This window comes from Streptopelia decaocto, assembly GCF_964273445.1.
Source record: "Streptopelia decaocto genome assembly, chromosome: 3".
NCBI lineage: Eukaryota > Metazoa > Chordata > Aves > Columbiformes > Columbidae > Streptopelia > Streptopelia decaocto.
In genome coordinates this window covers 65,637,098-65,925,455 of record NC_138656.1, presented here as the reverse complement: position 1 = coordinate 65,925,455, position 288,358 = coordinate 65,637,098, and the positions used below count along the sequence as shown (strand labels likewise).

Here is a 288,358-nt window from a genome sequence, read left to right as displayed (position 1 = left end):
GAAGAAGAGCTGAAGTTCACAGCTGGTATCAAAGAAAATGAGAGATTAAAAGCACAGAGCCAGTCTCTAGGGAGTTGAGAATGGAAGGTAAAATGTGCTAAAGGGTGGGACAAAGAAGTGTCAAGTGCCAGTGAGGGAGTGTTTATCTGAGTCTTGCTATGGGAAAACATGCAGAGGGATAAACTGGAGCTCCAGCAGGGGTGTGCCTGGAACTAAAGTAGATACATAAGCTAAGGCTGCTACCACCCTCAGAAATCAGCACAAAGGCTTTCACTAAGACAAGTGTGTTATGCTTTGGGTGACCAGAAGCTAAAATGCATTGGGATACTGCAGTGCATTCATATTCCAGTAATAAAGGTCACTAGCATCGTATTCTATTTTGGAGTAGAAATCAGCAAGTTAGTGTTTTATTTTCTCAATCATTGTGCAAACATTTGGTTGAATGTCCTCTGTAGTGTTATTATAACATTTTACAGTCTGTTCTTTGATGCTTTATAGACACATCCTTCAACAGTCCCTCGTTTTTATCCTCTGTCTCAAAATCCTTCATAAAACTTATCAAAATTACCTGTGGGCCAAGCTTAGAGGACAACAACTTCTCATGACAGCTTCATTCCTGGGGACAATGGACCTGTCAAGGTCCCAACCTTGTGTTTGGCTGGCAGGGGCTCCACAGCAGCCAGCCTTCAGGTGCAGCACGTCCTCATCAAAGACAGCAGGAAGACATGGGTATCAGCATTCACAGCCTTTGAAAATGTAGAAACGTAGCGTAACATTAATCCTCCATCCACTTAGAGAATTAAAAGCACTCAAGAATATTTCTCTGAAAAAGAGAGATGAAGAAAGATGCAGGAATCTCCTGTTCTTGTTTCTTTTACAAGCTGATAAGCTATTAAAAATGACATGATAAGCACAGTAAAAGAAGCCAGCAAATGACTGCCAGGTTATTTTCACAAAATCACAAACAGTTCCTGCCTTTCTTTTTGAAAAAGAATTGCTGCTGTTATTACCTATAGATGATTAAGAAAATCTGTTCGTCTATGTTTTTAACTGCAAATCTAGGAAGAAAGGTTGAAAAAGTCCCATGTTCTTTACTTGACATAATACAGAAAATAATAAAAGGCAATTAATTTTCATATTAAAGGCATGCAGCTTGCACTTACAAACATTCATATCCAACCAGCCAGATACTTTGCAGTGTACATCTTACTGGATCGAGTCCTTTATTCATTTTTTCTTTCAGTGATCTCAAACTGTGAAAGTCCAAATATCTCCTTCAAGCAACAGGACAATAATGGAGTCCCAATACTGCAGTGGGCAGCTGAAAACAGTGAGCACACTGTTCTGCTCCCTCCTAGTGTAACCTTAAGGATCCTAGTGTAAGCTTAAAGCATCTGTGTTTCGTAGTGCAAAAATGTGATTACCATTGCTCAGCACAAGTCAGTCTTTCCTGTGATTTTTTTTTTCCTCTTTTTCCAGACATAGCAAACTTGTGATGGCTTAAATCAGGCTGTCTTTGTCCTGAAGAGGACTAGAGCATGACGTGTCCTTTCAAGGCAGCATGTTAGGAAGAGTAAATTCATTTATGAAACTGGATCTCTAGGCCACCTTCAGCTTCAGTTCTTCTTTAGTTATTGTTTTTATATGTGTGTTTGACTCTTTCCTCTGTAACATACAAGCACCATACATTCCAGTACTGCTTTAAGCAACCCATAGCCTTGAGCTTGGGACTCTATAGGTACAACTGCAGTTCCCATTTCAGGCACTGAGAAAGGAGGGAATATGATGATTGCTTTCAAACATATGTACTCAAATAAGCACCCAGAGTAGTCAAAAATGGATGCTTCGGCTTCTGCACTTTTGCAGGCTTGAAGACCTCTGATGAGGAAAGCATTTATGGATGTGTTTAATTAGAAACACATGCTAAAAATATGGACATCAATTATTCCAGCTTCAATGCAACTTAATTGAAAATGTGCTTAAATGTTTCCTGTTTGAGGCCTAAAAGAACAAGAACACAATTCTTCAAAATATAGGATGTCTCATTGTGTGGAATCTTGAAGTACTTTATGTGCTGCATATGCTGCCATTATTTATCCCTGAAAAGCGGCTGCTTCTAAGGTGGAACATTTTGTGTGCTATGAGAACAAACGGCAACACTGCAACAGCTACAGACAATGAGTATATCATGCCCAAATAAAACCACTGTAGGAAAACAGACAACCAGAACATGATTTCTCAGCTTGAAATTTAGAGGAGACACTAACTGTTACAAAAAGTCTTACTGGAGCCCTGACAATAAGCATGGAGGTCTGGAGCCCTTAGCTTCATGCCAGGACACTGATTCATTTCTTACTTCTGGGGAAGAATGACCTCTCCTTAATGAACCACTGGCAGAGCATTATTCTTTGTAGAGCATTTAGTTTTCCTGCAAGGTGTCCTATCCCAAAGCCTTGTTCAGCTTGCAAAAGTGTCACAGCCTGGTTGTCGTGCCGTTAGAGAAAAGACTGCCTAGCAGTTTAGAGAATGTCATACAAAGTTTTGTCACTGTTTTTTACTGCTGTTATTGCCTTCCACTTAGGACACTTAATCCTTTGCATTTATTACTAAAAACCACTCTGTGCCATCGTGTCTTCAACAGTGCTTAAAAACTGACAGCACAATATGTTTCAGGGCTGTGTGCTTTGCCTTACACGTAGCGTCTGTCTCATCAGCTTTCAGCAGCACCCACAGCAGCCGCATGGAAACACTGCCCAGTGCACATGAGGGCTGCACGGGGGTGCAAGGGCTCTGACGGGGCTATGGCAGTATAGCTCTTTTCTACATGTCTAGGATACAACAACATCAGCTGACTTTGTACAGTTGCACTATATTTACAGAAGATCCTGTACAAGGACATTCATGCTCTTTCTTTAAATTCACTTTGTGAATTACCATCATACTACAGTCAAAAAATGATGTGTCTTAGATTTTTGGATTAAAAAAACAACCTGCTTGCATGATCACAAGAGAAATTTGTTCTGGAACATGTACTTCAAACAGTGTCAGCCTAGAAATATGGAAAACAAACAAACAAACAAACAAACAAACAAAGACAGTTAACACCATTTAAAGTTAAGAAGAACCTCATTTCTTCTCAGTTTTGTCACAGTTGTTTTTCTTCTTCTATTGCTTGGTGCCCTCTTTGAGGAGTGATATAAAAGACTTTTTAAAAGGACATTTGCAGCAGATTAGTCTATGATGTGAATTAATCCCAGTCTGTGTTCTTAAAACATTTGACGTGTCAGAATTTACAAGGCAGCTATGGAGTAATCATTCAAAATAGATTCCTGCATGGCTGAAATTACAATTCTACAGCATATACATACCAATAGACATAAAGGACAACAAAGAAACATACCCCAATTACATTAGTAGTAAGAAGAGGATGGGAAAAGAGCCGGACCACCATGTAGTGCAGAAGGAATAACACCACTGGAACACACAGGCAAAGGCAAAATATTGAATCTTTGTGTCAGCCTTCAATACAAAGATTGTGTGGAATTACACGGTTAAAACAACCCACATCAGACCCCAGCTCTCAGGCTAAGAGGAGTATTTAGAAAACTTAGTTGTTGAGCTATGTTGTCTCCCAAATTAGATTCCTGATGAATTTTATCTTGGGGTGTTTAAAGAACTAGCTGAAACCACCTTGGAGGTTCACAGGACTCAGGCAAATACAGAAGGGACATTCATGCCACCCAGTGCAGATCATCTGAAAGTCAGACATCATTAATAATCCACATTGCACAGTCACTGGAGACAAGTATCTTCTCCAGAAGGTAATTTTCTCATCCTAAAATGGTTCCTAAAATGACTCTCTTGAGGCACACATTTTTCTCCCATAATTATAGAGGGAACCTTGATAGCTATTTTAAATTGGATATCTAATGCTCCAACATCTCATGTCACGTAAGGTGAATTGCACTTATATCTTCAGAAAAAGGAGACACTATGGGATTGTAGGGCAGTCGTTATCTTTAATGTAGGAAAAATTCTAGAATGAAGTATCAAATTAATTCTTTGTAAGTCACTCCAAGATAATGAAGAAAGGAGTACAGTCCATATGGATTGGTCAAATTCTCTGTGGCTCAAATCATCCCGGAAAGCATTGTGCTACTGCGTACAGGCTGCTGTGTGGCAGTTTTTCTCAGTCCATCCCAGTATCTCATAGTGCATCTATAGTAAAAGGTTAAAAACTATATTTTCCATGTGGTCTAACCAAGAAGCAATTTGTGAATGGATAGCAATGGTGGCTGGCTGTGCAGGGAGCCCTTTTTGCACCTGGGACCTGCCTGGTGGTGTCTCTTCTGTCACCGCAGTGCCACACATCAGAGGCAAGGGGCAGAGAGAGCAGTGACCAGCAGGAGGGAGGACAGTGGTCGTGCTGCTGCTGCCACACCTCCTCTCAAATAGCCACACAAATGAGGCAGCCAGATCTATTTCACCCCTGCCAGGGACTTTGGCTACAGAAACTTAACTGATTGTTTGGCTGCCATGAGAAGTAGCCCAGGCACAGCAGTGGATGTGATGAGGATACTGAGAGCTGATACAAGGGGAGGGAAAAGAGTAATGCTTCTACCAGGGAAGGATATGAGAGTGGTGTCATAGAAAAAATTTTTTTATACACCAAGCATTCTCTTATTCAGACTTTTCCCCAGCAACAACTTTCAGGGACTGATCAAAGTTGTTCTCTTCTTCTTAGTCCTTTGATGTAGTACCTGTTGAAGCCACCTCTGAGCAACTGTTCCTCTGGTCCTGACCCATCATCATGTCTTCCAGAAGGTCGGGTGCATGATGTTCAGACCACTCTGTATGTCTGCTGTGGGAAACACCCACTGGGGCAGACCTCATGGGGTATACTGGGCAGCAAGGTCACATGTAGTTCTCGACACCCAGGGGCCATGCAGAATTGCAGGCACTCAGGGAATTTTGCTGCTGGAAATGCAGATTCCTTGGGAATTTTGGATCTTTCATCCCCCAGCAGCTTCTGCATAGGGTATTCTGCACCTTTCTTACAAGAAGATGTCTTTACTTAGCTGTCCCACACACACACAAAATAAAAAAACAGATAACAGTGCAAATGTTTCAAAGCCAAATACAATATTACCTGTAAAGAGATGTGGTTGAAATAAAATATATATGGACAAATACCTATGTTTTAACACATGATCATATTGCTACTGATCCTGTTTAGAATAATGTATTACCAAAATATATTTAACTGTAGAATCAGGTCTGGTTCAGATCAGCTGTTTGCCTGATGCTTGATGCATTTTCAGCACAATTACTGTAATTGACATTTTCTCAGGATGCCTGACTTTGATTTCTGTTGCTTCGTGTTCCTGTGGCACAGCCCTCACTGTGAGGACTGAGGAGCATCGCTCTGCTGTGCAGCAGATAGCAACACACAAAACCCAGTGCAAGGGTCCACTGGTATGGTGTGCTCTCAAAACAGTAAAGTAATCCCACAAAATTTCCTCTGAGTAGATGTGGAAGCAGTAATTTATAGAATTGCATTATTACTGGAATTGTGAAAATAATTATTTTCAATTATGTCTTATTGGTATTGAATGACCACATGGGCATTGGTTCTGGACCTGTCAACTTCCATGGGTTGAGATCTCTGCACTCAGGGTCTCTGTAACTAACACTTCAGACCGAACCCTGGCTCAGTGAACTCAGCTTGGGTGTTTCCATGCCCAAAAGGTGGATGTTCCCAGAGTCTCTGGATTTAGAAGCAGTGATGAGTAAAGAATTGTGAGCAGAAGAATATGATAGCTAACATACAGTATTAGCACAAATAATACTAGTTAAATAAGGCAACATCTCCTAGACTTAGCTGTTCTGCAAGCTCTCTGCATGGCAACCATCAAGCACCAGAAGTCAGTTCAGCCCATGAGAGAAATCACCACATTATGAAAATCTTTTCTGTGCTCTGCCTGCACAGCTGTCTCAGTAATAATCTCCTCCCCCTCTACTCTGCCCTGGTGAGACCACATCTGGAATACTGTGTCCAGTTCTGGGCCCCTCAGTTCAAGGACAGGGAACTGCTGGAGAGAGTTCAGTGCAGAGCCACAAAGATGATTAAGGGAGTGGAGCAGCTCCCTTATGAGGAAAGGCTGAGGGAGCTGGGTCCCTTTAGCTTGGAGGAGACTAAGGGGTGACCTCATTAATGTTTATAAACATGTAAAGGGTTGAGTGTCACCACGAGGGTGGAGCCAGGATCTTCTCGGTGACAACCAATGGTAAGAGAAGGGGCAATGGCTACAAACTGGAACACAGGAGGTTCCATTTAAAATTGAGAAGAAACTTCTTCACAGTGGGGGTGACAGACACTGGAACAGGTTGCCCAGGGAGGTTGTGGAATCTCCTTCTCTGGAGACATTCAAAACCCGCCTGGACACCTTCCTGTGTAATCTCATCTAGGTGTTCCTGCTCTGGCAGGGGGATTGGACGAGATGATCTTTCGAGGTCCCTTCCAATCCCTAACATTCTGCGGTTCTGTGATTCTGTGTAATCATGAAAGTAAAATCAAACCAATAACAGTAATGACAATAATTGCAACATGCAAAACTATAATAGGTTCTTTAACAAGCAGTGCAGCTGTACCTGGCTGAACGTAGGACTTGCCCATCAATTAAGTGTGATGGACCAGGTTACCAGGTCTTGCAGCATACCATCTGCATAGAACAACGCAAGCTTTTATTGCTTTCATAGCTCTCGGATGGGGCAGAATGCATAAGTATGTCTCTAACTTTAGGTTACGGTTTTCCTTAATGATAGTGAGGATGAAATAGAAAGGACTAGTCTTACAGAAGTACCTAAATACAAATATACATCAAAATACTGTGCTACGTAGGGTCCTCAGTGCTCTCATAGAGGAGACATATAATGACAAATTACATTGTCTTGACAGGGTTAAAATTGCACTGATGATGGATTAAATTGGTGTCTGGCTTTTTCTGATGATGTTGTTTCCAGCACTAACTCCGGAACTTGAATTGCCTTTCTGTTCCTTTTGCCTGTGATTTCTAGTTTCTAGTCTTTTCAGTCATAGGGTAACATTTTCACCAGTCACGCTGTTGTGCAGTTTGCAAGGCGCAAGAAGAAAACATCCCCGAAGCAGAAGTGACCTATGTCTGGGATGCTGCGTGATTTAATTTCATTTTTTTACATTTTGTGTAAACCAAATAATTTTCCCACAAGGTGAAAGAGACATAATAAATTTTCCACACTTGCCTTTGTGAAGGGATTTCACTCTCATAAATTCAGTGCAGTGTCAGGTCAAACATTCCCTGGAGAAACCAGGGCATAGATTACAGTTAAAGCCATGAACGGCACACGCCGACCTATGGCTATATCTCCAGTATTCATTTTGAATGTGTGACACTTTGAACTTCAAAGAAAAGATCATTACAATAGATACAAGAATGAACAGGGTAGAGGGCGTTGAAATACAACATTCATTTCTGAAGTTCTCAGGTACAGAGCCAGCAGTATTTTCCACATGATGACATAAACAAGTTTTTGTAAACTTAAAGGTGGTGGGGAAGCATAGTTGCATCTCATTACACACCAAAGAATGGGAAGAATAATTTTTCCATAAGCTGCGAGTTTTCCCTAGCAGAAACAGAGGTTTACCTTTTCTTTCCCAGAAAGTGTTCAGTTAAAAAAAAATAAACATATGAGCAAATATAGATGTGTTTGTACAATTATATAAATATATCTTATATGTAATTTAATAGAAGTTATATTTTAGCACCTTGCAGTCACTGAGTAAGTACTCTGTATTTTTACATTCCAGACAAATCCTCTCAACATCCTCTCCTCTACTTTGATGGAGAAATTCAGTGCTTATAGGGGTAATACATGTTTGTATCCCATGAGCTGCACTTCCTGCCCACTAAAACCTCTTGTCATGTGGCAAGTTCTTCTCTAAAATGACAAGATCTTCCCAGTCCACTAGTTTCTCCCATTCCTGAAAGTACTGCAGAAACTCATGGGTTCAAACAGAGATTAATAATAGTTTTTAAATATATTTCCCCCGTTCTAATAGGGAGGCAGCAGTGCAAACGGACTGTTGGCAGAGGACTTCAAAAATAAAATCCTGTAAAGATAGCAGAAAAGTGGCAAGTAAAACTGACATAATGTGATCGGCACCAGGGATACAGGACATTGCAGCAGTCAGACAAAAGGGCCTTCAGAAGTGTATTTTAAGCCTCTAGGGTTGATTTAACAGAGACAAAGTTCACTGTGGTGCGGCAGACACTCTCACTCCGTGGAGGCAGCAGAAAGCAGTTGGCAGGTCCTGTCTGAGTTGCCGGGGGGAAGGAAGGGAGAGAAAAAACCAGAATCAGTGTATTTTCTGAAATGCTGTCTCTTTTGCTAGTTTGTGAAATTTACCCCCAAAGATTTAGAAGGGCTAAAGGCTGCCATGTGGCTGCTGTTGCCAGTCCCTGAGATAAGCCCTGGGAAGTTGTCCTGGAAATGTGCCGCATTGAACAGCCTGTGAATGGAAAGGGAAAGGGCTGCCTGAGCATCCCCCAGCCGCATTGCCACCAGTCTGCAGCTGGCTGCCCTCTGGGTCCCATGAGTCTTTTAGATGTTAGTGGCTGTGGGTAGTCTTGTGATTACCAGGATTGGTTCAAGACTAGTAGAGAAATACGCGTAAATTCAGTGTTCCTTCCTTAGGACTATTCCCCACATTACTTTTCACATTCAAGTACACCTAGACTGTAGAAGTAAAGTCTTTAGAAGAGGATGGAGAATGGAATCATGAACTTCGAGAGGAAAAAATAAAATACACCACTGAAATACAGTGGATAAGGCAGAGTACCCCTCTCACATCTTTTTAAGATAGCAGAGGCCTCTGCCTCTCTCTAACTCCCTTTTCCCTAGTGATGAAGACTGTCCCACAGCTCCACCACCTCTCACAGACCATGTCAATGCAGAGCAGTAGCCCAGGTTTCTCTTGGCAGGTCTGCCTCTAGTCCTTGAAGGTCCAGCTTGCTTAGACTGCTGTGGGAGCATCACTCCATTACTCAGACAGTGTTCCAGCCTCCCTGAGGAGCAGAAGAGGTGAGAAAGGAACTGTTGTCCTGTGTGCCACCTCCCACTGCAAGGTCATCTTCACCATCACCCACACTCATGTTCAGTCCATTGCAACAGAGACTCCAGAAATGGGGATCTCTGCAGCAAACCTGAGCAGGAAGTTTTGACAGCACGGAAATCAAGTCTTTGCTACAAGATAACACTTTTGTTAAACTCCCAAAAAGCAAGTACAACTATGATAAACTACGTCTTGAATGTCTGTTTTCCAAATGAAGCTCTGCATGACAGAATTTTGCTCTTTTTATCAATAGAGGGAGTAGATAGCTTTTTCCTCCCTAGATCTTCTAGCTGTGGGGCTGCAGGTACTTTACTGACAGTAACATTACAGCAATCCCAAACACCACAATCTAAGGACTGATGCTGAAGTCTTAATTAAAGCTGAAATTATTATCTTATGTTGTGAATCTCGGCAATCCTTTCATTCCTGGCTTGGTTGTAAGCTGTACCATTACAATTATCACAAGGACCACAGAGCCAGAATGAAAACCCGTGGAGGGAACCCAGTATTCATAGAACCCAGTATTCATTTGCTCATCCCTTCATAACACAGCTGATGGGCCATGACTCAATTTCTTCACTGTGGCAGCAGTGATATTTAGAAGCACATAGTAGCTTTGCTGCCATCCTGTATAAAGAAGTGCCACTTTAACTTCCAGCCACTTCTTATGCTTCCAGAGAAAAGGATAATTTTGTCCTTGCCTTTATCCATTAGGAATGTGTAGCATCCTGTATTCAGCACTACTAAGATGGAGCACTGGAAAAGAAGAATGGGAGAAAGAATGAGCCAGATGTTGCAGCTGTATAGCCATGCTTAAGACTTGGCTGTCTTTTACCAAGAGTCATATGTGAAAATCTATGTTGAACCAATGAGTGAATACTGAATCCCGGCAGCCACAGGTCACCGACAGCCTGCAGATCATCAGGAAACCTTGTCAACAAATTCTTAATTCAAAACGTTATACAAGTGAGATAGTTCCATAGGCCAGTTCCAGACAACAAGGAGTCCACACTTGGTTTGTAAATCAGTGGAATAAGAAAAATGTTTGCTTACTCGATATTTTAGCTTTTGCATTCTTTATTTCTTAATCCCAGAATTTTGAAGACCGAGAATCTGTGGGGCTATCTTCATTAAACAAAGTCACCAGCAGGTCTCCCCCTGCAGCCAAGAGTGGAGTTCAGAAGATATTCTATCCTTAATTACGACTCAGTGTTCTGTACACACTTAGAGAGAGACAGAGAAACAAATCCTCATTTTTTAAAAAAATGGGTATTTCTGTGCCTTGCTGTTCATATACAAATGCAACTATAACCTTATGTTTTTATACTTCTTATCTATTTTATCTTTTTTAGTTTTCTAAGCATTGAAAATACAACCCTTTGGTCACAATTTTTTGTCTTTGTTGCAGCCAAATAATGTTTTAAAGATAAGAGATCTGAAGTCCATCCAGACTTTTTCTGACATTGTTTTCCAAGCATGGCCCAAACTTTGCCATGACTCAAGTGGAGTTTAAAACATAGTGGTGCTGAAAAAAAAAATCATCATCCGACAGTTTGCATAATGTAACTATACATGAGATAGAGATGAAATTAGATACTGCAGGGATTAATAAGGAAGATACATCCATAGCCAAAGTTTCAAGCAACTGACAAAGACCATCAGGATTTTGCAAGAGACAGAGAATAGCCATGTGTTTCTCCGTGATGTCAAAGATGAAAGAGATTATTATAATTTTCAGCTGTTACTAGTGCAAGCCATTTCACAAACTTATTTCAGCCAAGAAAAGGACCCAAGTATGAGCCAAACAATCTCATACAAAACTTCCCATGTAGCCTGTACATTTATACACATCTATCAGAAGTACAACATCAGATTATTAACAGCCAATAATTCCATTTGCAGCAGGATACCAGACTCTGTAAATATGCTGTGTGTTTGGCCCAGTCATCCAAATATAAGGCTTTATTCTGAAGATTTTTCCAACAGAGACAGTAAGCAAATCTGATGACCTGCAGCCTGGAGATTGGAATGGAAGGGGTAAACTCAAGCCAAAGGAAAAGTTTGTGTTAAAGTTCAGACAGTAAAAGGAAAAAAAAAGTTCTTTAGGTGGGCAAAATACTGAAATTACCTGTTAAGTCAATTCTTTGCATACTAATATTGTTGATTCATGCTAGTATGTGTTGTTAATGCTTTCTTCATCTTCATTAAACAGGCTCCCTAGGGAGGTGTCACAGCCCCAAGCCTGACACTGTTCAAGAAGGGACTGGGCAACGCCTTCAGACACATGGTGTGAACTGTGGGGTTGTCATATGCAGGGACAGGACTTGGACTCGATGACCCTTGTGGGTCCCTTCCAACTCAGGACATTGTATGATTCTATTCTATGATTAAATATGTCCTTGTTTTCTCCCATAAAGTCTTGGTATCACTATTACATAACGGTGGCTGTTGTGAAGTTTTCTTTGTCTTGATAGTCCCAAGATTGCTCCATCTCTGCAGCAAGCCTCTCTCACTCTACATTATCCACTGCTAACAGCAATCCTAACAACTCCTAGACTTCAAATATCTCTGAAGAATTGGAAGAACATCCATGGCTCCATTCTGCAGTGGGAAGAACTGCGGCAGAGAGATAAAATCATCTGTCCTTGGCAGGAAGCCACTTACAGAATACTTACTTTTTGTTTGTTTTTTTCTCTCGCATTTATATTCCAGATACTTCTTAGATATTTTTTCTTTCTCTTTCTTGCTGATTTTCTGATTGCTTTTTGGGTTTTAACCTTCACCTTGTTTATTGGGATGACTGTATTTTTAATTACTTCTCCCTAGAGGCTCTTTCACAGAAGGAAACCTCCCCCTGGTTGCACCAAGTCCCTAGTGATACATCCAGCAGGACCAGGACTAAGCGTACCTTGCTCTACTTTTGTTCCACTTTTCTCTGTCCTTTGGATCCATTTATCCCTAGTTCTATCCATTTTTCTCTAAACTTCGAACCCTCCACCCCGTTCCCTGCTGCCGTCTTCCTATTTTCTTTCTCTCTCCTCTTTTCCCACCAGCTGGACATAAAGGGACCAGGATTTGAAATACCAAACAATAGCTTTTCAGATCTTGGTATGTTTCCTAAGGACTTCACAGGACTGGAGTTTATGGGAGGGGGGAGTAGCCTTTAAAAAAATAAGTAGATGTTCCTAATCATTGCCAGGAGATGCACTAAGGGGAGCCTAAAAGGGCTCAGTCACAAAAAGGGAGTGGTGTTTTCCTTGCCATGAGCCAGCACTCTGAGTCACTGGGGGGAGCTTTGCTGGGAGAAGTCATGCAGGATGTTCAGCCCAAGAAATCAATCTCAGAACAGCCATTGCCCTATTTTGGAGAACATCAAGCATCAACACAGAGTTTCAGGAAGGTTGTTCAAGGTAATCTTCTCATTATGGTGAAAAAGAATCAGCTATGCCTAAGCAGAACAGTCCTCCTTAACAGCTTCTCCCTGGTGTCCCTTATTACTCTCATGTTAGCATGGCCACTGTGACACAGGGTTATCTGCTGAGTACAGACTGGTGGCATATGTTCAAAATGTCCCTGCATTCCTTTAAATAGTTCAATAAATATTTCCTTGATCTCTATGCATTTTGGAGATACCAAATGATAACTTAAGCCAATCCCCATCCATATACTTCTTTCCCAGTTCCCTGTAGTTGTTCTTATTCATATCATCAGCATTGTTTATCAATTTTCACAAAAATTACCTAACAAAGATCAGTAAAACCGAAACACCCCAAGGTGTCCCTCTGTGTTCTATATCCTGTGACAGTCAGGAAAAACAAACAAACAAACAAACCAAACAGAAACCCCACATACACACACAAAAACAACCAAAAAACCCAACAACAAAACCAAACGAACACAACAACAACAACAAAACCTAGCTCTCAGAATGTTCCCTTCAACAGAGATAGAAAAGAAGAAAGAGAGGATTCTAGAAAATGTTGGGAGGGCTTTTAGCAAACTGGCACAAAAAATAAGAAAGGTATGATGGATGTGCTCTTGTCTCAGATGTCTGTGATGGATCTCAAATCAAGCTTTAACTGTGGTGTATTTATGCTGGAATAGATGTCCTAGAGACATTGGTGACAGGTCCTTTGTTGCAAGAGAATCAGAAAATGAGAGGTAGCATCCCAAAAAACACTTTGATTTATATTTTTGTATCTTGCATGGAAAATTGAATCATTTGGTACAGTCACCATTTGTGACGGTCATTTAAAGTGTGATGTGCAAAGAAAGTCTCATAAGAGTGACGTAACAGTGATATGGACCCACCTGTCCTATTGCTTTACGCACATACCCTTCACCGCTAGCACTGCTGAAATCTCATTAGCTACTCTATGTGATGTAATGAGAAACTGCACTATAACCCATGGTGTCTCTTCATATGCCTGTCTAATCATGGTAAACCTTTCTGTTTCTGTAATCCATGAGTGGGTTTTCACCTTGTGGTATGCAAAGCATATAAGAAAAGAGTGGGGAGACTGTATGCTTGGTCACACAAAGGGAAAAATATGGAAAAAATCCCAGTATCAAATACGGTGTCAGTGAGCTCATTGCTCATCTGACTTTGTTACTGGGTCTGGTGATCAGATTTTCTGAAGTCTGTCACCAGACCTGACACAGCTTTGGGCAAAACAGGTGTTTTCTCCAGCTTCTGATGTTCCTCCCTTAAAATGAACTTTACAAACCTAAACTACCACAAGATGAATTGATATTACTCACAGGTGAGAGCCTAGATAGCACAAGGCTATGTGTTGGAACCAGCTAGTTGGTTCAGGTCCATGCCTGAGGCATGTCCAAACTCCTCATTCTGACTGTGGGGGAGGTTAAAACGAGACCCAGACATACATCCTCGCCCCCTCTCTCCCTCTTGCCCTCACTCCCAAGGGAAGGGAAGCCAGATGTGTTTGCTGGAGGCAGCTCTGCCATTTTCCAGCAGATCCCAAGTCTGATGAACTAACAGACTAGGACAGTGAGGGGAGGGAGAAGACTGTACTCAGGCTTCCCTCTCTTCAACAGTAGTGTAAAACAAACCACAAAACCAGCCCTACAATACACATGCAAAAAAAAAGGCTCTGTGAACTCCTGAAATTTAGGCTTGCTGGCAGCAATACCTTGAAAGCCATTAATACAGCTCTGCCCAGGTGTGTCTTACACTACAGGCATACAAGACTAACACAGCTTTCTCAGAAGCTTTATAGGATGACCAGAAAACAACAAAGCTGATCTGAAAAATATAAACATATCAGATAGTATGGCGCTGGAGAGAAAAGAGGAAGGCATTTGAAAACCTTGTGTTTAGGGAGTGTTGTGCCCTTTTGAAATATCTCAAAGACAGCCTTGTGCAGGGTTTACAATTAGCGAGGGCAAGAGAGGATTGTGAAAAAAAAAAGAAACTAAGGAAATGGAAGGAGAACACGAAGAGCATTTTAAGAGTTTGGAGGCAAACCCCCCACCACAGGCAAAAAGGGAGCTAAAAATAGGCAGCATGAGACAGGGCTCTCCAAAAGAGAGTGGGAAGGACACTGTGTTCTGGAAACTGGTGCGACCAACCACAGAAATTTGTGCCAAGTCTCTTGTACATTTTGTTGGCAGTTGCTCAAGGCTGGCACGTAATCCATACCAGGAAAGGTACCACCAAGTCGGCAGTGCCCTTCGCTGGGGCATGTATTGCCAGTACAAACTCCTGAGGGACCAGAGGCAAATGGCTCATCAGTCAGTGACAGAAAATGATAAAGCGAAGATCTTCCTAGACTCTCCCTTATTGCCAGAGGAACTGATAGAAGAAAAGTTTTATGTACTTAATCTAATTCTATCCAAAAAATTGGGTTTTTTTCTGCCTACTTACAGTCAGTTTCTAGGCACTTGTTCTTGTGCTCGCATTGGCATTTAGTTTCTTTCTAAATTAGCTTTAGTTATCTTCTCTCCCCATGTGTTTATAGAGAGTAATCATATCCCCCCCACTAAGATAACACACCAGCCTCTGCTATTTTCTTATTGCAAATTGGATCTTTGATTCCATGATTACTATTTTTTTCCACTTCTACATCTACTCTGGTCCAAATTAGTTTCTCTTGAAGTAAGATAAACAGAGTGAAAATGAAATTTCAAATACAAGCTCACAATTACCTTTCAAAATAGTACCTCTCTACCTCCACCTAAGATGCCAGACCTGACAAAACATCTGAGGGTAAATAAATATTTTTGGCTCCCAAATTATACTGAAGTTTCCAAGTCCCTATTACCTCTTACAGATACACAGTCTATAACAGAGGTTCTGATCATTTCCTAAATGCAATAATTTGCTATTTGTACTATTAAATTCTATCCCATTTCTGCTCCAATCATCTTCAAATTAATCTTTGAAGTCATCTTCATGCAATGATCTGATCTTCATTTGTACTGATGTGCTTCTATTTTTATTTATCACTGGTGGTTTTCATCAACTTATTCCTGTTCTCTATGTCAAGCTCAAGAAACAAACACATTGAGTGGGACCTTTGCCAAGACAGGGTGTCAAGGCACCTCCTTGCAGCCTGACAAGTTTCTTTTCAGCACAGCATGTTGTGCCTTCCCTTTTATGTGCAACTCACGGATGTCATATTAATTGCCATCTTCTCCAATCTGACAGTTTCTCAGGTGGTACAATATCAAATACTTCACTGGGCACCAGGAATATTGGACATACTATATCTCTTTTAACAAGAAAATCACTTATTTTTCTTAAGAGAAATTTTATATCAGTATGGAATGCTTTATGCAACCAAGGCAATATTTTGTCCTGTTTTCTATTTACCGTTATTTCTTTATTTATTCTGTATGTCAGCAGTAAGCTGTGCTAAAAATCCTTGCTGCTAGAACTACAGTTCTCCAACTGGTCTCACAGGTGAAGATTGTCCAGTGTACTGACTTGGGTACATGGAATGGGCTTGGAGACCACATGTTCTTCATGTCTCTTCCAATCCAAGAAGCACAAGGCCCGTTCAAAGCAAACACAAGGATGTTGTTCTTCAATCAAACTGCAGGTAATGTCTAGAATTTCTTGTCATGAGATGTTGCAGATGATTAAAGATAAAAACAGAGGAGAGGGCACACAAATGAGTCAATGAAAGAGGAAGCAACTGAAAGTTAATAACTACAATCCTCCCCATGCTTGCTCTGGATATGTAAATCCCTGGACCACAAACTGCTGGAGGCTCATAGACTAACCCTGAATTGGGCAGCACAGTGAGATATATTTTCAGTCTAACCTAGTAAATTGACTCAGATATTTATGTAATCTACCATATGTTATTTGAGTAGCTTATCTGAGCCTTCTTATTTCCACCATACTCATTCTAATATATCTGCTCCCATTCACTTTGCTACTTTTTTACCTCATGATCAATATCATCATTACTGAAAGCTGAGACAAAGTGTTTGTGTAGCTATTACACGATACTTAGATTATCTTTAAAACCTGTAACATTCTTATGGCACAACAGATGTACTCCTTTCTCTTTTTTTCCTTTACTTGCTTTACTTGCTGTTATTTGCTGTATTTTTTTTTTTTCAAGTTTAGAGCTTGACTTCTGGAAATGATAAGACTTTTTTCTATTCCTTGTAGCCTACAAGTTTATTCATAAGTTCCTGTTCGACACAACAATTCATTAGGCCACAACTGGACTCCTTTCTGCAAGTTCTTGCTTGCCAAAGATGAAATATCAAGGTAGATTTTACACCTTCGATTTGAGGAATTCCAGCCCACTGCTGCTTCTTAGTTCATGATCTCTAAGTAATGAAAGTGAGGACAACAGCTCAGGAAAGAATGGAAAGTAGATTTTTGCCCTCTGAAGCCCCTTCCAAGCATCTAAGGTGCTTACCTTCAACAATTGCAGCCATCTAGTGGGCAAATACCAGAAACAGTCACTAGTCAGTAAAAATGCGGTCTCCTGTTACTTGAAATTGTTCACTTTCTGAGTGGGCTGATATTTCATTACTAAACCAGGCAATATAGAAAAACATGTCCCAAAATATCTTTATAATGAGCTTGTACTACAGCGCAGTTGCCCTGGCCACCCCCCAAGACCTAAGGAATGAACACGTCTTGCTACTGCTGAACGGTAGACCACAAGGAGTCACTTGGGCATACAGATTTATTCTCTTGCATTTCTGACACCACAAGAAAAGTTATGCCTTTACTAATGCTGCCATGTACTGAGAGTGATAATAAACATATAACCAGAATGGTTTCTACAGTGGGCCACACAACTGACCCACTTGGATGTTTGACAAGAGAGCATGGAGTCAGATTTATATATGTCAAGGCCTTATCCTACGGCTATGATTCCCAGTCTGGGCTACAACTACATTATTGATGTATCAATCATACCAAGGGGAACATCAGCAGCTGCTTATTATCCCTGGTGTTAATGCTTATCATCGCAGTAGGTGACTCTACATTGACAATTACTACTTTTGTACACTCTATTAACTCAGATAGCTAGGTAACGGCAATCCAACAGCAACTGTCTTTTGGAGTATGGGACGTATGGAAGAAAAATACATCAGCTGGTATGCATTTGGTGGAGGAGATGGTGGAAAACTGTAGGAAAAGGAAGAAAGAAATGTAAATATCTCTTGACCAGTCAAGAGCCACCTATGGAGCCAGAAACTTGTTGCTGTCACTGCTGTCAGTGGTAATTACTTCTTTTAGCACCAGTTGTGGTGGTATTCTATGATCACAAACTGCTTCAATAAAGGTTTTTTTATGCAGATATGTCACACATAATTTGAACATCATATAAAATAAAGTACTTCCTTAAGACTGACCTTCATTATTTTTTTTTTAATGATCACGTTATCATAGAGTGCATAACACCCAAAATGCTCGCGTCAAAAAAACATGCTGTTAGTTGAGTGCAAGGCATGACTATTCCTTTTTGTCAGCTAGGAACTCACCACAATTTTCAGCCTAAATCTCTGTTAAATGCTTCTAAATACACTGAAATAATTAATTATTGGAAGCATAGTCATTTCGGTGTTGTTTAACTAATACTACAAAACTTAGCTGAACTCCAGAGGTTATTACAAAGATAAAAGTCATATGCCCTTGCAAGTATTTACCAAAAAGTAAATAATGAGAATCTAACTGGTATACTGAGCAGATATAAAGCAAAAGTCTAGCTTTTCCATACCCTGCACCCATGTTGTGGGTGTTTTCAGGTGTCCTATCATTGTCAGAGTATGCTTGTGTATTTTCTGGCTATTTGGAATAAAACATTTAAATAGTAGTTTTCTAGTGACATTCAGTCCTTATGCTTCCTTGAGATCACTGTTATGAAGCTAGGTATGAAGAGAATGGACATGACAGAAGATGATCAGATCAACATGGATGAGAAAGTCAGTAACATTCAGCCACTGAAGTTCCCCTTTCTGTGTCTACTGTGTTTTCCCTCCCTTTTCTCTTAATTCATCTCCAGTTTTCCCTTGTCTGAGTGTCTGAAATGATGCACAGAATTTTGTGCATTTTCTGCTCCTCAATCTCCCAGCAAAGAATCACTGCCAGATATTCACAATTACCTTTGCTTTTTCTGGAGCAGCAGGTATTTGTCTCCAGAGCATGAATTATGACTGTTCATAAGGATATCTTCTAGTATTTCATATTTTATCGGCAAGGCAGTTTCTATTAAAAAGCAGAAGCAGCTCTGCATCCCTAAGCTCCAGGGCAAAGCTGTGAGCATGCAGCAGCACACAACAGCACCCACGGAGGGGAAGAGATACGTGCCAGAGGAGATACTGTGCTCTACACAGACCTTCATTGCATTCAGCACAGCTCCTGCAGCTCCTGGAGCTGGACACCGTTTGGACATGAGTGTAAAAACCTGGCTGATTCAACACCCGAGCTAAGTAAACTGTTTGAGGCCAAAAACTTAACAAACCCATCCCTTTTTCCCATTCATAAATTATTTTTAAGCTCTGCATTTTATAAAATTGTTTTGCTTGTAAGAAATTCACTGTAACTCTCTATTGACATATATGCTATTAATGTTATACCTAACTCACATTATAATATTTCTATCACTAGATCAACTCTCTGAAACTTTTCATCAATAGACAGTGGAACCAAAACAGTCATTTCTAGTTGGATATTTAAGCAAGACAGACTTACTCACACATATGCAAAACAGCAGCCAACGTTTGCTTGTGTGAATGACCTGGGGCAGCAGTTTTTGGTACTAAAACCCAGTGGTACATAAGAGATAGGAAAGCATATGTGCCATGAAGTTCCTGGCATTGGCAGAACATCCTCAGCTACATATTCTAGCAATCAGGCTACTGCAGGGCAGCTGACATCAAACTGATATTGGATTAATTTCACATTCCAGCATAGTAGCAATAATCCTAAATTATGTAGATCTACACTGGACTTCAGTTCCTGACAGTCATTTGTCAGCTGCAGTCTTGTTCCACATGTACTCTGTCCCTGCAATATTTTAGCATGTTGCCTTTTGGCAGGATTAGTGTACTGGATGTCCCCTGAGAAAGCCATAGGAAATACATACTGGTCTTGCGGTTAATTTAACAAAGCTCTTGATATCATTATTATTTAGTGGAAATGTAGTCAAACACTTACTGGGCAGCCAAAATTTAATAAATTCCTATGTTCTTAAGTGGTCATTTTGAATGTTTGACATAAAATGCACATCTCTGATTAAGACACATGGCATACACAGATGAACTTACACACCACCGTGGGTTTTAACATACTAAAGCTATTTGCAAGTCTGCTTTAGAGTTGCTGGCTTACAAAATCAATGGTGATAAGCAAAATAAGATCTGGAACAAATTAATATCTTTCCCTATAGCCTGTGGTTTTCTTCATGACTGCTCATAGTACTTAATGGGCAGCCAGAGCTTCCCATAACAATAACAAAATGTAAAAGAGGAAGAAATCCTATTAATATTGTCAGGTGCAAAGTCAAGCACTTAAAATTTAGGAAGTATAAAAATAAGGTTCCCTGTGTGATGTTAATTTCAGATCCTTGTATACATTTATTCAGATACAAACCTGATATTCAGCTTTTTTCCACAGGATCCCTCTGCAGCCAGGATAGGCTGGGAAGCTGGGAAGCAGAAGCAAAGTGCTGCTCCCCAAGAAGGCCACAGCTGGCTGCCAGCAAAAGCCATGCCACCACCAGCTTCTCTGCCACGGAATTAGAGAGGAGCCCAGTGGAGTTATCAGCAGCATGACTGACAGAGGTGCATGAGTGCAGAGATGCTGGGTGTGCAAGAAACAGCTTCTCCATTTCCCACCTTTTCCAGGGGCCCTTAAGAGCAGATGTAACCCAGCTGGGTTGCCCAAAAGGGGCAGCCTCATCCCATCGCCTCCTTCCCTCCCCTGGGACACCATAGCTGGGTTTCTCACCCAAGCTGGTGGACAGACAGGTCCATGCCCATGGCCAGCAGTCCTTTGAAAAGAGAGGGTAGTCGAGAACAGACAGCTGGAGTTGTTTCAGGAGTGCATGCATTTCCTTGGTCTTTCTAACCCAGGGATCTCAGGGGAAGTGCCAGGTCAGCTGGGCTGGTTGTGCCCCCAGCTGCAGACCTGTGGTGGGAGAGGAGCTGCCCACATCTGGGGACCTATCAGGAGCAGATGTGCATCCACGGGGAACATGTATCCACAAGGCACAGTGCGGGTAACACCTTGCAGAAAGCCTCAAATCACTTCTAAATCAGCTGCTGCAGGGAGGGGGGATTAATTCTTCATTAATGCAATACTGCAGCCAGCCTAACGAGCTCTGTTTCTTAAGCCATAAGGCCACCGTATCGTCCTTTTCCCCCTCTGCTGTCCGCTGTGTGGCTGATATATATTGGCCCTTTTCATTACAGCAACTTAAAATGGAGAAAAAAGACTTAAGACTTTACAATCACATTCATTTTATTCTCTAGAAAAAAAAAAATAAAAGAAAAAAAAGAAAATTAAAAAAAGGCCATCTCTACCATTCAGCTTGTCTAGTTTTGTACCTGGGCACTACAATAGTTCATTCTAACAGCTGTAATATTTTTATAGAAGGTAAGTGGAAGTTCAGAAACACTGAGTGACCTCTCCGTGTAGGAAAAAACAAAAGCTTTTATTGCAGGCTTCCTCTTCTAACAGCAAAGTTGCTCTCCCACCCTCCCTACAGTTTACTAAAAATTGTTTCTTCTCTTTAAAATGTTTACTGCAAAATACCACAATTGTGTCTCAAATTCCCACAAATCTCAGAGTAGCAATACAACAGACCCCAAATCTGTCAACATAGTTTCACCTCGGTGTTGCTGCCGCAGCCAAGGTTTGGATCAACCCACCTCAGACGCCTGCGCTGCTTGTACATAGAGCCCAGCCACTTGTAAAGGAGACAATCACAAGCTGTGGCTGACAAACCAGCATATGGATTGGGGGAGATATAGGGGCTAGGCTTTAAAATTGCAAAATTGCAACCTAGGGATTTAAAAAAATTTAAAATAAAAAAAAAAGGGGGCAAAAAAGCTTTTAAATTACCCCATACCTAAATTTTCAGAGTATTTCTTTCAAAGTCAGACAGAATCTCACTCAAATAATACAATTGTTTATGACTCAAATGTTCCTCAGCTTCCACATTCCTAAGTACTCAGCCAACTTCACTATTTTTTAATGTAAAGCCAGCTCAAGGCTTCTCAGATTTTGAAATGGTGGCAGAATATGTTCAGGGTGGTGGGGACAAAAAATCAGGGGCTTTTGTATACAGTGAAGAACCGGTGCAGCCCTTCTTGCCACATGAAAAATGTGGTTCAAGCAATTTGAGTCTGCTCAGAGCCTCATTCCAGGAAAGCATTTTTTTCAAACCTTCCTGTTGCTAAAGAGGAGAGAGAAGAGATTTCTGCCTCTTGGGTGGGAGTGCTTAAAAAGGGACACATAGAGTTGTTCCCCATCTGGAAGAGGCTATTTGCCTAAAAAACTGCAGGGCACAGGCTTTCATTGCTCATTGAGTTGAATTTCACGGCCTTTTACTAACAGTGGGAGCCAAGTAGTTGTGGCACTCACTGTCCCAGTGCAGGGGTGGTGCTGTCAGTGCCCAGGCTCCCTGGGGATGACACAGAGGACCACAGTCACTCCAGCTTCTCATGGGGTAGGTGACAGGAGGCTCTGCCTCTTGAAAGAACAGCTTACCAAGACTGAATCTGCAAGACAAGCAGTGCTGTAGAGTGCTCCTGAGCGTTGCATTATGGTCAGACTTTTGGCTTGGTTTTTTTTTTGTCTTTTACAATGAAAGAAATCTGTTTTGTTGTCCCTCTCAATATGTCTACATGCTGTTTCCAAGCATCAGCTTGTATACATAGGTATGGTGCTAGATCCTTCCTCCACAGACTGCTTAGCCTGCTCCCACCTTCACATGATCCTCAGAGGCACATGAATGTGGCACTCAGTACTCAGCTGGGACACAGCCCTCTGAGTCCCAATGAACCTCCTGACTTGTCATGGCAATGCTTTGTAACAGAGTAATTCCTGGCAACCTGTTTACTGAAACTGAGAGATAGAATGGCTGAGCTCCTTTACACAGCCCTTTACTGGTTGCCATTTACAACAACATCTTGAACAATAGCCTCAAGCAAGCTTGGTCTCTTCACTGAGGACTGATAATGTCCATAACATCTGCTGAGCACCTACCTGGAGCCCGAGCCCTACTTTCTGAAAGTGCTTCATGGGTAACTGTGAATGCCTCAAAGGCAGGAACAACAGCAACAGGAACGTTTCACGATGTGTGGTCTGAATGTATGTTACACTCATTTCCCTCTCCATCAGAGTCATTGTAATCTACTTCTTTGGGGACATGGCGATTGAGATGGTGTCATGTTCATGTGCTTTGAGCAAGCCTGGGGAGATGGAGGGAGGCTCAGATGCAAACCAGTGTATCTGTTTTAACCAATGAGCGTTTGTACATAGGGACTGCCTATTTCAAAGATTGCTGGTTATGGGTAAGTAATCAGTCTGTTGCCTTTTCTCCTTAATTCATTTTGTGTAATGTTCAGATTAAAAATGTTAAGAGCTCCAGGCTCATTTACCCAGGTCTTTCAGTGAATCTGCATGTCTCAACTTCCCGTTAAAATTTAAGATGAAACTAGTTGATTCACTTCATGAAAACTGCAAACTCAGCCAACTTTTGCTTGCTCTGGATGTGATTTGCCCCAGTGCCCCATTACTCCTGTACTGCAAACTGTCATGTGGGAAAGCAGGAAGGAACTTGCACTCAGAAGTTGACTGCTAGTCCATTTCTTGACATCATGAGGGAGAATATGATGTCCACTAGTTGGCAGAAAAAACAAAGTTAGTCCCTCTCCTTTGTCAAATATGTTAGTACTCCTTCTGTTGCCCCAGGGAACTCGGGTTTCCGGGATTGCCAGAAATTGCTTAATTAATCATCACAGATCTACAGATCCATAGCTGTTTCTGAATAAACCTTCATGCACCTTGTCCATGGGGAACTTGTCCTTGAGAAGCTTATGCAAGACTTCAAGTCCCTTGCTCATGTCAGAGAGTTTTTATGAGCTTAAAGATTAAGTTTTGCATAGCACTAATATGAGCAAATATTTATCATTCTGAGTTGAACTAACATGTAACTGTGCCTACCCCAGTTCAACAGGATTTTAATCTGCTGCCTGCTTAAAGCAAGCCATAGTCTTAAGCAGCTTGCTGAATAAAAGCCAAAGGGAAGACACATTGAAAGAAAAGGATAAGGAATCAGAAATTATTGCATAAAGTTTTCAAACAAACTTTATTTTTTTCTCCCTTTTCTCCCTTCTAATGCCTTATTTTTCCTCAATTAGTATTGCTTTCCCAGTAGAATCTTGATGCAGCTCTCATCTTTTCAATAGAAAAGAAAGAAAACTGAAACAAAACTACAGTTTCCCATTTAATTGAGTATCAGTTTTTAAAGGCTGAAGTCAGGTCCAAACATAGAATTTCTCAGACAGACTCGGGGTTGTTTATTTGCATCTTTAGAAAGCCCTGAGCTGTTCTGCAAATGTTTTATCTCATATTAATTAAATAAGAATTAATCATTTCAATATAATTTCAAATGATACATGAAGCACACAGGGGTCTTGTAAACATAACATTACAACATCTGTTCTTATTAATGCTCTTTGGCTTCTGCCAAGTTTATCCATGGTCCTGTTGAGTGAGGAGATCCCTCCTCACTGGTATAGGAATCAGATGATCAGAGCTGAACTAACCAGGGAAGAGGAGACACGAGGATTCTGATGCATTTCAGGACAATGTAAAGGACTTGTTCATGCTCTTCTTGAATACTGTGTTCAACTTTGGGACCCTCACTAAAAGAAAGACATTGAGGTGCTGGAGCATGTCCAGAGAAGGGCAACGAAGGGTCTGGAACACAAGTCTGATGAGGAGAGGCTGAGGGAACTGGGGCTGTTTAGCCTGGAGAAAAGGAGGCTGAGGGGAGACCTTATCACCCTCTCCAGCTACCTGAAAGGAGGTTGTAGCATGGAGGGTGTTGCTGTCTTCTCCCAAGTAGCAAGTGATGGGACAAGAAGAAATGGTGTCAAGTGTTACGAGGGAGGTTTAGATTGTATATTAGAAAAAATTTCTTCACAGAAAGTTTTGTCAGACACTGGAACAGGCTGCCCAGGGAAGTGGTTGAGTCACCATCCCTGGAGATGTTTTAAAGACATGTAGATGCGATGTTTAGTGGTTTAGACATGGTTTAGTGGTGAGCTTGGCCGTGTTAGGTCAACAATTCGACTCAATGATCTCAAAGGACTTTTCCAACCTAAACATTTGATTCGATGATTCTGACTGAGGAGTGAAGGAGCTATCGCCCGTGAATATGATGGGAAGGACTGAATGCTGTATGAATCTCCTTCTTATCAATGTGTTGTGATCTCCTGGGTAACCTTAATTTTAGTAGATTTAATGAGGTGCAAAGAAGGCTCCTTATTCATTTTAAATGGCTTATAAAGAGAGACACAGCATCCTGTATCATCCAGGTTCTGTTTGTCCAGTGTGCTGCAGTTGTATATACTTAGCCCAGAGACAGCAGTGTTCAAGTACCCCTTCAGTGGGGATGTTTCAGGCAAGAAAACTATTTTTTCTGGATTGAAGACCAGAAAATGGTAAAGAACAAGTATGGAATAACAGTGATACTGCAAAATACCACAGGCAAAGTGAGATTTGGCAGGGTATTTTCATGTCAATATACAGAAAGCTGGGCTGTAGCATGCCATGTTAGCATCTGGAGGAATGAGCTGCAGAGTTTGAGCCTCATGTTTCTGAAAGCTCAAAAAATATTTTCTGTGACACTGATAAAAATTAGGAGAAAAAAAAATCTTCTCACTGAAATCTCCATGAAAAAAATACATTCCACAGAAAAAAAAAAAAAAAAAATTCTGACAATCTAAATCGGTTCAGACTTATCCCAGAGGGAGCTGCTCCTCTTTCTGCCTATTTTCACCCCATTTGTTTTATGCCATCTCTTTCTAATACAACCAGGGAAACTGATCAAACACATTCTATACATACCACCCAGCCCACAGTCTCAGCATCCCAGCTGTATTCCTAACCTCACAAATTCACAGTGAAACCATCTCCAAGGTTTCAAAAGCATAGCAGCTTTCATGAAGGGGGGCAGTGGGAGCTCTCTTAATTAGCCCAGCTTCTTTGTGCATTTCTAGACATGTCTCCTTCTTTGTTCACCTTCAAGAGTTTAACGCCAGGATAGAAAGAGAAGATTTCTCCTCCATAAAGTAGCATCACATTCTTTTGGGTCTTCTTTTTTCCCTAGCAAAGTTTTGGCACTTGGAAAAACAGCTGGGGCCAACCATCTAAATGGAAAGAGGTGAATTTTAACCAGTCTGCACATTTATTGAGTACTAACAGTGGAAAATTTGGAAGCCCCACCAGTTAGGTGAGCACTTAATTAGCAGGAAGTCCTTCACATGTTGTCCCTGCAACTCTAGCAGGGGAAATTCAAATACAAAATTATCATTAATGTAACTCAACCCTTTCTGAAAGTGCAACAAAATGAAATTCAGTCTTGATAGCTTAATTCTTTTTATTTTTCCTCTTGGGACATAGCCTGACAGTCATTTTCTAGGAGAGGCTGAATGCAGGGAAGGCAGCAGGACTGTGAATTTTCTCACCAGTTCTTTAAAGCACAGTTCTATACAGAGAAGAGAGTTGAGATTAAAGTCATAGAAAGGTGCGTTCTGACATGATGTGTTTCTGATTTCATTATCAAAGGTCTGCAGAAAGGAAATCACATGATGCCTTGACACATTCAACCTGGGCTTAGAGGTCCTGAGACAACAAATCACTCAAGGATGTGCCTAATCTACACATAGCCAGTTTTTCTGAGGAGATCCCATGTGGATCAAGTCAAAGGATAATTTAAAATATCATTACAATTTATCTCTGGTTACTAATAATATGGTTTGAAAACTGAGATTCATCATTAAAATTTGTGTGGTTTCCGAAATTGGAAGTAGTACATGGCTGCATAAGAGGCAGCAGTCAGTTTAAGTTTGTGGTTTCTGAGAATTGTTTTGTCTTATAGGCTGCAATATTTCTGCTACTGGAGACTGCTGGTCATTGTCTAGTTTTTAACATTATGCATTATCACGCTGGCTTGAAATAAAGATGAAAACATGAAAGAAATGCAGCATTTAAAAAAACCCCAAAGTGGATCTCCTTCTGAAGTCAAGGCAGCTATGAACACCAATCTATCTCTAGACGTTTCCTCATTGCTATGAAGAGTTTGTCTTCCCTACTAAGTAAACTACATTTATAGAATTTCATACTAAGCCACTGCAATATAAAGGAATGTAAACTAATTCTGATCTGTACCTCAGTTCTACCTCCCTTTGAAGCCCCCCTGGACAGGTGCTGGCAGAGTATTCTGTTCACTTTCACCAATATCCTCCCCACACCATTTTCCCCTTTGAAACCCTTGCAGATCTCTCCTGATGATTTAAAACACAACTTTCCTGCAAGAAAGGAAGCAACAATCTATTTAAAGGCTACTTGCCTTTTCAGTACATACATACTTGTACATTGTACATCTTACTGCATGTGTATTACTCTGCTTTCCAGTGTATTCTATCTCCTTTCTCAGAAACAGCAAAGTTTAAGGGGGTGAGTATTGCCAAGAACTATAACAGCATTGCTTTACAAACCTATAGTAAAACACTACACCAATATCTGAAATGACTGTAAAACTCTCACTGTGAGACCTTTCGTATTTTATTTTTCTCACATAAAATAAGATCTCATTATTTTATAAAAAGTTTAATAAGACTTATATGTGTTAAATTGTGCACAATGTACACAAACCTACTAGTTTATATGGTACCATTCCAAAAGTTATATTTTGTCCATTTTGGAGTTTTGATGCCAGTGAATCAGTATAATGACCACAAATACAGTTAATGCACAAAGTTAAGCAGGTATAATATATGTACACCCATGGAGCCCAAGCAGTAAAGAGTCTCTTCATACACAAGCTAGTAATTTTTATAAATCAACATCTTAATCCACATTTTAATTGTAGTTAACATTTAGCTGTTAGGTTGTGTGCTGCAGGAAAGGGACTGAGAAAAGATCCACAGGAATATATCCACAAGTCAAGTTCAGACAACTAATCACATCTGTTCCCCTTGGATTCTGCTTTCATGGTAACTTAACATAGTCCCAAGCTTCATCTCTCAACCATTCTGTTAAACAAAGGTCACAGATTTTGCATTCACCATGGAAAAAAGAGAGTCAATTGACTATGTTGGTCAGCTATTCATCCTCGTTTCTTTTCAATTTAAGATCTAACATGTTGATGCTATTTAACAAAAATTGAATTCATTAACACATTAGTCAATATACAAATATTGTCTGATGATTAACTTCTGGGTTTTTTTCCCAGGCATAAAATGATCAAACTAAATCTTACATGTTTTTTTCTTGTTGCTTTACTTCCTCAGCTGTTTTTTAACTATCATTTTCTGTAGATAATTGGATAAGAGGACATGCTTCTGTAATTATTGTCTTTTTGGACGAATTCTTTTATGTATTCTTATTAGAGCATTTGTGCTGTTTGAAGGGATTGTGTCCATCCCCCCTATTGGAGAGTTATACTCAAAGAAAACAATGAAAAACACAGTTCTACAACCACCATGCACAGACTTCGTTTGTCTGAATAGAGTTAGGGCTGCAGGATCCCAGAGGATAATTTTATTACTTTTTGGACATGGCTTCACTATCCTGCCTAAGCACAGTAGACTGTGCGGCACAGCCCAGTTACATCTGTACTATCAGACAATGGCTCTGCTCCTGCTTCTGATGTAGTCACGGAGAGTTGTGCCATGAACTCATATTGCTGTAATTCAGATGTGCTACTGAAATAAATATGATGTATATTTTCCATTATATGATTACTGGATTAGGTTCTGGTCAATTAAAGCAGCCTGCTCAGGGCTATCAACAGGGTAATGATTAATGTCAATATGCAACCCTTCCTGGCATCTGCTGGATGCCTGTAAAAAAAAAAAAAAAAAAAAAAGCAGTCCCATCAATTTGCTGCCTTCTGCCATATTTAGACTAAGAATACACAACTGCATGGAGCTGAAGTCATGTATTGTGCCCAGTGTGAAACTGGCAAAGGGAACACATGTTACTAGGAGTGTGTCAGACCTGCCATGAATGTGGCCCTGGTTCAAGGTTAAGAATTTGGGTGCAGCGCTGTGCACATCACCTGGGAAAGACCATCTGGCAGCACTCTGTCAGCCTCACAAGACGGCTGAACTAGAACTGAGCCTCACGGCACAGCAGAAAAAGGCTCAAAACGTAACAGAGATGAGAGAAAAGTTTGTGTATGTGAGCACTTAATTCAGTACAATTTTAATACAAAAAAACAGCCCAAGTGCCAAGCAGGGCTTTGGTGTGTGGTGGGCGGCCCGAGTGCCAGCCCTGCAGAGGACAGCAGGAGAGCAGCCCTGGGACCCTGCCACAGAGGGAGAACTTCAGAATAGAAAAGTTCCCGGTGAGCTTCATATTGGTGCCTGGCTCCCCCTCTCTCCCTCCTGCTAGCTCCCAGTAGGCACACAATGACCCTCAGTGTTTCAGCAAGTGGCAGACACCTTCTCTTTTCTACCCTAGCTGGGCCTTCCTAATGAACCAGTGGGTTTCATCTCCAAGACAAAGATGCTCCCTTGCACTCCAGCTGCTCTCCTAGCTCCTGCTCCCCCTGGCTTTGATGCCACCCTAGATATTGTGCTAAACAGATCCCCACACTGTGGGGAGCAAAGATGGGCATCTCTCATTCTCCATTGTTTTGAAGCAGGAAATGGTTGCAGAAAAGCCTCTTCTCAGTGCACCCGGGCTGATGACATGGGACTGGTGGGATCCCTTCTGTCAGAAAGCAACCCTCACTGGAACAATCAGCAATTTGGACATCCGAAAATTATTTTATTAAACAGCAGTTGTTAATCAGTAGGAGGTCTTTTTCCACAGCCATTCTTTAAAGCCCAAACATTTCCATGTTTCCTGTAATACTTGTGCTTAGTCACACATTGACAAATACAAGGAAAAAAAACCTCAGATCTGTATGACAAATTTTTGGAACCGCCAAAATAATCTCTTTGAATTTTGCAGTCACTTGACAGCAGGAGTCCAGGAGGAGAGTGTTGAAAACAAAAACTTGTATTTATTCACTGGAGTTTTTACTGCATTTCTCTCCCAGAAAAGGATATGTATCATATTCTGCTAAAAATACATTATCAAATAAACAGACCACAGACCTCATTAAAGTCTGGGAGCTGCCAAGTCCACTTTTTGCTACCCAGCCCATAAGTCTGACAGAGAGAGAAAGGATAATCCTTTGCAATTCAGACAGAATTTAACACACTTCAGGACTGAGGTATTTAACACACTCAGGTATGGCAACCAAAGCCTCTGCCAGAGGACATCTTCTGCAGAGCATCCTGCCATCTTGCAGCTCGCACACCCATATAAGCAAAAAGTCCCCATCTGAGTCTGGCCTCCCCTGCTATAGTACGTCACAAGAGAAGACACCCCTAGATCAAAATGCCCAAAAATCTGAATACTTTAGAAGTATTAAGTACTGTTATTAAGAGTATTACTCTCTAAATACTTAGAGAAGAATGGTTGTGCTGATCGGGCACGAGGCCATGTGTCATTAATCCATGAAGTTTTCCTCCTCCACACCAGGCTGTCGGGAGGCTGGCAGTGGTCTTGTTCACAGAATGATCCATTGACAGAGCAGGTCCACTCATTCTTTTTTATTATGGTCATCCCAAAAGGCCATGACCTCAATGGAAGCGAAGGCAAATATCCCCTCCCACATCCAGCAATTTTGAGGCATGGAAGGAACAAGCACTGCACCTCTAAGTCGATTTTGAAATAAAGAGATAAGCCTGGCTGTTTTTCAAAGGGCTGGCTTAGCACAGAGCTGGGACTGGGCGTAGGCAGCTGAGGATAGCAACCCTGTAGTCTGCTCTGCTGGTGGCAAAGGCCTGAGAAACTGTGTTTGCTGCATGACCCTGCATGACCAGCTTCTGCTGGGGGATCCTCCCTCCTCCTTTCACTAGGCATGCACCCATGAGCAGGAACAGCAGGCTGGGCTCTTCCCCAGATTTCTGTCTCTGATTTATCCTTTCCTTCTCCACTTTCTCTTTCCAGGGCCAGTCCATTCTCTCATTCCTTCACCTCACACCAGGCTGGGTGGCTTGCTGAGAACCTCAAGCATGGAATGCTTTTGGGTCTTCCTCCAGGTGAGAGCTTCAGGCTGTGTCCCACAGGCAGCTATGCATCAACATCAGAGACGCAGAAAGGCCTGGAGCTCAATATACCCATAGTGTTTCCTACCAGCCTGATAAGCAACACGTAAATATCATTTACATCTATGACACATGCCCCTACACATCCCAGAGTGTGACTGCTCTTCAGAGGTACTTCACTATCCCCATGACATGCCTGCAGACCTTGGAAGAGCAACTCAGAGGCATGGGTTTTGTCAGAGAGAGTCAAAACTTCAATGTCTCATTGGGAATCTAGTCCTTAGTCCACCTCATGGCCATCTGCATAATACAAATGATATTTCTCACCAGATAAAACATTTCTGCAGCTTGGGGGAGTACCATCATTATAAAGCACATTTGAGTGTTTGAGGTGCTTAATTCTTTGCATTTTTTGTGTCATTTTGCTATGATGGAGTTATAGGTGTTGTAGGGAAACGAGCACCCCTGCTCACCACCTTAACAACGTACTCAGAGGTACCTTTGTAAATGAAATGAAGAAAATAAAACTCTCCAACCAATACAGACAGATAATTGAGACTTTATAAAAGTACAAATATTGCCTCACAATAAAGAAACTATTTTTTGCTAAAGACTGTTTTACATTAGTTTTGGCCAGGTGAACATGGTGCTCGCTGTGATGGTGTAAAGCCACAGGGAGAAGTCTCCTGGAGAAGCAAACAGCCATGGTTGGGTGTGTATATAGGGTGCAGCTGCACACCACAAGCCTTCATGGTGACCTCAGTGGGATGAATAAGCAGACCCAGCATTTTGCATACAGCAGAGAACAATTTCTTTCATTTTGCAGATTTCTCACGGATCTCCCAAGAGAATAATTCTTCTTTTTTCTAGACTGTCTCCAACTGCCATAAAACTTCCCCCCAAATCCCTGGAACTCCTGCCTTATCAATACAAGAAAGGAAGGAAATATAAAATGTTCAGAGTGACAGGCTCAACTGTTTTTCTTCGTAACTAAAAATGTGGGAAATCTGTGTTAGTAGGAGAAAGAGGTAAAAACACGTCGGTGCAGCAAGGTGACATGTCTTTGCAAGCCTCTTGCTCCCCTTCTACAGGCACAATCAGCCATGAACACAAATGCAAGAGGAGCATCTGTGGCAGATCTCCTGTTCTGCCCCATTATGGCTTCCAGCAGTTCCTCTCGGTGCAGACTCCTTTGGTCAGGGATACAGGGAAGATAAGATATGAGTTGATACAATGGCTCAGTGTGGGACAAGGGTCATTTGGCTCCTGCCTGTCCGTGCAATGTGCCATGTCCGTGAGACTACTGCATCTGTGTAAGGGCAGCAACACTGAGCTCCCATGATGCACAAAAGTCACGTACTGAATTTTCCCTCTTTGCCTCCAGCCATCCCTGTTCTGCTTCTTGCTAAGTCAATTAATATCTACCATACTAGCAGTAAAGGGCCCTTGGGAAAAAGGAAACCAGGGAGTAGGCTGGTTGTTCCCGATCTAGGCTCGCCCTGTGCCAATACAGCATATTTTCTAGAGTGTTTTTTACAATTCAGTTTAAATGACTCAGCTGAGGGGTTTTGTATAACTTCTGACCACAGCCTAACAGTTCTCACAGGAGGTAATATTTCCTAGTGTTTGGCATGTGCTTTCCTCCTTTTCATCTTAGCGCTTGTGCTCCTTCAGCAATCCTTACCCACTTCTTTCTTTTCTTCGTGCTTACATCCTACAACTTTGTAAGTGGTTACTGGGTCCCTCAGCCTCCACTGAGCCCTTCACCACACAGGATAATACATCACATTAATTACTGTTATGTAAGTACCTAGACAGACAGGCTTTATCTAGCTGGTTTACTCTTTCCCATAAACCAGTCCTTAAAGCCCAACAGCAGTTTGAGTTATTTTTTGTGAATTACCTTCAGTTTGTCAACATCAATCTGCAATGCTCTGATCTCTGAATAACTGGATAGTTGCAGTGGTGACAAGGTGTGACCGTTTTCTTTTTGGTAAGTAACCAACTGCTCATTTGTTGCATTTTACTAATTGCATTTAATTCTACCTCTGTTTTTTTCCAGTTCCGTTATACTCTCCATGTTACACTTTTTGTAGTAGGCAGCACCAGACACAATCAGATTGCTTAATCTGTCAGCAGCAAAGGTAATTGATGTAAATATTTAAAGCACAGAAAATCTTGATATATGAAACAATTAAAACCCTTTCAAAAGCATGCTCTCTCTAAATCATGTCCTGGTAAACTTAAATTTAAGTGGCAGCAAAACAACAAAATCAAAACATTGCCTTCCATTTCTGATGATGGGAAATATTCCCCCTCTTTGCTCTATGTTATTGCTCCTCACAGAGTTAGTAGATATTTGATTAGGTACAGATTTAAACACAAAAAGATTTTCCAAGCCTCTGTTCCAAGTTCCAAGCAATTACCCATTTGCTGGGTGTAACTCACTGCAGGATCGCCCAACCGGAGGGCAGAACAGAGGAGGCTCTTCACAAAGAAAAAAAAAAAAAAAATTCAAGTGTTTCACCTCAGAAGGAATTCTTGAAAAATGTGCTTCTCCCCAGAGACCTGGAGTTGTTTGTCTCATTCAAGGGCTGAGTATTTTCCTCTCGCTAGCAGACTGGCAAGGAGGTGGAGGGCTCATGCTGCGAAGTGAGCAAAGAGCTGTCCTGACTTGACACCGGATTTGCACAGGAAGCTCCTGAGGGCTCCACCGGTGTCACCTCATAGTGCTGTCTGCCTCACACCAGACCCTTGCACTCCACCTCAGATATAACAGGCAGGATGTGCTCACCTTGCCTGCTCTCCGGCATCACTGGCAGCAAAATAAATTCACAATCAGGGTAACTTCTGAGTAATCAGGGTAACAATCTGAGCAAAATTCTCATTTGCATGCCTATGTCTGCTCCCACAACAGCCTTTCCAAGAGGGAATACAGTTGTTAAGGCTGGTGGTCTTCTGGTGACCCTGCAACCCTGTCTCTGAGGAGCTCATCTGGAGAGAATAAGAGTTAGTATTGGTCCCACAGGTCTCAGATAATCAGGATTAAATGTGATCTTTTTCATGCTAAAACCAAGTCTAGAACAAGAAGCTAACTAACTAGCTCTGACTAGATGACACCAAGTGGTCATAGCAAAATTTACATTTATTATTACTGGAACATTTTGCAAAACTTTCACCCTTTGAACTGGAGGTTTGCAGCTTTGCCATTTGAACAATTTCATTTTTTATGTGGGAGCCACTAAGTCTGGGTATTTTGAATCTAAGAAGAGCACTCAAACTGTTAAAAAATACAAGGAAAATATTTCAACATAATTTGCTACCATACTCAAAAGCTGAGTTATTCTATATTAACAAGATGCAGATTTTTAAGCACTTAATTAATTAGCTGTCAGTGAGGTGATTAATAACTAGGCTAGGCAGTAATGCTATTATAGAAGTCATTGAAAAAGTTCCTATTATTAAAACATCGGAGGTCTTTGGACTATGCAAATCTACTGTAATATAAAATAGCAGCAGATCAGTTACACCATTATTTCAGAAAAACTGTTTATCACTCTCTGGGCTTTTAGGTTTATAATACCTCCCACAAGAGATAATTTGAACATGCCTTTACTGGACAAGATACTTAATGATGTAGGAAAAGAGATGTCAATGGTCTATTTTCTCATCTGTTATGATTTTGTGCATGTTCTAGAGTTATATGAGCAACTATCAAACCATGTTTTTGAAAGTCAGTCATCTGCTGGAATGTGTTCTATTAGGATGTTTTCTCCCTTAGATGACTCTTTGAAATAATACTTCCATAGTCGTTTTGCCAGCAACCATCATCAAAACATGAGAAGTCCAGCCAACCCAAGACTGCAAAACTGGCTACGCTGAAAATTAACTCAACAGGTTCTTCCCTTGGTTTTGAAGGGTTGACATTCCCCCCAGTGAAAGAGTCTGAACCTGTGTAGAAGGAGAGGGATCGTGGTGTGAAAGCAAATCACAGAATCATAAAATAGTTTGGGCTGGAAGGGACCTTCAGAGGTCATCTAGTCCAACCCCCCTGCAATGAGCAGGGATATTTTCAACTAGATCTGGTTGCTCAGAACCCTGTCCAGCCTGGATTTGCATGTTTCCAGGGATGGGACATCTACCACCTCTCTGGCCACCTGTGACAGTGTTTCACCAACCTCATTGTAAAAAACTTCTTCCTCATGTCTAGCCTGATAAAGCCCTTACCCCTTGTCATATCACAACTGGCCCTGATAAAAACTCTGTTCCCGTCTTTCTTGTAGGCCCCTGTTAAGTACTGAAAGGCCACAATAAGGTGTCCCTGGAACCTTCTCTTCAGGCTGAACAACCCCAGCTCTCTCAGTCTGTCCTCATAGGAGAGGTGTTCCAGCCCTCTGATCATTTTTGTGGCCTCCTCTGGACCCCCTCCAACAGGTCCATGTCTTTTCTGTACTGCGTGCTTCAAAACTGGACACGGTACTTGAAGTGGAGTCTTACCAGAGTGGAGTAGAGGGACAGAATCACCTCCCTCAACCTGATGGCCCTGCTCCTTTTGATGCAGCCCAAGATATGACTCACCTTCTGGGCTGCGAGCACACATTACCAGCTCACGTCTAATCTTTCATCCACCAGCAACCCCAAGTCCTTCTCTACACCTAAGAGGAAGGTGAGAAGCAGGTGTATGGACAAACTTGTGCAGATGCATGCACTTCATACTACCTCTGTCCCTAGCAATGAAACTCTGGTCTCTTTCTACACAGTTATCACCCTTTCTAAATATTTCCCCTTTTTGACTTTGGTCCTTGTACAAGGCATGTTCTGAATCAAAAAACTGTGACTTGGACAAGAAGGCAAGAACAGCGTGGAACACACAACAGAAGGCAACCCATACTATCCTCTTTCTTCCTGAGCTCTCAGAGGACTGAATGGCCTGCTTCTGTCACTGACATGACAGCAACTGGCTGTACCATGAGGATTTACTCCCTTCGTACCCATGCAGACCTACCCTACAGGTGCACAGCCATTTGACCAGCTGAGCTACAGTGGTCCCTTCATAGACTTGCTATGTTGTAAATACTCTATGCTCCTCCATTCTCTGGAACACACCCCCATTTCTCATTATTCACCTTGTGTCTTGGGCTGTTTTTCCTGAGCTCTCCAGGTTGCTTTCTGTCATGCCCATGTCCTCACTGCTATTGGCAGGTCTCTAAATTGTAAATAATCTTACATGCTCTCTTTAGCATCTCTCCAGTAGTTTGCTTACTTCCCATTTAAAACCAATACAGAATAAATCCATGGCCCAAACACCAAATCCCTCTGGCACTTCTCTCTAGACTGTAATACATTGCTGGCATCTATCTCCTCTTTGCATCTGGTCTGTTAGCAGTCTTTCTCTCTTTATAGCAGTGGGTTTATCTAAGATAATTTTAGTCAGCAGAAAGTTAGGATTCCTGGAGAAACTCCACTTGGAAGAGTGGGCTGAAAAATGAAAATACATATTACTTATGCTATTTTATGTTTTGCTGTATGGAACAAATGAAATATTTGTTTGTTAGTAATGCAAGTGATGGACTTCAGATGAGCCCATGGACTTAGAGAACATGAGGGCTCTGGCCTTGTTGAAATCACAGCAAAAACCTCACACTACATGAAACGGCCCTGAGCCCTGCAGTACCTGACTTCAGAAGCAGGGCATACAGGTGGTATGTACGGGTATGCACTGTACGGGTATTAACCTATTTCAGATAAGCAGGTACTTGTAAACCTCCTCCAGCAGGACACTTGCTCAGCATGACAATCTCCTCTCCTTGATCAATACTAGCAAAGTGGTCTTCCTTTGTTCTCCTTACTGTCAGACTCCCTCTCAGAGCAGAAAGTTTTGCCCAGCAGATTACCTCAGCACAGACTTTGTTCCCTCAGAGGAAATGTTTTATGTCCCTCTGCCCTCCCCAGCCCCACGTGCCCATCTAGACCCTCCATCCTCACCGACAGCTGAGGAAGGACAGCAGCAGGGAGGTTTCTGGACCTCTTCTCTCTCACCTCACTCCTCCCTGACAGAGCCAGCGGGCTCCATCTCCAGCTTGGAATTTCCCTAGCAGCAAAGAGAAATCCCACCTGATTGTACGAACTCAAATCACCCACAGAGGTGGACAGGTGATGGTGTGCAAGTTACCACTGGTCTGACATGTCACATCACAAGAAGCAGCACGAGCATTGAAGTACCTCCATGTGGGGCTCCCAACCAGCAGGAGGGCAGTTTAGGGACATGGACATAACTAGTAGCCTTGGGGGCATCCAGGTCTTACAGTGCCTATACTTAGGCCTAGAAACAATATAAATGTAATATAGGTGCTATGCTAGAAGTGCTTCTGTAATATGACCTGAAAATAGTGGAGCTAGTCTGCTCTGGGGAGAATCTGCTGAGTCTGGAAAATCATCTTGGTGAGTCTGAGCAGATGACACAGAGGACTGTCACAGCCCTCGTGTTTGAGAGGTCTGTGCAGCTACTACTAACGCTGAGAGTATCTGGAAAATCCACTAAAATGCTTCAGAAATCCTTTATGTGCACAGGCATGGGGAAGGCAGATAAGTCTGGCTAGACCAGACTAGTGGAAGAAAGGAAGAGAGAATATGGTAAGAGAAAAGGCAGGGGTGAGGAAGGGCTGGGGAAGGGCCAAGGCAGTGAAATCAGGGTATTTCAAGCAGAGTAGGAATGAGTGAGCCAGAGGGAGTGACAGAAGCAATGTGGCCAGAACTATTAGCCAGAAGGATGAACTGGACAGCTTTTCTAACAGTCTGGAAGCAGAGAGAGATGTGTTTGGGAAGCCAAGCAGAAGCCTGAGCAGTTTATCTAGCAGAGAAGTCAGATTATTCTCTTCTTTTGTAGGAAAACCTGATAGCTGCACTTGGAGATAGCCCTCATGTCAAAGCAAAAAGGGCAGAGACGGCACCAGCATTTTAAACAATTGCCTCTGAGACTGGAAGAACTGATGCCCTCAGCCATGTCCAAGGAAGCAGAGAAGATGAGGGAGTTAGGAAGGAAGAAGAACAGTTCTGCACTGGCTGTGTAAAGGCCAAAGGTAAGAAAGAGGCATAAGAAGAGGGAAAGCCTATCAAAAAAAAAAAAAAAGTTGCAACGTAAAAGCCACCTCTGTGCCTGGGGAGAAGTTGTTGCTAGAAATTACTGTGAGCTGCAGTCCCTAAGATGTCCTCAGCCTGTTCCCAGAGATGGAGTTGAGAAAAGGAAGGGAGCAAAGGTGGAGACCTGAGCATACCTCACAAAAACCAGTAAGAAATAAAGGGACATTCAGAAGCAGGGAAAGAAGCTAAGGAGCAAGGCTTGTAGAAGGCCATGGAGGACAGCTTTCCAAGTAGGAGTGATGGCCTGAAAGTATCAGGCAGAAAAGAAAGTTTCAGAGGCCTGAGTTTTGGCTCAGAAAAGAAAGCTAAAATCTCCAGTTAAAAAAGCATTGCATGGTGAAAAACAATTCAACAGCCACTGAGGTGGGGGCTGATGAGAAGAATGTGAAATAGCAGCAGGCTTTTTATCCTTAACACCAGGAGGAAAGCACCCAGGAACCTCATGCTGTTTCGGCAGTTGGAGCATCCATTTGCTGTGGCTTCAGAAGGGTCACAGTCCTGAGGAAGCGGTGCTGGCCACCTTGGGTCCTGAGGCGGAGCCCAAAATGCGAAGAGCATGGGTGTGAAATGAAACCTCTGCTTCTTGAAAAGGTGAGCACCAACACCCACGCAGAGCTGGCAAGCACCAAAAGCAAGGCACTCTATCACAGTAATGTTCGTTGCTTAATATCTGCCATAAAAAAAATTAAATAGAAGAAGACAACTTACCAAGCAAAAGAAAGTATTTAGCGTTTTGGAAAGCCTTCAGTCCAGACAAATTTTTTCATGTCTTCCATCACGAAGAACAGTGAACACTTTTTAAGTCACTGACAATTAGTCTGATGTCCTCAGAGCTTCAGAGCTTCCCTCTTGAAGAGAAAGTTTGATCTCTTTTTCCTGTAACATGACATGGTTATTTTCCACTGTGCTTAAACAAAAAAAAGATACACAGAATAAAATTAATAGAAATATGTTAAATTAAAATACTACTAAAGTAACATAGTATTTTGAAGGAGAGAAAAATGTTTGTCACCATAAATCAAAAATACCTTGACAGCATTCTTTTACTACAGAAGTGAGAAGAAAACTGGAATTAGGCCCAGCTCTTACAGAGAGCTCTGCAATTTCCTTATTGAAGCAAAAGTCATATTCAGTCAACACAAGTTTTCCTGATTAAGCTCAGCAGGATCAAGTGCAATATTAACAAAAGTATCACAAAAATACTTGTTTGGGCACATAATACACTAGACTGAGCACAACCAAGACAGAAACAATTTCTGTCCCTCAGAAAATTACAGTGGTTGACAAAAAGGAACTTTCCACAATTTAGAATAACTGTTCTCCTCATAGACACACATTCATTGCAGTATTTAAAACTTTCAGTTTGAAGAAAACCAGTTTACTTCTTTGGATTAATATCCTGATCCAAACTCTTCTGTGGTAGAAGTGTCTGGCTCTTGACTGTATTTATGCCTGCTTAATTTTGGTACAAATTTTACCAGTTGAATATTCATTTTGACCCTACGTGTTTCATTGCAGAGACTTGGAAGATGTTTTAATTAATAATTTTATGTTTTAAGAGATCATAACTTCTACTAATAAGTGAATGTTTAGTGTGTTCTTTTATTTACCCAGCTTTAGGGGAATCTGTAGGTTGACAGTCACTTACAGGCACCAACAATTACTACTGTTACTGAGGAAATTAATTAAAAAAATTATGGATCTAGTCAGAATATCTAGGGTTGCTTCTTTTTATTATATTAATAGTCTGTGTAAAGGAGTATCTTTAGAGCATTGGCTGATGTGCTTTACTATTAACATCTAGGCTCAAAACCTGAAAATGATACATTATTTTCTCTCATAAAGAAAATGCGGCTAATGCCACTGATGTTTCCTTAGCACTCCCTGAAAATTAGTTCCTTTCTAACTGTCTGGAAAGCATCTTGGTTTTATTTTAAAAGAAAACCAACAACAAAACTCTAATAACAACAATTCTCCAGTTTTTGGCAACCAAAAAGCATAAAAGAAGTCCCATTTGGAGCGAAGACATTCAAGAAAGGAAAATGCTAAAGAAAGCCGAATAGGGGGAAAAAGAAAAAAAAATCCTTTAGCCAGGAGCCCACCAAGCTTTGATAGAAAAATTTCAAGAAGGTCCAAATTTTCAGCACATGATGTGTTTATCTAGCCTTGCCACAGTTACTAGCAGCATGGGCTAGTCAAACCACAACTATATCACTGTGAAAATTTATTTAAATAGAAATGAGTTTCAACAAGAAAGCTGTGCTTATGTGCTTATTTTTACAAGTACTCTATTTCCATTATAATAGGCTACTTTTTCCTTGCTACAGCTCTATGTATTTTAATAAAGCTACCTCTAAAACAGATTAAAGTTCATAAGTCGTGTTGTGTAGAAAACTGTGAGACTAGGTTCTGTATATTTTTTGTGAGGTAATTAAGTGGCCTAGTTTCGACCATTAAAGAAAGTGCCCTACTTCCTGTTAACACCATTGAAGCTGTTCATTAAGATGACTCAAGTTAGAGAGTTCTTAAATCTTGACTCACAGTTTTTGAAGAAAACACAGAGACAAAAACAAAGAGATGTTCAGTGAAAGTTTAAAACGCACATTAAGGTCCTAATTCTCCACTGCTGCAAGTCTCCTTTGGCCAAGTACAGCTGGGTACAGTCTTCATAAAATACTATCAGGCAAGAATTTTGCACATGTATAGAAAATAAAGACCTGGCTTTTGCAGAACATATGCACTGAGTATCAGGCAAAATGCTGCAGTTACCAAGACCCTTTGACACAATGGCTTTAAAATGTTAGCAAGCAGTTGCTATTTCCATTTTACTGATAGGGAACTAAAATAGAGAGACAAAGCAAGCTAGGGTAGATGGAAATGCCCAGGAAAATTAATAGAGTTAATTTCTAAAGTGGATTAGTTAAACCACAAACAATTCTATGTAGACATCCATTCAAAACTAAAGCTGCTTTTATTCTATTCAGTGCTATTTTATTCTGAAAGTGAATTAATTTAAATCGAATTGCAGCCAGTTCTGTTGTGAATAAAAGCATGCAAATTGAGGCTCAATACAGTTCACAAGCACTTTAAATTTACACCTTTTGTTAATTTAATTAATTGTCCTGATTGCCTGAGTTCACATAGGAAGTGTGCCAAGGTGCAAGGAGTTAAGGATGAGGCTCTTTAACTACAGGGTTAGTTCTCTCCAGCAGCCTTTCCTTGGGGTACTGTTCAACTATCCTCATTATCAACAGACAGCACAGCCTTGGTTCCTTGATTCTCTGGGAGCCAGGGGAGATATTATTTTCTTTCCCTGTCACCTGCTACTTAGTGACAGCTCTCAGGGAGAGCATTTCATGCATTTAATGGGAGGACTGGGCAAACATGCAACACCTACTGACTAAGGGCCAGGAGGAAGCACTCGACCCGGGAGGGTACATTCATTGACCTCTGTAGGCACCGAAAGCAGGGAAGCAGTATGACATATCACAGGAGACGCGGCGTCACGTTTTCGTGGTCAGCCTAAAAACAAGATAGTCAACTTGACCACTTCACCAAGAAGAGATTTGTGAAGGTGTAACTCAATGATAAACATGAAAAGATGTCACTGAGAAAGATCTATAAATACTCACTGCATCTTCCTTCCTTCCTACTTTTTTTCTTTTTTATCATACTCAGCTTGAAATTGTAGTTTCTTACAGCAAGTCTCTCTGCAATTTTTATACTTCCCAAAAGTAAGTTGAAGGGATCTACAGGTATGACTGCATCCACCTCAGGCCAGCACAATTCTATCAGTACCTACACGGTTATTGTAGTACCACAGCAACCACCAGTGGATCAGCCCCTACTTTGACCCATCGGCTAGAGTTCTACAGCCTAGCTAATAGTCAAATACTCTTCCGTGATGCAAAAATGCGTGGAATGCCACACACCCACTTCCACCCGAGTGCAGCCACTGTCTAGGCAAATCCACACGTTTTAAGGTCTCACCACCTTTTTTGAGAATTATTTCCTTCAGCTTCGTAACACATGGTTTCCTCAGTTCTCTACTCTCTGTTCAGTCTGTCAGTCCCATTTTGGCATGAACTTAGGCAGAAATCATCTTAAGCATTTAGTTACAATCACATTATAGAAAAAAAAAAAAAAAGAAAAGAAAGGAAGGAAAGACAAGAGAGAAAAGAAGGAAAGAAAAGGAAAGAAAAGGAAAGAAAAGGAAAGAAAAGGAAAGAAAAGGAAAGAAAAGGAAAGAAAAGGAAAGAAAAGGAAAGAAAAGGAAAGAAAAGAAAAAAAAGAAAAGGAAAGAAAAGAAAAAGAAGAATGGGAGGGGGAGGGGGGGAGAAAACGAGCTTTTCTCTTCATTTTCAGCTTTTCCTGACAGTTAATGATGAGTCCATGAAGAAAAAAAAAACAGCGTTGTTGTCCATCTTCCATGAACGAGGATTATCTTTCTCTGCTCTTCTCAGAGCTTCCTAATAGGAGCAAGTAACTTAAGAGGAACCGAACGGTTACCCCTAAGAGGCTGTTCACTGGGTGAAGAATATGGGATAAAAACGTTTGTTTAAGAGGGAGAGAGGAAAGCATAAAAAACCCCAGCTCTGAGACTAAAAGTTTGAGTGACTTCTGTGTCCAGTAAAGAAACTCGGGACAACCCTGAGGCCACTTGAAAAGGGCTGCTGAGTAAAACTACAGCTCGTTCGGGAGGCCAACGTTTATTTTTAATATGTTTTTTAAAACTCATAGCTAATTAATCGTAAACGTCTCACAGCTACATAAAAGGGGCAATCCTGAAATCTCGGGGAAATGGCAGATTCATTTTCGGGGACGGGGAGAGGCGGAGGCGTGCAGAAGAACGTCGCTTCCCTACGGGAGCCAACTCTGCAGATACACCGAGAAATGTGCTGCTTTCCTTATTTCGCAAGCCAACTCTCGAAACACACCCACCGTTCAGCCACTCGAGCGGGGAACCAGCCCCACTGGCCCCGACTTTGGCCCCGTGTGACCCAGGCCGGCACGTCCCACCGCCATCTCCAGATCCCGAAGCCACACCGAACTTTTATTGGCGGCACGCTTTTCAAGAGGGAAAAAAACCCAAACCAAACCAAAACACAACAACACCCACGAAGTCGGAAAGGAGAGGGAGCTGCTTGCCCGCCGCCCCCCGCCGGCCGCGGTGGCGGGACAGGGTGTCTCCGGGCCGGGGAGCCTCCGGCGGAGCCGCTGCCCGCCGGCCGGGGACTGCCCCTCCCGTGGGAAAAGCGGTTCGGGGGGCTCCGGGAGAAAGGGTCTCCGTCCGGTTCTGTCCCTGCCGGCCGTGGGCCAGGGCGGGGGCTGCCCCGGGGCTCGGGGGCTGCCAAGTGGGAGCGAGGAAGCGCCGACGGGGCGCGGCGGGTCTATCCGGCTTTTTTCCCTTTGGAGACAGTGCAGAAAGATGCATTTCTCTGAGCTTCAGATGCGTGCCTGTCAACGCTGCTTGCTGCTAGCAGAGCGGGTAATCCCTCTGCAGCAAATGCTCCTAGCAGCCACACTTTATGGGGCCACTGGAGAAAGAGACACCCGAGTAACAGAACATTCCAACGGGGACCAAGCAAAACAAGAGGCTTGGTCCCGCGACGCAGTTCCCCAAGCACGGAGGGCCCACCACCGCCCCTGCCCATCCCGTGGGTGGTGGTGCTGGCCCTGCCTGCGGGGGCTGTGGAGCCCTCACGGAGCCCCCACCCGCCGCAGCGCACCTGCCGTGGAGGCGAGGCCGGGAACTGGAGGGGGTGCAAGGGCCTGCCTTCCTAGCTGTGGCCCGGAAAAGCCCAAAACTCCTCCCCAGAAGAGCAGATAATAAATAAAATAAAATAAAATAAAATAAAATAAAATAAAATAAAATAAAATAAAATAAAATAAAATAAAATAAAATAAAATAAAATATTAGAAAAAAGTCTGGTTAAACTGGAAAGAGTAATTGCCTGCTAAGGCTAGGAGCTTCCCGAAGGACGGACTTCAGCAAGGCTGCCAGGAGATAGTAGCCGGTTCCACGACAAACAACGCTAACATAAGCCCTACTCGGGGCGGTAAACGTGGGATAGCTCAAGTTTCTGTAGGAGGAAAGCACTGAAGACTTGTGCTCCAGGCGAAAAAAAATATCGTGTGGCAGCAGGAACTGTTTCCAGAGTGAGCAGAAATTACAAATCCAGCGGCACCGACGCGTGACATTAAAGATTTCTGTGCAAAACCCCGAGACAGTTCGGAAACGCACCCATATCCCCGCGTGCTTAGCATATTTATGCGACGATTCAAAAACTCAACCTCGAGCCTCTTGCCCCGTTTCAGAAGCGTTTGCAGGCGTATCTAGAGCAGCTGCAGCCCAGGCGAGGTAACACGAACTTTACCTCAGACCTACCCAATCTCGTCCCCCCATCTGAAAGGCGACTTCCCGGCGGGGCATCGTTTCCCGGCCGCTCCCGGGGCGCCCCGGCCCGAGAGTCCCAGGCGGCAGAAGTGGCCCCGGCCCTCGAAGGTCCTCCGGTGTCCTTACACCACAGACAATGAATGGAAGTTTGTTTTTTGTTTTTGTTTTGTTTTTTTTTAACCTAGAAAACCCCACGCCGAGCAGTAGAACTGCTGCGTCCGCTCCTAGATTTCTAAATCGCTTGTGCTTAAAATTGAAGTCGGGCGCCGCAGGCTGCTCCTGCTATTCCACTTCTTCCGAAAGGTCCGGATACTTTTATTTGTTTGTTTTGTGTTCGAGTTTGGTTTGGTTTTGTGGTTTTGTTTTGTTGGGGGTGTGTGTTGTGTCGTTTGGGGGTTTTTTGTTTTCGTTTTTTAAGTCAGATGCCATCAAAGGGACCACTGTGGGGAATGCGTCCCAAGCCCCCGGAGCTGTCTTTGCCTTTCCCGCGGGCGCTCACTTCTGTTTTGTCGAAGCAGCCGCGAAGCTTTTAGTAGCTCTGCAAACACAGGCATGAAAAGGATGTCCCGGTCGGGCAACGAGGCGTGAAATCCCGCCGTTCCTTTACATAGTAGCAACATCACCATGAAAGAGCAAACACCCGACGTGCCATTAAATGTACTTGCATAGATGGAAGGCATTAGCAGAAAAAAAGAAATGGAGCCGGTTTCTCTTACACCACGGCCCTTTCTCGCACGCACACTCGCAAACAAACCAAACCACCTGTACTTTTAGCAGAATTTAATCGAGTGGAAAACTGAGTCATTGGCACCATCGGCTGCTAAATATAAGGCAGCCGGGGCAAGCTCCACCCGTGGGCACAAGCGGCCCCGGCCGGTCAGGCAGGGCGGCGATGAGGCTGATCGGTACCGCTCGGAGGGGGCAGCCCCATCACCGCCCTGCCTGATCGCCTGGCTTCAAGTCCTCTGGGCTGCTGAGCGACCTGGGGCTCCGAGAGTCAGGATAACACCGTGCTGCCGCCGTCGCAGCGCGCCGACTGCTCCCGGCCCCTCTCGGCCAGCGTCCCGGCAGCGAGGCCAGGGAGAAAAATGTTCCCAGGAAGGTGGCAAAGCGGGCGGAGCGGGGATAGGCGAAGGGAGACAGTCATCGAAGGTGAAAGATCAAATTTATGCGGAGAACATACCCCTCCGAAATGTATTTTGTCAGGAATTCGGAATTTAAAAGGACAAAACAGACGGGTGGTGGGGGGAGGAATCCCAAACAAAAGCAAAATAAAACCCGCCTGCTACAGAACTTCTGGTAACCGCGCCGCTAAACTTCCTCCAAGCTCTTTCCAGCCGGGATTATCGCCGTGCTTGGCTGCCGTCCCCGCAAGTGCCCGCTACCCCTCGGCACGCCCGTGGGAGCTCCGCGGGCAGGGAGGGTCGCCCGCCCTGCGGGGCCGGGATTTATACCCTTCCCGGGATTTACACAACCCCCAAACCCGTGCTCCTGTGCCCTACAAGACGTCTCGCGGCATCCCAGGAGCGGCGGCCAGGACTGTCCAGCACCGCCGGGGATTTGCAGGACGGGGCGGGGGGGGCTGATCCGGCTCGGGGTTTACGGGCCAGGGGCTGCAAGACTCCCCACAAATGCGGGGTGAGAAAGCGGAGCCGCCCCTCCGACCCCGCCTCCGGCGGCGTGGGAGGGCTGGGAGCCAGATCCCGCTTCTTCCCCTCGGAGGACGAGCCACACGGCTGCCTCGGAGCCCCGCGGTCTCCTTTACCCGCCTTGTCGGGGGCATCTGTCGAGATCCGCTCCCTGCCTGCCGGGGGCCGAGGGTGGTCAGGCCTCCCCGCGGTGCGGCCGTCCGCTCCTCCGCGCGGTTCCGCGCCTCCGCGGTGGGCGGCCCCCCCTCCCCGTTCCCCCCGGCGGGGCGGGCCTTGCCGGGGGCGGGCCGTCGGGCTTGAGGCTGTGCCGCGGCGTGGGAAAGCGCCTCAGAGAGGGTTTGCTCTGCTGGAGGTGCGGAGCGGAGGCGTGCCGTGCCGGAGTCCCCCCGGATTTATTTATCTCTGCCCCACATCGTCCCGTGCCCACGATGAAGAGACCTTGCGAGGAAACTACCTCAGACAGCGACATGGACGAGACTATAGACGTGGGGAGTGAGAACAACTACTCGGGGTAAGTGTGACACCCCTGCCTCCCCGGGACTACCATCTCCGCGGGCGGCGGCTGGGGTCAGGATGCGCCTCGACATGAGGCAGAGCGAGTAGGGAGCCCGGCCCCCCCGCTGGGGGGTGGCGGCCCCCGAGTGCGAAGCAGGGTGAGGTTTTGTCCTCCACCAGCGTAACTTACAGCTTGTTGATAGGCCCCCAAGAATTTGCCCCGCGGTCTCGCTGCGCGGGCCTGGAAATTGCGCGGAGCACACAAGTAGCTTGTGAGTTTCCAGGCTGCAGTTCATTAGCTCCGCTTAATTTGCCATTTTTCAATTAGATCTTTTCCAAAATACCTCCTGAGCAGGCCGAACACCCCAAGGGAATCGGCTCCAGTGGGAAACGAGCTGTGGAAAGTAAGCAGGGATCCACAGTAGTTGAATGGTAACTTCAGCAAATCTTGTGTGAGAGCTGGGGGTGAGCTGTGGTGGTTGCTGAAGAAGCTCCAGCCTGAGAGCTCGGCAGCGATGGCACCGGTCTTCAAAGCTGGTCTTGCCAATGTAGAGGCGCAAGTACTAGAGCCCTTGACTCATCTGCATCAGCGGTTAAATGAGTATCAGAAGCTACTGGATTATTTTCTTTTTTTTCCTCTCTCATGATGAAATAAAAACCTTTTCATCCTCGCGGGTAGTGTAGTTTTAAAAGTGGATTTTGAATTCTGTTCCTCATGCAGGACAATGAAGCAAACCCGAACTGGGGAACTGGATTTGTACTGGAGCATCTATTGACTCTGGCAGCAATGGTCAGGGATGTCAAAACCTAGCAGGCCAGGCAGAGATTGTGGCATCGGATACATGTACTTACCGATGCTGTTTGCATGTATAAATGGTTCATGTGGTTTTGGACTCGGTTCTTCAGCCTGTATTTCATAGCCAGCACTTTATATGCAATGAAAATTAAATCCGCTGAGCTAGACAGTGAACTGTCTCCAGAAAGGGACTTTATTTCCAAAATAGTGTCTGTCAATTCAAAATATATGCTGTTGCAGTCACTGTTGCAATCAATATGCAATGAAATTTAATCAATATGCAATGAAAATTAAATCCGCTGAGCTAGACAGTGAACTGTCTCCAGAAAGGGACTTTATTTCCAAAATAGTGTCTGTCAATTCAAAATATATGCTGTTGCAGTCACTGTTGCAATCAAAAATGAGATGTCTCTTGCTCTCTTAAAATACTGTGCACTGCAAAGCACATCTGAGCATTGAAAACAGTGTGAGAGGGACTATGCATACCTAATATATGGTGACTTAAGGTGTCTTCAAAGAGCAGTGTCAAGCTGTGCAACACCTGACATACTTTTATTTTTTCACAGGCAAATTAATAGTTCTGTCATTCGATCAAATTCCCCAACAACAACATCTCAGATTATGGCCAGAAAGAAAAGAAGAGGGGTACGTTGCCTTTAATTGTTTTCCTGTTTGACAGTTTGCATGTGTACTGTGATTTTGCCCTTCAACACTTTTTATAAACTTAATGTGTTTTGTTCTTTTGGGAATAGATTATAGAGAAAAGGCGCCGTGATCGTATAAATAACAGTTTATCAGAGCTGAGGCGGCTTGTGCCAACTGCTTTTGAAAAACAAGTAAGCCCTTTTTTTTTTTCTAATTCTGTATCTCATCTGGCAATGTTAGTTTTCTTGTAAAACTCATTAAAATAATATTGTACGAGTCCTGATCTGGCACAAAGCAGGCATTTCAATAAAATGCTTTGTTGTGGCACAACTATTAGAAACATAATTCATTATAAGGCTGAAAAACATTTCCATTCTTTGGCTTGTTTTTCCCTTAAGGGTAATAGTGTTCATGTTGCCTCTGTTCTTTCGATGAATTCCAGTAGTGGTTTTGTTAAAAATGCGCTTTACTCCGTATTTAAAAAAAAAAAAAAGCCCAACACAGCTCCCCCAAACCTGTATCAATTAGCCTTCTGTCTGAATCTTAAGTATAATCTCCTTTGCCTCTACTTTAAGAAACCTTTATTTTTTAAGCTATAATTTCAGTTGCAAATTAATCAATCTAGTTTCCTGAAATGAGAACAGGCAGTCCCGATTATTCACATTTTAAAATTACTTTTTAGAACCAGTGCATTAGGAGAAGGAATAGGCCCATGTCTTGTCAGCTAGCAAAGTCAGCAGTATTTTCAAAGACTTTCAGTGAAAATAGGAAGGCTGGAAGCATCCAGCTAACTTCAGTGAACTTTGGGTTCAGCTCCTTGATCATGAGATTACAGACCAAAAGTTTAGAATACAGCCTGTGCTGTAAGAAGGGCACTCTGTTTATGACATTCAAATTAAACTATTTATTTTCATTTTCATATCTTGTTTTCATTTTTGGGGCTTTGATTTGATATTTAGCTTTGTTCTTCTTTTACTGGAGGTATCTGAAGATCTATGGATATGTGCAATTGACACTGTATTTCAACAAAAAGGAACCAACTAAGAATAAAGAACCTGACTTGCTTGTAGTAGTAAAATAAAAACCAAAAAGTAAAATTTGAGAGCAGGATTGTGAGGTGCTGAATGTTTGTGGTAACTGTGTGGCAAACACTGCACCATATTAGGCCTGTTACATCCCTGATCTGAATAAAAGTTAAAGATAAATTTTAAATATTGTCATCATGGTGAGAGCATCAATTGTGTCACCTGCAACACACTTTTAAAAGCAGATAATTGTAACTGTGCCCTTGCATAGGTTCTGGCAAAATGGAGCAACAGAGGTATTTTCAGCTAGATAAACCAGGGCAAGAGACAACAGTTGTTTGTCCCATTTTTTGTTTACTTCTTGAAAACCACAAACGTTATAAAATAAGTCCTACAGAGCCTTTGGAAATTACCCAGCGCCATGCAGTTTTCAGCTATTAGTCACTCTCACTGAGATGGCTTGTACTGTGTCTATGGAAAAGATGAAGTCTGAGAAAAGTACAGGATGTAGCTGCATGTAAAATATGGAATTCTGACCAAAAATTAACAGGCACACCAACGTTTGTACAAGGAAAGTACCGAAAGCAATAAGCAGATTGGGAAAAAAAAAAAGTTTTGGCAAAAATATGAGCGCACACTGTATTTTGTTCAGAAAGCCCCACCATTCTTCTGCAATATGCCAAGGGCAGTCAACAGTCCTTTTCCAGCTCCTTGACATTCAGCTCACTGAACTTCCCAAGTTGGAGGTTTAGTTTCGCTTCCACTTCCCTCCCTCCTGAAATCGCAGCTCTGCTCTCCAGACTCTCTTGCCGAGATTAGCACTGATGGAGGAGGAAGGTGCAAGCCTTACCTTACACGTGTGCAACCCAGGCAAAGCCAGCTGAGGCTGCAGGACAGTTGATGACATGAGGTGGCCTCAGCGATAACTAAGAGAAAAATTTGGCTTGCAGGGTGCGGTCTGACTGTGGCTGAAGCTTGTGCAGCCCTGGTTTTAACTGATGCCAAGGGATGATCTCTTGCACTGGAATAACATTTGCATAGCAAATTCAGTCATCTGGGTATGCTCTAGATATTGAAGGTAATGCTACCACGCGAAATAGTTTTATTTATAGATTAATATGTTAATACTACATTTTGAGTTGTATTTTATACTTTTCTGGCACTTTTTTCATAGTTCTGTGAGTCACCCTCAGTAACAGAAAATACTTTTGCTTATAGAGGAGCTAAACTCTTCCTTTTTTGCAGTGTTTAGCTTCATGTCCCTGCAGACTAGGCCTCTTGCTAACTTAAAATAGTGTGGACTGTGCAGTTGTTTTTTCAGTCAAGAATGAGGATAGAATATTTAGCAGCCAAATGACATGTCGAATATTAACAGGCAATTAAGAAAGAGGGGTACCGTCTGGGTGTGTGTCCACAGGGACACCTACTGGTAACAACAGAAAAATATATTGTATCATGCTCTTCATCGATCACTGTGCAGACCTGTCCTGCTAGCTCTCTCCACTTGTGTTTGTTGTTACAAAGAAAGTCCAGAAACTTACATGTTTCTCTAATTTCATGAAGATGTCATCTCTACCCTATCTTTAAGGCCAGAGCTACACTGAGCTGTAGCCTCAAAGAGGCAAAATTGTGCTTCTGCTCCTTGTGCTGCTAGGGAGGAGACAGTGTTAGTCCTTAGGCAAAGTCTGGGAGGCAGATGCTCACGAAAGAATTAAGCTGAGAATGTCCTATTGATAGGGGAAATTGAAACCATAAGGCTGAGCTCAGTGGAAAATATATAAAATTAAAGTTTCTAGTACTTGTAAGCCTTTCTTTATATGAATCTCTTATCTCAAAGGGATCTGCCAAATTAGAAAAAGCGGAAATATTGCAAATGACAGTGGATCATCTGAAGATGCTGCAAGCGACAGGAGGTAAAGGTAAGGAGCCGACAGTTTCTTTTTTAATATTTGGGGAATTCTCAGCAAAAAAAGTGCTTTGAGGAGCTGTGATAGGCGTTTCCAGATTAAAGGAGTGGAAATCAATGCTAATGGTGGGATTGAACTCGTGGGAAAGAACTACTGGGACAAAAGAAGCACTTGACCCTGGGCTTGTGTTTGCTTTCATAACACTGTGGGAGTAAAGGCTTCATTCACAGGCAGCCCAGTCAGAGATTTGTTTGGGGTTTCCAAAGAGCACTGAAATCTGCACAGGGAGACAAAATAAATACACAAACACCAAACATAAACAGGAGGTTTGTGGCAACAATTGTGTAGCCCAAAACCGATGCTAAACCTCATTATCCAGCAGCTATACCGAAGGAAGTGGATGGAGAGGAACTTTCATTATTGTTCATGTATTTTCTTTGTTCTGGGAAGACTTCTAAATGCCAGGTTAGACTGTCTCATTCACCAGGACAAAACCCAGTCTAGTTGTATGAAGCTGCAGGTATTTGATAAAGCAGACAGGCAGACGGCTAGCGGAGCTCTCTGCACTCATTATTTATTTGCTATATTTGTGTGTCAGAGGTCTGGGTAGGTCCCTGTCAGTGGGTGCTGGCGTGACGCAGGGGCTGTCCTGGCTGACCCATTAGATCAGCCGGCTGCTGGGACTTGAGTGTACTTCGCTTGTGCAAGCTGACGGTCCCGAGGCTGGAGGCCAAATGATTTCAGCCACCCACAAGGTGCTCTGTGTAGTCATGGTTTTGGAACTTACTCGGACTGAAAAACTTGCTGGTTTCTTGTAGGCACAGTCCTATGTCCTGTGCCGTTGGCTGTGATTATGGTTCAAATTGGGAGATGGAAACCAGACAATTTTTCACTGACCCATTCTGCCCTATAAGTAAAGGCTAGAGAAGAAGCGGCTGCTACTTGCTCTTTTCCTTTTTTTGATTAAACTCGAAAGTTTTTAGCTCATGATTACATTATTTATCCTCTCTGTACCTTGCAGTGATTACAGAACTCAACTTATAAGCGGTGTATGCTTAACAACAGATGGTTGTAGAGAAGCATGTCGAAGGCTGGTGTTCTGTTATTTGTGAAAATTAAACACCGAGCTGACATATGTATTTTCTAGGTGTTAAAAGACTTTTGCAAGGAGTCCATTTAAGCTTAAAACTTATGGGTAGCTTCTATAAGAGGTGAAAGGGATTTTATTGCCATTTGTACAACAGACACAGGTCTTGATTCCTGTGCAAAATGTGCAAAATTAAATAAGAAAATGTTAATTTTATATCTAAAAATGTTCATTTAAGAAGCACTGTTTAACTGGCAAAGCTACACTTTTGAAAGTTACGAAACACCAGCATTGATCACGCTTGTGCAATTTCAATTCAGATCCTCTGTGTGTGCGTGACGGTGCTGTCTTTAATTGCGGGGTTGCGTGCTGGCTTTCCACAAGCTCTGTCTCACTCGGTGCACAGGGTGATCGACGCTTGGCTGCTGAGGGAACCCGTGGTTGTTTCGCTTCATCCTCCCTGCATGACGTGCAGCTCGGCTATCCCAGCCTGACCCCTGCTTCATGCTGCGCATTGTTGCTCTTAAAAGCTGCAGCAGCTTCCACCCCTCCAATGTCTGCACTGACAGCGGAAGGGCCAAGAGGTCAAACCGATGGGCAGCCTAATTTAACAGGAACCTTCCTTCCCCCACCTCCCCGCCCGAAAAAAGTATGTGGGGGATTATTTTATAACTGGGTCAGGTCAGGTGGCTCAGGTAGTGAGGCAAGAGATGAAATGCCTGGGATGGGAGCTGCTGGGCAGAGAGAGGTGTCAGCAGAGCCCTGGCCTCCGGCTGCAGCTGGACAAGCTGGATTTTGTCAGCAGTCCCAGGTCCTGTGGTCTCTTCCTCGGTCCACAGATGCTGCTGCTGTTCCTCTTCTTGCCTCAGATGACACCAGTGTGCCTGTGGCTGCTGGAGAGTGGTGTGGGGAAGGATGAAGCATCAGGGTGCAGGCAGAGGCGATGCTGGCTTACACCTGCCTGAGCCCACTGCCGCCGGGTGGGCAACCACAGCTGCCTTCACTGCATACGCAGCCCTGTTTGCTACTTGTGGTCTGTAGCGGGTGGTACATCAATATAATACACGATCGCTTCACAAATACTATGACTTTTATCTTCTCCTTCTGACCCAGAGATAAGAGTAATCTCAGTGCATGGATTAAGAAACTTTAAGAGGTTTGCGAGTTAGTACCGGTCAAAGTTTAAGCCTGCGTTTCCTGCTTGCTTAATGTTTTACTTTGCAACCTAAGTAACAGCTTTAAATATAATTTCTTAGGGCTTTTTTAAGGCAGTTGTTTGTTTTACTTGCAAATGTAGTTATTCCCACTTTGTAACTCATCTTCTGAGAAAGAATTTTTTTGGATCAGAAAAAAAAAATAGTTTCATCATTTATACTACAAACAAAAGCTGCTACTGCAGTACGGAGAAACGTGTCCTGATATCCTTATGCACCCCTGCATTGAGGGCCGGGAAGAGCTCACCCTTTTCCTCCTCACAGAGAAATAGAGGACACCCACGATGGGAAAAGCCTGGGGCTAGGAAAGCTGGGGTGGAGTCAGCTGCTGCTCAGCGTGCTGAGCCCGAGGTGGGCGCAGAGGAAGAAAACCTGATGTGGCTCCTGTCCTTTCTCTGCCTTTCAGAGCTGCCTGGGCAGGCAGGCTGCTGCTTCTGAGGTCCTGGGTGGGCTCTCTGTTTCCATCACCCTGATGCAGGTGTAGGCGATGGTCTCCTGTTCATGTTGAGTTGTTATTATTTTGGCCTGGAGCCAGGGCTTTTTGCTGACCGTGCAAGCAAGCACAGGGGAGGAGTGATTTGTCAACAGCAAGTCGTTTGCTGAGGCCTCAGTGTGGTTTTATTGCAGCTTCACTGCAAATTTAGCTTGGGTGACTGACACCTGGGTCAGCACTATGGGTTAATATAGCTCAAATAAGTTAGCCGATGTCCTATGTGCAGAGCAGGTGGGCTACCAGGACAGCTGAAGTAACACCGAGACTTCCCACTCACTACAAAACGCTGGCATGTACGTGTGTGGGTGGTGGTGGTGGAGGATGTTATTGGGTTTTGAAAAGAAACAAGAAACAACATTCTTAAGTCTCTCTCAGAAGGGGGAAGCCGGCAAAGGGGAAACCTGGAAAAGATAACCATCAAAATCAAAACATAATGGAGTCTGGGAGTCCCAGCTCTCATCTCCCCTCTGTTTTTATGTCTCGGCCACCATAGGAGACTGAGAGGGAGCCAGGATCACCAGAGGTTTGAGACGTCTCGTCACAAAGCCAGCGGCTCAGACTCAGGGGAACTGGTGACAACCACATCCCCCACATCTCCTCCAGTTGGGAGGGAGGGAGGCTGGGAAGCCCTGGCTTGAGCCGACACTCTCAGGACTCCCAGGCTGGCTGACTGGTGGCCAGAGCCGGGAGGCGTCTTTGGCTGTGTGTCAGCCCCTCTGAAGCTGCCGGAGGTCCTGGAGCCTGCAGTGCAGAGGCAGTCCCCATGCCAGGCCGGCTGGCACCCCAGCAGGTACCCTGCCTGCTCCCCACCGCCAGCCTGCCTGGTGTTTGCTTCTCAGGAGGTGATTCACACCCTGGTGGTACTTCAGATCCCTTGGTCACAGCGGACCTGGCAGGAAAAAAGCTGCGAGGAGTCAGTGCGTGCCGAGGCGAGTCCTCGACCCCTTGTGCTCAGCAATCTGCTGGCTAAGCTGGCGTTTCCCTCGGGTTTTGTATAGCCTCAGATGGGCAAGGCAGCCTATGCTGAAACTGCTGTTGAGATCTGGCAAGAAGGGGTATATAGCAGGCAGGGTATTTGAGGCAATGTCCATAAGTGTGCCTGAGTTAATTCTATAATATGGGCATGCAGTGACAGGCCCTTTTCTTGCTTGAAAGTTGATAAATGTGAAAACTGTCTAAGGTGTTAGCATTTTTCAGAAAGACTGAGATGATTTCACACCAGAGAGTACAAGGCTTAATGCAGGCATTGCTGCCCCATTCCTCCATAATAAGGACACTTGATCTTTATATACTAACACACACCATAGTCACACATACCTAAAAATTTTCATTGAAAGCAAGAGGAAAAAACACAACACCAGCATGGGAGTGGACAGGACATTATTCACTCAAGGAGACTACTTTTAAACTAAAACAGGAAAATTCAGAAAACTGGAATAGGCTTTTGTAGTTGACGAGCTGCAACTTAAGCACTAGATTTGACCGTAGACCCTTTTAGAAAGGGAATATCTTTTCATGTGCATTTAATAAAACATCTTTTTTTTCAAATGCTTTTTTGTCTCAAGCCTGTGGAGCTCCAGTTGCTGTTTGTTGAAATAACTCATGGGCCATATGACTGTCAGTATTCCATCTCCACATTAGCAATGGCATTACATAAAACGTTTTCTCAGTAAAGCTTTTTACTATGTGTGTGCAGAGTCATGACAAGATGTTTTTAGTTTGTAGTTAAATAACACCGTATGTCATATTGTCTTAATGACTCTGTGAAGTAGATGGGACCCCAGCAGCAGTTGTGACAACTATCTCACAATGTTGAGAAGTAGTTTGAGAGCATTGCTGTGAATGCCAGTGTGGGGAAGGAAAGGCAGAGTAGCACATGCAAGCTCTCTGAGCTCCAGACTGTCTCTCTTTGTGCATAAACGTCTGGTTCACACACATGTGCAGGGTCAATACTGCGCTGCAGCAGCTTGCTGAGGAATTTCAGGAAAGGCATCGTATATCTTTTTAAGTATCACAAGTACTTACGGGCTTAATTCTTTTCATTTGTATATTGTCTGCAAAAACAACTGAAGCCTATTGCATTACAGGCATGGTCACACAAATCATTTACAGATCAGAGAACAAACTTTTCGTGTTGCAAATCTTAACCCATAAATGGGAAACACGGCGGCTGAACAAGGAAGGGCTGGGTTAGCCATGCCATTCAGCATCGGCTGGGAAACTGGCTCGACATTCAACGCATCTTTTGCCATCCCCTTGCAGGTTATTTTGACGCTCATTCTCTGGCCATGGATTTCATGAGCATTGGCTTCCGGGAGTGCTTGACAGAAGTTGCGAGGTACCTGACTTCGGTGGAAGGCCTTGACACGTCTGACCCCCTGCGCGTTAGACTCGTCTCTCACCTGAGCACCTGTGCCTCCCAGAGGGAAGCTGCCGCCATGACCTCCTCCATGGCCCACCACCACCACCCCTTGCACCCTCACCACTGGGCAGCTGCCTTTCACCACCTCCCAGCTGCTTTGCTGCAGCCGAATGGACTCCACACCTCCGATGCTGCCCCATGCAGACTCTCCTCGGACGTGCCCCCGCACGGCTCTGCCCTGCTCACGGCCACCTTCGCCCACACCGACGCTGCCCTCAGAGTCCCCTCCACTGGCAGCGTCGCTCCCTGTGTCCCCCCTCTCTCCACCTCCCTCTTGTCCCTCTCAGCTACCGTTCACGCCGCAGCGGCAGCAGCTACGGCCGCTGCCCAGAGCTTCCCCCTCTCCTTCACCGGCGCCTTCCCCATGCTTCCCCCCAGCGCGGCCGCTGCTGCCGTGGCTGCAGCGACGGCCATCACTCCTCCCTTGGCCGTATCGGCCACTGCCAGCCCCCAGCAGGCTGGCAGCGGGGGCAGCACTAAACCCTACCGACCCTGGGGGACTGAAGTTGGAGCCTTTTAAGTCCCCCCTCTCCCTTCCAGGTCTGGCTCCCTCTTCTCCCTCAGCACATGCCCACGGGCACACTCACACCCACAGCCACACCCGAGCCTGAGGAACTCGGCATGTCCTTCTTGCTCAGCCCAAACAAGGGACCACCTTCACCCAAAGGGCCTGAGAGGTGCTGGCAAGCCCACCGAGGAATAGCCCGGATATCCTCATTTCAGGCGTCGGAGAGGACATGGGGTGACACCTTCTTCTTCTGCTTCTCAGTTTGTTTCACTGGAGGCACCTTGAGGGAGCAGCAGTGGCTTTCGGAAACAGCGTGAGCATATTGGCTTGTACAGGTTTCCTGGGAAATAGGTAGACACTAGAACTAATAATTCTCCAGCTATGCATCCTCCTTTGGCAGAGGGATGAGGGATTGCACCTACCGGGTCTACCCAGGCTAGAAAAAGAGTTTGAGTTTCATAAGTGCCTGACATTGAAAAAATAATAAATGAATAAATAAATATATATATGTGTGTTCTGCTAAAACAAATAACATTGCACAGGTATGGAAATGGTATGGGAGAGAGGTGAAATCCTGGATTCAACTTCAGAAGGGGAGAGGTATTTTTAGCCAAAAGAATGCTGAGGAAGAATGTTAAATTTGACAGGCCTAGTTCTCGCTTCCTTCGTTCACTTTCTTTGTACAGACTTGCCAAATTGTGACATGTAGCATAGCATTGGTAAAAGCAATTATCTTATCAGTGCTGGGATTAATGAATGTTTCAGCACTGCCTGTGAGCCTTGAGGCACCCTTTTTTATGGCTTAAATATGGTGCTAGCTCGTATCTGCACAAACAGTGAATTTGTCATGCACCCAGAAGTAACCACCTATTTAAAGTGTGCACACTTGGATACAGTTGATTCATGCCAATATAAGAGACTCAGTGTTGTAAGAGTTCAAATTAACTTATTTAGCTGTATTTGGACATTTACTTTTAGCCGATTCTGTGCAAAATCACTCTTCCCTATCAACTTCTGGGAGAACAATCACTCTGGGTATGAATGAAGTTACGGTAGGAATATTTTTTAAATTGGCTATTAAAATGCCAACATTGTAATGTGGGTTTGATTCCAAACCAAAATGAATGTATTAAAGAGGATGTGAGTAAATTATTTTGTCAATACCCAGAACACTAGTGCTGCATAAAATGGTTTGCTTTCATTTTTTTATTACAGTGACTTAAGATAACCTAAGTATTTTAATACATCCAGTCAAGAACTAGAGATTTTATGTAAAAAACAAAAAAAACACAGCATGTATTATTATGCACTTGATTTCTCTGCTGTGTGGAGAAAGCAATAAGCATTGAGAATGTTAAACATTATGCAAAATATACTTTAAAATATTTGTTTTAAAAATACTGTACCTAGTTGGTCTTTTATGCATTACTTTGTTAACCTTTTTCTATGCAAAAGTCTTTACATATCACTAATTAAACAAAGTCCTTTTTGACTGTGTTTTATGGATGATTTGTTACAGCTTTTGTTTGTTCTTGAAGAATACTCATAGACTCAAAGACAGTTTCTGCCACTGGTAGCAAGTCTGTTGACTACTGCATCATCTTCTGCTCCCCTTGCTCAGCCAGGAAGCCCATCTCATACAGCATGTGTTGAAACAGGCAGAAAAAAGCAGTTAGGAAAGCATCTCTGTTTTTCAGGCTTGTTGACTGGTTCTGCCTAATGACACAGACCCATCCATCCATCTCAGACAACCCCCAGAATTGTTGGGCTTTCTAGATTCAACTTTTCTTCAGATCATCACTAAGGGCCTGTGTTTAGAATGGGAAAATTTAAACGCAATGACATCACTAAATATCTAGATTGAGGGAGGGTGTTTTTTCCCCCTCGTTCTGGTTTTCTAATTTACCAGTTCTCACTGAGGCAAGTGTTTGCTATTGTTTCACCTTGGATCTGCAAAGCCCGTCTTTAGATGGTGTGTAAAGCTCTGTCCGTATGGATAAGCACAAAATCTTGTGTGTCCAAAAGATATTCAAAGATTATTATGCCCAAATACCAGCTGACAAGACTGAGGCACAGAAACAAGGTGACCACCCTTCAGCCAGCCAGACGGAAACTCCATCATTGCCAAAATGCAGACTCAGCTCAGTGACTCGCTCACCACCATCCCTTTCTCCCAAATGTTAACTGTGTAAGCCATCTCTGCCTGCATCAGCATGTCTCCAGCACCCAGGTGAGAAAGGCTTGTGATTTGCCTGAAGAGCATGCGGTCCCATGGAGAAAATGGACAAAAGAAGGAGAAGAAGGCTTGCTAGCCCTGCACTCTAAATCATCCTTGATATTCTTTTAAGTTTTGTTGTTTGAGGGAGAATTTGACATTTTTTTATTCAGGACACAAATGCTGTACTGACATGTTTAGCAGCTCCTGGTTCAGGTACCACTTTCCACATGAGCAGTTTCAAGAATAAAGATGAGATTAGTGAACTGGCCAGTAGATAAAAAGTGAGCTTTATTTACATGAAAAAGAGCAGGTTGCAACCCTACTTGACTTTAAGCTGTTAACTATTAACCTGCCCTCTAAGAGCCTGACAGGAACTCTCCCATGCATCATATCATATTAAAAAAGGGCAGCCACTGATTTGGTTCCACCTAAGGGTATCAATCTAATTGATGTCCTCTGAAACATTACCCTTTCTTACCCTAAATGCAACATTTTGCCTCATTCTTAAAAAGGGGAGTTAGAAAAAATATCTCTGAGAGATAATATGAAAGCATATTTATTTTAGCATCCTGAAACAATACACCATGGATGGATTTGTGCAGATTGTATGTCCAGGCTTACCTCATTTTCACTTTCACGAAACAGGCCAAATTCATGGATGCTGAGTTGCTGATGTCACCTCTCTTTTCTTGTTTTATTGTGTTTTGGTTTTAATCTGAATCACCTGAAGGGACCAGCACATGGAGGCAAGAGCTCGGTCTTCATGCTTATTTAGTCCTGAGCCTCTGTTGGGATTCTTACATCTGTGACAGTGGATGAAGATCTCCAAGTGAGAAATTAATGGTGAAGAAGCATATTTCACATGTGCTCTTGGAAAGACACCAGAGTGTAATAGCTTCTGATGGCTTTGGTTGTAGCTGTGCTAACAGATCAGAGCTGAAAGAGTCTATGCAATTTTTAAAACAGAGCAAGCAAAAGCTGTTTCCTTGGTATAACCAAGTCTGAAAGGTAGGACTCGTATCTGTGCATGCACAACTTGATGTTGGTCCTTTTCTATCTTTATTCTGCATTCAACGATGAATGGATCTGGAAGAAGAACATTTTTAATTTTTATAATTTAGGACTGGATCACAGCACATAACACAAAAAAGCGAATCAGTCTGCTTGCTCAACAGTAAACAGTTGGCTTTGTCCAACTTTTCAATGGGTGGGTTTTCACCCTTAAATTGCAGTTATCAAGAGTATCAAAGGAGGTTACGCAATTTCCTAGAATGTTTTTCTTAAGAGGAAAAAGCTAAAAACCAATTCTGTCAGTCAGCATTAACATGCTCGAAACCCTAGCCCTCAGCAGTGCAAATAAAAAGCACTTAAGCTGCTGTAGCTGCATGACTAATTGTGTCACACAGCACAGAGAGATGATAACCCCAGAGAGGAGACAGGCAATTGAGAGGCAGTACTGCCCATCCTCCCCCTGCTCTGGTTGCAAGTGAAGGAAATCCAGTGTTAGGTATAGCCCCAGAAGAAAACCTGGGGCTGAATGCATATATTCAAAGCAGAATAATCATATCTGGCTCTGACTACATCCGCCTGAATAACTGCCAGGAGGAGCCAGTTCATGCTGCTGCTTCCTTAGTGTGAGCCTTCAAAATGTTTGTTTGCAGATATTCTGAAAGATGACACTTCAATCAGGATGTCATGAGATAAGTAAAGGCCATTTATCAAAGTCTGAGACACATATATTGGCAAATTCTTCAGGCTATTGTAAATGACAAATTTCTTCTTCATAATAGAAAAAGGTCTCAAGTGTCTTTTCATCAGAAGATACTACATCAGAAAATGCTACTGAAGTGTGGACTGTTACTGGCTCTGTATGTACCAGTTTCACTAGGCATGTGCTTCTATAGGCACCAACAGCCTGAGATCACACAAATGAGGACCTGAGTGATTTAATAGTCACAGGTCACAGGTCCAACTTCAAGAAAAAATGAAGAAATTGGTATAGCTTTGTTTGCAAGCTTCATGCGCCCAACCTTATTTGTGTGAGGCTACTGTCTGAACCTGAGCGTAATTTTACTCAATGCTGAAATTTTTGCTTGTGTTCTTTTCTTCTGTTTCAATATTTTACACAGAAAAGACTTGTGTTTTGGAAGGTAATGTGTAAAGGTCTCAAAAGGGATGGCCACAGTAACACATCTGACTATGACCAGAAATGATAAGTGGAAGAGCGGCAGGCAGGTGCCAGAAATGCTGGGATCTCAACTTGAGGGTAAACCCAAGCTTTCCTCGTTTACAAATGAAACAAAAATTTGACAGATTATTATCTGAAAAGACATCCTGGTGTTGGGGGGAGGTATTTTGTTTTGTTTTCCTCTGGTAATTGCTACCACTGGAAGTTGTAAAGTGCTATTAATCTGTAAATATGATTCCTTAGTTGGCATTTAGTTGCCTAAATATTTGCCATGTCCTGTGCTGGGCTCCACTATCACTCTGCAAGGAGCAGGTCTCCCTTGTATCCTGTGTCATCTCTGCCAGCCCTGTACAGATGCCAGGGAAATTCAAGGTTGCTTAAGTCACACTAAATGCATATGGCCAGGCAACTGAATTTCTCCTTCTCTATTTTGCATCATCCATGGAGAGACAGGATTTGAAGCTTAATAATATTTTTACATTATCTATTTTTTTTCAAAGAATCAGCCTCCCTCTCACCTGAAGAAACAAGAGAACAGTATCAAAATCTTTTGGTGATAATGTGTTGTTATCGTCTATTGATCTTGTTAAACTAAGACCAGTCAACACCGCATTCAGCACTAACTTCAGAGTTTCTCTTAATGGTCTGGCTGCAGCAGTGGCAGTGATTATAAGATTATGCTAATATAATTGCTTTTTAAAGCATTCTTTCTGCATTCATGGTGACAGGGCAAAGCTGGGACACATGTATTAGTGTTGTACCCTAAAAATTAAAAAAATCAGAGACAAAAGGAAATGAATATAGGAAATAAAAGGAAATGTGTCTGGCTGAATTGCTTGTGTTGGTCTGGAGAGGCAGACTCCTTTTTCACAGCTACAGATGGATTAAAGAAAAGCTAAATGTTTTAGACAGTGTTTACCTGAACAGTACTACTACTTATTCTGCAGGAAAGTCCTTCTGAAGTGTGGACTTAGTTTTGCTTTCCATGCAGTCTATATTCAGCATTTTTCGTTTCTACAAAGGAAAGTCTTCAGGATCAAAAAAATACCTTGACGCAACACTGGAATTGTGATTGCAATCACCTAACAGTTGGGAAATTTCTAACTCTGTCCACCTCTTTATTTCTGTTACACTGCAAGACCTCCTTCTATGGAATCAACACACCACTCCAGGGAACAGTGTCTTATTGGAAGGTGTGAAGAAAAGTGTTTTACCTGCAAAGAATGCCCATAGATAGTATTCCGTATTACTATGTGGTAGGTGAAAATCTAGCAAATGACTAGAAGGCAATCCAAAAACCTAAGGAGACAAAATTACAATTACTTAAAGGCTTATACTTTTCCCCCCTTAGTTTTGATTTAACTCTGAATGCTGTTTTGTTTGTTTGTTTGTTTGTTTTTCATGTATCAGAGAGACAAGTAACTTTATTTTTCTTTAGGAGAAGGAGTACAAAACAAAATGTTAGGCATTTAAGGTACACTTTTGCAACTAGATTAACGAGATGCGGTCTGTTTTGTGTGGATAGTCCAAATAGTTTGTAATGACGCTTCCCAGCACAACACTTGGGTTTAATATACAATCCTTAAAATAAAATAACATTGTTTCTCTCCTCACCCCCTCTCCCTCTTTTGCTTTCTAAATGTATTTTGGTGGAGGAGAAGGGAGTTTATTTTGTTTGGGTTTTCTTGGGTTTGTTTTTCTGAGGAGGCACCGGGGTGGCAAGGGGGAGCGGCGTCAGGGCCTGCTGGCTCCTCAGGCACCGGGGGCATCTCCTCTCCTCCAGGCTGGCAAAGCCACTTCCTCACCATTTCCCTCCCCTGCACTCTTTTTGGGCAACTGTCCCACCAGGTAGCCCCCTCCCTCCTCTTCTGACAGAAAAGAAAGGCAAACAGCTTGCAATCGCAGCAAAGAAATGTGGTTTCATCAGGCTGTCCCAGTTTCTCTCACTGTGTTTTCTTCCTTTTGTCCATTGCAAAGGCCAAAGTGTATGTTTTTTGATAATTACCTCAGGTCTTCAGTCGTGACATGCCATCACTAGTGTCTGCTTCCTTCCCTCCCTGTTATCATGGATCCAATACCCACGATGACTTTGTGTCTTCAATTTATTATTGCAGGGAGCAATAAAAATTCTACAAAGAGGAATCTCAAAACAAATAAAAACCTTTCTGGATACTGCAGAAAACTGACCTTCATGTGCCAGCCTGTCCTCCTCCAAGGCATCCTAAACCCACAAGAAAGATTCCCATTAGTAAATCACTATTGGATCATTAAACCTTTTTAAGGCAGTATGTGCCTTACCAAGAGAATGAGGATTACAACACAGCAGTGGCTGCTGCCCACTGACAATCATGGGAACCGACCTCAGTAATAAATCCATGAATTATCTGGCTCATTTTGACCGGTTCTCACGCCAGAGCAGCTCCTTTGATGTGACCGTCAAAACCCAAGGATGCCCAATAACAGTAGCCACCAACAAAATAATAGAGAAGTAGTAGTTCAATATAAATACATAAAACCTCCTTGCCCGTATGCCCAGCTTTTGCAGTGGAGTATGTCTGTGATTGAAATCAGAGACAAAAAAAGAGAAACAGTGCCCTTTTTTTTTTCCTGTGTATTACCCTTTAAGGGAAGAAATGCTGGGTATGTTAGAAAGATATTTTTTAGCTACCATTGATGTGCATGATTTTTTCTGCTTTGGGAGGGCTCCCTGTTGCTTTTCGAGATCAGTCTGATAGTTCAGAAACAATATACACTTAAGGACTCATCCTGCAGAGGGACTAAGGACATTAGGCGTATTCAGAGGGAACTATTCCACTTCAGTGGGACTATTTGCATAAATAAAATTATTCATGCTTTTAAGCCCTTGCGGGACCAAAACTTTAGAGGATGCATTCTCATTTGTCTGATTTATAAAAATGTTTAGGTGACAAGATCCTTTTGATTACTTAAACATTTCAGAAATACAACTGTTCATTCCTCTGCTACTTGGCTGACCACCTGTTAAGTGGGAATAGTCTAATTTAGTTTCTTGTCCTTGATCTTGTCTAATTAGACATCAGACTCTAGGGTAAATTTTGTCTCCAAACTCATAATAATCTTCTGAGCACCCTTAAACTGAGTTTCTGGCCCTTACCATAAGTCTTCAGTTGAGATAACATTCTAGCTGTCCTGGAGCCCAGATGCTACTGAGGCAGGCAAATTTATGTGGCATTAGGGATCACATGGAAGAAAAATCCCCTTCAAATTGTATGACCAGAGGAGAAGCAGTATTCATTAAATGACTTTAAACCGTTCTTTTTGTTTTACTCTTAAACTGGGACCAGCAAACTGTAATAGACAGCAGGTACAAAAGATTTAAAGATATGTGGTTTTCAAAGACGTTGAAGTGCCTCTAAGTACATGAGTGTGATAGGAATGAATAACCACAGGACACTATCTCTGGGTATTGCTGTTCTGAGCTGTCATGCTGTGCTTGGGATGAGGTGACTCCTGCCTGCCTGTAGGCAGACGGCTGCCTGCTCCCGCTGCCTGCGGTGTGTTTATCTCACGCTGCCATTAGTTATCCGCTCAAAGCATCCCAGCAACAGCAAGCAGTCACCAGGAAAGCAGACAGGTGGGGGACGATGGGCGTCTTCTCCAAACTTCTGTGTTTCTGAAGAAGTGTGGTGGTAGGAATATCACAGCCAGCTGTTACGCATCGCCTTCATTCACAGGCAAAGCCACCAGCAGCTCCTGTCACTCCTTTATCACCAAACACAGACCTAGGGAGGTCATGGTGGGAATCCCAAAGGTGAGCACTTGAGAACCAGGTTTCACATGCACACAAAGACTCCCTGTGATCCTCACAGCAGGCGGGGAAGCCACAGTGACAGGAGCTCAGACTCATCCTCTCACATGCTTCAGCCTGCTTGCTTAAGGGGGGATGAGTGGAGTGTGGTTAGAGGGATGAAAGCTACCCAGCAGCCTACAGCAAGATGCTCCATTTCAATTGATCCAAGGTCATTGTCCAAACAAATCCAAAGCTGAGACTTTCTACCCAGCCTGGGGTAGAGAAGGACAAACTGAAGATTATATGCTGCAAAAATTCATCCTGATAGAATTAGACAGTCGGTCCCTTACCTGAACAGAGAGGAAGATCGTTCCTATTTCTTTCATTGATTTTGCTGGATCTCTTGTGCAGAACTGCAGCTTACACAGTACCGATTATGTCGTTTATGGAATACATGTAATTTATGTCAAAAAAGTCCTTTGCAAAGGATATGGGGGCAGTTGGAGCGTGCAGCCGCTCGGCGGCAGAGCTGCAGAAGGCCCCCTGCTGCGGCCACGCTCCAGCAGCCGCCTGGGCCTTGCCGGGGTCACCGCTATTCCCTGTTACACACAGCGGGTAGCACCACCAGCCAGAGCATGTGTTGTAATATCAGTTTATGGTCTGTTGTTATTTTCCTGCTTTTGGGGGAAGCTGGCACCTACCAGCTCCGTTGTCCTGCTAGCAAGACAAAGATTACGTACAGCATAATAACGTTGTCAATGTAGTTTACTAAAATGTGATTAATCAAAGGTGCACATGCGAAACAAAGCATGGAAAAGCAGAAGGTAATAATTGTCTGTAGCCAAAAGGCAGTAATAAAAGTGGTCTAGAAAGCAGATTTTCAGTGTGTAAGTGAAAAAGTTCAGGCATTTGAAAGGATCAGAGATTTCATAACTTTGTGATCAGAGCACTTCTTAATAGGATATGGCAATTGCTCCTGTAACAGGACATTTTGGAAAATGGTCCTTGGATAGTATTACCTAGATCTGTGTATAGTAATTAAATCTGAATTGGACTTTCGTTATCATCACCTAAAATAAAATGACTCAGTTTGGATAAAATAATTTATCTTAAAACATGATTCAGAATAAATTTTTAAACTGTACTTCTGAAGGGGCAGTCCTAGCAAGATTTGAAATGACTGTTCTGAGGGTGTTCCATATCAAATCTGTACCTAGGAAGAAATTTATAGGTATGTTTTAAGACACCACTATTTTACAGAAAGAGTCTTGGGGAGACATAAAAGGAGAGGGGAAAAAAAAAAAAAAAAAGTTTGGAGAAGGGATTGTGTGCCTGAAAGCATTTTTTTTCTTTCCTTCTATCTCCAGCAGTTTAATAAACACTTTGCCTTGTTTGTATGCTTTGACTACCATGGTGACAACAGCACTAATGTCATAGCACTGAGTCCTCCCATGGTCTGCCAGCCTTGCAAGTGAAGAAGGGAATGCAACCAGACCTTTCTTATCAACCCGGCCAGCTGATCGCGATGTCCTGGGATCCTGATCTGGGTTCCCTCCATTGCCTTGGCACAGACTTTCTGCATGATCTTCAGTTCAAAACTACAAGTGAAAAGCTGAGATGCCACTAACTGAACAGCTGGGGGGATGGACATGTTGTGGGCCACACGGTTTACAGTCACCTGGTATTGGCATATATCATCAATACATGAACACCACAGATGGGCTGAGGTGTTGAAAAATCCAAGCCATGCTCCTGATACTCCTTTGTAGTTTCTCTTTTTAAAATGCTACCTTAATGCTGTGCAAAAAACATGAAACTTCCAAGCACAGCCTGAGTCTCAGGGAAACACATCACGTATGATTTGGCTTAGTAATAGCTTCATCTGTACAAGAAGTTTTCTTTATCAGCAAATAGAAAGCCTTCGTTACTTTATAGTTCGTGGGAATTTAATGGGCACAATGTTAACCTATGGAATTAAACCTGAAACTCATTCAGCAGGGCCCACGGGAGGCGCGGGTGGGTAGCGGCAGAAACGGCACCGGGCTGCCACCTCGTGGCGTGTCCCAGTGGCGTCTGTGTCACCAAGCGGAGGCTCGTTGCCCTGTGCAGGAGAGCATGAGGTTGTACTTGTTTATATCCACAATAAAACAAAAATAATAAGGAGAGAAGTGGCCACCAGAATGTCCTGAGGTCAGAATAAATCTAACGACTGCAGAACTGTATGTCCTTAGGATAGAATTGCAATATGAGGACGAGTAGAAAATACGCCTTTAGGGAAAAAAAAAAAAAAAAAAAAAAAAAAAGGAAGCTTTCATTTTCTAAAGAGTCTGTTGGTTGTAAAAGTCATGCAAATATTTATGTTCACTCACAGGCAAGCCATTTCATATAAGATTTGAAAAAAACTTACAAAATGCAATTAATGTAGGGCTATAACTTAAAGAAGATAGCCAGAAAGAAAAGTTAATGTCAGATCAAGTTTGGATGTGAAAGCTCCTGTTCCTGAATTTTCCAGTAAAGTATAAAAAGTAAGAGTTCAGATGCTTAACCAGAAACTCAGTTGCTGGTTTAAATTGATCTGTAGTTAAGGTATTGTTTTCCTTACCTTACTTATTTCTTCTGCAGTGCACTCCCATCAACCTTTGCGGCGAGATGTAAGGCGATTGGTCAAGCTTTTGAGGAAGAACAGAAATGAAAGTAAAAATACTTGAGATCTGGTATTTCAGTATATATCCCAGTTAGAAACAAATTTGAGAATGTTGACACTAACAATAACGATCATAATCTTAACCAAATAATAACAATTACAACAATAATAATAACCACATCATTCGTATATTTGTTTGAAATATCTCTGTTCTACCCTGTGCAGCCACGTGCCATATTGCTTTTGTAATGTGTCTTTGATGGTACTGCCTATCATCTGCAAAATAGCTCGCCTTTTCTGGGGCTTCAACATCCCAGTGTCATGAGTTACATATTATTTAAAACAATAATAACAACAAAAACTCTAGGAGAGATGCTTCTTCCATCTGCTAAAAACAAGTACCCTGTTCCTCCACCACATTAATCTAAGGCCCAGAAAACAGGGAGTCAGTCTTAACACTGCCATAACCACTCAATCCATGCTGAAGGAGAACACTTCTCCTGAAGTCTTTTCAACCCAAATGAGGACACCTTTAATCACAGTGGAACTGAGGTGGTAGGACACCAGTGAGAGGACTGGTTTCCACTCCTTACGTAGTGGATATTTGTCCTCTGCACAATGGCAAGTTTCACGCTTGGGATCGGACTGAGAAGGGGTTGGAAAGTCCATTAGGCAGCTTCTTCAGAGATCATGCTTCCATTCCTAGCAAAATACTGGAAACTGTACTCTGTGTGCAAGAGCTATTCTGGTGACTTTTCTAGGTTTCTAAAATCTCACATATGATTATCCTTTCTCTAATGACTTTAAAGCTGGACTCAGGGTGCTAAGAGTGTGCAAATATACTAACACAAAATATGAGTTAAAACTGAAGAAAATGCTTCTTTTGCTACCATTCTGTAAAACCATACCTATACCTTTTCTAGAAGACTAGTTAACTCCCGAAATTCACTTTAGCTGCTTCTAAAACAACGCATAATTTTCTGAAGTAGAAAACAGGAACTTCTTCTGACAACTTGGTAATGCATTTCACTGAGACTGAAGACACAGAGGGGAATTGAAAAGCCCCAAGGAGGCCTCTGGAGATATTCCCCTGGCCCAGCCTGAGGCCTCCAGTGAGATGCTCTTAACAACCTCTAGCCACATGAATGCAATAGTTCCTCAGGTAACATCCTTTGTCCCAATGCTCAGCTATTATTGGGCAGCTTTTCTTAATGTCTAAATGGTGACAACAGCCCTTTTGATTTTTTGCTTTGTGCATTAAAGCAAAGGTGATCCCATTCCTTTGAACCCCTTGTTATACACAAATATAGGGAAGTACCTTGGGATTTCTCATGAGATGCTGCATTGGAGGGCAGTCCAGGCTGCAGTACACCTCTGGCACACCCTGGGAAAGGCAGCCAAAGCCATTATTTCCAGTGGTGCTTTCACATCAGGGCAAAGTATCCCAGCATAAAGCATTACCTTACAGCATTAAGAAGTTACACAAGTGACACAATGGCCATGGCTCACTCCTGGCAGCGGCGAGGATCCCTGCTAAATCGTAATCTGCTAGGTATGCTAGCCTCTGTTTTGCAATCTGTCTAAGGTAATTATTGCATGCATTTATGACCAATATTTCTTGTTTTACCTCTAGCAGTGTATTGGGTCTGGCTGGGATGGAGTTAACTTTCCCCATAGCAGCCCTCATAGTACTGTGCTTTGTATTTGGAACTAGAAGGGTGTTGATAACATGCCAGTGATGAGGACACTGCTGAGCAGTGCTCCCACAGCATCCAGGCTGCCTCTCCAACACTCCCCTTTCCCAAGCCCAGTAGGCTGGGGGTGGGCAAGAGTTTGGGAGGGGACACAGCTGGGACAGCTGACCCAAACTGACCAAAGGGGCTATTCCCCACCATATGGCTGTCGTGCTCAGCAATAAAAGCTAAGAGAAGGGGGGAGAGATGGGTAATTACACCAATTATTAAGGTGTTTTACTTCCAAAGCAACTGCTACATGGGGCCCTGCTTCCCAGGAAGTGGCTGGACATTGCCTGCTGATAGAAAGTAGAGAATAAATATTTTTTTGCTTTGCTTCTGTGCACAGTCTTTGCTTTCTTTCATTAAACTGCCTTCATCTCAACCAGTGAGTTTTTCATCTTAATTTCTAGCCCTTTCCTGCTGAGGAGGGGAAGTGAGAGAATGGCTGGGTGGGCAGCTGGTGGCCAGCCAAGGTCAGCCCACCACAGGCAAGGCACTGCTATCAACCCAAAAGAAGAGGTCTTCCCACTGCCCTCTTTCTCACCTCATAAATCACGGGCAGAGGTGAGAGGTGTGTGACTATGGGAGGAAGAAAAGCAGCTCGTGCTGGAGCCCTGGACACAGGTTTAAGTGCGCAGCCAATGTGCTCTTCTATGGGACAGAGCTGGCTGCTGCTCTGGGAGGAGAAGGGGAGGTACCCTTCTCCTGCTGATGCGGGACTTCAAGAGGCTTTACCCTGCTCTCATCACCTTTCTCCTCCTCACCTTCCGAGGCACCTATACAAATTTTAGGAGCTTAGAAGGCGTGCTGAGGGCTTTCTTGCAGGAGGGAGCAAGACAGATGGTAATGGCAGGGAGGTATTAAAACTCCTTTTGCCCTCTCTGTTTATTTCTTTCCACCTCCCAGAGAATATCTGGAATCTCTCTTGTCCCCCTAACCATATACCAAACAACCCTGCATTGTGGGAGCTGTGCAAATACACTGCAAAGAGACAGTCTGTTCTTCAGGTGAGAAGACACCACAGAGACTTGCAGCCCCTCTCCTGCCAGGTGAGAGGTGCAGGAGATAAACTTTTCCTACCTTCTCTGGGGTGCATGACACTTGTTCAGAGAGGCATTCACAGCTGGGACAGCTAAGGACGTCCCAAGGATTCATGGTGGCAGTAAATGACCCTTTATCTGTGGGGGAAAAGGTGTGGGAACACCCTTAGCTATCAGAGCAGCCACCAAAAAAAAAAAAAAAATTCTAAGCAGTTGAGCAGTTGCCAACAGTCCTGCCTGTGCCCCCCTAGGCAGACATTACTCAGCAGCCATCTGCTGACTCCTGGAAACCCTAAAGGTGGGCACGGGGGTGTCCATAGGCAGTTTTGTGAAGGTAAGACCTCTAGACAGATGCTATACCAGGGCAGGCTTCCTCTCTCTGCCTGTACCTGCCCAGGGTGGTACGAGTTTGGTTGCTCCCATCATGCTCGACCCCTCCAAGTTGCCAAGCATCTCTTTAAACTCCCTGCTGGGCAGCATTGCCAATGCCTCGGGTTCGCGGAACAGCCGGCGGATGGTCCCTGAATTGTACGAGCAGAAGGTCGGAGAGAATACTAAAAAACAACCAGGAAAGGGACACCGAATAGAAAGCAAAAGCAACTTCCCTGACCGGGAATCGAACCCGGGCCGCGGCGGTGAGAGCGCCGAATCCTAACCACTAGACCACCAGGGACTTGTACAATATAATCACAAGTCCTTCCTCAAGAACTAATACACATAACCACACCATTCCCCACCCCCCTCCCCCCCCCGGGTGTCTCATTGTCCTGCTGCTTTCTCTTCTTTGTGCTCCCCCATTCCGGGCAGCACCAAGTCCCGGAGACAGCTGTGTGTAGGGTGGGACGTTCCATTCCACCCCATGGAAAGGGGGAATCGGGGGTGGGGAGGAGAGGGGCCGCCTCGGGCAAGGCGAGTGAAGGTCCCTCGCCGTGGGTGGGAGGCGGGATAGCCGTGGGTGGCCCCGCGGAACAGGTCCCCGGGCCCTGCCGTCGGTCTGGCGGTGCAGGAGTGGGAGCCGGTGACTCCCGCCCAGCGCGACAGGCAAGAGCTGCAGGACAGACCAGAGGGCGGGCGGGTCGCTAGCAGGAAGGCGCCGCGCGGGCCGGGTCTCACTTCTCCCGCCGCCCCCGGCGGGAGCAGGGCTGAGCGGGGTTGTTTTTGCTCGCTTCGGGTTGCCTGTTCGCTCTGCTCCTTGCGAGATGGTCCTTCTGCGGGGTGTTGCCGTAACGGCTCCTGGCAAGGCGTCGTCAGCCAGGCGCTCTGCGCTGCCAGTCCCGGCCGCCGGCTCCCGGGCCGGGAGGTTTTCCGCCGCTCCGCTCTAATTGCTTTCCAGGTAGGCTGTGGGAACAACAAACCACACAGCTTCTCCGGTTTTCGGTGTCTGGTCTGCCTCAGGTGGGAGCCCGTGGCGCCACAGAGGGAAACGAGATCGGCAGTTCCCTTGCCTTGCGCTGCCGGGGCCGCCTTACCCCATAGATGTGAATCTGTGACTCTGGGTTTTTTTTTTTTTTGTTAAGGTTTCAATGAAAGGAGTGAGAACTCTGCCATCGATGCAAATGCTATCTCCATAAGTGCTTTTTCCTCTGGCATGTTGATTTCATGAGCAAAGTAGATCTGCAAACTGTTCTAGCAAAATAATTTTTCCTTATTTAAACAGTGTCCGTCAGAGGGTTTGCTCTACACAAGGAAATTTCTCTAGTTCTCAAACCCTGTGCCTCTGAAATGCATTATCTAAGAAACCTTTTCCATATTATGATAGGTAAACTTCAAACTTTATGCTTGTGGACTCTGCAAATATGCATTAGCTTATATTTAAAGGCTTTAGAATCTGAAAGCAAACCTATCAAGACCACTTTCCTCAGGGATGTACTCAGGAGGTTTGTGTTTGGTTTCTGTCTCACCAGAGTCCCTGTTCACCCAACAGTTCCTTTAATCCCAAACCCTTTGCAGTAGCAGACTTGAACAAAATGCGTATCTTAATTACATTGAAAGTTTATTTTGTCCAAACAGCAATTTTACTGTGCAATGAAGTAGATAACTTATAAAATGTAGTTTACAATCAGACCCTGTTAGATACAGTCTGATGTATTATACACTGCAGGAACTGCATTTCACATGTGTGTATCAATAGCAGCTTCTTTGGTAAGACCAAAGCATTTCAGGCCTTAAGGAGACTGAGCTGTGGAGCAGTGGAGGCAGAGCACAGCTCAAACTGAGGCATACCAGGTTCAGAGGCCACTGCTAAGAGGGTGATGTGATTAGGTGACTGAGGTCGTCTGGTCCCGGCAGGTCAGCTGTGCCCCTTGTTGAAGAGAAAAGGCAAAGTGGGACCTGGTTTCCTGCAACTCCGAACCTGCAAGGAACACCAGCAAAATATTAAAATGGTTCTGCCCTGCAAAAACTGAACTAGCTTTAAAGGAATTCTTATTCTTCACTAGGTCCACAGTGTCATGGTTAAAAGCATAGGCTGGGTGCTTCTCAGATGGGTTTTGGAGGGTACTGATTTCTGTGTTTTGATGGCTGTGATACTAGCACACTTGAGACAGCTAGGTTAAAACTAGAGCAGGTCCACATCAGCTGCATTTGCAGTGATGAAGGAATTTATTACAAAAGGATAGTTGCTACTGTTTGTTCTTGGAGTGCCTTTGTTGTGTGACACCTCAGAGGAAGGTGGGGGTGAGCTCCCCGATTCTTAAGCTGCCTGAGTGATAGAGATAAAATATTCCTCCTGACAATTTCACAAAAGTAGCTGAGCCTATGAAAGATCTCATGATTGATGGCAGGGTGGGCGAATGTGTTTTGTCCATGTCTTAGGAAACTCTCAGATGTAGAAACAAGTAAGTCGTACTCTGTTATGCTTGACAATCAAGAAGTTATTTTCAAGATGTGTAATATATCATACTAAATTCCTGTTGACCAGTAAAAGTGTCATTGATTACAACCAGAGGAGTAGTGAAAACTCTGATGTGTGTTCTAGAGAAGTTTTACTGAAATAAGAAATCTTTTCCTGGATGTGAACGCAGGTTGTGGAGGGTGGGGGACGGACTACTAGACCACCAGAAAAGTAGCACCGATAGTCATATGTTGTCTAGTTATTTTTAGAAGTATCTTTTCTGTACAAGTCATGTGCACTGACAAAAGATGATGCCGCTTTTCTGGCTTCCTGTACCCAGTAGAGAAACGCATCGGTGAAACTGCCAGCGATTCAGCCTCCTGCCAGCGCAGAAGCAGCCGGTGCCTGTGCCTGCATCCCTGCGATGCTGGTTGGAGAAGAATGCTCTTCCTGAAAGAACCAGGGAAGGAATGTCTGAGGCCGATGCTACTTTTAACTCAACACAACGGAACGGCAGTGTGTCAGTAAAACCATGTGAGTAACCTTCAGTGTCAGAGGTACTGTACCCCAGCTTTCAGAGTCGGGTATGCAAAGCTGAATTTTTGAACCCAAAAAACCAGAGCGATTACTTTAAATGCAAGCTGTAAAGCAGCATGCAATTAACTTGTCTGTTCCATATGAATATATTACATATTATAATTGCTTTAATTTGCCACGTTAATTGATGTGTGACAGTAGACCTACTATGTAAAAATGAGTAAGAATAACATCAAAGTAATGTGCTAATTTACTGAAAGTATTAGGGTATGTTTCTGCTATATAATGGTAAGTACAAATAGCCTTTAGTACCTGGGGTACATGCTTCAGCAGCAGCGAAAATCCTGGTTTGCACAGAAGCTTTAAATGGTGTTTATAACTACGTATAACGTGTGCATTTATCACTTCTCTCTTTCCTCAACTGTGTATTTGATCTGGAAAGTCTTGGCATCAGCTTTTCTTATTTAAGTTAGACTGATTTTAAAAGTACATAATCCTGGTTTCAGGGAGGTGGGGAGAAAAGGGGAGGAAAAGATGATGCGCAGTCTTTTGCTGTTTTATGTTCAATTTCCATGTATGGTCAGAATTGTTACCTAACTGTTAGATTATAATGATTTTCTGGGGAAAAAAATAATATTGTAGTTTATATTTTTAATATCTATTTTCACTGTAATAGTGTTTTTATGGAAAGAAGCTAAGAAAAATCTCAAAAGGGTTGTCCAAATGTTACAGTGGTTCTGATACTCCTCGCTACAAGATCGTCTTCCAAGCTGTGCAGTGACTTGCTCTATCTTCTTGCAGTTTAATTTAAATAGAGCAAGGGGGCAGTATGTGAGAATGTGCAGTGTCATGTCTTAATATTGTGCAGACTAGTCATTTAGTATTTACAGAAAATATTTTAAAAATCCTGAAGTAAAATGAGGGAGTAACTCACTAAGAATATTTTTATAAATAATTTTACAAGGCCTTGTATTGTTTTCTTTGATCTTCTGTTTTTCCCCTCACACCATATTTGATCCAGGAAGACCTGTGTCAGCTTTTTGTATCCTTAGCCTGCGTTAAAATGCATGTGATTCTGGGGTTCAGGACAAGGTGTGGCAGTGGGATGCTTTATCCAGTGTCCACTGAGCTCAGCAAAATACCTTAATTGAAGCAAACGTAACTTTTTTATAATCTCCTCATGTATCTGAGCAAATGCTTTTTCTTTTACAGTCTTTCTTCTGCAAAACATTTTGGAAGAAACTTCTGGTTTGCTCTGTTAGACAGTAGAAATGTGTGCATAGAGCCGGTTATTAAGGCAGAACTTCTTATAAAGGTTTCAAGCTCTAGTGTCCTTCGTTTTTGTGAAACTTGTAGACGTTTTTAATACCTCTGTCAAACCTAGTGATATCTGGACAATCAATTCAAAGTTACAGGGTTAGTTGGGGACACTCAGAAAATTCATCATTACATAAACTGAAGAAATCAGGCTAAAAATAGCGATGTATTGTTACAGAAGTCAGCCCCCAGTGCATGGTAGGATCAAGCAGGGCCTCGATTATGCATAAAAATTTGCCTGTATGAAACCTATTTTGTGACTACTTCATGGTGAATAATTCTAAGAGTAACTGGGAAAACCAGGATGACTGCTAGTGGAAAAAGAAAAGATTTGTGTCACCTTAATTTTTATACCTTTTCAAAACTGGACTGTTATGGCATTCAAGCTCATCACTGTAATTCTTTATGCCAGGTTGTCTTTCTTAAATAAACGAGCCATAAACAAACAGTTGAAGATGTTCAAATTATTTACGTGAACTATACATGAGCAATACAATTTTTTTTTTCTTAAATTAGTGTAAACTGATCAGAGTGCAGGCCATAAACTTCTTGTCAGTAACTCTGGCCATTTTTTTCTGTGTAATGTGTGTGCAGCTCTATTAATATACACTGCAGTGTGTATTGTGGGAGATCAAAACCCATTCAGACATTGTACTTAAGTGTCCCAAGTCTGTTCTGTTTTCCATGTGTTATATGTGTGAGTTTGAGTGAGAAATATTTTTCTAGGGTAAAAATTCACAATTTGGAAGTGATTAAAAAAGCAAACTTGCATTTTGTCTCTATCAGAATAATGCAGTGATAAAACAAATTTGCCCGATCCTGAGATGAATGAGCGACATGAATGTAAGATTTTCTCAGGTATTCTAAGCATTGATATCACAAAGACAATAAATTAAACTCTATTAGATCATTTTTATTCAAATCAATTGCCGTGGAGCATATTGCCCTGAGAAACAGCAAACCATCCAGGCTGTCTTCTACCCTCCAAGCCACAGAAGGACCCAAACTGAATTTTATTCCAAAGGTTTTATTTCAAAGGTGATGTGTGTATCTCTATCTCTATCTCTATCTCTATCTCTATCTCTATCTCTATCTCTATCTCTATCATCTCTATCTCTATCTCTATCTCTATCATCTCTATCTCTATCTCTATCTCTATCTCTATCTCTATCTCTATCTCTATCTCTATCTCTATCTCTATCTCTATCTATCTCTATCTCTATCTCTCTCTCTCTCTCTCTCTCTCTCTCTATCTCTCTATCTCTCTATCTCTCTATCTCTATCTCTATATCTATCTTGTATTCATTGTAACAGTCAGTCTTACTGACTCTGACCTCTTACTTCTAGACTTAATAAAATAAAATGGTGTATTAGATCCCACTCACACAGTTTATTCCAATGACATGAACTCTGTGGGTTGAGCTTCAGGCAATAACCCACAGTGCGATACTCAGAACTTGCACGATGCTTCTGTTCCAGTCCTAGTCTGCTTATTCTTCTCCTCTGACAGGAGGTTGAGCGATTTCTTCCCTATGCCAGCAAGCTAGAATATGTATTTAAAATGCTTGGGGCAATGCAAATACTGTAGAAATGTGTAGTTACTTTGTCTGCTGTATGTAATCCATGCATTGTGCTTGGAATGATGATGGACAGTGAACTGGTACATAAGGACAGAGACACCTTTTCCTTGAGCTAAAATAAGGTGTTAGTCACTGCCATTGTTGTGCAAGTTCAGCTAAGAGATAAGCAGGTCTTCCACCACTTCAATGGCCAGGGCTGCATACCTTCTATTGCAATTTGGCAAATCCAAAATAAGTCAGGTAGGTGGTACTATTTTAGGTCTGCAGTTTTCCTCCTATTTCTTTTCCCAATTTTGTTACCTAAGCAATGCCAGAGGAGTAACTGAGAGCAGGGCCCCGTTCTGTGCTGTGTTAGAGAACCCTTGTGCCAGTGAGGTCTTTGAGACTTTAACCAATGTAACCTTGGGCTTTCCTGTCTTTTGCCTGGGTAATGATATAGCTATAATAGGTAGTAACTGCAGTCTGCCATCAAAATATATCCTCTAAGCAAGAGACTCTGTTTTAAGGAAAATCTGTGTCTTATAGAATACACTGTTTTGGAAAAAAAAAAAAAAAATCAGATGCAAACTTCACATTTAGCTGGAAGTACAGCAACAAAGAGTGGAGGAGTCAAGACGGTAATTGTCCCAGTACTGACACTGAATGGTAGAAAGCTTGTGCTATGTAATGGTGGTGCTGGGAGATGGCCACGTGACTGTATTGGAGTTGCATTTAGTCCTGAAAATGACACATATGATTTTGAAATGGACCTTTAAGCAGCTGCTAGATTAAAAAAAAAATAGGCTTCTGACAAATACCTTTCTTAAAAGTAACATTTTTTTGATTTGTAACATAACTACAAAAATATTCTTGCACCACTTGCTATTTTGGCACACTCTCCTAGCATGGCTAGTACATGTGTATGTATATACTTTGTGTTTTTATTTATGTAGGTATCTGTCTATCTTCAGGCTTTTGCCTTGTAGAATCTGACATTTAATGGTGTTACAATACTGTAGGCCTTTCCCTAAGCTTTCTGATCTTTCAGAGCTCATTACTGATGGAAAGAGGGAGTAGGAAGCTAGATCTCATTCAGGTGAGAAGCAAACCTCTAGAAGGGTTACCTCAAGTTACCTCAGGTAAGGGCATGGAATTTCTGGTAACTGTAGCAGGTTTTGTTTTTGGGGGGTTAGGTGAAGAAACCTGAATGTTGGCAATGTGGAAACAGCAGATAAAGTTCGGAGGCTTTTCTGTTTCCCGTGGATCTAAAGGCTTTGGTTAACCTCAATTTTCAAAACAGGTTGTTTTGTTTTAGTACTGTCCTTGAGAAAACTCCTTTCCAGAGGCAGAGCCCGGCACTTGCGCTTTACGAGGAATTACTCGGCTTTTTTTTTTTTTTTGGTCTCAAAGGCAGCCCCCTTTCCCCAGGACAGGGCTTGCCGGCACCGCAGCGGCTGCGTGTGTGCTGGGGCCCGTGAAGCGGCTCGGGAAAAGCGCGCCCTTCTCCCCACGCTCCCGGAGCGCTGCGCGCAGCCCGAGCCTGCCGCCCCCCGCCCCGGGGCGACCGCGATCCGCCGGGGCCGAGCGGGAGGCGGGATCGCCGGGACGGGGCGGAGCGGAGCGGCGGTCTGGGGCGGGGGGAGCGGCAAGGCCGAGTGGGGAACGCTGCAGCCGGCGCTGCCGCAGCCACCACCTGCCGCCGCCCGGCAGCGGGGCCGGGGCGCAGCGCCGCGGGGCTGCCATGCCTCCCGCCCGCCCGCCCTGCAGGTGCGCGCCGCGGGGGGGTGCGTACGGGACGCGTTGTTTTCCTGTTTACGCTGTGCCGAGGGATGGCGGGCGGTGGGTGGGCGGGCGCGTCTGCTCGGCCACGGCCTTGTTCCCTGGCGGGGGGCGGTGCGGCGGGGCCGGGAGCAGAGCCCTGGCGCGGCGAGGGTAGCGCGGGCGCTGTGTTGCGGGGGAGCTGTGTGCCTGTTCGCCTGTTTGCAGACCCAGCCCGGCATCGCAGCGCGGGAGGCGAGGGCGGCCCCGCGCTCGTCCCCTGTGTCCGCGGGTGCGTGTGCAGGCGCGGCGCGGCCACGGTGACCTGCCCGCCGGCGGCGGCTCTGCGGGGCCCGGCCGCCGGCCCGATGCCGCTGCCTGCGGTGCTGCTGCTGCGAGTCCCGGCTTTCGCCTTTGCTGCCGCCCTTAACCAACCGATATAGCTGAGTGGATTGCTTTGTTGGCTTTCACGGCTTCAAACCTCATTTACTTCCTCCCTCCCCAGATCTTGGATGATTTACTGGAATGTTCCAGGCTCTCTTTCTATAAATTTATAGTCTCGGGTTGTCGTGATGAAGAAGTGCTGCCGGGTGCCAAAGATGTGTTAGTAAATAATTTTTGTCTCTTAATCTGTGCAACGGACTTTTCCTCTGTGTACTTCATCATACACTACTTCAGAGTTGATTTTTGGCTGGAGGGCCTTACCTGTGTGTTGGTGATGTGTGTGCAGTATTACAGTGCTGGAGGATGCAGTTACTGTCCTCTAGGTGATGAAATAAGATGATGAACGCTTAGACTCAATAACAGGCTTTTACCGTGTGTTTACTTTACATGCCACAATTATCGTTCTCTCATTAGGCAGTCATACATTTCTTGTATTAATGTATAATGATGGACTTTCAAGATAGGTGGGTGCCCATTAATCGATTATGGTTTGCCTCAAATACTGTGACCCATATTAGGCCTGTGTTTGGATGATACTTAAAATGCATGTTGATGAACTCTCCTAGCATACTGTATCAGCAAGTGCTTACATAGTGTGGAAATAATGCTTTGCTAATATCGTTCTTTTTGATGTGTACGTATACACACACAGACTCCAGAAAATTAATGGAGAAGGCAATAGAAACTGACAGGGAAAGTATATCTGCATGTATATTTTATGAATTAAAAATACTTTATCAGGAATATATGTCTTTAAATGTAAGTCATGGTTAAAAATGCAAAAGTCCTAGTGCATTGAATTTTAGGCTGCTTCCTGTTTCATCCTTTTACCTGAAAAATGTCCATAAATATGCATAAAATATTTTAAGAATCTAAGCATGCATGTTAGTCCTGTGAAGAGCTGTACTGAAGCTGATGGGACTGTTCGTAGGCAAAGTGCTCACCACCTTTTTTAATAACAAATCAAAATCATAGGCTTGGGAGGAAATTCTTCAGTTGAAGTCAGCACCTTTTTTTCTCTTTGTGTATTGTGTTATGAAAAAGAAACACTTTGAGAAAACCTGGCTTGTCACAGTGGGTTGTGAGGCACGGTCTCTGAGTCTCACTCCTGCCTTTGCCCAGCGTCCTGTTCTCACTGCACCAGCAACCACACTCCCATTTGGATTCGTCACATCTGCTGCCAGAATGATAAGTGATTCCCTTGGGAGTGACTTAGAATTGATTGGAACAGTCCTTGTCTTGCTGCATAGGAATACATCTTTGTTGATTATGCATTCAGGATTTTAAAAGAGTAAAATTGTCTGGGGTTTGGCTGTAGTAAATATTTGGCTGTCTTACGGTTCTGACTTCAGTGGTCAGCTTGCAAATCCCTGAAGGTGTTAGGGAATAAGTCCTTCTATTCAAATAGAGGTAAATTCATTGGAGAGTGATTTGGGTAGGAGAAAACTTTTATTCAAAAAGGTTATTAACAAAATTGTGAGAACTCTGCACATGGGTACTACAGCTAGGGAAGGTTCCTGTAGTCACCCATCTGGGTGAGTGTTTCAGAGGTGGAAAATTAGTGTGAGCCATTGGAGTAGGATCTGACACAAGAAATTGCTGCTCCAGGTGGCTGGACATGTTCACAAACAATAATTATGATGGAATTGAGGGATTAATGGACTCAGTTTCACTTTGCTGTCCAGTAGGCGTTGAAGGAAAACTTGCACTTAACCAATGTAAAGAAAAAATGATAAAACTCCCTGTCTGGCACCGGGCTTGTGCCCTCTGTGTCTTGACGGGTGCCCAACGCAGCAGCAGACGGTTGTGGTCTTCAGCTTTACTGGTCAGGTAAATCTAGTGTCATCACCCAAGAAGCAGCAGACTGACACATCTCTCCCTCCTTGTGATCAATAAGCCAAAAAATTCTAAGGTTTTATGGCCACAGGTCTTGTTCTAGTGAGATATCCACTCGCTGATGTAGTTATTGATGGTGGGGATGGCTGCCTGCCATGGAGTTGGTGGTTTATCACTCCCTGCTGTGAGGGAGCTGGGTGTCGGGATCTGTGCCCTCGTGGAGGAAAATGCATGAGTTATGCTGCTACTGCTGCGGCTTTGTCCTGGGGCTTAGGATAACTTTGCCAAAGAGAGGAAGCGTAATGATACAGTTTAGTGAAGTCAGCAGTAAGAGCACTTACCTTGGTGGCCCCCTTTGACCAGGAGGAAAAACAGGGTAGGAGAAACAAGTGTTCAGATATTTTATTTTATTTTATTTATTTATTTATTTAGTTATTTATTTTTAAATCTGACTGGTTTCCTTATTCTCTTGTCATTTTCTCCTAGGATCGATTCACAAAATAGTGAGGCAGTGACAAAATTCACTGCAAGGTATTCCATTCCATTCCATTCCATTCCATTCCATTCCATTCCATTCCATTCCATTCCATTCCATTCCATTCCATTCCCCCTGCAAACATCATGTTTCAGATTGACACATTAAATGCATACATGACAGTACTCTTTCTTCCCCTTTTCTTTGCAAACCCTTCTGATTGCAGGCAGAAAGCTATACTTCATTCTTGATCAAAATGTCAGGCAGGTGTGAGCAGCTGTGCTGCTGCTGGAAGGTGTGTGTTCAGTTTTGGGGTGGGCAGCGCACTGCAGTGGGGCAGGGGCTGTGGTTGTGTATCTGCAGTGTTTCCTCTGCTTGCTTGCAAGGGCAGGGGCAGGTGGGCTTCTCAGGGTCTGCTGGTACTTCCCGGTTGCAATGCAGAAGGTAGTATTATGTGTCAAGAAGGATGAGTTAGTTCAGTGCTTTGCTCTCACACTTCTGCTGCTCCCAGTGTCTGACCAAGCTTTGAGAAATAGTACCAGTATTTCAGCTTGGTACTGTGTGGCATCCTAGGGACATGCCTGTACTCACTTGAGATTTAGTGACATGTCATGGAACCAAAGTTTATCCTTTAAGACTTCTGGCTTAGACTTGGAGCTCTCAATGGGTAGAGTACTTATCATAATCTTAATAAGCCTTTCTGATTCTTATTGATCTTGTTTTTAAGGTGCAAGGTGTGCTTTCAGTTGCACGCCTCAAACTCCATATGTTGTGTGGTCCTGTCACCTTTTCAGCTAAATGAAGCTGTTCCTTGTTCTCAGTGACTCTGTCCCCTGTAATACTAATTGTAATTAGGCATTAGGCCTCTTTTCATGGTACGTGTAGATCTCACTGAGGTGCCACTTTTTTTCTCTTGTTGCCTTTGTTATGGCTACTGTGTATGTTTTACAGGTTTTTTTTCCAACATGTTTTTTGAAATGCAGGCTCTATGACTACCCGTCATTTAAGTAATGGTAATATCAACCTGGTTGACAGAAACAGAAGACATCCAACCTGAGCAGAGATGTTTATACAGGCAAGATTTGCATTTACCTTTTGGTTACAGAGTCAAATCAGGATTGTTTATGTTCCACTCCGTGTTCACTTAGTAGGATTTAAAAGCCTTTTATTAGTAGCTACCAATTTCTAGAAAGTAATTTTTTTTACAGTAGTCTTACCCATTAGTGACTGGTTTTGGGATCTTCCCATAGTGATTCCTTAAATACCTGAGAGTCATTTCCCCACAGCCTAAGACACCCAGGGCAGACAAAGAGCTGTCCCAGTGCACCACTTAGAGGAAATCACAGCTTTGTTTTACAGATGTTCACAGGGAGAGCTCCTGCTTCCTTGAACTCAGCCTTATTTTAAGAAAAGGTAATTTATTCCCTGATTCATTTTTCAAGTAAATTTAACTTTTTCTAACAGTGCTCGCTCTATCTGCTGCTACTCCTGTTTATTTTTTGTTTTTTTCCTACTTTCTGTCCCACATGCCATCTGTCCTATATTCTGGTTTGTTTTCTTTTTAAATACACTAAGCTAATGCAGCAGATAGGAAAGAAGCATGAATATTTATGAACCGTCACAACCACCTTTCTTCTGAGGGAAAGAGGTGTGGAGGGCTTCCTGCCAGGTCAGGTGATGCTGTGATTACAGACACTGATTGAGATCTGCCTCCGTTGTTACTTGGAGGGGATGCTACAAGGAACAATTCCACATTGTCAGTGGCTCAGCAGTGTTTACCTGCTGTGTCAGTAGTCACTGTACACGAATAAGGTAGTAGGTACCCCTACTCTGTTGTTGTAGTTAACTGTCTCATGGTTAAGTAATGCCCCAGTGTGATGGCAAGGGCCTTATTTCACCATCAACTTAAGAGGTAGCATTTCTATAATGCTTTTTTGGTAGCTGTATGGATGCCAAAGACCTGGGCACTTCTGATAAAGCTGGTTATAATTCTGTATGCAGGTTTTGGTAGCTGTAACAAGCTTGGCGAAGCTTTGTAGGCCAGAGAGTGGCTTGAGGTTTTTTTTTTTTTTTTTTAGAGGCTTTGGCTGGGATAGAGTTAATTTTCTTCCTAGTAGCTGGTATATCACTGTGCTTTGGATTTAAGATGAAAATAATGTTGATAATATAGGGTTGTTTTGGTTACTGCTGAGCAGTGCTTACACAGAGTCGAGGCCTTTTCTGCTTCTCACACCACCTCACCAGCAAGTAGGCTGGGCGTGCACAAGAAGCTTGGAGGGGACACAGCAGGGACAGCCAACTCTAACTGACTACTGGGATGTTTCATACCATGTGACATTATACTCAGTGTATAAGCTTGGGGGAAAGCTGGCCGAGGGTCACTGTTTGGAGACAGGCTGAGGGTTGGTTAGCACGTGGTGAACAATTGCGTTGTGCATCACTTGTTTTGTATATTATTTATGTTTGGGTTTTTTTTTCTCTTTCTGTCCTATTAGACTGCCTTAATCTCAATCCATGAGTTTTACCCTTTTTTCCAATTTGCTCCCCCGTCCTACTGGGGTGGAGTGAGCAAATGTCTGTGTGGTATTTAGCTGCTCAGTGAAACCATACCACATTCATACTTTCTCACAAAGATTCAGATAATTCAGAGAAGCATTGAAGAGTATAAAAAGGTAATTTTACACATTAAGATTATTTATATGATATTTAGAATATGTATTAAAAAGAAATTCTTCACTTGTTATATGTAAGTAATGTCTGACTTTTTGTACTCCCTTTTTTTGCATCCTGATTATCGACCAGTCCTTTTATAGTGAAGCTGCTGAAAACTGATGGCTAAAGGTAGCAGTTGTGATAACCTGTGACATAAAATCCAGGCAGTTCCATCTATTCTAACTCCAAAGGCTTCTGAAATGCAGGTGTTGTCCAGTAGATGTGTAGTGCGAGTGGTGACATCCTGGTGACAATAGGTGAAGACCCAAGGAGATAAAACTTTGACTCCTACTTTGTTATGGAACAGTGTGCTGAAATGTGTCCAGGTGTGTGATGAAAGATTGACTTGGTGTTTTGTAAGCCAGTCACTTGTGTAGATAGGGGCCAAATGATTGACAGCTGTGCAACAGCTGATGAACATGAAAGCTACGCAGATGTGTGGGGTCAAGTAGCAAGCAGTCTGAGTAGTCATCAAAGCAATTAGGAGATGAATTGAGAACCACAAAGGAGTGACAAGGGTGGCTTTCTGCCAGTGCAGCGAGTTCTTCTCCAGGCCTTGTGCTTTATGGATCAGCTGAAGAAACTGAAGAAATGTCATTTGATTTACAAGTAATTTTTTTGTTTGTTGTTGTGGGTTTTTTTGGTGTGCGTTTTTTGTTTGTGTTTTGTGGTTTTTGGGGTTTTTTAAGTGTATGATGCTGAGCTGTGTTGGTTAGGTGGTTAGGGGTGAGTAGCTGGTAGGAGGTGGCTGTCATCATCACATCACTGTATGGAGGCTAGACAGGAACTTGCAGTGACATCTACATTTTGTGTCTTGCTACAGTCAAGCTTACAGGATGGAAGGTAAAATCTCCTGTGTTGGGCTAGTACCAATGTGATTGCTAATTGGGGCACATTTGTTTCCTTATATACAAGAATTCTGAACTCCCTGAAATTGAGCCCTACTGCTAACTGATCACTCAGTGGATACATTTTTAAGTGGGTTATTTGTTTTGAAAATTGGATTGCCCTTTGTAATGCATAATTTCTGTTAGTACCAGTAACACATTGTTTGACATGAAAAGAGATTAAGGAGCTGGAGATTTGTTTTCTTGTCTCCTGCTCTGTTGACGCTGGGCACTTGATGCTATTGTGTAAGTAGTAAGTTCCAGTGTTTTGTCAACTCCTTTCCTGAGCCCTGCTCTGGTAGTTCCCGGTCCCAGGCTGAGCCTGTCAGGTAACAGGCAGGTTTTACTGGGGGGGAACTAGAGACAGATCTTGAAACCAAAGTGGTACGGCAAGTATAAGAAATCAGAATCTTCTACAGGCAGGGTGGGAAGAGCAAGTAACGCGAACCCCAGGAAACAGCCAGATCTTATGCAGTGGCGCGTGTTGGTGAGTTCTCCTGAGCTATGGAAAAAACACTGCACCCAGGAGACTGGTTCCTAGCCCTTCTCCTCAACTCTGAGCATGCTTTGGATTAAGCTCATGAGAAGAGCAAGGAAGGTGCTTTCCGTCCCTTGTTTTCCTCTTGGGAAGGAAATGCAGACCCAGACCTGGCAGAGCAGGGACACGCTGCCTGGGGTGAGCCAGGACTGCGGAGCGCTGTGGGCAACCTGTGCCAGTGCCAGCAGAAAGCTGAGGAGGTTCACAGAGGGAAAGGTGGCAAAGCTGAAGGGGTCACTTGTAGTACCAAACCTGATTTTAAACTACTTCTGAGGAAATGTGTATTTCTTTGTACTTGATACCTGCAGTGTGTTCATTTTGTCATGTGCACCTTTGTAGGATTTGGCATGTAAGGGCTTCAAGTTAGAAAGTGTGTTTCTTGGACAAAATTATTGTAATGCCTGAGTAAGTAGTAACAGGCCTTGAAAAGCCTCTCTTCTGGCCGGTTGTTTTGTTTGATTGGTTGGTTTTACTATCTAGAAACTTTGTAAACAATCAGACTTCCATGGATGTGACTGAAATCAGGACTTCAGTACTGAGTACAATTTTCAACTTTTACCTGCTTTGCTGTCAGCATTGTATTGCATTTAAAATAAAAGTTTTTCCTGGTACTGTGTTTTGTAACTGTAGTTCAAGTTCTGGTTTCATCTTCATCCCATATACAATTTGTTGTGAATTCTGTGATGAAAGAGCTGTAGATGGTTATTTTCTAACTGAAAGGGCCTAGGATGACAGCATATTGTATTATAAATTGGAATTTACTTTATCTGGCCTTGAAACATATCTTTCTTTCTGCTTCTCTTCCCTTTTTTTTTCTTTTTACTTCACAAGTCCAGCAAGCTGATAGCTCAGAAAAGCAATTTTGACCTGTGGTAACTACTACCAGGTATTGCCTGTTCATTAGGTTAGCCCAGCCATATGTTTGAGATTGAAAGTGTGCATTTTAATCCTAGGTTTTGTAATAGTTAGTGATAACATGAATCTAGCTCTGGGGTAATATACTTCTCACAGTTAATGTGTCAGTCTTTTTAAATTACAAATCGCTAAGGCACTCAGATGGTGTAGATGTAAGATGCTTTTCCTGGATTTTTTTAAGGTGTAGGTCTCGTCTCAATTTGGACAGATTTTCAGAGCAACTGTGAAAATATCTCAATTGCTCTACCAAATCTTAAGTTTTAACACCAAAACTGGATGCACTACAGCCCCTTAAAAAAGAGGCTTTAATATGGACCAAAAAGAATTCCAGACTTGTTATACCTTAGCTGTTTGGGCTGGCTTCAACCTGAGGAAGGGCAAGCAAGTACTTTGATGTAGCTATAACAAGTGAAGGCAAGGTTTCGTTTGGAACCTGTTGGGCAATGTGAAACACTCACCACTACCAGCTACATCAGGCATAACTTGTGCTGAATGGAAAGTTAGCAGCTCTGATTTTTGGGCCCTGATTCTGCAAATGTGTGCTTATGTATCACACGCATAACTCATGTAAGTGAGTCGTCCCTCTGAATGCACTTGGTACCTGAGTAGAGAGCTCAGTGATGTTGCAGTAGCTGGTGACGTGGCTGAGATGGCTTGCATGAAAATGCAGCACTGGGGGAATTGAAGCTATTTGTAAAATTAGGTCAATTTTTTAGAGTTTTTCTTTTTTCTCTTCCCAAGGGGAAAAAAAAAAAAATCTATCTTCAGCAATGGTGATTTACTTTGTGGATCCTGTCCGTGTAAGATGTTCAAATTTTAGTTTCAAAATCAGCCTGTTTTGTTCAACAAGAGCACCTTGATTCAATAGTAATGTTTAAAACACTTGAATAATCTGAAAGTATATACTGCTATTGTTTTGCCAGAAAATTTCTACACTTCTGTTTTTCATGCAATAGTACTCAACCTTAATTCCAGTGTATTTTTAACTTTTGTTTTGTTACTTAAGTCCTGAACCATCTTTACCGTCTGACACATCCAGAGTTAAGCAAATAAAGTCCAGATTAGATATGCCGGAAAAAAGAAGAGCAGGTAGCTGGTTTGTGTGAACCATTCAGTGGTTCTGTCTTTTCCACGTACGTAGAAATAGGTTGCTAAGTTTGTTTATTTACCTGAATAATTTAGACCAGCCACTTAGCTTTGCACAAATTGTTAGAACACGCAAACATATAGAAAACTTATTTTCTTTTATTTCTGGAAAGAAGCAAGCATCTATTCGGAGTGACTCTCTAATTAGGTAGGTAAATGTAACTGTTCTATGGTATGTAGCAAGGGGAATTCAGTTTGAGAGGGGAGGTTTTGCTTTGTATATAGTGCAAGGTGACTCTCAGTACAAGGCCAGAAACTGTGTGTCGTGTTGTACAGGAATCCAGAGATGAAGGAAGGAAAAATGGTAAGATAACGAAGCTTTTAAGGATATTTCAGAAGAGCAAGAAAATCAAATAGTTCTCGGTTACACAATACCTAAAGGAATTTTGCAGGAAGGAAGGAAATAATTAGAAACATTGTTGCTTTTAAAATAGGTTTCAGACTATGCATTGGGTGCAGGGTTGTCGTTGTAATTCTAATGCATCTGATGCTGCTGGCATCTGAGCACCTGTGAAGCTGCGTGTGCTGGTGTAATACAATGTCACACTCAACAGACTGTAGTGCAATAAATGTTGCAGGTTGAGGAATTGAAAAATAAATGTTTCCAGTGTTACTTTTGTACATTACAAGTATATAGGATTTTCTATTACCATTAAACTGTTCAATGTGTTACTTAATGTACGGTGTCTGCAATGTGACACAGTTTAGGTTGCTATAGAAACCTGTCTTTTTGTTTGTTAAGGGTGTTTCAGATAGGAAAACATTTGCATTGCATTACTGTGAGACTCCTTTCTCCCCCGCTCCTCAGCTCCTTTGCTTCTCAGTTGGGAAGCAGGTGACAGAGAAAAAGCCACAGCCTGGGATTTGCATGAGTTAGGGCCGATTGAAAAAAGGGATGTCGAGCTGAAACTTAAAAATTATAATTTTCCCTTCAAGTAGCTTTTGTGTCTTGAGCTGCTTTTTGAAGTGAGGAAATATTTAAACGTTAATCTTTCATGGTGTAGCGTCAGTGGGCTGTAAATTCGAGGGTCTTTTTCTAAAACCTTGAAAATTATGGGTACTTTCTAAAGAAAATATTCCAGCAGTTTTCACAGCCTCATTCTGACTATTGTTGGAAATTTACTTGGCCTAAAAAACAGTGACCGGTTCTAATACTTCCCTTTAAATTGATGGTTTTATTCATATTTTAACACTTAATTGTTGCCTGGCCTTAATCTGTAAAGCATTGAGAACATGTTAAACAAGTGTCATTGAGTATAATGGGCATACTTGCAGATACAAAGCTAGTTTTATCCTTAAATGTTTTGGGACCTAAACTAGTTGTAAGTAGAAGGTGATTTATGGTACCTGTGATTTACAGTACAGGTATTTGTGCAAAGCATTAAGCCACATCTTTGTGCTTTAAGTGACTCTTCGAACACTTGTCTCTTTCTGCTCTCCCTCTGCTTTATTTACTGTTGGAATAAAAGCCTTTTTTGGGTTGGTGAGGAAAGAACTGAGAAACAAGTGAGAGAGCAAGTTTGCTGTGGAGATGAGAATATGCATTTGTCTTTTGTCTGTTTCTCATCTCACGCAGGCGGCCGTAGGTCTGGGCAGCGCTCCCCTTGCCAATTGTGTGGCTGCTGAGGGCCACCGAGTGAAGTGGCTGCTCAAGGAGCAACGTCGATGGTTCTCTGCCCGAGCCTCTGCTGCGGGTCAGGTCTGCCTTCTGTGGCAGACATCAGGGCATGCTTGCAGTTCAGCTGTGTGCAGCCAGGCCCGATGGAAGCGGGTGTGAGCTGGCATGGAAGCATGTAAAGAGAACTGCAGATACAGAGCTGCTTCTGCTGCGGTGCTGCAGGTAATCTGTGTGTTAATTTTGGGTGGAGGAGTGGTAACAAAGAGTTTAAGTAGGTGAAAGGGAGGAAAGTGAAGGGCAATAATACTTCAAACTGGCAGCAGCTTGCTGTGTGGATGTATTTTTACAGCTTGAGAGAGGTGAGTGAAAGCTCAGTTTCTTTGGCTTGGCATTTCGGCTGGCCAGGGTCCCCTTGATCACCAAAGGATGGTTGCTATGTATGTGTCTGCAGTGATGCTGCTGTTTCCCCAGTGCAAATCCCACTCAAGCCCCATGGAAGCTGATTCATAGAAGCAACTCTGACGTGTGGTGCGGCCTGGGATATGTGACACTGTGGATCCAATGGCCCTTAACAGCTTTATGTATATGGGACATTGGACGGTTCTTCTGGTTGCTCACCTGGCTTGAGGGTGGCATTAGGCAGTTGGCCAGTTTTGTTTGCTACATGACTTGCTCTCATTATACATGCTGTGTGTAGGAGTGATGAGGGTGGAGTAACTTTCTCTTTACTGTTTCTGTCCCTTTGCTTGGTTCAGAGTGGAGAATCTAAGGAGAACTTGGTCCCATCCCTTAAAAACCTGGTAGAGAACCTGTAACTCAATGGCTCTTGGAGTGATGTGGTTATCTGTATGCATATGTTTTGACCTTGTCAAAACAGATGTGCAGGCTTTCTTTGAAATGTTTCTAAATGAATCATGATAGTTGCTATGAGCAAGGAACATGCTGGTGTCAACTGCCAAATCAGCAAGGTAGTCCTAAGGGGATTGTTTGAATGCTAGTTGATGTGTTGAATGTTCATAAATTTTTATTTTTTAGAAAACTTGGTGTTTTAGTTGAATGCTGCTAAGCGTATACATAAAAACCCTTTGTGTATGTGGCTGCATGCTCCAGGGAGAGGTAAGAGAACAGTGACATCTGTCTTATCCTCTCTGGGTATGGTAAATTGCATCCTCCTCTTCTTCTGTGATGATGGAACTATAATGCTTTACATCAATTAAGATTTGACTCAGAAATGCAACAGAAACTGTGATAGAAATACCTTAGTATCTGGAGTAAGCACAGACTTTGCTTCATTCAGCAGGTGTCCCAGGAAAGAAAGGCACAAAGGGTAAGCCATTTGCCTTGCAGATAAAAGATCTGTGGTTTTGTAGTAACTTTGCAGAATGACCACAAGATCCTTCTGGATCTCAGTCTCTCCCCCTATAAAATGAAAGCAATTTTCTTGATGAGGAATGTTTGAAAAGCTTAGTTTGTTAAAAGTAGCTAAAATTTACTGGAATCTTAACTGGAACCAGCACCCTGTGAATTCTTGGGTGTTTCTGTTGTTTGTATGTATGAGGTTTTCTTTATTTCAGTGGCTACAGAATTCATTCAGTTCATCCAAATTTAAAGTTTTTCTGCTGTCTTGTACCTTTTGTTACAGTATTTGGTAGGAAGAGACCAGTGTTTTCTGTCAACAGTCTGTAAAGATGCAGGATTTTGGCATTTAGACTCAGTATACTGTGTGTACCTGTACAATGTGAGCTTGAAAGGCTGCAGGGTTTGGAAGGTTTGGGGTTGATGCTTACTTGAACCAGGGTGAGTTAACACAGTGGATACAAGAAAATAAGACGTTACTTTTAAAACTTCTGCAGTAATGTTCTTGTTGATTTAAAAACTAAAATCTTCCCAAGTGGCCTGACTTCGAACAGCACTACACTATTATGTTTGGCATGGCGTAGCACTCTACCTGGTAATAGCTTACACTGTGTTTTTAACTGGTTTCTGTCTAGCAACCACAGCCAAATTACACAGTAAAATACATTGTTCCTTACGGAAGATGCATCTGGTGATGTTTGGCTGCCAATGAGGAAAGATTAAATGTGGATGTTTTTCTTTCTTGACAACTGTCACTGGTGATGTGAAACTTCTGGTAGCTCTTTTGCTTCCCCTTATTCTGTGTGCAACATGACAGTTCGAGTTAGTGGGTAAAAGTCTCCTCTCAAGCGAGGCAGAAATAATTTGTTTGTGGGGTCCACTGGAGCTGAATTGAGTTTTGTTGTTATGTTTCTGAATCAGAAATGTTTCTGTTACATTAATTCTTATTTATTTTATTTGAACTTCGTGCATGTGGACAGTCTGTTGCAGATCCACTTTATGAGCTGAAGGTGATCTGAGCTTAGCCTGTTCTTACGGCAGTAGTAGAAAATGCAAATGCTGGGACCATTAGTTTACTACATCTCTGTAGTGGTGATAATAACCTTCTAAACATTGCAGCCAGTTGCTCAAGAGCAAGGGTGTTTGTTTCCTTTGCTTACCTTATCTCCAGATCTTATCTTCGCTGTCCTTGAGAGTCCACAGGGTGCAATAGCCACATGGAATCTCTCCCTCTCCATTTGAAGATAAAGAAATGGTGATACTGGCCTGTGTTTAATCTGAACAAGAAGTCCAGAAATCACTTCTGCATACAAATTTATTTTCAGTCTTTTAATGTTTGCATTTTAATTATTTGGGTACTTTAGGAGTGTTACAAGAAACATGACAGGCTTAATACTGTAAAGGTCAGTGGTGTTGTGTGCATAACTAAAGGGTTCTTCACCTAAGCAAGGGTTGAGTCATCAGCCTCAATTTCCCAGAGGTGGAGAAGCTCTCCTATGTTAGTTTAGCATCCTTCAGTTATGTATAATGGACTGGAACTTGTTTATAGAGTTTTTTAATGTTTTAGAAATTATGTTACACTTTATATGGTAATTATAATGTAACTATATAACTATGCTAAAATAATTATGTATTTATCTTAAGTTAGCTTTAGAGTAAACTATTTTTATTCATTCTTCTGAATGTGACAATGTAATTAGTCTGTGCTGAGTTTTATTGGCTTGAGCTAGTGCTTTCCTGAAAGCTTCCAATCTCACTTTTATGTAGGTTGTTATGCCTGAAGAAAAGACTGAAAAAGTTGTGGCTTGCTCTCCTTTGTGCTGGCTCTGCATTTCTGTTACCTTTCATCTTGAGATGCTGTAGTGTTTATTCTGAAACTTTTATCTTTACTATTAAACCAAATGAAATACAGTAGCAGAATATGAAAGCAGTAAAATACAACCTGATTAGTCCAGTCAGTGAGGCATTAATGAAATACTGCAAAGTTTACTATTTCTGATAGGCTCATAATGTGCTTTCACCTTCCTGGTTTAAAAAATGGGATGTCTGTTGAAATGGATGCTAGAGTTGATGTTAGCGCTTTGGCTTGTGAAGCTTAATCATATGCATCTATATGATGGAGTAGCAAATTATGATGCATTCCCCCTTCCATGCTAACCTGTTTCTGTTGTCTTACACTCAAAGGTGTTATGTGTGACCCTGTGCCTCATTGGTGTGTATTTCTATCTATTTGCATCTGCACAGTACCCTGGAAACTGCTTTGAGCTCACTGGAGGTGCAGATAGCAACCCCAAGGGTTCAGTTTCACAACTAATACACTGAAAATGCTTCCCCTCTCTCTGTGATTTGTTCTACAATTTCTTATCCTGCCAGCATGATAGACATTTTTAATATTGCTCTTGAAGTATTACATACATATCTTTCCTTTTTTCAGACTGACTTGTTATATAATCGTCGTAATTTCTCATAGTGTACTTTTTTAGGGGTCAGAATTGGCAGATGTACTCAAAAGACTTGTAGGAAGACACTGCCGCAGAGTTGCAGATCTAAGCAGAATGATTACTAATGTTTCATGTCCAAAAGTGATCAGTGGCAACATTTGAATGTTCAAATTGCAGCAGGTGATAGTAAGGAAGCCTGCAATGGTATGAGCAGATGAGTGCTGTGTTTGTCTGTAGCCTCAGGGGCAGAGGTAAAATAGAGAAGCAAAAATAAAAAAAACCTAATGTTGTGTGGGATGCTGCCCTAGAGAGCAGGTGCAGACTATATGGTGTGTCTGGGCAGCATCCTGTTCCCTCAGCACTGTGGGGTCTCCCTGTTACATCCTTGACATGACCATGTCCACTTGGGGACCATGTCCATCATGGGGAGTCTTCTGCCTTAATCTGCTGCGTCTTCCTAGCTGTGGAAAATCTGTGCTTAGGCCTCTCACTTCCGCTGCTTGCTTTTCACAGTGTGATTGTTGCCACCATTACTTGCCTTATGGGGGCTCCTGCGAAGGTACAGGATACTACCCTTGACTTGGTTTCCCTAAATTCAGTTCATTCCTTTTTTACATATTTCCTGATGGAACTGAGAGGGCCTTTTAAACCTAGATCCTCAGAGGAGTTAGGCTTTCTATTTCCTTTTGTGAATCTGAGCTTTAATTTATATGCATATGTCTGCAGAGCCAAATAAAGGTGAGACTGTATTGTGAGTCTCCAAAGTCTGTCAGTTTAAATTTTACACAGAAAATAACAACTGGCTCTTTGTCAAATTAGTCTTTTGTGTTCTCATCGCTGCTGGTTATTTGGGCTGATTTGATTAAAGCTGGTGGTAGGATGACTGTACATGTTGCGCTTCTGCTCTCATTTGAATGTATGGGGGTACTTCATGTAGTTCAGTTCCCCATTTGCAAAGTAGGGATTTACAGCATTTTCCTACCTCATTGGTTAAGAGGTATTGACCCTACATGATTGTCAAAATATGCAGAGAATTGCATGATCCTGAACATTCTTTTTCAATCTGCTTGTCTTTCCAGGACTTGCAGAGGGCTCAGATGGCCAGAGAGAAGCTATCGAGTCCATTGAATGTTCTAAAAATAATCAGACACTTCATTGGCTTCATTGCTAGTGCTGTTGGATGTGCTGTTGTTCATGTGCATGGTTTTGGAAAGTAATGCTCACAATCAGAGGATTGATTGTTGATCCTTTAGAGCCAGCAAACAGGATTTCTGGGTGCTTACCCTTGAGCATGACAAGCAGGTCTTTTGTTGGCTCATGAAAATGCAGACTACTTAAACTGCAAGTAGCGAGCAATATTATTCTTCAGGGAGGAGAGAGAAAAAGTAATTTTTAAAAGGTATAAAAGTTTATCAGAGTCTTTAGAGGACTTGAGGTGCTACGTTCACGTATTTACTTGCTTTTAATGGTCCCATCAAAAATACAGTCCTCTTCCCTTTTGTTTTTCCTCACACTGAGAGCATCTTCCTCTTCTGCTTTGAATGTCCTGAGCTGGGTGGCTGCAGTTCGGCGGTGCCAGGTGGCAGGGTGGGCAGCACGAGTGCTCAGCAGCATTTCTGGAGGTCTTGGGATGGTGATGGCAGTTGCAGTGGTGTGGGTACCCACAGTCAGGAGTTCAATCTGTTCCTGTGTTATTTCTTAAAAATTATTTGGGGCAGGGAGTTCCTTGCTGGAGCATTCCCACCTGTGTTACAGACTTCCAGTAGCCATCCCCATTAGCTCCCTGGCAGCAAGGTTAAACACTCAAAGCAAAAATATACTATTAGAAAAAACAAAACAAAACAACAACAGAGTAATAGAACTAACAGCAAAAAGTGCAGTGTATTTTGTTCTTTATATAATTTTCAGGTGAGGTGTTACCTGACATTTGCTAAATTTGGAGAGTGGAAAATTTTTAGCAGGATCCTTACTTAAGTGCATTGTTTGCCATCAGGAATGTCTTTCCTCTTGAAATGATCTAAAAAAGAATTGGCATTGCTGTAGAAATGTAATACAAGCTTTCATGGTCTATTTTAGCTTCAGTGTAGAGGTGGTTAAGCTGAGCCTGAAGTTTTTATAAAATCAGCTTTGTCATCATTTGAGCTTAGACTGTACTCTTGATATATGAGTAAGATGTCTGTCTCCCAGCATATAAATATTCCCCAAATGTGTGCATTTTTAATAGTCTGCCCAAATCCGTCTTCATCTCTACCAGAAAGGAGCTACTAGGAAACCAAGATCAATTTAAATCATATATCCTTAATAACATTTTAAGCAGTTAATATTATTAGAGAATACTAGAGATTTATTTATTGGAAGATACAAAAGGATGGGTAGGGGGAAAGCGTGGAGTAGCTTTGCTCTTTTTTCGATAAAACTTTAAAACATCAGTGACAACCTATAAAGTAAACATGGCCTTTGACTGTTACAGCTGAAAGAACTACAAATTGACAAAAGCCTTTCAGAAATACCTGTTTTCAGTAGCAATTACTGCAGGTTACACTGTGATCCTCCTAGCTTTCAGGTTGTTGTTTTCTTTTTTCCTTTAACCCAGCTGCTTCTGTTGGGAATTTTTCTTGTGCTAAGCTCAGAGGTTATGATGTCTACAGTCCTAATAATTTTGCTTTTCCCAGTAGTAGTGGAATGAAGTATTTTCAAAGCACAATTTTCAGCCTTAAATATGCCTTCCTAGAACAACACCATTGTTTTTTCTAAGGAGGTGAGTTAAATAGGTTTTAAGTCGGCAGAGTGGGACCTGATATTAAATTATTTTATTGTGAAAATGTTCACAATAAAAAAATGTGAAAAATGTGACTGGGTATGAGATGCCTGTGTATTCTTATTTCCAAAATAAAAAGAAAATAAACCATTTTCACCTGGATGCCTTTATGTTACTTCTGCTCTATGGATAACATTCTGGTTTTCAGAGTTCTTATCTGTTCTTTCTGATTACAGTTATCTTTTGTGGTTGTGTTGTTGTTTTGGGGTCATGTGTAATTTATTTGGAGGCGGAAGTTGTGTGGGTTTGTGTGTGTTGTGTTTTTGTTTTTTTCTTTTAAAAGTATTCATTCTTCACTCTACCTTGTTATAGGACCTAGAGTTGCATTTAGCTGATGTGTGAAGAACAGGTTCCACACTTGCGTTTTCATTCCTGGCTTTGCTGAGCACTGATGAAAGCAAACAGCAAACCTTGCACTTGTTGGGCTGAGCAGCACCACGCCGGTTTGGTGCTGGCATCTTCTGCAGCGTCTGCGGTGAGGTCTGGACCTCAGCCCGACCTCCTCTCTTGTCGTGTCCCTCTTTGCTGAAGCAGGGGGTGGCTGCTCTGGCATTGGGCCAGACAGGGCTGTGGGCACGCTGGGTTTTCTCCTCCTGGCTCCCTGGGCTGTGGTGCTCCCTTTATCTGGGCTGGTGTCCCCCTGGCTGGGGACAGTAGATGAGGGGAGAGGAAGGGAGTGGATGGAAGGGGCATGACACTGGCTCTTGCACAGGGTGTCACTTCTCTCCATTCATCCCCACTGGTCATGTTTCAGTGAGGTGAGGGCGGCTCTCTCCACTTTGCTCTTCTCATTCCTGTGGGTCCCACTGTCCTCATGGTCATGGGTTTAACATTAGCTCCATGCTCTGTGGTTATTTGGTAATTCTTGGTGTCAACATGTGACTCAACTCTGGCTTGTCAGTGCCCTTATGCACATATCGCAGAGTGTAGTGAGGGCAAAGCAGGCAAAGGGGACAGATTCCTCCTTCTTTGAACTCTTAGTAGTTTGCTGTAGAGGTTGCAGTTGTATGCTTTGAGCAATTTATTGTAACTATAAATGCAGTGCTAACAAAGCCACCGTTTTTCCTTCTCCGAAGATCTGAGGACCAGCCCCAACAGGGAAGGCAAGGGTGCATCAAAATTCTCAGAAAGTATGTGATGTCTTCATACAGAGTCAACATCTGAGCAGGACAATTTGTTTTGATGCTGTTCTTATGCTACTGTCATGTAGGTTTCTGTGTCTGGCTGAAGACTGTGACATGCATTAACGTGCAGAGATAAAATGGTGTTCTCTTTATAAAGCCAAAGATGTCATAGGCAAATTTGCCGTTTACAGAGTGACCATTATTGCAAGACTCTGCCCACCACATAAAGATCAGAGAGACTAGATTCTTTTTGATGCACTGGATGTATTCAAAATTAATGAGTAAGAAAAGGTGCATTTTGAAGCAAGGGACTTTAATTGCTATGGAGTCATACTACATAAATATGGAGAGAAAATTAAGGCAAGTATTTCTGATGATAGACTAGCATAATGTATTCCTGGGCTTTCCAGCTAGATTAGTCTATTTTTGCTAACATTATCTCTTTTGTTGACATCTGGCAGTTTGTAGCTTATGATCTCTTAATGGAGAGGAAAATAATGGGAACTGATTAGGTCACGGAAGAATCTTTCTTCTTTTGCTATAAATCATAATTTATGTGGCTTCCACGTCTTTGTTACGCAGCCCATTAGAGTAAAATGTTTAGTAGTAACTTCTGGTTTGAACTTTAATCTAGAATGCTGTTAAAGAACTCTTAAGAAATAAACTTATTTTGTGCATGTGCACAAGCCATTAGAGTAAGTTGAACGTGTGTTGGAGAGGGGAAGAAGATAAGACCTCTTAGCAGGAATCTTGGACAGCAATTGTGGCGTATTGTTAATTGCAGTAATTACCAAGTAGTTCTGAAATTCCCAACTCCTGATTTCCAGGTATGTCAGTACGGCATTATGCAGAGGTGGTGGGTTTGTGTTAAAACCCAGTGTTACTGGCCTCTTTTTTTAATTTCTGAGAAAACCTCTAGTCCTGTCAATCCCAAGGTGACTGTAGTTCATCTGGAGAGCAGGAGGTCCATCGTGCTTCTCCTTGTATACATTTGAACTTGTATGTTGTTCACAACAGACAAACCTGTGTAAAGAATTGTCGAGGGTTAAGATTGCGGGGTGACAATAAAACCCTGGCAGATGTATTGTTAACCCCCTCTCCCCCCGACTTCCCCCTTTTTCCCCCTCCCTCTCCCCCCTTCCCACTCAGGACAGGCGATCGGGAGGGAAAGAAGGACAGAGAGAAGAGAGTTGGAAAAATTAAAGATGTTTTACTAATGCTACTAATAAGAATAGAGAAAATAATACAAAATATACAAAACCAATCTTGAAAGTCTCAGCAACTGCAGAGCCGGCCACCAAAGTCCTGGATTAGACTCTGCAACCAAGTGGAGCTGGATTCAGTCTCTCACTAGGCCTCAGTTCTCAGGGATGAGTAGCAAGATCCTCTCCTAATGTCAGCCATAAGGAAAAAGGGACGAGATCCTCGTGATCTCCCACTTTTATATGAAGTATTCACGTGAATGGAATGTTATACACAGTTGGTCAGTTTCTTAGTCACTTGTTTCTCGTCGCCCCTCTCGCGAGATGTCCATCCATGCTTATCAATATGTTTGCATTCCATTGCTAGGTTTACCAAAACATGGGTCTGGTTCTCCAGGAAAATGCAGTTAATATGAAGGCTTTAGCTGACAGGCAAAATTCACCGAAAGAGAAACTTGTTTTTAACAAAACCAGGACAAGAATATGGATCACTCTTTTTTTTTTTTTTTTCTTCATATTATTTTAAAACTTCCTTATTTCTCACTATTTTACAGAATAATTATGAAGTGAGCATTATGTGTCTTTCTGGTTATATTGTTTGTACTGGTTATTTCCAAAGCTTCTCCTGATCTTCCTGTCTATAAAACACATGTAACCAGCAAGATGTTTTGGTATAAACTATGTAACAGCTTGCAAAATGTTTTAATCCTCCCAGTGTTTTAAAACTTGCTACTGCACTTTGGGTTACCTGCTTTGCAGCAGCTCTCTTCCTCTGCTGGAGAAACTGGCCTGAGTGGATTTATTGATTTTTGTCTTGTATACTAAATGGATATCACATGGAAACCATTTATTGGTTAAAGTTTTACTTTGCTTTGTCCCTGGGTCAGTTGCATTTCCACAACCCTGTTGTTTTTTGTAGGTGTTGTTGACATGTTGATTTATGAACTTCCTGTTGTTAAATGTTATATACAGGGAACTCTGCCTGGATATGAGGTACTGAGGGGGAAAAGAGCATCGTGCTTGGCTGCCTACCTGGCCCGTTTGGCTGTACATAATGGAGACCAAGGAAGAGAAGAAAGAACGAAGACAAGGCTATTTTGCTCGGTAAGGTTACAGGGTTTATTTCAATGTTGATTAAAATATGGAACTCTTCATTCTACCTTTCTCACAAGGCCTTACGATTTTTCAAGTTTGTGTAAAAATGAAACCCATGCTGCATTATGTATCCAGAAAGTACTTTCCTTGCTGTGTCCCTAGTGTTGGAGTGCGTTTTCTTTTTCCATTTGGGTAGTGGAGATAATGTGAATTATAATTGTTATTTGTCACACAAAACTGTTCTTGGGTTCTCAGTTACAAATTGCACTGCGTTTGAGCTTACAGCATCCAGTTCCTGAAAGTGTTTATAAAAACACTAAGTGTCTAAACCTAAAGTTTATCTGATTTCAAATGAAGCACAGACTAAGTAGTATTATCTCATAGAACAAGATCAGGTAAGAAAGGGTATTTATGTGCTGATAGGTTAAGCTGCCAGGGCTGTATCATCTTTATAAATACAAGTGATGTTTTTTCAATAATTTTTATTATTTGGAATTAATGATAGGTGATTTTTAAGAAATAAGTGATGTTGATTTCCTAATAACTTGTCTTTGTTAATTTAACAAGTCTGTAATCATCTCTGAACTGTGATGTACAAGGAGAACCAAAGCTCGCTCACTTTTGGGAGAGTAGGAGGGGGAGAAATCAGTATAGAAAACGTCTTTGACTCAAAGGTACTTTCTGCACCATTGAAGAGGAAAAGCGTACACTCTCTCCACTCTGTACTAAATAACTATTATCAAAACTACACTAAAACACTACCCTGAGTGCATTACAGAGATCTAAATACATGCCTGTCACACTGTTTAGAAGGAGTAGCATGAATAAAGTTACAGCGCTTCTTTTTTATTGCTGTTCAGGTCATACATAGTAGTGGCTAAAGGCTTGAGGAAGTTTTGTGGTGAAGGGCCTGTGTTAATGCCAGGTAACTTGCTTTCTGTTTGAAGAAATGCAATTATGTTGATGTTGACAGGAAAGAGTGGTGCAGTTAGGGATTTTGAGAAGGAGAAATAAACAATGGCACCTATAACAGAGGAGGTATCAAGTAGAATAAAGCAGAAGTAGCTGAGGAGATTGTACTGAGGAACAAGTAATTTCTTGTCAAGGAAGACTTAGGCTTTGAGAGAGATGTCTGAGTAAGATGCTTTAGTATTGAAGAGAATGTTTTTAGTCCTCTCCAAATTCTGTCTGCTAAAGGAAATGGAAAGCCACAAGAGGCTTTCAGCAAAGTCCTTGACGCATTATTTAAATCTGTTTTGCAGCTTTCTCATCTAATCTGTGGCTATTCTCTTTTAAAAATTCACAGGGGCAGTGTGTCTTGTATGGGCACAGGACACTAGACAAGGGTCAAAAGGACCTGAAATTAATTTTTTGTTCTAGCACTTACCTGCTATGTAACTCTGACTAAGTCATCTGTCTCTTCCCTTTCTGGCTTGCATCTTTTTCCTTTATGTAGGTCGCGGGCCATTAAGTGAAGTTCCCACTCTAAACAAACCCATGTATAATTACTACAAGAGTGTTCTTGCAGAGCCTCAAGTCATGTTTTAATAGAAGCTAAAGTAGGTGAGAAGGTGGTATGCCCACCTCACCTTCGTGTACATTGTCTGCATGCACAGTCAGGGACAGAAGCGGAACTGAATTTAGACGTCGTTGATTTTAATCTAGCATCTTAAGTCGAGCATGCTTCCTCTAGTAAGCAGGTGTCCCAGCGTGTTCCAGATAAATGATTAGAGTACTTTACATCATGACCCATGTAAATGTCATGTGAGTACCTGAAAATAACAGTCAGATTATATTGCCTTTACTACAAAGGCAGTTCTAACGATGTCCCTACATATTTTTTCAACTTTTAAAAATTTCACTTTTGACTAGGTGTAGACAGAAGTTCCCAGCTTATGTGCCTGATACTAGGACGCCAATATGAATTCATCAGGTGCATGCTTTGATGTTGCTGTCAATTTTGGTTGCTTTGTGGACACCTGTTCTGTCCTTAAATTTAAGCACCCAAATTTAATATGATTTGGCCCTCATATTTTGTGTGCTACTTCAAACGCCCTGATTTTCCTGCCAGCTTGGGCTCATATTTGTTAAGCCAAGAGCACAAGCTTAGCTGATTCTGCAACACATGCACTCCTCTACTTCCTTTACTGTTTTTTTCCACCCCTTACCTCTTATTACTGTTACATTTTGTTAGTCAAAGATAATAATAGTATTTACAGAATCTACATTTATGTATAGTAAACATCCTTATGAGAAAAGAACTCTCCCCACTCCTTATCTGAATCTCGTTATTTTTGCCTGTGATCAGATTTTAATGGGAGAAGACTTCACTGCTTATCAGGGAAGAGAATGGGAAAGGGGTTAGACGTTTTGCCAGCACAAGGGAAAACTCTGCTCGATGGCGGGAGGGTGGGGAAAAGGGCTCTGCTCCACCCAGGGCTGAGAAGAAGGATCCTGCTTATATCCTGGTTAGAAGGAAGAAAATTTATATATTAAATGCTGATGAAATAAGATGTTTTGTAGCTAACTTGTGGACTATATTAATGAAAACGCACAGTTGTTAATAGAAAGCTTCACTCTTTAATGTGAGGGGAAAGGTTGTTGTGGTATTAACAAGGACAGAGGCATTAACTAAAAAATGGGAGATGATGGCTCTTTCTCTTAATTTCCTGCTAACAGAAATGCAAGTTCTCTGTGTGCAGAGCAAGGGAGTGTGTGGGTGTGAACAGCGGGACGAGCAGCAGCCTCGCTGCCCTGCCAGCATCCCGAACTGTCTGAGTTCTCATCAGAAGCGGCTTTTGGCCATCCTGGACAGCTTTTGGTAGGGGTGGTGCTCAGTGTCTGACTGGTTACATTAGCACTTGTGGGAAAGGTTGGCTTGAGAACCCCAAAATATTTGAAGTGGTTAGCATGGTGGTAGTTGTGTGCTGAAAAAACAGCTCCTGAATTGCCAGAGAGGGAGCAGGATTAACATGAAATAACTGTTTGCATCTCTGTCCCCCAAATTTAGTGTTGTAAATAAGCTCATTTAAACATTTATCCTTCAAAATATTTAAAATTTATCTGTAGAAGAGAGCCACCCAGTCATCATGTATTTCCACTTCAGATCTTCATGGTCTGGGTACCTGAGTCTTCCCAGGTTTCTTCCCCTCCCTGTTGCAAGTGAAGCTGAAATAAAACCCTCACCATCCATTTTTGCTTCTTACCAAATGCTCCTTTACCTGCTGTGTTTTGTGGTGAAGGGCTTATTTTTTTGTCTTGGTTTGCAAGAAATGAAACAAATAACTTTTCAAGCAAATTAGAAATCTCTACAAAACTTTTTAAAGACCAATTTAAATTCAATATGCAGGCAAGACGGTACAGCTTGTGGGAGTTTAACAGGCAAGAAGTAAAAGAGTAACATGAAAGCATAAATTTCTCTTATGCAATAGGTCCTTATTTAAGACTGCTACTCCTACTGAAAGACTATTCTGTGTAGTTAAAGTTTCTTGCCTAATTCTTCAAGCGTTGTTTTTAGGCTCTTCTGTTTATTTCTGTGTCATTAGCTCCCAAATGGACCAATATTACCCCAGCTCTTGCAAAGAACTGTCTCCTCTTGCTGTGAAGTCTGTCCTGGTATCTAACAAGTCCAAAAATAAATGGTACAGTGTGTTATAGATGTACAATGGCACATCTATGTGTATTGGGCCCTTGACTCTAATGTGACATTAGGTGCTTTTTATTGTGATTATGTGCCCTTGAACTCTGGTAACATTTCCCTCTGCTTGTACTCCCATTATCTTTCCTGTCTCCTCACAGAATGGAGAACCTCTTGGTTTTCCCCTGCCCATATCATAGGGTCAAATTCAGAGGTGCGTTACCTTGTGAAATGAATAGCTATTAAAATTTTAATTTAAAATGAGACTACCAAAATGAGTGACATATGTCACATGTAAAGAATTGCCTTGGATATAAGTTGGTAGGCTGGAACACTGAATATACAGCTTGAAACTGGAATTGCTTTGCATGTGCTATTGTGTGATACTCGATATATTTGGACAAGAAGGTCTAGGAGATGAGAATCATAAGGAAAGAATTTTGAGTAGTTTTCTGAAGGAATGGCAAAAGGCGCTCCTTTAGTTTCAAGTTTTCTGTCTCTCTTAACGTTCCTGACTGTAAGTTACGCAGCATTTTCCATGCTTTATATGATCTGTCTATGATCTTTGTCAAGTAGCTATTAGCTTGTTAACAGAGAACAACAAATAAGTAGTGCTTTATTTGAAAAACTGTTACTTTTCAATAGATGACAGAGATGCTTACATTAATTTTATTAATAGTTATGGGTCCAACTTGTGATGACCTTAATCTGAAGAGTGCTGTATAGAGTTGAACCATGAAACTGATAATTATATTGAATGATTTTTTTTAATAGTTTCCAGGGAATTACAAATGTTAGTTCTCAGTCTCTTTTTTTTTTGTAGTCACCACTGAGAGCCAGATTTCTGAAGTCAAGGATGAAGTGCTTGTATTAGGGAAAATATTCTCACTGGGATTTGGGTGCTTTTGTGTTTACTGAATTTACATTGGTCTTGTTACCATCATTCTTTCGAAAAAGAACTACATAAATGTCTGGGACATGCTTCAAAGCCCCCCTGAGTAGACAGAGACTCCCTTTAGCTCCAGATTGCTAATACTCTGTCAGAACCTGAAGCCAGTTGTACAACCTGTTGTTCACCTCCTGGTGCCTTATGGTGTGAGTATTTAAGGGAAATAAAGGAATTCATGGCATGTTTCAATTTAATTTAGATTCTTGGCTTAGATAGCTAAATTTACATTCATACAGATTAAGATTTGTACATGAAAACCAAGATTTAAAAAAGTTATATAGAGAGTGTTCAGTACAGTTATCATTTACTTGTTAGCAGGCTCTAATTTACAGCTTTTTTTCTTCTCCTAATTAGTACCTAAAACTAAGTAAAACAAACCATACAATAAATGCTATACAACATTCTAATCACATCAGTTGTTTATGGCCTAACCTTAACTTTCCTATTAAACATTCACAACCCATGACAGCAGGAATCATTAATGCATCAGTGCTGAGCTGTAAACAGCCAGAGTCTGGAAAGCGTAGCTGGAGAAGATGACATCTGTACTTGTCATATTGTTACGGTCTTTCCCTGGTCCTTGCTCGTGGCTGCTGTTGGAGGCAGGATATTGGCTTGCACGGACCCTTGGTCTGATGTGCTGTGGTCACTCCTTTGGTCAGTCTTCTGCATTTTATAAACTCATAGGTTTATAAACTTCTAATTGGGAATTTCTCTGTTTTTGTTCTGTTATATTCTCGTATTCAGTATTGGTATAGTTCTTATTTTTCATTCCTGTGGTTGTTAAGACATAAGAAGATGATATGAGAAAAATAGGAATAAATATAATAATGGGAAATAATGAGAAAAATGGGAAAAAAATAGGGAATGTGTGGAAGGGGAGGGTATCAGTAGTGGCTAGGAAGGAGGGACACCCAAATAAGGAATATATGCATAGACATACTTTCTTGAGGACATCTGCTATATGTGAGACTTTGTCATAGGTTTTTGTATTAGGTGCTTTTCTTGTTGACCAGATTCATTATATCCACGCAACAGGCTTCAAATGTTGGGTGCTCCTCAAATCACTGTTTCTCCAGTCGTCTCCTTGCAATTGTTCTTGCTCTGCTGAGCCAAAGTGTTGATGTTTATTCAGGTTTCCTGTAGCACCCATAATTTATTTTTTGCTTTTAGAAGGAAAAGTTTCCACACATTGTTTTTAAAACAAACCATTGTGGAGATTTATCTTGGGCGTGAAGAATAGTCAAGCCAAGATCCTGGAGATGCTTAAACTTTTTTAAATGACTCTAGGAAATAATACATCATTTCAGCTCATCTGTATAATGGAAATTTCTTAGCTCTGCTTCCAGGCATATAAACATTACCTCATAATCCTATTACTGAAACTAAAAACAGTATTGAGTTTGACTCGTATTGTTTTGACCAATAACATGTATGGCTGAGGTGGTTTATTTTCTAAGAAAAAGCTGAAGATGTCACTACAGATTTGTGGTGTGCAATGGATATTATTTTCTCTGTTATTTAGGAGTGTGTGTGTGGGATAGTTGATTCGCTATGTTGGGTGCTGAGAGAAGCTGTAAAATATTTTCTGAAACATGCAGTACTGTGATTTGCCTTCCAGTTACTTAAAACGGAGAGGTTTCAATGTTTTCAGCCTGCTTTCTGCCTGCTGCTGTGTAGGTTAGTATTTCAGCTGTCCTTTGCAACTGTTGCTGCACTTTTTAGACATTAAAGAATGTCTAGAATGTCACAGGCAGCAGCACAAGGAGCATTTGAGTAGAGTGTTGGGAGGCTGATCATGTCCTTCAGATGCTTGAGAGACACTTGCTCTTCGTTGCTTATAAACCTACTGTTGTATATATAAAAAATGTGGAATTTTTCTTTTTATCATTGGTATAAACCTGGAGAATGAGAGTTGGGGGAAAATTGAACCTGCTTTTTGTGAGGAGTGTTGGAGAACAGGGGAGAAGTGTGTTGAGCAGCTGCGTATCTTGGGAAAGGTTTCTTCATCTTGCATGCCTGTTGCTTTCTGGACTCTGAGGTTTTTATACTGGCGGTCTTGTAATTCTGTGGTGCAGGATGAGAGTCAGCAGAAGAGCATGAATTACTGTTGTCTACTTAGCCTATGAATCACAGAATTATTCCCAATGTGATTGCTTCTTCTGGGAAGCATAAATAAGACAGTGGTTTGTGCAGTCTCGGTTCTTTCCAGTGCTTTTATCCTCAAGACTACTGGAGTAATTTAAGATTGAAGAAGAATTTTGTTATTGGATAAGAGAGTTAGTGAAAGTATATAATGGGGCCCTGAGGCTTTCTTCAGAGTTTCTCAAAGTTTTCCAGTAGAAGAAATGCTTTTTATGGAGATAAAAAGCTTGCGTAAGACGGGAAGCATGGTTAATCTCCTCAGCCGTTCACTTCCCCCTGCATGTGAAGTGAGACTGGGTAATAGTGTGGGCTCTGTATAAAGAGGCTTTTTTTTTTAGGAAAGGGAAGAAAGGGAGAGTTTCACAATGTTCTTGATATCTTTGAGGGCTATATCACAGTATATATAGGCAAGAGAGTTTCTGTTTATTTAATCTTCAAACATGCTGTCTCATACCAGCAGTTTCAGAATTTTCACTAATCACCTTGCAAGATATGTATACGGCTGGCTTGTTCGGCAGCAAGCATACAATGACCTTATATTTACTTTTCCCAAAGGGACATTTGGGTGTCTCGTATCAGGCTTTAAAAAGAAACTGAAAAAAAAAAGAAAAACAAGAAACTTATTTAGTCTCATTTTTAGAACATAAATAGTTACACGATAGCCTTTTTGATGTGGGGGTCTGTGCAGTTTTGATAAGAGTTGCTATTAACATAGTCATAATGTATTTTGTCTTCCTCCCCTTCCCTGTGGCACACAGCTGTGTGTGCCGGTGCAAATTTAGCATTAATACTTGGCAGATGTGTGGTTCTGCTGTCAATTTAAAGCAATGCTGTGTAAGATGCTACCAAAAGAGGTGGTCCCACTCAGCCTCCTGGTTTTGCCACATCTCTTACAGATGGTGGAGCTTCTGCTATCAAGGAGCTGCTGTGGCCTGAGAGCCAGTTCCAGAAGCAGCCGCAGTTGTGTTTAAGTGACATGGAGGCACACACGTAAAGAGATAATTAATTGTACTGACTTTTTGGTGGTGCTGTTAATCATCTCTTGCTCATGCTCTGGGAGAACCCAGCTGTTCTCCCACCTTGCGGCAGCAGCCCTCGTCAGCTCTCTTGTGCTTTGTACCACATCGTGGTGGGGAGTGGGGTGTACAGTGTTTTGAGAAGAAGAGTCAGCATCATGAGATATGTTAGAGTTTGCCGGACTGAAGTAAACCCAGGTTGATAAGAAGCTGGACATGCGCCTTCAGGGAAGGGTGCTGTTTTTTCTGGCCCACAGATGAAGCTGCCTGCCTTGTATCTGCTGCTGTGATTCAAGACTTGTCTTTTTGTTTCTGACATGTGCCATGCTACATTGGATTGTTGGTTTGGCTGGTGGGATGGCCCGTTTCTGGTATTGGTGCTGCCCATTTAAAGGGAAAGATACAAATGATACCAGCAGAATGTGCTTTTGGAGAGGGGCAGTTTTTCCCCTCTGACTGAGGGATTGCAAAGCATTATGTAGCTATTATAACTAAGGGACTTCTGTTGGTAAGAGAAGAAATGCTGTGGATCCCACATGGGGACACTGGATGATTGTTGGCTTGCACTGTATTTAAACAATTAGTTGCATGTGCTGTAGTTTGTCGCCTTCCCTGGGGCTTTGCACAGGGTAAGAGGCTGTGTTGGTATTCCTGATGGCATTAGGTTCCCTGTGGTGCCAGGCTGGTAAGCTGTTGTGCCCTCAGCATTAATCCAGCTTCCAGACTGGGTTTGGACAGGATTTCTCCCCACCTTGCCCTGCTCCTGCCAATCTGATTAGGGGAAGCTGGGTTATAAATGTAGATTTGTGGTGGTTTTTTTCTGTCCTACTCTGTAGTCTGGGCAGGGAGTGTTTCCTAGGACCATCTGAAATGTAAGCTTGTGTGTTAGCTATGCCTTCTTATGCATTTCCACTGAGGTCTATGGGATTTGTCCTATTGATTTGTGTGAGAGAAAATCCCAAGGAGAGCAGCAGAACTGGTTAGGAATTTGGGGAGGAGGGAGAGAATGGTCCTTATGCTGGAAAACCTTTGTAATGTAAATGAGCTATAAATCAGCTCTCTCCCTCTCTTAGTGCACTGAGAGACAGCAGTCTCTGGCACAGAAAACTTATATTTGTATAACACTTAATGTACTGATAATAACTCTAATGTTTTACTATTGTTTTTCTGGAGTGGCTGTTTTGTTTCAGTAGGCGTAAACTTAACATCTAGCCAATCAGGAGTAAACTTAGTTTAAATTATATTTTATGTTTTTGATATAACAATTCATTTCTGTCAGCTGCTGGATTTTTGCTTTCAGTAATGCTTCCATAAATATATGCCTTCAAGGTGTTAATCACGTTTCAATCAGACTGTCTTTAAAAATCAAATCTCCTTAAGCAGAAGATTTATCCTTATGTTCACTATCTGTATTAAAAAGATGATGCTCCTCTTTCCACCTGGATCACAGCAGGTGCTGCTTGTAGCAGTTCCGCTTGCCTGAGGCTGAGAAGGGTTTTTTGTTACTCTAGAAGTGTTTTGTGTTACAGATGCTGCCAAAAAACCTTTTTGGCAATCCTATAGAGTGTCTTAAAACTGCAGCGTATTACTCTGGTCCCGTGAACTGATGCCTTTGAGCAATTCTATGCATATGAAGAATCATACTGTTGGCTTTAACAGGATGGTGACAGCGGCTAGCAGAACAGAGATGTAGCAAGGGTGGTGGGAGCAGGTCCAAGGCACGGCTGCTGTGGGGTGAGACGCTGGGGCAGCCAGAGGAGGGGAGGCCAGCAGCTTCCCATACACATAGCAGGGATAGGACCAGTGTGCCAGGATGCTTTCCTTCCCAGCCCAGAAGGAAATGGGCAGAGGGGGATGGGGCGTTGCAGAGCACCTGCCTTATCTGGCCCCAGCTGGCCGAGTTTGCCAGGAGGCTGTTGTCCTTGGATGCAGCATGGCACTGAAGATATCTGGTGGCTTCTCCCCACCACCCTCCTGTTCTGCTTCTGCGGGGTGGAGGCAGCGCTTGGCCTCTGTGCTTGTGTCTGCTGCCAGGAGCCAGGCTGGTCAGTGCTAAGCAGAGGAGCTGCCTTGTGACATCAAGCTCAAGAGCACCGAAACTTTCTGGTTTCCTCAGCTTATTATTTTAGTTTGGTGTCTGTTTGAAGTGTGGTGAGACCTGGACTCACAGAGTCTAGAGAATCTGGAGATGGAGCAGAACCTCTTGTGTTCTTCTGTTGCCCTGTTGTGCTGATGGAGGGCAAGATTTACTTCTTGTCTTTGCCTTTCCCTTGCACTAATACTGCTTCTTCCAACTGTAAACATATTAATCACAAGTTAAAACTTTCAGCTGAAGAGTAAATGAAAAAATCCAAACTATTTGTCAGTCAAAAATAAAAGCATAAATGATGTAGTATTTGATATAAAAACCACAGAGAAATTTTAAGATGCAGTAATTAACACACACTTTGTCTCTTGCAAGTGTAAGCATAATGGAGGACCTGCTGCCCTAGTACAATGGTAAGGCTACTGAAGAGTATCAGACCATGCCAAATACTCATTTTAGCGTAAGTTATATGCGTATCAGAAGTTGTGCTGGTACATGACTGCCATGTGATTGTCCCATGTAGACAAACCCTGCCCTGTCTTGTCATCTTTATGGTTAATGTTCTTTTAACTATGGTATTAAAAAGATGATGCCATGTTATTTTGTACAGAAGCATTGACGCAAACACCTCGTCTGGGTGGAGGGGAATTATCATTCTCAGTTATGAAATACCCACTGTATGAGACAATATCAGTCGTTATTCTAAACACTGAAGATTCCTATTTTTCCCATCCAGTGTTATCATTGCTGGGTGTTTCTTAGAACTTTAATCCATGTAACAGGATCTTCAGTACACTTGGGCATTTCCTTTTCTGTGCTGAGTGTCAGCTAATGGGAACTCTATTCAGGACGCCAATTAAACAGCTCAGCATGCAAAATAGGTTTCAAGTTGTGTGGGGACAATGAATGCAAACACAGAACTGAGACATGAGGTGGGTTGGTTGAGATTTGTTTTTAACATCTACTCCGAAATACTTTAAATAGAACCTTTCTCCACTTGTGTCACAGTGCTTCTTGCTGTGAATTTGTTCCTGAACAAATGGTTTGCAACCTGTTTGTAAGCATGTGTGCAACATGAGCTCCAGATGTGATTAACAGAATCCCTGAGAAATACATGATGGCATTTGGATAATTCTTGTGTCATCATGAATGTTAGTGTATAAAACCATTAGTTTGGCTTCTTTTTTAGTGGTGGTGTGTGTGCTGTGTTTTGTTTTGTTCTGTTTTCTTTCATCCTGGTTTTCTCTGTTAATAATAAGAAAATAAGAAGTTGTATATTTTTTGTGTTTTTCTTTTTTTAAATTACTTCTGTATTAAATCTGTAGTTTTATGCCATACAGAATGGTGCAATGATGCAGAGAGCCTTGATATTTAAATGTTAATTTTCAAAATAACTTTTTAAATAAAAGCAAAACCTAATGCAGACTGATGCTCTAAATCTTTGTCCCTTCCCTCTCTAAGATATCCCTTTTAGTGGTCATTCAAATAAATAATTTAATTTTTTACTTACTTTGATCATTGACTTCTTGGCCATGGTTGCTTTTGGATCCCCCTGACCTTGCTGATCAGCAAAGTCAGCCAGGTGACTTTGCTTACCAAGTTGAGTCAGCTTATTTAGAATTAAGGTCTTTATGAAGAAAGCAATGATCTCTTCCCTACTGCCACTGGAGAAGCAAAGTCACTGTTCTGTTGCTTTTTGCAATCGGTGGAAGTTTCCTGTCTCCCAGCCCTCACAGTTCAAACCCTTACGAAAATTTCCCATCATCAAAGCACCTTTTCTGGATAAGTGTGAAGAAGCTGCCGCAACTACTTCAGTGCTGCATGGCCTGTGTCTGGCTTGGCTTTCTGGCTTCCTGTTTTTGCTGATCTCAGCCTAATGTTACAGGGAACAAATGAGGCTGTAGCTTGACAAGCCCCTCAGGCTGGGCAAAGTGCCTTAGAACCAACACTGCTGCTTGGAGGAGCAGCCTTGTCTCTTCTTTTGGCCTTCTCCTTTGTGTTGATACAGATGTTAGCACAGCCAAGTGGGATCTAATGGGGGAGTGATCTGATTTTGCAAAATTAATTTATGTATAGAGACTTTCGCTGGGTTATCTTTAACGTAGATAGCTTCACAAATCTGGTCCTTGTGGGGCTGCAACAAGCACTTGTATGTGAGGATGGGGACAGCTATTGGAGACAGGATCAGTGGTGAGCGGAGAGGCGCCTTTTTTGCTGATGAAAGTGGCTTAAAACACTTCTTTGAGCTACAAACTTTGAGCTACAAGGTTTGAGCTGAGTTTCCTTTACCTCGATAGTACCATGTTCCTCCTGAATTTTAGGGGTTTGCTGTACTTTTTGCCCCTTTACCGATGCACTCACCGTGCTTTATCTTGGACAGGGGCCAGTTTAGGATGTTCAAAAATGAAAAACAACCTACCACCAACCAAACAAAAAAAACGAAGTGAGTGAATGCAGGGATCCTTCATGAGTATGTCCACAGGTGTATGGGCTTCTCGCAGTTTGTCGTGTAGGTACCTGCTGAGAAAAAGAAAAACAAAACCAAAACAAAATAAACCCAAACCAAAACCAACCAAACAAAAAAGGCTGTGTTCCTGTGACTGTGTTCTCTGTAGCCATTCACAGGCCTGCCATCATGAATTTTATTAGTTGCTTTTTGTACCTGTTTACATCTTCAGCAAACACAGCATGCCTAAGCTATTTATTTTTATGTGCTTTTCACTGTATCTGAAAGTATTTATTGAAAGAACTTAATGTGGTGCCCTTGGTACTTCTCATATAAGAAATACTAAAATACCATTACCTTAATTTTTTTCCTGGAGGTGGATTGAGCTACCTTATCACAGTATGATGTATGTCACATTTCCTGTGTATTTTGCTTTAAGTGACCATTGATTTTTCATGTACCGTTTTATCGCTTCATTATGAATGTTTATTGCTGTTTGAGTCACTGAGTGCTAAATTTCCTTCTGACCTTTTCAGGCAGTTTAATCAATACTCAAACTGGCGCTGTATTGTCAGGAAGGTTTGGTATGTACCTGATGGGAGACAGTGGGTGTGCAGCCACAACTGTATGGAGCAGCACATGTCCCCCACAGCTCTCTGTGTAACCCTGTCTCGTCTCTTCTTTTGTGCTGTACTCAATTATTGACCTTTGTTTCCGTATGTTAATAAATTACTAATTTAAAAGGGCTTTCCTTATTGTTTCACAAAAGTTGAACTTCTTGAAGAGTGTTCATTTGAGGCAGGGAGGGAGGGGTTTGTCAGGGTTTCAAGGGGAACTTGAGATGTGCTTCACCCAACCTGATTACCATGTGCTTATTGTCCTCATCAAATGATCTTAACAGTTTTAATGCGTCATGACTCTCCTGTGCAGAAACTGTTTGGCTTCCCTGCAATATCCCCCTTTGCCCTGTAACTGCAGTTCCCTTTTTCTTACAGTTTCAGCCAGCTGGGAGCTGGCACGGGCTCTGGGAGCCCAGCACTAGCTGGAGGTGACAGGGCAAGGCTGTTCCTCCCTGGCCAGGGCTTCAGTGAGAGGACAGTGTTGCTGAGCCACTTTGGGAAGAATTCATTGCATGTGTAGGAGTGGTTTGGGGTGATTAATGAAGACCACAGTAGGAGAAAGTATCCGGCATGATCAGCAAAGCAGAAGAGGAGGAGCAGGATGGGAGTGTGGTAAGAGTTGGTATTTGCGACAAGATAGATCTGTGGTGAGGGTTTAATTGAACAAGCCTGTTAAATGAACTTCAGGCAAAGTTAAAGGAGCCATCCAAAGGGAGGGATTTCTTCATTTTGCTTTCTGCCTAAAGCTGTTCCTTGAGAGCCTGCAGTAACAGAGATTGTAAGAGAAGGGTTTAGATAGATGTCTAAATCAAACAAAACAGTTTTCCAAAATCCTTTCCCTGTGGAAAAGATTTTATTAAATTGTTGTCATGGTAACAGGGTGCCAAATACATCATAAGCTCTTTCGCTGAGTAAACAGAAAAGGTGGTAATACTTTTTGCCTTTGAAAACAGAAAGTTTATTAGTTTGTGGGGAACATTGTATTCTTAAATTTAAGAAAATAACTTTCTCGCAGCTTAAAACTCTCAAGTTTTACCCTAGAAAATGGTGATTATTTTTTTCCCCCTAAAATAAACATTGGAAGCTTAAGTGAGAGATTTAAAATTCCCTGATATCAGCCAGAAGACCGGGAGGAAAATAAACATATTTTCATTTAATCTAAGAACCTTTTTCTATCAGAAGTTTCAAAGTCTTTAAAATTCCAGAACAGCTTTACTACAAATCCTTCCCTCCACATTACAGATGGTGAAACAGAGGTAGAGTGACTTGTTTTTCTAAGCTAATGACAGTATCAGGAAGAAAATGGACATACATTGATTGTTAGTACAGCACTTTACTCTTTGGAGCGTGCCAACTTTCTTCAGCATTGCTGATGACTGACCATGTGTGAAACCTGGTGCTGGTGTTTGTTGTAAATTAGTAACGGGAGTTCCAGTGAAAGTGGAGCGTTCCAGCTCTGACCTGTACTACTACAATCAGAGCTTTCTGTCGATGCTCTTTGTTATTTGGAATGACCAGAATATGGACACTTTTCGATGTCTGCAACCACTATAACTATTGATAACTATTTCAGAGTTACCTTTTTTGATGGCTTTTTTTCCTTTCGCAGTGACTTGTTTAAATCTCTTGTAAAGGAAAAAAAAAAAGTGTTCCATACCCTATTTTTGCCGTAATAGTTTGTTTTAATAGCAAACATACAGCATTGTGGCTTGCTTATTTCCAAAACAGGATGCATACCAGCTTGAAGTGGCTGGTGTCTCACGGAGTGTGTTTTCTCGTGGGGTGGATGCTGTTTAATTTTAGGAAGAATTCTCACCGAGGATGAACGCTTTTATATTCCTTTCTGTAGTGAACTGAACGTGTCTGCACTGTGGAAGTCAGGGGTTAAGTGTTATGACCTGGCAAGCAGTTCGACTTCCTCTGGCTCTGCAAACAGTAATGATTTATTTTGCCCGAGATTGCTTATTTTGTCAGGTTACATCAGATGTGATGGGAGCACAGCCGTGCCCGGAGCTGGCCGAGCCGCGCTGGCACCGAGCTGGGAGATGGATGATCTGTGCGGGTGGGAATAGAGTAACTGACTGGGAACAGACCGCTGGGAGCCTAATGGGGATTTTTACTGTAAGGTTTCTGTATGTAGGTCTTTCTAATGTCGTGGATTTGATGTATTTAACCATTCTGGATGGGTGGAGAAAGGCATGTAGGGTTCAAAGAAATTAGTACATGTTGAGTGAGATTAAAATTAACATGAAAATGGTTCATCCTGAAAGAAATAATCCGCGTGTATGTAACTTTGTACACACTGTAAATTAATGGGGATCTTGATGGGAGCAAAACAGTTAAAGATGTTTGAAGTGTTTTAAAGTTATTTTTTACAAGTTCTGTTAATCTTACTGCATATATACATAAATGGATTAAAAAAATGTTTGTAGAACACAATCTGTTTGTGCTGTGCAGGATGTTAAGCAGATTGTATGCCAGGTATCAAGGGACATTTTAGAGGATGCACATTGTGGAAAATTTCCCAAAAGGAAAACTGTGTCAGCTTCAAGATAAAATGAAGATTTCTTCTCCCTTCCCTCTCCTTTTTTTTATATTTTTTTGGAGGGCCACTTTGTTAGATGCTTTTGTTTGTAAAGTAAGGGTTGTCCGTGCTGTATGATTTTATTAATCTAATACATCATAAAAATCATGCCTACACTATGGGCCTAGTGCTCTTCATCTGTGATTAATTATTTTATATTAAATTATGTCCTATTCAATTGTTTGTTAAGCATTTCTGTTGAATAAGTGTTAACCAAAACCAAATGGAATTTCTAGAAAAGAATTGTTGTCAGATTTCTGTTTCTTTTTTGTCTCGGTGTTAGAGTTGCACAGCTTTACTGGTTGGTTGTTGTTTTGTAGTGAAAGTTGTGCAGATAACGTTACCGCTCCATTTTTGCTCAGTTTTCTTTTTACACTAACCACCTACCTTGTTAGTGTAATCGGAAACTCAGGCTGTTTTATTCTAAAAATGCAGTTTTACTTCCCTTTTATAGGCAGCCAAATAGACTTGGGTATAGAAGATGAAGTAGTCTATTTCTTGAAGTCTTTCCTAGCTCTTTTCCTGTAAGTCGGTGCCCAAGCTTTTAAGCAGTCCGTTGAAAATTAATTTGAGTGCTGCTGACCTTGTATTTTTACCTGCCTACTCTGAAATTACGTCTGTGTCAGATCATTAGTCTTTATTAAATGGTATGAGAATGGTTGTCATGTTGCAGAAAGTTTCTGCTCCCTGTTCCCTCTCCAGGGTAGATACCTGAAAGATCTCTGCAGCCAGCTCACAGTCCCCATTAAGAACCAGTTCCTCTGATTCTGATGGGATTCAGTGGAAAAGCCCCCATGCACAGGTTGTGCACAGTAACAGACTGGAAACTGTATTTGGACAGACATAGAAAATGGCTTATCAGTTGTTGTTCAGAAAACAGCTTGAGGAGCTGTAAAAGGATGCCTCTATATAAATTCAGAAGAAATGTTTTGCCTGTCAGAACCAATTAGCTTGAAAAACACTATCTGGCGTCTAAATGAAATTACAGATGCATAAGACTCTTTCCTCAGAAACTGGAGTGGTTTTGCAGATAAGCTGTTTGCTTATCCTGCCCTCCCCTTTTCTCTCTCCCTGTTCCTTCCCCCAACAACTTTCCTAATGAAACCCAACATATCCATTGACTCTGATACTTAAAAACAAACATCTTCTGCAGTAACACCTTATCCGTTTTCTGGAGAAGAAGCGTATTGTTTTGTCTGAAAGGCTGATTTAATTGCAAAACCTGACACTTGTCAAACTGAGTGGTTTCATTTATTTATTTATTTGGCCTTCAGCTCCCTTTTGCTCTCATAACAGTTAGGACAAGACTGAATGTTGGTTTTGTTCAGAGAAATCCCCTTTAAAACATAACAAAACCACTAGAAATCTTCCAAAGAAGTTGAAGAAGGAAATAAATTGACAAATGGTGTTCTTAAATCCATCTTCCATGGCAGCTCTTGCTGCAGAGGGTGGGAAATATGTGAGAGCTGTGAGAAGAGCAAATGAGACCTTCAGCCTCCAGCTTCTTCATGAGATGGTGGGTCAGGAGATGACGGGTTTGAAATCGGAGTGGGACTGGGACTGGCAGCTGGTGTGGGTGCCCAGTCTGCCTTGCTGGGATGCGCAGGTCTGTGTGAGGGAAGGGCAAACGGAGGCTGAAGAGGGTCCCTCAAGGGGATGGAGTTTTGTTCCAGATACAGTAAACGCTCTGGGTCTGCTCTTTGCTCTCTGCAGCACTGTACCAGCACATGTTAATAATGAATTGCCTTGTTTGTATACAGGATTTTGTATTTGCTTTACTAAGAGAGTGCATGTAATGTCAAAAAGCATAGTAAATTTGAGGCTGCTGTCATGGTTTTAAGTGCTGTTGAAGGCTTGTTTTGGTTCTTTGGGATATTATAGTTGAGTGAAATGGAGGGTTTTGGGTAATTTTGGCCAGGCTTTAGAGATGTCTAAAAGCAACATCTTCCAAGCAGAGATCATAGCCCTAGGCAGAGTTGCAGTAACTCCAGGTCCTTGTGATGAAAGTCATACTCGGTCCTTACCTGGTATTTTTTCTGGTGTAAAAGTTGTCGCTTTGACAGTTGATGATCATTGCCTTGAAATGGAGCTGTGGGCAGGAGGAGTAGCCTCGGCACTACCTGAAAATCTGATGTCTGCCATGAGGATGGGATGGAAATTATGGCATGCCCAGATTCTTGGATCGCTCTCGCCTGAAAAGTGCCTGTGGTGCTGCCCATCCAGAGCAGCAGCTGTGGGCCGTGGAAGCTCTAGCTTGTGTGATGAACTCTTGATGGACTGTGGGATGTGGGAATCGGGCAAGATTAAACATTACAAGGAAAAGCATCAGTCAGTGATGTTGTGGTCAGTCAGTTCAAACGGTTGCTTCTGCTTTCCTCTTCGCTATCACAGTTCTGTTTTAGCTCTTTATTCTTAAAGTTACCTAAGGCAACTTTGAAAACTTGAGTTCAAATGAGTATGTTTTAAGGAAAGTGCTGATGGAAGCTGTTAGTGTAGTCACAAGGACTGTTAACCTCTAGAGAAGTTTTTTTCTCTCTTTTTTTTTTTTGTGTGTGTGTGTGTGTTTTGTTTTGTTTTTTTTTCCTTTCCACAAAATAGTTCTGTTTCCATTAGCACATTTTTTTGCTGTTGTTTTGTGGTACTGCATATATGCCACAGAAAGCTTATTTAACAGAGTTTGTGATCAAAACAAACAGACTAGGAATCTGAGATTGGGTGGAAGGCACTGATGCAGCGTGAGTAGGGCTGAGGCTGCCAGCGGGTGCGTGCCAGTTCTTGTCTACTGAAGCAGATGATTTGGGTGCCCTGTGATACATACACGTGCAGGAAGGTTATTAAGTCACTACAGTAAAACGTCAGGGCCGTCTCTGATTTACAAGCCTGGAATCAAGTACAACAGTGAGGTAAGGATTTCATTGCGTTTCAGTGTAAAGGGCTGCTTTGCAAAGATTTCTGCCAGGGCTAAATATAGACGTTGTGTATGCAATGTGACTGTAATGTTTTGTGGTTGCTACAGCAGCCTTTGATCAGGGCTGTGGCTTATTAGTCAAAAATAAGCTTCCTTTCCATACTCAAATTTTCATTAGTCGAAACAAAACACTTCATTTGTTATATAGATGTATTCACTTTTATCTTTTGGAAATCCCTGTAGATTGTTTTAATATGTAGTCAGGACCTGATCCGTGAAGTTTCACACACACTAAATCTCTTTTGCTGTGCAGAGCATGAACTACTACTGCCTGTCTTAAAATCAGTGGGTTTGAATGAATGGGGAACCACAGAAATAGGAGCCATCGTCACTGAGTTGGCTGCAGAATGTGGATCTCCTGCTGCTGTACTTTGGGGGGCCTTTAAGAAAAATGTATACATATGTGTGTGATAGATACACATTTTGCAAGACAACCTTTTGAGATGTTTCACTAGAAATTGTTGGTTATGCGGTCTGAGAAACTGAGCCTTCTCAGAGGTCTCAAGCTAGATATTCTGAACTTAGGAACTTGTTTTAATATTTTATTTAAAAACAAAAACAACAAAAAAAAAGTGTGTAGCCTGAAATGTCTTACTATAATTCTAAAATGCTCTGTGCATTTATGTTGTACCTGAAAAAATACATTGATAGAATATAAATGTAAAAGGTGGAAGGAAGAATCTCTGAAATTCCCACATTACATTAATAAGTTAATACATTATGTTTTCCCTTACATAAGCTGCTGCTGTGAGATCATGTAACCTTTTCCCGTTTGTGGTGACTCATTGATTGTCTGTATTTTCTGTGCATTATTCTTCCTCTGCACATAACAGTTTTTGTCATTAACAAGATTAATTTACTACTCCCTCCTTTAGGTATCTTGTAACTAAGGAGTTAATGTACTAGAGAGAAGGTTCATTAGATAGATTAGTTTTTCATTTTGTGTGTTACGTGTCAGTGATTCTTAACTGAGGACTATTTTAGTGACACTGACTCAGCCCATAAAGGCAGCCTTTGCTCTCACTAAGCAAAGTCAGAGCTAAAGATGGTGATTTAGCAGAAAATCCCATGTTAGAATTCCTGAAGCATCTTTCTCACTTGAACTGTGCTTTAAGGAGTCTTCTCAAAAGAAAATACTCTTGTTGCTATAGTGATAAGTTGGCAGATTTATAGGCAGCTTGTTAAGATTTCTCCCAGGCGAGCTGCAGCAGCTGGAAAATGTTCTTTCACAAGCGGTTTGCGGCCACATCGGTCGCGCTGCGGAAGGAGCTGGTGGGTGACACTTGGAGCACCAGGTGGTGTGGGTTGGGCAAGAACAGATGTGGAGTAGTGTGGGTGGCTGCTGGGGGATAACCTTGAACAAAATGGAAATAAATAACAAGTTTATATCAAAACAAGTAGCTTTATACAGCAAGAGCAGTTGACTGTGAAATTGTTATGTTAGCTGTTGCATTATAATACATTATGATCAGAGGGTTTTGTTTTATCCTAAGCTTCATCTTGAGCACGTGATTCAGTATCTTGTTTTCCTATGTTTAGATGTATAGGGGTTTTAAAACAAAACAACTTTTTCATGTTTTTTGTTTCTTTTTCCCCATTCGTCCTCCCCAGTAAACAACAGTAAAAACTTTATTACCTTTTTTATTATTCTTGAGAAGATTTTCTTGAGATGATTAAGAGTATTCTGTAGGATAATCTTAGTTACCAAATGACTGATGCAAATGTATGGTTTTGACTGAGTTATAAGGAATTCTGATATTAAATTAATTGTAACACAATCGAGTTAGCAAGTGAGTTAACGGATGTGTGGAGGTTGGCTACATCTTAATGTTGTGGGTTGTTTTCCTTTATGCATAGTTTGAAAAAGAAAAGGCAAGCCAAACAAAACACCGAGACTGTCTCTGCCAATTCCCCTGGATCTCCTGTTTCCAAAACACCTTCTGAGAAAGATGACGAAAGTAAAGTTATTTTGGAGCAAATCAGTTCCTCTGAAGACAACTGTAAAATTGCTGGGGAAAAGGAAACCGCTCCAGACAAAGAAAAGAAAAAGAAAAAATACAATCAACTGAAAGACATCAGACGCACAGAACTTAAAAGATACTACAGTACTGGTGAGTTATGTTAATGCTATAGTATTTTGAAATATGTTTATTTTGATAGCTTGTTAATGTACTTTTCTCATTCTGTAGGCCTTGCTTAAAAGGATAGCTGACTTTGGATGTCCTTCCCGTATAAACAAACAAAATTACATAGTTCGGCATATCATCTGCTTCTAACTTTGCAGTTCTTAAAATATAGTTATTACTTGTTTCTCCGTTCTGAAACTCAGTGTTGTTATAGTCAACAGTTAAGTTTATTATTGCTCTTTTTTTTTTTTAAGATTTGTCTTCAGTGTTTATTGTATTGGGATTCAGTTTTTTGGTGGGGTTATTTGTTTCATAAATTGATGTATACTGTTTAAGACTTCAGTCTTCATTTATATTCATTTTGTCTGCTGAAGTGTGAACAAGTAAGTAAATTAACTACATATTTTTAAACAAGATGTCAAAGGACCTGGGTGTTGGAAAGATTGTTTCCCCTACACCCCTCAACTGCATCAGTTAATCATAAGTACCTGTTTTAGATTTATTCTTGCAAGTAATTCAGAAAAAAATGATTTGTGCTTAAATATATGCGAGATGAGTCATGCACACATCTGTTTGCGGTCCTAGATTATAATTTCTTGGATTCTCTTAGGTAATTTTGGATTTATAAAATACTTCTCCTTATGGATTTTTTCTTGACATTTTCTAGGAATGATCTTTTAGATCAAGACAACTGTTAATGTTTCCTGTGGACTGGCATTGTTGTGGGGGTGGCTTGAGACGCTACCGGCCACCCTGCAGGTGTGCAAAGCCTCCGGGTTCTGCAGAAATACAGGATTTCTGTTGAGAAATACAAGAATTCAGTGTTGCTGTTGAGCTGAGTACAGAGCTGACTGACAAAATCCATAGAGTGAGAAACCCCTTTGTTATTTAAATGCCTGCTTTCAGTTGTTCCTAAATAAAGACTTTTTACCCAGTGGAGAATCGGAATTGTGGAAGTGAAAGTTTGAAGGGAGATGAAAAACAGCTGATTGTGAAATGATTGCAATAGCTCTGCGTTCCCTGTGCAACTCTCAAAATGAAGTCATTCCACTGGAATAATTAGTTGCCATAGCTCTAGTCTGCATGTCTTACACCCACCTTCATCCCCTGCAGCGGTACTTGGCAGCGGTTCTCTGCTCACCCGTTTTTTACTGCTGCTCTCCCCAAAGCTGCCACCCCTCACCAATATCCTGAGCAGCTTCCGAGAGCTCTCCCGACACCCGTAGGAGCTGGACTTGTTGAAACATTTGGCCTTCACAAACCCGTCCGTGTGGCTGAGCTGAGCTGAGCTCTGTCAGAAGGTGTGCGTTCCCTGCTGGGGATGCGTGAGCTGCGGTGAGGCGAAGGTACTGCCAAATCTGCAAAGGCTTTGGTTTTTAATTGTTGATATGCTTTCATATGAAACTGGCTGAGAGGGATTATCCAGGCATATACATCTGTCTTCATTATTTAACGTTATGGATGCATATGCCCCATTTTCTTTTTTTTCTTCCGTGTGATTTTTTTCCCCTCTGAGCCATCCCTTTATTGACGTTTCTGAGGTGCTCTGTCTAAAACAGTCTCTTATTTATGGTTAACCATTTTTCTAGGTGTGTTTGCATGAGGGCTTGGAGGTTTTGTTTGATGGTTGCTTCTTCCCAATTACCCAGCTTTGACTTAATGCCTAGAACTTTAACAAAATCTGATACAGGAATTAGTAATTATTTTTCTAAATGCTTTCTGCAGTTTGCCAAAATGCTTAGGTTTCCTAGTCAAAAGAAAAATGTGTTAGTTGCAGCAATAGTCTCGCATATTCTCATCTGTGTTGATGTGATGATGCATGCATATTTTATTTTGTGGCTTAATAGAAGTCTTGTCATAAGCTGCTTTGAGACTGACAGACACGACCTTTCTAGGCTAACAGAATGAAGACCCCTGTCCTCTGAATCATCACCCATTCGTATTTTGCAGGGCTATAAATCCCTCTTTATTTATTATTCTAAGAGAAACAGGGAGAGAACATCACATCTCGCTCTAATTTGTTCCTTGTACACCACATCACTTTGTTAGAAGCTTGTGAATGTGTTTACCTTTATGCATTTGTAAATGTTGACAGTGGCATCCTCACTCTTTCACTTTGAATGTCATGTCTTTTAATAGATTTATGCAAGGGCTGATACTCTGTCAGAAGGATTTTGTTGATTAAGTAAACCCCTCTTCTCCAGTGCAAAGACTGTCATGCAGTTTCTGAAGGTTGCAGGGAACTGGAGAAGATGGTGATGCTCCCTGCCGCACTTCGTAGAGAACAGAGTGGGTGAAGGACTCTTCTTACTCTTTGCAGAAGGTGGAAGCACAGCGCTGGGGCGAGGAGCTCCTCACGCAGCATCCAGTGAGCGCTGCGCTGTTGCCGGCAGCCGGTGGGTGGCACGGCCGAGCTGAGCAGGAGGGGCTGCAGCTCCTGCACCCTGTAGAAAGGAACCCTCCAGCATCCCTCTCCCCAGCCAGGATTGTTCCTTACATCGTATCTGCTAGGACTGTGGTGGCACCGTTACAAATAACCTAATGGTAGGGGATATTGATCATTTCTCTTGAGGCACTGCTAAATGGCTGGACAGGTCTTACTGCCAGAAGGTTTCTGCTGTGTAACCTCATGTTCTTCTTTTCTCTGAGCACTTGGCTCTGTAATTCTGCAATATATTTGTACCATTCAATCTCCAAATCTCTAAGGTGAGGACAGATATAACCCTTGTTTTCTTGTCTTAAAACAGCAGAGGCTCTGATACGGCTTGTTTTCTTTTCCTGGAGACCAATGGAAGGAACACTCCTTCTCCTTATTTTTGCCTCATCTCTTGGTTTATGTGGCAATCAGCTTCTTAACTTTGTCGTCTTACCCTTTCTGCTGTTGTTGCTGCAGTAATCTTCTTTCAGACTTGCAAGGATGTGTCTCTTTGGCACAGTGCAGTGATTGCGTAGGCACCCTGGCTGCTACAACCAGTGGCCAGGATGCTCTCCCCTTCATCTTGGGATAACCTGGTTGACCTGCTTCTGCAGCTTGACCACTTAGTTCAGACACATTTTCTGTGGGAAGGCTTTTTTTGTTGGAAGATGTTGATATGCTAAGCTTTTTTTTTATTTTTTTTTTTCTTTCTAATTTTTTTGCCTTTTTTCACCCAGTGTCACAGGTTCTAAAAGACTTTCACAAACACAAGGTGAGCTGCAGGAACCCAGCACTGGAACTGTACCAGCCTGGAAGCACCAGTTTATTTGCCCTAAGGCAGGATGCACATCTCTGAGACAGACTTGTTAGGTGGAGTCCTGTGAGACTAGGAAACCAGGATTCCTCTCAGGAATTGCTAAGATGGATGAATATGGATGATCATTTGTGTTTTGCCACTGAAGATACTGAAACAGGAAGAAAGGTGACCTTTGGAAAGCAGGCAGTGTAACAGTGGTGCAAATTAGGCTCGAGCACAATCCTCTGAATGTTGTCCTTGTATTATTCCAGCATGATATAGTGTGTCTTTCTACCAGATGTGCAGAACATTCCCAAATTACACTGATTTTGCTTGAAATCATAGGCAGTCAGCATACGTGAGGAATTGGTCTCCATTGAAAAATGCACAGTAAAACAAAGTTTGGTTTACATGACTTGGCCTACATCACGAAGTTACTTTTATCAGCCACATATAATCCATTTAACTAGCTTATCATTCTGCTTTCTAATCATAAAGCCATTCTTTCTCATTCACTGCACGGTGTTCAATTTCTGCAAAAAGCTAGGGGGAGGTGAGACCAACAAACCTCCTCTTACTGTAGCTCTGATTTCTGTCTAAAACAAGCAGGAGTCCTAAACACTGTGACAAGAGTCCTGACGTGGAAAAAGGGTATGTGCCCATTTAATGAGACAGTATGTTGTATGTTGAACAGAAGTTGCCATAATGTCTCCCCAGAGTCCAGAGGCAGAAAACTGATGCCTTTTTGACTTATCCTCCCTGCCATGACTTGGGCAGGGGGCGATGTGAGAGCAGCATTGCACATGTATGGTTACTAATCCTCTGAATGTTCTGGGTAGCTGGCCAAGAACAAACGTTCATAAGTGAAACAAAGAGGGCACAGCAATTTTCATCACCTGGAATGTGGTGAGATTTGCTCTGACTGGCACAGAATCAGCAGAGGCAGCTCCCATGATACCAGCAGTTGCTTGCAATGCAGTGAAATTATAATTATATAGAATTTCATTTTAATTAAAAAGGCGGGACACTTACTGAACCCACTTTGCATAATGGTTTCTAATATTAAGGTCATTCGCTAAATAGGCTTAATCTGAAGTGGACTTCACAGTATATATTGAGTTGAAAGTTGAAACTTCCTTCTGTTAATGAGTCCTGGGTTTGTCTTTTCTACTACCTGGTATGGTTATTCAACTGTAGGATACAGCTAAGGACTTAAGGTGCTAGTCATAAAAAGGTAGGGTGCATTTAAAAAGACAAGGAAATCCATGTGAATTCTTGCTGATAATTAGTTAACGAATCAGTCATAATCTCGGGGGCTTGGTTTGGTCAGCCTACTCATAGTAGAATCATTTCAATTGGAAGAGACCCTCAGGATCATCGAGCCCAACCATAATCTTAACTGTAGCACTAAAGCATGTCCCTAAACGCCTTTTAAACACCTCCAAGGATGGTGACTCCACCACCCTGGGCAGCCTGTTCCAATGCCGGAGAGCCCTTTCCTAATATCAAAACAAGTACTTTGTATTCTAAGTACTCCACATGATTTGCAACCTGGATGACTCGGTGTTGTGTGAAGTTGCTTAATACAACAGTAAGTGAAACAGGATCTGAGTTTTTGCAAGTTCTGAGACCCTGCTTTGGTCTTCTTGTTTCAGGTAGGCTTCAGACAGCAAAAATGAGAGTAGATGCAAAGAGGGATGAAAAGAGAAATAATTTGTTTCTTCCAAAATCAAGATCTCAAATAGAATTAAAACAGTGTAGGAGAATGTTTATTTGTGTAGAATAACAAGAGGTTTGAAATAACTTTCGTATGAGTGTAAACTGCATGTAGTTGGCAGTGGCTGGTTGGGAAGATTCAGGCAGTTGGTATATTGGCATTGGTTGCTGAAACCATGTGGAAAGAACGGTGGACAAATGGCTGAAAGGCAGATGGTTTCAGATCACTTGTTTTGGAGTAACAACAAATGATCTTGAATCCCAGTGGATCAGTGTTAAGGCCACCAGTTTATATTCAAGCTGAACTGCTAATTGGTGTTTACTAGAAACTGTCGCATACAGAAGGGATGCCTTGTCCGCAGGCAGGAGAATTTGATCTGAGCAGTAAGTACCAGAAATAATGCTGTTCGTGCTTAACTTCTAAAAATTCGGATGGAAACATCATAATGCTGCTTGAGCTCCTCGTGTGTGGAATCCTCTTCTAGTTCTCATCTTGATGGATAAGCTCCTCTTTATTATAAAACTAAGAAAAAGACACAAATAAGTGAAACTTGGTGTTTTGTATGAAATCCTTGGGTGTTGCCTCTCAACACATGACAAGTTGCCTTAAAACCTATAGCTAAGACAGAAGTTTTAAAGTCTGCTGTTAGATGGAAGTGAAGTTGTATGGATATGTAAAACCAAATGGTAAACTTGGCCACTGACAGTAAACTTATACTTCAAGTGACAGGTGAGGGAGTTAAAATGGGGACGTAAAGGACAGAAGATCAAAACTCTGTCCAGTAATATAAAAGTTACAAGATTTCTTAACTGTGTTAAGAGCAAAAGAGAAGATAGCAATAATTTTTAGCTCATTATGGGATGCTAATGGTTGAATTTTTGGTAGTTTTCTGGTGTGTATCTGGGCAGCAGGGAGGAGGAAAGGCCATAGAAGGAGAATTGATGCATTTGTATCCTCTGGTGTGATTCTCTCCACTCAAACAGTTAGAAATGAAGGTAAACATTAGCTTAATAGATGTAATATCTTTAATTGGCAGAGCTGCTTTTCATGTAGGAGTCCTCAGAGTTTATTGATGAACCTTCTTGATCACTGACATGGCTTTTCTTCAGTAAGCCTTTAAAAAGGATTGATACAAGATTTTTATATTTCTTCTTTTAATTTTCAAATAGTAAATCAAGGCCAATTGCATTTGTAAGAATTATGTTGCTGATGTTACGTACCAGTATTTTGTGAGGCCCTTGAGCTTATATTCTAGAACATTATGAGTTTTAAATTTAGATGGTATCTCACTCCAGTAGCATGACTGAACAAACATGTTTAGCTCTGAAGGGATCGGTTGCTTGCTATGACTTAACACTTTTCTAGGTAGGGGGGAAAAATGTACCTGTCACTTTTATACAAAGTTCTAAAAATTGTAAGCAGCACAAGTTACCAGTGCTGAGTTATGCGAATTGTTTGGTAATTTGAGCACAGGCAAATTACATATTTTAAAGGTAGGTTGTAGAACAAAGATTTTCAGGATGGTGGGCGTGTTAACTCTGACAAATTACTTGGGGTACTTGATGTGCATATCTACCAGAGTATAAACTTGCCGAACATCAATAGTACAGGTATTTGGAAGCTTTATGCAAGGAAGTAATGGGAATTACTTGCATGACTGCTGCCGAACCACTGTGTCCAAGCCTGGTGTCCGTGATTCTAGGTCGAAGTGCCAGAGGGGCCATGGGAATGACCATGCTTTTTCAGACCAAAACCTATTTACTGCAGCTTTTGTTCTTCCACAAAGGCCACACCTGAATGTCTGAAGAAGATGAAGAACACAGTGAATTCTGTAAAATTATCTGCACTAATGTTCTCCCATCCTCTGATGATTTTCAGCTGTTGGGCATCTCCTAAGCTGCTTGTAGTTTGTGTATTTAGGGATTGTGCTTCCATATTGTTCTTCTCACCTTGTCTCTCCCTGGGCCTCTGCAGGTTTCTGTCATCTATGATATCTTTTGGTAAAGAGTGCACAGGTTTGCTACCATTTGCATGAAGAGCTGTCTTGCTCCTGCTGGCTTTGTTTGATGGCCACTGGTTCTTGTAGAAGAATCTGAACAATCAATCCATACTCACTACATCTGGGCCTCCTGTGATTTTTTAATTTTTTTATTTTTTGGTACGCTTCTCTCTATAAAATACACCCTCTTCAACCCTTTCATTTCCAGGCTGCAGCATGTCAGCTGTTTCATGGCTTTGCTTGTCCTTGTTATCCTTCTCTGAGCCTCCAGGATGCTGGGACAGGAGGTGTTTTTGCTCATAACTCAGATTCTCCGATTTTATTTACTGTGAGCTCTTTTTAGCACAGCTTGGGGAGGAAACAAATGTTTGGGGACAAGAGGGAGTTGTGAGAGACTCCTTCAGTTATATCTATTCCAGAGGAGGAAAAAAACCCAGACCCTTATCCTAAATTACTTGTGGAAGTAGTTGAAATACCACAATAGAGAATTTTGGCAGGCTGAGTAGGCTAGGAGGTGGAGAGAAACACATGGAGATTAGAAATCAGGGATACCTTTGTAACAGTGGCAGTAATTATTGAAGGGAGAAAATGTAAAAGTGTTACAGTGGAACTCCTGTCATTGGAGAACAAAAAAATAACAGGTTTTGATATTTTCTAAAAGTTTAGTTCTACTATAGCAGTTACTCAAAGTATTACTTACAATAGTGACATCTTGTGATCTGTTCCGCAAAGGCTGGACCAGAGAATGACAGGACTGGTGTTTGAACAGCTAAAACTGATCTCACTGGTGAAAGAACCAGGTGCGTTTCCAAGGGTTGTCTGTTTCCCCAGGGCTTGAGTTTTCAGGAATAGTGAGAACTTACATTCTTAATTACATTTAAATGCAGATGTACTGCTCTGTAAAGCAGCCCCCGAAGGAAGGGAGGAAAGCTGTGGAACAGTCGGTCACCGAGGCTTTGGCAAGTGTGTGTGGGCAGAAGGGGAAGGAGAAGTGTGTCGAGAGAATTAATGAAGAAAGTTGTCATACTTCTGCCTGGAGTAATCAAGGGAAATACATCTGCAGGGTTAGTGAGTCCTTCACTTCCAGGATCCACTGACTCATCACGTTTGGAGGTGTCTGAACCTCCCCAGGTGGTGCGAGCTGCCTGTTGGGTCTTGCTGAGCGCGGGTGCCCTGTGAAGTTACTGAGCGCCTGCAGGGAACGTGCAGCTCCTTGGAGGTGATTTTGGTGGTAGCTCATCCTGGGGGGGAAGGGTTGGACTCTCCTTCTGATTATTCTTTCCAGCATTTCCTGGGAGGGCTGCTGCCCAGGCAGAATGGATTTTTTTGCCTCTTCACCCACCCAGGTTTCCAGGACCTGTGCCCAGGTGCCTGTGGAGCAGTTGTCTCCGGTGCCCGGGTGTGTCAGTGCTGTAGTGTCTCTCCCCTGCCCAGTGACACCCTGTAGCTCTCTGGGGATCTCTGCCCACAGGGAAGAGGCAGATTATTCTCTTTGTAGTTTCAGACATGAGGTTAACATTTGCAAGATTTTTCTTCTCTTTAAGGCAGGAATATTCATAAACCAAGTACATAAGGAGTATGAGAGAGTGCATTTGAGATCATATTGCAAATGTTTTAGCCTCCATGCGGAGGTGTGGGGGAGTCATTCTCAGGGAGTCTGCCTAATTTAAGCCTGGTATTCTCAAGGCAGGCTTCTAATTTATCTTCTTCAACAACATCTCATGTTGTGCTTGAAATACACCATCAGAAGTTTACCTACAAGGTCTAAAAAGCAGACTTCCTTCCATATGCATTTAAATAATAATACAAAATTAAGCAAGGTCTTTTTTATTTTGTAATAATCTTGCTCCTGGCTTTCCATACTGACATCTTCTTGTGTCTCATCAGTCTGTTGTGGTGTCTGTGATGCGACTCCTCAAGTTGTGGTTGGGATCAGCAGTGAGTATAAACTGAGTAGTTGCTCTTTTCTGTGGTTCCTGAGGATCTGCATGATGAAGTGCTGGCAGTCAGGAACGCATCAGATGCTGGTGTCATCTTTGTACATGAAAATAGGACATGTATCCCACGTCTTTAGAGTCTTTGTGATTTTTTATCTGTATTTTTGACCTGTGACCTACCAACCAATAGACAAGGCAGGACAGCATGTGTTTTGGAGAGATGTTGTCTTGGTTGACCTGCATGGCATAGCCTTCACAGGCAAGCTGCTGTGTGTTCAAGAAGCAAAATGAATGAAAGAAAACAGCATGTGTAGTGTTAAGTTTTCTGAAATATGCATGTCTTCTTTTGTGATGCCTGAGTACAGGTTCCCTAAGCCCTGCTCTGTTGACAGGCTGATTTTGTTCATTCTGTATTATCTTGGAGTACCTGATGTAGGGGATAGTCCTAAGTTTTATGGTGGTAGTGTTGTGACAGATGCATTTAGGTATGGACACATAACCTGAACAGGGTTCATAAGCAATGCTGTCTGTCAGACCACAGCAAGACCAGGGGGCAGCATCTCTTGCACCCATCTCCAAAATACTCCTGAGCCTACCTACACCTGAAGTGAGTAAAAATTCATGGAACCTTTTTTGTCTGCATCCCCTAATCTCTTTAATCACTGAGCCTTTTTTCCTCCGTCTTTGTGCAAGAAACCTGGAACTAGCTCTGGTTGTCACCATATTCCTCCTGGGGTGTACTTTCATAACCATTTTAAGCCAACTTAAGGTGTCCACGCTGCTACTATAAGAGGATGTGCTGCCCCTGCTCCTCCTGAACCCAGGTGGGTGTTCCCAGTCCCAGCCTTCAGCTGTCACCAGCCCAGAGAGTCAGGAGCTCCTTTCTCTTGGCTGGCGGCTGGTCACCTTTGCCAGTGCAGGGCTGGTGGCAGGAACACGTGGAGGAAGAAGGCTGGTGGAATCATTCCTTTTGGCAACAGCTTCATTGTAGGTTGGTTTAAGCTGCTTGTGGAGCTGTGCCCAAATCCAGTACCGCTCCAGAGGGACTGATGATCGGTCTGTTTTCAGGAGGAGCTGCACAGAGTCATCTGTATTAAGCCTTTGTCACTGTCAAGGTACATTTCTCAAAGAGATTAGATGTGTGAAAGGTTTTTTTTTAAGCATTGCTTATTTTGAATTTGTATCTGGTGGTTTTTTTCTTAAAACGAGCAAAACCCAAAAAGTCCCAAACAACAAACAATGTGCAGTTTAAATTATATGTTGGGGATTTTTAATGTTCCCTAATGGAAATCTTTGCTTTTTCTCATTCCTAATAGTATGTTTCTTAACTTGACCTGAATGAATTCCATCCAGCAGAAGCCTGAGAAAGGCAGTGTGAAATCTTTCCTTCCTGTACCTGGATTTTCTCCAGTAACTGAAAACAGGATGTAGAATTTGCACAAGAATTGGCTTCCTGTCCATACAGATACCAAGTGTCTGAACAGCTCGTCTGGGCAAGTGATAGAAAATAAGAATAACCTCTCTCCAACCTAAGGATACCTGTGGCATTCTTCTTGCAGTTCTCACTAACATTACATATTGCTGTAGTGAGTTCAAAGATTGACATACTTCAGCTATGCTGTGCAGTTTGATACGGTTTTTGAGTTGATAGCACAAACACCTGCATGGAGTGTACATCTGCAGGTGACCAGCTTAGGCAGAAAAGCTCTTTCACATGCAATGAATACTGGGGGAAAATGCTGTCCAAGGGAGCACTTACCAGATACTTTATTACTGTCTTTATCAAACTGAAACTGTAGAGTTTTTTTCCCCTTGATTTAAAAGAAAAGCAGTGAAAGTAATTATATTATTTTCATGTAATTCACCTTGCTGTTTTTTGGACGGTAGTTTCTATTTTGAGTCCGTGGGCACTGTTGCAATGTATTATAGTAAGATAGGTAGGACCTCACTGGCTGATAAATCTGGCAAAGCACAAAATTCATTTTGTCCCGCAGCTCTGCCTGGCTTTTCATTAGTGCACCCAAGAGGGCCTTTCTTCCTATGCAAACACACAAGAGCAGGATATTTTAGAGGCAGACTGTCAAACACAGGGGTCTTTTAGTAGAATGAATGGTAGAATGCTGAATCTGTGAATTGTCTTTTTCAATTGGTATTTCTGTGGAAGGTTGACTTGTTGACTTAACATTGTGTATTTGTATAATGCTAATCGTGCTAGCGGGGAACTAGATCATGCTTTTGCCAAACAGTCCGGAGGATATAATAATGGCATTTTTGGGGTTCTTGTTGTGTGCATATCCAGTGTACCCAGCAAGCTGGTAGGAGCACATGCTGAAGCTTCTATTGCTTCATCTTTGCTTTGGCTGTCAATCACTCTTCCTAGGTTGAAGATAGCACGTGTACCTCCACACTGTGTAATTACTTCCGTAATAGCTGTAGACCTCATGGGTGGCAGCTTTTTAATCTGCCCTTAGGTGGCAGACATCCACTGCTTGCAGACCGTCTTTTCTGTGGCTGATAAATGTGGCTCATAAACTCTTGCTCTGAAGGAGGATGAAGCACTTAGCTGAAGATGAGCTATTTGGCTGATGACTGCGGTTAATCTAAGGTGGTGTTGATGTGAAGCAGGACTTTGCTCTGTCTTGTGCATAGCTCAGGTGAACAGCATGCTCCCAAGTCCATCTTACATAGGCTGTTGGAGATTGGTGAAGTAGCAGTGGAGAGAGACATAGACGTAAATGAAAATTAGGTCAAGAAGAGTCCACAGTTGTAATGACACGACAAAGGAGTCACTCAGAGTGTGTGGGAACAAGCTCCTGTCATGGAAATTACGATTGCTTCCTGTTGTTACAGGCTTGTCAGTATTTCACTGTGGCTATCCAGGGCCAGAATAAATATATAGTTCCAAATACTTCCACAGTAAGTATAGTTAGATCCTGTATGAAAAATGCAGGAGACCACTTGCAAATATTTTCCCATCTGATATTTTCTATTGATGTATATTTGAATGACACACTTAGAGCTTTGTGTAACAAGATCTTCTGTTTCACCATTCCTTTGTCTATATGCAGGAGTGTGCAGAAGGACACCAGGCTGTGGGATGGAAAGCTAAAATTATGACACGTTTTTGTATCCAGACAGCATCAGTAGCAACTAAACCTTCAGAAAAGGAACTGTGATAGCATATATCAGACATAGGACCGAAAATGAAGAGAGATAACAAGTAATTATCCTTTTCTAAAGGAAAGAATAGTTAGGACCTGGATCAGCTGTGGTGGGGCTGTTTTTTTCAGACACCTCTGCCCTTCCTCATTCTCATCCACTCTTTCTCCCCCTGCTCCATCCCTCCCTTCCCTCTCATCCTCAGAGCTGACACTGAGCCTGGGAAACACCATCTTGCCCTGGGATGGTTAGGCAGATTTGGATTGGATGAGAGTCAATAAATTAATGTAGGATGAACAGAAATTAAAGATAGGAAACTATTTGCTGTTTTAAAGCATAATCCAAACAATAAAGCTCCGCAGAAATGAGGAAGAGAAAACTTGTTTTTATATGATAATATGGATAGATCCAAATTGTATACTGTTGCCTTTTGAAATAGTGTTGCTTAGGCTAAAACCTCACATATGAATGTGGTTTGTGGTGAAGAGGAGCTGTTTGTATCTTGGATCTTGTTCTCTGCTGTAGTAACAGTCTTATAATTCCTCAGAGATAGTAGTTGTTGTATAATGCCTTGTAGAGACTAAACAGATCAAGCTCCATTTTGAAACTAATGAGGGCTTCTTTCCCTCTTACATCTGTTACTTGTTCTTACTGATGTCTTGTCAACCATCCAATTTGTTGCTGAAACTTACCTGTTTTTATGCCATCTGAGTCTTTCTGGTTGTCCCTCAATCTTTAAGTATAATAAACAAGTTTCATTTATGTAAAATGGTTTTCTTTTTAAAATTTCTTCCTGGAAGTGGCCCAGGAAAGATTTAGACTGTGTCCATATGCCTGGTGGCTATAGTTTTCTTAGGCAATAGCTTCAAAGTATAGCCGAGTGCTATGAAGAGCTTGATGTTCCACAATGTGAATTTACTCCTCCCTGCTTCTGCTGAACAGGGAGGTCTTGTGCTTCCTTCCCCTATGCTGAACTACGTTTTTTCCCCTGTCTCTGAACTGGCACTGGCATTCATCTGATCAGAAGGTGTAAGATGAATCAATTCACTAGATCAACAAAGTAAAAAAGAAGAGATAATTGATTGTTTTAATTGGTTGTGTCTCTGTGGCATCAGATGAACGCTAGGGCCTAAGGTAGAAAAAGATGTGAGAAAAGCTCCCCTCCTCTTAGGAGCCATTAGTTTGGTTTATGAAACCACACACCTCTGTCTGCCCTGAAGAAGAATTGGGCATCACTGTCACTGCTAAGTAATGCGAGATTGAAGGAATCCAGAGCTCAAAAGTTGTACACTTCTCTGTGGTCTAACTTAATAAATCTTTTGAAACTCCAGTCCTGGATGTCTTTGTACTGGATTGCACGAACACTTTTCTTCTGGTTTAAGTAAGCTACGTTTTAAAAGTAAGCTGCCAAACTGATCTTCCAGGCCACTGCACCTTCACTGAACTCAATTCAGTAGCTGTGTGGGTTTTGTTCTGTTGTACCTCCTAAAGCAAAATCAAGTGAATCTTGATGTGTGATTCTTTCATTTTATTTCAAGTATTTGCATATGGGGGAGTTTGGTTCATCCTGTAAATGCTTTCCTCTGTGTAAGCAGTATTGACTTTTGTTTTGAAGCTCAAAGTGTTGTATGGTTACTTTTACAGTTATTTAACATGCTCGAAATACAATCTAATTTCAGATCTGTTCATATATTTTTTTTTCTTTTTCTCCAAAGTATTCTTCTTTACTGGAAGGAAAATTACCTGATTTTGTTTTTTTCTAATTCCTGTACCACTTTTATTTCTGTTTTTCATTTGTATAGCTGCACTGAACAAATACAAATTTGCTAATGATATATCTCCTACAAACTTAAACGTACTAATCTGATTTATAATATGCAGACTACCTCTGCAATGAATTTCTGTGCCCAGCTGGCAATGTACAGTCTTGGACAAGTCAGAGGTCTGTAGATATGTAGCTTGTGTTAAATTTCAGGCATCTGAGCAGTCCCTTTTGGTTTTGACACTACTCTTTACCCACGTCTGGTGTTCGACACTTTCTGGTATTATAGCAGTGTGAACTGTCAGTTCTAATAAAGTAAGTAGTAAAACTTCAGAATGCCTTAGTATAAAATCTTCAAGAGGGATGCAGTTACTTCAGAGCCCTAATTTGCTCTTGGAAAACTTCACCCAGGCACTTACGCAAACCTTACCCAGAATGAAGCAGGGATTGGTATCTCAATGTCAGTGACATCTCCAAGAACAAAGCCGTGTATGGTGTAAGAATACAATTAACAGCTGTTAACTTTTTGCTCAGTCTCAATGTGTATTTCACCCTTGTGTAAACAGGTATTCACTTGTGTCTACAAGAACTTTGCTTACAGAAACTTTCCAGTTGCATAATGGAGACTTGGTTTCCAAGTCCAGAGAGGTGGCAGATGCCCCATCCCTGGTAACATTCAAGGTCAGGCTGGATGGGGCTCTGATCAACCTGATCTAGTTGAAGATGTCCCTGATCGCTGCAGGGGGGTTGGACTAGATGACCTTTAAAGGTTCCTTTCAACCCAGACTATTCATGATTCTATGAAGAATTGTATTAATCATTCCCCAAAATACGACTGGCAGAATTGAGATTGTTTTCTCTTAACTGTTTTCCTTTCACATCTTGAAACATAAACCACTCCTTTGGACAGGTGTTCAGTATAATTACATTTTTGTACATAACATTCCCTAGGGACGAACAAAAATGTTTCTTGAAATCTAAACAGCTGTATAAAAACAGTCTCAGTATGTGTTTTGGTTCTGCCTCAAACCCAAAAGAGAATGTGATCTTTGTTTTGATCCACAGACAGCTGAAGAAGATGTTTGTCAATGCACTAGGTCTATCTCAGAGAGGCTTAGGACACAAAACATTTGTACCATGTAGGACATTTTCACCAGCATAAAAGAGAAGTGTGTGTAACCAGTTTATTTTAGGGTAAAAAAGACAGATATTATCATTGCAGCTGGGAGCGATTCTCCTGTCCAGTTGATACATATCTTAACTTGTTCCTAATGTGTATTTAGCAGCAAAGCCTGGTCCTTTTCAGACCTGAAAAGCATGGTCGCAGTCTGAAAGGCTTCTGTCATTTTTCCAAGTATAGTCATTGCTGTATCAGAAACCTGTTACCTCTCACGATAGCCCTGTCTTGCCCCCATGTCCTTTGTCTTCTCTCTTTACTTCTTCCCCATGACAGCAGTGACATACTTGGCGATGTGGAAAAATATGACTAGTATCTTACAGTTTTAAGAAAACCCTCATTATGTCATTGAGCAAATTAATGGGTTTTTCATATCTTAAAATCTGCATGTGGTTTTCCTTCCTCCATCTGAAAAAGGTTATAGTAGGAGAAGAAAAACGAATGAGAAGGGCAGCCTGTGTGATATGAAAGTCTAAAATATGCTGGTATTAATCAAACTGAAAAAGTGAAATAACTAAGAGAGGATGTTGGAAATCTGTGATGTTGGGAATGGTATGCAGAAGGTGAATATTTATTTGTTCATCCTTAAAAGAACATTAATTAGGAGGCTCAGTGAAATAAAGCATAAAGTACAAGAAAGGAAGCACTATTTTACGTAGCACTTCACGGTACTGTGGGGTTCACTGGCAATAGGAGCAGTGTGGAGGTCTTGAAGGGACTGGGCAGTTCAGTGGATGCTGCTTTTCTGCCCTGGGAACTCCATGATGTCTAGAAGCCAAGGGGGCTGGTCAGGGGAAAGATTTCTGTATTTACAAGCTACCTAAGTGTTTGGTAAGACGGAGACTAATGAGTAAAATGGACTTTTGGTCCAAGTATGCCATTGCCTGTATTCTCTGAGGCTACTGAGTTTATCTGGTGTGGGAAGTGGTCAGTTCTTTGGCCCCTTGTTAACTTCAGCACTCCTGCTGGTGTTACCAGACGTCAGCCTGACTGATGGCTCCAGGAGCTGTCAGGCAGGTTCAGCTGTCACTGCCAGTGCTGTGACACCTTGCACTGATTTTGGCTGGCAGCAGGTTAGTCCCTAGCGTTGGTGATGATGGTATTGTCTTGCAGTGACACGTCGTACGTCAATGTGAGCAGCCAGGGATACTCTTGTGAGTTCTTGACCTATTCTATCTACTTATACAGCTATTTACAGAGTGGCAGAGGCGTAATTCTCCTATCTTGCGTCAAGGTCTTTTGGATGATAAACTGATTGACCTCTTGGTCATACTCCTTCAGTAGTTGCCTCCCAAGGTAACTCTTTTTTGTAATGTTTCCCATAGTATTGCAAAATGAAATTAGTCTTGCAAAATATTCTGCTAGGAAACCGAGTTACGTATAAATGCATCAATAAGAGCAGAAAAAAAATTCCATTCTAGACCTCTCCATTTTCAATAGGCCTGTATTTTCTTGCCTGTTCTCGATTGGCATTCTTCTTCTTGTTGCTCATTAATTTTACTATTTTTACATAATTCTTATTTGACTTGTTTCCTTAAATCACAGATAGGCTCGGTCCACCCACTCCACCCTTCTCCTTGAAATGCAGTGCGATGAAATTTGCATTAACACCTAGTCAATTCTCATGGTTGTATGATCCCATCTTCAGTGTACGTGCAGCGCAGGAAAACCTGGGAGGCAGAACCGTGAGTCACTTCCCCACTAAGAAACTGTCTGAGTTCAAAAAGTATCCAGTGGCCTTTATTTTCAAGCCTATGGAGAGGTGCAGCTCTTACATCTAGATGTGTCTGAAAGAAACATGGTAAGCGAGGATTCCATCATGCTTGCTGTGCTCTGGGTGCCTTTGGGACTACTACTAGAGCTAGCTGCTTTCAGATCGTGTCAGAAAACATTTGGCTTCCTGAAGGAGAAATGAGGAAGGATAAGGAAACTACAGAAATAGTATATTGTGGTGTTTTGCTTGCTTAGCCAAGCTTCCCACCCCTTCCACTGTAACCGTTCATGCAGAGCATAATTTGTGATCTTGGCCTCACTACATGTACAGTAAGTGGGGTTAGCAGTATCTGTCAGATTTAATGGATTCATTGGAATTTTTTCCTCTGAAGGTCTGAATCTTTTATGATTTTAAAGCTTTACATGCACAATTAAAAACATAGACTAGTTAAGGCTTTCCACTATTCAAAGTGATACGGTATGGTTTGGAATTGCCAAAGCCTGCCCAGTATTTATGCTCAGTGTAAGGACAGTGTCCAGAATATCTTTTTGGTAGGACTTAAAAAAAGAAAGGAAGAAAAACTTCATGCATTCCAAAAAAGAAGTGTCAGATTTGGTTTTGGAAGACTGGTAGGTTCACAGGCTGTGACTGCCCCTTTTAACCTGTAGCTGAACAGGTTATACAATGTGTATTCTTGCACATACATGTGAAAGAAAAGCAATCCTCTAATTGTTTGGCTTATTTAGGATTTATTAACCTTTATTGACACTCGTTGTTAGTTAGGAAAGTTTCTTCAGGCAGGAATATGTCCATATTGGCAGTTGTATGTAAAAAATGGACTAGGGAAACATCCACTCTTTGTCACTTCTTTGTCTGTCATATTGGCATTGTGTTTCTGATGGTTTAATGCTGTGCTCTGCTAAGGTTGTTGTTACCTGTTTTACCATGCTTCATCACAGACTGCTTTGGCTCTGCTGAAAGGAAGATGGCGTGACTGTGGTGGAAATAGAAATGGTTGGAAAAAGGCAGCAAGAATACTCATTTTAAAAGTTTTACTGTGGGTCTTCAGTCTCAGAAATGGAATGTCTGAGATCACTGAGTGATGCTCTGTTCCAAAATCCTATCAGGCTGGCATTGTCCTGATCTTCCTCTTCCTCCCTCTGTCCTTCATGCCACATGTACTATCCACATGTTCTTAAATTGTGTGCGTTTAGGCCCTGCGTGTTTTCTGTATCTATTAAGTTGAGTGAGAAATGCCTTTGCTCTCTGTTGCATCAGTTACTGACCACAGTGCTTCCCATGGCTGCATCCCTGCCTTGCCTTGTGCTTCTCCCCACCTTGGCTGGGCTGCAGCACCCTGCCAGAGGCAGCAGGACCTTTCTGGCCGGCCGGGGCCAGCAGGCTGGGCGACTGGTGGAGCCACATGTGGTCTTACCACATCGCAACCCTGCTCCTGGAGCTGGGGCTGCGTGTTGCCCTCGTCCCCACCATGTATGTGGGTCTGGGTGCGGAGGGTGAGCCCTATGGGGCTGGGGCTGGCTGGGCAGCTGACATCCTCCCCAGTCCTTGGCTTCGCTCACCCTCTGCTGCTGTGGTGAGAATTGGAAATCGCTGCCTTGCCCATGCCACTGAGAGCTCACGCCTGCCTTTTGGGTCCTCCATGGATTTTGGAAAATGCAATGAGTTTTGCGTACTGCAGCTGATGGAAAATGTGTTTCTGAACAAGCTTTATGCTTTCTGATGCTTGACTCCGTGCATGTTTTGCTGGACTCTTGGCATACTTTTACTTCACAGTTTAAAGTAGTGTCACATAGGTACCCCGAGGTTAGTTTAAGGGACAACAGGGTCCAAAACTTTTATTAAACTGGTGAGAAACAGGGTTTTAGCACTCAAAAAGTGACTTGAATACAGGTTTGGATGAGGAAAATTATTAAGGGGCAGCAATTAATACAACAGGAGGTCCACAGAGTGCATGCACGTGGCTTCACCAGAAACAGTGCTAGAGCCACCCCTGAGTCCGGGAAGAGTACACACTTGCCTGAACATGGTTTGGGATTATTTTAAAGGGATACACTTACTCATATTGAGTACAGGAAGTGTACACTTGTGATTCTGCGAGGGTAAATTTATAATATGCTCGCAATCCTGCGAGGAGAAATACACGTGCAAATGTGCACGGAATATTACACGTGCTTATGTGGAAGCACGGGAGGAAAATACACCCACGATTATGTGAAGAAATAATTTATACACGTGCTTGTATTGAGCATGGAAAGTATGCATGCAAACATGCACAGAAAGTATAAATACATGTGGAAATGTGCACAGAAAGTATAAATACATGTGGAAATGTGCACAGAAAATAGATACACTCGCAATCCTGCAAGGGTAAATTTTACTCACACACGTGGTGGCAAGGCAAGCGGACTCTCCATCCCGGGGATGGGCTCTCAGCGGCAGCATCTGGCTCGTACTCCAAGAGATCCATGCAAGAGGGCAGAGTCTTGATGAGAATCCCATTTTTATAGCCTGATCAGATCTGACTGTAGGCATTCCAGAAGCCTCTTTGCACCCCCACACTGGCTGCGGGGTGCCCCTGAAGCTTCCAAACATCCCCCACAGTGGCCATGGGTGCCCAGCGGCTCCCTGGAGCCTCCCTTCTCCTTTCTCTTAATGGCCCTGGCCAGGAGGCTCTGGGTCCAAACAAAAGAAGCTGTTAGCCTCAAGCAGCAGAGAGAGAGAGGGAGATGTGTCTACTTTTTCCATGATGAAGGAGAGAGGGGGGTTTGCATTCTGCCACAAGTAGTATTTAAATATGACATAATGGTGGTGAAGTGAGGATTTCTGATCATATCAGCGCAGTGCCAGTGTGTACATTCATCTGCTGGTTTCTACCTAAGCCAATGATGAAGTGGGGATTTCTGGTCATACCAGTGCGGTATCAGTGCACACATTCATCTGCTGGTTTCTGCCTCAGCCGGTGGTGAAGTGGGGATTTCTGGTCATACCAGCGCAGTATCAGTGTGCACATTCACCTGCTGGTTTCTGCCTCAGCCTTGATAGGAGCTCATGACACAATGTACTTGTATCCAACAGCTAAATTGCATAGGAGTCACGAAGAAAAACATGGGATCAGTTCTGTATTGATACAGTGCCATAGGTACAAAACTATTGCAGAGTTTCTGAATGATTACTAAACCTGCTGTATTTGAAGTTTCTCTTGCCTTGCAATGCAATTTAAGGCCTAATAGATACTTTTGATGTGTCTTCTTGTTCCTGTTCACAGCTGCAATTTGCACATCCTGTAGATCTGTTTCAAAATATGTTGATAGGCAAACATCTTGAAAGTCAATTACTTGAATTTTTTTTTCTCTTTAGATGACAATCAAAACAAAACCAATGAAAAGAAAGAGAAAAAAATGGTTTCTCAGAAACCCCATGGTACCATAGAATATACGGTAAGTATTGGTGTTTTGCTTTGTTCATGTCTGCTTTTTGAAAGTGGGGTTGTTGAGGTCGAAAGGGAGCCAGTGGCACAAAACTGAAAGCGCTAAGTGAATACCGGCTGCAGTTTGTACCTGTCTCAATAGGGATCACTGTGTAGAGAAAGCAAGGCTCATGTCCTGAACCACTGTTCCACCCAGGTGCTTCTTCTCACAGCTGCCAGTCCTATTTTTACTTCTGCATCACGGCACTTTGATAGAGAAATCGGTTTTGTTATCTGAAAAATACTTCCATTCCATGGTGTTGCTTAGGTCACCAGGTGGTTGGCCTGTGCTTGGTGCTGAGACAATGTGAGACCTCTTTCTTTAAGCTGGAGCAGGGCTCGGCGGTGCTGCCGCAGTGGCTCAGAGGACCAGCTCTGCCCAGAAAGTCTGGGTGAGCCAGCCATGTCCCCAAACACGGGGACCTGAGCTGCTCATCATGCGGAGCAGCTGTGGGAGACACGTGTCCCAGCTGGGAACAGCACAAATGGCTGATGTTTTGTGACTGTTGAGAGTGTAATAAGCTTTCCAGCGCATGTCCTTTCCCCACTTCCCAGGCCAGTTCTAAATGAGGTGGTGCTGCTTTCAGGTTCCGTGAGAAAAGGAGAGCAGCATCTGTAACATCTCTCCATTTTATCTACTGTATAGTGTAAAAGAATGTTTTTGTATTTTTATTGATCCTAGCTCATCACGTAAGCTATTATACGGAGGGTGTGTTGATATCGTCACATTTATTCCCTGTGAACAGTCTGCTAGACAGTTTTAGTTCAGCTGGTGCGGTGAACGTGTTCACTATGGTTCTTAAGCTTCAACTCTTTCTTCAGGCTGGAAATCAGGACACCATAAACAGCATAGCATTAAAGTTTAACATCACCCCAAACAAGCTTGTGGAGCTCAATAAGCTTTTCACGCAGACAATTGTGCCAGGCCAGGTAAATATTTTATGTTTGGTGGGGGTTTTTTAGTACTTGTAATGTGATTATTTGCTATGTATTTAAAAGCTTTTTACTACTTTCACATATCTTTTAGGTACTTTGGTACAAAGATAATGGACAGTAATTTAAATCCCTCAAAGGGGAACTTACTAGATCGTTACCTGGAGTTTGGGAGGGAGCTTTGTAATTGCCATATCTGACTTGTCTTATCTGTTTTCTGTCACTAAGGCTTAAAGATGACTCTGAAGCAAAAGAGGGTAATGTAGCTGTTGCAAGAGTCTTGGGAAGCCTAGATAAATGCTATATATAATATATTAAAGAATTTGAGAGATAGATACAGTAATTGAAATGACTCTTTGTCATTGTGTTGGGAATGAGTCAGTCTTCTGCAACATGAGAAATAAATGGAGATAGACTGTTTTTGGGAGAGTCAAATAATGGAAATGCAAATGTGAGGGCAAACACTTGGTTCGTGAAGAGCAGATCTCTACTTCTGCTTCACAGACGTGAAGAGGCTGAAGTGTCCAGATTAGGAAAATGGTTTTATTTTTGTAAACACTTCTAGTTTAAAATTAAGCTGTTAACATTTTTTTACCTTTAGAAGTATCTTTCTTTGCTGCGACAGGTGGAGGTCCAGACCTGTAGTGCAGTTTCAGTACTGTGCTACTAAAAATCTGGAATGTTTACTGTGAGGGAAATGTGAAAATTCAAATAAAGCATTAGAATTTTATATACATGTATTAGTGTAAGGGTGTTTTTTATTTGTTTTTTATCTACATGATGCTAAAATACTGGTTCAAATAACGAATATGTACTTAAATTTGGAGATGCAAATATGTTTTTGGAAACAGACAACCTATAATGAAGTGTTATAAACTTCTAGCACTGAAAATCCCCCATCTTCAGCAGTGGCCTTATCTTTGAACCCAAGTTTGCTGTTACAAGTTATTGACTATTAATAGTCATTTTACAGTTACTTGTTTTGTAGTCGCGATAGTTGCAAGAGAACTTGGGATTGTAAATTTGGGGAAAAAGGAAGGTATTCATTCTGTGGAAAAAGTTTTATTTTCTTGCTTCTGTCTCAAAACAAAATGTAGAGCTAGATCCTGTAATTAATTCACCTGCATGTGCCCTGCCATCACCACCTGTGAAGAACTAGAATAAGTAGTTAAGGAGTGTGTTGCAATTGCAAGTGCTCAATATCGATTGAGTTGTCTTTCTAGTAGAATGTAGTATTTATAGTGAATAACTTTTTAAAGCTTGTGTCTTACTGTTTTACGTATGTGTTTGTATTTAGATTCTCTTTGTGCCAGAAACAAGCGCTGTGAGGTTGTCTTCATTCAGTCCTGGCGCTCACGTTTCTCCCTCATCATCAGATGCCGAATATGATAAACTCCCTGTAAGTCAAACATTGGCTCGCTGGTCTTAAACTCACAATGTAATTTCTGATTCTGAGGCTGATATTCAGGGCTGTGTGAATAACAGGTTTTTGAGCTTGCAGTTCCAGCCTTTTGTGTAGTGTATTGAGTAACAATTTTAATTTGCTGTACTACAAAAATTACCATCTCTTTAAAATATTCCGAATTAAGGGAATTCTGTCTGAGCATAGAAACCCAATACAAGTTCAGTTGGACCCAGAGTTTATCAAAGCAATTGAAAATGGTGTAGTGTGTAGTTTTTAAACAAGAGAAAGTTAAATGTGAAGAATTATTTAGTGTTTCACTCTGGAGGTTTCTGTGCTCTGCAGTCCAGAGCCTTGATCCTGCATTGAGATCCTTGAGCACGGAGCCTGTTAGTTTAGTCTGAGCAGTCAGTTTCCTTCTAGTTAAGCATATTATGGTGGAACCCTTCTATAGACTTGTCTTGCTGGATTTAATCTTTGTGAAAGGCCTTGGCGTAGCGGATCCTTCATTTTCCTTAGAAGGGTGATTGGCAATGATGATTTTAGAGAGTCATTTTAGGAAGTTTAGTTGTCTACCTGCTGGTGCTAAAGCAAGTAGACATTTCAAATCCATAACTAATGAAAAGGAAAGTGGAGGGAAGCCTGGAGCAAATAAATGTATTTAACCTCAGTCTTACACCTCTGTGCCACCTGCATGGGAAGTCGTGCCAGTGCACTGTGTGCAGAGGTCTGCAGTGTAGATGAGGTGGCAGGACTGGCCCTCTCCTAATGGGAATACCTCAATGAAATTTGATGAGCTGACTTGTCATTTTTTCATTTTTTGCCTGTTATTTGTGTGGAGGTTTTTTGTAATGTTACAAGGTTTTTCTTCCGTACAGGTAGTGTCCACACATACATACATACATACATACATACATGACCACCACATTTCTTCCTTAAGCAAAAGGAAAACGGTTGAACCTGGCCTTTTAGTTGTCCAAAATCAAAAAGTGTATGTTTCTGGTCCTGTTGCTCTGCACTGAACGTTTTCTTTTTTAAGGATGCTGATTTGGCAAGAAAGGCCTTCAAACCAGTTGAGAGAGTTCTGTCCTCTACCTCAGAAGAGGATGAGCCTGTGGTTGTCAAGTTTTTAAAAATGAATTGTCGTTACTTCACAGATGGTAAGGTAGGTGGAACCTGACTTTTGGGTATTGTTTGAGATTCTTTAAAAGCAAAATCTGTTTGGATGAGTGAGAGATGAATACTGGGGGAGTCAAACGTATTCCACATTTGTAAAGAACATTAATGTTATGGTGGCTTTATCTGTCACTGCTGTGTTTACTGGTACCATGGTAGTATGCTGGATCATTTTGTTCTTTCACTTGTTTAACCTGTTATGATAGCTGCTTTATGAGAGAATAGCTCTTCCACTCATCTTCATTCCCTTACCACATCTTACCAGAATTATCTGTTTAAGAGAGTATTGCTGGATACACAGGGACAACTGTACTTCAAAGTTACGACGTGTCAGGATTAGTTGTCCGGTTCCATCAAATTGTGCAACAGCTTAATAAAATGAGCACATGCTTATCTATTTCATTTATGTCTTTAAGCTAAATTTTAACTGTTTTCAGAGCAGTGTTTCCAAATAGGTCCATGTTGCTTCTGTACTTGCTAATGAATGTCATGCAAACCCTAATAAAAAGATAAAAATTGCATGATGCAACCTTCTCTTTCTTTTTCTTGCAAGCATTCTTGTGACGTACATGTTCCCACTGGGACTGCAACACTAAATTTTACAGCTGCTGTTTTAGAAGCAAAGGCACAAGGACTGGGCAGTATTTTAACCCTCTTGTCTTCTCAAGGTTTTAATACTCTGTCTTGAACTATCTGCTCTGATGTGTCTCCTCTTGTTCGCTCTGGTTTCAGTTACATTTCTGCATGTTTGGGTTTTCAAGCTCTCTGGAATTTATAACACTGGAGATGCTAACCATTGTAGTTTAAACATATTTTTCCCTTACTGCTGACTTTTGTAAGATGGATGTGTTTACACCTACAGTTCTTGGCTTCTTCTCACATTAAGTGGATGTAGACTGCATTTAACTACTCTGAAATTTTTCAGTCTGCTATTTTGTAGAAAGTAACAGGGGGCTACTTGATGTCTCACACATAAATTAGGGCAAAACTGTTGCTTTGTTATGTGCTGCTTGCTAGGTGCAGAGGATACAGGTTGCCAGTTTTATGGCTACAGAGCCGAAAATGTAATTTGCAGTCAGAACAATTAAAAGTGGGCCAACTTCTTTGCCAGTGCAGCTAAAATCCCTTGTTGCCTGCCTTCCTGCAGTGGCTGGGTAGGAAGCAGAGCCTACTGATGGATTGTTCTCCTGGCTAACTAGACTTACATTACCTGTGGGAGGAGCCTCTGCACTCGATTCTTTCATCCAGACACAAACCAGACACCTGTACATGAGTCATGCAGAAGAAGCAAATGGGAAACTTATACAGACTTTGCTTTACAGAGGAGCAGGCACACACGTACTTGCTTTGCCAGTAGCAAGCCATCAGCTTGGCATCTCCCTGATGTAAAAAAAAAAAAAAAAAACAATAGCAAACAAACCAAGCTTGTGGTCTTTTACCTGCCTATTTGTTAGCCTTCATTGCCTTCCCTTGCAGATGACCTTGGATAATTAATAGTATCTGCAGTGTAGGTCATTCCTGTTGATCTGTGGCTCCTGTTTGCCAGATGTCATGATCTATGCACAGCTTCTGAGCTGGCCTGGTGAATTTTGTAGCTTATCTGGAAGAGATGGTGCAGGAGAAAGGCACTGGAACTCTCCCTTGACAACCTTGAAAAATGGTCAGTTGTCATGGGTTGGATGCTGAATGGCTCTTATTGAATCCATGGCTAGAGCACGTTTTGAAGAATTAAATGTCTTCTACAGCTGTGCAAAATATGCTTGGATCAGTGGAAGAAGCTGTTTCTATATCAGGGAGAGGCTGATTCATATTAGGTCCCTATATATAGAAGCTTTTTGCATGTACCTCTGGGAAAGCAGATCAAGAGGACCTATAACATAGATTAGCATAGTAACCTTGATATTTCCCATGAGTAAGACTGCCTTCATGTGTGCTGGTTGCATATAAATTCATGTATCAAATGAAGGTGGCTGCATCTAGAACAAAATAGTACTTTTTTATAATCCACTAATCTATTTTGTCTGAGATTGATTAACAATCTGCAGTTTTAGCTTGTAGCAGCCAGCACTGAAAGTTGAATAGTTCAGATGTTCTTCCTTATTAGCTAGGAACTTGGCTAATTTTATTCTTTGCGCTCCTCACAATGCCTGACTTGATGCCATTGGAAACCGAAAATATTTTGTTAGCAAACATTGCATGATGGGGTATAAAGAGGCAGGAGAAAGGTTTTTCTTTGTAGGATAGTAGCCTAAAATCCAATACCAAACAATAAGTGAATTACATGTGATGTGCTAACTTTTCCTTCTCCTGTTTTAGGGCGTAGTTGGAGGAGTCATGATAGTAACTCCAAACAACATCATGTTTGACCCACATAAGTCTGATCCTCTGGTAATTGAGAATGGCTGTGAAGAATATGGGCTCATCTGCCCCATGGAGGAGGTTGTCTCAATAGCTCTCTACAATGACATCTCTCACATGAAGATTAAAGACGCATTGCCATCGTAAGGAGTGTTCTTCCCTGAACTTATGTTTGCACATTTTCAGTAAGGATTATGGAAAAGGTGGGAGGGGAATGGAGGGAAAGAGTTTTAATGCAGCAGAATAAAACAAGTCACGGGAGGAAGGTGCCAGCAAAGGAGTGATTCACTTGTGTTGTTCTTCCGCTTTCTTTTTGGAACACTTCAGTGGCAGTAAAGAGAATTGGGTCATTAATATGAAAACCAAAGTGCAAAGGAGACCAGTAAAAAACAATAGCTAAAAGCACTGGTCGCATACTGTGGTTTGGCTTTTGCACGGACTCATCTCTGGGGTTATTTTGGTGAAAGTACAGACATTTAGATTTGGGGCATTTGCTGCATTACTGGGACTGATCTGAAAGGATTATTTAAAATTTTTCTTGAAGATAACAGCACCTTAACTGCCAACTTCAGTACTTGCAGAAATAGCAGTGGAATACTTCCACTTCAGAACCAGAAATGCATTGATAGTTAGCATTTATAATACATAATAGACTTTCTGGGGTGGTCTACCTTCATTTATGCATAGTCTAGGCACTGCTTATGTGTTTATTCTAAGCAAGGTTTTGCCCTTATAGGCAACACCTGTTTGATCAGTGAAATTCATCTACTTCTATTTTCTCATTTCAAGAAAAATTCCTGACATATTTTGTTATGCTCATTACTAGAGTGTCTAGTAACTTCTAAGTGATGAGAATCTTGTATTCTTACTCACCTCAAACCTTTTAGCAGTAACGAAGAGCTCAAGTTGTATGCTGTTAAGGTTTTGAGAATTTTCCATTTTGAAATGCTTTGCAATTGTGCTGCTTGAAAAAAGAAATCTTGGGGGAAGTTTGCATTCAAACAGTGCAGTTGAGTAATGGGAAGAAAAATAAAATTTAAAAAAATCCAACCCTCCTGCCTGTTACTGTTTTGCAATAAACGTGTTCCAACAGGTACGGCTTATCTCCGATTTGCTTTGTTCTCAAAAATACATTTGTACTGACTGGGGAAGCATGGATGGTCGTAGAGGTTGACTCATTGTCAGGTGTGGGAAATAACAATATTAATATGGAATGAATGAAATTCCAGCAGCTAAGTACATGTCCTGTGGTTTGTGGCTACTGGACTTCTGATGGCTTGCACATTGTTGTTATGTGTTTACCATTTCTTCACCCATGTGGCATATACTGCCAAGTGATTTACTCATTTTATTTCTATATTATCCTTTCTGCATTCTTCTTCATTTTCTTTAATGTCACTTATTTCCGCTGGTGTATGTTTATTTTGGATAAAGTAATTTTTTTGTTGAGTTTCAGACCTTAAGTTAAGTTGGTATATTATTTATTTTTTCTTTTCCATTTTTTTTTCTGTTTCCATTTTGCTTTTAACATCCTATGTACATCCATCATTTTCCCTGACAGTGACATACCAAAGGATCTTTGTCCTCTGTACAGGCCAGGAGAATGGGAAGACCTGTCCTCCGAGAAAGATATCAATCCTTTCAGCAAATTCAAATCCCTTAGCAGAGAAAAGAGGCAGCAGAATGGGGATCCATCCATCACTCTGGGTGCCAAACAGATAAAACCGTCAGATAAGGAAAAGTCTGCTGATTTTGAAATTCTTCAGTCATCTGAGAGTACAGGCTCAATCAAATCAAACTTACTGGACTTTCCCAACAACATCACTGCCACTGAACATTTGGAAAAGTTTGCTGCAGAACCATGTGCCAAGGAGCCTTCTGGGGAAAAAAATGCGTCAGACATCGAAACCAAAGAAAAATCCCTTTTGGGAGAAGGAGAGGATGACTTTGAGCTGGAAAAGACGTCTTCTCGTGTGGACAGAGGGTTGGACAGGAAAATCTCAGTAATGGAAGGCTTTCTGGCTGACCCCAGGGAGTTGGGGAGAACTAAGCAGCAGGTAACCAAACCCACTACAGAAGTCCAGGAGCACTTGACAGTTGATTCCTTGGAAAAAAAGGACAGTGTTGAACCTAAAGCTGACTTAGACTTAGAGCTGTGTGAAAAGCAAGATGTTATTCCAGAAGTAAACAAATGTGTCAGTTCCCCAACAGGTAAGGTGGAGACTACACTGGACACTAAAAAAGAGCTAGAGAAAGATAAACTTATTGAATTTTACCTCAATAAAGATGGGAATGGGTCTCAGTCATCTGAAGACTTACACAAGGCTGAAATCCAGAAAGGTGAAAACAATAAAGCAATTGGTATAGACCTTACACTTAGCTGTTCAAAGTCCCAAGCTAATGAAGTCCATACAGTTAAAAGTATGGAGCTCGATTCCTGCTGTGTTGAAAGGAAAGCGCCTTCGTTAGAAATCAGCTCAGCAGCAGCAGAGGAAAAGGATCTGAAAGAGTCTGTGGACTCTTCATTAGTACCAGCTATAGACAAGACCTGTCAAGAAACACAGTTAGACAATCAATCAGAAATCAGACTGTGGCTGCTGCAGAAAATTCAAGTGCCAATTGAAGGTAGGTCTCTGGTTATCCTTGTTTCCTCTGAGACTCGGACAGCATTATGACGGTAACCTTTGAATGGATAGCCTTCTGCTCTAAATTTCCTCTTTCTATAATACCTGGTCTTTTTTTTTTTTTCACTCTTGTATATTATATTCTTATATCACATGCTATTTAGAAGAGAAAAATACCTTCAAATTCCCTAAGCTTCTAATTTGATAAGTAGTTTGTGTGCTCTTTCCATCTTCAGTGGCTACTGTTTATATAATCTTCACCTCTGTTTACTGGCTTTAAGAAGGACAGTGAAATGTCATCTAGTCACAGTACTGGCAGGGACATTTCATGGCTTAGGAATTGTCACTCTTTATTGGTTGCTTTTGTTGCTTCAGTGACGTCTGTCAGTGTATTTCTGATCATTTCCAAAGTAGTAGTGTGTTCTTGCAAAGCGGGGTACTGAAGTGTTCTTGACATTATTTGCATCTGTCTGGTGTCTGCTGTGCTATGGAAACCCTTCAAGAAGTGATAAATAGGATTATAAGTAGAGCCTTACTGACCAATCATTTTGTCCTGATTGGTCATTGGGTTCTAATAACTAAAATTTGGGCTGTTACTGGAAAGCATATAACAAAAATAAATCTCAGTTTAGATACTGTGTACACATATTACTACCTCTAAGCACTAATCCATCCCGGAGTGCTGCTGCTCCTCTCTTGGTAGTTTAATGAACTGGCGGATATACCCTTGATCCATGTGAGGTGGTGGGAGATATTTGAGTGGAAGTCTTTCTTTGAAAACCAGTTCTTCTTAAAATGATTTTTCCTTTCTTTTGACAGGGTTTAAATCTCAGTGGTTGTATTTGGTGATCATTCTCATTGGCAGAGAAAAATAAAAAAGATGGCTGTATGTGTACTCCTAAAATGAATAAGGCACCTTCAGTGTGACTTAGGCTGTAATTTAATAAGCAATGTTTTTGTCATGCTGGTAATTTAGGGAACTTAAACTGCTCTTATGTTTGACCCTGTCTTGTGCAGACAAAAAGGTTTGTACTGTCTTGTGCAGACAAAAGGTTTTTGTTTTCTGGCTGACTGTCAGAATTGAGGAACTGGTCAAGTGTTCTGTGTGTGTGTGCGCAGGGTTACCCTTCTACTGGATGGGGTACCAGGACCCAGTGAAACAGTCCCCTCTGCTTGCACCTGCTTCATGTTGCGGTTTGCACCCAGTCTGATGGTCTTACTGATTTGCTTTACATCGCTAATCTGCACATGGCTGTACAGCTGAGGGGGATAGAGGCTGTGACAAAATGGGAATAAATGGCCACAGTTTGGGATAAACAAGGATTTATTAAACCAGTTTTGCTGTTGAATGACATGTCAGGTGTAATTCTGTGTATGGTGCCTCTGAGTATTCCTTTGCACAAGACTATTAATCTTTGTGACAATGTTTTACCAGCTGCAGTATTTGTACTTCCTTTAAGCAGCCCATTTCTTTTGTCTCTCGCTCAGATATGCTTCCTTCGAAAGAGGAGAAGAGCAAGACTCCTCCAATGTTTCTGTGCATTAAAGTAGGCAAGCCCATGAGAAAGTCCTTTGCATCTCAGAGCACCACCATGTCTCAACAGTACAGTAAAAAGATAAAGCAACCAGAGTACTGGTTTGCCGTTCCACGGGAAAGGTAAGCTGCAGTGCATAGCACGAAAATGTGTTTTGTCTCATATTTTTAAATGTGTTGTGCTTTCTAGAGCTGAATCTGACTTTCACTACATGGTCCAAGGTGTGAAATGCAGCAAGGATGAGGAGAGGGGAGCCCTCATTTTGTTGCGTGCCAGAGACCAGTGGTGGTCTATTGTGGCTCCCAGTGGGAAGGCAGAAGGGATCAGGTGCCACTTGGAAGATGAAAAGAGGGATGTACGTGCAGATAACATATGGGAAAAGCACTGGGGGATGATCTGGGTTTCAGCCATAGTGCAGGTAATGAGGGAAAGGGGAAAAGGGGAGCAGTGGCAAGAGAGGCAAGGAATCCACTAAGGTGCCTGTGCTAAAAAATAGGTATCTCACATGAGCAAAAGGGCATGATGTGGAAAAAGGAGACACTCTTAACTGAATTGATGTGGCTGTTTCAGCCTTCAGGCCCATACAAAAATCCCCTTCCTTTGTGATAAAATATGTTTAAGTGGTTTTGGTGCCTGTAGGTGTGTATGTACACATGCATAAAGAGCACTATAGCAAATAAGAAAAAAAAAAAAGGAAGACCTGTGATTTTTTTCTACATAAATCACCCAAGAATTTTCACTGGCTCTGAGAAATCAAATCCATGGTCATTCTTTTGCTAGAAGGCAACTAGAGCAGCTCTCCACTCTATGGATGAACTGTCCCTGAAATAGGGAAATCAGTGATAGCACTTCTAGTGAATTAGATGCCAGGAAGGAAGAATCTGAACTGGTCATCAATCTCAGGAGGTGTCCTTAAGATGCAGACAATTTTTTTTTGTTTTTGTTAATAATTTTTCAGAATATTTAATTTTATTTTCAAATTTGTAGCTTATGTTTTGATGTAAGTGTTTATTTATTTTATTTTAGAAATGAGTGTTTTGAGCAGAGCAGTGGTATGGAAGTTGCTGACCTAGGGGAGGAGGGGGAGAGGTTTGATCCATCTGGAATGTGGCCATCGGGAGTGCAGCTGAAGATAGCTTTTGGCTTGCTTGCTCTCTGCTGAACCCAGTCCTTGGCTCCTCAGTGATTGCAAAAGGGCAGGTTCAGAAAATTCTAGGTCGAAGTGTGAGTACATACTTCAAGGAGTTAGAGTGATGCTGTAATATAACACAAGGTCAGTTTTTGCTTTGGGGATACTGTATCTAATGTTGAATAAAGCTGCTGAGCAGAACTGAGGTAATCTCTGATGGTTTCTCTGCACAACAGGTAAATCTATTAAGCATCTTACCGCAAACTTGAAAAACAGCTGCTTGGCTTGTCGTTTTATGAGCAGAAATTTTCTGATTAGTGAGGGGACCTAATCCATATATAAACTGACATGTTGACAACTGGTTTATACTTAAGTTTTTGGAATGAGGAACAAGTAGTTCCTGCAGTGAGCTGTTGCAGCAGCACTTGGCTGTGCTGGCTGACAGGCCAGATCTTTGCTCTCAGAGCTGCTGTTCAGATCTTGGTAAGAATTAGTGGTGAATATAGTATAAGATGGGGTCATTACGGTGCTATTCATAATGCCTGTTTTAGCAGCACAGAGGTGCATAAAAGATCACGTAGAACTTGAGGCAAAAATTAAATGTGAGACCTACTCCCTCATATTAATGCAAGATATATCTTTGTCTAACAAGTCAGTGTTTTCTCCAAACTCCCAGATGCCTTCCCAAAGCAAAATGCATCACTTCCAATGCACTGGTGGTATTCTTGCTCCAGTATTGGATAGTATATAATTATTATATCGGTGTTACATCTTGAGAGTGGCATGGACAGTTGGTTATTGGGATAGCTTTACAATGTATTTTTGATATAATGTATCAAAATCATTTATTAATTTAAAAACATTCAAAATACAATGTATATTAATGTATGAAAGTATCAAGAATACCACTCTCATGTCTTTGCCATAAAGCAGCATAAATTAAACACTATCTGTCCACTTCAGTTGCAGTAGCTTGTGCAACGTCTTAACGTTTCGTAGTAATTTAAAAACCAAAAAACAAATTGGACTGAGATTTTGAAGAAATTAGTGTTAGGTCTATAACCCCTTCATAAATTAAATCTTCCTCTGGTTTGCATTTAATTGCATTTTACCATTGCCTCTTGGTGTTTGCTATTAAAACAGGTTCTGTCATAATTTGCGAAAGTGGCTCCATTTTCAGTCTGGGCTGCATCACCCACTGCTCCCAGAGGAGCTGCAGTTCTGTCCGCAGGATCAACAGGCAACAGGACAGAAGCATGGTGGGGGGAAAACTCACCTTTTAAAACTTTTTTAAAAATTATTTTTAATGAAAGCCTCCAGAAACATCAATACAGAGAGAAAACTGTTAGTCGAATACTCTTTATAAAAAAGGCTGTTAACAAGTGTTAAGTCTCATCGGCCTATTGCGACTGTTCGAGGTCTCATCTGGGAACTACGTGGCTTCTTGGGCACCGAGAGCGTCCCAGTGCACGTTGCCCGATGACCTGCAGAGCCCGGCTGGGTTAATCAGTGACTCCAGGGCTGTGCTGCCCTGCACCCTGCTCACAGCTGTGCTCGCCTTGACACGTAACAGGGGTGATGGACAGCTCCAGAATCTTTATATATGGATTAACTCAGTCTAAGGCAGCATCTTGTCGGGTTCAGCCTAGCAGAGGCACCCATGCTTTTGGATGCTGATTGATTGATTCTTCTGCTGAGAAGCCTTGCAATGGGTATAGCTTACAGTATTAGGGGGTAAGTCTATGCGTGCTCTTACTACTTGGATTTGTGTTTACAGGTATTTAAATAGCATGTTGATTTTTTCCACCCTAGTGGATTTTGAGTATTAGTACGTCAGTGATTCCACCACTCACAGATTTCCTCAAGGTCTTGCACAGGAAAATGCATTGCAATGGGACAGAGATAGTAATGCAAAATTTTTTTGTTTATAAACCTGTGTCCTAACAATTTTCTCATTTTAGCAGTGACTAGTTCCTAAGTCAAGAAGTAAATTTCACTGATTATCTGTAATAGGAATTTGGCTGACAGGGTTGGTTTATGAATGTATATTTTGTGTTAATCAAGACATTGCACTGAGATCATGCTGCTGAGAGGGCATCTGCTTTTTTGGAAGTTTCTTTTTGTGAAAGCAAGCAAATTTTCAAGGAGAAAAAGTAGCAGAGGTAGAGCCTTGCTTTTGTACTCTTAGCTTCCTGCCCCATTGATTGTTTTTGTTTGGTTGGTTGGTTTGGGGAGCTGGGTGAGTTTTGGTTTGGGTTTTGTTACTATTTCTGGAGAGGTTTCCTTTTGTAGTGCAAGATGCTGCTTAGTTGTGACTCTTGTTAGTATCTGGTGCATGATACGCTGTAGTTAATAGGGTTGAAGCTGAAATCTGGAAGATCACAGCTAGCTGGAGTCAATACCGACATGATGCTTCCATGCACTTTGCACAAAGGGACAATGACTGAGGTGGTCCTGATGCTGAAGGATCACTCTTAAAATGCTCATCTTAATGGAATGGAATAGGTAGCTTAAAGCTTAGATATAGACTCCTTTTGAGTTAGCCCAGTACAAATAGAAAACTCATAGACTCCTGATAAATAAGATATCGCACTGTACAGATGAAACCTATGAAAACCAGTCTGTATCTATAGCTTAGTATCTTATAATTAGGGCTCATGTAAGCTCATATAAGCATATGAGGGCTTATGATACCTTAGCCCTCATAAGATTCGTGAAGGATCATCATCTAGTCAGGCATGTTTGTAACAAAGGTGTAGGACTCCTCTGAATTAATTCTTGTTTCTAGACCAGTTGCTGTGGTTGGACTTGGGGCCTTTGTACGTGTGTCAAAGGATGCAGAAACCATCCCCCACTATCTATATATACAATTTGGAAGTAGCCTCACTCCCACATGTGACTGACCCAAAGACATTGATTTATGGAAGACTAGTTTGCCTCTGCCCTCAAAGAAGTCAGATATTGTTGCCATATCAACAGAAATGGTGGCGGTGGTGATGTCAGTTTGGGGCCTCCTAAATTAAAGTACATCTTTTAGGAGAAAAGTCATTCATGGTTCTCTCTAAAGAATCTTGACGATTTGTCTAGTGTGTTTTATTGACAATTGCCTTTGCTCTCTTTCAGTGCACTAGATACCTACTTTAATTTTTCTGGCTTCCGGTCCCAGGTTGTGGTTTTATCTGCATGACCTGGATTCAGTTCCTCTTAATGTTGGTTATCACAGAGTGTCACTCCTGTAAGCTGAATAACTTTTGCTTCTCGCTGTACAACAGTTGGTTTTGCATCTCTTTAAGCTGCAGCGCTTAAATGTGACTTGGGAATGTTGCATCAGAGATGAGCATAGTGTTCCACCAGTGGTCACCAAAGTGTCAAACACCAAACTAAACACAATCTCATTCCTTCTACTGAATGTTACTTTCTTGGTGCGTTCAAGGGTCGCACCAAGTGTTGTCATCAGTGTGCTGGTGTGGAGCTCTTGCTCCGAAATTCAGAGCCGTTATCCCAGGTCTCTAGGGCCTTTCTGCCAAGGGTAAGGGAGCACCCAGCAATCACAGCCCTTGCTTGCTCTTCTGTGTGTGCTCTGCTGTTGGGACAGACACACACACGTGGCTGATTGTGCCCAGGTTACTATGCAGTGCAGCGGCATAATACTCCACCAGGCTTTTGTCTAACACTAATTTTATCACTTGGCTGTCATGATATTTAAGTCGTGTTTTCTACTTTCCAAAATTAGTTTTCTACTGAATTTATATCCTTCACTATAAACTTTGCGTTTTGCATTTGTTTTGGGCCCTTTGTGTGTGTATTACTATGAACTTTCCTTTTAATCTGGCTACAGCTGGCAGGGGGTTCCCTCTTTAATCAGTGTTCCATCTTTCATTTTTGATTTGTGTCTTCTAGGTTTTTTTTGTTTGGTTAGTTTGGTTGTTTTTTTTTTTGGGGGGGGGGGTGGTTTGTTTTTTTTGTTTTGTGGGATTATTTTGTTTTGTTTTTTGTTGTTGTTGTTGTTTGGGTTTTTTGTTTGTTTTTTTAAGTTTCCTGTTATAATTTTTTTTCTTTTGAATAAGTTCTTTTTGGAGTGATTAACTTCAGATTTCTGAAGTTGTTCATTTCCAAGTACCTTATGTTTTATTGATGTTTCTCTCTCAGTGCATAACACAGTCATAAGCATGTGATCTCTGAAACAGCTATTGAATTCTAGGGTAAATTTCCTCACAGCTGTCAAGCTGGCTGTAGGAGAGTTCCCCAGGCACTGGTTTCTGAAGTTAGGAATTGTCTTTTTTTTTCTTTTCATTTTGGTCACTTGGAAATACCACCATAGCATGATGTTATTATTTTATTAACAGAGAAGGGATGCTCAGCATCCCTTTCACAATGACTTCACTTCTATAATAACCTATTTCTTACTTTCCACTGCTGCTTCTTAAATCTTTAGTGTCTGTATTTATTTAGCATCTGTCCATGGCAGAGGAAAACTTATTTGTGGACTGCTTAGATGAACTGGGCATTTACAGGTCCATGGGGCCTGACAGGAAATATTCTGAGTGCACTGAGGAACTTGGTTGATTTTACTGCAGTGCAGCTTTCTATAGTAGTTAGCTTTCCAGACTAGGACTACTGCACGTAAAACACACAATGGTCAAGTTAAATGTCTCTTTCAGTTAAAAGTTACATTGTTTAGCAAAGAGATGATTGTACTGCTTCTTCTGAAGCCTCTGTGAGCAAGTAAAGGGCTTTAGGGCACACTGAGTGGCACCTGCTGATGTGGGAAAACTTCTGCAGTTAAAAGAAAAGATCTTGATTAAAATGACATGATGCAGCTTTTAGAAGTGTCTTCCATAGTTCACTATTTTTAGATCTGTGCAAACTTCTAAGCGATCACATGGCTTCTCACAAAGAAAGGGGGAACCCTTGGCAATGATAGTGTGACCCTCTTTTAGCCTTTTGCAGGCCATTATTGGAGAGGACTATCCTGAGGACCGATTGTTTGCATGGTGCTACTTCGATCTCTTTTGTGTGTGTTGCTGCAGCGGAACAAACAGCAGCTAAAATTTTTATTTTGATGTCAGCATTAGCTACCTTACTTGTTCTTGATGAAGGGAGGCTGCTTATGCCTCAGGAACTATTGTGTTGCATGTCATTCACAAATTTAGGACCATTATGCTAGAGCTATATTTGGTTGTATCTTAGAAATGTCTCATAGATACAATTCTTGTTTGATAACAAAAATTTAAATTCAGCTAGGTCATTTGTTAGCCATGCACCACAGAAGTGTTTGTGATTATGCAAAGGAGAACAGAAAAAACAGAAGGCAATGCTAATTTATTCAGTTTTCATGGTTAGAAGGACATTTCAATGACGTAGCAAATAAATCCTTTATTCTTTCTGAGGGTAGTGGGAATTGGAACAAAATGTATTGAAGCTAAAGTGAGTCAAGCTCTGCCCCACAATGTCTCGCTTTAATTATGAATTAATATACCTGTCATGAGCGGGCAACAATTTCAGGCCTGGCAGTTTATGCAATTAGAACTGACCTCAGATTCTAGCCATTACTGGTAGAAGTGTAGAGCAGAAAATGTAGACTTGATTGGAGAAATCTGTGGAATAAAATAAATGAACCTGAACAGAATCCAACAGTGCTGAAATGGTGTTTTAAGATTATTTGCGCATATACTATAAATCCAAGTAACTTGAAATACAGGGGGAGAATGCCTAGGTTTCTCTAAGCTTTTAATTGTTCTGTATAGATCAAGGAACTGCTGGACAAAACTTTCTAGTGAATAACTGGAGAAAGATCCGGTGTCATAAGTACTTACTATCTTTCTATCTGCCCTCTTTAATTACTTTTTTTTGTCTTTTTTTTTTTTTTTTTTCCTGGCAATTCATCTCCTTGTACAGTGGATCCACTGTTGTATTCCTGTTTCAAATTGCATGTGTTCATTTTAATCCTTAGTACCATCTGGGTGAAAGGAATATATTACTTAAATTCCTTCTTGAGAAATTGTTTTGCTGTTTGTTATGGGTGTTGTCAAAGAGCATCTCATTCAAGAAAATGATTGAGAACTGACCACGGTTATGGAATTGCATACACTGCCGGTACTGTATCATTAGCAAAGCTGTCAGTAACTGCTTATTTTCATTATGCTAACAAAATGAAAAATTCTTTTGTGGTTAGTCTCTGTAACTTTTAGAGGGCAGATAGAAACGTGGCGTAGACTTTACTGGTGGTATTTTATGGCTTGGTCTGTGCAGGAGGTCAAACTAAATAATTGAGTTTTTTACGGACTTAACTTTTGTGAACATGATGTAAAAACAGGCAATTTGTCATCTTAATATTAATTGCGTGGGACTGCACAAACCACTTGGTGTTTCCATGATGCTTTGACTGTGTGTATAACAAAGGGAAGAAAAAAAAGTATTGTGGGATGGAAAACAGAAACCTTGAAATGCTTCAGGCTGCCAGGTGGAAGGAGCTATTTATTGCCTTGGGGTGGTACGCAAGGGTGGAAGTACACAGGTAGTACACTATTTGTGCAGTTGTCCCTTCTTTTGTGACTGGACAAAACCTCTGTACTACATGGCAGCGCTGTGTTCATGGACCACTGCACAACAGTTGTCTCCTTCTCTTCTGTTTACAGGGTGGATCACTTGTACACGTTTTTTGTTCAGTGGTCACCAGAAATATATGGGAAAGATGCCAAAGAGCAAGGTTTTGTCGTGGTAGAAAAGGAGGAGCTTGACATGATAGACAACTTCTTCAGTGAGCCCACTACTAAAAGCTGGGAGGTGAGTGCTTTCTGCTGTTCTGTGAAGCATATGAAGTGTGCAGCCCCTGTTAAGAATCTCAGCATTTGCTGTTTTGATGATTTTTTTATGGTGTTTCTATATGCTTACTGTTTATATAGAAGTCTCCTGCAGGCTTGTATCTGTCTCACAAACGTACTCATATTCCTTCAGTCCTCCTTTCTTCTCTTCCTAGAAAGAGCTGGCAAACAACTGGGAGCTCTGTGGTGTGCAAGCAGCAGTTGTGCAAATATTTTGGTGATGTGAGGTTAGCCTTTTGCAAAAGTATACAGGCGTATGTTGTCAGCATTGCTAAATCCATATTGTATTTATATACTACAAATAAAACCTCTGAAATGTATATGTATATGTAAACACCAACAGAGACTCCTGTGTGCTGGTTGGAATGGGTTGCTGTGGGATGTTGTGGCACACCCTTGCATCTCAGGTGCACACAGCAGTGCTCTTTGAATATTGGTTGTAAGATGGATAGGTTTTAGACTGTGACTTTAGCTTTTTCATACGGGGGCTTTTACAATCTGTTTTAACTACTTGGCATGCCTGTGTGTGTTATCTGTTGCTTGTGCATACAAAACCTCATTTCTAAGGCAAATAAGCTCACACACATTTTTTAATTATATTTCTGAACGCTGAAGCACTTGCTGCGCTAAGGATGTGCGTTAAATTAAAAAACAAAACAAAAAAACAAAAAAAAAACAAAAACAAAAACAAAAAAAAACCCAAACAACCAGATTAAATCCCTAAGTGGGAAATATCTTGATGGTGATTTACAAAGTGATCTGGTTATTTGTCTTAAACATAAATGTGTTTTTAAAATTCTACTGCCCTTTTTATTTTTTTGAAGCGTTTCTATCTTTAAACTACATTGGTCCTGTTCAAAAGTGGAGGTTGGGAGTGGGGCTTGACATTTGAAATGTAGTAATGTCACCTCTAATCCCACATAGCTTTTATTTTTACAGTTTTTTATTTTTTTAATCTTGGTGCTTTGTGAACTGCAAATAGATAGATAGATAGGAGTCTTCATTCCTTGTTTTGCCCAGAGCTGATTGCTGTCATATATTGCACTAGATTTCACTGTTCAGGTGTTATTTGCATGCCATTTTCATAAAACCAAAATGAAAGAGGGAGGGACAGTGATGTGAAGAACAGAGGTGAGAGAGATCTGTCCACACTGGAAGCTTTTGTCTCATTCTTTTATTTCAATATGTAATGGAAGAAGAATTCTCTGGAAACAGCTTCTTAAAGGTGTGTTTCTCTTATTTGTAGTATATTCAAGCTTTACAAATTGTAAAGGAGGTCTTTCAGGAAGTCCAAATTTGGGCATGATCATTTACCAAGTTTCACTCTCCCTCGTGGGGAAACAGAAAGTAGAGAGGAGCATAAAAGCAACTTTATCCCAGCGTGGCATGGGCAGTCTGTCGTGCTTGTTGGTGAGAGCTCTTGCCACTAGAGCAGGGAAGTATAGTGGATACTGCAAAAATAAACTGGTAGATAATGAAAGGGAAGCAAATGCCTTTGAATATTCGAATTCTTTACTATGCCAGACCTGACCAGGAGGAGCCTTTTGTGGAGGTATGTTGAACTGTGTCCCTGTTTGAACAGTGTGGATCTGATACAGCGCTTCTGTCCCAGTAAAAATGTGCTCCTTACTCAGACTAATTTTAACAGAGTATTTCCACACCAGGTAGCTTGCTTTCTCAGTTCTGTAAAATCTTGAAAAGATTTTGTAGATCCAGTTTCTGTAGCGGTTGATTCTTTTTGTTTCTCTCTGCTTTTGTGTGGTCTTTAAACATGTGATTCTGCAAATCCCTTTTTTTTGCATTTGTTGACTCTGAACTTCATTCAAATGTGCACTTTGGTTATAGACTGAAAAAGTATCTATGCAGTGAAGAAGGGGACTTGTCTGTCTTTGGAGTTGATTTGTAATTTACAGCTGTGTTAATAAATTTTCCGTGATTGCCTGTGTTTGCGAGTTTGGTTGCATTTTGCTACAGATACCTGTGGCTGGTTGATCTACTGTGATACTTTCCCTCCCCCTCCTGGGGAAAGACTTTGAAAGAGGACCTGGGGGGTACTTTTTATATAAGATGAAAAAAGTGTTCATTTAAAAAAAAAAAAAAAAAAAAAAAAAAGATAAAATAATGGCCTGGAAGATGAGGAGGGAAGGGAAACCATTCAGGAGGTGGAAAAGAGCAAGGATAAAAGCACAAAGTCCATTTTGTTTTTAACAGTTTGTTGAGGTTTTTTTAAATTTATGTTAATTTTTTAGCGCAAACCTTCCCTGAAATTTAACATATGAAGAATTTTCAAGCACAGGATTCCTTTTAGTCTCAGAAGACCCAGGACTAAATTCCCGCTGAGCCTGGGCTGGAGGGGCAGGATGCAGCTGTACTGCTCTGCCAGCGTCACTGGCAGGAATACCTGTACTGCTCAGATGCACAGAGACATGTAACAACATTAGTTCTGTGGGCTGGATTTTGCTTTGCCCTTGGATTTTGTCTTGCCCCCTTTCCTAACCCCACTGTGTATGTTGGAGTGCCAGTGCTGGGGTGCCCTGCTTGGAGTGGCTGCCCCAGGCTCAACTCCAGGTGTCTGTAGGTGAATGTGGGCTGGAGGTGAATGCATCCAGCAGACGTGTTGCTGATGTCCCACTGGAGATGCTAGGTGTGACTGACGGTGTTAGGGCTTTGTCCTGCCCACGGTGAACTCTTCACCAGTCCTGGTCTTCGCAAGAAGCTCCTTCTCTGTGTTTTTGTGATGTGGTTAAATCTGCAGTTGGAGTCAGCCCAGTGGATTTTGTTTCTTGCCCGTGGGACAGGTGTGCGTAGGACCTCCAGGCGCTTCTTGGCAATTGTGTTGACTGTTGGCAGCTTCTGCAAGTTCAAGCAGCGATTGTGAAGTCATGGAGGAGCTATGCAAAACTTTACCCATGTGTAATGGGAAAGTTGTTTGGAAGCTGTATTTGCAGGGCAGTGTGTGGCAGCAGCGCAGTGTGCTTGACAGCCACATCTTGAGGTTCTAGCTCCAAGAGAAGACCTTCATGGTGATATGCTCATGGAAGAAAGGTTGTTTCAGGTTTCCTGTTTGTTTTGTGGTTAGGCCCCCTTGCTTCCCCTTTTCTTTCTCATCAGCCCAGTCTCTGAGCTTTTACTGTACAGAAACTGTTTGCTGTGGTGGCACCGAGCCCAGCTAAAGCCCCACTGCTGGGCGCAGTGTGCTTCACCTCACCGAGGCTCCTGTTACTTGCTAAGCACCCTGAGCTGCACTGAAGGGTGAGCAGCTTTCTAGCTCTGCCAGGTGATGCTGGGAGGCTGAGCACCCCAGCAGCATCTCTTCAGGAGCCAGGGCACCCAGACCGCTGCTGCCAAGGGGTGACACAGTGTCCTCCCCTCTGCCCTACGCCACGTCTGGGCTCCTGTTTGCTGCCCGTGCTGCCTGGGGTTCAGAACTTGTCCCCTGTCTCTCTCAGCACCCCGTAGGCTGCTGAGTGCTTTGATAGACAAGTATTAAGCGTATGGACTTGCATTCTCATTTTTTTACCAGCTTTATGGGAAACAGTAGTATGGCTTACCTGTAGTTGCTAGAGAGAAATCTGTGCTTCATTTTTTAAGTATTTAAATTCAAACTTAGTGTTAGAAATATTCATATGGACTTACTTTTAAAATATTACAATGTGCTCTCTTTATGGAGTCTTAAACAAAGGAATAAATAGAAGTTTCCAAAGAGCTGTTTGTTCATTTTAAACTAAGAATGTATTTTATAAAGATCTGGACTCTCAGAATTAGTGTTTTCAAGAATATAGCTAAACTGGATGCTCAGAGTCTTACTCAGTATATTTCCTACAAGACAGAACTTCAAAATATCTATTCAAATTTATTTACATTTTTACTTCTTGGCTTTATTCATTCTGTTTCAGTTTGTGTACACAAAACCATGCCTGAGTCAGTAAACCAAGAAAAAGTTGCTGTTTTAATGAAAAGGATAAGTGACATTTTAAACTTTTTCATATTCTCATGCATTAGCACCTGATAAAATATCTAATGTACTCAACTATTTGCATGAGAGAAAACAAAGATGCTTCTGCATCCTCCTCATTTAGTCTCCACAAGCCCCCTACTTCAGATGTGTGTCATGTCCCTTGGAAGCAGTAGGTGCACTTTAGTCTTCTGGCTTGAGACCAGCTGTATCTGAGACTGACTGCATGATGTCACCTGGTTACATCAATATTTTTTAATCCAAAGGGACTCTACAGCTGTGGGAGGTCACCAGGGCATGAAGAACTTCTGGCCATGCTGTCTCAAAGACACCTTAACAGTTTAGAATTTCCCCATTTGGTTAAGGCTGTCTGTGCTTGATACAACCATCCCATACAGTGGATTTGCTCCATACAGTGTAACAGCTGGGGGTTATAGTGTTTTAAATTAATTTGCTTCAACAGAGGATTGACAGCCTTATGTTGGACACTTGTTCTCTTGCCTCAGATCATAACAGTAGAAGAAGCAAAACGAAGAAAGAGCGTTTGCAGTTACTATGAAGAAGAAGAAGATGATGATACTTTGCCTGTCTTGAAGCATCACAGTGCCCTCCTGGAGAACATGCACATAGAGCAGGTATGGCTAGAAAAACCTCAGGCTTCCTTGTTAGCTCTGGTGCTGTCTCTGCCAAGTGTGGGACATTTACCTTCCGGAGGCAATGCCAATGCTTTTTAATAATTTGGAAAGTACTTAGTATGGTGGAATGTCCTTGTGTCAGGTCCTGTTTGCTGCAGCACTGGCTCACCTGGAAAGCTTATTTTTGTGTTTTGCAACTGTTTTCAGCTGTGATAATGAGGACTGGCAACTCCTGCTGTGCTTTGAGAGCGGTGCCAGTTTTGATGTGATGTGAACGCAGACAGTTGAGCTCAGAGTACAGGCAGGGACACATGCATGTGGCACAGGTGTTAAGCTGCTGGCATCAACTGTTCCCTTGACAGCCATTTTTTGGCTCAGAAGCCCCTGCAGAAAGGGGCACCAGCTGTCACACAACCTGTTGAATATGTTTCCTTTTCCCGCTGTTCATTGCCCAGCTTGCCCGGCGCTTGCCTGCGCGAGTGCAGGGATACCCGTGGCGGCTTGCGTACAGTACGCTGGAGCATGGGACCAGCCTGAAGACTCTGTACCGTAAATCAGCATCTCTCGACAGTCCGGTTCTTCTTGTCATCAAGGATATGGACAACCAGGTAAGGAGTGCATGTTCTGCAGCGGTTGGACTGAAAGGGCAACATCATATAGTGATCATTCAGAAGTGCTAGTCATTCAGCAAAGTGACATCATACCAAAATAAGACATTGGTGTTTTCTTTTGTATTTTCTACTGCTTAAACTAAACTTACAGGCACGAAAGTACATCAGCACTAATAGAAATACCCGCCCCGCAGCTTCATAATTGCAGTGAGTGCTCCCTTTAATAGTCCCCATGGAAGTATCTTCCTTGGGTATCTCACTAAAAAGCTGTCACAAATAATGCCTCTGTGAAGGTCTAGTACTTCAGTAGCTCCTAGAGTCAGTGTTTCTATTGCCATTGTTGTCATCTGGCTTTTAACTTGCAGGATACAAAAGATTTGCAGGAGTACTTGCTCATCTGATGTACTTTACTAGTTGGTCCTTCTAACGTGAAACACCAGCTCAGTTGTTCTTTAGAAAATATTTTTAAATGTTTGGATATTTTTCTCTTGAATTTTGCACTGTCCTCAAAAGTTGTTTAATCATTTTATTCTGACAGATATTTGGAGCGTATGCTACGCATCCCTTCAGGTTTAGTGACCATTACTATGGCACTGGTGAAACATTCCTCTACACATTCAGTCCAAATTTCAAGGTAAGTGGGTGTTCACTTTCTCAAATAAGATATTTGGGTTCCACTTTTGAAACATCTATGAGATTTTTGTGAAGACAGCATATTTGAGTTTCGAAGATGTGTGAGCTGTTGATGAATGCAGTTAATGGCTCATTGATTCAACACAATGCTTTAACCAACAGCAGCTGTGATTATCTGAAGTGCTAAGAAGACAGTCTGTAAGGGCAAGGAGAGGGTTTGAAGTGGATTGAAGGTGGGGGGGAAGCAGGGAAGAGTAAGGAGTGGACTGTCAAAGATTCACCTTGGAAGACAGTGACATCAAGAACAGGGTATAATTTCACACATGTTTAGGATCACAGTGACAACAAACCAGAAATAAGAGTGCTACTGAAATACCCCTTACGTTCATGGCTTTTGCATTTTTCAATATTGAACACTTTGTTCCTTTTTAACAGAATGCCTGTTGATTTAGAGATGCAAGCAGAATTTTAAAAAGGATTAGGGTGCCTTGTTCAGGGTTTTAAATATGTATTGTTCCTTTACTTTCTACCTATTACTTCTTCCTTCCCCTTCAAGAAAAAAATAAAACAAAATACAACCACACCAAAAAATACCTGCTAAGAGTCAGTCCCCAGTAGTTTAAGAGTACAGGAATCCTCACAGTCCAAATATATGGGGTTCTTTTCCCTTCCTCAGGTATTCAAATGGAGTGGAGAGAACACCTACTTCATCAATGGAGACACCAGCTCTCTGGAGCTTGGAGGTGGAGGGTGAGTGAGTGAATGTTTGTTGTTTTGATCATGTAGCTAACTTTTTTTTTAATGAGAATAGGGACAATGATAGTTGAAAGAAAAACTAATCAGTAAAATGGCTGAAGTTACTTTTGGCAAACTGTTTAGGGAAGATACTTCAGCAATCTGATTTCTGTTAGTCCCAGAGCATTTCCATTGCTTTGAGAGAGTGAATGATGTTGGGCAGCTTTTTTTTTTTTTTTTTTTTTGAGATTGGGAAAAAAAAACAGATGTTTTGGGTAGATACACATCTCACTGCTGAACAGGTTTGCCACTAGAAGATAGTCTCTAATGGCAGTTTTGCCATCAGCTTCTAAGGTTTCTTCATGTGGCCTTCATTACATTGTTGTTATTCTGTTGCTACAGAGAGCAAGCATACAGACAATGCTTTATCAGGTTCTAATGTCAAAGGTCAGTGGGCGTGAAATCAAGGGCTAAGGCTGCATGGCTATCTAAAGTGAGGTAACTGCTCCATGAGTGTCTTGGCAAGTGCTTGGCCAGGATTGAGCCCTTCACATTCAGTCTAAGAGGTCTTCAGAATTACCTAGATTCCTCCGTATCGCTCCTCTGGTTGTTTCAACAGCTTCCAGTATTTTTACTGTTACACATCATAACCTGAAATTCGTTGTGTATTTCCTTTTTAGTGGCCGGTTTGGCTTATGGTTAGATGCAGATTTGTATCACGGGCGAAGTAACTCCTGCAGCACCTTCAATAATGACATCTTATCTAAGCAAGAAGATTTCATTATACAAGATGTAGAAGTATGGACATTTGAATGAAATACTGACTGCCTTAAGGACTGGATCCGTTAGGCACTTAAAAGCTAACTAGAAGGTGCAGGCTGCCTCACAATGTTACACGCTTTTTCCTCAAGTTTGTACCAGAGCATGACTACGCAAAAAAACCCCAACCAACCAACCCAAGAAAAAACAGAGCAGGTTGTCAGAGGCAGTAAGACACAGAAGAGTAAGAGATTAGTCCGAAGTGATTTTTACTTCCTCCCCCAGCGCTCCTCCATCGAAGAAGTGATGCTTATGAAAACATTCATGGTGTATCAGTTGAAAATGTTTTCTGTAACTGTGAAAAAGATCCTGTGGGAAAGCTATAACTATCTCATACATTCCATATGTATTTATGTTCAACGTACAAATGCTAACCAAAAATAAAAGGTTACTTTACCAAAATCTGCAGTATACTGTTTGCCATGGGAAAGAATCACAAATAGGTGTACACAGCACTTAAGGGAACATGTTTTTCAAATCTTTTTATTTATTGTTATTGTGTAGCAGATTTTTTTTTGTAAATGTATTAGCAATGAGTTTTTTTCTTTTGATGTTTCAAATTTCAATTTGATAAATAATTACTATTCAGGTAGGTTTCTTATGCATTGGCATTTATTCTGAATCAATTTATTTGATTTCTGAAGTTATTTTTTTATATTTTTGTTTTGTAAATGAGATTGGGTTTTCATTTTACCCTAATTAGAGGGTTTCTTTTCTGGCAGAAACACTTGAGTGCATAATTCTGGGGTTTTTTGTTTGTTTCCTGAGATGAGAGAGAAGGTCGGTAGTGCTTCTTATTAACTCTGCTGCCACATTCCCGTTAATACATTATTATTTTGGCACTGCATGGAGACATTGGGCAAACTGCCACCTGGTGTAGACTCTATCAGCTCTGCTGCAGTCAACAGAATTGGGACGGCATGGTTGGAGCATTTGACTGTTTACAAAGGACGTGTCTCAGAGAGGGTTGTTTTTCTGTATCGCCACCAAATGATTCAAAATAAGCCACCCACTGAGCTTTTATGAGCACTTCTCAACAAACTGAAGAGTAACCGCTTTGTTAAAGAGAAAATACAATTGAGATTTAGGGAGGAATGCTATTCCCCTAACTGGCCAGGTCATGTTAGTCTAATACTTGTTTTCTTAGTAATTATATATACGATTTCCTTCCTGAAAAAGACATATTTGAAACAACAAGCTGGCTTAGGATTTGGCAGGGAACAAAATATTCTTTATTTTTCTGGAAGTATTTGGGTACTTTTCCCCCTCCCCCCCTCAACACTGAAAAGACTGCATATTATGAAATGAAAATTTTGGTAAATAGGGAGAGTGTGACAGGAGTGGCAATCTCCACTGTTTGTTAAATTATCGTGCTTTCCTATTAAGCTGTGGTTTTGTTCATGTAGTCCATGCCCAGCCAACATCAGGATGCTGTCCTGCCCTTAGACTCGAGTGTGTCACGGTCCTGACAAAGGCAGGTTTTAGAAACATTAGTGTGCTTTACATTAAACAGTACAGTCTAAGTTTGGAATATTATTAACTGAGTAATACAACTCAATTTAGTTACTGTTCTTCCCCTTTTTAATAGGTTAAAAAAAAAAAAAAAGCAGCCAAGTGGTTTTCTTTCAAAAGCATTAGTAAATTTTAATCCTGCACAGAAATTTCACAGCCGAAAACCCAATGCTATATACAGTAAGCCTGTAACACGCCGCACGTGAGCTTATCACACTTCCCTTCTCTGTGGTCTTCTACAGCCATAAATAAAGTTCTTATTGGTAATGCTGTGAAATATTTTGGACGTTGCTAACAGCGTAACGCTTTGAAGATACCAGGAATATCTAACACTGTTTGCGTTTTTCAATGGTGGCAGAGCACTTAATAGTTAGAAAAAGAACCCAAACCAAACAAGTTCAACATTTTACATACATTTCACTATTGCTGCCTACAACTTACTCCATTATATTATCTTTGTCAGAGCATATCTAAACGCTGTGGTCTATATTCAAAACAGTGTTGTTCAATCAAAATTCTGTGACCCTTGAAATTATGAATATTGAATATATGTAATGCAGTGCTATCACAATATTTTCAATAAAGGAATTTATGCATTCAGAAACTTGTTACAGATGTTTCCTTTTTTCACGAATTTTAGTATATTTTAAAGGTGAAAGGATGCAGATTATGCTGACCAATATATATGCCTACCATCACAAAGAGGCTTCCAGCAACATCTTATTTTAGAAACATGGTTAAGGACATGTGAGGTTTCGGTTGTTCAGGTTTTTGGGGGGGTTGTTTTGGGATTTGTTGCTTGGTTGGTTGGTTTGAGTTGTTGGTTTTTTTTGTTTGGGGCTGTTTTATTTTAGTTTTGCCTTTTTTATGGTGGGGTTTTTGTTTATTTGGGGTTTTGTTTGTTTGTTGTTTTGTTGGGGTTTTTTGTGGTATTGCATCTCCTAAAATAGAGCTGAGTTTTGAGTTCAGTTAAACACAGAATGTGACAAAGGCCTAAGAAATACCAGTGGACATTTAAACAGTTGACCTAATAGTTCTCTTTGCTTCTCTCAGCTGTAGTGAATGACATGTATTCCCTCATCTTTTTTTAACCCACTTGTTCCCAGAAGTCAAAAGTCCGTGTATATCACTTTTGGATGCACCCTTTTTATATTGCTGAAGTGTTCACGTATTTTTCTTTCTGTCCAAGCAGGACAAAGGCACACAATGTCTTGAAAGTACCTGGTTCTTGAAGGTTTTTTTAATTTTTGGTAGACAGAGATGGTATTAAGAAAAAGCAAACTACGATTACACACAAAACAGAACAAGTGTGCAATCTGTGAAACTTGGTTTCAGTGAAATAGCTGTAAGAATTTTCCTGAGGAAAAGTACAGCCACTAGTCATTTCTCTCTGAGGGACAACAAAAGCTTGTTTCCTGCAATGTGAAGCATGTGTACTTTAGTGGTACTCGGATAAAGATTTTTGGTTCAGGACAGTGTTGAAATGCTGATTCACAATAAGGTCTGTAAGCGCCCAGGTGAGTGCGGACGTTCATTTGGTGCTGGTTTCAGTGTGGTTTTTGCGCCAGGTTTTGTACAAAGCTGGCTTGACAGCAAAGTAGGACCCAGTTACTTTCAGACTAATCCTTGTGTGTAAACTTTCAAGATTGACCCTTGTGTGCAGCAGAAAAAAGGAGCAGGTTGTCTCATGGCAAAGCGATCACCTCATGCTCTGCAGGTCAGCAAATATGCTTCTTCAGGTAGCGTAGCTAAACGTGTCCTATTTGTACAAGCACAACCTGCTTGCTCTGGAAGAAATGCATTTCTGAAAAATGTCATTCTGAATTTTGCAGCTCATTACCTCAAATGCTACGGCCTGTTGTCTGTGGGGCAAGTATTTTGTGCCATTTGGGCTGTGTGAAGAACAAAAACATGGAAATCCTGTCTTTAAGGATTCAGCCCTGCAGGTCTAACCTACAGTATATACTATGCCACAGTATAAAAAAAAGATACAAAGCAACTGGAGAGTGTCCAGAAGAGGGATACAAACCTGGTGAAGGGTTTGGAGAGGAAGTCGTGTGAGGAGTGGCTGAAGTCACTTGATTTGTTCAGCCTGGAGAAGACTTGAGGGGAGATGTCATGGTGGCTGCAGCTTCCTCACAAGGGGAGGAGGAGCAGTGACAGAACCCAAGGGAGTGGCAGGAAGATGTGCCAGGGAACGTTTAGGTTGGACATTAGGAAAAGGTTCTTCACCCAGAGGGTGGTGGAGCACTGGAATGGGCTCCCCAGGGAGGTGTCAGGGCCCCAAGCCTGACAGTGTTCAAGAAGAGACTGGACAACACCCTCAGACACACGGTGTGAACTGTGGGGTTGTCCTGTGCAGGGACAGCAGTTGGACTCGATGATCCTTGTGCGTCCCTTCCAGCTCAGGGCACTATATGATTCTGTAACACATGGGTGTTCGTATGGGGGTTCACGTGCCCCACGCCGCTCGCGCCCCGCTCGGGTTGTGGGGGGGGCGTTTACTCCCCACTGGCGGCGAGGGGAGCGGGAGGGGCGGGGCGGGGCGGTGCTCTCACGCGCTCGCCACCGTCACCAATGGCGGGGACGCCGGGCTCGGGGACCCGCCCCGGGAGCCGCGTCACAGCTCCGCCCGCCGCCGGCAGGGGGCGCGCTGGGCGGGCGGTGTGTGCGGGCGTGGGGCGGGGGCCAGGGCCATGGCGGGGGAGGAGGCCGCGGCCGGCGCCGCCGCCAGCACCGAGGGGAGAGAAGCCGGTAACGGCGGTGGCTACGACAGCAAGTGTGTGTTCTGCAGGATCGCCCGCCGGGAGGAGACGGGCACGGCGCTGCTGCCCTGCCAGGTGGGTGAGGCGCGTCCCGGCGGCGGCAGCGTTCCCCGGTGTCCGCCCGGCGGGGCTCCCGCCGCCCTCCGCCGCCGCCCTCGTCCTCTCCCGCAGGCGCGGGTGCGGCCGGTCTCCGCTGCACCGAGAGGTTCGGTCGGCCTGGGCGGGTGGTTGAGAAGGAGGCGGGTTGTGGCCGTGCCGGTGTGAGAGCAGCTCGGCGGGGCCCGGTGCCCGCAGCAGGGACGGGGCTCCGGGAGAACAGGAGGGGGCCGAGGGGGTTAATTTGAGGATCACAGAATGTTAGGAGTTGGAAGGGACCTCAAAAGATCATCTAGTCCAATCCCCCTGCTGGAGCAGGAACACTTAGATGAGGTTACACAGGAAGGTGTCCAGGTGGGTTTTGAATGTCTCCAGAGAAGGAGACTCCACAACCTCCCTGGGCAGCCTGTTCCAGTGCTCTGGCACCCTCAGTGAGAAATTTCTTCTCAATTTTAAATGGAACCTCCTGTGTTCCAGTTTATACCCATTGCCCCTTGTGTTATCATTGGTTGTCACCGAGAAGAGTCTGGCTCCATCCTCGTGACACTCACCCTTTATATATTTGCCAACATTAATAAGGTCACCCCCTCGGTCTCCTCCAAGCTAAAGAGACCCAGCTCCCTCAGCCTTTGCTCATAAGGGAGATGTTCCACTCCCTTAATCATCTTTGCTGCCCTGTGCTGGACTTTCTCAAGCAGTTCCCTGTCCTTGAACTGAGGATGAAAGATCAAACCCCTCAAGTCGTGTGTGTGTCGGTGCTGGGTGCCAGCCCTTGGCTCGGCCTGGCAGCGCCTGGGCAGCCTCAGCAGCCGTGCGCTCCTGTGCAGGTGGCAGTGAGATGTTGATCGGAAATAAAATGTCTTGCCAGCTCTAAATGTCAGCACAACAGCTGGAAACAAAGCAGACGCTGGGGAACCCTGGCCGCAGAAGGTCAAATGAGGACACAAATTGCGCTTACAAGTCTTTCAAAGTCGGCTGGCTGCAAAAATGCTCGGATTTTTGCTAGTTACTTTAACTATGGCATTAAGCTATCACACTGATACGGGGAAGATGGACTTTGTTACCTACTCTTTGCCAATATCTTCGTCCTAATCAGTTTAATATGTTTGCATCTTTTTTTTTTTTTTTAGTATGACGACCTTGTTTGCTTCAGAGATATCAGGCCCGGTGCCCCCCACCACTACCTGGTGGTGCCGGTGGAGCACATGGGGAACTGCAAAACGCTCAAGGCAGAACACGTACCTGTAGGTAAGCCTGGCACTGTGTGTTTAGTGTGAAGAAAAATAATTTGGCACAATTTGAGTGTGTTGTCGAATAAATGACACCTTTGAGCACCATTTGGCTAATGACGTAAACATGGAAATAGTGCGTGTAGGAAAGGACTTACCATTCCTGGGATCCTCCATGTGCTATTCTAGAATAGCACTTTTTGTGTGTGTGTCTGTGTGTGTGTGCGCAATTCTAGAAAAACACTGCACTGGTGTACAAAATCCCTTTTGTTTGCATGGAGTACAGATGCCTCTGCACTTTGTTGGAACTGTGACTTTATTTTTAAAGTGTTTATGTGCTGCTCCATTGTATTTTTTTAGATAGATATGCAGTTTTAAATTACATGGAAAATTACAGAAGAACTTAATAAAACATGTCTTATTTTAAAATAAGCGCTATGTTATTTTTAGGGGAACAAGGAGTGAGAGAAGAAAGAAATGGTGTTCCAAAAATCTTTAATAATTTTTGAAAAGATAAAATTCTGAAATACTGAAGCTATGATTTATTGTTGACAGGCTTTTTTTTTTTTTTTAAGAAAACGTTGTCCTGGATTTTGTTTCACAAGAAATGCCTAGCTAAGTATGTTGACTCACAGAAGAAAGTACAGCCATACATGCATAAAGATATTCCACCTACGGGAAATTTACAGGTGATGCAAGAAAAGAGTTAGAGTTGCATGTTGCAAATATTGCATCACACTATTTCTCTTCTAAACGTAGGGTGGTTTTTGTCCAGAAACAACTTTCATGTGTTTGGCTTTGCAATGATTCCTTAGACTTTTCCATGAGTTTTTGTATAAGACTTGCTTCTTTTTTCAGTGATACAGCAGTGATATGTGGGACTGAGAGTTTTATTTTAATTAGTTTACCATCTCTGAACCTTCCTAACTTATGCCAGGCTGCACAGGACCTAGAGATCAAAGTCCGATAGCTGTGTAAATGTCATCATTCTGACCAATCAGTATTTGTTGGTTGATTTTTTTGTTTATTTGTTTTTTAGTAAGGGTGTGGTGATAGCATGGCTTTGGCCAAAATTGTGAGAATAATACCACACTTAAAATTATCATTAATATGGAGATTGGTAACTGTCAATTTTTATGTCAGTCATTGCACAGCACTGTCTTGACAGTCTTTGACTATGAGTAGTTACAGTATATTTTTAAAAGCCCGTTTTTGTGAACTAGCATAATCAGTTTCAAGTTAATATTCTGAAGAATACCTTTTCAAATTACTTGATGACATATGATGTGTAAAATATTACCTAAGTATTAAATTTATTTGTGTTTAATAGTGCAGAGAATGGTGGAAGTTGGAAAAGCTGTTCTTCAGAGAAATAATTTTAATGACTTGAATGATGTAAGGTATGTAATGGAAACCCTCTGTATTTTTTGAGTATGTTTTTTACGTTTTAGAATGCTACTTTAGAGATAGTGGCAACAACTGCAGTATGATTTATTGAAGAAATCAGTTCTGCATTCACTTCTCGCATGACTTCTCAAGTAAAATGTGCTGGCATTGAATATAACTCTCTTTTTCTGATGAATTTCCACTGCAGATTGTGTTCCAGCTCTCAGATTCTTTCTTGACTGTGTCTTGGGATAGGGAGAGCACTTCAAGCAACTTATCTAAAAGTCTGCTCTTTAATTACATGCTGGAAATATGCTCTAAATCCTAGATTCTGAAAGAGAGGTTAACTTTGTCCTGTTCAAGCGGTGCACTGCATTGTGTTTCAGTCATACGTGCATTTGTTTAATTTCAGTGCTGCACCTTTAGTTTAAGCTGGTGCCTTTGTTAGCCCAAGTAAACTGTAACATAATTTAAATAGTGTAGAGTATAGTGAGCTGGGCCTTCATGATTAAAATAGGTAGAAACAACATTCATCTAGTGACAGTTGGCTTTCCAGCTGAAAACTAAATATGATACATCTAAGATAAGTTTAATTTTGTAAACCCTCCTTTTGAACAAAATATGTCTTAAATACAGAGATGTGAAGGAGGAGGTTAATGGGCTTTGGAAACGTTTCCTGAGAGCATAATGAAAGGAAAGGGCATGTTTTTGTCCTTGCCTTTTATGTGCAAGGAAAATGTGATGAGTTGGGTTCTTGATTCAGTTGATCATAACTTGCGATGTTCCACCAGTATTTTTTATCTGTTTTCATTTGCTGAAGAATGGGTTTTCACTGGCCTCCGTTCTGCTCGATATCCCATTTGCATCTTCATGTCCTGGCCCCAGCCAGTCAGCTAGGATTCTTGTCCAGGCTCGTCTACAGAATCAATTCATACTGGTTTATCACGGTAAGTGTAATGCAGATGAGCTTTTCGGTGGTTTTTCAATTGCAAGCTGAAAATGTGACATCTTTCTAACATTTTTTTAACTATGTGCAACTATGTCTATTTGAGAAAATGTAATAATAAACCCCTTAATATTTATGCTTATTGTGGGGAATGGAGTGACAATAGCATTAACAGCAAACTGTTATATACAGTAGTTCTGGATCTAATGTGTAGCTTAGATTAATGTGATGTGCTTCTGAGGACACTTTATAAGTATTTGTTCTTTAATTTAAAAGGATGTATTCAAATGTGGTGGCCTATGTATTGTACACACAAATTTAGGTGAAAAACCTGGCCACTTAGTGATTGCTCTTACTGCTTCACGTGTTTTTTCTCATCTAGTCATCTTTAGACTAAACCAAGTGTCTGCTTTACAAAAACATTGTTTGTGCTGATTTATGTCAGTAGAGATAAACAATGAGACTGAGCTGACACTGACTAAATCACTGTTTGAAAATCTCTCTCTGGAGGACTAGAGCTTACTCTCACTGCTTTGACACAGCAAAGAACCTGTCCTTGCAAGGCAGCTACAGCATCCTGTTGTCATTGCTCAGCTCCTAAACAAAGATGCTGAAAGAGGTCTTTCTCATGTAAAAAATATAGACAGCCTCTTACTTAAAGGGAAAAAACAGCTTCTTCACAGTAGTAGCTGAGAAGCTGGTTATCTTGCCTAGCTTGAAAAAAAACAATGTGTCTCTGCTGTATTGTAGAGCATCACACAAATATTTGGCCCTCAAATAAGTGTAGCTGTGTAGTTTTACTGCTTACTATCTTGGATTAGCTCAGGGAGATACATACCAAGTTTAGCTATCTGATATGGATGCGCTTCAAAAGATATTTTGCCCTGTTACCACACTGGAAAATGTTCTTGAGTTATTTTGGGGTTTGAATGCTTAAGAATGCAAAACAAGGTTCAGATAACTTCATTTTCAGTTGCTCCATGCTTTGTCTAGCTTTATTTGCAAATTAACTGCAAGAGCTACTTAACTCCTTTAAGTTGTTCCTACCTTAAGAGACTGATTGCATTTTTACTGTGAGTATTTAAAGCACGCCAAACATAAGCTTTTCACATTTTAACGAAGTTCCTTTGGAGATCTTAATAAAACCAGAAGCACTAGTTCAAAATACAAGATTAGTTCAGTGGGACTGGCAAAAACAGGCTGTCAGTAAACTGGTTTGTTTCAGAAGTGCCCTTGTTAGTCTCCATGTGCCCAGTTTGGCCTCTAGAACAATGTTGGCAGCCTTCCTTCTGCCCTGAGCCTTTCTGAGGGCTCTGTGGGCTTGTGTTGTCATATACACAAAATACAGCTGCCCTAGTTAGAGACTTGATGAGAGAAGTGTGTGTGAGCGTGGGGATGTAACCAAATGGATGTATATCTTGTGATGTGAACCACATATGTGAATGCACATCCCTCAGCAACATATGTGGCTGGGGTGCAGCTTGTTGGATGATGAGAGGCCACAACATGCCATTCTGGAGTGTTTCCAAAAGAATTCCAGGTCTTGCAGCTTGGTTGTTCTGGGCACTGCTGTCTTCTGAGGTCTTTAAACCCACGCGGCTTTATCTGCTATTGGTTTGCTCAGACATTCTCTGACTTTCATAGGTTGTGTTTCCTTTTCTGGTCACCTAATGGGAGTTTGATGGAAAAAGTGAAAAAGAGTCTGCTGATTAAAACCATCATTGTATTCTGTTTCTGTTGTATGCTTTGTAAAAATGAAAAGTAAATGCTCTGCCAGTGTTACTATTTTTAAAATGGAATTTTCAGGAAACTGAAGGTCCACGGTATAGTTCATGCATTGTTTTCTCTCTTTTATAGGCTGATCAACTGATTGAGCGACTGCAAACTGAAAATGCTGCCAGCTGAAAGTGCTCTTAGCCTTGTGTTGTTAGCCAGTTTGTTCTTTGTCTTTGAACTCTGATTTAAGGTTGCACAGTTTGGTGTTACCAATAATATAACAGGATAAAAAAAGCTTTAGTTCCTTATGAGGAAATACACACAATTTGTAGCTGCCAACCTAATTCTCCTGTTTGGATACTTGAGTCTATATACTTCTCTGACAATAAGGTGATGTATTTTATTATTGTGTGTATATATATACTTATATAAAATACATAATACATACATACACATATGCACACGTTCAGAGAACTTTTCCTGTAAAGGGCAGGGTATAGCAGCAGAATGTATTCCAACTAAGGCAACAAGTTACTACTAACAGCATGTACGTGGTACCAAAGGGATTATTTGTTGCTGAATCAAGCTTCTATTTTAAACATGCGTTGTTCTGGAATTGCAAATAACATTTAAAACATTGAGGTTTCCATCTGTATTTGTATGATATGTTACTCATGCCTAGTTATTAGTAGGTACGTTGCTGAAAGTACACTACTGACTTTCTGGTGCTAAACCACTTTAATATGATTACCTGTCTTATTTGCATGACAGCCACAATGTAAATGTTAATACAGTAGGTGCCCAAGATGTGATAAAGATATATAATATAGAATATAGTTTAAATGTATGTGTAAGCGGTTGTATGTTGGACTTAGATTTTTTCTCTCTTATGTGCACAATATTTTAAATTAGTTATTGTATGTTTACAAAAAATGTGAAGAGTTCAGATGTATTGATTTAATGTACCGCTCTTCTGCATGTTGGTAGAAAAAAAATCCAATTTTTTAGATGGTTCTGATACTGTTCTTACTGGAAGTCCGTTGTGGATTACTAATGCCCTGGCTAAATTTGATTTCTAAATGAAGTCATAAGAGAAGCGAGTCTTAAGTTCAGTGAGTATGTGGCAGGTTCCTTAAGGAACTGGCTGAACATTTGCATTTGCTGTATGACTCTGATCAGTAATATTAGTGTTCTGTTTCTCAGTACCATATTAAGGCGAACTGTTCGGAAAGTTAAAACTGCAGAAAATGCAGAGTGGATTTTCTTCCTTCACATTCTTGGTGCCTAACTAATCAAGTGTCCTTGGCTGATGCATTTAGATACAGCCGAGGTGATGATCTGTTCCATCTGCAAGCTTCCCTGAACGTAATCTTCTCAGTGTTTTCCACTGATCCAGCACCTCTTGCCTTAGTGGTACAATGAATTGTAATATTCTTACAGTAAACTGTAATAACTTCAGAAAGTTCACACCCTTCTGAAGAGTGTTTTCTACCCAGAAAAGTTTGTATCTCTTCTCTAAGACCTTGCTTGCAAGGTCTTGTTATTCTTATTAGTGGGGTGCTTATGTGTCATTTGCAGTCCTTTGGGGTTTTAATTTCTAACAATAAGTAGGAAGAGTGTAAACTAAAGCCACTGAACTTTGACTGCTTCTGTGCAATAGATTAGGAGGTTTAAGCTGACTCCTGGCTTTGTGAAATCTCTGAACATTAAGATCTCTAAAGAGTTAATACTCTGTGTGTTCTGATTTGTAATTAATTTATGTAACTGTACTTAACTGTGACATGTAATATTTAAAGTACTAACATGAACTGCTGTCAAAAGGATTAATAAACAACAAATGCTAATCTTGGAATGATCTTCCACTTCAATGGAATGGTTGACTGTGGGGGTTGAACCCTGCCAGCCCTTTGCTCACTCACCTGTGACCTGGTGGGGTAGGGGAAAGAATGAGAAGACCAGAAGTGAGAAAACTCCTGAGTTGAGATAAAGACAGTTTAATAAATGAAGGAAAGAGGAATAAAAACAAAAGCCACGTGAAGCCCAGGCTATCACTCACTACCTCCCACAAGCAGGCCAGTAATTATAGCTCCCCCACTCCCCTCCAAACCGCCCTCAGGTCCTATTGCTGAGTGTGACATTCTACGGTGGGGAATATCCCAGCTGGGCAGCTTGTGCCCGTCCCAGCTTTTTTGCCCAACAGAGGGGCAAGAGCAGGAAAAAGAGGCAGCCTTGATGCTGCACAAGCACAGCTCTGCACTCGTCGGACGCTCATGTGTCGTCAACACTGTTGTAGTCACAAAACACGGCACCTCGCGGGCTGCTCGGAAGAAAATTCTCTCTATCCTAGCCAGACCCAGTACATTCTCAAACGTACGCAGAAGCACAAAGGTCAGCTTTCGCATCTTACATTTGAGAAGAGTTCCACCAAGACAGGAAAACTGGAAAGGTAAAAATCAGGATACAATCTAGCTTCCAAACTTTTGCTGATGAGCAGCCAGGCCTCAAACCCACTCAAACAAAGTGTTAAATGGAGCCACGTTAATTACTGAGATGAATGCTCAGTATCTCATTAGTGGTTTTCAGCATAGAACTGTGTTCCATTTTCCTTCTGTATTGACAAGCACACTTAGACTCAGCAGATAATTTTTTTAATTGGGCTAAGAACTATTTTCTGAAAAGCCTATCCAAATGCTTTTAATCGGTTCCAGAATTACTGGCCAGCCCCTGGAAGAGGCAGAGAGCAGACCCTGTTAGCTATGTCACCCTCTTCTACAGCAGCATTATAGCATCGTTTTGAAACTTCCAAAATCATCTGTAGAGCTTTCCAGAGAGAAAAGATCAATAAAATACTCCTGGAGAGTTAACTTAGCAGCTCATGCTCTCCAAGAGCTGGAGAAACAAAGGAACGTGCCTCAGCCACTGCCCCTGCCTCTGTTGTTCTTTGATCCAGTATTAGCAGTCCTGAGAAAAGCTGCTTTTTTTACTACGCATTTAGGAATGACAAAGTGTTATTTGTACTCTTTTGCTCAATTGTTTTACATAAACCCCCAACCTAATGTGAACTCAGAAAATACTGCTTTTATGCTGGAGTACTAACTGCCCTCTCTGAAAGGATGAAACAGATACACACGCAACTCTTAATGGAGTTAAATGCAGAATAAAAATGTTTGTGTTTTGACTAAGGACAGCATTTTCAATGTGATTAAATTGGTATTAGCTCATCAAACTATTCTGAAGCCTTCTCAAGTGTGAGTTGTAAATAAAGGCATAAAAAAGGGAGCAAGCCAGTGAAAAATGTATTTGAAATTCGACAAATTTGGAAACCATAAAATGCGGTATAAAAACTCACTGTAATTTCAAACTGATGTGCAATATTTATTGAAGTGCTTTCAGTGTTGGACAAGATAAAATACAGACAATCCCTATACAACGTACAGCCCAAAACAGATGCAGAATTCACAGGTTTCGAGTGGAAGAAGAGGAAAGACCACTGAGGGAACTTGCCACAAAGAAGTGAGGTTTAGGAGAGATTTGAAGAGCTGAAAGTTAATTAGTAGGACAAGAACACCTTTTAGATGGTCAGATACTCTAAATAATCTGTAATGCTAGAAAACTTCACATGCTACAATTCTGTGTGAAAATAATTTATTTTGTTCAATTTGGTCTAAAGGTGCTCTGTTGCAAAAACGTTGCCCGTTGAAATGTTTAAATTCCTGTTTCATCTGCAGATGAGGAAGCAGAAGTTTGGAAAACTTGTGAACTAGTAGCTAAATTGAGTCATGCCCGTTAGATATGATGCACTCCTGACTATAGTCAGGCTTCAGAAGTATTTTTTTTTTTATCCTGGAGTGTACCAGTGGACAAACTGACCAATTGCATTATCTATCTATCTTTTAGACGTAGAAATATTGGCTTTTGCCAGGAGCAGAAGATTGGCTTTGTCAACCTGCATGCTGACCCAGTTTGGCACCTTCTGGTCTTTGTAACCATTGCATGGGCACAGAGAGATTTCAGTCACTCTTTAGAGAATGTTCATCTAAAGCTGGCAGGTAGGAAATTTGGCCCTATAATTGTTTAGAAACATCCATCAGTCTAGAAATAATATTTTTGATAATAATCCCTGGTTTTAATCAAAATATCATGATAGAGCAAGCTTTTTATAGTTGCTTACAAAACTGGTAAGACCATTTCTTTAGAGCTTAACTTGCTTCTATCTGTTTTGATTAGAAATGTGCTTAAAGCTCTTGTACATGTGCTCAAGTGATGTTGAACCCAACCAGCAGCAGGAGAGAGTAAGCAGAGGCCACGTAAACATCTAACACTCACTCCTTCCACAGCAGCGCAAGCCTGGATTCTTGACATTTAACTACTTGAGCCAGACTTAATTAACAACTAATAAGTCTGCATGAGCTGGACTTGCATCTCAACTGTGTGCATTTTAATGTATTAGTTGTACAATGCGTAGTAATGTTATTATTTCTCTAGATATTACCATCCTGTTAGTCAGCTGGCAACACCTGAACCACCTGACACTGCTTCCTGCAGGTGCTACAGCAGCCCTGACTGAATTTGCAAAGCGTCAAAATTAAACAAACCACATTCTGCAGCTCTATTATAAAAAGCCTGATTTGTTTTGAATGTCCAGGTTTTATTTAACAAATGGTAGCTGAAATCCACGGAGGTGTGCTCATGTCATTTTGGCAAGAAATGCTTTTCAAAAAACCAAAGCATTTTAAATGTGTTGGGACCACAAATTACGTGTCTTGTTTTCAGCTGCAAGACACAGATTTGTTTAGGACAAAGGAGTGGTTTTGAGAGTTAAGGGAACACACACCAGCAGTACCTGGTGCAACACATATTCCTCAGCTTCCTACCTGGCAAAATTATGTGGTGATTAAAACCTACCCTTTGTTTTCCTTTCTATGCTGTACGGATCTGGCACCCCTGTCCTGCAGATGTACTTATTTCAGCACATTCATTTCCTCCTTTTTTCCTACTTCTATTGTCTTTTCACTATGAAAAAGAGGCAGAGGGATAATTAAATCCATATTTTATTTTGCTGAGTCAAAAGGCTTATTTTGATGCAAATCCCCATCAGATGACAATGTCAAAACAGAAACCCATTATTTTAGGCTTTTTGCAAAAAAAAAAACCCTTCTTTTCTATAAAAAGCATACAATAATCTATTACTTTTATCAAGTTCATAATTTATTTTAGATTTCAATACCCTTTTGAGGCAAGTGTTTATCTTACGTTAAAGACCCATCAAGTAGTGTAGTTAACACCACAAAATAGCTTTTATTTGCACTGATAAAAAAAAAAAAATATATATATATATATATATTTCTAGTTATACAGTTTTCTTGGTAGGAACTATCATGAATACAGCTCCTGATTATTTTTAATAGCATTATTACAACTATTTAAATTTTCTTTTTAAACACAGAAAAAGTTCCCCTGGAAGAACCATAAAGGAAATTGTTATTAGTCATCTTTCAGTCACAATTCTCACTAGCTGATCATTTTTTCCTCCTAGTGTGGAGAACTCACAACTGTGCCCTGAAAGTAAAGCTCTGCCTCAGCTAAGTGAGGACTGCACTGCTACACTTTTATTTATACATTTGGCACTACAGGATCTCTACTCTCCTATTATAAACAAAATTGCTACCTTTTGGTGAAAGAGCCTTTTTTTTGTTTGTTTTTGTGAATGCGTAGTGCCCCAACATACAGCTTCAGTTGTCTTTTACAACTTTATGTTGTGGCACCCTGCTTTCTATGATGGGATATTAGCTGAATTCACCAAGAAGACTGCAGAGCTTTGTGATCTTCTAAGGGTTGACACAGCATTAGAAGAACAGAACATGTAAAAATGATGAGCTACAGAGGAAAACGAGCAACAGACACAGAAAGTTTGGAGAAGATATTACGACAAGAACAGACTATTAAATACCAGGACTAATGCAGCTCTCCAAAATAATCTACAAATAATTTAGGAACCATCACATATCCTTGCTGTACTATTTCTTTAAATTCGGGGATTTTCATATACTTCATGAAAGTAACTTCCATTCAGTTTCAACACGTGAAAATAACCCAAACTTCTGTTATATACCAGTCTCTTCTTTTTTTTAAGAAGTATAAGAATTCCCGTAACAGTTTTCCATTCCATGTTTTACAAATAAAATCCCACACAACAAAAAATATTTCAAAGCCTGCAAGAATCAGTGTTGTATGGCAGCAAGTTAGTAATTTATAATTTCCGTAACCTAAAGCAGTAAGCCAGTGGAGTTATCTGAAGAATTGCAGTATACTTTGTAGTGTATGATAATAACGAATGGACAATCCAATAGTGGCATGATGGATTAGTTCCTTATTTGTAATTTCTGTCCAAATCTCTACCATTTTTACCTTCTCACCCATTTTCTCTCCTGTCCCAGTAAGCAGCTGAGTTGAAATTCTGTAATGAAAACCTCTTTCAAGATGGTATTCAGATATGCTCATCCACATGGAACCAGGCAGCAGAATTCATTAGATGACAAAGCTTTATTGTAGTAAAGTGATGATCACGTCATCATCTTTTCCTTGCCAAAGCATTTCACCTTCAAAATGAACCAGACCGTGTTTTCTGGCCCTTAACAAGATTCCCACTACTTTATTGGAAATAGTCACATACGTTTCAAACAGCTGCCCGAAGGTCACACTCACGTGTCCATCTTCTCCCACCTCTCCAGTGCTTCTAATGATCAAGCACAGCTCTTCTACTTCCTTACCCACGTGTGAGTGAGCATCTTTCCCTCTCTGCTCTGTCTGAGACCCTTCAGGGGGTCTCCCGTAGGTAGGATCTCCTCTGTGAGTATGCACCGGTTTAGATGCGAGCCTGTCATCACTGCTGAACGGGTTCTTTCTCTGATATTCAATGTGATCCTCTGCCCAGGTCTGCCAACTCTTCCTCAAGTCACCCACCGCACTGGTGGCTTTAGCACTCTGCCCTTTATCTTCCTCCATTCCTCACGAATGTTTTAGGGCACTCGAACAGGAAAACAACCAATGACTGGTTGTAACTGTGGTTCTTGGGTGCACTCTCAGCTGTGAAGGAAAAACAACAAAAAAAATCAGCCTCGTAATTTGGGGGAGAGTTTTGAAAGAGTGAGAGAAAAGGGCTGCTGAAAAAGATGTTAAAAATCTGAAGATTTTGTTAAGTCCGCCCACAGTTCTACAGCAATGAGGAAAGTTAAAATGATTCAGCTGAAATTCAGAAGTCACTTTGTAACACAGGACAGTAAGTTATGTTTATAAGGCTACAAGGCGTACCAGTCCCACAGTTACCGTACATACCCCGCAACACGCAACACAAACGTAGTGTGGTACTTACTCTTCATGCAATGACGCCTTTTAGAGAACTTTATCCTTACAGCCGGCAGCCTCGCAGACTTCCCAAACAATTGGATGCAGGGCTGGGATGCAGGGCTGGGATGCAGGGCTGGGATGCAGGGCTGGCTGGACTGTTCTGCACAGCCCTAGTGACAGGAGAGGGAGCGAACTGCTCCCCAAGGGGCAGCACCAACGCACGGACAGGGGTGGGCAGCCCTTCTCCTGCCTGCACGCTGATTAAAGGTGGACAAACCCATGCTGCACCGACCAACGAGGAGCCTGCAGGCTGCTGCAGTTATAATGCACAAGAAACATTACCTGGAGCTGCAATGCCGACGTGCGGTGGGAGCAGGGGGATCTTCCTCATCAGGCACTGAAAAGTGAAGCAGAAATCCAGTTAGTGAGCACAGCACTGCCTGCAACACCCTATTTAGTGAAGACAGAGCCAAACTAGCTAGCTCTCCCTTAAAAGGCCGTGCTGCACAGCCATGGCTGCCTGCTATTAATAAAACCTGCAGGCAGGCTGCAAGCAAAGGAGCTTGCACTCCCTGCCCAGCTCCCCCAGGTACACCAGCTGCCTGACACCTGGAAAATTACATGTGCTTAGATTATGGCATGTCTATGCAGTATGTAATTACATCAATGAATTAGCGATGGACTTTTATATACCTACAGAGAACCAACTGCAATACCCATGTCTTTGCTTCATCATATCCACCACCTGTTGGAATACACAAACTAGTTTCCATATATCACACTAGCAGAGCCGACACTTTTCTCACGGACATTTGGAGATAAAACAGAGGATTAATGATAGCTTTTCTATGGGGAAATTAACAGAAATGCAAATTCTGAACAACTTAATAACTGACTTATACACAGATTAGGCATTTCTTTACTTTAAAAGTTTGTTGTTGTTTTTTTTCTTTAAAAGTACGGTTTCATGGGTATATGCTGATATGCAGATGTTGATGCTGCTGCACATGAACCCCATGACCAGTGAAGAGGTCAAAAAAGCTTGTGTTGCCTTTGGATCTAGAAAAGTGCATGGGGTGAGCAGGAGATGGCAACACAACAGCTGAGGAAGAGAACTGAGAAACAGCAGCACAGATTAAAGAATGGTTTCTCATTCACAGTCTTTCACTTTTAAATTGAAACTCATGATTGTCATATGATCCTATTGTTGTTTTTTTTTTTTTTTTTTTTTTTGTGAGAGAAAGGTGGTTAATTCTAGCTTCCTGGATACATTTCAAATTGAGTAATTACGCTTTGTATACTTAAAACTCCACTGAAGGCTAAAAAGGCTAATTGTTTTTCCTTGCCTTCCCTAAAATAGTTATGTAATGTTGTTGATGTAAGATGACTCCTCAAATCCACGCCAGCCAAACTGCTTGATTATTTTCAGTGACAGTTACAGGAATGTATGCTAAGTTTACAAACACAGCATCTGAAAGCACTTTGTTTTTATATCAGGATCAAATACACTGTAGCTCTTATTTAGTAATGTACATACGTTTTCAAACTATGCTGAGCAGCATACAGAGACTGCCAGTGATTTTGCACGGATTCTCAAGTCAAAAGCAGGAAAAAACAGGGCTTTAATTAAATTCTTCTGTAGAAAGCAGTATCACTAGAAAATTGAGGTATTCAGCTTCTGAGAACAGACGGCAGTGCTTTGCAGATCGAGTAGTGCAGATAAAGAGAATGCCAGGCTCCAAGAGATTAAGCTTAAACAATACCAATAACCCTTCCTGAGGAGTTTCTAAAATGGAAGCTGTACAGCTAAGAAATTTAAAGTGAGACAGATTGGAAAAATAAAAGCAGAGTTCTTCCACTAAATCTCAGCAATCCCAAGATTTTGTATACACTGTCAGACTTGTAGGGTTTGTCAGCAGTTCAGCGATGTGGTTATTGCCAGGTCTCAGGGCTCGACCACTGAAATGAACAAGCCTGATCCACTTCTACGTCTTTTCTTTCTCTTCTAGGAAAGTTCACTTTTAGATGCCAGTTCATATATAGATTGTTTTCTTGCCAATCATCGGGGCTAGAGCTTCCTAGCAAAGCTCACTTTTGATTATCACAGGAAGAGGTAACTGGGGAAGCTGCGGGATGAGATTATGGAGATGCATAAAGAACTCGGCCCACACAGTACTCACAGGTCATGAGCAAAATCTTTGCTATCCAGAAAAAAGTTGCCCAAAAATTAGCACAGAAAATACTGAACATGAGTTCAGTGCTAAGCTGGCCTGCATCTAATAAAAAGCTTACTGAAATCTGGATAAGCTGAACCTTTCAGCTCAACATAACAGGGAGATCAGTGAGTACGGGGTTCCAGTTATCAAGTCTAAGTGTTAAAATAAAAATATAAGATGCAATCCAAAACCTTCACCCCTCCACCTCGCCATCGGACAATCATATCTCTGCCCTTTTCCGGGGAATCTGTTTCTCTAGCTGCTCCTCCACCCAGATCGCCGGCGCTGACCTCCTTCCCACGGAAAACGAACGCGACTCCTTTGGCGTCTGTTAATTGTTAATGCTCTTTAACGACCTGCTCCAGCGATGCCTGCGGGGTAAGGTTATTGTCGGGAGGAGAGGCCACAACTGCATTGCCCGAAGGGCTCAGCCCGAACCAGCCGCCTGACCCGCCCTCCGAGCCTTCTCCATCGCGCACCAGTGAAACGCTACTGAACCCGTATCCCCAGTACGCAAATATTTACTTGCTTAAAAATTATATACGGGTACTGCTGGGTAATGCACGCGGCGTGCATTACAAAGCATACACAAAACATAAATTAAAAAAGGGATGAGAAGATGAGCTCAGCGCTAATTAACTGCGAGTGCCCGCAGCACGCTGTCCCCGCGCAGGCGGCCGCTGCCCAAGAGCCCCGCAGCCCCGCTCGCACCCAGCACTGCGCGGCGGCGCGGGGGTCTCAGACACACGCCCCTTACCGGTGGCGGCGCCTCCCGCCGAGGCGGGCGGGCTCCTCCCGCGGCTGCTGGGCCCGCCCGGCGGCGCATGCGGCGCGGGAGGCGGGGGAATGGCCGGACATGGCGCTGGCGGCTGCCACGCTCCGGCGGTACCTGCTGCTGCTGGCGCAGGAGCACCTCGAGTTCCGCCTGCCGGTGAGCGCCTCGCGGGGCCGGGGCCAGGGCCAGGACTGGGGTTGGGGCCGGGGCCGGGGGGTCGGCCCGCTGAGGCGGAGGGTGGGCGAGGCGCTGCCCTCGGGAGCAGCCCGGGGGGTGCCCGGGAGGCGGCGGGGCCTCGTTGCTGCCCGCCCCGGGCGGCGCGGGGAGAGCTGGCGGGGCGGGGGCGCCCGCAGCCCCTTCCCTCGCCGCTCTCCGCTTCCCCTCGCAGCGGGCGTGGGCTTCCGCTCTGCCCCGGGCGCCGTGGGGTGGGGACTCTGAGGAAACAGCTTCCTTGCTGCTCTCAAGAGCCTTTGGGGCCAGGAGAGGTTGCCAGCAAAGTACCTGGGGCTCCAAATAAGAAATGGGAACTCGGAGGAAAAAAAAGCAGGGTTTATGAAAATCTCTCTAAGGTCTTGTTTTGGTGACTTTTTAGTTTAAGCTGTGTAGCTGCTCCCAGCCCTGTGATGTGGGTACGTGTGTGGTTGGTGCTGTGCTGGTGACGCGTGAGACCCTCAGCCCCAGGTGTTCATGGAGTTGTGCAAGGCAGGAGGGTGTGCATATCTCCATTTTCAGGAAGATGACTTGAGGAGCAGCAGACAGGGCTTCTCTGAAGTTCCAGGGCCTGCACACATGCTGGGATCAAATGGAGATCTCCAAGGCTGGTGTCTGCCATCAGGCTTCCTCCTCTGTGTCGCACTGGCGGCACGAAGGACTGCTCAGTTTTGGCTTGTAATGCTGAGTGTTCGCTCAGCCAGAAGGGTTCACGCTGTGCTGGCCGATGCGGGATCAGGGAGAGCAGACCCGCTTCTGCAGGGGCATCGCAGCAGGTCAGGTGTGGGAGCCAGCGAGTCCTGCCTCTGCAAGTGCCATCTGCTTGTCATGGACAAGTTTATGCCAGTTGGTTGCAAAATTTGGGGTGCACAGTTTGTTCCCTGACACTAAATCATACCAATCGCTATTCACAGAAAAAAAAAAAAAAAAAAAAGTAACTTGAGGGTGACAGAACACTGGAACAGGCTGCCCAGGGGCATTGTGGAGTCTCCTTCTCTGGAGACATTCAGAACCCGCCTGGACACCTTCCTGTGTAACCTCATTTGGGTGTTCCTGCTCTGGCAGGGGAATTGGACCAGATGATCTCTTGAGGTCCCTTCCAATCCCTAACATTCTGTGATTATCTGAAGCTCCCTGGTATTTTGAGGCCCTGGTGTTTTTCATGGGTCCTTGGTAAACATCTGATTTAGCACACACTCCATTTCCATGTTTATAAGAAAACCCTCTTGTTTGTAAATTTAACTTTTGATGACTTACAGCGTTACTAAACACTGTAACAAATGTTGATACCTTCACTGCTCTTCTAGGCACCATTTGAAGAGCTAGGAATATGAGATCCAGGATAATATTGTCTTGTTTAAAATAGTGCTGAAATGCAGAGTTATTTTTTTAGAATCGGTAGGTCATCATTACACATTTTAAAATATTTACTGTGTATTGCATCATTTATTTTTCTTGTTTTCATTAAGGCTTTCTTCTGTGCATTATTTTTTAGTATCTACTTTGTGGAAACTGGAACATGAATTTATTTATGATCAAACCAATTTTTCTTTAGGCAAGGTCATCAGAGTAAGTAAAAAAAAAAAAAAAAAAAAAAAAGACAATCTATATGTAACACGAAAGGTTTTTCTTTTTTCACCGGGGCTGTAGTCGCACCTGGTTGATTCAGCTGCGGAAGGAAGCAGTTCCATTTCCCTTCTCTTTTACTCCAGTGGCTGCTCAGCTGTGTGTTTGGCTTTGTGATGAGCTGTGTTAGGGACCTGATTTGTCTGAAAACAAAACAAGCAAGGACAGATTTTTTTCAGCCAAATCAGCTGCCTGATCTCCATCTCTGCCACACCTGCATATGGGATACAGGAGGGCACCTTTTCTTCTGGTGCTGGGTCACAACAGCCGAAGGTGTTTGTGGAAGTCCACACTTGTTAAGTGTCTGTAGAATAAGTTCTGTGTTTCATATGTCTTAGTTGTTAAGAATCTTCATAGACAGGGGTCTCTCTTTGGTTAGGTCAGATATTGAGGGGTAACATCACGCATCCTGTTTTCCAGCACTGGGTGTCTCTCATGGACAGACCGATGCGTATCTTCAGGCAGATCTGTTCCAGTTCTTCACCGTCTTTACTCTTTGAAGTTCTTCCCAGCCTCTCATCCCAAGCACTGCTGTGACTTGAACCCGGTGTGCTCATCTCATCTGTAGCAAACATTCAAAAAAGGTTATTGCCTTTTTTTATCGCAGGAACCTTTAGCATGTGTGGAGGTTGTGATCTCATTTCTCTCTGAGCCTTTACTCACAGGCCATGTTTTCTCCGCTTTTCATTCCTGTCGCTTTCCTATAGGTAGTATTACCAGTAGCATATGGAGATGCCACCAACTCATGTAAAATCTCAGATGCTTTTGCTGTCCCAGGACCATACAATGAAATTTATGCATAAACTTTTATTATCTTGGAGCAAAACCACTGTTTTTTCCAATGTTTTTAATGTCCTTTCTACCCAAATGGAAAGATGGGAATGAGTGGGCTAAAGTCGCCCTAAAGCCATGTGCTACTGTTATGTAGGGGTTTTCTTTTCCTCCTTTTTTTTAAATACTTTATGGTAATATTTTTATTTACCCACTTAGCTCAAATGTAAACCAATATAAAAATTTGCTTCTGTGTTCTTTTGCCAGTAGCGTTCAGAGGCTGCAGTGTGTGAGTTCTAGCAAAGAGGCTGCACCAGAAACATCGTCAATGTTTAACTCTCGTTTCAGTTCAGAAGCCTTTTTAGTGGTGTATTTATTTGTTTATTTTATTATTACATACCAGCTTGTTTTGCGTGCTCAGTTTATGGTCCTTGATTTAGTTTAATCTGGAAAAGACACCTACTGAAGAAAAGTGTTGAGATACCTGTAAAGCAGAGAGGTAACAGAAGAGATTGATGCTCAGTCTGGGCCTGGCCTTGGGTCAGAATGGTACTAGTGAGACATCACTTTTATGTCAGTTAGGCAGAAAAATATGTTAAGATTAGGTAGAATAATATTGCAAGAGGAATATTGTTGTAAGAGTGTGGGATTGAACAGTAAAGATTTTGATGAAAGAGAAAATGCAAACTGGTGCCATTTGGTTACTGAAATTTGCCAAACTTGGATCTTCTTGTGTGGTATAATGTGCAACTTTTCATAACCAAACCATAGCTCGATCCTTTGCAGCTGAACTCTGAGAAGGGTAATCAGCTGATTTTATAGCAGGAGAGTAATTTCTTTCAGTTCGTGAACAGTACATACAAGCTGAATTTATTTGTGAACCTCTGCCCTATCCATACAACTACTCTAGGAGTGTTTCACTGTCGATTCCCACAGTAAGTCACACAGTATCACAGTATGTTTGGGATTGGAAGGGACCTCAAAAGATCATCTAGTCCAATCCCCCTGCTGGAGCAGGAACGCCTAGGTGAGGTCGCACAGGAACATGTCCAGGCGGGTTTTGAATGTCTCCAGAGAAGGAGACTCCACAACCTCCCTGGGCAGCCTGTTCCAGTGCTCTGGCACCCTCACTGAGAAGAAGTTTTTTCTCAAATGTAAGTGGAACCTCTTGTGTTCCAGCTTGATCCCATTACCCCTTGTCCTATCATTGTTTGCCACCGAGAAGAGCCTCGCTCCATCCTCGTGGCACCGTTCTTTCTTCTGTTGCTGTCTCTAACATTTCGTTCATAATCCCCATGGAGGTCACCATCTGCATTAGAATTTATGGTATGCTGCTGTTCCTTTTTTTTTTTTTTCTTTCTTTAAAACATTACTTAATGCTCATAAAGTGTGACCTTTTTATTTGCACTTTAGGAAATAACATCTTTGCTCTCACTTTATGGTGGACAGTTCAGCAGTGAGCAGGAAATTCGTGTAAATGTAAGTAAGAACCAAAAAGTTTAGTTTAGTGCATGTATGGTATACAAGGATGTTCTGTTTAGTTTTTTATTACATGGGGGTAGCTGAATAAATTTTGAAATTTCTTAGGAAAATAAAGTATCTTCCAAAAATGACTAGTTCTCATTTTTAGTAAGGACTCAGTTGAGTGAAAGACACACAAAATGCACCTCAGCATGTCTTCATTTAACAGAAAATAAATAGTGCCATCTGCTGGGAGGCCCCTTTCTGTTCAGAATAGCTGAACCACAAAAACATTCAGCAGCAGTTTGAATTTGGTGTTTCCCTTGCAATCAATGAGGCAGCATATCCGGAGAGGGAAGCTAGATGAATATGGTCTCTGTTCTTCAGTCACAGAACATCGCTGAGCTTTAGTTACTGGTTGTTTGTAATGAAGTGTTAATATTCTTAGGAGGGTGTGTAATCTAGAGGAGCATAAGCAAACAAATGACATTCTACCAAGTCAAAGATGTGGTGGGAAAATGAAATAAGTAATAAAATTTCTTAGACATTCAAGCTGAGTATTAATTTTGCCTCAAATTAAATTTTTTATCCTCACATTCTGTGTCAGTTAAGAGATTGTTTTATTAATTTTTTTTGTCTTCAGCATGCGTGTTCTGTTTTTGTCGAACAGAACTGTTGGATTGTGTAATTTGTGTGACATTCTCCAGCTAGGCATTTGCATCACTTATATTCTCTTTATTTCAGTCTCCATTTTGGATTCTCAATATTCCTTCAGAAGAGATGGCAAGGGGACTAATGAAACGGACAGTATGTGCAAAGTAAGAGGTGAAAAATTTTATAAATTATAATGTAGGCTGTGGAAAGTTGTTCCGTTATATCGTGGCAAATACTCATTTTGTATGGAGTTTTAAAATAGTCTCTGATTACCTCTTAAATTGAGGCGGTGTTACTGGAGCCTGTAGATCTGATTATGTAGCATGTCCATCCTCTTTCCTTTGTGTACAATCAGCACAGCGGCTTGAAATGGTGTTTTTCACTGCAGAGCCAGTACTTGTCTCGTAGTGTCATTGACATTTTAGTTGACTTGAATAATATTTAATTAATGGATTGTTCTAAAATGTGTATGCAGTTAAAAGATAAACCCAGTGATATGTGAAAACCGAAAATCAGGTTTGGAGGTTAAAGGTGGTGATTCCTCATGTCACCCTCCTAGTGCTGGTATCTGAGCCTTCAGCCCAGACCACAGCAGCAGAGATCCTTCTAGAAAATTCAAGAACACAGGAATACACCACAGTGTGATTATTCGAGATGCTTTTGGAACTTCTTAGAGGTATCTGAATAAGTTGCTTTCCAGTGAGGCCTGAGAGATGGTTCAGGACAAGAAGCAGCAGAGCCGTGGTATGCCTCTCTGACCACACTAAATTTGGGTTATCTGTGCTGTCCTATTCAGAGCTAGTTTGGGCACCTCTGCAGAGTGTTGCATGGTCCCTGTTGAGTGCTTGCTGTGTCAGGTATTCAGTTTTACCTACAGTGATTTGGGCTGTCCCTACCTAAAAAAAACCCAGGTATACAAAATTGTCCTTAGGACAGTATGTTTCCGATGGGAATAAACCGTACGGCACTTCCAAAAGCAGCCTTAGGCAACTAGGGAAGTAAAACATGACAAAACAGCTTGCAGATGTTCCATACACCATCCTCTTTCAACTAATGTATCCTTATTTTATGTAGAAAGCATCACTGGCCCATGAAGACCAAGAATTTCTTATTGGTCTACTACTGGTTGTGGTGAGATATGTTAGTTTTAGAGGAAGATTGCTGAAGCATCTCTGATGCACTACTAATGATAATTAAAAGCTCTGAAGTGTACATTTATCAAAATAAAATCTCCCCAGCAATTTTTTCCCCATACGTATGTAAATGTAAAAGTAAAAAGTGGGACTGAAGGTGTTACAAAAGCTTCTCCAACAGTTGAATAAAATCTGATGATGGATGTTCAGTTCGCTAGTACAGTGTATGCTGTCAGCATTTTCATTGCTCTGTCTGTAAATAATAGTTTAAATTTTCACAGTAGTTGAATCAGGTGCTTTTGGAAAAAAAAAAATAGGCTCTGTGAAAAATGTACTTTTTTCAGGGTAAATGCAGGTTAGAAATGAAGCTTTAAATAGTTTATTCAAGATAGGAATATTTTAACAAAATAGCTTACCACTGGACCTTAATATCTGCTACTGTCCCTTAGTAAAATGTGGTTCTTATTTTTGAGTGAGCTAAACCTTTGAACATTTTGAGGATTTTCTTGCAGGAGTCATCTTTGAAAAGGTACTAGTGGCCCTGCTAATTCTTAAAGACCGTGTTTATGGTGTGTTGGAAATACATGTGAGTGTCTGACAGTATATGCAGTGGCACTGGGATTCCTATACTAAAATAATTTTTCGCTTTGATACGGAAAGGACACTTGTTTGGTATATTTGAAGGCTGGGGAAAAGGTCTATGATGTGCTGTTGTGCCTTCATTATAGTAGCATCAGTTCTCTCATCTTCCAAGGCAGTGCTTTTCTTAAAGCCAGCCATATGGAAACAAGCAGATAAAAAAAAAAAAAAAGTGTAAGAAGACAGTATAGTTTTTATACATCTGAAAATGTCAGACATCATGACCACATCTTAAAATGAGACAGAACTTCTGATGATGTCACTATACATAGGATATTACAGTTTCACAATTTGTTTCACTCCAGGGTAGCATAACACTTTAAAAGTCTGTTCTTGACCTTTTTCAGCCCTTGTTTACCCCGCCAAATTGGTAGGTATGAATGAGTTTCATCTCATTTGCTAGTATCACTGTATGCCACAAAAAGGCCTGGTGGTATCTGAGTGTATTAAGACTTAAAGGTACCTTCTAGTATATGTTAGCAAACAAAAAGCATCACAGAAATATCATCTTAGGGTTAAAAATAAGTGTGTCCCTGTTAAGAAAAAACTTAAGCACGTGCTAAGAGTTAAATAACGTGCTTCAGTACTCAGTGAAGCAAAACCTAAGTACATGGAGCAAGAAGGTTAAAAGGAGTAAGTATCTGTAAGGTATTTTTTTTACCCCTCGTATGGCTGCAGTCTAAAAAACTTTTTAATTTCAGGTCTATATTTGAACTGTGGGGTCATGGAAGATCTGCGGGGGAGCTCTATGCGTCTTTGAAGAACTGTCCAATGGACAAGATGGTACGCATGTGAAGAACCTGGATCATATGGTTCTTTAATCACACCAAACAGCACTGCAGCTGCACTAATGAAAGTGTCTTTGCCTTTTTTTTAGCTTCCATATCTACAGTCAGACTCTACTTACAAAGTACATATTCATACATTTAATAAAACACTGACGCAAGCGCAGAAAATAAAAAAGATAGATGTAAGTAGATGTTTAAAAAATCTTTTACATTTAATGTATTCATATTATTCTTATTGCAGGCTCTCAGTTTATTTAAGTTTAGATTTATTGAAGATCTTAAAGCAGTTCATAGTTTGTCTTATCAGCTCTACGTGAGATCTTTGTGTCCCTCAAATTTCATGACTTCGTATTTTTTCTTCCAAACAGACTGTATAAATCATAAACAAAGGCAAACAAATACACTACTGATTTCAGCCCAGTGGGATGAGGAAAATGAGGCTTATTGCCCCAGACTTTAAGATTCAAATGGCTAGTTTTTTGGAAAATCTGTTGCTTGATCTCAGTATTAGACATTTATTGTTGCAGAATGTGAAACAACTGACTTGAGTTGCAAGCTGCGGATTGTGTGCTGCTTTCTTATTCTCTCCTTATGCTCTTGTCTGCACTTGTGCTCTCCTCCTGACTATATAAGTATTTTAATTAGAAAATTTTTCTAAATGACTGTTAATTTTTGCTCTTCCACATTCTATTTTAGCAGCTGTTTATTCTATTTACTTCATTTAAAGACACTGAAATTATCTGTATTAGTAGTAGCTACTCTTTTCTGTTTGTTCAGTTTTTGTGTACGTGAAACTGCTGAATATGTAAATTGATGTAGCTGCACATTACTGAAATTTTAAACCCCATTCTTCATAATAGGTGTTGTTTTATAACTTGAAGTTTGCATAATTAATATGCACTGTTCACTTCCTCTAAATTTGGGTTCTGTTCAGTTAATAAAAAATGTCGTGATTCCTGATTTCTAATCCTTAATAATTTGAGCTATCTTTGTTCAGAAGAAGGGCATTTAGAAATCCAGAGAAAATTGAGAATGTATTTTCAGTACTAGTCTGTCATTTCTCACAAGTGGAATTGTGGTTTGTTTTCTGGTGTGATGGTGATGTTTCGTTTTGTTTGTGTTTTGGTTGGGTTATTGTAGGGTGTGTATTTAAAAAATTTGATCCTGTTTTTGTGTGTTGGGGTTTTTTTTTTTGTTTGTTTGGTTTCGTGTTGTTGTTGTTTTTAACTCTGTTTTTCTTTATTGTATAGGCCCTTGAATTTCTGCCATTCAAAGGAAAAGTAAACTTAAAGAATCCAGAACACATCTTCTGGATTTTGGAAGACTATGGAATGGACCCTAATAATGTTCCAGAGGAGCCCTTTCATCTGTATTTTGGTAGATGGGTGCGTGTGTACTCTTGCTTCAGTTCTTATGAGCTTGTATTTTGAGGAACATTTTCTTCAATTTAAATGTAAAAAAAATGTCTTGAGTTTTAAGGGAAGCAGACAATATAATTATGGCTGAATCTATCACTGCATGATACACTGATGCAATTCTTGAAAGTTCTTATTGTGACTAGGAAAAAACAGGTTAATTGAGCGATTTGAAGGTGGAAAAAAAATGAAGCTGTATCTGGCAACACACCTTATCTTACGCTCTGAAGGTTCTCCATGCCTGTGATTTATGTGAAGACACCCTGGGTTTGTAGCTATACTGCAAACCATTGCAGCTGTTGTCCCATATGTGCTGGATTCCTCGAGTGTTTAAAAATGAGTAAACCAACCTGAAAAAAATAGACAAATGTATTTTATTTACCTGCTAAGGCTGATGTTGACTGGAGCTGGGGAACAGTGTTGGAAGAACTTTTGAATCTGTTTTCTTCCGGACTGCTTTGATGCTCTTCAACATATTTTGGAAGTCTGATGTAAAAATGTTAGCATTTGGCCTTTGTTTATTTTGCAGTAAATTCTGATCTGTCAGCGCTATCCTAAATTTACATTTTGAGCATGACAGAAAAGCCAGCGAAGATGGAAATTCTGTGTGACCTTAAGTGTGTGCGTGTGTATGCGTGCAGATGTGTTAACATGCATTTCTACTCATCATTTTGAAATTCCTTTAGCTCTGCTAGGAATTACTTTTCTGATACCTAGAATAATAGCAAAGTTGCTTTCATGGTTATTTCTTCAGAAGAATTTTCCCTCTAAATCATTTATATATTTTTGATCTCTGTCTTGGAGAATTTATCTAGGTGTTCACCTAAGGTATCTGTTGCTTGGAAGGAAGTTTGTCATGTTTGCAGATGGCAGAAAGCAAGGTGATGTATCATGAAATGAAGAGTTAACTGTGTATTGGATGATGCCGTTTCAGCAAGTCCATTTGCCTGTCTGCTTATATCTTGTTTCTAAGACCTGACATTGATTTTAAATGTTTCAGCAGATTGCAGATGGCCAAAGAGAACTTATCGAGTCCTACAGCGTAAAAAAGAGACACTTTATTGGAAATACAAGCATGGATGCATGCCTGTCTTTCATTATGGCAAACCATGGGAGAGTAAAACCCAATGATGTTGTATATGATCCATTTGTTGGAACAGGTATGTATTTTTTTTCTGCTGATGGGAGGAACTGCGAGATTGTGTTCACTCTTTGCACCACACTTTCTCCTGGCACAGTGGCTTCTGGTGTTAAATGATATTTGAGATGATACCAAAAGCAGAATGGTTGTCATCAAATGAATGGTTTGTTAACTGGAAAGGGATTTTTGGGTAAAGAGACTAACTTTGGAAGGTGTGAACAGCTTATTTTACACTTCTGACAAGTCTGTCTTCACTATAGTATTTTACGTAACGTGGCTTAACACCAGTTCATGGCGTCACGGACTGCTTAAGATCCAGAGTGACTAAGAACTGGAATTTGGCTAGAGCACTCTCTGCAACCACTTCCAGAATGTTACAGGGGCAGCATTTTGGGAGGTGACTGTTTAGTGCTGAGGGCTCTTCTGGGCATATAAGCCAGCCTAGCAATAATTAAGTCATAGCATGCAATAACAATCAGTTCTTGGTACCATTATGTCTTGTCTTCAGGACAGTATTGTTTATACCATGTATTTACCCCCAGCTGAACTTATTCTTAGTTATGCCAGGAGGGGGAGCTTTTATTCCACATATTACTGTATGTGGCATAGAAGTACTTTTTACCTAAGGAACACTCACGTGTTTTGTAGGTAAAATAGAAGATCTGTTTTGTCAGGTTGTGCCATTTAATCATACTGTTTTAAGATACCCATAGTAGTTTGTCTCAAAAGCCTAACAAAGGCTGTGTTTCTGACGTGGATTTTGCTAAACTTTGATCAAGAAGATCATGTGTGAGATGCATGCAATTAAAAATACATTAATGGGAGGATGAAGACAATTCACTGCAGAGAAGTTAGGGAGAGAGAAGACAACACTTCAGGGTAACGAGGAGTATATATTCTTATTAGCATGTGGTTTCTCTGTGTCATGGAAAACAGACCACGGATATAATATTTTTAGAAACACAAGGCCTCAGTGAACTAAATAGGGCGTTTTTTCTCTTAAATTTTGGTTAATATACCATCTGTTTTTTTGCATGCATAATAATGTCTTAGGAAATTTACTCTTCCTCCTCGTGTTCCTTGCAGATGGGTAGTACTCTTTTAAAGGTTGGAGGAATTAGTCTACTTCATCTTTAAGCAGTTTGTTTCATTTTGGTGTCTATAGTTTTGTGTCTTTTTACAAAAATCTGCTAAATCTAAATCACAAAAAATTCTCCTAGAGCATTCAATCTCTCAGGAGTGAAAATTAAAGAAAAAGAAGGAAGGGTAAAGTTAGAGGAAAAAAAAATCACACAGAAGTGACGAAGATACAGAAATTCGAGATAAATATTAAGTTGTGTTTCAGTTCAAAAGATAATATATACAAAATTCTCCACAAATTTCCTAACAATTTTAATTGCGTTTTTTGTGGCATTGTTGCACAAGACATCTGTAATATACAGGTTTGAGATTAAAGGTACATAGAGACAGTGGAGAGATACTGGGTGGCATGGCATATGTCAGTGAAGTGTATTTATGATTAAACAACTAAACAGTGGATTTTGCTCCTACTTTTGCTGTTTAAACCTCAGGAATTTCATTAGTTTCCTGCAGTCCTTTAGAGGATTTTCAAGATTGTCAGTGCAACAGTGCCCTGCCACTGGGATTTTAGGAGGCAGTTCAGAGCTGCGAATAATGCAGTGAGTTTGAGCTGATTGGTTTGGAAGGAACATACATGCAGGATTTGAGGAGCATTTTGAAGAAACTGCAATTGCAACTTCAATACCTGGTTAGTTTCTTCCTGTTTTTTTATGCCAAAAAGGTAAATAGTACCAAATTAGCACAGCCTTGCAAAATGGTGCTTGCTTCTAGGAAACAAACTGTTGTTGCTGGATGAGCCAAATCACAAGTCTTCCACATTTGTGTGGGAGTGGACAACTGGAATTTGTCCTTGGAATAGAAAGTGCTTTTGACCAGGCTGATTTAGGAGACTTGATTCTCCTTTTTTGTAAAACAGAATTGGAATGTTTTCCAGTTGTAAAACGTGACTTGTATAAACTGTTTAGATATTCTTTCCTCAGTGTTGGGCAGAAAAAAAAGCCTGGAGGTTTCTGGAAGAATAAATCAAATGCTTTACCCGAATATTTTTACTTCCTCCTAGATAATCTCTTGTGGTTATTTCAGTAAGCTGCTTGTTTGTACCTTTGGAAGATGTTTGTCCTTACTTTACCTTTGCCAATTTGTAATACCCCGTAATTGCAGATGACAGGAGCTTTTGCTTTGACATCCTGGAGGACAGTGGTATGACCAGACCCCTACCTGTGCTGAAGAGATGGGGAAAATAGTGTATGACAGAAGGGCATGAAGTTCTATGCCATCATCATTCTGCTAATAGTCATCAGGGAACATAGTGATTCTTTGATCAACACTTTGCATACATCTGTTTTGATATAGTAGGTCAAAGGGCCGGCCATAGTAGAGTATTTAAGTATTCATGCACCTTCTGTGTGAACACTATTGACCTACTACCAGCTAAGATTTATTAAAAGCTGTAAGTTCATGCTTTCCTAACTTTTTTTTTTTACCCCCTTTGATTAAAAACATTCTTAGGTGGGCAAAGTACTTTCTTCTTACTTTTTTTATAGGACTGGGTGGTATGCCATACTTGGGGTCAGGGCTAGCTATGTTTGTCTTGGCCCTCTGGAGGTACCGCCCATCTGTTCTGAGGGATTGCAGCCGAGAAGGGAAATGGGTGACTCCTCTGGGGTGAGTAACCTTGATTTTCCCTGACCCATTTCACAAGACTCATAGAATCATTGAGTGGTTGGAAGGGACCTTAAAGATCATCTATCTCCAACCCTCCTGCCATGGGCAGGGACACCTTCTGCTAGAATTCTGACACCTTGCACTAGTGAAAGGAAAAGCAGAGGAATTTTTTTTTTCTCCCTCACCTTTGGTTTTGATAGAGTTCATGAGCACATGATGTAGGAGTTTTTCTAGTGCCCTGAGATGGGATCATTAGCCTGTGCACACAGTGCATATTAGGGATTTGTTGGTGCTGAGGGGGGGCACAGGGCAGGGCAGCCACCTGAGATGCTCCTCTCCATGCTGCTGGTGAATGGGAGAACTGATGTCACCCTCAGAGCCAGCTTGTGCATGGTTTCCTGTGCTGTTCAACTCTTTGTCCTCAAGCCAGCATCCCCTTCATTTTAGCAGGACTGTTTGCATCCATAAGCAGTTGACATCAGTAGTGTGGGGTTCACAGGCTTGTTCTCAGTCACTGTTCTGTTTTAAACCATACTTTTAGCTACATACCTCCTCATTGACAACTCGACAACACAGCACTTTGGTAAGCTTTTGCTGTCCATCCTTTGTTTCACGTGGAAGGTGTTAAAGAGATAATGTAATTTGCTCTTTTCTGTTAGCTATTCAACCATTGCACAGTTTCAAGAGGAAGTCACACATGCTTTTTTGATAGTTTTTTTTTAAATTAGGAAAGTACATCACAAAAGTAGTGATTAAAAAATTAGTTTTATTGCAGGATGAGTATGCTAATAAATGTACTGACAAAGTAGGTGACATAAACAGATGCATCTTTTCTCTGTAGCTTTCACGCTGCAGAACAATTACAGGAACTTTTCTGAGATTGCTGTTTACATTGGAGGTATTTACATTTAACAGGTTCTTGACCATTGCTTCTTACTCAAAGAATGGCCACATTATACAACAGCTTTGATTTTTAGACACAGTTAAGGAGACTGACTTTGAGAATAGACACAGTAGAACTGCTTTTCATTTGGACATGATTTTTGGAATTATTTGCCAACAATTTAAAGTTCTGCTGCTTGTAAAGTAGAATTAGAAGTTTTGATTCATGTAATGATTAAAGGATCTTATTGCCTTGAAATACAGAAAGCCATAAACAAGCTCCTAAGAATAGTCTCTGGAGATAAGGAGTGACATAGGGCACAGCAAGATAAGGAAGATCAGGTATAGCAGACAGGGACTTAGTGTTATTATCTCTGATTATAGCTGTTTAGTGATTCTAACCAGTTGGTAGTTTTAATTCTTTTTTTTTTTTTCCTCTTTCTTTTCTTTCCTTGGGTCTAGCTTGGGGTCTAGTGTGCTACTGGTGTAAACTCCTGAAGTTCCTGAGCAAAAAACCCTAACACAGATAACATTTATTACAGCAGTTTATACTTTGTCCCTTTTCTCCCTGTTGCAGGTGGCCTTCTAATCTCTTCAGCACACTTTGGAGCATATGTGTGTGGCACTGATATAGATTACAACACAATCCATGGATTAGGTATGTTACATATTTCTACACCACTGAAATCTTATTCTCTGGAATTTAAGAACACTGATGGTAGTGAATGATACTTTGTGGATTTTAAAGCAGCATTGATCTTCACAGGACTTATTTGGTCATGCTTATTTTTATTGCGTGATTGACCAGTTTATGTGTGTCCTAGATAAGCTATTCTCTTATTTTTTTTACATGGGAAATATTTAATAAAAGAGTAATGCTAACCAAAACAAAGTTCCAAATAGTAATTACAACAGCTGTGCACTTTCTTAGCCTGTGATATAGGAAGATTCTTGTAACCTAACCCAGGAAGCCTAATTCCATTCTTAATTCTCTGAAAAACTGCAGTGCATATTGTATCTGACTTATTGGACAGCATTATGACTGACGGTTAGTGCAAACATCTTACAAACCAGCATTTTTATAAAGTGTTGCGTGTCACGCTATGCAGATGGTACAGCAGAACTGTTCTCATGTATTTTCATTATTCCTTCCTACTTGTGGAGTTTACTTCAAATACCTGTGAGAATGAATAGAATAAGGCAGGAAATAAACTCTGGTTTTGTATGCTACATTTAAGTATTTTCCTTTAAAATAAATGATAGAGCATATGAAAGCCTTTCCTATAAAATAGTTTGAGTATACTTTTTTTTGTGTTCCATGCCCCTAATCCCCAGGCAAGGCAAGCAGAAAGAACCAGAAATGGAGAGGGCCAGATGAAAATATCAGAGCTAATCTCCGACAGTATGGTTTAGAGAAATATTACCTTGACGCACTAGTTTCTGATTCTTCAAGACCAATATGGCGAAAAGGGATGCTGTTTGATGCAATCATTACAGATCGTAAGTTTGTTAGTACTTTTCGTTTCCTAATAACAATGACTAAGGGGTTATTGCCTATGTCTATATACATTGATTTAATGTCTTGGTGAGTGCTCAGACCTGCAGTTTTCATGTCACAAATACGACCATTGAGAGCAGCACTGTGACAATTGGATCTGCATTTCACACCTCTGCATTTATTTTAAGGATAGTTACAAATGTGTAATAAAGCTGGCAATAACGCTTTTTTCCATGCAGAGAATATTATGTTTTTCAGTAGACATCAATATGGTTGAAGATCATCCTCTGAAGAAGTCTTACTCAGTAAAGGCAAAACTTTGGTAATGCATGGAGACTTCTTGTCAGAATGGCCCATGTTGCTGTTAGGACTTGATCTGCAACACACCAAGTCTGCCGTGCAGCTCTTCTGAAGACTTAAATCTTAAGTGCTTATTGAAATGCTTCCAAAAAGAAATTTTAATGCATTTCTGATACATGTAACTACTAGAAGTACTAGTGGTGAAAGAATTGTCCGCGATTTTAGAAACCTATTTACTTAACACCATATGTCATGTGTGAAAGGAAGTAAAGGCTAAGAGAATAAAAAGACCTTGATACCGTCATTTCTGATCTCTAGTGCTGGCTCTTACAATGAGACATTTACATTAATCAGGAATAGGGAGTGTGACTTTTCCTTGTGGGTTTCCTGCTAATTTTTATTTGGACTGATTGGCAGTAAGACAATGTAGAATATTAATATGACTTAGAACTGAGTTTGCAAATTATGTCACAACTTCTGCATCTATAAAATAGTGATGTTGGTGCTTCCATGATGCTGAAACAAGCTTCACAAAAAGAAATGTGTTGAACATGAAATAGGCACGTTACACTATTAGAAATGTGCAAAAATGCATGAGAAAAGTCTATTTCTGGCTCTTCTCTTGTGTGAGAGAATTACTGTTGTGTAATGTGTTGGTAAGAAATTCCAATATACACAATTTCATATATACTCACATATTCATCACTGTTGTGTATGTATAATTGTTATTTGGGCAAAGGGTGAGGTTCTCATCTCTGCATTATGCGTTTACTTTGTATAGCACCGTATGGTATCAGAGAAGCTACTCGCAGAACAGGTTCACCAAAGGAAACAGTTAAGTCATCTGAAAAAAGGTAGGTGAACTATCTTGTCTGTTGTAGAATATAAATGTCTTAATGGAAACCCAGTCGCAGTTTTAGAATCTTTATTATTTCTTGGTTGTCTCTCAGTTAAAAAGTGATAGTAATAGTAATCAGAGAAGAAAATCCCTTTTTGATTCTGCTTGCAAAACTAGTATGTCACTTCCTGATATCCCCTTGGTTTTGTTCTCCCTGCTTATCATTTGCATGTGTTCAGATTTCAAATCCTATTTCTTGTCTCTGCGAGCCACCGTTACCGTGTCTTTCCTGTTCTCAGAAAATTCAGTCCCTGCAAACTGCAAAATCAGTCTAAAATGGAATACCTCTGTTTTACCATAACCTTCTCTCTTGAATTTCCACGGCTCCTTTCTCTTCAGAGACAACATATGGCTTCTCCACTGCCTAGCCTTCCTTGTCCTCTGCCCTGTACTCTAAATTACCGTTAAGAAAAATGTTGTGCAAAATAACTGTTCCTAACATGCTTGTGATTCTTCGACTTCCACAAGTACTAAAGATGGTAGTCTAAAGAGCCTGCAGGGGAATTTGGGAAGTTATATTCCTTGTAGTAGAAGTTGCACTACAGGATTATTCTAGATCATTTTGCAGATCTCAGATCTCAGGGCTTTTTTGTGGGGTTTTGTGTGGTTTTGTGTTTGTTTGTTTGTTTTAAGTTAAGATGCAGATGTTACCTGTGCTTTTACATTTACACTTGGAATTTTTTGTTTAGCACAGAAAATCATATCTTCGTTTCATCCAATTATCACCTAAGTGACATCTTTTTTGACCTGTTGAAGTTTGCAGCAGAATATCTGGTGATGGGAGGAAGATTAGTTTACTGGCTGCCGATATACAGGCCTGAGTATGTATTCTTGATTTCTGGTATGTAGCTTGTCAGACTGGATGTTGTGTTCTCACTGTGCTTTCCTTTGGTTCAGCTGGAACTTCCATAATAGTAGCATTTAAGAGTAACACTCAAACTTCATACTTTAAAACTTTATATGAGGGAAAGCAGATTTTGAAGTAAAGTTTTTGTATGGAGATAATTCCTGTCTGTTATCAGAAAGAAAAAAGCCTTCACATGCCTTTGCAAATGCATGTCCCATGCGTTGAGGTTTAGGCTTAGAAAATTAGAATTGCAAGGTGCAGATAGATTTCTAAGACAGCAGTAGTAAGGCTCTTATTAATATATTTCTACTAGAGTAGTTGATGGAGATGCATGACAAGGTCCTGTAAGAGAACAGTATTGGCTCTTTGGGGCTTGGCATTGCTAATTTAGCCTTCTGAGAAATCAGAAGTGACCAAGAGATGGCAGTGAGAGGCAGGAAGCGCAAGGGAGCAGCCCTGTTGGAGACCAGAGAGGCCAACAGAGACTGCAGGATGCTCTGCTCAGTAGCGAGGCCTGGGACTAGAACTGAGTTTCAGAAAAAAGACATCTTTTTGCATACCTTACTGCAGAATCGCTTAGATAAGGTTTTGAGGGGGTTGTATGTGTGTGTTTGTTTGTTTTTCCTGCACACTATTTAATAGGAGACTGAGGAGCTGAGGTACAGTAGCTGTTTCTAAGTATCTTGCAGATATAGATAAGCTCTGAAGGCAGGTTCTACAACGTCATACGTTTCTATGATGTATAAAGTGGTGGTTGTCCCTGGTTTCACCACGGAAATGATTTGTGACAGTCCCACATTTAATTATCACATGCTGTTTTGAAAATTTGGAAATCAAAAGGAATAATTTCTGTTACATGCTTCCCTAACAGAAAAGTGCACTTAGTAGCTTGCATTGTTTAAAATTATAGAATTGGTATCTTAAGCTTTTTTTTTTTTTCTTGTAAGACTGTTCGCAAACAAAACAATGAATGCCATTAACAGTATTATAGATAATTGTTCAGGCTGTCTGTCTGTACATGCTTAACCCTGACAGACCGTGTGTGGTTGTGAATTCTTAAACTTCCATGTCAATAAACTCTGTTTGGAATTACTGACTTAATACTGGTTGTTAAGATAGCAGAGCTTTTTGTCTGCTCATTGAACACTGGTAAGGGCATGCTTCCGCAGTACAGCAGGATAAAGCGTTTAACTTCAGATAATTAAGAACTGCACATTCTGGTTCTACTTCAGTTGCTGTTTTGGGGAGCTCAGCTCTCTCAAGCTCTAGTTGGGTTGCTGCTTAAAAAGAAAATTTGTACATACTACTATGAATTGACATTATGCAGTAAAGGCTAAGATACGGAAGTCACTATAGTAGCACAGAGTAGTAGTAATAGTCACTTTATTTTCAGCTGTAATGATGAACACAGGAAGAAATATTAAAGCAAGTATACGAGGGGAGGTTAAAATACTGTTTACTAATAGGTTGTGCTATCAAATATATCTTGGCAATACCTGTCATTAGGTTCATGTGTTATTTGGGATCCTTGTGTATTACCTTAAATAAGAAACCAAAACAGGATTAGAATGGGTATCTGTTAAAACCACTGCTACTATTGTTCTTACTTGATAATGCTATTAGTTTTACCTGAAAGAATGTAGAAGTATATGCGTTAATGCTAACAGGCAAGACTTTTTAACAAAGTGATAACGATCTCTCTCTCTGCAAGATAGCATCTCACTCCAAATTTTACTCTTTCAATCTGACATTGAAATAATTGTTGAGTCTGAATTCTTTTAATTCCTTTGCAGGTAGGCTTTTATATAGTTATGAAGAGAAACTTTTAAGATGTAGCAGAGTGCTTGCCTTTGCAAGAGAGAGGTGCAGTTTGGTGGTACTAGATGCATCAAAAGTCTTGTGTAATAGGAAAAACAGTTGAGAATTAATTTGATTCTCCTTCGTTAAAAGCATGTTCTGACTTGACCTAGCAGAGGTAATGACATGAGAAGTGGCTGAAAGGCTGTTTTGCAATCTGGAAGTTTTGGCACAATTCAAAGAGGCAGTACTGCTTGGGATTTTTCCTATTTACAGGTCTGTATTTAGCGTTGTCTTGTTTAACAGCTCACTATTTAAGAAATGTCAGGATTTCCATCAGCACCTAGATGGATCCTGTTTTGTGTTGAGCTGTGTTTGACTCCTCTTTCTGCCAGAACAGTACATTTACTTCGTAAAGTGCGTTCAGAAAGTCCACTTTACAAGAAGAATACAGAGCTCCTCCTTTGGATCTTTTAAGTTCAAGTGATGGGTGTTGAAGTTGTTTAGTTCTGTTTCTTAATGTCTGACTTCTGTTGACCCACAAATATTGGGGAATCATGAAAACAAGCATTTTGTATGAAATCATACTCGCTGACAATACCAAATACCATTTTGTATATTATGTTGTAGTAACTATTGCAGGAAAGCTTGTTACAAAAACCAAGACTAAATGGTTGATCTATATATCAGTATAGAGGAAGGATGTCTGATCTCATATTTATCTTATCAGCTAGGTCAATACTTCTTGCTTCTTTTGTCCCATGCAAAGCTCTTAACTCCTTAAATTCCTCTTTCAGTATCTGGAGAAACAGAAGGATTGAAAGCATTCTGGAGGAAGGTATTTCTCTAGAAAATAGTGTGCTGAGGAGATGGGGACATTTAAAACACTGCTTGCTTCTGCAGGCAGGATTTAGTTGCAAGCCAGTGTTTCTACCATGTGATGTTAAGAGATGATGTGTTGTTTTTTTTCTTCCCTTTAGAAAAGGTAGTTACAATGTGTCACATTTGTAACACCAAGTGCTGAGGTGTTGGAATGTCACTGTCTAATAAGAGCTGGTTTAATATAATTTGGAATTGAAGTGTAATGGTTTTCCTTTTAGGGAGACAAAGTTAAGACTCTTGTTCCTGCATCTTCATATATGTTGACTCTGGAATACATTTTTTAAATCACAGATAGGTTATTACTCTTGATTGACTGACATATTTTCCACTTGAAATTATACAGGCAGGCCTGTGTGCATACATTAACATCATGTAAATACATGTAGAAAATGTGTGGGAAGGTTGCTTTACTGTGAAGTTCTAATTTATTCTACACATTTTATGTCACAAGACGTTTGAAATGTAAAAACTCTGGAGCACCAATACCTGAATTTATTTCATCAGATTAAAATGCATAGCAGCTTTCTAGCATAAGCCATTTTGTGAAGAATCTGTGTGAGTTTTATTTCAGATGCAAGTCTTCCAGTTCATGAGCTTACAGCTCTATGAATGTTTATTTCTTCCAGATATACAGAAGACATCATCCCACGCCACCCGTGCCTGAAACTTATTAGCAACTGTGAGCAAATGCTTTCCAGCCACACATCAAGGCGCCTGATAACCATGGAAAAGGTGAAAGAATTCAAGGTGAGATTGAATTCTTGATTATATTGTGTAAAATAGTAGCTATTGCATATCTGAAGAGTTTGTGCTATTCAACATTTGATCCCTATTTCTATCACAATTGAGTTTTTTATTATGAGAGTTAGAGTTTTTGTAAAATTGCCACACACTTTTTTAAAAGAAATTGGGTAGTGATTTAAGGGACCGTTCTGGTTTTGGTCTTTTCTGTTTTCTCTCCTCAGTTTTTGATAAACTTTTCATCCTGAGAAACACACTTAATAGTGTGAAAGCAATCTTTGAACTTGTGGTTACTTGTGAAAGTTGCATGTACTTTTCTTGGAAAACTGAACTCTGTGAATCCCATCCACAGTTATACCTAGATGCCTAGGTTCCCATTGATTCCAAAGTGTAATTTGGTGCCCAAGTAAACATTAAATGCCTTTCTGGGTCTTGCAGTATGGGTCAATCATATTAAATTCTGTTACTTCATTTTTAGAGTGGTACTTTTTTAGCTTTTTAAATACTATTGTAGCTATGACATAAGTACAGTGAAGCACATGTAGATTTTTTTGTTTGTTTGTTTTGTGACACACTAAGTGCTTCTCCTGGGGCACAGAGATGAGACCAGGGAGTATTGCATTCAGGTCTCCTTTCCATTATTCCTGCTTCTCACACCTGTCCTGTTAGAGGAGATGCTGAACAAAGGTGAAGCAAACTCTTAATGAAAACACAAGCAAACAGTGAGCAAGTCAGTTTTAGTACATTCCTTGTCAGTTGGAAGAACTACTTTAAATGGCAGGAGATACAGTCAGACCGCTGTGTCTGCGTGGTGCTTGTGCTAATAATCCAGCAGGGTTTCAGTGCTGCATTCATAATGCTGATGATGACTGAGATCCTCAAACAACATCTGAAATTTTTTAAAACACTGTATGTGGAGCTCAGAGCCAGAGCGGCCAACTTCACCAGTAGCAAACCCAGAGGGTAAATTATGGAAGCTTCTGACATCTATGCCTAAGGGTGTTCATGGAGGTTTTCTGCAGGAGTTTTATTATTGCCAGTGCTGTAGGATAACATGTTCTGATTTAAAAAATATATCCACCCTTTTGTGAGCAGACTTTCATCATTTGTTATTCGTGTTTTGTGCATCACCTGTTCTTCAGTACATGCTTTGACAAGTTCATGTCTGGAAACGCTTAGCTCTGAGCACCTGATTCTGGTTGGCAGTCTTACTGCTTAGATCAAACTGTGCAGGTGCTTACACTTGGGGCTCCATATGTCTTCTGGATAATTTAACAATAGAAGAACCCGTGTACTGTTTCTGACAACGCAAAATCTGTCTAAATATCAAAATACATACTGACTCCTTAGGTAGTGCCTGCTTGGTTTAGGGCCTTGTTGTTTAATATCTAAGTATCCAAGATTTCCCCATCCCGGTGTCTCTTACCGGGGACATGTTTTTTTCCTGTCTTAATACCTTGTTCAGCCTTTGAACTGGATATTTCTGACTCACAAGATATGATGATAAAGTTCAATAGTTGGAGCTTTGTCTGTTTTTCTTTTCCCCAAATGAAAGAGTGAATTTTTATGAATATACAACCATTTATGTTTTCAGACAGTTCCTGCCTGCTTTACTAAACTGGTTTGTAAGAGGCACTGACAAATGCCTTTTAATGCAGCGTAGTGTAGTACTTGCAAGTGGCTAAGAAGTTTCAGAAATCATGTAGGGTCGTTATGCAGTCCTTTGGTGTCCCCAGTGTTTGCCACCAATAATAAATTGCAGATTTCACAGCACATTTGATTTCACTATTAACAATCTCAACTCTTAACTGGAGATGAATTCAGTCAGTTACTGAATGAGAAACCAGTGGTGCAGTTTGATTGTGCTTGTAATATAATGGACAACAAAGCGAATGTAAAAGGGGAATGTGTTGAATTCTCATAATTAATCATAAGCGTGAAGAACATAAAGGTTGGATTAAAAACATCACAAAAGGTGGTATATAACTCACTGTCTTGTAAGCATCCAGTCTGTTCTATTGAAGTTTATGATGAAATCGTGCTGCTGACTGGAAAAGATTTCTGACTGAACGCAGTGTTGATATGAACAGACTTATCAGCATGTTCACAATATGAGCAGAAGAGTTGTTTGGTTTTTAACATTTAAGGCCTTTTTTTTGGATGGCCATGGTGGTCATTAGGAACTCCCCTCACCCCAGTCTTACATTATAGTGATAATAATAAAAGTGAATGAAGGCAGTTGTTGTAGAGGGCAGCTAGCAATAGCTAACTAATGACTTCTAGTCTTCTAAAGCTCTGAAGGAAAAAGAATTAGAGAGGTGAAGAATGAGAGAAGAACAGGAATGTGGAACAGGGGAGGAACAAAACAGAAGTGATAGGAGGTGAGATCTTAACTGTCCTGAGGTATTACTTCTTTCTATGGATGTTAATATTCCTTCTTTTGGTATTAAATGGCTACAGATCTCCCCAGTATCTCTCTAAACCAGAAATAAAACTTTCTAATGGTTATCGTAGTGGGCAGGGCTGTGTGGGAGTTTGCCCTCATTGAACTGTGGAGGTTTTTTATAAGTGATAAAAACATCACTTCAGTTTTCCAAAGACTATGGACATTGATATGTGAGAACTGAAATACAGTGGTAGTGGAAGAATGAGAAGCTGTTGGCCAAGTAGTTTTGTGTTGCAACGTCTGTGAACTGTGATCTCGTAACAGTCCAGTCTTCTGCTTTAGGTCAGAGGAGATTTGAATCAATTCTTCCAGCCTGAATCAACTGAAAATGTACTTTGCATTGTGCCAGTTTATTTTTTAAAAGCTTTAAAAATATAGTTAGGTAACACTAAAAGGTCTAAGTCTGTGCCACCCATATCCGAATTGTCCTTATTTTGTTTAAATGTCAAATAACTGGTAAATGGTTAATCAGTAGGAAAAATTGGAGTATGAAAACTCGAAGCATTATTACTGCAAAGGGTCTTGGGAATCTGTATCTGGTGATTAACAGATTGTAGGGTTGTTTGGTGTTCCCTTTCTTTACCAACAGTATCTCCACCTTTGTGTTTTCTGAGGCTTGTTGATTTCTCCATGCTGAATTATTTCAGCTATTGCCAAATTATTTGTTTCATTCCTCTGCTGGCTGCCTTACAGAAGTATATGGTATCTATTTGGCTGGTAAATGCTACCTGGTTCTGAAGTTTCTCATCAGGACTTAAAAAAAAATATATCTGAGGAGAGATCTGTAATTGACAAGGACTAAGAGAGACACCTAGAAATTATGTAGCAAGATGAAGGAGGAAACTTGACTGAGGGGCAGACTCTGAACATATGACTGTCCATGAAAGGACTGGAGCACTGGGCATACAAATCCACCACGCTGAATGGGTCCAGCATTTCCATGTCATGCAGACACTCCAGAGTTGTTACTGGTGTAGAATTTTTCCTACTGGATTTAGCAGCATCCGTTCCTGGATATGAGCCTCTTGCCCCTGATTTGGAAATTGCTCAGTCTTGTTTATAGCTGTATAAAATTAGGACAAGTGGTTTCTGTAGCAGCTGTCCCCCACCAGATGTAGAGTGGTAGGAAGCTGTGATAGGGCTAGGAAGACTTTTTTTAAACAAAAACTGAATGTGGGTAATTACCCTGAGGCTGAACTGAAGCCATGCTAGATTCATAAAAACCTTTAGAATATCAGTTAATGCCAAGAGTTAAAGAAAAACAAAACTTGCATGTTATCTTGAAGCTTCCTCCTCTTTCTTCCACCTCTTTCATTATTTATTAGAGATCTGTAACACCTTTTTTAGTGTTGTCTATACAATAAGTAAGTATTGAGTTGAAAAACTCAAATTAGCGGAAGGCAGTTTGGTAGCTTGTGCTTGACTAGAGCTGTGTTGGTTTTCAGTTGTTACAGAAGTCATCATGAAACATTTCAGAGCAGAAGTTTTATGTGATAACTGTTGTTTGCAATTAGTCTGCTGTTTTGAGAATTTGAATTATTCAAAGTGAGAACCAAGGTGATGATAAAGAATGACCAGGAATTAATGAACATCTTCAGTTCTGACTTTTACAAACAAAGGAAGAAGTCTTTGTCTTCTTGGTAGTGCTGGTAGACTGGGGAAAGACCTGACTTAGTGCCAAGTAGGCTGATTGTTGCTGCTCGGTCTTGGAAATTATTTCTTGGGAAGTCTCATTGTTTTGTGTCAAATAATCAGTTACAAACTTTATGCCTTGATAAATTTGTACAGTTGTTTTAAAGGAAAAAAGTGAAAAAAGCTACTCACCTCTAGATGCAGCTGTGTATCACAAGCAGTACTTCTTATTCCTATTCCAGAGGAGGAAAGAGACTGTCTCCCTTAAAACACTGGTTCAATTCCTTTCTCTGAATTTAAACTTTCTGTTCTGTCAGAAAGCAAGAGGAATGAAAAAACATCCGTATTAACTGCATTGAATGGTTAATGCACTTGAGGGAGAGTTGACACCGCCACTGACACCCTCCATAAGAGATCTTCTCTTACTGAAAAAGATTCCTGCTAAATATTTAGAGTGCATATTCTACCAAATTATGCTACTCAAGAGCTTAGCTGGGGATGTTTGACTGGCTTCCTTTCTGAAGCAGGCTGATGCCTCATGCCCAGGCAAATTCTAGTGCAAACAGTCACAACAAATTGTTTCATGAAGATGATTTTTGACGATTTATCTCTGTGAAGTTAAATGCAGCCTATCCCTAGGGTTCAGATTGTACCCATTCAGCTCCCTGTGTATGTATAAATACCCTGCGTTAATCGGTTCAGAAATCATTAGTTTCTGAAACCAAATTCCTTTTACTTTGATCAGTTCTTATGTTGCCCATAAAGTTTTTGACTGGGAAGTGTCAAGTGAGTGGCATCTCCAAGTAGTTCAGGGTTTCTTATTTTCATTTCCCTTTTTTAAGAAGCAGTTCCCAATCTGTTAGTTTTCTTTAAAGTGGTTGCCATCTTTCTTGGGCAGTCATGTCTGTACAGTGGAGAGGTAGGGAACAGGAGCTCTTAAGCTGGAATTATTGTGATGTGGGCCAGGAGCTGCCTTTGTCAGCACTTCCAAGAATTCTGTCCCTGCCTGCCGATCTCCTGTTGTCTAGTGAGCGATGATTTGCACAGCTTTTGATGAGGCCTGGATTTACCAAGGGGATTCTGCTGTGGAGTGATGCACCAAGCCCGTTTCCATTTGATGGTTGCAGATGCTGCTCTTACAGCTATGATTAACTTGAAGTTTGTTCTCTTGCATATCACATCCTCTCTTTGCCCTAACCAGCTTGCGGGTAGAGGGGGGTAGTTCCTTTCTTCCTTCCTCCCTTCACCCTGAATCAGCATTTGTTGCTTAAGGCATCAAGATGAGTGGTGTACAGATGTATGACCTCTTGGAGGGTGTGGGGATTAGCTTTCAGGGTCAAACATCCCATCTACTTCTCAAAACAAGCAAATTATGTAGAATTATCGTTAAAACTCATCCTAAAGTTATAAAAATATAGTATATATTTTGGTCAAAGAAGAATTACTGAACTGCAAATTCAGGGGAGGAACAAGTGCTCTTTTCTTCAGAGTGACCCTGCATAAGAGACCTAGAGAAGTGGGTGAAGGCTGGCGGTGAGAGAAGCACATCTTAAATCCTTCTCGTTTCCTGACTGCCAGTAGTAATTGTTTGCAGTGTGTTGGTTTTTTTGTGGTGTTTGTTGTTTGTTATTTTTGTTTTGTTTTGTTTTTCTCCTGTGAAGGTGTTACAAGCCTGTTGATTATTGACCTGAGAGTAGTCTTAGACATGTCAGTCTTTCCCAGGTGACCAAAAGACAATAAATGCACTGTGACTGCAGTGGCTTTACTGAGGTTATTTTCTCCTGCTGTTTTCCAAGATTGCAATATTTAAATAGAACTAGTTGGCTGCTGGTGGTGTAACGTTAGATATCCACATGGCACTTAACATTTAGCAAGTTAGCTTAAGCCAGTGGCATGCTGCTGGGGTCTGCTAAGATAGCAGCCGTGAGCTGCTTCATAGGAATATCTCATTGTGTCCAGAAGAGGGCACTTGTACATGCATATAAACATCTTGCTATGTTGAAAAACCTTTTGTTTCGCTCCTTTAGAATGCATATTAGGATATCCAAAGCAAGATGAGGTGTTGATGTTGCTAGGTGAAAACCTGAACAGGCTGCAAAATAGCTGAAGGGGGAGATTGTCCACTACAATTCAGTTCATCCTTGCATTGTAATGCTTCTGTAGTATGAAAATATTGACTTAAATCTACTTTTATGTTCCTATGCCTTATGCTAGAGCATTCAAGAGCAACCTCATTTTCAAATATGAACAAATAACACTGAACCGAAACTAAGTAGTGAAGCAATCTGTATGTTGCTGCACTGCTGAAAAAAGTTGCAGTAATGAGGATACATTGAGAAAAAACATTTAGTGGAACAGAGCTTTAGTTCTGTGGTATGCATGTTTTTATTTTCTTTTTGCACAGTTCAGTTGTTCTATGTGAGGCTGTTTATCTCAGTTCTATCTTGCCATTAAGTATTATAAGCTGATGTCAACTATAAGCATTACACGTGTTTTTTAAAAGCTGCCGTCAGTTTTCTTTAGCACTCTGATTAAAGTCGGATTTATTGTGATTTACTGTGTCAATTTTAACTTTCAGAAGTACATGAATACTGCATAAAAAACAAATCCTCTGATAGCGCTTCACTATCTGGAGGAACACAAATAACTAAATTGAGGAACACAAATAACTAAATTCCTATTCTGTTTGTATCCACCTTCCACAGACCTCTGATTGAATTCTCCAGATGGTATTTTTTGCGGAAACTAATCTTTGTATTTTCCTTTATAAAAGTCTGTGTGGCATAGCACGTCCGCTCTCATTTATTCATGCAAGCATTGGATCCTGGTGGTGTTAGCGGAGATATTTCCAGTGAAGCAGCACTGTTAAAACTTCAGATGTCTGATACTGACAACTTGCATCAGTTTGCTGCACAGAGTAGAATAATGAAAATCTGAATGAGTACATAAAAACCAACCAACCAAAACAAAAAACCCCACCCAACAAAAACTTGTATTTGGTCAGTGTCAAATGAGAATCCACTGCATATGGATTTTCATTTCTGTTAAATGTTAAGACATGGCAGTAGGCTGTATATGTTGTTGTTAGTCCTTATGGAAACCTTAGCATTCTATTTTTTTAATTCTGTAATCAATCTAATGACTTAAATGTTTGCCATTGAATTGTAAAAAGAGAAAAAAAAACAAACCACCAAACCAAACAACTTTACTCTTGCTCGTAATTGTTTGAAAAAGTCTGGGGGAAAACCAGTGGCGATACATGCTGAACATACTACTGTAAAACCTAATGCTTGCATTTTGATACCATGCAGGATCAAGATCAGAATTCTTACCAATTGGATGCTCAATATATGCCATACAGGGGACACAATTCGTTCCGTGAGAAGTATTTCAGTGGTGTGACAAAGAGGATTGCCAAGGAAGAAAAAGACAATCAGAAGTAAAATATAATATAAACAGATTGAAAAATGAGGAAAGAATGAAGATCGTGTTTCTTTGTAAGGACATCTGGATATGAACATTCATTTGGATGCTTCAGAAAAATAAATACTGCTTTTAATTTTAAAAGAAGATGAAAACCCACAACACAGGTTGAGAGCAGTTCTTTTTAATTAGCTTTGTTTATAGCAGATTTTATTGTACAAGTTTTTTGAGTCTTATTTAATTTATATTTGTACTTTCAAGTACTAATGATGATTGACTAAAACCATTATTATTGTTCTTTCACCATTAACGTTTACAAAAAAGTAGTAGTATTATTTGGCTTCTTAAACTGTGAACATCTGGCTGGTTTAGAAACACGTGGTGGTGATCAAGGATTGCTTATTAAGAAGATCATTTTCATTTGTTTTGTTTTTTTGTAAATGGCATACAATAAACCAGAAAAGATTGGTTTGAGGTGTTTTGTTTTTAATTGTTGCATGCAATAACTGCTCCTATGAATTCTGGCTGAGGCCGGCAGTGTTTAAAACAAACAAAAACCACAAGGAGACAAATGTGCACACGCACATGCACCCCCCAAGAAAAAAAGTTTCTGTGACCTGACAAACTCTGGAGAGCCTATTAAACCCTCTGAAGCCTGTCCACATCTGAAGCTCATCTGTACCTTGGATTTGCTTTTGCATTCCTAAACCTTGACTCTTGGTCAAGCCAACTGTCTGCAATTTTTGGTTCAGAAACTGATAGTTAAAGCAGTAACAACAACAGCATAAAATCACTAATGGCTCCCTAATGGTATTAAGCTTAATCAAATCTTTGAAATTGAAGCTCTATTTGTTAAAGGGCAAACTTTGCTGAATCCACACCATGTCCATCATGCAGATACCTCATTGGAAAACCACTAAGCCCATTAATTCTGGATGTTAATGGCTCTTCTCATTTTGGTGGTCAAGTATGGTCTAATATTCTTGAGCAGGGCGTTGGTGAATGTATCAACTTGCTCCAGCCTCATGATCTTTGTAGATTAAAATCTTTAAGTGCCTCTCCAAAAACCCAGTGATACCTAGGAAGGCACAAGTCATTGCCTGTGTTTGATCGAGTTCATTAACAGAATTTGCTATTCTATGTGTTGAGGCCCTCAGCTGCAATAGGGTGAGTTCACATAGTCAATGACAACTTTCTCTGACCTTCTGGATCTAATCTGTGGTGTGTTAGGAGGTTCTGAAATAATGATTTATTTTCTGTGTTTCCATTATAAATCACTTTATTTTGAGACTTCTAATGTCAGCCATATAATAGTTGTTCTGGGCTAAACTTGGAGCGAGATCAAAGCTCAGAAAATTTTTTAAAAGCAGAATTTGAATTGATCACTTTCAAATATTACATCAAAAAAATTACTGCTTCTGAAAACCTGTCATGTAACTTCTGACTCCAGTTTTAGCATTACAATTTGGCATTCAGCTTTTATTACTTTACAAATTAAAATTACTTTCTGTTCTTCATAGGCAAGGAATTTTTCTAGATGGATTTATTATGCATTTATAACTTCATTTTCATAGAAGTTACCCTACATAGACATGACCTAAATGGTTATACAAGATGTAAGGTAGTGGCAAATCTGGCTCTGTCTATTCAAAGAGAATGATTTAGTTTTTTTCCTCTCTGCCTGGTCCAACTTTTAGTCCATTCAGCAGCAGTGGTGCGGCCTCTGTTTAGCAGTTCATACATAACAGTTCTATCATTACTGGAGAATACCATTATGAACAGAAACTGTGAGTGTATTTGGGGTACTACATCAACATCCGCTAATAAAAAACAGTTTAGAATTGAAATCAGATGTTCAAACTCTGCTGATCCCCAACTTTAAAGCTATCACTTGGAAATATTTCTGATCGCTAAGTTTCTCCTTGCTTAACGTGCGTGCTCAAGCTATTGTAGGTGCAGACGTGCAAGGCGGAGGCGTTTATGGCTGAAGAGCCGTGACAGAGCCCCTGCGCTCGCTCCCAAGGAGGACTGACAGGCGGGTGAGTTATCCTGTCGGCGGGACTTGGCCATCGATGGCCGCGGTTTCTGGCGCTTTTGTTCGATCTGGTTCCATCCAGTCTCCTTCCGTGAGGTTCCAGTTTCCCGTCCCTGGCAGGGAGGGTCAGTTTGTGAGCCCGCGCTGAACTCATGCCGTTGTCATGCTCTCCTCCGGGGTGGTTTGTGCCATTTTCCAGTTTTGAAAAATAAACATTATTTTTGGAGTGCTTTGTTGCGCTGCAGCAGATTGGGTGGAGGGAGGAGCAGAGAGTGGCTGCGAGGTCATACGGGCAGAGGCTGCCTGTTGCCATACAGACCGATTTGTTGAGCCAGCAAAGAGAAGGAGCCCCCTCTTCCCACAGAATCCCTTCACCTGGTGGTGGTGTTCCCGGCTCCCAAGCCTTCCACTACCTGTGGGAAAAGGAAGTGAAAAAGTAGCAGAAATAGATTTTCTCTGCATTAATTGTGTACCTGCCTGCTTCTCTCTCTCTAATACCTTCTTTAATTTGTGGCCGATTTGAACAAGTTTGACAGCAGGTCAAGGTTTGATGAGGTCTTGCAGATAGCAGGGAGCTACAAATTTTGTTGAAATAGGTGAAGGTGCTGAAGAAAACCTAGTTAATCTCTTTCAGGGAAGAAGTTGTAATATGAGTTCAACTCTCATTAAATGTCAGAGAACCCACATGGAATCAAGACCTGGAGGCAAAACTCTGTGATTTTTGTTGCCATTGCTGGTCCTTCTGCTTCTTAATTTTCTCTTTAAACCAGAAAGACTCAAAAGCATACAAAGAGCTTTTCTAGAAGGGGCATAAAGGTCTTGTCTGAACTTTCCACTGCTTCTCAAGTTATGAGACCAGCTCACAAAAACTTAGACTTAGTGGTTTCTTCTCATCACTCTGATGAAAGGAGTCAAGGTTGCAGAACATCTTAAGGAGAATGCAGGCCTCCCTTTAAGCCAACCTAAGAAACTGGTGTCTGTTACTGGTGTCTGTTACTGTGACAACATCTGGCTCTGGGTCTCCTCCTGTAGAGCAGGGTTTTTGTTTCCACCACGCCTGTGCTGGACTTTATGCTGGTACCATGTGCTAAAGAAACTTCCACTCTTTGGACATGGCAGTTCAACAGCAAGTCTTGAAGTTTGGTTTTGTTGGATCCTTTTTACCTGTTCAAATGGGACTGGAAGACTATGGTGGAAGTCCTTAACGGTTGGGCATCTCTTCTTTTTCCATTAGAGTAATATTTTAGCTCAGAGTTATGACTTAATGAGAAGGTCATTGGCACACATGGAAGTTGGCAGTAGTCAGTCAAATTTTTGTGAATTCTTAGTCAAGGCTCAACTGTCCAAAAATACTGAAAAAGTGCTGCTAAGAAGAAAAAGTACAGACTTTGTCTTGAGCTGTTTTGATATTACAGTTAACTGTAGAGATGTTATAGGGAGGAAACACCATAATAATTCTGAATCTTGTTTTTCCTTCTGTCACTGCTTTTTAAAATTTCTTCTTAATGGTTATTGTGACTGTCCTCAGGACAACTCCACAGCCTCAGGGCCACCAGCCAGAGAAGGGTGTCACAGAGAAAGTGACCATGTGACTCTGGCCAGAAGTTTTCCAGAGTCAAAAATACCCTGTGGGAGAATGCAAGACTGGAGCGGATGATACTCAGTGGTTACCAGCGTCCATGTTGGACAACAAGCAGCTCTGGGGTTAGCTGACAGGAGGCCAATGAAGTCTCCAGAAGGTGAAGGTTGTTTTCTGCTGGCTCAGTTCTTGTCACCACCATGTTTTTTCTGACTCTCTAAGAAAAAAATAGTGAGTTCCTGTTTGCTGTTTAGCTTGGTCTCCAGTCTAAACTGAGGTCCAGAGTTGAACAAGCTGTCTTTTCAGTCTGCTCCTAAAAAAAAAATACACTGCACTTGTGGCTGCCCAGGAGAATGAAGAGGCTGGTATCCCTCTCTGGCTTTCTTTTCTGTTTGTTATTTGCAAGTGGTTTTTTTTTTAACCTTATTCTCTTATGTAATTAATTTTGGTAATCACATAATTTAAAACAGTGAAATATAACCTACCTGCCTCCATGCTACCCTTTTTAATATATTTGTCTGCTGTTCTCTTATTGGCTTATTAGACTGTAAAAATCTCTGTGTAGGTATCCTCACAACTTTTCATTATCGTCTGTCATTGCTGCTGTTATCTTGTACAGCTCTTCTAATCAGTTACAGCTTTCCTGAGCCTGTGGATGTGGAGGACACATCTCTAAAGAGATGTCAGCTCTTTTTCAGCTAAAAAGCCGATCAAACCCAAAGTCCCAGAGAAAGGACAATCTCTGGCTACACTGGAGGGACTTCAAGACAGGTTTGCCAAGTAAGATCTTTTTAAATTCTTGTATGTTGCTTAAAATGAGGTGCATGTCAGGTTTGATAAGGAGAATTTTGAGTACGGCTGGGTGGAAACAGAAGGTTTTGCTTCCTTTAAAATTCCCCAAAAGTTATTTTTTTTAAATTTCAATTTTCAGGTGTTGGAAAGAGACTATTTGGTACAAAGATACAATGATTGCCAATGATCATCTGAGATTCTAATCTGAAATTTTTGTTACTTTACATAAAAATGATTAAAACAAAAAAACCCTATAGCTTGTAAAAACGTCACGACAGCATAGTATTATCACTGTTGTAATTCTCACCAAACCTAAATTTTATTTTAAAATTACTTTTTTTTTTTTTCCAATGAAAATGCCTCTTGCTGTATGAAATTCTAATTTAAAACATTCTTCATGGATTCATTCTAATAAATTTTGCACTAATAAAGTGCGAAGTAACAAGTCATGTATGTGATGGGATGATTAATTAATTCTAATCAAATACGTAACTCGTAACTGAACAATCTCATCTCCATAAGGAGACACCATTCGCAAAATAGTCATGTAGCAATTAATCATAATACTTCCTTCTGTATGAGTCTGTCTCAAAAGATGGGATGTCTCTTAAGGATGACTAAAAGTGGGTGTTTAGTGCTGTGACTGGACAGCCCAGGGTGTCTTTGCTGTATCCTGGGACTGGTTGGAGAGATTTCCACTGAAGTTTGGCAGTTTCACCTGTGATTGCATTTTGGAGCAAGACTAATCCTTGATCTGTTTTCTGCTGAATGCAGCACTGGGAGAGACAGAAGAAGGTAATTCCAGTACAGGAAAAAATTAAGCCATGAAAGTTCTTAATAAGTAATAGGGAAGGTTCAAAAAGAATGTGATTTTTGGCTAGAAATGAAAGATAGCTTTTGTTTATGTGGGTAAAATCCTGTGAGTAGTTGATGTGATCAGTTAGAAGGACAGGTCCTTGCACACAGGCAGTCTTCTCCATTGAGTGTGGCACTGTTCTTCATGCGAATGCATGTGATGGATGGATTGATGCTTCTCTGGCCACAGTTCATGCCTTTGTGAATTGTTCTGCTCCATATTTTTGTTTTGAAGTTTTTTGCATGACACCGTGAGATCCTGAGATTAGAAGTGCTGGGCAGGTGCAATGTGTTTATTGCAGTACCAGTTGTGGCAGAGACCAGGCTAACCAGCATCATGAGCAGCACCATAGGGGGCACACTCCTGTCCTGGAGAGAGTCTTTTGTCTTGCTAAACAAACACCTAGCAATTTAGGAAAGTTTTGGGAAGTTTCCACTCTCTCTGCAAACTGTGTATGTGGTAGCAAGTGCTTGTATGCTTTCGCTTGTACGTCATTCCTTTATAAAACACTCCTTGGAAAAAGGGCATGAAATTACAGGAGAAAAAAAAAAAAAGGCTGGTTCACTTAGTAGATATTTGTCAAAATTTGCATTTGCAAAATGTCATATTTCAGTCTCCATGGCTTGCAACAGGAGCCGTCACAGAGGTGTATGTGCACCCATGGGTGGTTCATGGAAGGAAGCCTCTTCAGCAGCATGATGGCTCTGTTCAGTCCTGCAATTGCAGAGCAGCTGGCACAGAATCACAGAATGGTTGGGATTGGAAGGGACCTCTGGAGATCATCTGGTCCAACCTACCTGCTAAAGCAGGTACCTCTAGAGTAGGTTGCACAGGAATGTGTCTAGGAGGGTCTTGAATGTCTCCAGAGAAGGAGACTCCACAGCCTCTCTGGGCACCCTGTTCCAGTTCTCTGGCACCCTTAAAGAAAAGATGTTATTCCCCATATTCAGATGGAGTCTCCTATGGTTCAGTCTGTGCCCATATGGACAGTGGTGAATGTGCTTCTGCATGTTGGACGAATATACACAAGCATCCGAGCACCACCTGCGTTTGTTCTGCCTCACCGTTCTGGTGTTCCCTGGAGTGACCTGACAAGCTGCAGCGCTGCACTCGATAAACTACTGCTGGTTGCTACGGGGAGCGACCTACCAAAAAACTGCACAGGCCCCATGCTGCTGGGGCCAGGGAAGCGGGAGCTCCCCTCTCACCCCCAGCCACCTCACCTCTTTAAAAAGCAAAGCACATTTCAACTACAGTAAGAAATTAATTTTATAATAATCATAGAATAGCATTTGTAGCTTTATGTAAAGATGTCAAAGATGACAAAGGTATGGACTATCTCTTAATTAAATATATAAATATAAATTTTCTTTGGGGTTTTGTTTTTACTCTAAAGCAAACCAAAATTTGTTCATGCCAAGAACTGTTATATCTGACCCCCCCTTTTTCTCTTTTTTTTTTCTTTTTTTTTTTTTTTTTAAATTGTATTTTTATATGCTTGGCAGAATTAATGATGAAAATCTTTCCAGCTGTGACTTTGCCAGAATCCCTTTCTGAAGCTCCTACTAATTTGGATTAAAACTGGATGGATGAAAGCCTCAAACAGCAAATCCTGGCAGTCGATTTGCTGAGGCCCCACAGCATACAATTCTCCAACTGTTCTTATCTTCTGAGAAGAAAAAATAAAAAAGAAAAAAGAAAATAAGCAAACATAATTTTGTAATTACACAGTTGTTAGTGCTCTCCCTCCCTGGGCTGGGGCAGCAGGTATCTGCCTGCAGGGCACAAAGCATGGAGCTGGTCGCTCCCACCCACCACCCCAGCAGTCTTCCAGGGCTCCCCTTGGCAGGACAGGCCTCTCTGGCCTTCACAGGGCAAGGTTTTGATGGCAGGATGGTGGGGGTTTTAAGCGCTATCTCACACCAGCTATTCAACCGGCATTTTAGAGGGGGTTGCCAGCACTGGGAGGTAACTGTTCAAAATGGCAAAGGTGCGTGTACAGTCTTGCCATCTCAGGGATGTGAAGCCACTGAGCACCCTGAGTCCCAGCTTCTGGGCTCTCACCTCTCTGGTTTAATTCTAGCGGCATTGACACCGTGTTTTCTTACTGTCCAGGCTTCCTGGAGCCAGCAGCTGCAAGCTCTCCTACTGCCACAAACAAATTAATATCTTTAAATTGGACAGATTGATCTCTGGCAAGTGGCCCATGTTCCTTCCCTCCTCCCTCTTGCCAGGAGAGACTTCTGGAAACTTGCAAGCTTACTAAGACTTTGCTCAGTGTGTTCCTCTCTTCGTGACCATGCTGAGGCAGTGCCCTGCTACCCTGGCCTGTGGCCTTGCCAGAGGATGCCGTCTCCACCAGCTCAGACCCTCCAGGTGTGAGGCTGTGGCTCACGAGGGCATCCAAAAGCTACTGGTGAGCGTGTGAGCTTCGGTGCCAGCGCTGGCTGGAGGGGATGGCCAGAGCTCCTTGCTGCAGGTGCTCTGAGTGCCTTGCTGACCTGCCTGGAGCACCTTCAGTGTGGAGACGGACTACTACCAATTATATTTATGGCATATTCTGTTGATCATTATGAACAATAGCGACGACAACTTTCCCTGATGGACTGCTGAAAATGTCTGGTGAATCTAAAGGTTGTGAAGGAGGTGATTGCTGCTAAAGCGTTATGGGGACAGCATAGGCAGCAGCATTGACTATCTGCAGGCTGTGCCTGCTGGCACTGAAAGCCATACAGTCCCTCTGATTTCTTGTGGGATGCCTACCCCTTCCACTCATTTCTACTTGCCTGAGGGCTTAGTGCTCCTTGTCACGTTTAGCTGCTGGTTTTCCCCACTGGCTGTTCAGCAGGTGGGAGCAGATGTGTGACAGGCTCCTGTGACATCCCTCCCAGCTGATTTGAAGGACCAGGGGAAATGTATGGTGGCTGAGCTCTTCTTTCCTTCTCAGGATGCCTTGAGATAGGGATGAATGCAGTCTCCAAGAGGCAGGAAGGGGAAAGTGAAATGTCTCAGCTGAAGTCCAGCCTATCTTTCAGTCAGGGGAGGCAGGACTGGGGGATATTTTCAGCCATCATCTTGCATATTTCCATATAAAACATTCACAGTTTGTGAGCAAGAAGTATTTCTTTCATGATTGCCACCTTTGCAAATGCGTTTTGAGTTCTGTAACAGCAAGTGGGGTTTTTTTTTACTTATCCTGTTACGAGCAGAAAGAGTTATTCAGGATAATGTATTCTCTTCACAAGTTCTTTATAAAGCTGTTGCCTTCAGATTGTGCCCTTGAAAACATCTGCCACAATTCACCTGTTTATACTATTAGTGCAAAAATAAGGCATGAATTTGGACCTGCTTCTTTTTAAAGATACATTGTTTAATAATCTTCTAATTATCAACAATCATCAAATCTTGAATCCCAGTTTTGAAATAATAAAAAAATATTTTAATGGATTGCTCTGCTTTCCCATTGACTTGTAACTCTTAGGCTGCCATGTTAGAATCTGAAAGTTGATAACCTAAGACACTTGTCAGTCTGCTCTTCTAGAGCTCGTGGATGTGGGTGACTTAGACTTGCTCATTTAAGAATTATTCTACGTGATAATGCCTGATTTTTACAGAAACTCTGTGTTTACAGTGAGGCCTGTTAATTCACCTTCATATATGCATGTCAGCTGCTGCTTCTGTAATACTGGATAAGAATATTTATGAAATAGTTGTGCCTCTTCATTTTAAACTACTTTGTCCATCCAAAAATGAGCCAATTTGTTTTTGATATACAGCAAACCCCAAGAATTTGACAAACACACAGGAAAGCAAACATACAAACATCGAAATCTCTCCTTTCTTAGTGTTTTTTGGTGGTCACAAAATTTATTTCACTTTGTCCTTTTGGCTGCCTTACTGCCTTTCTGGCTTATGAGTGAGGTCTATTCAGCCTGGAGAAGAGGGGATCTCATCAATGTTTATAAATATCTCAAGGGCGGGTGTTAAGAGGATGGGACCAAACTTGTTTCAGTGGTGCCCAGCGATAGGATGAGGGGCAACGGGCACAGACTGGAGCACAGGAGGTACCACCTAAACATGAGGAGAAACTTCTTTACTTTGAGGGTGCCAGAGCACTGGAACAGGCTGCCCAGAGATGTTGTGGAGTCTCCTTCTCTGGAGACATTCAAGACCCGCCTGGACACATCCCTGTGTGATCTGTTCTGGGTGAACCTGCTCTAGCAGATGGGGTGGACTAGATGATCTCCAGAGGTTCTTTCCAGTGCCAACCATTCTGTGATTGTATGAGTTGCTGCCTACTTTTTTTTTTTTTTTCATGAGTTGTCTAAATATTTGTATGGCTAATTTTACTTCCTCTTTCACTAGATTGTTACTAAATATGTATGATGCTTTGGGGGAGCTGATGAGTGAGATACAAATCCTGCATGGGAGTACCAGATTACATTTCATGAAAGGTTCTGCAGATGAGTTATTGCTCCACAGCAAGTCCTCAGCCTGCGGTTTCACAAGCAGGGAAGCCAATGTGAGAGTGCAGTGTTGCTGAAAGGAGAGGGTTTTGGTGCCTTTTCCCTGTTCTCTGGTCCTGGCTTTTGTCCTGCCATGCTCAGCAGAGTTGCCCATACTTGCACTGACTCTCGTTCTTACTGGAGCTTTTCTTGTGCCATTTCAACTTACTAAGCCAGCAGAAAACTATTCTTTTTGCTGAAAAAGATTGCTGCAAGGGAGTGAATTTCCTTCCATTGGAGGTGAGCTGTCGGATGAGCTCACTGTGGCCATGAAACTGTGGACTCTGTCACACCGCTCCTAGACCTCAGGTTGACTGTGGAGACTGTGCAGCTTCTCACTGAATCACCCAAGAACCTCCTGGCAGAAGGAAAGCAGCTGGTGCTCTTTTGTGTCTCAGTGGGTTTTGTTAAGCGTAAAATTGTGGAAGGTTGAAGAAGAAAAATCATTAGCTGCCTTTCTAAATGCAGACTGACCATGTCTGTAAGAAAAGGAAAGATACACTGAAGTGAGAAGGATTGCATTTGGGGATTATTTACTCACTTGCAACTTATGCTTTATTGTGTTTTTCTTTTGAATGAAGAGCTATGTTGTTGCAGCTGAAAGCTTTCTTTTCTTGTTATGATCCAGAAACAAGGTGTACCAAGGTTAACTCAGAGAAACTATGAGGGTCTGTAGTGGAGCCGCAATTGGGCTTTTGGTCCCTGGGATTTAGTGCCTTGGAGGGGCATGATGAGATTTGCAGCCATGGGGCACTCGCAGCCTCTCTTCAGGTTCTGGAGGCTTTTAGGGTGTAGAAAAGCTCAGCCACAGTGTGTGTGACAGCAGCAAAAACTTCCTTTTTGTGTGTGTGTGGTTGGGAATCTTTTAGGTGTTCAGTGCTTTATTTTTTAATACCTCCCAATTATTACTTCTGTTTTCCTTTCAGAAATTCTCTCTCCAAGCTGATTTGGATCATAACAGTTTCCAGCTCTGTGAAACAGGCCCTTTTGGAGCATAATGGGTTTCTGATTTTGTTGTTGTTCTCTTTGGATTTGCATCTCACTGGCTACTGATTTTTACTGAGAAATCAGTGCTTTGCTCTCTGTCTGTCAACTGAGGGCTGGCCTGGGATTCCTTTAATTTAGATACTGCAACTTTTTGACCCAGGCATTTCAAAGAGCATGCCTGGGTAGCTGGGGTGAGGATGTGCTGGGGTTTTTTTCACTCTCTCAGTGTGGCTTGATGAGACAGTCTTTGTCTGTGTATGTAAGGTCTGAGTAGCAGGGCATAATCTAGGCTCAATGTGTGAAATCACTGACTAGTTAATCCCACCCTGAGTAGGACAGGAGAGCAGCAGTGTTGTGGAGTGGGTTAAGCTGGTTACCCAGCAAACAGCAGCACACAAAGGAGTTTTGTGAGATGTTTGGAATGAGATGCTTTGCATGTACTTGTGGGGGTATTTGTACCCTACATGCTGAGATGATGAAGCGGTACAATAGTGACAGAGCAGCAGTTGTGACTGCAACGGGTACCTCAGATTTTATATCCTGCCTGAAGGGGTTTTCTGTGTGTGAAAAGCAAATAGGCATTCATCTCTGAGACTGAGAACATGTTCCCATGTGGAACATCTGCCTTGAGGAATGCAGAGTGGAGACTCCTTTTATATAATGCTGTGGCTATTCTTTCTACAAATTATATGAGAACCTAGGATTCCTTATCCTACAAAGCTTCGATCCACAGATGTTGAGTAATTGTTCTATGTATTTATATAAACCGTCAGCCCTGGGTTCCCCAGCATAAGAAAGACATGGACCTGTTCAAGCAGGTCCAGAGGAAGGCCACAAAGAGCATCTCACCTATGAGGACAGGCTAAGAGATCTGGGGTCATTCAGCCTGGAGAAGAGAAGGTGCCAGGAACAGTTTATTGTGGCCTTTCAATACTTAAAGGGAGCCTACAGGAATGATGAGGAGGGACTCCTTAACAGGGAGTGTAGTGATGGGATGGGGGGTAATGGTTTAAACTGAAAGAGGGTAAATTTAGATATAAGGAAAAGATTTTTCACTATGAGGGTGGTGACGCACCGGAATGGGCTGCCTGGAGAAGCTGTGGATGCCCCGTTACTGGAAGTATTCAAGGCCAGGTTGGTCAGGGCTTTGAGCAACCTGGTCTAGTAGAAGGTGTCCCTGCCCATGGCAGTGGGGTTGGACTAGATGGTCTTTAAGGTTCCTTCCAATACAAACCATTCTGTGATTCTATGATTTGAGTGTCTTGCATTCTTGAATGCATTTGTCCTTACAACATTTTTCTGAAGCAGATATTATTCCTATCTTACATATGTGACTTGCCCAAGATCATACATTATGTCATAGTGGAGCAGGAAAATTAACATCTCCCATGTCTCAGATGAGCTCCCAAACCACTCCAACACCTTCTCTTCTAGGGCTGATCACAACCTGCCCACAATGCCATACATCCATTAGGATGTTTTCTCTACTCGGAGATCAGGGAAGCAAAATGTTCTGGATCTGTTAATATAAATCTGGATCTATCTGTGAAACTAGTAATTTTGTATGGTTCTGTTGTAGCATTTAATATTTTAGTGCTTGTGGGCACTGTTTACATTGATTTTTCCAAAATGAAAGAACCAATGATCCATAAGAATGTACTGAAAATATATGAAAGACTGATTTTAAAATCAGTGGGGAAATTAATGGTGAACTATAAAGTAATTGTTCACAATATACTGCATGTTCTCATGAACAAAATACAGGTTATGTAAACTGGTTGGTACTGTGAGAATAAAAGGCAAGTGGATTTGTTAATGACTGTTAAGTTTTTCTGGACTATTAGTAAGATCTTCACTTAAAACTTCAAAGGTGGTAATCTGTGCAATTGGTTTCATTCACTCTGACTTGTCATTTGTAAGGAAGGTACTTGTTATTTTATACCAAACTACAGCAAATGGATCAAGACCTAAGAAACTAAGAAAATTAATCCTTTATTGTGATGGTTATCTTCAAAACTTGTTTGAAAGATTTTTTCCACAAAAGACCCAACTGTGTTAGGGTTTCCAAAGAAAAAAACTGTTTGTGATTGCTAATGTCAAGAAAGACTGATTTATCTATGGAGTCTTGCTAGTCTGTGAGAACCAGTGGTGCTGGCATTAAAATGTACTCAAAAAATTTAATGAAAACTGGTAAGTAATTGGTGCTTATCACTCTATACCTAAAATAAGTGCCTGCTTTATTTAACTCAGTGTTGTGCTGAGATATTTAGTATGACAGACACAAAAATAACATTTAATTTTTAAGAAAGCTTTATCATACATATGGCAGACCTTAATAGGAGTCATATGAGAACGGAGATGTCATTTAAAACTTACTGTTCTTCCATGTAACCTTCAGGCACGTTTTGCCAGATCTGAAATCTAGAGCAGTGTTGACACTATTCTCTCACTCCAGAGAGAATAGACCATTCAGATCCTCCTCCATCACTCAGCAGAGCTGTGACAAGGTGAAGAGAAAAACGTCACAACATTTCAGAGTCTGTCTTAGCCCTCTTCACAGGATGCAACACATCAGCGCAAAGAGAGAGGACAGGGTGGTGAGGTACCTCCAGCACATGCCTAGAAGATTATTTTCAAAGTTTGCTGTTTGTTCTTCTAGAAATGAATTCCTACTCTATGATGATGGATATTTTCAGTCTTAAAGGCAAGAGGCTAGACTATCAGATTACTGGCTACCAGATATGGACAACTGATCATGTTGACTGTTCCGGCAGCCTGCGTTTTTACGTTTGTGCTTTACTCTACCTTTCTAGCGTTCACTGCTACAGATGGTTACTGCACTGCTATTGCTAGATTAAATTAGAATAATAGACGCTAGAGTTAGAAAAGTACTTAATGGTCCATTCCACTGTAGCTGCCAAATAGACTTTATTTTAAAAAATGCAGGCAAGTATCTTCCATGGCAATCCTTTACCTTGAAATATTACATCCTCTTTATAGTCTGGGCAGAGAGCAGGAAATCTAACCACTTTTTGGCTTAAGGTTTGCAAGGTTCTGTAAAGTTGGTACCCAAAGACTCTATTTTGGTACCACTTGGTACCACTTGCCTTTTGCTTTGTAGATTTGGAGCATCTAGAAAGTTGGTCAAGGCAGTTTTAAAGTGTCCAACTAATCTGTTGTGTTGATACCTAAATTCTGAAAAAGGGGTAAAGAATATCTTTTGAATTGCAAACATTAAGCACAGAGTCCCACAAGTTGCTGTATTTATAACTCAAAGCACAAGCACTGTAACCTTGCAGTAGTCTCTGCCGTAACTGTAGGATGGATTTTTTTAGCTGCAATGGCTAAACGTACTTCACTTTGACTTACTGTCAAAGACGTATTATAGCTGTTCTGAGTGGGAGAATAGGGGGGGGGCTTTCTGTGAAATGATCCCTATCTGCTGGCTGTCCTATCAGATGTGTAACTGTTGTTTCTGAGTTTCCTCAGAACTGATCTCAATATGCGTTTTTATAAACCAGGGTTTTCAGCATTCAAAGGTGTATGTGTTTGTGTGTGTGGAGGTGGGGGGGGGAGTGTTTTTGTAAATCTGGACTCTGTAGAAGTAACTAAAATGCCTCATTTAAGTTATTGAACCTGTAATGGAAAAAAAGCCCCGCAGACACTGTAAGGGTTTAATTGGTATTCAATTGCTTGTACTTTTTCAGGCTTTTAAAGAAAAATATCAAAGAATGAGCTATAAAACCAGATGTATATCTCCAGAGACTTAAATTGTCCAGTTTCCAGGGACATGCTTTAATTCTCCTCCCACTTAGTAATTTTACATTGGCGCAAGTCCTTTGGATAAGAAAGGGCAACTGACCCCTTCAAAATTACTGTTCTTACGTTGAGCTGGAAACGATGGGATCTCATGAAATCTGTAATCTCATTAGTTATATATGTATATTTTTTTTATTCTGAATGCTCTAGTTAATGTCTTGGAGGTGATCCAGAGGACGATTTCAGTCTATGCAGTTTTGCACATGCTGAGGTGCTTAGCTAGCTTTAGAAATTACTATAGGTAAGGGATTACTGATGAACAAGCTTTTCCACTCCTTTTGCTGTTCCTCCCCCTCTCCCTTCCTCACATCATTACTTAGATTTCAGTTAGTTCAGGTGCTCCCTGTTACATCAATGTCCGCCCAAAAGAAAAAAAAAAGCGACAAAATTCAGCCCCCAAAAAGCCCACCAGAGCCTGGGTTTGTGTTCTGAAAGTCCTGAGTCTTTGTTTCATTTGGTCCTTGTGAGAAAGGGGGTCCTGCTGCAGCCGGCTTCAAGGTGAGACACCAGCAGCCTGGAACGGGTGACAAGTCCCCATTTAGCACCAGCCTAGATGGTTAGAGGTGGAAAGGAATCTGTGCTCAGGTGTCCATTCTCCTTTCTCTCCACCAGGGTGAGAAACCAGCGTTGGTGTATTGAGCAGCTTTGTTTTGTGCTGTCAATAACCTTTTCTGTTGAAACAGGACATAGTGCCCTGAAGTGCGGGGCTTGGAAGGACCAAAATGTGTCATGTGCTTGGCTCCAAATGCATCTGCTTCATGCCAGTAAAACCACCCATCTCTTTGCGGATGGTAGAGCTCCCAGTCTCTTGGGCTGGGCACTGATGACCTGAGTTCTACCTGTGATAGCAGTTCTTCTGGGTACATATTGCGGCATTTCAGTCAGGTAAATGGTTGGGACCTCTGCTTATAATGTACAACAGAGCAATAAGGTGGGGTAGGGATTTAGACCCAAGTGAAACATCCTCTGTTTATATGAATTGGAAGAGAGTTTGAAATCCCAAGGTCTCATTTTGCTCTGGTTTCTTTGTGGGTTCACCTTCCTCTTTCCTACTCATTACTTATGACAGAATGAAGTTTACGGAGACCTTTCATTTTCCTGACTTCTGTCCCAGAAGCAGAAATTCAGAATAAGGTAGGATCTACGCCAGCCTTGGTTTCTCCCTTATTCTCCATTGGTTGTCATCTGAGTATTAACTACATTGATATACATACAATAACATATATATATATTGGAGAAACAGATACAAAGTGTGGTTTCTGCAAAAAATGATCACTTTATTTATTATGGAAACCATGATCTTGCCTGTTATCATTGGTTTAAAATATGACTAATTGTTTGGACAGACCAGCAGTTTAGTTGGATGGTTGGCTAAATTGTGTAAGTTGTTTAAGAGTGAAGTAGTTGATTTTGATGATTAAATATGCTCAAATATTATTACAGTTGTGTGTTTGCCTGAAAATTGAGGGGAAAGGGTTTTTTTCTTCCTTTTTTTGGCTGAATTCTAGGTTTTCTTGGCCAAGGAAATTGTTCTGTGTCAATCTGATTTGCAAAGAAATTGTTCAGTGGAGACCCGTTACTGTTTATTAGAGCTGTTGGGGTAATGCTGAGAATGAGGACCTTTTGTTAGAGACAGAGGACAGAAATTGCTTTTGTTAAAGAGTCTGAGGAATAGAATTAGCCTAAACTTATTATTAATTCTACTTGCAAGAGAAGAAATTGGAAAACTGCAAAATAAATGGTCACTCATATACTTCCAGCTCCATTTCTATTGTAGCTAAGATTTTTGGAGACATTGATCTGTCTGTTTTAAGGTTATATTTTTCCCTTCTTAATCTAGCTTTGAAAGTCATATGGGAGAGAGCAGGGGGATTTCCAATGTCTTTGAATATTTTGACTAACAGTAGTATTTTTCAACCCTTCTTAATTGAAGAATGATCTCGTCTTATAAATGTCTATTAACCTTTTTGCATCCCAGTCTTTGTTAGATAAAAAGGTCAGTAATAAGAAGAAAATCTTTGGCAATTGAGCTAATCACTTTTCAAAATCCTAGCTTAGTCTTGTAATCGAACAATTTGATTAGAAGTGTTGGTAATAAAAATGTCTTTATGCCTGCCAGTGGTTCCTACCAACCCATAAAATTGATGGCTGAGTGAGTGGCTCCCACAGTTTTCTCCAGCAGGCAGTGACGCTTCCCAGCAAACCCCCTTGGAAGCTGTGGGTGTGTTTGAAGCAAGGTGTAATCATTTTACCCGCCGCCTTCTGATGTTGTAGAAACCCTGGTGCTCTGTGGACCTTGAGCTGAGTAGCAGAGATGAGACTGAGCAGAGCTGTGGCCCCTCACAAGCACTTTTCCTTCTTTTCACTCTTTTATAAAATTTCTGCATTTGAGTTTTGACTGGACAAAGTGGGGATGCATTAGAGTTACTTCTTGACCAGGAACTGGGAAGCAAATCCAGTGTCTCCCAAAGGAAGGAAGGAGAGCAGCAGTTCTAGAGCAGAACAGTCGCTTTGCCTGTATTTTGCCTGGTGGGGGTGATGGGCCTGAGCCTGGGGAAAAGGATGGAGAATCTTTCCTTGGTTACATCTTGAAGGAGTGAGTGTAGAGAAACACTTAGCGTGCTGCTGTCCTTAGGCCATGGCTAACCTAATGGGGCTCACTGCAGGATGTGCACAAAGTGATAACAAAACAGCAGAATTGGAAGCAATGCAGATTAACTTGTTCTACAAACCAAAGGTTTTCAGGTCCATTATAGTAGAAATCAAAGGTGTTTTTTCAACTAATTACAGTGCTGCCATTGGCATAGACTCTAGGATATAGAGCTGTATTCAGAGGTAATGTGTCAATTATACCATATTTCACAGACACAGGCTTTATCCAGCCTTCAGCTGCCTCAGGTGAGGTGAGCTACTTTCTGTGACCCTTCCAGCTGTAAAATGAAGTCTGGGTTGTTGTCTCTAATGCACTGTAGACCTAGAAGTAAAAATGGAGCTCTGAATGTGCATTTCTGCCTATGTCTGGAACATAAGGAGGTCCAAGCCCTGCAAAAGAAGTTTGTTGCTGGCCAAGTGACTGAGTAGGGTTAAAAAGGAGGCATTACAGTAACCTACTATTTGGAGTCTGGCACTCTGAGTATACTCATTATTTCTTAATCTGTGCCTGGGTCTGGTTATAATTTGCACCTTGAGCAATCATTCTGCATTCTGCATTTGCATTTGTGTTTTCTTTTTCTGTTGTTAGACTTGTTTTCATCTTACACGTTTTTCATTCTTCTGCAGCCCAGAGACAGTGATAGATGACAAGGTTCAAACACAGAAGGTCAATTAGATCATCCAGTGTCCATCTCTGCCAGCACAGGATTATTGCTTTCATGGTCTATTTGCTATTGTTTTGTCCAGCCAATTGCTAAATAGGTCCTGTTTATCGGACAAAGTTTTGCCACCAAAATACCCCACATAACCTCAATTATAAAAAAGGAGTAGCCTGGGGTATTGTTGAGAGGTGGGACATGGTCTCATATGGTCAGAAAAATTATCTGTTTTTTGACTCTTCTTACTCAGATCAGATTCAGAAGGTTTTCTGAAGCACATTTCATTAACTTGTCAAAGCAAACATTTACATCAACAGCACTGTTTGAGTCCTGCTTATCTCAATCCTTTCAGTCTAGAATATTCTCTTAGCAGAAAAAAGATGGCTATTGGCATGCACTGTCATTAGCTCAAAGGTTCTTTTGTTTACTGAGAACATGTTTGCTTGTGTGTTTACAGTCATTCTGGGCAAAGAGGTTTGCAGTTTGCTTTCCCCGGTTTCAAATTGCAGTGGTTTATCTAGTAGAGAAGCCTGTCTTAATGCGGTAGATAAGACACTACTGAAAATTACTTGCCTACAGAAGGAAATAATTTTTTCACTGTCAGCCACAGAGATAGAAATCCACTGAATCTGAGACTGGAACTGATGCTGCATTGCAAACACTATTATGAAAATGACTTAGAGCACATTTATCTCAAATTAAAAAATCCCCAAACATAATAAAAGTATAAAGCATATGTAATTTGCACCAATTTTAAAATTATTTTCCGAGGTTAGACTTTCAAGATTATTCTAAATTTGACAGTGAGAAGTATAAATTATTGTAAAACAGGTTTGTTCAGTTCCTTAAGGTCTGAATACCAACCAAAATCAGTAGAGATGTTGCCTGCAAGCAATATACAGCTGTCCATATTATAGTGTTACATAAATAGATTCTGCGCATGCAGAAGCATTTTACTGTTAGCTGGATAAAATCACATAAACGGGATACTTGTAGCTCTCAGCTGATTTCACATAAATATTACTCTTGCACACTTAATAAGAAAGCCTGAGGAGGAGGTAAATTTCTGGCAGAGTTCAGCAGATATTGCATCCAATATAACAGAAATACACAGCTGTGCTTCGTTTCCTCAGGGAGAGCAGAGACTCTTTCACAAGATAGCATGCACGAGGGGAGATAACAAGAGTCTGTCCATCAATTTTCCATGCCTAATGCAGGGGGTGAGAAAAAGCTGACAAAGAGCTGGCTGTGAAACTCTTCCACATTAAACTTTTACAAAGTTCATCTGTGTCTTCACGTAATACAGGCAGCTATGGGATTGTTGCATTAGTATCGGATGGGTAGATTTCTCAGGGCACCTAAATCCTGATTTCTGGCATGGTTGAAAGGCTGTGCTGTCTACCTAAACCTCTGTCTGTTGCCACACCTGCTGCAGCATCAGTCTTGGTGTGTGTGGCTGGTCTTTTCAGAGTTCCACTTGCCTCCATGTTCTTGCAGAGCAGCTTCTCAAAGGGAGCATGTCTTCCCTCATCACAACTGCAGGCTGACCTTCGTACTTATCCTCAAACTGGGTCGCACTTTTGCAAGCAGCCATAAATTAGGGAAATGGGTTATTTTTGCAAACTCACACACTCCACCTGAATTGGAACACAAATTTGAAAGCCATACTCTGGCATCCTCTGTTGGCATTCAGCTGACTCATTCACCTGGAATTTTAAGTTGAGCCTTCCTCAGTTTATCCTGTTGAAGCCATTTCATTTTGCATAGTTACTGGGGGAAGGAGAAGGAGCAGATGAACCTGATTTGGATGTGGGTCCTTGCATGCCATGTACAGGAGTCAGGACCAAATCCTTGCTGCAGATCAGGCAGCACGGAGGTTTAAAGCAGGTTTCCCTTTTTTGTGGAGGGCAATCTAGCTACTGAAATACTGAGTGCAGTGGGAGGCGAAGAGAAGAGCAAAGTGTCTTTTTGTGACAAAGGGCTAGCTGGGCTTGAACACCTACATTCGGGAGGAGATTCAAGACTGAGCAGTGAGAGAGATTTTTGCTGCCTCTGACTGTGGTCCTATTCTGTTCTGCTGTGGTTTCTCCAGGCCAGTGTAAATAACTTCATGCTCAGTGTGCTGGTTTCTAGGAATACTATTCTAAGGCACCTAATTTCCCTGGGAATTGTATCTTGACTAATTCCTGGCTGAGGAGTCTGCTAGGCAACAGGAAATCTGCAAATTAAAACATTGCAACATCTAAGTCCCTGGCTGTACCCCAGCTTTGCTGGAGGACCAGTTTTCATCTATGTGACTATGAAAAATATACTCAGATGTATATCCTTTCTCTTGCATCATCTAAATGATTCCTCATGTTTCCCACTGGCTATTATTTTTATTACCCATGTGCAGTCACTTTGCTGCTCATTTTGTTCATTGTTATGCAGCCAGTAGCACTCTTGTTTCTTGATCCCCAAAATGTGTGGTTTAAGGTCCCACATTAGCAAAAGTTGGTTAAAGCTAAGTGGGCTTAGCCCTCTAGCTTCTGCTATTTTGTGGTAGAAGCTGGAGCAGCTCATTTACCAATTGCAGACATGGACTGTCCATCCTGATTCACTGGGCTGGATGGCTTCTCCTCTTGCCCAGCCCTAGTCTTTTGTCTTTGCTTATAAAGAGGTTAGAAAGGACTGTGCCCTGAGTGGCTTGCTGACAGCAATCAGTATGACACTAGTCATCTTCACTTCTTCTCCTGTTTACTGTCCACTTTAGTGTCCTCTCTTTATGAATCCAAGAATTATTTTCTCTTCCTTCCCTCATAGCACAAGCCTACAGCTCACTAACACCAATGCTGACCTGGTGTCAAGAAGGAGCTTCACTCCCAGCAGTGTAGTCTGAGAAGACAGAGTAATCTGTGGTTCCATGGCTGAAACACTCAGAAGTACATAGGTGGAAGTGTCAAGTATTCCAGTGCACGCATGGATGCTTAGGGACCCCATAAATTGTTTATGGAAATCAAGTATAAATCTAGTCAGCACATTTTCTGCATTGAAGAGCAAGTCTGAATGTTCAAGCAAATTCATGGGCATTGGTGTTTGGACAGTCCTGAAGCTCTTGGAGACTCCCAAATTTTAATTGCCACATAGACTGTGTCTACTGCTGTCCAGGCCTTATTTTTTGGGAGAGAGATTTTTGTGGTTTTGCCCAGAAGGAGAGGAAGGTATCTTGCCTCTGAGTGACATTCAAAGGCTGCCTTTGAAAGAAAGCATAAACCAACAAAAATAAATGGCAGTATTTATTCTTAGGGGTATTTTTTAGTGTGCCCAGAAGTGTGCGCAGCCTCTCGTATTATTTGATTTCTCTGTCCTTCCATAGTAGTATGATGCTTAGCATGAAAGAAGCTTTTCTTTCAGATGACATGACTCCAGAAATATGAGAGTGAATCACTGATATTCTCTCTAGATTTCTGATGTTGACACCTTCACACACATTGCTCTGGTGACCTTTCATCAGCCTTCTACACTTGCATTTAAAAAAAAAAAAGCAAAAAATCTAACCAGAAAATCAATGTTGATATTCAGGATTTTCTGGTTAAAGAGTATTGAAACCCTGGAGCTGGGGGCAGAGCATCTCTGCCTGAAGGTGTCCAGTTATCTGCTGCACAGAGACTTGGTATTCAAAGTCTGGCTGGCTTGCTGCTTACCTCTGATGGTAAAGTAAGACAGACCCCAAAGGACTGAGAAGGATTTTAGGCATTTCTACTTCTACCTGCTTACCCAGTCTGTAGGACACCAAATTTGAAACCCCTCCTTTGCCAGGGGGAACTAGGCCTGTTTAATCCACCTTCTAGGAGAAAAGGGGTTAGAAATCTTTGTTGTGGGGGACCTCAGTCTCCCTGTTGAACCATTGAAGCTGTCATCTTTGGGTTCAAGGATTTAATTATCATGTTCAGGGGAAGCACTGGCAGGGGCAAGGTTGTCTTGCTAGGCAGTGAGACCTCTCCGGATACTGCGGAGATCTGGATCCCGCTCTCCCAAAGCACCAAGTCTTTCAAACAGAGACAGGAACCCACTTTTCAGCCTCCCAGGTGACTGTCACAGATACTACTTTAGTTCACACAAAGCAAAAGAGCTTGTATGCAATGGAGGCAAGACCCTATTTTGGAGGAGTAGTGTGTGGGAATGGGAGGAGAAATCAAACCAAGAAGCTCAACATCTTGCAAGAAGAAGGTGAATCATATATATTTGTGCTAAAAAAATGTATGCAACCAGTGCAGAGCTCAGTGTTGCAGTGTTTTGTGCCTGCAAAGCTGGACCTCTGGTCTGCGTAGCTGAGAGACAAATAAATTCTGGATTTGGAAGGACTTGTCTTGAGCTGTAGGAATAAAACTTGTTTACAGCACACAAGGTAAGATTTACTGAGCAGTGTCACTATTAATAGTGTGAACCTATGTAACGACTTACTCCTTTCTAGCTGACAGCTCCCTGGCCCAAGCTCAGAGTCCTGGACTGTCATCAAGGGCATTGTTATGCATAACATTAACAGCATTGCTTCAGATTATTTCTGTTTACAGCTCTCTCTTTGTTCCTTCCCAGTTCCTTTTTTCCTAGGTCTGCTCTTTCCCACTTTGCTTCATTCCCATCTCTTCTGGCTGCTCAGCTGCCAAATTTCTAGTACATTTGTGTGCTGCCCTGTAATCACTGCACCCAGGACCAGCCATGACATCTTGGAGAAAGGGGAGTGTTGTGTCCCCTCTTGGGTGGCATAGTGAGCATCTCCAAGAGGAAGGGCAGCCACTGGCTCTCCAGGCCAAGAGATGAGAGTCTGGCCCCTGTTCATATGCCAGGGCTCCAGGCTCTTGGCTACTGTGAATTAACATTGAAGCAAGCAGGGGAGATTTGTAATTTATATTAGCTGAGAGTCTACTTCAGAAGATGTGTCAGATTAAAGGGTATGGAAATTCCTTCATTATTGGAATTCCCCAAATTTTAGCAGTCAGCAGATTTCACATGCTAATAATATTTGTGACAACAGGGAAGCTACATGAGGATTAAAATAAGGCTGGAGGTAGAATTAACACAAATTCCTGACTTTTCCCAGTTACAAATAGCACTGCACTATTGAAATTTTCACCTTATGTTTTTCAGAATCACTACACTAGAGCCAAAGGTGATCGCAACAGCCTTGCATTACCCTATAAATTCGGATGCATAAACTAGGAGGTCTAGCTGGTGTGTAAAGTGCATTAGCAGAAACTGATTTACTTAATATGCCATCTAAAGCAACTGATTTTAATAATTGGACAAGGGCTGAGCCAAAGGCCTAGATTTTCTGTTTATCAGCAACTTTTGCTGCTTCGTATGCAAATTTGATAATATAATGAGTGTTGGGGCCTAGTTTGTCCTTGAGCGTATGTGCAGAGCTGGCTGACCCCAAGGACAGGAACAGGATACATGTCTCCAAAGGCACAAGGAGGCCTCTTGATTTGCTCTATATAAATCTCATTCTTTAATGACTTGAGGGAGAATGTTTGAATACTTAAATGAACATTATTCTTGAACATGAAGTTTTAATAGTGCACATTTTAAGTTTGTCATCAGCCTGTATAAATTTATAGCAGATAGGAGTCTGTATGCAGTGCATTATCTGCTCTGTAGCAAAAGCCTGTTCCACAACGGAGGAATCTACCCTCTGTGCATTAGATCCCACAGAAATCAAGTCCCCAGCCTACAGCTCGCTGGGAGAAACTAATGATGAGCAGCAGCTGCAGCTGCCATAGTAATTTTGCTTTTAGCTTTCTGTCAGTACAGTGACGAAAGAAAAGCTAGAAGACTGTTTTTTTTTAATCACAGCATTAAGTTTTTAGGCTAGATGTTAGTTGCATGTCAAAACAGAAATCTTTGTAGGTAGAAATGATATATTTACTGGACACATTTGAAAGTCTTGTAATTCAAAACAATACAAAATAGTTTAAATACGTATTTAGTCAAATAAACTTTCAATAGTGTGAAATGTGTAATAGACCCGCTTCTGCTTTGATTTCACAACAGCTAGCTTTTGTTTTCTGTCTGAAACTGCACACCGTTGTGGCTGGGTAACTTTCTCATAGGGAGGGATGGAAAGGAACCACAGAAGTGTAAAAACCCACTTGCAATCTCCTATGAAACAATAAAGGAAACCCAAACCCACACGACTTTAGGTGCTTCTGCTGTCGGCAGTGGCAGGAGTGACACCTGTGAGGCCGGCCGAGCCTGGGAGCTGGGGACGTGTCCCTGGAAGCGCCTGTCTCTGAGTCACTGCGGCAGCTGAGCTGCGTCTAAATTGGAAACAGAAATACCGATCGTCGTGTCTCCCGGATGCTCTGCCTCCAGCCAAATGGTAGATGGAAAAAAAATGCAACCAGATGTTCTTATGTTATTAATATTGTTATTATTGTTATTATAAATAATATTCTGTACTCGCTGGCTTTCACTACTGGCACATATGGACCGCACATGCTTGGGAGGAGAGCCCCAGCAGCCTGTCGCTCCTCTGTTTCCATGCACACCTGTAAAAGAGTCCGGGCAGACCCTGCTCCCTGCGCTGGAGGGTGAGGGCAAGAGGGGCTGCCCTGCAGTGGGGCATCCCTTCCACACTCCCTCCTGCTGCTGCTAGTACCTGCCCCAGCTCTGCCGGCGTCTTGGTGATGCTGGCTCAGCCCAGGCCTTCTTTCCACTTTCCTCTTTCCAACAGGGAGAGATCCTTTCACGCACAGCCCTGCTTTGAGAGTTTTGCATCCATACACACCCCTGGGTTTATACAATGAGGTCAAGGTCTGCTGATGTTCCTCTTGCTGGACATTTTGCCATCAGAGATGCTGATGAGACATTCCCATGGTCGGAAGCACCTCTGGCCAAGAAGGCACGATGCTAGGTGCTACTGTGGTGGAGGTTTACTGGCTAAACCTCCTTGTCTAATGTTAGACCAGAAACTCTCCAAAAATGTTTCCATGTAATTGCTCCTGCTCCCTGTCACTAAAAATAATGGACTGATTTTGGAGGTGAAAATGGAGAGTATGGCATCACTCCAGTCTCACCATAGATGTCGGCAAACTCTGTGTCTTAAGGGTGTGCCAGCTACCAGGCACTGTTAAACGTAAACGCCAAACCAGTCCTGGGGTGGAACTTATCCCATTATACCAATTTAGGCCAACTGTCTAGGAATACAGAAACGAGAAGAGAAAAATATTGGAGTAAGTGATGACAGTGGTTCATTAAAAAATACTAAAATGCTAGGATACTATTAAGCATGGCATACCAGTATTTGTATATCTCCAAGCTGAGGAAACACAGCTCCAGTATAAATAGATGGAGCTTTATAAATGAACTTTTGTGGTTGCACTAACTGTGTAATAAGACAGTGTATTTTTAATTATTACATTGTGGTGACATACAGGATGAGTAAAGTACTTTCCATGGATGTGGGAAGATACTGTGCCTGCCACTAGAAGTCTATGACTGACAAAAAATGAAGTACAGCCCTCTGAAGGCTGGGTTTGCCTGGGGTGGCTATACACACAGCATGTCTCCCTCCATGTGGCAGTGCTGCCCAGGCAGCTGAGGGTCTGACGGGGCTCTCAGCCCCCCACCATGGGTCACAATTCTCAGCCAGGGGAGCACAGACCCGCCTGTGGTCCTTGTGTTCCTGGATAGAAAGGGGAGAGGTGCCCGGTGCAGATGCTGAAAAAGGGCAATGCCCACAGTGACTGGAGACCCTCTTCCCAGAGGCAAACCTAGGTGAGGGACACTTTGGCCAAAACAGCCAGCTGCATGCTGGGGGAAATCTCAGCTGTGCTGTGCACGGGAGCTAGCTGCAAGCACAACAAAACCCATCATCACATCTGCCTTCAGTTGCTGTGGGTCTGTGTTGGAACAATTCCTCTGCCAATGGCTTGAGTAACCATCATCTTTTCATATCTACATTTTGAGTAAAGCTCATCCTATTGCATCCTATGCAATGAGACTTCCATGCAGTTTTCGGAGGATGTCTCCCTTTTCTGTCTGAAAGGTTTGTCTAGGCAGAATAGAAAAGTTTTACACACTGGCCAGGGGTTTTCCAGCCCATGACTGTGTGAGGATGTTTGGGATTTTGGAAATGCAGAAGCCACAGGGAGAGGGTCAGACACAGCCTCTCCATGTGCACTGGGAGCTTCCCAGGTGGGTCATGTAGACGCTGCTGGCCAGGAACCCTCCTGGGAGCCACAGGGCCCTCCTGGGTCTGTGGCTGCAGACTAAGCCCTTCATTCCTTTATGAACTAGCTTGGTATTTCTTCTTTTTTTTTCCCCCTCCTCCTTTTCCTTTCCTACCTCTGGGGAACAGAATCAACCAAGTATATATTGGTGGAAGTGGCTTTTTCAGACATCTCGCGTTCCCTCAGAGCGCTGCTGGAAAACAAAGCTGGTGCTAGTCTGAAGCCATAAAGAAACAGCAGGAAACCTTTTGTCTATTAAATCAACAAGGTATTGCCATTGATGTGAACAAGGCACAGACTTCATGCTGGCCACCTGAGAGACATTCACTCATCCTATGGCAAAGAGAGAAGTAATTAGGCTAATTTGTGGGCAAATGAAGAGATAAGGGTGTTTGTTCCTCTCTTCCTTTCCCTGCTATTTTAGAACCCAGTAGTTTTCTGCTCGAAGTGGAAAATAAGTATCATTACTGTATTCAGCCTTGTTTTTTGTTAGATGCTTATAAATCTTGCTAATTAGCTGTGGAAATCATAAAAGCTCAGCATCATGTTTTAATCATAAGCTCCTCAGGCCACTGATGTTCATGTTGTTCCCTGGATCCTCATTTCCATGTACAAATTACTGAGCCCATAACACTTTGGCAGCTCATCTCTCATGCCAATGATATTTCCAACAGAATTATTATTTCAGTAACTAAGCCACAAACCTACACCTGCAAAAAATAAAAATAAGAGAATAACACAGCAGTGGAAGGTTGCCCCTCCTTGTACTGGTGGAATATTAAAGCTGCTTCAAAGTAATTAAACACAGGTTGCAAGTATAAAGGCTGGCTGACAGATCAGTAAAACCATTTTCTCTTTCCTAAGAAGCTAAAGAAAATTTCCCCAGTCAGCAGCCAAGGAGGACAGGAAACCATACGCACTTCACTTAGATACCAGTGCTAACATGCTGGGAATTTCTGGGGCAGTACAACAGGTCCAAGGCATCATGGACACAGCTGTGAAATCAAACCTTGGTTGAATTCTTATCCAAATCACCATAAACGAAGTCAGCATCTGCTAAAACACTGGATAATAATAGCTTGCTTAATTATACATTTTGCCTGTAATTTAGTCCAGACCAACTTTCCTGGTGGCAGTGGAGGAGGGTATTTTCCAGTTCTTTTATGTTCCTGTGATTAGTGGATAATGCCCTCAGTATATGTGCATGCATCTAATTTTCACTTTCAACCTTAATGCAATTTAACATTGTCAAAATAAATATTATTCTTCACTTTTCCAAATTTTGTTTCAGCGCTTGTAAAGTAAATATTTTGCTTAAGAATGTGGAAAGCCTGCGCCTGCTTACTGATGATCTCTCTGAGGGGGAGAAGGAGCCTGTCCCTCTATCACAGCAGCTCAGGATCACCCTGCAGATGATGATGCTTCTCTCAGGGAGGACGAGACCTTCCTAACCTGTGGCAGAAGAGTGGGCTGGACAGCCAGGGATACCTGCTTTGGCCACTTCCATCAGGTTTGCCTTAGCTACTGCCCAAATAATAAAGGAGAATAATGGGATAAAAGCTTATTTTTCTGTTGTTCCTTTATGTGAATTGCCATACCAAACTGATCTTTGCACTGTTAGACATCAGTCACATTCTTCTACAGTCAGGAAGTTGATAGCGTCAGTCAAATTTCTGAGCAACTCAGAGCTCCTGTGCTGGGCACGGCTATGAGAACTGCAGAAAATCAAGCTGAGCTTGACCATTTGGACTCCCCCACCTCTGCAATGGTGTCGCTGAGGTGTCACAGGACTCTGGTTATTCCTCATACACCTAAAACTGGTTGCTGGTGATGAAGATAACCATTGAAAAGAATATCTTGGTTTGCTGCTGTAGGAGAAAAACATAGAGGACCTGGCCTGTCCCGAGTGTGCATCTCTGGCCTGTGCTGGGTGAGGCTTAGGTGAGCAGAGGGAAGCTCTCCATAACCATTCCATTGGTCAAACAAAAGCACTCCTCAAGACAGATAAGTTACATTTGCTAAAAAATTGGATTAAAAAAAGTCACTGATCATGCGTTTCTGGTTAAGTCTTATTTTCTGAGCTGTTTTCAAGCAAAAGTGAAAATTGAAAACTGGCAGACTTACAAGATCAATAGGGTTTACTTAAATGACTCAACAATTAGCATGTCTGTGGCTTTTTGTAACATATTCTTGCCAATGACACTGGTTTAAACTTTTCCTCATATATAAATTACACACCCAGATTCATGTCTCCTTTTCTTTTCTTTTCTTTTTTCTCCTCTCTTATTTCTTTTATTTTCCCCCTCTTTTCTTATGTTTTCTTATTCCTATTTTCTTATTTTTTCCTTTTTCTTACTTTTTCTTTTTTCCTTATTTTTCTTTCCCCCCACCCCCTGTTTTTCTTTTTTCTTTTTTCTTTTTTCTTTTTTCTTTTTTCTTTTTTCTTTTTTCTTTTTTCTTTTTACTTTTTTCTTTTTTCTTTTTTCTTTTTTCTTTTTTCTTTTTTCTTTTTTCTTTTTTCTTTTTTCTCTTCCCTCTCCTCTCCTCTCCTCATTTTTTTCCTTTCCCATTCCACTGACATGATGGCCGCAGGGAAGTCTGTCTGGCAGGCAAGAAGCATGACTTGGGGACAGATGCCCTGCAGAGTTGGTAGCAGGCAGGACTGAAGCAGAGACAGAGAACAGATCACCCAGCTCCCTATGAGATGTGTAACCAATACCTCTTATTTCAAGTTCAAAGGTCTGCAGGGGGTAGCAAATCTTAATAAAAGCTCTTATCCCTCCGAGTCTGGCCAGCAGATCATGGCTGTTCCTGTTTTGGAAGCAGCCCTAGCTAGTGATCCATGCCTCGACTGACCCCTTGCTGCTGTGGTGGCAGCAGCCCACTCCCAGGGGACTGGCAGGAGAAGGTGCAGACCGCAACTGGCTTTGCCACATGGGTAGCTGGGTTGGGGCCGGCAGATGATGGACTGTGGACAGATTTAGCTTGCACGGAGGTTCAAATCTAGTGTAAATTCCTAGTTTTAGCCAAAATGTCTACAAATAGCTTGGAGCTTGCATGCTTAAGAGACCTGTCCCTGTTCTTCACAGTATCACAGTATCACAGTATGTTTGGGATTGGAAGGGACCTCAAAAGATCATCTAGTCCAATCCCCCTGCTGGAGCAGGAACACCTAGGTGAGGTCGCACAGGAACATGTCCAGGCGGGTTTTGAATATCTTCAGAGAAGGAGACTCCACAACCTCCCTGGGCAGCCTGTTCCAGTGCTCTGTCACCCTCACTGAGAAGAAGTTTTTTCTCAAATTTAAGTAGAACCTCTTGTGTTCCAGCTTGATCCCATTACCCCTTGTCCTATCATTGTTTGCCACCGAGAAGAGCCTGGCTCCATCCTCGTTGCACTCACCCTTTATATATTTATAAACATTAATAAGGTCACCCCTCAGTCTCCTCCAAACTAAAGAGACCCAGTTCCCTCAGCCTTTCTTCATAAGGGAGATGCTCCACTCCCTTAATCATCTTCGTTGCCCTACGCTGGACCCTCTCCAGCAGTTCCCTGTCCTTCTTGAACTGAGGGGCCCAGAACTGGACACAATATTCCAGATGGGGTCTCACCATGGTGGAGTAGAGGGGAAGGAGGACCTCTCTCAATCTACTAACCACTCCCCTTGTAATACACCCCAGGATGCCATTGGCCTTCCTGGCCACAAGGGCACAGTGCTGGCTCATGGTCATCCTGTTGCCCACCAGGACCCCCAGGTCCCTTTCCCCTACACTGCTCTCTAATATGTAATTTCCCAACCTATACTGGAACCTGGGGTTGTTCCTGCCCAGATGCAGGACTCTACACTTGCCCTTGTTAAATTTCATTAGGTTATTCCCCGCCCAGCTCTCCAGCCTGTCCAGGTCCCACTGGATGGCAGCACAGCCTTCTGGTGTGTCAGCCACTCCTCCCAGCTTAGTGTCATCAGCAAACTTGCTGATGGTACACTCTATTCCCTCGTCTAAATCGTTAATGAATATATTGAATAATATTGGCCCCCGTACTGACCCCTGAGGCACTCCGCTAGATACTGGCCTCCAACTAGACTCCGCACCATTGACTACCACTCTCTGGCTTCTCTCCTTAAGCCAGTTTGCAACCCACCTCACTACTCTATTGTCTAGACCACACCTCCTCAACTTAGCTGTGAGGATACTGTGGGAGACTGTGTCAAAGGCTTGACTCTGTATGTCCACTCATCCATTTGATTTGACTCTGCTGTCCAGGAGAAAGAGCTGGGAGCCCAATGCTCCTCATGAACCCCTCTTTGCTTTGACATTCGCATGTGAGACACCCAGCTGCCTTATCCTAGCTTAGCGAGCAGGGACGCAGCTCCTGAACTGCAGTGACCCGCTGTACACGTCCTACCAGCCCCTTGGACGAGGGAGACAGGAGCCCAAGGACATGAACCTCGATGAGGTCAGCTGAAGCTGCACCATTTCACCTTGCACTCGCCATGAGCGAGGCCTGCTCATGTCATTGCTTGCCGCATGGCAGCTCATCAAGCAAGGGGAACCCGATCTTGTGTCTGAGCCCTTGTTCAGCCTGAAACAGGCTGGATTTGTTGACTTTAAAGGCACACTGCAAACCACATTATTCCTCATAGGCATTTGCAGAGGTTATGAGCCTGGGGAATATGTGGTTAAAAGGGAACTAGGCCATGTATTTACATGGTTTCATTTTATTCTATTCCTTTCCCGGTGCAGCACATTATTTTATTTACTACAAAAATGCCTACGGCAATTGGATAGGCACTTTTCTGCATGCAAGAAATCTAAAGGAATTAAAAGTCTTTGAGTGGCTTAAAAATCATCTTGTGTTTAACTAAGATGAAGTTTAAAAACAACGTGGACTAAGATTAGCTTATACACAGGCACATAAAGCTCCAGGGTGGTCTTAGCGGGTCTGCTGAACCCACCCTTCATCTGCAGTGCTCCAGCCGTCTTTCCTGCAGTGAGTTTGCACAGGTGTCTGCATAATTTGGCTTCCAGTGTACTCATTTCTTGTGATGAGACACCAAACTGAAAAAGAACCACCTTACACCAGCCTAGCCGAAGACCAGTTTGCTGGACTAGCAGTCAGGTGAAACCCTCTGGTGAACTGTTCACATCTGACAGGGAGAGTGGAGAGGCTGTCAGGTTCTGGACCCCTCAAAACCATTTTTTGAGATTTACTTTCCAGGGCTGACCTGCCCTGAGCATGACATAAGGGAGCCCACACAGTGAGTCAGTGCTGGAACCGAGTTCCTGGCGCTTGGTCCTTTGCTCACTCTGCTAAACCACACCAAGATTAAACCAACAGAGGCAAAGAGGGAGCCTGGATATGAGGGAATTTAGCAGGGAACCTGCCTTGACTCATTAATGGAAACTTTTGAAAACAGGCAGCAGCAGTAATTTTATTATATTTTTTTCCCCATGCTGAAACAATTTGTGTGCAGTAGAGTCATTCCCTGGAAAAACATTTCTTTAATTTATCTTCTTTAATTATCACTCATCTTTAGCAGCATCTGGTTCTGATATTTTATTAGAAAGTTTGCATGTTTGAATCAGGCCTGGGTGGTATTTAATTTTATCTTGTTTCCATTTTCTACTGTGATGGTACTTCCCATGGGGAGAAGAGATTGGCTTTGCCTTATTTCACAAAGCATAATAAATCATACGGCCATTCTCCTTTAACATCATTATTACCATGTAAGCATGCTCAGTGACATATTCTGCAGATTGCTTGGTGTATTTACTTGAGCTTAGAATGCCAAGTATTACAAACAGCAGATTGGGTTCCTGTTGTGAAGATGTGCATACTGCTTATGGGAAGATGTACTTTCTAGCCAAGATTTTAGCATCTGACTGGTGATGCTGAGAAGCTTATGTTGTCCAAAACAAGGCCTGATTTTTGAGAAGCCTCCTTAAAATTGGGCCCCTGTAATATTTCTCAAGTTGTGCATCCAGAGCATGAGGTACTCAGCATCCAAGTCCCTGCTGAGATTTTGAACTGTAGTTTCTATAAGCAATTGTGGACAGAAAAGGTTGCTGCTCTTATGGGTCGGTTCTTCTCTTATTAGTATTGCTTTTCAAGATTAGCTCCCTGCTAAGGGACAAGGTACTGCTTAGACTAAGGTTGACAAACCTTTTGTTTTTGCTGCTGATTCTTTCTCCAGCTAAATGTTGTTTTCTTATGATCGCATATGAACCTCTCTAAAGTAACCCAGTGGTGCTGGTCAAGAAATTGTCTACTGGATGAACACTAACTCACATGTAACAGGAAGATACTTGATTATCTGAATAGGAGAAATGTGTCTTTCAGAGAATTGCAGATGCAAGCTGCCACCATTTTGCATCTGAAAGAATAAAAATAAGATCATAAAGCAAACTGTTAAAGGAGACCTTTAGATAGAAATAAAAAAATGCAGATGTTGAACGTTTTTGGTACCTACAGTATTGTACTTTCCTTTCAGTGGCATCTGCTTACTCAACATGCTGGACTGGATTTTTGTGGTGTATACTTATTTCGTGGTCTGCCTGCTTTCCCTATCATGCAATGTTTTCTTCTGGTTAGACAGGATTACGGCCAGTGTGGTCAGGGTAAATTAAATATGACCTAGCAGTCACTTGTCCTCATATACATAAGCTAGTGAATATTTGCTCTTGTCCAGCAAGAGCTGTGTCCTTTCTTACTGATGCACATCTATAATGCCCACAGAAGTCTCAATGAAATTTCATCTAAATAAGCAGTTTGGTTTTGGAAGAGAGCTGCTAGTCCTGAAATGCAGTGTGGAAAAGTAATGCTGTGGGGATATGTCCAAATTATCATAAGCAGGGCATGCATCAGCACTTCTTGTTACTGCCCTAGAGCTGGATGGCAGGCACTGAGCAGGCCTGGTGTCTACCCCATCGCAAAAGTAATGCAAAATCGTTGCTATAATAACAGATTAAATGTGACTTCAGGCAATTTAAACTACCCTAATTTACTTACTTGCAAAGGATGGATACTAGTTCCTAGCAAGAGGCACCACCTTCTTCAGCACCAATAGGCAATGCTGTCTCCTGATGGTATTAGCTTGCCCTGGGTGTCTGTTCAAACACAGCCCCACTCAGGCTGACTTCAGGACCAGCACTGCTTCTGTCTCTCTGGTGTCAAGACTCTGATGGGCTGCAAAGCCCACAAGAGGAGAAAACAGTTTGGTTCAGACATCAGGTTCTACCTAATGCTCTTCTTGGCAGAAGAGATATAGAGGAACCAACCACCAGTGTTGAAGCAGGGTGATTTAGGACCATCTAGGCTGTGGAGCTCACAGGGTGGCCTCTACATCTGCATTCCCACCAGAGTTTACTAATGACAACTAGGTCTTGACCTCGCCTTGGGTGCTGAGCCTTGCCCAGGTGAGGGAGATTTCAAGAGCTTGGGGCTCTTCCTGAGTTGCCAGGAGCTGCAATACAGGGAGGAAAGGTTTCATCAAAACATCCAGACGAGTTTGATTCCTGTGAACGTTTCTTCAAGAATGGTGTGACAAAAGAAGCCCACAAAATGTCAAAACCATTTTCTCAAAACTATAGTATTGTTTCCATTTCCAAAAAGTATTTATAAAATGAGCAATTCTTCCCCATCCTCCAAGTTATCCAAAACCCTGCCCCTTTGGCAACCGAGGCAGGTCTCTCTTCTGCAGACACTACAGCTAGTGCCTCAGTCTCGGTCTGGTGCCCCTGAACAGCTCCCCAAGATCTCCCTGGCTCTGAAAAGAAAGTCCTGCTGCTGCAGCCAGAGTTCATTTGTGCTTCTCGGTTGTCAGACTTTTGGCTTCATTTTTGCCAACCAGTTCAGTAGGCCCTGCAGGAAGCTGAACCAGACTCTTGCGAGCCCATGACTTTCCCATTGTCCTGTATTAACTGCAGGGCTGGCTGAGTTCAAGCCATTTTTCTTCCTTTCTGATTGTTTTCCTTACAGTCTGCTATTGAACTTAACCAAAATATTTGTGCAATAAACAGTTACAAGGCCAACACACACTGTTAAAATTATTGCAGAGTAGCTCCGTGTCCATCACACCCAGCCAAATATGCAACAGGCCACTCCTTGTCCATCACACATACAGATTGCCCTAGGGCATCAATTTTAGAGTAATGCAGCATGATGAATGTAAAGAGACACTTGCCATGACACCTCTGCTCTTCTGGTCAAACTAAGCACATTACAGGTTCAGGGGTGTTTCTGAGAAAGGTTTTGTTAGGATTTGAACTGGGGCAATGTGGTAATGTTAAAGTTTGTTGTTGAGTGGGCTTAATCTTGTATCACTGATTTTGGAACAACATTGAAGAGATCACCCCGTTCTAAGGTGAAGTACAAATAGGCAGCAGCTCAGTGTAATTGAGGATATAACATCAAGGTAGTGGAAGGTTATTTGTTCCATGGACTGTGTTAAACATGTAGTGTCAGAGTGTCATTGCAGGTAGCAAGAAAAATGCATCTCCAGAGTCTTTGCTGGATCTTAACAGGTAACCCAAACCCAAAATTCGCATGGACACCAATGTACTCTTTCATCTCCAGCTGAGTTCCATTTTGGTACCACTCTGAGAGGGAAGTAAGTTTTTGGTAGAGGTAGTTTTGTGAGGGGTATGGAGGGAGGAATGCATTATGGAGAGACTAGTAATCCCAACTTGTGGATCCCTACCTTCCCTGCCTACCACCCAGAGGGGACTGAAACTGCTCCGAGACACTCCTCCTGTCCCAGCTACCCCATTTTGGGGTGACTTCACATTCCTGGGGTGCCAAACGAATCACCTTTTGCCCTGACAAAACTACTGAAATAGAAGGAAACGTAATTCTCCCTCAGAAAGGTGGTCATGTAATTAACAAGCTCGATCTATTATGTATTTTTCTGCACTGTTTTTCAGCTGACATGGATATAAACTTGGCCTTATGGTTGAAATGGCAACAGCTGTAAACTTCAAAGAATAAATCTTCCATGATTTTTTAATAAGCATCTACCCTCATCAGCAGACAATCTGCATGGTTCAGCTGAGTTTCTAATTCTCCAGTACTTTCATGCACAAAGTACAAGCTATGGTTTCCCAGTCTTGTTTTAGGACACAGAAAATACCCATTAAAAAGAAATTTTTCCATATTGCTCACTGACAGAATATGGAAGGAGTGAATATTTTGCTGGAAAGACTGGGGTTATTCCCTGACAAATTGAGTGTGGTATCTGTGGTTTGGCATGAACATCAGCACTGATTTGTCTCACTGTAACCCAGAACCACCGTGAGATATTTGAGTGCCCCAGTGGCATGTAGGCAGGTTAGCGTACTCCTTCCAGGTATTTTCACTCCCACAAATATCCTACAACTGACCCTTGGTAAAGCAAACAGTACCCTCTTTCTCTGTCTTCATTTTCAGCCATTTTTAGCCTTCTTATGTCAAAAATTAAGTAGAGAAAGATATAATTAGATTGTGATATTCAGGCCAGAGTTCCCCTGGCTTATTTATGGCTTAATTATGATAGTAAGCACTTATTTTTATTGTTGAACATTTTTTCCTTTCCCTTTAATATTTTCCTCTCGTAAGTCTTAGTGGTTCAGTTCTGCTGAATATTGACTGTATGGTGTTTGGATCTTGGGTCATACTTTCACAAAATTTGGGGAGAGCATCCTGTGCCTTCAGCTCTCAGAAACAATCACAAACAAAAATAACCTTTGCATTACATCTAACTGAATGATGTGGGGACATCTTGACCTTGCTAAGGCCAACTTCAAGATCATAACTCATGACTCATGGCTGGTCAGTGCCCTGGCCTGTCACTCTGGGAAGTTCCCAAATACACTGAAGAGCCATCAGGATCCAGTTGCCACCCCACTGTCATACTGAGATACTTTTCTTTTTCTTGTGTCAATAACAGTAGATTTCTCTTTCAAAGGTGCCATTTCCTACTTCTTCCTTATCATTTTCTGACTTTTCTGGAGAAAATAAGTGCACCCATTATTAGCACTGATGATCTGATCCCAATACCCAATACTTCTGGCTGTTACTGACAATAAAGAAGTACTTTATTGCTTCAATAAAGCAACTTTGCAGATAACATGTAGGTCAGCTTGGGGAATCTGGCTGTTTGCAAGGCAGGTAGTGTGTTTTGAATTCATTTCTTTCCCTTACTCTCCACCTATATCCATGGCTTGACCTTTGCTAGAGATTTTTAAAGAATAGATTGAACATATCACTCTCAGCTGTATTTAGCTTGCCTCACATTAAAAGGATGGAGTAAATGACTTCTTGAGATCCTTTCCAGCCTTGTTTCTAGGATGTTTCTGACTCTGAGTTAACTAGAACAAGCACACTATGCAAAAATGTTGCTCTGCATTTTACGCTTGCTGCCTGTGAGGTTGTTTGTTCAAGCTGGATCCCTTTCTGGGTGTCATTCCTCTGGCTATTTTCAGTCTCTATAGGTGGACTGTTCTACAACTCAAGATGCTTCTTTTTATGCCTACTGTACATTTGTTTTTTGCTATTTTGTCTCTTTTTGGATGTCCTCTTATGCATTTCAATTTGAGGAATCAGCTTCTTATTTGCTTGGTTCCTTTTTTAGTAGCTACGAGACCTTTACTGTAGGTCAGTTAGATTGTGCTGAACAAGAATGAGAGAAAGCTTTCATACAGGTTTTCTTCACTTCTTTGAACATAACCTACTCTGGAGACCCAGCTCTGCTATTTTAGGTACTAATAATGGGTGGTTTTTTCAAAACCCCTGTTTTTATTATTGCAGATCATTCGGAGCTGGTATTAATGCAATAAGGCTTAACAATGCATGAATAATTTACCACACTTATTGACCTGAATATTCATATGGGATCAAGTAAAATTCTGGAGGATTGGTCGCATCTATTCTGTGGATAAAAATAAATACATAATATATGAATTGTTGCTTTTGTTTGCTTGTTTGCTTGTTTGTTTTCCCAGTTGTGCCAAAGTCCTGGACAGATCCAGAGAAGGGGTATTTAAAAGGCTCTTTCAGGAACAGCCGTTCCTAAGTAGAAAAAACTCCTGCCTAGGTCAGCCAGCTTTCAGATGTATTTCAGGAATCACAATAAGACACTGCAGTGTCAGTGATAAGTGTCATTTGCTGAAATGTTAGAATCATCTCCCAGATATATAAAAAGACATTTCATTTTGTCTCTGAAATTTAATCTAGTCAGCTGGTGGAACGGATCACAGAGCTTTGTTTTGAATGCCTTTATTTTGTGGAGAGCTGTTGTTTTGTAGGGATAGTTCTACATAGTCAAGTAAATGTTATTGCTATTTGGTATGGAAGCCAGATACCACTGTCTGCATAAGAAAATGCTACTTTTTTTGTACACTGTCATACCAAGTAGACTTGTTAATACATGGCTACGTGTGTACATCATTCCCTAAAGTCTATTCTGGTGTCAATAGTGGATGAAGAGAATATAGATGTATTTACTCCAATATCTGTAGATAAGCAGAACACTTACACCTGCAAAAAACTGTCTTATTTTGCAGTCTTGGTCAATCAGAAATACAGTCCAGATCCTCAGGGAAAAAAAAAAAAAAAGAGGCAACTCTGTAAGAACAGTGAATGAACAAGATACAGATCATTTTTTTCTGGGGGAACGATGAATGAGGTGTTGATGAATGCCTCCCCATGGTTTGCTTCAGCCACAAATGTTGTCTGCAGAGGATGGGGTAAGTTAGCTCCAGGCACATACTCTCTGTCCAGATCCGGGGAGCAGCAGGGGCACTTTGCAGTTACCTCCTGGACCATAAGTGGGGGTTTCCACTGCATGGGATGGAGGGGCCTAGCCTGCAGCTGGGTCTGCTCCCTAGATAGGATTGGATGCAGCCGGCATGAATACCTAGGCAGAGGAGCTCAAAAGCACTCCCAGGTCCTGCCAGACAGACATGGGCAAAATGCCCAGTGCTTGTAAAGTGTTCTGGAGCAGGGATAGATGATAGATAGCAATTCTTGCATGCTTAATACTTACAAATTACCTTTCCTAAGACACACTTCCTTCCTTTCAGCCAGCTGTTCTGCCTCAGCACTCTTGGCTGGTAGTCTTCCAGAGCTGCAATGCAAGTTTAAATTAATTTCTTGAAAAATCTTCCTCCTTGCTGCAGTTTTCTTACTCCTCTTTCCTGAAGCTCTGTTAGCTGAGCCTGCTGTGCTATATAAGAAAGGGTTAGTTGAACCAAGGTTATTTTCAGCAATTTGTGTTCTATTTCATAATAAAACTTGATGAGAAAATAACTGGTCAGTGAAATATCTTTACCAACCTTTTCTACCCACTGTTTGCTGTCAAAACAAAATGTTTTTGAGCATTTTCATTTGTATTTCATAGGTTCAGGCAAGGGCTTAGTCAATACTTAGCAAAGGCAAAAGATTCCTTTATCTACAGGTTTGCATGGGCATTGGATCAGCCTATAACTGCCTGTGTCTGTATTTTTTGCAATGGAAGCTGAAAGCTTGGGGGCTCCTCACACAGGAGAAATAAACAGGGAAAATACAATGGATAGAAACAGAAAATGTACTTGAACGGCACCTTCACCCTTTTTCTATTTCTCAAAGTTTGGAAGTCTGGAGGGACAGTTAGAGATTTTGAGGGCTTGCTGACCCCAGCCACACAGGTACTATCCCTGTCCCTGTGTACTAGGGTCGTAGACTGTGTATAGATGACTCACAGGGTAGAGAGGGAGCACAGTTCCTCAATCTGATATGTAGAATAATGCAGTCAAATCCTAGTATTGTCAGTCTGCTTGTCTGATCATTCACACAGGTCTTTACATCTTTATATGCCTCAGCTTCTCATCAATAAAATGGGAATAATAACCTCTTGAGAAAAAAACATGGTGTGCTACAGCAAATGTCCATCCAGCCCACCTCTCTATAACCATGCAGTAGCAAATTCTCAAAGCAGGAGTTCTTGGTCACAACCTTGGTGATTTGCGTGGGAGTTTTTAACAGATGATTGAACATTTTTTTCTATCCCATCCCATCCCATCCCATCCCATCCCATCCCATCCCATCCCATCCCTTTAGCAGTCAAAGAGACATTAAGTCTCCTCCTCAGCTGTCATAATTCACAGCCTGGCATATTCACTTAAATCTTGTCATTCTCACTTCACCTTAGCACTCTGGTCTGTGACCTGTGACAGATGTGTGCTCTGATCCATGGTCCTTGCTGCCTAGAGGCTGATGGCTCATGGGAACAGTAACTTCTGCAGCCACCACCACTAAATTTGGCAAGGACCGTGGATCAGAGCCCCAAAGTTAGGGGAAATGAGTGAACCTCTGTGTGCATCTAGATGTGATTACACACCATGTCTGTGCACAGACTTCACACACAACTTCCCCCTCCAGGTTATGTATATAATGTAATCATCCTTGCATGTTTTGTAAATGTTTAACCTTTCATTTTAAACCAGTCTGATCATTTTATTCTTGTTTAAAGAGAACTGCTATGAAGTATCACACATGAATTTATTACTAAAATTGCGCTCTACAACTGTGCAATGCATTTATTTCCAAGTATAATGGTCTTCCTTTCCTTTCTCACTATGTAATCTTTATTAGGGACTTCCATGATTAATTTTGGAACAGGAACACGAAAGGGGCAGCTCTCCAAGAATGGCATTGTCTGCATTCACTCTCAGATGTATTTTTTTATTTATTTCTTTGTTAAAAGATATTTCATTCAGAGAATCCCTGCTGAGTTTTTTATTGCAGAAAATTAGGGATTATAAATCGTGTCCCAGAAAACTATAAATCCAGTACTATTGAAACATTCCATGGGCAGAGCTTGGCTCTTTGATGAAATCACTCCTTTTTCTTGTATAATTTATGAGCTTTTTTTCAGCATGGGGGGATTTATGCTTTTAAATTGCTCACCAGGGTTTTATTGAATATAATTTGCTAGCAAATTTATATGAGCCAAATATATTGCATTTTATCCACAATTATGAGCAATAAAATTGATGGGGCTTTACTTTTCATTTTCTTCTGGCAAGCAGAGGAAACACGAGTTTATCCTAAACTTGGAGTGGAGTTTCTCAGGGATACACGTGTACAATTAAAAAAGAAAAGAGCATAGTCAGCAAGGCAGAGGTGCCATTTTGGAAACTTTATTTGGTGTATGAGAGGAGGCAAGCTAGATTTCTCTTGCTCCAAAGGGACTGTAAAAGACTGAGGAACTGAGTTAAAGCCACTGAAGCCTATGACACACATTGACTTCTGCAGGGTTTGAGTTACATTTTGGCAGGGAAGGTGTAGATAAGCTGTCTAAGAGCTGCTTGTCTTTCAAGGTCCCCTTTGCTCCCATTTTCCTGTGGTATTCTGATTTTCATGTGGTTAATTCTGATGTATTCAAAGGAAAAAAAAAAGTATAACCCTATATTCTATGATTTATTTTATTTAGTGTATCTAAGTTGTGTACATTTCTTTATGCCTATTTTTCTTCAGGACTTTTCTGACTGACAGAAAATAGGAATAAGTCTCCACATATCATTAATCTCTTTAAGGCATAAGGAGCCATAGAAGTGTTCCATGTCCTGATTCTTAACAGCCTCTTATTCCAGAATATTTTTTCCTCAGAATGAGACTTCTAAACCTATAGTTACTTTCATAACAGAGTCAGATGCAAATATTGCATTTTGCTTCTGAGCCAGTGTGTGATGTCCTGGGTGCATCAGGCCACTTAGATGTCAGGGTTTGTGACAGGAAGAAAAACTAAGGTACAAGACTACACCCGGGCAAAATATCCTGTGCCTTGAGCTTTGTGCCAAGGACTCACTTGTTTTGGGCCAGCACAGCTGCTGCAGCTCTGCCTGCCTGTTTGTCTGTCTGTCCCTCCTACTGTTGGCTTCATAGGCTCTGAATCGCATCCCTCCATAGGAATACCGAACCCTTACAATGCAGACTTGTAGTCTGGGAGAAGAAATGCTTAAGCTGATTTAGCTGAGCTGGGGCAAGTTGTTTCATAAACACACATTACAGAGTTTGGCAAAAAGGCTGAATTCAGCTGCTCTAAGATGGAAATAACATGGTGGGAGTTTCAAAACCAGGAGGACACCAGCCCTGACCCAGACCATGTGATCATCCCAGGGACAGGGGACTGACCTACCTCTGTAACCTTCCTTTTAACAGGAAGGACATCACCTTCTATCCCATGGGAGATGTTTGGAAGAAACATCCTAAGGAGGCTCCTTGCAACTTTTCCCTCCCTTTTTGGCCTTCTCCTTCAAGTTTTACAGCAGGAGGGCTCAATTTGGCACAGAGTAGGTACCCTGAGGTTTTCTTTGCACTGAAGGAAATTAATGCTGCAATTTGAAATGGGTGAATCAAAGCAAATTCAGAGTTTAAGACCTGCATATTCTTTCAGCTATTTGTCCCACAAGAGCCCAAGCTGTTGGTATGGTCAGTGCATTAACAGTGAATATCCTGTCTGGCTCATGCCCATTTTTTGCCATAGCTGTATTATTATTTAAACATTCTGTAGGTTTTGTACTTAATGTACACAGACTGATGATTGCTGGGGCCATAATAATGAAATATGACTTTCTTAATGAAATTTCAGTCCCAGCTCATTTCACTGCTGACGTTGAGGTGACTGCAAATAAACACTTTCCAGAAGAGTCAGTTAAATGGCTGCATAAGCAATTTATCAAATACTGTAACATTTAAATAAATAAAAAATAAGTATCCAAGTGTGGTATATTACTGCCTGTGGCTTTGTTCCCAATAACCTCACTCCTTGTCTTTCTTATAGTTAGATTCTCACTGACAGAAAGCAAATCTCTCTCCAACTTGGAGAATTTTATCAGATTTATCTTTGAATGTCAGATCAATGTGTAGGAAACAAATGGAGTCAGCAACATGATTTAAATTAGAAGTCTAACGATTTACAGTCTCCACTGGTTTCTCATAAACCTTATTAACGTTTGGCATTGGGTACCAAGGAACTATAAATAACATTCCAAAAGAACATTTATATCTGCTTAGACTCTCGTTATATGTCTTCAACACAGCTTAAATAATGTCAGTAATACCTTCATCCTGAACAGGAAATGAAAAAGTTACCCCCATACATGTTTTGTCTTTTAATCAAATATTATTTTCTCCTTAGAACTGCAGAACTGCTTTTTGTTAATATATATATACATATATATATATTTATTTTATTTATTCAAAACTTATGGCTACAATTTCCACTTGTTTTTCTAGATCTCAGTAGGGTACAAACCCCTCCCATCTGAACAGAGCTGAACAGTTTCCTCACATCTCTCCCTGGAGCCCTTTCCTACCACCTCTTCACCTTGGCTGCTCTTGGAGGCCAGTCTTTCTCCTTAAGGACGTGGACAGGGACAACACTGTGACACCATGAGCTGCCTTCCTGCAGAGGCAGCACAAGGAAGGAGGGCACCATTGGGCATTTCTAAAATTTTGTCTGATTGTAGCAGAGCAGGAGATGAAAGAGAACCTCCCCAAACTGCCCTCACTCATTTCTTGTGTTCTTAATCCTTGTTCTTCCTCTTGTTTTAGTCTTCTCTCCTGTTTATGTGCAATGATTTTATTTTCTTCTTTAGAAGAATGGACCCAGATTTTCTTTTGCATCCAACACATCCAAACACTACTGTTCAAAATTCAGTTGTGTTCTGAAATCATCTGTTCCTGATCTGCTGCATGGTCCTTGCTGTTTTGATTGCCTCTCTCAGATGGAAGACTAGTTCTTCAGAAAATGATGCAGAATTTCTCTCTGCTTCTAAAACATTGTGCAACTGCCAGGCTCTGCACTTCAGAAGTCTAACTTAGGGTGGGATTCATTGGACCAAAGTCAACATCTATTTTTGCTCAGTCATTGAATTCGGAGTGAATATTTTGTGATGGAACTGGCATGTAATCATGTTGCTGGAATTTAGTAAATGAACAGGGCAACAGAGAAGCAATAGACATCATGCATGATACATACCCTGTTTCCCTGAAAAAAGACCTACCCCAAAAATAAGCCCTAATATGATTTTTCAGGATGCTTAAAATATAAGCCCTGCTCCAAAAAATAAGCCCTAGTTACAGTTCATTGAAAAAGTCAATTTAAACAGTGCCCAGGCAGGGCACTCACTATAAACCTGAGAAAGTAATAAGTTTGGGAGCAGAAATTAATATAAGAACCTGTCTTGTTTTTGGGGAAACAGAGTATAATAAAAATAAAGTGATGAAAATACAAAAAAGTGGTCTGGAAAAGAGCAAATAGATCGAAGCAAAAATCCAACAAATGTTTCCCATGCGGACATTTTAAAAATATAAACAATTCTTACTGATATGCAGTTTAGAGGCTTATAGAATGTACTTCTTTTATAATCAAATGAAAGAAATAGGTATGCTGGGAGAGCAATTAATCTTTCCTGTTTAAGATGTCTGCCTTAGGAAGAGGTGAAACTCACTTTAGATGTGTCTGTTTCTCCCCATTAACTACAGAGTGAGTTTAGATAATTAATCCTGATGTAGATGCCTATTGGCATCTAATAATAGGTGAGATGAGTCTCGGTGACCATAGCAGGAAGGATGCTGCAACGCACACCATGCTGGGAGCGACATGGCAGCCTTCCACTGTGGGTTACCATGAGGAGCAAAGAAATAGGCTGCAGAGCCAGAACTTCATGCACATTGATGCGGCCAGTCCCCTGGGACTGGTGACAAGTGATACCCAATATCTCAACCCACACAGTGGGAAAGAAACAACGATAATGATGTCCTACAAACAGCAGTTACCTTCAGTAGCTCCTTGTATGAGATGAAATCAAGGAGGAATTACACCTTTGTAATTACTCCTTTTCAAGGTGTCCAGACTCCAGGTGACCTCATCTGCTAGAATTTCATCATGGCCTCTTGCCTTTCTTGAACAGCCCTTCCTTGATTCTATGATCTGTCTGGGGTTAAAGCCACAGCTGAGTTTTAGTTGACAACTCGTGTGTCAGGGCAAGGATGGACCTGGCAGGAGAAGGCTGGGAGCTCTCATGGGCATGAGGTGCTGAAACCATGAAACAAACCCCGGTTCACCTCCGTCCATGGGGGACACCTGCATTTGAACCCATCCTGGCCCCTTTGTGATCCTGCCCCAAGCTCTGGGATCAGAAGGGACAATTCCTGGCAGGGCTCACTGGAGCAGGGAGTTGAGCAAAGCTTTGATTCATGATCTAATCCCCAGGAAAGCGATTACACAGTCTCCTGTTCTCTTCCTAGCAGCCAAATGCAAGTGAGAAATGTGTTAAGTTGCCTGATTGCAGTGGTTGCTCGAAGCCAAGGGCTAGTGCTGGCACCTGTAGCCCAGAAATGTCACCCTGATAAGGGCTGGGGAAAAGCAGTACCATTGCTGAGCAGGAACCTTCTGATTTTGGGCCAAGTTGGCTCCAGCTTGGTGTTCCAGGCCAGGTCAGGAGGGGAACCCCCTGCCAGGCTCATGATGAGGGACAGCATTTGGTCGGGCGGTCAGGGACCTTCTCATGCCGTTCCCCAAGGAGGTGTGGGAGGGCAGCAGTTGGAGCAAACTTCATCCCAGATTCCCTCTCCTGTCTCCAGGGGCCTCAGAGGGACCAGGACACTCTCTGCTCCTCTGTGATCTCTGGAGGCATCTTGTTTCATTATGAAAACACTTGATAAGGGAACACAAACCTGTCAGAGTTGAGTCCTACATGAGTCCATGTATCTCCAAGGAGCTGAGACATGGTTGAGCGCCAGTGTTGGGTTAACAGTTGGACTTGATGATCTTGAGGGTCTCTTCCATCCAAAATGATTTGAGATTCCTACAGCACTTGCAGGGCCTGCAGCTAGAGCCTGGAAGCTCTCAAGTAGCCAGCTTTCCAGGGCTGCTCTCTCTTTTGTATCCTTCTTGTCAGCCCCTGTAAATACTTGCCTCCCTCCAGTATCCCACTACATCTCTTCCCATACAGACAATCATATCTGTGAAGCAAACTCTTGTGGCTGCATCTCCATCCAGCCAGCCACACTCCCCCTCTCAACTCAATGGCGCAGGTGAGACCCTTTTCTAAAGTATTGAGGAAGTCAGCATGCAGTGGTGAAGCTTCACTTGCAGTTTTGGTTTTTAGTCTGGTTCCTAGCAAGGCACTTAGATTCAGAAGGGTCTTTGGAGTAACAACTTTTTCTTTTTTTATTTTTTTTTTTTTAAAGTGCTGAAGGCAATAAAGGAAAGAATACAGACAAAAGTACAAAAGCCACAGAAATGCTCAAAAAAATATTTCAAAGAGGTGGCAATTAGATTTAGCTCCTCTGGATGATGTGACAGTTTCAAGGGCAGAAATATTTGACATTCAGTAGCATAAGAACTGGTGGAAAATTAATTCCAAGAATGTCTAGCCATGAAGCCAAATGTTTCTTCACCTACAGAAGTCAGCTGTAAGAAAAACAAAACCTTTAGCTTGACCTTCAAACAACAATTAGTGACTGATTTATTGACACAGTTTTCCAGAAAATGGACAATGCTTATGAAGACTTTGAGAAGACTGCATAATAAATTTTATTTTCTTTGAGCTTCAAGGGATGTAGCCAATTTTCCACTTTAAACAAGCTCTGCCAGGGTGTCCTTTTGTTAGGTCTAAGAATTAAAATCAAACAAAACAAAAGCTTTATTGTAGCAAGTGGTTTAGCAATAGACCTGAGGCTACTGCTCAATATTAAACCTCCACAATAAAAAAGAGGAATAATTACACACTTCTTTATGGAAATTACATGATAAGTTCATTAGAAACCTTTCTGAAAATGCATTTAGGTACATGGTGGTTTAGTTTTCCACTACCAAGTTATCTCCTCACTGTGACTATTTGAAGGAAATAGTGTTCTGCATGGGGGTCAGAAGTCATTCTAAGCTGTGAGGTCCCATAGTCCCTTCAGTTGTGGAAAGGACAAGCTGTCACTTTTTATTTTCAAAAGCATTTTTTTTGCCTTTTCCCCTCAAGCACTATTATTATTGGTAGCGGCAATCTCTAGAAGTGCCTCCAAAGCTACGTGGCACTCACATGCCAAGTTTAGGGTCTCATACAAGCAAGATTTGTGCAATTTTTTGAAGTGCCTAAGTTCTATTTCTGAAAGGGGTTTGAGAACCTAATAGCCCAGATCAACCACCCAGCTCCTGCAGCACGGCAGGTTACCATGTGTCAACTAAGCAGCAGTACCTCTCCGTGTGTCTGCTTTCAGTCTGTGGCAGCTCTGAACTCATAAATGAGAGGTTTAAATTAGGTCAAATTACATCGCATTTGAATGCATGCAGACATTTACTGCCATGCAGCTTATGCACAACCTCTGGTAACTCTTGGCTGGACAGATTCGAGTAACCTGACCATGTGTTTGATCTGTAAGTACCTCTCAAAGTCACCACAGCTCAGTAACAAAGGCACTTCTGAAAATTTTCCTCAGAAACTGGCAATTGCTTGTGTAGCGCCCATGTCTGCTTGATTGAAGGAGATCCTAGCAATTTTAGGACTACAACAGCAGGCAGCCTGTAAGAGGACAATACTTGCCAAAGGAGTTGCTTGTCAGATGATCCATCTGGTATCAGTCTTTGTGCCATTTTATATGGCTGGTCATCCTCATATAGAGGCTTAATGCTTAAATTTGCTTTCATTTCTTCTCTGTGGAAAGTGTATAATTTGTGTAATGCCACAGATGAGGGGGATGATGTTCATTCATGACAGGCCCACCAAAAATCATAGTCAAGGAGCAGAGCCCAGCACAATGACTTGTAAGGAGACCTCAGCTGCAGGGACCTCCCCGAATGCCTCCCATTTGTGGCACAGGATGACAATGCTGGAAACACAGATGATGCTGGGCAAAGCATGGGATAAGATGAATGCGGTGGCTGGGTGAGGTGCCAAAGCAGGCCAACAGTGGCAGGGGAGAAGGTTGCAACTGTATGTAGAAATTGCAACGGAGGTAATTGCAAAGGGAAGCTGTAGAAGACCAAGAGCAGCAGTGCTCTGGTCACTGGAGAGTAGCTGAACTTTAAAAGAAAGTTAAAGGCTGACACCAGCCCTTTCTCGCAAACCTTGCAAAGAGGTGTGCTTGATTTTATGCAGCAGCCCAGTACACTGAAACTACTGCATGAGTACCTTGGGTTTATTAGTGACTGTATTCATGGAAACAGACAAGCAGTGCCTTCTCCAGGAACTAAAAGTAAGAGGGAACAGTTAACAAACCCCACATCTTTAAATCAGTGTAGATCCACAAGTCCTTGGAAGGTTCTCATAATTTTACTCTTCCTACACACCTTGGAGAAATGCACCTATACTAACTTGACCTGATTTAGACACCCTAGCAGATATTTACTTATTTATTTATTTTTTAGAAGCCCTGAACCAGGGAGTGCAAAACATTCTTCACCTCAGCACCGACAGGCAAGGACCCAGAGGAAAAAGCCTTGGGGAGTGCCTGAGATACTTGAGAGCAGCCAACTTTTCTGTATGGCTGGTCATCTCTGAGTTGCTGATTGTTATTATGACACATTTTTCTGAAATGCTGTCATTCTGGACACTTAACGCTTTGTTGCAAAGAAACTGGCCAGGCCTTTCATCACCCTGCCATTTTCTCCACAGACAGCAGAGCAACAATGGTTGAAAACAGTGAATGCCTGTGATTCGTGTAAGTAAAAGTCATACCAAGAAATCACCAGAACGTGGTTTTATTCAGAGACAGCTTATGCTGGAGGAATTTCCTTTTACAGATACAATCAGGGGTTATTCTAGCCCTGCTGGTTCCACGCTTTGGTGGTAGATCACAGATTTTAGCAATTCCCTGCTGCCTTGTCACTTTTTTTGGCTGGATATTGAGCTCCCAGTCTGCCAGCTGTCCAGAAATCCTGTATGAAGGCCACTCGGTGTGAGTGGCAACAGTCAACCTCCACATTTGCACAAGAAGTCTTGCAGCTGGGACTGTTGGACTCACAGTAAACACTTCAGTCCACTGCCATTAAAACCAGACTGAAATTAGACCATTCTGGATTGCCAGTAAAGGAAGGTCTCCTCATGCTATATAGCACATGTAGATCCTGATTCAACCTGACTTCAATTCTGTATTGAAATAAGAGAGACTGAATACGAGCAGATCCAAAGTGAATATTAAAGGTTTGTAGAGATTTTGAATAATTGATTCTCAGCCCATGAAGAAGATAAATATTAGCATAGCACATTCAGAAACAGGGAAACTGATACAGAAATTTATGCCCAGGAACTTTTAGTTTGTTAGGTAAACACTTCAGAAGAAAAAAAAAAATTACAGTCATCTGCAATGTAAGAAGTGTCTCACACTATCCAGCAAGTCAGCAGTCCTGCTCAAAGGCTGTTTTTAAAAATTGTTCCTTTCCAGTGTCCTAAGCCACACAGGGAGTCAATGAGAAGAGCCAGGTGAGAGCTAAGGAGTTTCTAATCATTGCTTGTGTTTTCCCACTTCTAATCCAAGCTTCTGGGCTAAATATAAAGTGAACTGTCAAATAAATGCAGTCACGCCATATGCTAGAAACATCACAAAGCTTTGTTGGCCATATAAAAATCGCCGCACATGGGAACAATAACTCTTTCTCGAAACTCAATAACTATTCTGATCTAAATCAATCAGCCTTGAGGAAGACAGAAAATCCACGCCTTTCAGGGTATGGTCATTGCGCAAGTGTTAGGAATATAACAGAAACTTAAAAAAACACACTCTCTGGTACCTGCCCTTCTCCGAGCTATTGCTTTTAAGTGTGAGCTGTAAGACTTCTTATACCAGCTTTTTATCCCAGAGAAAATATCTCTGTCAGTGATAGAACCGCTTACAAGTCAGAGTCCATAACTGTGAGCCAGCCCTTTCAGCTGATGCAGTGATCACTGCAGAGTACATAGGAAAGTGTTGGTCAGGTTTTCCCTTTGCACTTTTTCTCCTCCAAGCTTCATTTTCAATGAGAATTAAAGTCAAGACAAATAATTTGTAGAAATTTGGGCAATCACTTCTTTTTTTCAGATGTGTAATGTAAAATTTAAAGGTAACCGTATGTCTCCAAGTTCGGTTTCTAACTGCAGACTTGTCATAAGGACAGTTGCGTCTGGGTAGATCTAATTTGCTGTTTATATTCAAGCTTTGGAAGCTTTTGAGTGTGCTGTTATACAAAAAGCTGACAAAGGAAAGGAAGACAGCACATCAGAAAAGCTATGCACCTCATAGCAAGGTGACAGAGGCATATACGTGGCAGAAACTTTCACTTTTATTTTCACACTACCTTCTGTAATGACTTAAATTAATTTCTGACCAGGACTCTCAAATGCAACACAAATACAAACCAAGAACAATAGCAAGAATAAATGAAGTCAGAGGGAGGGATTTCATGAGGAAGAAATTTTTTACAATGAGGTTGGGAGATGCCCCATCCCTGGAAGCATTCCACGCCAGGCTGGACAGGGCTCTGAGCAACCTGATCTAGTTGAAGATGTCCCTGCTCATTGTAGGTGGATTGGACTAGATGACCTCTGAAGGTTCTTTCCAACCTAAAGTATTCTATGGTTCTGTAATTCTGTCTCAGCTTCCTCTGTCTTGCCAGGGCTTTTTCCGGCAGGACAGGGGTGCCCAGGGAGGGAGGATGGGCTTTTCTGCGCCCCCCCTCCCCGCCTCTATTTGGGTCATTCTGGGACACGTTTGTGAGCTGCAACCATGTCCCTACAGACACCCCAAATAACCCCGGCTGGGGCCACAGCCACTCCATGTGGGACCAGCATCTACGTAGTTCCCTTCAAAAACAACTGGCTCCCCGCGGGCTGGAATGAATGGGCCTAATTAGCTATGGTTTGTGTCTCATGGCTGAGCAGCCACCAGCCCTGACCGAAACCCCTCCAGGGACGGGGGCATCTCTGGGGCCCTGCTGTGGGCAGGCACCCTTGCCTCGGGCAGGACACTTCTCCTGGGACTCCCCTGGCCGGCCTCGAGGACAACCTGTGTGCAGCATCAGGAGAGGCTTCAGTGAACAGGAGGGACGGCAGATGAATGCTCACATGGGTGGAGTGGCTGCCCTGTTTCCAAGGCAGGCAGGGAAACAATTCAGTGTTTATGATTTTAAATATTATGATTGTGCATGCAATGATCTGTGTGGGAAAATATGAAGGAGAGAAAAGAGGATTATGGGATGACCTGGAGGAACACAGCAAAATTAGAAGGGGTTTTGCAGCTGGGCTCTTCAAGGTCAGCTACCAGTGTGGTTATCATTAAATGTTGCAAACAGAAGCCAAAATAGGATCATGTGAGAGCACAATTCAATTTTTAGAAGCGGTTTGGCTTTTGTTTGTTTGTTTGTTTGTTCAGCTAGCATCTGACTGCTTTGTCCTTATCATGCTGACTGAAATCTACTTTGCATGTGTAGCAAGTCCTGAACAAAAATCTTGCTGTCTGATCAAAGCCAACAAAGGGAAAAGGTCAAAGCACGAGCTACAATGTGTGCAGCTCCAGGGGGGTCTGTGTCACACGTGCACGTGTGTACATAAACAAAACCCTCTCTGCATGATGCACTTGACAGCAGATACGGTTCACGGCGTGCGCTAGTCAGGAAGCGGCACTGTGCTGACAAAACTGTGTGGTGGCTGTGAGACAAGCAGTGTGAAACGACCAGCTGCAGAGCAGAGCCTTTCCAGGCAGGCCTGGAGACTTGTCCCCCTGCTGAGGCCTGTACCTTGCATATGGAAAAATACCTAGGAAATATTTAAGATTTTCCTAAATAGTAGCATAAAAAGTGATTGTAATAGCCCTACTGCCTGGTTGTTCATGACTTTATTTCATGTGGGTCCCACTGGGCTCACCACTGAAGTGCCGCTGGAGCCACAGCTTACCTTGCTGGGCATGAGACAGAGCTATGCTTTCAAATATAAAGTCATAAATTCAGAGATTCATAAAGTGTAAGGCCAGCAGAGACCATTATGATAATTTGTTCTGACCTTCTCTATCATGTGGGTCATGGAATACTGTATATATATATATATTCATATTTTTATATATCTTTATATATACAAAAATCATTGAGTGCCAGTTCATGAAGCGTGACTTTATTTTATCTGACTCAAGACTAGCAAACTACTTTTCCTTACTGCTTACAATTTTTATTTGACTTCAGTTGACTTGTCGTTCTCAAACCTTTTTCTATATTCATGTTAGGTCTCTGTAAATGCACCTTCAGACTCAAGGTCTTCTGCCTGCCCAGCACCATGCCAAGCAGTTTGCTAAGGGAATCTACCTAACCATGTTTCATGGCCGAAGCCAGCAAAACTTGACCCCAGATATGAGCAGCTACACTGTGCCCATGCAGTGCGATTGAACAGAGCTGCCTGGGGAAGCCCCAGGACTGAGAGTCTTGTCTCTTGCTCTGTTTTGCTGTTTCTGTCCCACAAATTCCTCTCCTTCTTCTCCCTCAGACATTTTCCCTGTTCAGCTTCCCATCACTGGCAATATGTCCTCCTCTGCTGCCTTGACTATATTGCTGGCATGGATTAGCGCTCAGCTACCTGATTACTTTTAATTCCTTTCTTTGTTCTATTGATTTTGCCGTAACTGAATCCATCTGCTTCATCTGACTGATGGGAGGATGGAAAGGCTGTTTTTCAAATGGCTTCTTTCCTCCTTAAAAGGGTGGTGTTTTACAGAACTCAGCATGAGAGTTTTGGTGCTGTCTAGAAATTTCCACAGAGCATGTTCTGTATCATTTCATTACCGCTCAGCTATTTGCTGGTTATTATTAACAAATTTGATTATGGTGGGTCAAATTGTATGTGAAATATAAAGTGTTCCCTTTCCGTTGTTCCTCCAAATAGCTATTCGTGCCAGTCATGTACCGTGCTCTGAGCCAATGACAGTCACACAACTGCCAAAAATGCAGTTGAAGCAGGAGTCTCCCGTATTTTCAACTTTCCACTTGCTCCCTGGCCAACATCCTCAGCTTCCTTCAAACTATGAGCTCCCTGATCCTCATGACCTGCTTGGCCCGTGCAGCGATCTCCTCCCTGTCCACAGGTCCCTTTCCTGATGACAGGCCAGAACAAGGAGCTGCACTGTAAGTAGGAGAGATGTCTTTGGTTAGCTTTGTGTGGGGTCCTGATTGCCAATGGTCTGCCCACTTCGACTGGTGGAAACCATTTTTGGAGGTGAGGAACAAGACAGATGCTCAGAAAACCCATCCTAGGAGCAGTCCTAGAGGGAGGAGAAAAACAAAAGGGAACAGAGGTATTTTAGAAAGGACAAGCAAAAAAAGCGGGAACATGTGTGCAGGAAAAACCATGTGCTCTGGCACCAAGCCTTCCTCCATGGCTGGCTGTGACCTATATGCTGTTCACACTCCTCCTGCCTGTGAGTACTCCTGCTCAGCTCAAGGCAGTTGGTCATCTGAACAATTTACATAGTTATTCTGCCTCCAGATGGCAAGTGGTGATACCAAGACAATCTTTGCAGTGGTTCTCCAGCTGCAGATGCCAGATGGTGCTTCTTGGACAGATACAAAGATCAAGCCAACTTTTTCCTGACTCAGCTTGGCTTCCACAAGCTCAGCTGCTATTGCAGAGGTGAAAGACAGTATCATGACAACACGTTCATTATACACTATACATTTCACAGAGGGTTTATTATTATTTTTAATTGCAGATGCACTGAGCAAGACTTCCTGCTTTATGGCCAAGCACAACCTTGAGGCCATGTGAAAAATACATCAAAGCTCTGTTTCCACTGTGATTAACCATGCTGAATGCTGGATTTGTGTGTAATAGGAATTGACCCCATAGCTTGGAGGGGAGAGCTGCTTTTTTCTAGTAGCAGAATGATCTAACACCTCAAATCTGTGGGTTGGACCAAAGAGCTGGCCACCTCTGTTTTGACCTGTTTTGCCCCACACCAATGTATTCATGTAAAATGGGGTCATCAATGAATCCCTGGGGTGCACTACTGGCCTTTTGCTTCCTCCCATGCATGCAACAAATCTGTTCTCATCTCATGGCTTATGGCAGTGGGCATAGCCAAGGACAGTGTGTCCTTCGTGGGTGAGGGTGGAGAGGGTTGAAGGATGATACAGAGGTTAAAAGAATCTCTCCCAGGAAGTTAAGAGAGTGACCTTATGTTTAAATGAAACCTATCCAATGTTAGTTCAGTCTTCTGGCTGACATTTTGATACAACATTTATGACAGAAATCAGCATTTTAATTTCTGCAATAACTGCCACAGTACAAAAGTATTGTTCAGAATTTTTTCTATTACTGTCTGGAGTGTTAGTTTTTATGGTGCCATATACATGTGCTGCATGAACAAGTTACAGTTGTCGTGGGAATGTTAGTAATGAAATTCTTGAGTTCTCAGTGCTTAAAAATCTCAAATGAGTTATAAAGGAGGCTTGTTTGCATTTAATTTCCTTAGTTAAAGGCAGAAAAAAAATAATTCCCACAACCCATTGTGACAAAACTTGCCAAACTTACACTTTTCTGTCTTAAAACTCTCTTCGATTTTTTTTCCAACAAATCTCTCATGTACCCCTCATTCCTATGATGAAAACAAAACAATTTTTGAATAGCTCTGAGGAAATACAATGCCCTTCCTGCCACTCTTTTCTCACTGACATTTGTTCAACATGATTTCTAGAAAGGTGAAATTGTTTTCAGGGTAAAGAGTGAGAGTTCTGAAACCTGGGATTTATTTCTGGTCTTGGATGATCTTGGGCATCTCCCCTGACTTCTGGTTTTTTTTTTTTTTTTTTAATTTATTTTGCTGTCTGTAAAATGAAGATGCTTTTTTTTTTCCTTTTTTAATCTATTTAATAGTGAGTCTAGAGTGTTATTGGAAGTCTGGATAATATTGAGGTAGGGAACTGGAAAAATCCAAGTTAGTATTCATTCTGTGTCAGTTATGGCAGAATAAGTAAACAAAAGGTGTGTTTGGAGAATTACGTAGGAGAATTTCCTCCCCAGAAAAAGTCTCCCAGTTTTCTGTTTTAAAATGCTGGTTGCCCCCACCTGACCTCCCCCTTCCCCATTCCCAGTAGTGCACACTGCCTGGCATTCATCAGCATCCTCTTCTTGTTCAGTGAGACAGTCCATTATTATACCCCCAGCACACATATGACTAAAAGGTTTCATACTTCTATCTGCAGGCTGAGATTGAGAAGCATCTTCTTAGAGTTTCTTCAATTATCACAATGTTAAGTGGGAGAGGAGTTTGATGTTACAGCAGTCCAACGTTGGTTTTGTTTATCTGGGAATTCCTCTCTTTGAGAAAGATTTTTTGGAAATTGTCTGATACTTTCAATTCCCTCCCCCCTCCCAATTAAAAGTAACTCTTAACCTTCTTTTGGCAGGAAAGGAAAGGTCTAGGGCCTGAAGGCAACTGCATACCACCAGGAAAACTGTTCATTTTTTTTCCTGATAAGAGAATAGTTGCTGGAGCAGCAGCTGACCACAGGGTGGCCAGATCTGCTCTTTTGAGTTAATTTGCTTCCCCTCTGGACCTCATTCCATGGAACAAATAGCAATAAAGGATTTAACAACAGGCAATGCCCTATTTAGAAAGGCACTATGGGGCTCTCTGTGTATTTGAAGGCAACATCAACGGGAACTGTAGGGTCTGAGGCTAAAGCACCTAGGGTGCTTAATAACCTGTTACTCACAAAGCTACAATTTAGAGGCTAGGTACACATACAGTAGAAGAGTATTTGTAGCAAAGTCAAGGTATTTGTAGAGCTTACAACTGCAACATAAAATGCTGTTTTGCACTCAGGAAAGATGTAAGGTTATGTTTCTGTTTCAGACACATTTCTAGATGTGTATACAAAATGAAAAATCATACTACTGGTTTCTAGTCCTTGAAAACTGCACTTAGGACAGTTTTAAGTGAAAAACTTTGCCAGGACACAGCAGAGGACTGTAAGGATGAACACAGTGTGTGAAGCAATGCAGAAAGCTTGGGAACCACAACCTTTGGTTTGTCTGTGAGGGGGCAAGAAACTCCTTCATGTCATTTGTTGTCATTATTGTATAACATTGTAATGGTCACAGGTCCATGTGAAGGAGATTACATGAACACTTGATATTCAGGATATAGGTATGTGGAGGGGAAGAGAGAAAGGATATGGGGGAGCTGTAGTAGGAGATGGAGAGAGAAGGGCACAGTCTTAAATTAGTCAAGAAAGTGAAAAAGATAAAATGAAAGAGGGCAGTGAAAAGAAAAAACAGACAAAGAAGGAAAGAATGTCTAAACAACAGAGACACAGACAAGTCAGAAAATGGATATGATTGATTAATGTGTTACATATTCATTAACAGTGATCAAGAATGAATAATAAGACAATGTGCCCAGGTGCCTCAAATCTGCTCTGTCTTCCAGAGTGGTCCTTTATGGACTCTAGCATTTTGGAAACCTGGATGTATTGAGGAGCTTAGGCAGGAAGCTATGGAGAGTACATGTCTGCATTGACCCAGGTTGACCCCATAATCTGTGCAGTAATCATCATGTCTTGGAATCTGGAGAAGAAGCATCTGTTTTGGCAAAATTAAGAGGCGGGGCTTTAATGTGAAAGAAGGTTTGGATATAGCACTATAGAAAGAGGGATCTAGTGATTGAATGCTAGTAAGAAGATGACAGAAGCATTTTACGTTTCATGAACATATTCTCACTCATTTATCCTATAACATTCTACAGACATCTAATTGTTGAGTACAGAACTGATCCATTGTTGATTTGAGCAAAGGAGGTATCTCCAATGAACCTTGTATTGACACTTGTTCTACTCCAAATTAAAAGAGTAGCTAAATTTAACAGTTTGGGTCTTATTCTTAATGACATTGACAATGTCTGTATTTATATAAATATACATTTTTTATGTGTAACTTATTTTTAATTTTCTGAAAATAGAGCAGCCAAGAAGGAGGAGGGAAAATTATTCTAGAGGACACAACTAAGATTGATTTCTGAAAATGTCAGCAACTGGCTTTGTATATGAATTTGCATTTGAGAAAAATCAACACAGGGCCAGAGGAAGAAGCAGAAAGAATAATAAAACATTACTGAATTATGCTGTGAATAGCATTGTTTAAATGAGTTGTTTCATAACTGTGAATCTGATGTTCTCTTTCTAATCATCCCCAACACACGTCCTGTACTGGACAGTGTTAACCTTTCAGTTCAGAGAATGTGAATTCTCAGTTTCAAATGTCATCTGAATTCCTGAATCTCTAACCTTTTAGGGTTCCAATTACTCCTATCCAAGTTCCCTAACTTAATGAGTGGGACTTACATGCTTGATTACAACAGTGAAATTTGGTTCAGTGGAGCAGATCCTTGGCTATTAAGGTTCAGAGGGATAGTGACAGCTCTGCCAGTCAGGGACCTGGCCTGTAAAGTGCCAGTGGCTTAGTCCCCTACAAAATATGTGCCCCCAGCATCTTGTAAAGGTGCTGGCAGCTGTGTTAGCTAGACACCTTGTAGAATTGTTTGGCATCTTGAAAAACTGAGTCCTAAACTTACTTCATCATCTACTTTTTTTTTTTTTTAATTGCTGGTTTTCTTTGTCTCTGGAAAAATCACAGGAAAAATCACAACAATGCTGTTAAAGCTGAAGATGGGGCATAAATGAAACCTTTAATCAACCTCATCCCCTGCCCCAAATTTAATGATTCAGACAAAATGGAATGACATCCAAACCAACCTCAAGTTGTTTTTGTTTTTGCAAAACCAAAACCTGAGTGATGAGGCTTTGCAAAATTCAAACACAAACCACTCCAGTTTGTCCATTATAGACATGAGACTGATCTTAAAACCTTTGATCTGGGCCCTCTGTCCCCTCTGGACTTCAGTGGTTTGGCTAAAAATGGAACCTGGATTTAAACCATCTTTGGTTTGGGTTGTGCAAATCACAACCTCACTAATGCAGTTCTTCAAAACCAAAACCATAACATTGCCTTCTTGTTCTTTCCCTAATTGAATTAAATGCTTTGTGTTCAGAGCATTATGGAGACTGAAATGTACAGAAGAACACTATCAGCATAACACAACCTTCTATTTTAGTCAGTCCCAAAGGGCCTGATCCTGAAATCACAAAGCCATCTCTTGCCTCATCAGATGATCTTTATGGGCACTTGGTGAGATACTTCTGCTTTGAAAAGCACGGCTGCTGCTTTCTTTGAAAATAGTGAATTAAATTGCACTGAATTAAAGAGTCATGTACCCTTTCTTGCTTGTATTTGCTGGATACCTTTATATCCTTTGGATATGAAGGTGATGAAATCTCTTCTGTTTCAGGAGGGACTGATGTAGAGCAGAACTGGCCACATTCCTGTCATCAGAAGATAGCAGGTTTATTTATTTTCAAGGTTTTTCAGCCTCTGACATCATATAAGTCTGCTACCAGAAGGAACGGGGCTCCCTGTATGGCATCTTCTGGCATATCTGATAGAGTCTACTGTCTTGTTGATTTTCCTAAGATAGTGTCTCCTGGCCTAAAAGCAGCCAATGCAGCTGCTAGGACAGTACTAAACACCTTCCTGGGAAGAGGCATAGCAAGTTCTCTAAAGACTATCTGTGAATCTTTGCCCACCCTGGAATTTTGCTTGTGATGGATGTATGCCTTCTCAGCTTTGGCAGTGTCTCTGCCTTCCCTTGCTGCCACAAGTGATGGTCCAAAGGCAGTGCTTTCCCATCTCTGGACTGTCTGTGGTCTACTTTGACAGAAAAACAAGCCTAGTGGCAATAGGATTTAAGGCAGTATCATGTACTCTGCCTCTCCAGCATAACATTTTAGGGAATTTGCAAATAAAGAGACGCCTGAAAACCACCATCAGTGTTCACAGAGAGGTCTCCTGGAGATCTGGGAAGGGAGATGAGAGCTGCCGAGAAGCCAGCCCCACCCTGGCTCCCGAAGGAGGTAGAAGTATCTCAGCTACCCCCGCCCAGGACCTGCTGCTTTCCCAGTCACGATGCTAACAGACCAAGAGTCCTTTTTCTAGGTCTGTAGGACTGCTGTAGGCTAAATTTCAGCTAGTGCTTCTTTTTATTTACTTAGCTGGATGCCATTTTCTGATGTCTTGGTTGTTTCTTGCAGGTAAATTGTTACTTTTCTGTTAGAGTTTTGCTGTTGCTGCCATTCTCTGCTGATTTTTTCTGGTTTGTGTTTTTTTTTTTTTTTTTTTTTTTTTTTTAAATGTTGTTTGTTTATTTATTTTTCATTGGATTCCAACAGGTCATTTAGAAGGAATAATGGCAAAGGAGCATTTTTTAAGAGCAGCATGGGCACATTGAAAACACCCCACCCTTTAATTACCAAAACCTGTGAACATAACTGTAATAGTTTTCCTTGTCTGCTCCAAGTGCTAGGACTTGTACCCTTTCTGTGCAGTTACAAGCTACTCTGAGGAGAAACAGTCACAGAACCAGAGCAAGCTGGACATTTAACCAGATAGCTGGCACAATTACAATTATACCGCAAGTCAGCTTGGACTAATAAGTTGAATGAAACTCAAAGCCCAGTGTCTTTTATCGCCCTGAGCAATGACTTTTATTCAGTATGTTAGTTTAAAAAGAAACAGGCTAAAAGCTAAGGACAAAAATGCAATCCTGTGTGCCTAAGTTAAACAATGAAACCCGTGCCAGCAGTGCCTCCTTACCCTGCCTGGGAGCCTCAGGAGAGGGAATGTGGTGGGTTTGTCTTCTCTTTTCATCCACAGCACAGGGCAGGAGGAAGAGGGAGAGTTTTGTTTCAAGAAAAGAGCAAGAGAGGGATCTTCTTCCTTTCTCCTCTTCGAAGTCAAGAAGGAGGAGGCAGTCAAGATGGGGGTAGAGGAACAGAGGAAGGTCATGGAAGAGGGTTACACCTTCCCTTCGGCATCATGGGCTCCTTCCAGAGAAGCCCTCCACTTGGCTGTTAAAACAAGTAAAGCTTCCTTCCTGTGCCTCACATCTTCCTGTTGACCCAGAGCATCTCCCTCCTAATTTTCATTTGGTACCACCAGGATATACCACTTTTCAGTGATCCCACCTGTTGGACAGTATGCAGCGGTGGGGTGGAGCAGTCAATGTGCATGCCTTATGTCTGAGTCTCTGTATTACTGCGCATCTGGGCAGGATTAAACAAAGCCGGGGTGGGAAGTGCCAGTATAACAAATCGTATGAGCCATAAGAGCTCAATTTAGGACCTGTGCATGTTTTCAATGCTAATTTGAACCAAACCTTTTCAGATTCGTGCTTCAGTGTCCTTTTACAATGTCTAGAAATGATGTAACTTCAATGCCTTTCATCTTTAGGACCATGCCATTACTTGTCCTATCCTGCCCAGGCTCCTAACACAAAATTCTATGGTTAGCATCTCAGACATTTTCTTGTCAGAGCAACCACCCCTGTATAACATTTTGTCAGGCTATTGCTAGAAATTTGCTCTGGTGTGAAGCCTGCCCTAGAAGTTTATGGAAATGGAAGAGCCCAAAGCCATTGAGAACCCTTATATGGGCCTTGATATGACCTGAGTGTTGCACTTCTCAAGCCCCCAACAGGCCCCAGGGCTCAGATCCAGCTGAGCATGGTGAGGACTGAGACCAAGTGACAGCAAGACAGAGTGCCTGGAGGCCAAGGTTGCTGCAGACCTGTCTCTTTCTCCTGCTATCTCATGGCATCCAGGTACCCTTTGTGAGCTGAGAGTGAGTCGGGCAAATGTCAAACCATGTAAAAATAGGGGTGTTTCAAAACTTGCTGCTCTGGGGCAAAGGGAATGTAAAAATATTGGGGGGTTATGTACCTGCACTGAGTCTGTAGGTTTGATTTAGGACAGGTTGGATAATAATTTTCCACTTCTATGTCCTCCACTTTTTAACAAGATCAGGCTAAGTTCCAAGGCTAAGTATGACTTACAAGCTCAGCTCCATGGTTGCCCCACACGACTTCTGGTGTTACCCGTAGATATGACCAGAGAGAAGCTGAAAGAAGCACCACCAGCTGAGGTAAGTGGGAAAGAGCATGACCATCCCGAGGGACACTAATGTGTCAGGTCAGAGATGAAAGGTTTTAGAGTTTGGTTGTTGAGTTTTTCAATGAGAGAAAAAAAAAAAAAAAAAAGCTAAAAAGGATACTTGTGAGAAAATTCCCCTCTGAAGACATGGTGGAAATATTTTCGAGAACCCAGTCTTCAGATCTGCTTACTACACTTGATTGAGTTGCACTGTACAGCTCAGTTCTCCAAAGTTGTTAAAAGCGTTCCTTCTGAGCAGGGCTGTCCTTCCTCCCATCCATCTGCCATGAAAAACAGGCTTCCCACCGTCAGATGCAGAACCTTTGAGGCAGAACTGGCTTGAACTATAAAGTTAATAGCATGTCCATAAATAAGTGAATTATACTCAGACATTTTGGTGGATCTCTTAAAATATTTACTTTTTAGGGGCAAGTTGGGTAATGGGTTTTCCTCAAACCTTAAAGTTTTAGTGGGCAACAAAGAATGCAGAGTGGAAGCTGCTTACCAGATGTTCCACAGCCTGGAGAGATAAAAGGAGATTGTTTTTACAAGTATCAATGGTGATATAGTAGCCTGCACTGTGTAAAGTACATATTTTTATTAAGTCATTATACAGTTGGACAAATAATTTTCCATATTTCCCAGTCATAACCTGTCTCATCCATGTTGAATTTTTTGCCAGTTCTGACTGCTTCTTTTTCTCTTTACAATGCTGGCAAACGTGTCAGGACTTTTTTTTTTTTTTAACAAAAAACAAAACACCAAAACCCACCTCCTCAATTTTATTGTTTTAGTCATTTAAAATTACATGATCTTCTGAAACTCTAGATAAAACTAATAAAGCTAATCTCATTAATAGAGTGCAAAAATATCCTAACACTCCAAAGTGATTAAGCAGTTTGGGGAAATCACTTACTGCAGAAGACATGCCCAAAGGCAACAGAGGATTCAGATCTGGACTCCTGTAAATGTACTTGACTTGATTATCAATGCTGCACTAATTTACTAGGTGTTGTAGATGTTCTTCTTAATTTATAAGAGTCAAACAATCAGAATAAATTGGGTGAAAGTGTTTAAAGCAGCAGAACAGTAAGAAGGTGGGATCTACCATATTTTAAAATTGTCTGTACTATGCTCATGAAGTGAAAAACTTGCAGTCTTGTCTCTGCTGTCACCAAAAGCACATGGGAGCTCCCCATTTACTCCCATCTCAAATAGGAATCCACAAAAGCTTATTTTCTTTTTGAGGCTGCATATTTAGTTTGGTTGCGTGTGCTTCTCTGTGTGCAGTTAGCCTTTTGCAGAAAAAAAGTGGAGAAGAAGAATAAGAAAAATATCTAGATTTTCTCTCATCGCCTCCCGTGGGCCAATGTTTATTTTATTTATTTTGTTACAATGTATATTATCAGGGTACCTAAACTTCCCTCTGTTCCAATGGATTCTATCCTATAGATGCTCTTCAAAGTTGCAGGTGAACACAGAGAGCAGGAGGTTGTACAATTTTTGCCTTCATCCGGCAGAGGAGGGATGACCAGAGCCTGAGCAAACAGAAAGTGATAAGATTTTGTTTTCAAATCATCTTTAACAGTGCACATAAGATACTTGCTATTATTAAGCAGTGAAGTCAGGTGATACCATAGACAGAGGAACTAGTCTGGCATAACTGACTCCCCTGTGCTTCTGTCTGGAAAATATAGGTTATTTCCAGAACTGAAGCTGAATAGAGCAGTATGATGTGGAAGCACTTCTGAAATTTCTTTGCTATTCTGGTTGTGATCAGGAGTGAAAGCACAGGTCCTGAGGTGCTATTAAAAATCCTGAACTTTATGAAGTCCTAGAAAACAGGTGGTAATATCCACTTCCAAAAGATTTCTAATCTCATGCTGTGAATTTTGTAGCTTTGGATAGGCCTAGCTTTGAGAATTAATCAAAACTGAATTGAAATTAGAAGTGTCAAACAGTAGCTTGTTGCCGGTGCCATGAATTCAAGCAATATTATAATATATGTAGCCAGTCCTGGTAGCCTATATGAGATCTAACAGAAATTGCCAAAATGCCTTGCTCCTGAAAAGAGTTATTCTGATTTTAACATTGTGTGACCACACTGTTTTAGGCAAGAGCATTTGGCCCATAGTTTACATTAGTTTACGGCAAAAAATAAGATAAAATAATCCAGCAAAGTGCTAGATTGGACCGTCTTAAGTGCACTATCAAATGTAAACCCCATGCACTTGAAAATTAAAGCTCTAGCTCCTGAATTTGAACCTGTGGGATTATACTCTAAAGTTCTGAGTACATTCAATTTGTGAGGTTTAAAGCACTTCTGTGTTTTCTTTCTTTTTTTTATTTTTAATCTAAATGGTAAATAAAGCCATGGAAATAAATGGAGTGTTATTCTTGGATTTGGTTCAGTTTCAGATCCAGACCCTGAACACCAGCTGAAATGTACCATGGAACTTAACTGCTGCTTTCTTGAACTGCCTTGGGTTAGGGCATGCTGCAGTTCACATAGATCAATGCAGTCACTACCACTGAATGTTATGCTAGAAAAACAAGGGGAGTTTTAAAAATCCAAAGCTGTCACAGTAAATTGCTACCTGAGTAAAATATATCACAATATATTACTTGAGAATATAATCTATATAATTTTGAGATCCTGCTAAGAATGAATGGCCAAAACATGAGATGAGTGAAGAGATCCTTCTTCCTTTCACCCCACCAGTTAAAGAGTAAGTGGTAATCTAAAGGTTTCAGAAAGAACCAGATGAAAATAAGGAATTGCAGAAGAAAATAAGGAATTGCAGAAGAAAACTGGATTTCTTCCCATGACAACATGAAAAGAGGAGGAGAGATTTCATTCAGAAGAAAAAAACAAACTGAAAGTTTCTCATTGAAATGTAAATCTACTTGTATTTTCCACAGATGTTTAAATGGGAGCCAAAGACACTTTCACAAGCAGTGCAAGATAAAAATAAAAAGACTGGAGACATCCTAAAATAACACCCAAACTCATATCAGTGTTATATTTCAGTTGGGAAAAAGTCCGAGCAACAAAAGGAATTGTGTTTGCATTTTGAGAGTTCTGTAAATAGCATTAAGAAAAATACACTTGCTTTGAAATTGCATATTAGATGACCCATGGGTGAGACAGTGTGTTGGCATATGATTCACCAGACGTATCATGTTTTAGATGCTTTTAATTTCCCAGTCTTCAGTTTCCCTGGAGTAAGATGCCATCAGCTCTGTTTAACATCTCAGTCACTGTGATGTACAGCAATAAGACCCATTGAAGCAATATCTGGTATGTAATGTAAGGTTCTTCATTATTTTTATTGAATATTCATATGAAATAAGCCTTGTAACTCTGTTTCACTTCAGAAACTCCTGTGATGGATGGATCCACTTCTGCATTAGAAAGTGAGTGAAGAAAGTCACAACATGCAGAACAATTGTCTTTGGTACGTGAGCAATACCCAATACCTTTGAGCTAGCAGTCTGACCTCATTTTGTATGCACTCCTGCCAAAAACATTTAGAGAGATGGTGTTTGGGAATAAGTCTAGCATGAAGCTTCACTGGAGAGATGTCTGGCAGCTCCCGAAATATCACAGGGGATATCAAAACTCCAGCAGCAGGATCCTCCTCCAGAAGTTTAGGATTTAGATAACATTTTCTTAGAATCCTTTGGAGGGATGACTCCATCTCCTGCTCCTGCAGTGGGTACATCATCGATCTGTGAGGCCTGCAGTTATTGAAACACTGATGTGTTCCTTTTCATATTGCTCATTCACTGAACTGACAGTCTTCCCAGAAGTTAAAATACCTAGCATTTTCTATTGCCTAAGTGCCTTGAAAGGCCCAGCCCCAGATGGAAACATGTAGGCATAGTATTTTCTGCATAGGAATTATGTATGAAATTCTGTATGCTGTGAGAAAAACTACCTGCTATATTTAACACAGGTGAAATTCAGGCTTTGCAGACTTAAGCTATTGTTATGAATGGTGGTTCAGTCTCACAGGGTTATTTGGCTGCTCTGTACAAACAGATGAAGCTGTTGCCCCATAAAGCCAACACCAAGAGGGCAGACAAAACAGCTGTCCGGGTTTCCCAAGGCTGTCTGCTTCTGCATACCTCAGGTGCTGCCAAAACTGGCCTCCTCTGTTTAAGCACCAAAGGGTATATTCAATTACCGTGTCTCCTGCTAGAGTGAGGTAACCAGACATCCCAGACTCCCTGCTTGGCCAGAAGACCTTCTATTTTTAATAGCCATTAAAAATATATTTATTTTTTGCTGTTCTTGGCTGATCTTCTCCTTTCATGCTGATTAACAATGCTCTGATCTTTTACTGCTGCCTTTTAGTAACATAACAGCCTTCCAAGATGGAAGAAGGCCATGATATTCCTCTAACTAGTGTTTATGTACCCTGTAATAATTTTGCTTCCATGGTTGCTGCTTTTGCTAGTTTATTCAACAGCCTATTCCATACATTTTATTTTAAATGTAGGGGCACTTCTCTTGACTTTCCACAAGGCGTTTTATTTGTGTTAGATTAGAATTTTGAGCATTGCTTCATTGTCTGTAATCCTTGCAGAGTGGCTGCGATTTTATGACTTTGCTAATAACTTCTCCTTTTGTTCTAAATGCAATATTCTCTGATACCTATTCTTTTGACTAATTTGAGGTTCTTTTCTGTTAACAAGTGACAGCAAGGCTCAGGGAGTAGGCAATGGGATATGAAAATGTGTGCCACTATCTTGCTACTCCATGTTTAAACTGAGAATGTTAACAAAATGTTTTTGTACGAGAAGTACTTATTTTTTCTTTTTTTTTTTGCATTTGGTTGCTCTAATTTGATCCTCAATGAACTATTTTAATAACTGTTAAGAGTGTGACGTTGCTAATGAAATTGAACAGATTACTACTTCATTCTACAATAAAAAGTGTGTGTGGTAATGTTATTAGAGGAAAAATTCTGCATGTGTAATTGATACTTTTCTATTCTGTTTGTTTATAGTGTAACAAAACAATTTACAGCTAAAACAATTGCATGTAGCAAGCAGATTATTTCAAATGAAATAAAATTTGTTCTTCCAAGTGGCACACTGTGAGACCTATTGAAGATTTAAGTAGCAGGAACATATATATGAATCCCTTTAATGTGCTTCTTTTTTTAATAAAAAACTCTACAGGAATGGAAACTTTTAAAAATGAACTATAATCACAGAAATGCTCCAGCTTTTGCAGGTGGGCAGAGGAAATTCTACTTCACTGTATAAATCACTTAAAAATGTCTTGGCTTGCAAATCTTCAGAACCCTGCTCCATGCAATATCAAAGGATTATGGGTGTTATGGAAAGAGAGCATGGTTTATTAGTATTAAATAGGAAGACATGGCACAAATGTGAAGAAGACCTTATGGATAAAAGTATTTACAGAGTGGAAGATTTTTAGTCTCCTCTTCATGACTTGATGCCTTCACAAAAGAAAAACAACAACAATAAATATTTCTGTGCCAAAATAGGTTGTTGTCTATTGCTGCTCTCAGTGTTTTATCTCACAACTTTTTGGTTCATCTTTGGATCACTGGGTTTCACCCAGGCTGCGACTTGCTGTAGCTGTGTTCATACAAGAGGGAGAGTTATCTTAATACCTCTGTTAATTTACGATGTAATGACAAGGTCACAGTGCTATGGAATATGGAGAATGGGGAGATAAAGGGGCAGAGAGTAGCATTTTATCTCTAGAAAAACACTTTTGAAAAAGATCTTTGCAGTACTTTTGAGCCAACCCAATTGGCAATGACCTCTAGCTACGTTTGGAGTCATTTGGTGGTACTTATTTGAAGCTAGCAAGCTACTGCTTCTGAAGGCTTAAGGAAGTTTTATTTCAAGGCCAACGCTGATTCACAATTAAAATGTGAATTCTAAATATAATATGTTTGTTTTATATTAATAGAGCATTTGCAGGGGCTGCAGCCTTGCTGTGCTAAACATTGCACATACACAAAGCAAGAAAATAGACTAAAGGTCTTACAGATCTAAACAGACTGTGAGGAGCATGAGAAAAGGCAAATATCTCTGTTTTACAGAGAGGGAATTGAGGAATTGAGGTTGAGATCCTCCAAAATGCTTCCTGCTTTATGCGCCTAAATTTCACTAAAATCAGTGTGAGCCGAACACACAAGTGTCTTGAGCAACTGAGATGCCAGTGATGGGGCTAATCCAAGCCAGCACCACACAGCGCCATTGAGGGGAGACAGACAGACCAGGGGGGATACTAGTTAGCTTGGCTTGTGGAGCAGCATCCCTGAGCCCACAGGAATGCCTCTCCACAGACTGATTGGACAAGCACCCTCATGTGTGCTCACATGCTCAGTCAGTACCCTTATCCTGTAGCAGCAAGGTCATTTGTCTACTAACCTACACTGACATCTTTCTAACGACTTGTACTTGTGCATTTAGGAAGTCGGACCTGGGTCAAGGCCATCTGAACATCAGTCTTCATCTACTGGTACTACCCCATGTCCCTTTCTAAATTTTCAGAAAATACTACATGTGAAGGTTCTTTGTGCAACTGCAGTTGCATAGGAATGAGTTTTATCCATGGTGAATAAATGTCACAGGATTAAAATTGTAGACAGTGAAAAGTAAACACAATGTTAAAAATACACTTTAATCACACCAGACAGTTATTTCTAAAAGAACAGAAGGAAAAAAAAAATAATATGTTGCACTGAATATCTTCCTTAAAAACAAATAAAAGGTTTAAAATTATTTCTATTTGCTTGAGCTGCTCTTTTCATATCCTGCTGTCTTCATCTCTCAGCTTCCAAGGGCAGAACGATGTAATTCATAGACTTTTCAATTGAAATTGTACACAGCCAAATGATAGGGCTGCTGCTGCCTTGGAAGTCTGTGGCAAAATTCCCGCTGGCTTCAACAGAAGTAAGCTTGTTCTATCAATGGATAGGGAAAAATATAACATCAACCTGGGTGATCCAGAAAACTGTCTCACATTTGTGAGACCATACCCTGGTTCAGGTCCTGTGGTATGTTACTTGTTCTTGCATAGCTGCATATCTTCTGGTTTCACCTGCCTCTGTTGAGAGTCTATACTTCTGCTCAACTGATTTTATGGTTAATTTCTGATGTTTAGCCCAAATTTGTCATCTCAGTGTGTTAGACCGTTCCAGCATGTCCTGTACCTTGTCAAACCAGGACTATTTTCCTTTAGTGCATTCTATTTAGAGAAAGATCTCTTAAAACATCTGGTTTGAAGGTTTTCTTTGTTTGCATTAAAGATTACACCAATATAACTCTCATTCTGATCATCTTCCTTCAAATATTCTGTGATTTACCTACCCATCTATGAATATTCATCACCTTTCTATGTAGAGTGGTAGATGTAGGACTGCAGTCTCTAGGGTTGTGGTGCCAGAACCTGGATGGTGCTGAGTGGCTTGGTTTACTCCAGCAAAGCATTTAAGCACTGCTCAAAAACAAAGTGAGTGAGTAATCCCAGAAGCAGAAGACAGTGTCACTCCTTACATGCTTTATTGCTGAGTGGAATTCAATGGACTTGTCAGCCTCCAGCTAATAAACGGGAATGATTGCAGAGAAGCTGGCAGTACCAGGGCTGTCAGATGTACAGAGACCAGGGAAACCAGGCCTGTTAAGCAAAGCCTTTACAAGGTTGGCAGAAGGAGGACATTTTTTAAAGAGAGAGGTGCTTTAGTTAGATGTATGTTCGACATCCACAGCTGGAGCTAATTATTTTGTCTCCTTTTGAATATTACTCAGGTGCCTGGCTGATCAGTGAGACTGCTAGACTATTCTTGGTGATCTATGGGCAGTATAGATGGGTTATCACCTCTTCCACCCCTTGGAAAAGATATTGGATTGATTACTGCCAGAAGCTGATGCTCTCTAACACAGCGGTTCTCAATCTTTTCCAGACTGCGACCCCAATCACAAAAAGAGGGAATTTCAGGATTCCTTTTCTCTGATCCTAATAAAAGAAGGGTGTTTCTTGCACATGTTCATATATCCCTGAAGACTCATCACATCCAGTAGACTGATTTTACTATTGTTTGCTCATCGAATGGGTTAAACATCTGCAGCACTGCAAACACCATCTCTTTTGCATCCACTTACAGTGGAGTCCTCCATGGTTTTGTAAGCCAGTGCTCTATAGAACTGCCTTGCTGCATGCTTTTGTACTTCCCAGTCTGAACGTGGCCTTTCCAGCTATCTGCTTTCTACTAGGCTATGCTAAATCTTATCTCTGGAATAGACAGATCATGTTTGCTGATCTGGGGGAAGGAGAGAGAGCTGGTTCATATTAAAAAAAATATACAAGACAACAACAACAACAAAACAACAAACAAAACCCCAACAAAACAAAACAACAAATAAAAGATTTTGCAATGTTTCTGTGAAGGGGTTATCTGATCATAAAATTAATTTGATTTTCATGAACAGCTAACTGCACAATCAAATTTTACATGATAAGAGATAGTTGCTATGTGGACAGTTATAATTCTTACAAATTATTTGGTGTTATTGATCAGTTCAAATGAAAACAATCAAGTCAGTTCTGCCAGCTCCTCCACCCATGTACTTCTGGTGAGCTAGGCAGCAGTGTGCTATTGCAAAGGATTGCACTAAACATTTGCATAAATTTGTAAATGTAGATGCATGCAGAGCAATAGATTTTCTCAGTAATATGTGCAAACAGGAAAACAGGATAGATGTTGATCTCTTTTATCCAGATACAGACCTAGTGAAGTACTTTTCCAAGCACCTGTTCTTCAAGCAGTAAATAAATCACAAGGGAGTGGAGAATGATATTATTCTCTGACTAAAATCCTAAATGAGTTTTCAATGAGCCATACATTAAATTTACATTTATCTTACTATGCTGACTAGTGCGAGATTTTTCTCTGGTCTACTTAAACATATCAATGGACCTATAGTTGACAGTAGCAAACCACCATATCAGATCAAATGAAGGGTAAAAAAGCAGTTTTGCCTGGAAAATTTCACAGTGATTTTCTTTCCCCTCCTCCCTCTAAGTTTTCAAAAGATGCTGTGTAATTGACATTTCCCACTGGACAATAAATAACCTGTTCAACTGAGCTAAGTCTGATGTGAGAGAAAAAAGAGCTGTGAGAAAAGATGCTTCTTATGTTTATTCTAAAACGATGCTCCAAGGAGTTAAGCAAACTCAGAAACTCAGATCTCACCAACATCTGGTTTGTATCAGCAGAAACCAAAAGCTTATAGCAGTCTGGCTGGATCATTACACTGTGTCTGCGCGTGTGTGTCTTAACTTCCCCTGACATTACCTGAGAGATCACCACGCTGGAAGAGGCTTCTGCTTCTTCAAACACACACATGCATTTGTACAAACCAGCATTAGGTGTATTCTTTATCTGCTCAGCCTCCCCATCCCATTCAGTGCCAGTCACACGAGCAGTGCCGTCTCTCATGGTCAGTCAGGTCATCTAATTTAGGTACCTACCTCTTCCACTAAGAGTATAGCAGACCTTTGGGAAATACTGAGTGCTTGACTTCACTCAGCCACCTCGTCTGCATACCTTTATTCTGAGGGCAGATACTTAATCGGAAAGGGGAGCAGGGGGACACCCCTTTCACATAGCAGTGGTCACAGTGCTTTTGTGGCCAGTGTGATGCCCTGAACGCTGGGTCTGCTCAGCTGGACATGGAGAAAATGCCTCTCTTCTTCATCCTGCAGAAGTAATCAAGCTTCCAGGCCATACAGTATCCCACATAAGAGCATCTCTTCCTTCTGTTGAAGGTGAACCATATGAAACAGCAGCAAGAGACATGTTGACTTCATCTGATTAGTTAGATATTTGACTGGGAAGAGAGCAAGATGGGAGTTAGGCCCTGGTTTTTGAGATGTTTGTCACTGGACTCATTAAAGAAAATCCAGAACAGACCTGGGAGAAAGGGCAAAGCCTTTCAGCCTTCTCCCTTCAAGATGAGTGAAGTAACCACTACCTTACAGTCATATTCTGTGTTGCCTTTTATCTGACTGCCCCTGTAGCTCTTTCAGGTCCAGCTGCACTGTGGCTCAGTTTCAAGAGGGAGAACAAGGAATGCTCTTGCCCAGCGTACCCCATGATCTGGTGGATAGAGCACTTTTTAGGGAGTGAGAAGGCTTAATACATTTTAGGCTGATCAGTCCCTTTGACTTTCTGCTTAAATTCTTTACTATCCAGAAGGCAGATATCAACACTAATTCTGGCTGTCTTTAACTTTTTGTGCTTCTCCTAGAGACTTGTGCAGTGTTCAGGTGCAGTATTTGTGTGCCCCTAGAAGTGATTCTGCCACAGAGATTTGTGTGCCTCTCTCTGCAGAGCATGAACTTATGGGCATAAAGTGAATAAAAATGGAAATACCCAAGGAACACTTATATAGGAAGAACAAATGAATCTGAGTTAAATAGTGGAAGGAGGATTGGACTAAGCATTTGTGCAAACCTGCTTATGCCTGCAGGTAAGATTTAAAGAACAGGTTGCCACCTTAGTCATCTGCAATATTTCACAGACAGCACTGCTCAGGGTATCATCCTGAAGTGCTCCAGTCCTTGGGAGCAGCTGTCACTGTTTTAGTCCCTTAGGAACACATTCTTGGTTTAAAAAAAGGCAGAACATGCTTTGGAGACCTGTTTCTGCATGCCAGCACCTTCACATGACTACATATGTGTGGTTTCTGATTTCTACCACTTTGGTTACATTTCTTTTTGTTTGCAACTTTCTTGTTTTTCTTTTCTTGGAAATAAAAATTACAAGTGACCCGTGAATCTTATGGGTTCTTATATCAACAAAACATAGCTAAATATGCTCCTAAATATTATGGTAGGTGATATGTTTCTAAAGTTGCTGACTGTCTAACTAGTCAGCTAAATGAATTCTTAATGTACCTTCTAAAGATTTCTAACATCTTCTTAGTGTTTTGGAAATTTATACTACTACATTATTGCCAGCTAAAATTATCTTCCTGTGTTACAATGTATCTTCCCCCCGCCCCCCCCCTTCCCGTCTTTGCAGAAATGTTTAGGGAGTAATGACCTGAGGGTGTCCTGGATCAGTTCTAAAACTACCTGGATAACCTTTACAGCTAATAATATTTCCAAGTTGCTTTTAGTTTCTCTCTCCTTCCAATGTGGAGCATTCCTAAGATGCTAATCTGCTGGTAGTTATGCGCTTCTATGTCTTTTTTTTTTTTTTTAATTGATCCCTCCATATCTGTTTCTCCTCCTTGTTGCCAGTTGCATTTAATGTAATATTTTGTCTGCACTTCTGTTCTAATGACAAATACTCCTGCGATGGAATACTGTGCTTTGTAAAGCAAAGAAAATGTGCTGGGCTTGTTGACTTGTAAACTGTTGCATATTGACTTTTAGTATCAAAAAGGTGCAACTTGTAAAAGCAGAAAAAAAGTTTTCAAAGCTTTTGAGAGCTCCTTGGGGAGCCTCAAAGTCAGCGATGTAAAGCAGGAATTGTACGTTTCCTATCAGACATTTTTTCCAATTTCCAAAACATATATAATTATGGCCAATCCTGTTTAAATTATACTCTGGAAAAAATTATTTAAATAGTAGAAGATTCCCCTGCATTAGGAAAAGCTAATAGCTGCATGAGAGAGGAGGTTGTGTCCAGCTGCCTAGATTTGATGAGGTGGTTGAAGTCCAGACTGACACTGCTACAAGGATCAGAAATCTGTTCTGTCCCTGCTAGGTGGCATTTATATAGAGCTGGTCAGGAACAAATTTACTGGGGAAGCTAGAGGGAGAGGGCAGTGGTGGAATAACAGTGGCTAAGCTAAAACATTGAGGATGTTGAAGGCAGATACCAAACCTCCCTGGCACCTGTGGGAGGTTAGGAAAGGCCCATTTCATACCTGTTTGACTTTAGAAAAATCCATAGAATTGTTTTCTTTCCTATCCTTCAAAATCTGTTTAAGAAAGTTGAATGCAAATCATGCTTTCAAATGTTTCTGATTTTTATTTCTTTGTGAACTGTTTTGCTATTTTCCTACCATTTAGTTCTGAAAGAAGAGGAATTTCTCAACACTTCTCTTCCATAAGTGCAGCATTAAGAGGCTGAAAAGGTCAGGTGGTAGCATTTTCATTAGTAGGCTTAGACCAAATAGGTGATTGGAAATAGTCCTGTTCTGGTTGCATTTAACCAAAGAAATGTAGAAATTACTACTGCAGCTATTTCCAGACCTACTGGTACACATTCAGTAGAGCATAAGGAATACACTGGTTTCAGAGACAAACCAGCTACCTGAGTATTAACGATAGGTTCCTGTAGGACAGCCATATGTTCAAAGATAAATAGAAACTTCTCTTTCCTTTCTGGCAGGGCCTGGGAGATGAAGCAGGGAAGATCCTGGGAAGGCTCAAAAGCCTCCATTTGTCTCTGTGGCTCTTCTTTTCCGAGGTTTATGCAGTGTTTGGGGACGTACAATTTACACACTACAGAGGTTGTACCTACTCCAGGTCTGGCCAGTGACAGTCAGAGATTACGATGACTCTGACGACATTTGATGACCGTGATGTGTTTGGGTGAAATGACTTTCATTCTAAATAAATCTCCTCACTGCATACTCCCAGCAGGGTCTTTGGGAGAGCAAGGGAGTGGGGAGATAAGCTGTATTTTGTGGTATAGCTCTGCCCGCTGCATGTGAGGTATTTTGGTGGGGTTTTTCCTGAGGAAAAGCAGTGGTATTCTTGCATCCCTGGTGCAAAGAAGCTCAGCAGGATATATTGAGGGGTTGGTGCAGTACCTTTAAGCGCTTGGATAAACCTCATTGATTTTGACTACTTGTGTACTTAAGCAGAGGCTAGATTTTTGTGCTGGATTTGTGCTATAATGAGCACTAAATGACTTGAATTTCTTCCCTTCCTCATTTTTTAAAGCTGTCAATATCTTATTTTTAGAAAGAGCACAAAGGAAGCAATGGTGAGTGGAAAGAGAAAACTGCCCCCAGTGCTAAAACCTTATTCTGAGTTGTGGACATAATGATGAGATGTATTACCTCTCCTAGCTCTGTAGATTAATGATTGATTTACCAGGAAATATGATGTTATTACAAATGTGGGGCCTAATTTGGATTTTGTTGTTTGGGAGTTGCCTGGGTGGGGAAGGAAAGTGGGATCCAGCCATGATTTTTGCTCCTCATCTCAGCCTTGGGAAGGTACAAGTTCAAATAACATTTGTCTCATTCCATTTGTGCGGTCTGCTTGTCATTGCCGTTTTCTAAAGCAGACCAAATATTGGTAGCACAGGGGAGCCCAGACTGCACACTTACTCTGCCCTGTCAGGCAGTAGCTACATTTTAGAAGGAAACCACAGTACAAAAGTGGGATCTCAGGTTCCATGCAGTGTATGCAAAGCAGTTTCATTTAAAATGTCAGGTTTACCTTGGCAGAGTCCCTCTTTAGTAAGGATTAAGGCTGCAAAAACCACTGAATCATACTCTGTGTTTCCATCTGTGTGCCAGGTCACAAACATAAATTGTAATGTTGGCCCTCATCCGTCATCACATAGCGCTCTGGCATACTTTTTCATTCCCCGAATATGAGTGGAATGAGAAGGTTACTTGGAAAGTCATCCGTCTGAGAAGCTGTCCTGTTACAATTAGCAGGCAATCTTGAATTTCATCTCTGGAAGATTATGAAGTGAAGAGAGGTGGGAATAGGATGTGTATGGTAGGTTACCAGATCCTTTGGTAAGCCAATCTGACCATGACCCAGAAGGCTGAAGCAAAAAAAGTTGGGGGAACCAGACAATGCTATTTTTTAAACAAAAATGTGTAAAGATGACCTCAAACAGCCAAATTTGGATCTAGAAATGAGTTTAAATTTCAAGCAATTCTAAACTTCAGGGATATTTAGAGGTGGGAGTTTGGTTTGGCTTGCATCTGGTACCAAGGAATCGCTTTTCTTTCTAAAGGCTTCTCAGAGGCCAGAGTGAATGAAAGGCAGTTCTTAGGTGGGAACAGTAGAATAAGGGAAAATACTGGATGGGAGTTGTAGCTGCAGGTCAATCAAAAGTTAATAATGGTGACCTTGCAAGTTATCTGAAGCTACCTTCTTCCTCTGCATCTCTTCACAACCGTACCACAAGTCAAGGACTGCTGTCCTTATCTGTGCTTCCATCAAAACACCTGCAAGTTGTGACCAATGTGATTTGGACTTATTTTTTAGAGACCTGCAACAGCCAACCTAAACCACCCTGGTGCTGTAGTTAGGCAAGAAGGACCTTTTTCATGCCACTTCTGTTTCTTTCAAATATGTAGAAGACATTATCCTTTCAACAGCTTTCAGACAGACTGTAAAAGAAACTTTCTGCCTCAAACTTTTCTGCTTTTTTTTTTTTTTCCTTTGCTTGGTCAGGAAATGTGTTACCATTTTTTTCACCAGCTGTAGTGTGGGATATTAGATGCTCAGAGAGGAAAAATAAATGCTTAAGGCTTCCTTCCTCTGGCACTTCATTAATGCCAAGAAGAAGGCTGGGTAGTGTTGCCTTAATTAGCAGACTTTTGTTAAAAGAAGTGGTTGAAACTACCTGATTGCAGTTTTATCCACCAAAAGAAATTAAAAAATTACATCCTAGAACAGAACATTGCCTCTAGCAAGAGCAATGCTTATAATATATTTGGCTATATGTGTTGTACTTCACAATTTTATTCCTGACTCCTGCTGAGCACTGACTTAGGCCTTGAAACATGAGGATTGTGTTTCCTGTGCTAACTAATTTAACTACTTTGCAACTTGGCATCACTGTTTTTTTGCCCTCTCTCTCAACCTATGTATTGTGTAGTCTTTTGTTAGATAGGTTTATTAGATACTTTTTGTCAGACTATAAATTAAGATATCTTTTACAGTGTTCCGGATTTTCCATTGCTTTTTCAGTTCTACCTGAACTGCTTTCCTTTTGTGTTTTCTATCAGACTTTGCTCATATGCTGAAAATCACAGTGTTTGTGCACTGACAGCGTAGTGGTCTGTGTAAATGTTTGGATTCATCCTGGATAATACCCACAGAATTTCGCAGCTGTCCAGTGATGTGTAGAAGAGTATGATTTGGCTGCATGACCAGGAATTTCTTTGCCATTGCCATGGTGGATATTGTCAACACACATACAAAGGCAGGCATTACTTCATGTGTTGAGTGTATATGTCTCTGCAAGGCATACTGTTCCAGGAGAAA

General features: G+C 41.6%; 4 protein-coding genes and 1 long non-coding RNA gene across 15 annotated transcripts; 4 read left to right on the top strand and 1 right to left on the bottom strand.

Annotated features, from left to right (window-relative positions):
- Positions 1-46,577: 46,577 nt before the first annotated feature.
- On the top strand, positions 46,578-58,266 carry HEY2 (hes related family bHLH transcription factor with YRPW motif 2). 2 transcript variants are annotated; one of them, XM_082047927.1, is made up of 5 exons: positions 46,578-46,688; positions 48,035-48,113; positions 48,221-48,304; positions 50,976-51,057; positions 56,102-58,266. In XM_082047927.1, the coding sequence occupies exons 1-5, from the start codon at positions 46,606-46,608 to the stop codon at positions 56,779-56,781; spliced, it is 1,008 nt and encodes a 335-aa protein (XP_081904053.1). In that variant the 5' UTR covers positions 46,578-46,605; the 3' UTR covers positions 56,782-58,266. The 2 variants fall into 2 exon arrangements, with proteins under 2 accessions (XP_081904053.1, XP_081904054.1); XM_082047928.1 differs by lacking the exon at positions 48,221-48,304.
- A 19,971-nt stretch (positions 58,267-78,237) lies between these two features.
- Positions 78,238-167,201, top strand: NCOA7 (nuclear receptor coactivator 7). 6 transcript variants are annotated; one of them, XM_082049230.1, is made up of 16 exons: positions 78,238-78,377; positions 98,853-98,984; positions 119,284-119,537; positions 139,608-139,687; positions 140,539-140,646; positions 141,947-142,048; positions 143,091-143,216; positions 145,544-145,728; positions 147,180-148,210; positions 149,698-149,866; positions 157,512-157,659; positions 162,159-162,287; positions 162,743-162,895; positions 163,437-163,532; positions 164,208-164,281; positions 164,947-167,201. In XM_082049230.1, the coding sequence occupies exons 2-16, from the start codon at positions 98,935-98,937 to the stop codon at positions 165,080-165,082; spliced, it is 2,841 nt and encodes a 946-aa protein (XP_081905356.1). In that variant the 5' UTR covers positions 78,238-78,377; positions 98,853-98,934; the 3' UTR covers positions 165,083-167,201. The 6 variants fall into 6 exon arrangements, with proteins under 6 accessions (XP_081905356.1, XP_081905358.1, XP_081905354.1 ...); XM_082049232.1 differs by having other exon boundaries at positions 147,147-147,796; XM_082049228.1 differs by having other exon boundaries at positions 147,147-148,210.
- Positions 167,202-169,267: 2,066 nt separating this feature from the next.
- On the top strand, positions 169,268-176,587 carry HINT3 (histidine triad nucleotide binding protein 3). The gene is made up of 5 exons (XM_082048573.1): positions 169,268-169,437; positions 170,589-170,706; positions 172,018-172,087; positions 172,894-173,020; positions 174,877-176,587. Exons 1-5 carry the CDS (start codon positions 169,294-169,296, stop codon positions 174,922-174,924), a joined length of 507 nt encoding a protein of 168 aa, XP_081904699.1. The 5' UTR covers positions 169,268-169,293; the 3' UTR covers positions 174,925-176,587.
- Positions 176,588-176,736: 149 nt separating this feature from the next.
- On the bottom strand, positions 176,737-185,192 carry LOC309437824. The gene is made up of 3 exons (XR_014183638.1): positions 185,056-185,192; positions 182,425-182,479; positions 176,737-181,821 (listed from the first exon to the last, which is right to left on the bottom strand). It is a non-coding gene; the product is annotated as an uncharacterized lncRNA (long non-coding RNA).
- Positions 185,076-213,492, top strand: TRMT11 (tRNA methyltransferase 11 homolog). 5 transcript variants are annotated; one of them, XR_014183637.1, is made up of 13 exons: positions 185,076-185,229; positions 189,094-189,159; positions 189,886-189,959; positions 192,269-192,350; positions 192,445-192,537; positions 193,606-193,740; positions 194,771-194,930; positions 199,116-199,196; positions 199,874-200,038; positions 201,118-201,190; positions 201,924-202,075; positions 205,387-205,507; positions 212,891-213,029. XR_014183637.1 is itself a non-coding variant. In XM_082048569.1 (13 exons), exons 1-13 carry the CDS (start codon positions 185,155-185,157, stop codon positions 213,020-213,022), a joined length of 1,389 nt encoding a protein of 462 aa, XP_081904695.1. In that variant the 5' UTR covers positions 185,076-185,154; the 3' UTR covers positions 213,023-213,492. The 5 variants fall into 5 exon arrangements, 4 of the variants coding, with proteins under 4 accessions (XP_081904695.1, XP_081904696.1, XP_081904697.1 ...); XM_082048569.1 differs by having other exon boundaries at positions 201,924-202,055; positions 212,891-213,492; XM_082048570.1 differs by having other exon boundaries at positions 185,077-185,229; positions 194,774-194,930; positions 201,924-202,055; positions 212,891-213,492.
- The last annotated feature ends 74,866 nt before the right edge of the window (positions 213,493-288,358 follow it).

Excerpts from the sequence above, each read along its gene's own strand:
- NCOA7 (XM_082049228.1), top strand. The coding sequence starts at position 98,935 with ATGGAGACCAAGGAAGAGAAGAAAGAACGAAGACAAGGCTATTTTGCT. Across the intron at positions 143,217-145,543 it reads GTTACTTCACAGATGGTAAG|GGCGTAGTTGGAGGAGTCAT; the intron begins GTAGGTGGAACC and ends CTCCTGTTTTAG. Across the intron at positions 162,896-163,436 it reads TCAAGGATATGGACAACCAG|ATATTTGGAGCGTATGCTAC; the intron begins GTAAGGAGTGCA and ends TTATTCTGACAG.
- HINT3 (XM_082048573.1), top strand. The coding sequence starts at position 169,294 with ATGGCGGGGGAGGAGGCCGCGGCCGGCGCCGCCGCCAGCACCGAGGGG. Across the intron at positions 170,707-172,017 it reads GGCAGAACACGTACCTGTAG|TGCAGAGAATGGTGGAAGTT; the intron begins GTAAGCCTGGCA and ends TGTGTTTAATAG. Across the intron at positions 173,021-174,876 it reads ATTCATACTGGTTTATCACG|GCTGATCAACTGATTGAGCG; the intron begins GTAAGTGTAATG and ends TCTCTTTTATAG.
- HEY2 (XM_082047927.1), top strand. The coding sequence starts at position 46,606 with ATGAAGAGACCTTGCGAGGAAACTACCTCAGACAGCGACATGGACGAG. Across the intron at positions 46,689-48,034 it reads AGTGAGAACAACTACTCGGG|GCAAATTAATAGTTCTGTCA; the intron begins GTAAGTGTGACA and ends ATTTTTTCACAG. Across the intron at positions 51,058-56,101 it reads GCAAGCGACAGGAGGTAAAG|GTTATTTTGACGCTCATTCT; the intron begins GTAAGGAGCCGA and ends ATCCCCTTGCAG.
- TRMT11 (XM_082048569.1), top strand. The coding sequence starts at position 185,155 with ATGGCGCTGGCGGCTGCCACGCTCCGGCGGTACCTGCTGCTGCTGGCG. Across the intron at positions 185,230-189,093 it reads ACCTCGAGTTCCGCCTGCCG|GAAATAACATCTTTGCTCTC; the intron begins GTGAGCGCCTCG and ends TTTGCACTTTAG. Across the intron at positions 189,960-192,268 it reads AAACGGACAGTATGTGCAAA|GTCTATATTTGAACTGTGGG; the intron begins GTAAGAGGTGAA and ends TTTTAATTTCAG.